We start from the raw sequence: 263641 nt of genomic DNA, 5'->3' as shown, positions 1-263641 counted from the left end.
GAAAGCTTCCAAGAGCTTTTAATGAGCAGATCGTAAGAGTTAAACACTTAGAACTCGTGGAAGTGCCACCGTCGAGAGAAGAAAAGGGGGAAGGGGGGGAAGAAGGTGGGAAAAAAGAGGAGGATGTGTCTTTGATGCTGGGAGATATCTACGGGGCAGTGCTGGGGAAACTAACAGTGTATCCAGGGATGGTCTGAGGTTCTAAAACTCCTTTGATTCAAGTCTGTTTCCTTTCCTACCTACAGAAACAGTAAGAGAGGTCAAAGGAGACATAGGCAAAGAGTTCAAGAGGGAGGGAAAAGTGATAGAGAGAAAAAAGAGATTGTAGAGGGAGGTTAACTCACACAGAGAGAGGGGTGTATCAGAGAGAGACAGAGGGAGCAAATGAAAGAGAGAGAGAAAAGCGAGAGAAGCACAACACACAGAGAGATGGAAGTGTTGTGCCTCTAAGTCGGTGGAGGAAGCAGCGGGAGTCTAGTGCAGCTTTGAACTTAACCCCCATTAGAATGCCTGATGGAGGTTTGAACTTAACCCCCATTAGAATGCCTGATGGAGGTTTGAACTTAACCCCCATTAGAATGCCTGATGGAGGTTTGAACTTAACCCCCATTAGAATGCCTGATGGAGGTTTGAACTTAACCCCCATTAGAATGCCTGATGGAGGTTTGATCTTAACCCCCATTAGAATGCCTGATGGAGGTTTGAACTTAACCCCCATTAGAATGCCTGATGGAGGTTTGAACTTAACCCCCATTAGAATGCCTGATGGAGGTTTGATCTTAACCCCCATTAGAATGCCTGATGGAGGTTTGAACTTAACCCCCATTAGAATGCCTGATGGAGCTTTGAACTTAACCCCCATTAGAATGCCTGATGGAGGTTTAATCTTTAACCCCCTTAACCCCCATTAGAATGCCTGATGGAGCTTTGATCTTAACCCCCATTAGAATGCCTGATGGAGGTTTGAACTTAACCCCCATTAGAATGCCTGATGGAGGTTTGAACTTAACCCCCATTAGAATGCCTGATGGAGGTTTGAACTTAACCCCCATTAGAATGCCTGATGGAGGTTTGAACTTAACCCCCATTAGAATGCCTGATGGAGGTTTGAACTTAACCCCCATTAGAATGCCTGATGGAGGTTTGAACTTAACCCCCATTAGAATGCCTGATGGAGGTTTGAACTTAACCCCCATTAGAATGCCTGATGGAGCTTTGATCTTAACCCCCATTAGAATGCCTGATGGAGCTTTGAACTTAACCCCCATTAGAATGCCTGATGGAGGTTTAAACTTAACCCCCATTAGAATGCCTGATGGACGTTTGAACTTAACCCCCATTAGAATGCCTGATGGAGCTTTGATCTTAACCCCCATTAGAATGCCTGATGGAGGTTTGAACTTAACCCCCATTAGAATGCCTGATGGAGGTTTGAACTTAACCCCCATTAGAATGCCTGATGGAGGTTTGAACTTAACCCCCATTAGAATGCCTGATGGAGGTTTGAACTTAACCCCCATTAGAATGCCTGATGGAGGTTTGAACTTAACCCCCATTAGAATGCCTGATGGAGCTTTGATCTTAACCCCCATTAGAATGCCTGATGGAGGTTTGAACTTAACCCCCATTAGAATGCCTGATGGAGGTTTGAACTTAACCCCCATTAGAATGCCTGATGGAGCTTTGAGAATGCCTGATGGAGGTTTGAATCTTAACCCCCATTAGAATGCCTGATGGAGGTTTGAACTTAACCCCCATTAGAATGCCTGATGGAGGTTTGAACTTAACCCCATTAGAATGCCTGATGGAGGTTTGAACTTAACCCCCATTAGAATGCCTGATGGAGCTTTGAACTTAACCCCCATTAGAATGCCTGATGGAGGTTTGAACTTAACCCCCATTAGAATGCCTGATGGAGCTTTGAACTTAACCCCCATTAGAATGCCTGATGGAGGTTTGAACAGAACTGTTGAAAGCAACCGGAGCATTTTTGATGTTCATTTGTTTTTGTTGTGTGTGTTTTTTCCTCCCTCTCCTTTCCTCTCCTTCTCAGGCCACTTCGAAATATTTTATAGTCACACCCGATTTAACACAGTGTTAAAGATACTTCCAGTTTTCTTTCTTGTTCCTTCTCTCTCTCTCTCTCTCTCTCTCTCTCTCTCTTCTCTCTTTCCCTTTAACTTTCAGTGTTCCTCACTTTTTCAAAGAGAAGGGTGATCTGTATTTTCATGGTGTCGTTGGGTTCATGGTCATTAGAGAGAAAGTCTTCATGTGTGCTGAATTCCCCACATCTCCCATAATCACTATGTTGCTTTATGGTATGCAGGAACAAATCTGGAGAGAAAGAGAGATTTTATCTCTTCACATTTACTACAGCAATTTGCAGAGGTTTTGATATTTTCCTCTTGTTTCCTCTGGCACACATTGTCCAAGTGCAGATGATGAGATATGTCTGTTTAATGCGTGGCAGTGTGACAATGACGTTGTGTATTGCAGTGTTATCTGGAACAAATCACTGAGTCTCTTACACAATACTTCATTGTACTCACGTTTTCACAAACGTAGATTGTGTTACTGGCATACACAGTTGATTGTAGTGACGGAATCACAAATACACTAATGACACAGAAACACATGAAACTATTGTACCCTCACTAAAAATACTTATCGCTATGTTCTGTTATTACCACTTGTATACTTATAGCTTTAAATCAGAACTCAGCAAATAAAAAGCTACCATTCATAAAATCAATTCATAAAAATATGAAAGCAACATTTTACTGAGTTACAGTTCATATAAGGAACTCAGTCAATTAAAATAAATTAATTAGGCCCTAATCCATGGATTTCACATGTCTGGGAATACAGATATGCATCTGTTGGTCACATATACCTTAAAAATAAAGGTAGGGGGGTAGATCAAGAAACCAGTCAGTATCTGGTGGGACCACCATTTGTCTCATGCAGTGCGACACATCTCCTTCGCATAAAGTTGATCAGGCTGTTGATTGTGGCCTGTGGACTGTTGTACCACTCCTCTTCAATGGCTGTGCGAAGTTGCTGGATATTGCTGGGATGTCTGGTGAGTATGCAGGCCATGGAAGAACTGGGACATTTTCAGCTTCCAGGAATTGTGTACAGATCCTTGTGACATGGGGCAGTGCATTATCATGCTGAAACATGAGGTGATGGAGGCGGATGAATGGCACGACAACGGACCCTCAGGATGTCATCACGGTATCTCAGTTCATTCAAATTGCTATCAACAAAATGAAACTGTGTTCTTTGTCCATAGTTTATGCCTGCCAATACCATAACCCCACCGCCACCATGGGGCACTCTGTTCATACTGTTGACATCGGCAAACCGCTCCCCCACACTATGCCTGTAACGGCAGATTTCCTCCTCTTCGTCTGAAGAGGTGTAGCAAGGATCGGACCAAAACGCAGCGTGGTAAGTGTCCATGTTTTAATAGTATAAACTGAACATGACACAATACAAAATAACAAAGTGAATATAAACGAAAGTCCCGTGTGGCACAAACACTGACACAGGAAACAAACACCCACAAAACAACAGTGAAACCCAGGCTACCTAAATATGGTTCTCAATCAGGGACAACGATAAACAGCTGCCTCTGATTGAGAACCATATCAGGCCAAACACAGAAATAGGAAAAACATAGAAACACAAACATAGACTGCCCACCCCAACTCACGCCCTGACCATACTAAATAAAGACAAAACAAAGGAAATAAAGGTCAGAACGTGACAACGCCAGTTGTGGTTGTGAAGCCGGTTGGATGTACTGTCAAATTTTCTAAAATGACGTTGGAGGCGGCTTATGATAGAGAAATGAACATTCAATTATCTGGCAACAGCTCTGGTCCTGCAGTCAGCATGCCAATTGCACACTCCCTCAAAACTTGAGTCATCTGTGGAATTGTGTTGTGTGACAAAACTGCACATTTTAGAGTGGCCTTTTATTGTCCCCCGCACAAGGTGCACCTGTGTAATGATCATGATGCTTAATCAGCTTCTTGATATTACACATCTGTCAGATGGCTGGATTATCTTGACAAATGTGAAATGCTCATTAACAGGGATGTATACACATTTGTGCACAACATTTAAGAGAAAGAAGCTTTTTTTGTGTATGGAACATTTCTGGGATCTTTTATTTCAGCTCATGAAACATGGAACCAACACTTTACATGTTGCGTTTATATTTACACTGAGTGTACAAAACATTAGGAACACCTTCCTTGTATTGAGTTGCACCCCCTTCTGCTCTCAGAACAGCCTCATTTCATCAGGGACTCTACAAGGTGTCGAAAAACATTCCACAGGGATGCTGGCCTATGTTGGCTCCAATTGGCTGGATGTCCTTTGGGTGGTGGTCCGTTCTTCATACACACGGGAATCTGTTGAGCGTGAAAAACCCAGCAGTGTTGCAGTTCTTGACACACTTAAACTGGTGCACCTGGAAAATCTTTTGTCTTGCCCATTCACACTCTGAATGGCACACATACACAAACCATGTCTCAATGCTTAAAAATTCTTATTTAACCCCCCCCCCCTTCATCTACACTGATTGAAGTGGATTTAACAGGTGACATGAATAAGGGATCATATCTTTCACCTGGATTCACCTGGTCAGTCTGTCATGGAAAGAGCAGGTGTTTTGTACACTCAGTGTATATTATTATGACGATACCATGGTTGAGGATGACTGATTATTGTTGATTGAGAGTTGCGATGGTGATAATGAGGTGAGGCTAACTATGTGATGGAGTCAGGTGCTTGACTTTGGAAAGGAGGGGTCCATGTCAGACATCCTGTAACTTCAGAGTGTCCACTATACAGGACCAGTGAGAGGGGAGAGGGTGGTTCACTCTGACCTCTAACCTCTGGGCCACTATGACCTCTAACCTCTCAGCTCCCATCAGGTCGGTCACATCTAAGAGGCTCTGAGAGCCTTTGTCTCCCCTCTCCCCCAGCCTCCGTGACAGGTTCTGGGGACACGTCTGTGCTGGGGCTGGGATGGTGAGTGTGTAAACAACAGTGGTGTGTGTGTGATCTGGTGTCACATGAAAGGCTTCACCGTGGGGCTGACGGCCCGCCGTCTAAATGTTTACCCCTCAGATTGATGTATTTATGCAGGGGCGGCTTTGGCTCAAAGGGCTGTATGGCTGGAGAGGGGGGATGGGGCAGGGGAGGGGGGCTGAAGTCTGGAGCCAGGGACTGTTCGAGTGTGAGTGGGGGGTCTGGGAGGGTGACAGGGGAGACAGAGGGGAGACAGCGGGGAGATGGAGGGGGAGAGCTATAGGGACAGCTGGAGAGCGATGGTGCTGATTTAGAGGCTGTAGCTTCATTCAAACCTGCCTGGAGTCTGGGCTCCTCAAGTCCTGTGGTGGTTGGATACAGGGTCAGGGTTAGTTAGGTGGTTGGATACAGGGTCAGGGTTAGTTAGGGGGTTGGATACAGGGTAAGGGTTAGTTAGGTGGTTGGATACAGGGTCAGGGTTAGTTAGGTGGTTGGATACAGGGTTAGGGTTAATTAAGTGGTTGGATACAGGGTTAGGGTTAATTAAGTGGTTGGATACAGGGTTAGGGTTAATTAAGTGGTTGGGTTATACAGGGTTAGGGGTTAATTAAGTGGTTGGATACAGGGTTAGGGTTAATTAAGTGGTTGGATACAGGGTTAGGGTTAATTAAGTGGTTGGATACAGGGTTAGGGGGTTAGGGTTAATTAAGTATATTAATTAAGTGGTTGGATACAGGGTTAGGGTTAATTAAGTGGTTGGATACAGGGTTAGGGTTAATTAAGTGGTTGGATACAGGGTTAGGGTTAATTAAGTGGTTGGATACAGGGTTAGGGTTAATTAAGTGGTTGGATACAGGGTTAGGGTTAATTAAGTGGTTGGATACAGGGTTAGGGTTAATTAAGTGGTTGGATACAGGGTTAGGGTTAATTAAGTGGTTGGATACAGGGTTACACATCACTGATGTGAATACAGGATGTATACTAACAAACGGTGGGAGACATAGTCAGATTGACACGCACACACACACTACACAGACACACACACACACTACACAGACACACACACACACTACACAGACACACACACACTACAGAGACACATACACACTACACAGACACACACACACACACAGACACAGACACACACACACACACACACACAGACACACACACACAGACACACACACACACACACACAGACACACACACTACAGACACACACACACACACACACACACACACACACACTACACAGACACACACACACACACAGACACACACAGACACACACACACACTACACAGACACACACACACACACTACACAGACACACACACACACACTACACACAGACACACACACACACACTACACAGACACACACACACACAGACACACACACACACACTACACACACAGACACACACACAGACACACACACACAGACACACACACACACACACTACACAGACACACACACACACTACACAGACACACACACACACACACACACACACACACACAGACACACACACACACACACACACACACACACACACTACACAGACACACACACACACACACAGACACACACACACACACACACACACACACACTACACAGACACACACACAGACACACTACACATTCACAGGCCATTACTACACACACACTACACATACACAAATACACACACACACACACAACACATTACACATTACACATTACACATACACAGACACACACACACTACACATACACAGACACACACACACTACACATGCACACATACACACACACAAACGTACACACACACACACACACACACACACACACACACACACACACACACACACACACACACACACACACACACACACACACTACACCTACACAGACACACACACTACACATACACGGACACACACACACACACTACATATACAAAGATACACACGCACACACAGGCACACTAAAAGACACACTGTCCTAGAAGGATCATTAGCCATTTCCTAATGGAACATCATAAAACAGATGAGACAGCAGCTGTAGAAACTAAAAAGTAATGAGTAAGGTTACTATAACTGTCTTCATCATCATTTTATGAGGGTGTTCCACTTTGCTGTATTGACTCCATGCTCCTTCTCTTTGAAGTTCAGATTATAAATGCATCCAAGAATTTTGGAGCATAATGCTTGGATTATGTTGAGTCTCCATTTCTCATGTAGGTTAGCATGAAACATCTACTGAATTGTATGTTGTTCATATAGCAGCTAGAAACTCATCAATGCCATATATGTTCCTGATGTTTCTCTCTGACAGGTTGCTGTTGTAAAGAAATGGAACTAGGACCTCCAGGGTTGTACAGCCTTAATAGCTACTAAAGGGGAGGCATTATTTAGTGTCAAATTGAAACCCAGCTTTCTGTCAAATTTTGTTTGTCTTCCATCTTTTCCATAAGCAAACTGCAACTCTAAATGACACCACCAGGAGGCAGAAAAGAGCCCCCTTTGCGGTCCCTTATGGAATCTACAACATGGTTGATTTCACAATTCAACTGAAGCAAACAGTTAAGTAACAGAAAACACAGCCTACCTTCAAGGTGCTGAAACACCAATCGGAATGGGCTCAGTGGTTTACACTGATACCTGACACCTGGGGCCAGTGGTTTACACTGATATCTGATACCAGATCTTACCAGGACTAAGATCGAGTCGTACTACACCGGCTCTGACGCTAATTGGATGTGGCAGGGCCTGCAAACCATTACAGACTACAAAGGGAAGAACAGCCGAGAGCTGCCCAGTGACACGAGCCTACCGGACGAGCTAAACTACTTCTATGCTTGCTTCGAGGCAAATAACCCTGAAACATGCATGAGAGCACCAACTGTATCGGAAGACTGTGTGTTCACACTCTCCGCAGCCGATGTGGGTAAGACCTTTACACAGGTCAACATTCACAAGGCCGCAGGGACAGATGGATTATCAGGACGTGTACTGTGAGCATGCGCTGACCAACTAGCAAGTCTCTTCACTGACATTTTCAACCATTCCCTGACAGAGTCTGTAAAACCAACATGTTTTAAGCAGTGCCCAAGAACTCTAAGATAACCAGCCTAAAGGACTACCGACCCATAGCACTCAAGTCTGTAGCCATGAAGTCTGGTCATGGCTCACATCAACACCATCATTCCAGAAACCCTAGACCCACTCCAATTTGCATACCGCCCAAACAAATCCACAGATGATGCAGTCTCTATTGCACTCCACACTGCCCTTTCCCACCTGGACAGAAGGAACACCTATGTGAGAATGCTATTCATTGACTACAGCTCAGCGTTCAACACCATAGTGCCCTCAAAGCTCAGTTATTGGGGAATATACAGTATATGTAGAACCTTGTTGACCCTTCTTTTTCAAGACCTCTGCAATCCGCCCTGGCATGCTGTCAATTAACTTCTGGGCGACATCCCGACTGATGGCAGCCCATTCTTGCATAATCAATGCTTGGCGTTAGTCAGAATTTGTGGGTTTTATTTGTCCACCCGCCTCTTGAGGATTGACCACAAATTCTCAACGGGATTAAGGTCTGGAGAGTTTCTTGGTCATGGACCCAAAATATCAATGTTTTGTTCCCCGAGCCACTTAGTTATCACTTTTGCCTTATGGCAAGGTGCTCCATCATGCTGGAAAAGGCATTGTTCGTCACCAAAACTGTTCCTGGATGGTTGGGAGAAGTTGCTCTTGGAGGATGTGTTGGTACCATTCTTTATTCATGGCTGTGTTCTTAGGAAAAATTGTGAGTGAGCCCACTCCCTTGGCTGAGAAGCAACCCCACACATGAATGGTCTCAGGATGCTTTACTGTTGGCATGACACAGGACTGATGGTAGCGCTCACCTTGTCTTCTCCGGACAAGCTTTTTTCCGGATGCCCCAAACAATCGGAAGGGGGACTCAGAGAATATCAATCTGTCTCTGATGTTTTTCCTGGAGAGAAGTGGCTTCTTTGCTGCCCTTCTTGACACCAGGCCATCCTCCAAAAGTCTTTGCCTCACTGTGCATGCAGATACACTCATACCTGCCTACTGCCATTCCTGAGCAAGCTCTGTACTGGTGGTGCCCTCTTCCCGCAGCTGAATCAACTTTAGGAGACGGTCCTGGCGCTTGCTAGACTTTCTTGGGCGCCCTGAAGCCTTCTTCACAACAATTGAACCGCTTTCCTTGAAGTTCTTGATGATCTGATAAATGGTTGATTTAGGTGCAATCTAACTGGCAGCAATATCTTTGCCCGTGAAGCCCTTTTTGTGCAAAGCAATGATGACGGCACGTGTTTCCTTGCAGGTAACCACGTTTGACAGAGGAAGAACAATGATTCCAAGCACCACCCTCCTTTTGAAGCTTCCAGTCTGTTATTTGAACTCAAACAGCATGACAGAGTGATCTCCAGAGTGATCTCCAGCCTTGTCCTCGTCAACACGTGAAAATTTATATTTGTGTCATAATCAAAACTTTTGGCCTTGACTGTACATACATACATACATACATACATACATACATACATACATACATACATACATACATACATACATACATACATACATACATACAGTTGAAGTCGGAAGTTTACATACACTTATATTGGAGTAATTAAAACTCGTTTTTCAACCACTCCACAAATGACCTGTTCACAAACTATAGTTTTGGCAAGTCGGTTAGGACATCTACTTTGTGCATGACACAAGTAATTTTTCCAACAATTGTTAACAGACAGATTATTTCACTTGGATTATTTCAGTGGGTCAGAAGTTTACATACGCTAAATTGACTGTGCCTTTAACAGCTTGGAAAATTCCAGAAAATTATGTAATGGCTTTAGAAGCTTCCCTTCTGATAGGCTATTTGACATCATTTGAGTCAATTAGAGGTGTACCTGTGGATGTATTTCAAGGCCTACCTTCAAACTCAGTGCCTCTTTCCTTGACATCATGAGAAATTCAAAAGAAATCAGCCAAGACCTCAGAAACAAAAATTGTGGACCTCCACAAGTCTGGTTTGTTTTTGGGAGCAATTTCAAAATGCCTGAAGGTACCACGTTTATCTGTACAAACAATAGTACGCAAGTATAAACACCATGAGACCACGCAGCCATCATACCGCTCAGGAAGGAGACGCATTCAAGAACCAGCTAGCCACCAGAAGCTAACCAGCTAATTAGCTACAAGCTATTTAGTCATTGTTAGCCACTGCTAGCGGCCTTTACCTTCTGCACAGGTACCAGCCCTTTTTTTAGCTTGGATAATACTCGTCAGCCTACCAGTAACGGACTGTCTCTCCACTACGATGCCGGATTCCTGCCTTAATCCCTGGACCATTCTCCTGATCTTCACAGGTAGCTAGCACCCACCGAGTTACCCAGTACCGAAGCTATCCCTGAGGCCCACCTCCCGGCCTACTCAGTTGTTCACCCAGATTCTACCCAAACATGGCTAGAACACACTACTCCACCGGATCCTTGCCGTAAACTCTGGACCTTGGCACCAGATCACCGCTGCTACCGAGTGGCTATAGTGGCTAACGCCCCTGCCCCGAAACTAGCACCAGTTAGCCGTGAGGCAGGCGCATCTCCCAGATAGAAAACGGATAGAAAACTTTCGCCATCTGGCTTGGATCCTTAGTCGACATGGCGCCCCGCCGCACCAACACGACAGGTCTGCCGACGAATACTACATCTGCTGGTCCTTCAACCAGTCTCCGTCTGACGTTGGAGCAGATGAAGCTACTAACTTTAAACGCCGGGTTGCCTGTGTGCTAGCGTAGTAACGACTACTCCGCCGCTTCCCTGTTCCATCTATTGTTGCCCCCTGGACCCTATGATCACTTGGCTACATAGCTGATGCCTGCTGGACTGTCCATTAATCACGGTACTCCATTCTGTTTATTTATTTATATATATTTTTTTTAAATGATTATTATTTATTTATTTATTATTATTATTATTATTATTATTTTTTTTTTATCTGTCGGCCCCAGCCGCGAACTCAGGCTCTGTGTGTAGTTAACCGACCCTCTCTGCACATTCATCGCCATTTTACCTGTTGTTGTTTTAGCTGATTAGTTGTTGTTGTCTCACCCGTTGTCTTAGCTAACGTAAACTCGTACATCGCCTTGGTCCGTACAATTGCCCTTATTTTAGCGCCCCAAAACGTAATACTTCCAGATCAACTCTTGTCAATACCATTGTAAAGCACAATTTCTCCCCTTTCCAACATAATCAATTACATAACCCAAACACTGCCAGTTTCTGCATAATTCAAGCAGGCAATTGGCCCCGTCGGGTCTTTTTAAAAATGGCGGGTGGGGAAGCGAAACTAATGCGTGATGGTGAGACATCTGGGAAAACAGCTTTTTTTCACTCGATCTGTCCAACTTATCACCTTATTGCCTCTAAAATGTAAATAAAACACTATAAAGAGTTTATATAATGTGTCATTACATACCTATTTGAAAGTTTCTTTCGAATTTGAATCTGGTTTTTAGGGCGGTGCTAAAGTGATCCATACAACACTCCTTCTGTGGCCTCCAACTGCTCTTAAACGCTAGTAAAACCAAATGCATGCTGTTCAACCGTTCACCCGCCCAACTAGAAATACCACCCTGGACGGTTCCGACCTAGAATATGTGGACAACTATAAATACCTAGGTGTCTGGCTAGACAGTAAACTCTCCTTCCAGACTCATATTAAACATCTCCAATCCAAAATCAAATCTAGAATCGGCTTTCTATTTTGCAACAAAGCCTCCTTCACTCACGCCGGCAAACTTACCCTAGTAAAACTGGATCCTACCGATCCTACCGATCCTCGACTTCGGCGATGTCATCTACAAAATAGCTTCCAACACTCTACTCAGCAAACTGGATGCAGTCTATCACAGTGCCATCCGTTTTTGCTACCAAATCACCTTATACCACCCACCACTGCGACCTGTATGCTCTAGTCGGCTGGCCCTCACTGCATATTCGTCGCCAGACCCACTGGCTCCAGGTCATCTATAAGTCTTTGCTAGGTAAAGCTCTGCCTTATCTCAGTTCACTGGTCATGATAACAACACCCACCCGTAGCACACGTTCCAGCAGGTATATCTCACTGATCATATCCAAAGCCAACACCTCATTTGGCCGCCTTTCCTTCCAGTTCTCTGCTGCCAGTGACTGGAACGAATTGCAAAAATCGCTGAAGTTGGAGACTTTTATTTGCCTCACCAACTTTAAACATCAACTATCTGAGCAACTAACCGATCGCTGCAGCTGTACATAGTCCATCTGTAAATAGCCCACCCTATCTACCTACCTCATCCCCATACAGTTTTTATTTTATTTACTTTTCTGCTCTTTTGCACACCAGTATCTCTACTTGCACATCATCATCTGTACATTTATCATGACTGGCAAACCTCCCACTTTTTCCTCCAAACAAAATGATGGTCATTATGGCCAAACAGTTCTATTTTTGTTTCATCAAACCAGAAGACATTTATCCAAAAAGTACGATATTTGTCCCCATGTGCAGTTGTAAACCGTAGTCTGGCTTTGGTTAGAGGTCATCTGTCTGTAGCCGTGGTCAGCTGAATTGAGGTCATGGACCAGCCCATCTATGTGACTTGGCATCACAGTCTGTGGGCACATCTCCTCTCACATAGGAACAATCAGTTACAGTGGTGGGATTGTTCAGGCTGGGGTTGGCTTGGAAAAGAGTCAGTACAGTACACAGTTAGTCTGCCTATTCTCTACATAAAGCACCGCCAGCTAGTGAATAACTGAAAGGTTTGGCAGCCATTTCTCCAGTGTTCAGCGTGAGAATCCTGGGTCGTATTCAGTAGGCACCAAACAAAGAAGAAAAATGTCAGGGACTTTATCTGAACTTGTTCTTCGTTTTGCTACGGTGTGCCCTAATGAATATGACCCTGTTTCTGAGGAGCAGCAGACTTGGTTCCCATGTGTGGAGATTGGAACTCCTGCAGAGGTGTAGAACAGACTCCTCCAACATTCCCAAAATCTTGTTGGCCTGCGTTGTAAAGACGGGGCTTCAACAAGATCTCCCCTGCCTGCCTCTGATCCTCCAGTTCTGCTCCAGAGTTCCAGAGAGGAGGCTGCCTGCCAGCGCCTTTATCCCAGCTACCTCCCACCCTGGGCGGGCAGAGCCGGACTGACAGTCCCCCGCTGACCCTGGGGCCTCCGTCTCATTTACACCGACCACATCCCATCGGCTTTCAATATCCAAACCAATTAGAAGGAGAATCCCCCTCTTTTGTTTGAGAAAAAGAGATTGAAAAAGGGAAAATAAGGCAGAGGGCCAAGTTGGTTGTAGCAGACCTAGGCTCTAGCCAAGACGACCCACTTGTGGAGCAGTGGGTATTAAAACTCCACAGCATTAGTTTGGAGAAAGCTGCTCTGGGGCCAGGGGGACATTATGCTGCAGGTTGTGAGTTCCCATGGACCAGGGCCAGGGGGTTAGGAGGTAGAGGGGGTTAGAGGGGATTGGGGAGGGAGTTTCAGGTTGTGATGGTGGTCTAGAGAGGCTTTATGAGTTGGAGTCTGTGTGGATGAAAAAGCCTGCTCCCAGCATGGAGGCCCCCATGGTAGTGAGAGGGACAGAGGGGCTATTGAGCCTCCAGACACCCCCTCTATCTTTCTTTATTTCTCCCTCTCTCTCTCTTTCTCTTTCTCTCTCTCTCTCTATCTTTCTCTCTCTCTCTCTATCTTTCTCTCTCTCTCTCTCTCTCTCTCTCCCCTCTCTCTGTTTTCTCTCTCTCTTTCTCTTCTCTCTCTCTCTCTATCTTTCTCTCTCTCTCTCTCTCTCTCTCTCTCTCTCTCTCTCTCTCTCCCCCTCTCTGTTTTCTCTTTCTCTCCCTCCTCTCTCTCTTGCTCTTTCTCTCTCTCTCTTTCAGAGGTCACAAAGGGTACTAGGGGTACAAGTGAGAGAAAAAGAATATGAGAGAAGTTGGAGGGACATCAGGAAGAGAGAGAAGTGAGTACGTAATAGAGAAAGAGAGAAGGCAACGGGGAGAGAAAGACAGATAAAAAGAGAAGGCGAGAGACCAGGGGGTCTTGGTCATGTCTTTGAAACAGCACTTGATTGACACTAGGAGCATCAGGTTATTTATTCAGATGTCCAATCAACAGCTGCAGGATATCAATTAAAATGTTGGTTAGGAAAAACATGAGAACCCCTGCAGAGAGCATAGAACTAAGGGCTTGTTCAGAGAACTGGCTCATTTGAGACTGGTAAACAGGCTTCAGTTAGAATAACTTAAATACTTCACTTCCGACATCAAAACCAAATGGACATAGTTCTGTAAGGGTGGATGAAGTCCTACTGACACACACACACACACCTTTACTTCTCCTGAGTGCATTCTATGATTCCACGCCTCTCACCCTCTCCCATCTCTCAGTGCCTGCTCCTCTTTGAAGCTCGGCACAGCAGTTTTGCTCCGCTGTCTGACTACATATTTATGTGAGGAGGTGAGAAGGCCCTTTGATTCCAGCACATCTCTCCCTGGCCTGTCTTCTACACCTGGTGAACAGGGGTGCACATCTCCAGACCTAGAAAGAAACAGTGTGTGCTGTTGGGGATGCTCTATGGCTTGATGGGGAGTTGTCCTGAGAAAGACAGTGCCATTCCCTCTGTCACACTAAAGCACTCTGACTGAGATTAGAGGGTTATAGTGACAGGTGAAATGCAGAGCTGATTTGCAGTTGAAGAGTGTGTGTGTGTGTGTGTGTGTGTCTACGTTTCTCAGCATCCTGCTTTTTAATGATAACTTTTGACCAAAGTGACAGTGACTCGTATCTATCAGCACGAGTCATGGCTGGCCAGAAGTTATCATACCCACCTGAGTTTGGAATTCACATGTACATGATTATATAACCTAGAATATAATAGAATAGAATATAATAGAATAGAATATAATAGAAACACGTAAGAATTATAGCAAATGATAGAAAGTTGCATCATCTCAGGCCAAATGAGTTCTATAATGTACACAAAGTATACTTCCCTCTCCTCACCTACATCTCCCCTCCTCCCCTCTTCCCCCATTCTCCTCTTTTAAACAAATCAGCGGCCGGCAGCTCAGTGGTGGCATGCACACGTTCCTGGTTATTTGAACAGCAGGGCAGTGCACTTCAAACGGCTTTCAAAGGGAACTGGAGGGGAAAGAGGAGGAGGGAGAGAACAGAGCAGTCCTTCCACCTGATCAGAAAACCCAGAGATGGACGATTATGATATGCAAATGGGGCTTTGTTATCAGTGCTGACATTCATTATAAATCCCTATAGCAGAGTAAAGGTAACATGAAAAGGTAGCTCCCCTCCCCTGTCCACCCACCTCTGCCTTAACAACCAACCCCATCTCTCATTGTACACCTCGCCCAACCCCAGCCCCTGTCTTTAAGATCAAAAGGTTTAGTCATTAGCACACAACAAAGAAAGGGCAGCCTTGAAAAGCAAAAAGTTCCAGTACTCAGCACTTCTATGTACTTTTCACCGAACGCTGAGCGGTGGCTATTGATTGGTCAGCCGTGGTGGTGCCCCGCAGCACTGAACAGAGGGGAGAGTAAGCCGAGAGAGGCGAGTCATCTGCGTCCATCAGTGGCCAGATAAGATGTTTGTTGTTCATCACTGCTGTGTTTCAGTAGTAGTGTGTTTGAGACAGATGCAGCACGGAAGGCCTTGTGATCTCCAAACACTGCGACTGAGCTTTGATGTCTCTCTATCTCTCTCTCTCTCTGTCTCCCCACCTTCTCTCTCTCTCTCTGTCTCACACTCGCTCTCTCTCTCTCTGTTTCTCTCTCTGTTTCTCTCTCTGTTTCTCTCTCTCTGTCTCTCTCTGTCTCCCCTCTCCCTCTCTGTCTCTCTTTCTCTGTCTCCCCGCCCTCTCTCTCTCCATCTCTCTCTCTCTGTCTCTCTCTCTCTGTCTTTCCCTCTCTCTCTGTCTCTCTCCCCTCTCTCTGTCTCTCTCTCTCTCTCTGTCTCTCCCCTCTCTCTGTCTCTCTCTCTGTCTTTCTCTCTCTCTGTCTCCCTCTCTCTCTGTCTTTCCCTCTCTCTCTCTCTCTCTCTCTCTCTCTCTCTGTCTCTCTGTCTCTGTGTCTTTCCTCTCTCTCTCTCTGTCTCTCTCTCTCTGTCTCTCCTCCTCTCTCTCTCTCTCTCTCTCTCTCTCTCTCTCTCTCTCTCTCTCTCTCTCTCTCTCTCTCTCTCTCTCTCTCTCTCTCTCTCTCTCTCTCTCTCTCTCTCTCTCTCTCTCCTCACAGTCACAGGACACAGATGCAGATAGAGACACTTTTCAAAGGAGGAGGCAACAGAGGTGTCTCTCTCTACTTCTCTGAAGTTATTAGCTCGGTGAGCCCTCTGCATTAATAGTTTGGTTTGTGAACTTGATAAAGGATGCATTATTAGAGGAGCAGGGAGGCAATGGGGGCTCTGGCCTTTCAGCTTAGCAGCAGGAGGCTGGACTGCTTTGATGTGAATCACTGCTAAATGGCTTTGTGTGAGGGAGATAGAGGGATCTTCTGCGGAACCCAGAACTGAGTCTGGGACCAGGGCCCATATCAATTATTAACTACGGTCCCTCACTTTCTTCTCTCTTGCCTCTCTCTGTGAGCCTCGCTCACTCTCTTTCTTTCTCTTTGAGCTCCTCTCTCTATGAGTCCCTGTGAATCTGTCTCTCTCTGGTTCTTACTCTCTCTGTCCCTCATCATTCTGAACTTTTACTGTTCTGGCCCTTTTATCATTCATTTCTCTCTCTCTCCATTACATTAAATTAAATGGGCTTTATTGGCACGGGAAACATTGCCGAAGCAAGTCTTCTCTTTAACTCCTTACACTTTGTCTTTATCTCCCTCTCTCTTGTTCTACCCTCTTGTCAGTTCTGTACCTCACAACACCAATTTGTTCCACCAATAAATACCACTGGGTGTCACTGTGTTCCTATTTTACACCAGAGAGAGACTCGAAGGAGGTTGCTAGAGCAAATCCCTGAGCTGATAAGGTAAAATTCTGATGTTCTGCCACTGAAAAAGGCAGTTAACCCACTGTTCCTAGGTTGTCATTTAACTAAGAATTTGTTCTTAACAGACGTAGATGCATTTTCTCTTGATGGTTCATATCCACTAGATGGCCACATTTCCCTTCCAAACAGAAAGAGATGTTTGGTCCCATTGCTTACACATATTCAATCCTTTCAGATCTACACAAGTGTCTAGGTTAGGGGGCAGGGGTTGTCCCATGACGGTCCCATTCAGTCCCCTGACGGTCCCATTCAGTCTCATGACTGTCCCATTCAGTCCCCTGACGGTCCCATGACGGTCCCATTCAGTCCCATGACGGTCCCATTCAGTCCCCTGACGGTCCCCTGACGGTCCCATTCAGTCCCATGACTGTCCCATGACGGTCCCATGACGGTCCCATTCAGTCCCATGACTGTCCCATTCAGTCCCATGACGGTCCCATGACTGTCCCATTCAGTCCCCTGACGGTCCCATTCAGTCCCATGACGGTCCCATTCAGTCCCATGACGGTCCCATTCAGTCTCATGACGGTCCCATGACGGTCCCATTCAGTCCCATGACGGTCCCATTCAGCCCCATGACGGAAGGAGAGTTGTATGGCATTGAAGCTTGCCTGGAGGGTTGTTAACACAGTGTCCAAAGAAGGGCCGGAAGTATACAGAATGGTGTCGTCTGCGTAGAGGTGGATCAGAGACTCACCAGCAGCAAGAGCTACCTCATTGATGTATACAGAGAAGAGAGTCGGTCCAAGAATTGAACCCTGTGGCACCCCCATAGAGACTGCCAGAGGTCCGGACAGCAGACCCTCCGATTTGACACACTGAACTCTATCAGAGAAGTAGTTGGTGAACCAGGCGAGGCAATCATTTGAGAAACCAAGGCTGTCGAGTCTGCCGATGAGGATGTGGTGAAGTGGAGTCGAAAGCCTTGGCCAGATCAATGAATACGGCTGCACAGTAATGTTTCTTATCGATGGCGGTTAAGATATCGTTTAGGACCTTGAGCGTGGCTGAGGTGCACCCATGACCAGCTCTGAAACCAGATTGCATAGCAGAGAAGGTATGGTGAGATTCGAAATGGTCGGTAATCTGTTTGTTGACTTGGCTTTCGAAGAAAGGCACGGTAGGATAGATATAGGTCTGTAGCAGTTTGGGTCAAGAGTGTCCCCCCCTTTGAAGAGGGGGATGACCGCAGCTGCTTTCCAATCTTTGGGAATCTCAGACGACACGAAAGAGAGGTTGAAAAGGCTAGTAATAGGGGTGGCAACAATTTCGGCAGATAATTTTAGAAAGAAAGGGTCCAGATTGTCTAGCCCGGCTGATTTGTAGGGGTCCAGATTTTGCAGCTCTTTCAGAACATCAGCTGAATGGATTTGGGAGAAGGAGAAATGGGGAAGGCTTGGGCGAGTTGCTGTTGGGGGTGCAGTGCTGTTGACCGGGGTAGGAGTAGCCAGGTGGAAAGCATGGCCAGCCGTAGAAAAATGCTTATTGAAATTCTCAATTATGGTGGATTTATCAGTGGTGACAGTGTTTCCTATCTTCAGTGCAGTGGGCAGCTGGGAGGAGGTGTTCTTATTCTCCATGGACTTTACAGTGTCCCAGAACTTTTTTGAGTTAGTGTTGCAGGAAGCAAATATCTGCTTGAAAAAGCTAGCCTTGGCTTTTCTAACTGCCTGTGTATAATGGTTTCTAGCTTCCCTGAACAGCTGCATATCACGGGGGCTGTTCGATGCTAATGCAGAACGCCATAGGATGTTTTTGTGTTGGTTAAGGGCAGTCAGGTCTGGGGAGAACCAAGGGCTATATCTGTTCCTGGTTCTAAATGTGTTTTTCATGTTTATTTAAGATGGTTAGGAAGGCATTTAAAAAAAATATCCAGGCATCCTCTACTGACGGGATGAGATCAATATCCTTCCAGGATACCCCGGCCAGGTCGATTAGAAAGGCCTGCTCGCAGAAGTGTTTCAGGGAGTGTTTTACAGTGATGAGTGGAGGTCGTTTGACCGCTGACCCATTACAGATGCAGGCAATGAGGCAGTGATCGCTGAGATCTTGGTTGAAGACAGCAGAGGTTTATTTAGAGGGGAAGTTGGTTAGGATGATATCTATGAGGGTGCCCGTGTTTAAGGCTTTGGGGAGGTACCTGGTAGGTTCATTGATAATTTGTGTGAGATTGAGGGCATCAAGTTTAGATTGTAGGATGGCTGGGGTGTTAAGCATGTTCCAGTTTAGGTCGCCTAGCAGCACGAACTCTGAAGATAGATGGGGGGCAATCAGTTCACATATGGTGTCCAGAGCACAGCTGGGGGCAGAGGGTGGTCTATAGCAGGTGGCAACGGTGAGAGACTTGTTTTTAGAGAGGTGGATTTTTAAAAGTAGAAGTTCAAATTGTTTGGGTACAGACCTGGATAGTAGGACAGAACTCTGCAGGCTATCTTTGCAGTAGATTGCAGCACCGCCCCCTTTGGCAGTTCTATCTTGTCTGAAAAAGTTGTAGTTTGGAATTAAAATTTCTGAATTTTTGGTGGTCTTCCTAAGCCAGGATTCAGACACAGCTAGAACATCCGGGTTGGCAGAGTGTGCTAAAGCAGTGAATAGAACAAACTTAGGGAGGAGGCTTCTAATGTTAACATGCATGAAACCAAGGCTATTACGGTTACAGAAGTCGTCAAAAGAGAGCGCCTGGGGAATAGGAGTGGAGCTAGGCACTGCAGGGCCTGGATTCACCTCTACATCGCCAGAGGAACATAGGAGGAGTAGAATAAGGGTACGGCTAAAAGCTATGAGAATTGGTCGTCTAGAACGTCTGGAACATAAGAGTAAAAGGAGGTTTCTGGGGGCGGTAAAATAGCATCAAGGTATAATGTACAGACAAAGGTATGGTAGTATGTGAATACAGTGGAGGTAAACCTAGGTATTGAGTGATGAAGAGAGAGATATTGTCTCTAGAAACATCATTGAAACCAGGAGATGTCATTGCATGTGTGGGTGGTGGAACTAATAGATTGGATAAGGTATAGTGAGCAGGACTAGAGGCTCTACAGTGAAATAAGCCAATAAACACTAACCAGAACAGCAATGGACAAGACATATTGACATTAAGGAGAGGTATGCTTAGTCGAGTGATCAAAAGGGTCCAGTGAGTGGAGAGGTTGGTTGGGGGTCACGCTAGCATAGGATGGAGGACTAGAGGCTCTACAGTGAAATAAGCCAATAAACACTAACCAGAACAGCAATGGACAAGACATATTGACATTAAGGAGAGGTATGCTTAGTCGGTGATCAAAAGGGTCCAGTGAGTGGAGAGGTTGGTCGGGGGTCACGCTAGCATAGGATGGAGGTCTGTTGTTAGCCACCTCTTGCGTTCCGTCAGTAGATTAGTGGGGTTCCGTGTGGTAGAGGGGATTAATCCAAATCACACAACAACAACAAAAATAAAAACAATAGATATAGTTATAGAGGCCCAAGAAGAAAACATAATAATAATAATAAAAATAAATAAATTGTCCGATTGTCTATTCAGATAGCAGCCGGTAAGACAGCTAACGGTTAGCAGGCCGCAGATGGGCGTTCAGGTAACGTCGCGACGGAGGAGCCAGCCGGATAACTCCTTCGGGTAGATAACGTCGGCAGTCCAGTTGTGAAGGCCCGGTGGGGCTCCGCGTAGGCAGTAAAACGGGTCCGAATAGGTGACTGCAGCCCAGGAGTGATTGATGGAACTCAGGAGTGATTGACGGAGCTGGCTAGCTCCGGAATAATTTATGTTTGCTCCGGAATCGACGAAGGCCGATAGTCACACGGATAGCAGCTAGCTAGCTGTGAGATCCGGGTATGAATGTCCAGAGAGCAGTCGAAATCCAGGGACATGGAGAGAAAAATTGGTCCGGTATGTTCCGTTCCGAGCCGCGCTGCGCCGTACAGAACTGGCGATAGATTTTCAAGCTAAAGGATAGCTGATGACCACAAACCGTGGTTAGCTGAATACTAACGATTTGCCAGTAAAGAAGCTAACTAGCTTCTGATTAGCTTCTGATTAGCTTCTGGCTAGTTTCAGGCTAGCTTCTTGGAGTTTCTGGCTAGCTTCTTGGAGGATTACAGATTTGAGGTAAATAATACTTTTTTATAAATATAAATTGGTGAGGCGGGTTGCAGGAGAGTGTTTTGAAGATGAGTTGATGGAAAATAAAAATAAAATGTAAGTGAAAAAAGTTGTAAATATATATATATATATACAGGACACGACAAGACGAGGACAAAAGACGTCTGAACTGCTATGCCACCTTGGAGAGGTGGCATAGTTCAGTCCCATTCAGTCCCATGATGGTCCCATTCAGTCCCATGGCTTCTGAACCACAGAATAACAGTGTGAGCTCTAGGCCCTATTTAAATACTTTGAGAATGGATCCCTCCCTCATTCCCTCCCTCCTTTCTAAATTGGTGAAAGTGAAACCCTTGCATTCCTACATAAGGGAGATTGCAAAAGTGTTGTAAATCATAACTGATGCCTGTGATTACAACTCAGGATCTTCACCCCAATCACTTCATAGTGATGCACTTCTGACTATTCTGCTGCAATATCATTAAATATGCATATTATTTGATGTATGGGTTGTAATGACTTCAGATTGTAAGGTAGGCCATATGGTGCTGCAGGGTCGCATAAAGACAGCGTTATACAAAGTGGGTGTGTCATATGATCACCTATAATACCAAATACCTAGTCTCTAACATTTTAATCAATCCCAGGACGTAGAGATCAGATGCCCGTTAGGCGTTCTGCCATCGGATCCGATTTGATTATTCTGCCCTTGGAAAACGGAGAATACTTTTTCTCGCTGTTTCTCACTGTATTGGGCTGTCACTGGGATTCACATTCAGCGCTCATCATCACGTATGTAGGCAGCTGTACTATACGCAGATTGATTGTGGGAAATCCAGGATTAGTTACAGTGTGCATCAGCGGCAGCATCAAACACACCCGATGTGGATGAAATGAACCGTCAATACGGTAAGATTGATATCGCCTATGATATTAGGCTAGATTCTAATATGCCTTTGCTTTCTCTTTCGGAGAGCATTTTTTTGTCAATGGCTGTATCCTCCAGTCCATTTAGCTGGGTGGGTCTACTATATTCGACACGGAAGAGAGCAGAGAGAAGCCTTTTACAGATGTGGACAGACAAAGGCAAAGTAGCGATGTGACTCCGATCTGTTTATAATGTCCGCTACAGAGGTTAACCTACAATGTTACAATGTAACGGTGCTGATACATTAAAACCATCTGAAATGCGAGCGGTAGGATATTGTAGCCTAGGCTGTACCGTTGCACATACAGTAGCGTATAGCCTAGCCTGTGTATCTGCATATGTATCCGCATGTCTTTGTTTATGCTACAGTGTTTATGTCATGGTTTCTTGTTATTAACAGACATACCATTTGCAGCAAGCAGACCGCCTAGAGGTCGTTGTCTATAGGCTCTGAGCTGTGAAGCAGTGATCGCAGGTCTCCATTTAATAATATTCTGAACTATTATTGGCTGGGTATCACAGAGATAGATGATGAATCAGCTAGGTATCACAGAGATAGATGGTGAATCAGGTAGGTATCACAAAGATAGATGATGAATCAGCTAGGTATCACAGAGATAGATGATGAATCAGCTAGGTATCACAGAGATAGATGATGAATCAGCTAGGTATCACAGAGATAGATGATGAATCAGCTAGGTATCACAGAGATAGATGGTGAATCAGGTAGGTATCACAGAGATAGATGATGAATCAGCTAGGTATCACAGAGATAGGTGATGAATCAGCTAGGTATAGGCCCTTCTGTTCCTTCTGAAACTGAGCCAGACATGGACAATTTGAAGTGCAAATATCTCATTCTATAGGATTTTTCATACTGATGTTGGTTTCAATAAAGAATAGGGAGACAGATACTGATGTTGGTTTCAATAATGAATAGGGAGACAGATACTGATGTTGGTTTCAATAATGAATAGGGAGACAGATACTGATGTTGGTTTCAATAATGAATAGGGAGACAGATACTGATGTTGGTTTCAATAATGAATAGGGAGACAGAGGAATTGAGTGTGGGCTCATGTCTGCTGTATCTCATTGACATCAATTGTGCTATAATCCTGTCATTACACATACATATGTATGTGTTTTTGTGGTTAAAGCATTGACATTGTAGCTACACTTGTAACTAGCTGAACACAGAGTTCAGTCACCATTCGATCTCTTCTTACCTGAACACCTCAGTCTCTGTTCTCTCTGCTCACACTCTCTCTCTCTCTCTCTCTCTCTGGTGAATGGGGTTACTGGGGTATCAGGGGGGTTTGTCATTCATCCATGCGTTTGTGTTGGAGACAAGTTCGGCACATTAATATCTTATGAGTCCCAGTTCATTCACAGAACTGCAGTCTGTCTGCTGATTGAGAGAGTGAAGTGGCATTCAGGGTTTATCTGCTAATCAGAGTGCTACCGCTGTGCTGTGTGTGTGTGTGTGTGTGTGTGCGTGCGTGCGGTGTGTGTGTGAGTGTGACAGTAAGATAATGATATACCCTCTAGTGCTCCCCCTCACCACAACCAATGTCTCTCTCTCTCCCATGCAGACCTCTAAAGCAGCAGCATGATCCATGGCCTGGCTGTGTGTGTGACTGTCAGTGAGGACAGACAGTGTTGCAGCCCAGGCCAGAGGCAGCAGATTGAATGCCACTGAAGTCTCAAGGTAAGCCTGAATATGAGCTCCTATTGATCGGGACCCTGCATGGGGACTGTATGGCCTGACCTCACAGAGAGGGAGGAGGGGGGATTGATCCAGCCTTGAACAGCCTCTCTCTGTCTCTTTATTTCTGTCTATCTCTCTTTTTCTCTGTTTCTTTTCTCTCTCTATTTATCGCTCTCTCTCTCTTTTTCTCTGTCCATCCGTCCAAACCCTTTAAACCACTGTGCCTTTTCCTGGCATACATTAACCATGCTAAAGAGGTTCGCATTATTTCACCGCATTACATAGAGGACACACTATTATACTGTCACCTGGGAAGAGACATGGATCTGTGTGTGTGTTCTGTGTGTGTGTTCTGTGTGTGTGTTCTGTGTGTGTGTGTTCTATGTGTGTGTGTTCTGTGTTCTGTGATAGGGGGTAGGGGGTGATGGTGTGGGGGATAGGGGTGATGGTGTGTGTGTGGGGGATAGGGGGTGATGGTGTGTGTGTGGGGGATATGGGGTGATGGTGTGTGTGTGGGGGGGGATAGGGGGTGATGGTGTGTGTGGGGGATAGGGGCTGATGGTGTGTGGGATAGCGGGTTGGTGTGTGTGTGGGGGATAGGGGGTGATGGTGTGTGTGGGGGGTAGGGGTGATGGTGTGTGTGTGGGGATATAGGGGGTGATGGTGTGTTTGTGGGGGGATAGGGGTGATGGTGTGGGGATATCTTGTGATGGTGTGTGTGAGGGGCATAGGGGTGATGGTCTGTGGGATAGGGGTGGTGGTGTGTCTGATGGGGATAGGGGGTGATGGTGTGTGTGGGGGATAGGGGTGATGGTGTGTGGGGGGGTAGGGGTGATGGTGTGTGTGGGGATAGGGGTGATGGTGTGTGGGGGGATAGGGGTGATGGTGTGGGGGATAGTGGGTGGTGGTGTGTCTGGTGGGGATAGGGGGTGATGGTGTGTCTGGTGGGGATAGGGGTGATGGTGTGTGGGGAGGGGGGGGGGGATAGATGGTGATGGTGTGTGGGGGGATAGGGGTGATGGTGTGTGTGTGGGGGGGTAGGGGGTGGTGGTGTGGGGGATAGGGGGTGATGGTATGGGGGTTACGTGGGGATGGTGTGTGATATAGGGGGTGATGGTGTTGGGGATAGCGGGTGATGGTGTGTGTGGGGGATAGGGGTGATGGTGTGTGTAGGGGGTAGGGGTGATGATGTGTGGGATAGGGGTGATTGTGTGGGATAGGGGTTATGGTGTGGGGGATAGGGGTGATGGCGTGTGTGCGGATAGGGGTTGATGGTGAGGGATAGCAGGTGATGGTGTGTGGGGGGGAAAGGGGTGGGGTGTGTGGGGGGGATAGGGGTGATGGTGTGTGGGGGGATAGGGGTGATGGTGTGGGGGTTACGTGGGGATGGTGTGGGATATAGGGGTGATGGTGTTGGGGATAGCGGGTGATGGTGTGTGTAGGGGGATAGGGGTGATGATGTGTGGGATAGGGGTGATTGTGGGGGATAGATGGTGATGGTGTGTGTGCGGAGGATAGGGGTGATGGTTTGGGGGTTAGGGGGTGATGGTGTGTGTGCGGAGGATAGGGGTGATGGTTTGGGGGTTAGCGGGTGATGGTGTGTGTGCGGAGGATAGGGGTGATGGTTTGGGGGTTAGCGGGTGATGGTGTGTGTGTGTGGGGGGATAGGGGTGATGGTGTGGGGGATAGGGGGTGCTGGTGATGGTGTGGGGGATAGGGGTTGATGGTGTGTGTGTGGATAGGGGTGATGGTGAGGGGATAGCAGGTGATGGTGTGTGTGTGGAGGAAAGGGGGTGGGGTGTGTGTGGGGGATAGGGGTGATGGTGTGGGGGATAGGGGGTGATGGTGTGGGGGATAGGGGGTGATGGTGTGGGCGATAGGGGTGATGGTGTGTGGGATCGGGGGTGATGGTGTGGGATAGGGGGATGGTGTGTGGGGGGGGATAGGGGTGATGGTGTGTGTGGGGGGATAGAGGGTGATGGTGTGTGGGGGATAGGGGTGGTGGTGTGGGGGGGGGGGGATAGATGGTGATGGTGTGTGGGGGGGATAGGGGTGATGGTGTGTGTGTGTGGGGGATAGGGGGTGATGGTGTGTGGGGGGATAGGGGTGATGGTGTGTGTGGGGGGATAGGGGGTGGTGGTGTGGGGGATAGGGGTGATGGTATGGGGGTTACGTGGGGATGGTGTGGGATATAGGGGTGATGGTGTTGGGGATAGCGGGTGATGGTGTGTGTGGGGGATAGGGGTGATGGTGTATGTAGGGGGGGTAGGGGTGATGGTGTGTGTGTGTGGGGGATATAGGGGTGATGGTGTGTTTGTGGGGGGATAGGGGTGATGGTGTGGGGGATATCTTGTGATGGTGTGTGTGAGGGGCATAGGGGGTGATGGTCTGTGGGATAGGGGTGGTGCTGTGTCTGATTGGGATAGGGGTGATGGTGTGTGTGGGGGATAGGGGTGATGGTGTGGGGGATAGGGGTGATGGTGTGGGGGATAGGGGGTGGTGGTGTGTCTGGTGGGGATAGGGGGTGATGGTGTGTCTGGCGGGGATAGGGGTGATGGTGTGTGGGGAGGGGGATAGATGGTGATGGTGTGTGGGTGGGATAGGGGTGATGGTGTGTGTGGGGGGGATAGGGGTGGTGGTGTAGGGGATAGGCGGTGATGGTATGGGGGTTACGTGGGGATGGTGTGGGATATAGGGGTGATGGTGTTGGGGATAGCGGGTGATGGTGTGTGTGGGGGGATAGGGGTGATGGTGTGTGTAGGGGGATAGGGGGTGATGATGTGTGGGATAGGGGGTGATTGTGTGGGATAGGGGGTTATGGTGTGGGGGATAGGGGGTGATGGCGTGTGTGCGGAGGATAGGGGTGATGGTTTGGGGGTTAGCGGGTGATGGTGTGTGTGCGGAGGATAGGGGTGATGGTGAGGGAATAGCAGGTGATGTGTGTGTGGGGAAAGGGGGTGGGGTGTGTGTGGGGGATAGGGGGTGATGGTGTGGGGGATAGGGGGTGATGGTGTGGGGGGGGGTGATGGTGTGGGGGATATCTTGTGATGGTGTGGGGTAGGGTAGGGGGTGATGGTGTGGGCGATTGGGGGTGATGGTGTGTGGGATCGGGGGTGATGGTGTGGGATAGGGGGTGATGGTGTGTGGGATAGGGGGATAGAGGGTGAGCTGTAGGTTCTCTCCAAGTCTAAATACATTCAGCTTGAGGCTGTCTGGCCAGCCATGTCTGACTGACTGTCTCAGCCCTCAGCATTAAAGAAACAAGTCACGACTGCTTCTTTTAACAACCAGTGTGTAGGATGGTATCTGGGTTCAGTACGCACATGGAGTCCTCTCCTGTGTGATTGTCAAGGGCAGGGGAGTGTGTGTGTGTGTGTGTGTGTGTGTGTGTGTGTGTGTGTGTGTGTGTGTGTGTGTGTGTGTGTGTGTGTGTGTGTGTTTGCTTATCGACTGGTTCTGTTAGCCTTACTGTGAGGCAGACTAATTTCAGCTACTTTCAATCTACAGAGGCCAGTGTTTCAATAACTACATAACATGATCCTGTCTTGTGTTGACTTCTGATTTGGTCCCTCATTGCTTTTGGAAGAATTGTTAAGTTAAATATTTAGTTACTTGTGTTTGACCAGGGTGGTACGTCCCTTTCTGTTGAGGCTCTCTCAGAGCAGGAAGTGTTCTCTTCCTGTTAGCAGATTCTGGAGATTCGTTCAAAACACATACGCATACGTACACAGACTACGTGCACGCATGTGCGTATGGATGGAGTCCTACTGACACACACACGCACTCACACACACACACACACACACACACACACACACACACACAGTAGAGATACATTCACTATACACACACTATAGCTGCTACTAGGCCAGATGGAATTCAGGTCAGTTAATTGCAAGGTGAATTTGCTAGTCAGATAAAGCTATTTACCCTGTTCCCTGTAATGTTTATGTGAATGCATTATATGTGTGTATGTGTACGTATGTATTCACACTGGTCTTCGCACAATGCAGTAGGTTAAATACATTTGAATTAAATCACTTTTTGACAGCAACACCTTTTGGTTTGAACAAAACCTTCTATACATATTTGCCCATTGTAGAAGTGGTCAGAAAGTTACGTTTTGGACCTGAATGACAAAACATTCAAGTAATAAAAGTTGCTCATATTCATATTATTTACAAGATTACAAAACCTTACAAACAATGTGGTCAAACTATTTGATAATTTCTTGAAAAAAATGTGTTTTTAATAAAAATTATTACATTTTTTAACATTTAATGTAAATTACCTAAAATCGTAAACTCAGATTTGTTTTCTTCATATTTGCATATGTTGTAGTTTAGACCCTACTTTACATAATCTGAGGTGTTTGTGTTGTGCCCGCCATCGGTTGAGACACAATATGCTCTAGAATACAGGGTGGGTGTCATTTCAATCATAGAAATATAACTAACAGAATGGACCTATCCCTTCAGACTACTGCAACTTAGCTGGTACACCATTGAAATGTAAATTGAATAGGTTGAATAGGTTTCCAATTGAGGATTGACAGTATTATTTAAAACAACAGATATTCCCATTCAACATTGCATGTGTGGACCTCCAACCATTTTGTGGTACCATTTGAAAGTTGAAATCTACAATTTATTCCCATCTATTTTTAGTCCATTTAACATCCATAACCCACTCTATATGTAGGGACAGCAGCTAGCCTAGTGGTTGGAGTGTTTGTTTACATTTAACATCCATAACCCACTCGATATGTAGGGGCAGCAGGTAGCCTAGTGGTTGGAGTGTTTGTTTACATTTAACATCCATAACCCACTCTATATGTAGGGGCAGCAGGTAGCCTAGTGGTTGGAGTGTTTGTTTACATTTAACATCCATAACCCACTCTATATGTAGGGGCAGCAGGTAGCCTAGTGGTTGGAGTGTTTGTTTACATTTAACATCCATAACCCAGCCTATATGTAGGGGCAGCAGGTAGCCTAGTGGTTGGAGTGTTTGTTTACATTTAACATCCATAACCCACTCTATATGTAGGGGCAGCAGGTAGCCTAGTGGTTGGAGTGTTTGTTTACATTTAACATCCATAACCCAGCCTATAGTTAGGGGCAGCAGGTAGCCTAGTGGTTGGAGTGTTTGTTTACATTTAACATCCATAACCCACCCTATATGTAGGGGCAGCAGGTAGCCTAGTGGTTGGAGTGTTTGTTTACATTTAACATCCATAACCCACCTATATGTAGGGGCAGCAGGTAGCCTAGTGGTTGGAGTGTTTGTTTACATTTAACATCCATAACCCACCCTATATGTAGGGGCAGCAGGTAGCCTAGTGGTTGGAGTGTTTGTTTACATTTAACATCCATAACCCAGCCTATAGTTAGGGGCAGCAGGTAGCCTAGTGGTTGGAGTGTTTGTTTACATTTAACATCCATAACCCACCCTATATGTAGGGGCAGCAGGTAGCCTAGTGGTTGGAGTGTTTGTTTACATTTAACATCCATAACCCACCCTATATGTAGGGGCAGCAGGTAGCCTAGTGGTTGGAGTGTTTGTTTACATTTAACATCCATAACCCACTCTATATGTAGGGGCAGCAGGTAGCCTAGTGGTTGGAGTGTTTGTTTACATTTAACATCCATAACCCACTCTATATGTAGGGGCAACAGGTAGCCTAGTGGTTGGAGTGTTTGTTTACATTTAACATCCATAACCCACTCTATATGTAGGGGCAGCAGGTAGCCTAGTGGTTGGAGTGTTTGTTTACATTTAACATCCATAACCCACTCTATATGTAGGGGCAGTGGTTGGAGGTAGCCTAGTGGTTGGAGTGTTTGTTTACATTTAACATCCATAACCCACTCTATATGTAGGGGCAGCAGGTAGCCTAGTGGTTGGAGTGTTTGTTTACATTTAACATCCATAACCCACTCTATATGTAGGGGCAGCAGGTAGCCTAGTGGTTGGAGTGTTTGTTTACATTTAACATCCATAACCCACCTATATGTAGGGGCAGCAGGTAGCCTAGTGGTTGGAGTGTTTGTTTACATAACATCCATAACCCACTCTATATGTAGGGGCAGCAGGTAGCCTAGTGGTTGGAGTGTTTGTTTACATTTAACATCCATAACCCACTCTATATGTAGGGGCAGCAGGTAGCCTAGTGGTTGGAGTGTTTGTTTACATTTAACATCCATAACCCACTCTATATGTAGGGGCAGCAGGTAGCCTAGTGGTTAGAGTGTTGGGCCAGTAACCAAAAGGTTGCTGGATTGAATCCCTGAGCTGACAAAATATGTTGTTCTGTCCCTGAACAAGGCAGTTAACCACTGTTCACCGGTAGGGGACAGGCCTTAACTGACTTGCCTAGTTAAATAAAAAACAAAACAATTTAAGAGCATGTTACCTCAACCGATGGTGGGCATGACACAAACATTTCAGACGATGTAAATAAGGTCTAAGTTACAACAATTATTTTTACATAATTGACATTTAAGGGTAAAAAAATTGCATTGCAAATTTGTATTTATTTTTAAAATTTTAAATGATATGAATCTCAACCGTTCATCTTTCACAGTGATGAAGACATGGATGTGTCATGGTATGGTGGGTTATGCAACATAGGTCAACTTTGAGCAACTTTTATTTCTTGAATGTTTTGTCATTCAGGTCCAAAACATCACTTTCTGACCACTTCTTCCATGAGGAAACATGTATGGAAAGTTCTGTTTCAATCAAAGGGGATGCTGTCAAAAAGTGACTGAATTCAAATGGATTGACCTAGTATTGGATCAGGTGTTTATGTGTTCCCCAGCAGCACACACCTCATCTCCATGGAGATCCAAAACGTAGGCCGAGCCTTGAGTGCTACCGCCCCCACATTGTTGTCCCCTGTGTTGGCTGGGAGATACACAGCTTCCCTCTCTCCCCTTCTCCCCCTCTCCCCAACCAAACTGAGCTAATACGCTTATTAGGGAATAGACTTTCAGATGAGTTTCCTTAGAATCCATTTGTTTGGTGTGTGCGTGTGTATGTGTGTGTGCGTGTGTGCGTGTGTGTGTGTGCGTGCGTGTGTGCGTGTGTGTGTGTGTGTGAGTGCCTACAGTATGTGTGCATAATGTCTGAGTCTGTCTGTGTGTGTGTGCGTGTTTGCACGTGTGGTTCTGAGTCATCAGAAGTCTCCCATGCATCCTGGACAGAAGCAAAGCCATAGTGTCGTGTTAGCTGTGCAGTAGACCGTGAGGCCTGCTGATGCTGAGGTAGAGGGCTGTAGTCATGATGCTGAGGTAGTGGGTTGTGATCCTGATGCTGAGGTAGAAAGAAGGCTGTGGTCCTGATGCTGAGGTAGAAAGAAGGCTGTGGTCCTGATGCTGAGGTAGAAAGAAGGCTGTGGTCCTGATGCTGAGGTAGACTGTGGTCCTGATGCTGAGGTCCTGATGCTGAGGTAGAGGGCTGTGGTCCTGATGCTGAGGTAGAAAGAAGGCTGTGGTCCTGATGCTGAGGTAGAAAGATGGCTGTGGTCCTGATGCTGAGGTAGAAAGAAGGCTGTGGTCCTGATGCTGAGGTAGAAAGAAGGCTGTGGTCCTGATGCTGAGGTAGAAAGAAGGCTGTGGTCCTGATGCTGAGGTAGAGGGTACTATGGTCCTGATGCTGAGGTAGAGGGCTGTGGTGCTGATGCTGAGGTAGAAAGAAGGCTGTGGTCCTGATGCTGAGGTAGAAAGAAGGCTGTGGTCCTGATGCTGAGGTAGAAAGATGGCTGTGGTCCTGATGCTGAGGTAGAAAGAAGGCTGTGGTCCTGATGCTGAGGTAGAGGGCTGTGGTCCTGATGCTGAGGTAGAGGGCTGTGGTCCTGATGCTGAGGTAGAGGGCTGTGGTCCTGATGCTGAGGTAGAGGGCTGTGGTCCTGATGCTGAGGTAGAGGGCTGTGGTCCTGATGCTGAGGTAAAGGGCTGTGGTCCTGATGCTGGTGCATACTCTACCTGCGTGCACTGGACAGTCCATAATCCCCAACCATAACCCTGTGCGGGTTCTCTCATAGCTGGTTGTGTAATTTCCCCTCGCTCAGTCAGCTCACCTCAACCTGGGCGGATGGGGACTGGAGGCTAGGGGAGACAGACGTGGTTGGGGTCGACAGATGTGGGGGCGGTGACAGACTCAGGAGGCATAGGATGGACTTTTTGGATTTAATAGGACCCTCTGAGAGATCTATAACTATTTATCTCCCCATTTATACATCTCTCCCCCAATTTCTCACCCTCTCCATTTCCTGTATCTCTACTCCCCTGATATCCCTCTATCCATCCCTCTCTCTTGACATGCCTTCTTTCTAGGTGAAAGTATCAACTCTCATCATTCAAATTTGAAGCAATATCCATTTGGTGAGATTACTTATTAAGAGTCTTCATTCTGTCTAGCTGATTGGTAGATATTATAATTGATATTTTCCTTATAAAGTGTGTCTGCAGTGGAGCGATTAAATTACTGAACAAAGGCTCAGTACTGGAGGAGCGGACTGGGCTGGGGCTATCAGTACTGGAGGAGCTGACTGGGCTGGGTCTATCAGTACTGGATGAGCTGACTGGGCTGGGTCTATCAGTACTGGATGAGCTGACTGGGCTGGGTCTATCAGTACTGGATGAGCTGACTGGGCTGGGTCTATCAGTACTGGAGGAGCTGACTGGGCTGGGTCTATCAGTACTGGATGAGCTGACTGGGCTGGGTCTATCAGTACTGGATGAGCTGACTGGGCTGGGTCTATCAGTACTGGATGAGCTGACTGGGCTGGGGCTATCAGTACTGGAGGAGCTGACTGGGCTGGGGATATCAGTACTGGAGGAGCTGACTGGGCTGGGGCTATCAGTACTGGAGGAGCTGACTGGGCTGGGTCTATCAGTACTGGAGGAGCTGACTGGGCTGGGTCTATCATTACTGGAGGAGCTGACTGGGCTGGGTCTATCAGTACTGGAGGAGCTGACTGGGCTGGGTCTATCAGTACTGGAGGAGCTGACTGGGCTGGGTCTATCAGTACTGGAGGAGCTGACTGGGCTTGGTCTATCAGTACTGGAGGAGCTGACTGGGCTGGGTCTATCAGTACTGGAGGAGCTGACTGGGCTGGGTCTATCAGTGCTGGAGGAGCTGGCTGGGCTGGGGCTATCAGTACTGGAGGAGCTGGCTGGGCTGGGCTATCAGTACTGGAGGAGCTGGCTGGGCTGGGCTATCAGTACTGCTGCTTTTGTTTGAGAAAGAGGGAGGGATGCAGTCTGTGTGGTGTCTAATGCACCAGAGCTGAGGAAAGGGGAAGGGAAATACTAACATCCACTCAGTAGAATTGAATCCCAACAGTCTTTGTTTGACCCTAGATTTCAGTTAGGTTTTAACATGGCTAAACAAATCCCTCAAAGTGACATTCTTGCTTGTCGTAAATGTAGATATATTTTCATATTTAGTGACAGTTATAGAACAACGATGCCCTCATTCCAGATGTTGTATTTTACCTTCTCATCAGTCTCTCTGCCTTTCAATCTCTCTCTTTCTCTCGCTGTCACCTTCTCCCTCCATCAGCCACAGAGCATCTCTTCCATCTTCCCTCCCCCTCTCCCTCAGACCTATGGATTGTGTATATGTAAGGCTTACACACAGTGACTGCTGAAACTCCACAGGCAGCCCTCCTAGTATTCTTCAACACACTAATCCTCCAGTACATTCTATACTCCCTGAGGTGTATCTGTCAATGACATTACCACTTTCATATTTCTATACATGCTAAAAGGCAAAGATGAAAACCAGTTGATCCCAGGTTGATACCGCTCAGCCATACACACCAAATCCACTATATCCCCAGCTTAGTCTAATGTCATCACATATGACTAAACAGCCATTCCACAACATTAGTATTACTTAAGTGAGGTTATGTGTGGATTTCTTCAGCTCCCTCTCAGAGACTGTCACAGGACTCTCCTCTCCTCTCCTCATTACCACTCCGTAAGGAACTTGAAAATACTCCCCTCAGAACTGTCTGTTTCTAACCAACAGTTGTTGCTAACAAACACTTGTTGAAGGTCAGATTCTGAGGAGGAGGAACCTGAGGATAATAGTAGAGATAGAGATGGTAGAGTGGAGCTCTCTCACAGTTGACATGGCAACAGCTTGTCTTGATCCTGGAGAGGCTGGAGACGTTGACAGTAAGTTCTGCCTGTGAGATGGCAATGATGATGAATGGGAGACAGAACCGGTTTGATCCTGCATGGCTGAGTGCTCTGTTCTGAGCAAGAGAGAGAGAAGGAGAGAGGTGGGGCGAGGGAGATAAATATATATAGACAGAGAGTGGGGATGCAGTGAAATACACACCACTGACTCTCTAATTAGAGAAAGAGAGATGTTCTGGTGATTCATTTCACTTAGCAGGTGGCAGCAGAATGCACACTGTCTGTAGGCTGTTATGGGTTTTGAGTTGTTCCACAGAGACTTACAGTAGTGAATGCATACATTTTCACACACACACACACACACACACACACACACACACACACACACACACACACACACACACACACACACACACACACACACACACACACACACACACGTATGTGCCCGCTTGGCTACATACCTGCATGTGTCACCTTTTTACCTAGCCCTGTCATGGTAATGTACACCAGCATATTGAGCTGTGTGTTTGTGGATGATGTGTAACTCTGTGTCTTTGTGACAGAACAGACAGGCTCACTGGTGTGGAGCTCAATGCTAAGTAGTAATGGGTGGACTCAGCAAACTCTCTCTCTCTCTCCTTTTATCTACCTCTCACTCTCTCTTAGTTTAATCTAGACTTCTTTACCTCAGACTAACCATACATACTGAATCTGCCTCTCTCTCTCTCTCCCTCTCATTATCTCACTCTCTCCTAGTTTAATCTAGCCTTCTTTACCTCAGACTAACCATACATACTGAATCTGCCTCTCTCTCTCCCTCTCATTATCTCACTCTCTCCTAGTTTAATCTAGCCTTCTTTACCTCAGACTAACCATACATACTGAATCTGCCTCTCTCTCTCCCTCTCTCTCTCTCTCTCCCTCTCATTATCTCACTCTCTCCTAGTTTAATCTAGCCTTCTTTACCTCAGACTAACCATACATACTGAATCTGCCTCTCTCTCTCCCCCTCTCTCTCTCTCTCTCCCTCTCATTATCTCACTCTCTCCTAGTTTAATCTAGCCTTCTTTACCTCAGACTAACCATACATACTGAATCTGTCTCTCTCTCTTAGTCTTAATCTAGCTTCCTCAATGTCTCAGACCAACCAGATTTCTCTCCTGTTTCCTCACTCTTTCGTCTGATCGTTTATTGGTTAAGAACGTTGGGCCATTAACCGGAAGGTTGCTGGTTTGAAACTCAGAGCCGACCACCCGCACCTTTCTGAGGGTTAAATATGGAAGACACATTTTGGTTGAATGCATCAATTGAATAGGTATCCCCTTTCCCCTAATCTAATGGAGTCTACCCTTCAAACTGTCTCAGAACAATCTAACTGGCTACAGGCTCCATGTTGCTCACTAGAAAACACGACCGTAAACTATTTTCAGTAGCATGGTAACTTTTCTTTGCAATGTATGTAAGTAGGCAATTATTTAACCGCCCCATCTCAACCTGTTTCTCCTTCCATCTCTCTGTTCCCTCTCACTCCCCTCTGTCTGTCTGTCTGTCTGTCTGTCTGTCTGTCTGTCTGTCTGTCTGTCTGTCTGTCTGTCTGTCTGTCTGTCTGTCTGTCTGTCTGTCTGTCTGTCTGTCTGTCTGTCTGTCTGTCTGTCTGTCTGTCTGTCTGTCTGTCTGTCTGTCTGTCTGTGTGTCTGTGTGTCTGTGTGTCTGTGTGTCTGTGTGTCTGTGTGTGAGATGCAGAGGGCAAATCAGGTTTTAGCTGATTAAAGGGGCCTGGCTTTGATGAATTGGATGAGTGTGTTGTCTCCACCAGGTTTGCAGCTCTGAGCCCCTCTTATAGCCTAGCTGTCACAACCAAGAGCTTAGGGCTGCGTTTACAATCTCAACCTTGGAGTGTTTTCTCTCTCAACAGTTTTCAACCATTTTACATGAACATTTGAGTCTTTTAGCAGACGCTCTTATCCAGAGCGACTTACAGGAGCAATTAAGGTTACGTGACTTGCTCATATTGCAACAAAAAAATATTTGATTGCTCCTATTCCATTGTAGCATTATAGCTGCTAAAGATCCCTGTAACCTGCATGGAACTTCCTTTGTTTTAGGAGGTTTTCAATGTTGTCAATTGTTTTCCACAATGCCACTGTAGTGATAATAAGCAACAGTAGACCTGTGTGTGTTGTCAGATGCTCAGCACTAAGGCTCTGTGTGGATCCTCTTCCTCTCCTGGTTGACTTTCTGGCTGTCCTCCTATAGCTGCTGAATCCAGAAATCTGGTTCAATGGTTCAATGGGATCTTTCTGTAGCCTGACGACTCACACTGAATTGTTCTGTTGCTCTGTCGTTCGCTACATACTTTAGTCTGAGACTGCCGTCATTGAAGTCGTTTGTGGTGACCAGGGGCACGAGGGGCGTTGTACAAAACAAAGTCATCAGCGACTGGATTGTCTCTAACCAAGAGTATCAAAAACAATGACAAATTTTCACCTCGCCACTTTACCCCTCGTGTGTTCTGGCCCAACCCATCGGTTTCTGGCCCAATCATCAGACGGCCCCAAATGTGTTTACATTCGGTGAAGGGTCAGGGAGGTACTCAGATCCAGACTCATTGCGGAGAAGAAACTAACATCCGTGGGCGTGGCGTAGCGTTTGGTCGGAGCAAGGAGTCTGGGTAGCCAGGCAAATCTTTCTGCCCTTTTACCTCTCATCTTTTAGTCTGTCGTTTAACCTTTGATCACCAGGATGTCATCCTCACCCTCCTTCTCAGCCCTGATCTGTGGCCTGTGCTCTCACTTCAAAAGCATTTGAATTCCTCTTCAAAGACTAGTCTCTGAAGGTCCTCTGTTTCCACTACAGGCCCCTGTGGCTCTCTATTTCCTTATTTTTGATCCATCGTTTTGTCGCCCTCTCGCTCTTGTGCCTGCATTGCCATGACTTAAATATCACACACACACACACACACACACACACACACACACACACACACACACACACACACACACACACACACACACACACACACACACACTCACTCCCTCGCTTAGACACTTTAGAGAAAACCTATTTCAGCCCAGCAAAAAAAGGGGCATGCAGAAGAGTCAAACACTGTGTCATTCTGTCCAGCAAATGACTATGAAAGAGAACCAATTCAGGCTGAGCCTCTGGTGGGAAGAAAGGCTTTCTGGATGTAAAGAAACAATCACAGCCTACCACTTTCATTGTTTCTATCTCTCCATCTTCCATTAGAGGCTTTTATCAACCACTTGCAGGCTTGAGAGATGTGTGTGTTTGTATATTTGGGGTGGGGGGGAGTGTGTATATGTGTGTGTGTGTGTCACAGGTAGCTGGTGACACCTTATTTGGGGAGGACGGGCTCATAGTAATGACTGGAACGGAATCAATGGAATGGTATCAACCACATCACACATATGGTTTCCATGTGTTTGATACCATTCCCTTCCAGCCATTATTATGAGCCGTCAACCCCTCACCAGCCTCGTGTGTGTGTGTGTGTGTGTGTGTCTAATATGGCTACCCAGATAATTATACAATGGGCAAGAATAAAAAGCTAGAATAACTCAAAAACAACACCACGCCTAATTTAGGAAATCACTCACTGATTATTGTCTGTGGTTCAGCCTTGTTGGGAAAAACAATGACTGGCTTGTTACTGTATGATCTACCAGCCGGGGCTCACAGCACGACCCATTTCGCATTAATTACAGTGTGTGTTTTGTGTGCAGTGTTGTTTGTTTTCTGTAATATCCATTCTGAATTCCTTTTTTGTTGAGGGATTTATTTATGTGTTTATTTGCACCAAAGAAAACAAGTGATAGACAACAATACAGATGAAAAACAGTGTGCAGGTGTGCTTGGATGAAAACCACACCACAAAGTAACTATATTCAATGCATAAGTACAAAAATACAATTGGTTTGTTAAAACAGAACCTAGTAAACCTACTAATTATATATGTATAAATTAATTGATCAGTAATGTCAAAAAACAAAAGCAACTGTTTTGTTTAAATGTGTGTGTGCATGTGAATGTGTGAGAGTTAGGCTTTATGGAGGAGATTACTGAGTAGTTTGGTTCATCAGGCTGACCCCCAGTCTTTGAGGGATGGTGATGTTTTGGCAATGTGAAGATGAGTGTGGTACCTCTGTATCTGATAGAGAATTGACTATGTGAGGTGTGGCAGTGGGGAGGGTGAAGGTTATCACAGTGTCTTGTGTTGTACAGATGGATTTCAGAATGAACCTGGAAGAATCCATTGGAAGGTAAACTGTCTGGGGGTTTGAGTATTTGTATATGAAAGTGCATAATTGCTGTTCATTTATGTTGTAAATAGACAAGATATTGAGTTTCTTAAACAAAGGTGTAGATGGAGCCGGGGAATTAGGAGGTGTCTAGTCAAATGTATTTTGTATAATGAGTAATTTGTCTAGTTAGGAGGCATATTTACTGGCCCAGACAATATTACAGTAAATGAGATATGGGTCATTAAACTATAGAGTTAGGAAGCAAGCCTGATGAACCAAACCACTAGTCTTTCTGATGATAGCAGATTTCATCACTTCGCTACAGACAATTTGAATATGATCTTTACAGGACAACTTTTCATCAACTAGAACTCAGAGGAATCTAGTGGATGTGACTTGTTCCATTTAATTCCCACCATTTGAGTTTCTGGCTTCTTTTTTTATTTTATTTTGTATTTTTTTACAATATTTGTTATTCCTACTAGTGAACATAATAAAGTTAGATTTAACATTTAAAGATGATTTGTTTATCTGGAACCATTCAGAAAATTTGTCCATGCCTGAGTTGGCTTCATTAATCAAAACTCTTGTGTGATAAAATCTACTTGGTATCCTCAGCAAAGAGAATGGGAGGTATGGTAGAAGACACAGCAGCAAGGTCATTGATATAGATTAGGAATAACAAAGGTCCAATTATCCAACCCTGTGTCACACCACAGGATATCTTGGCCCTGGTTGATGTACAGCCGTTTGCATGAACAAATTGTTCTCTATCAGAAACAGGACTATAAAGCCAATTATGTATAATCATGAAAACCGTAATAATGCAATTTAGGAAGTAACATTTCATGATCAACCGTGTCAAAATCTTTCAATGAATCTAAAAAGATGCAGAGAGCGTGTTCATTGTTGTCCAGGGCTGTAAAGATTTTATCCACAAGTTACAAAGGAACTATATCTGTGGAGTAGTTTTTCAAAAACCATATTGATGCTCATGTAGAATATAGTGTTGATTGAAGTGTTTCAACATTCTCTTACACACCAATGTTTCTAGGATTTTAGAAAAACATGGTAGTACAGATATTGGCCAATAATTTGTGAAAGATATTGGATACCCAGATTTATAGAGGGGGATAACTTTGGCAATATTTAAATCTATAGGAACAATACTAGTTTGCATAGATTTGGTGAAGATATACATTAGAGGCTCAGTAATCGAGGAAGACACTGATTTCACCAAAAAGGCACCAATCTCATCATGACCTTCTGCTGATATCTTTACCATTTAACTCCATCACCTCCATTACATCAGGAGGAAGTGTCACGTTCGTCATAAGGATCGGACAAACGCGCAGCGTGGAATGCGTACATTTTCTTTTTAATGAATGAGCAAAAACAACAAACAAACGAAACGCTATACAAACTAGTGCTGACAGGCAACTAAAAATAGACAAGATCCCACAACTAACAATGGGGAAATGGCTACCTAAATATGATCCCCAATCAGAGACAACGATAAACAGCTGTCTCTGAATTGGGAACCATAACAGGCCAACATAGACACACAAAAACGCTAGATGACAAAAACCCTAGACATACAACAACTAGAGTACCCACCCTAGTCACATCCTGACCTAACCAAAATATATGGAAAAACAGACAATCTAAGGTCAGGGCGCGACATGAAGCAGAGAAGGGAAATGTCTCTTAATGTAATCTAAGGGAGGAGTGTCTTGGCCTTGACTTCTGTGTCATGCCAAGTTTCAGTCTTTACGTCCTCAATTCCATCAATTCAAATGTTATTGTGCCTCGATAGGTTTTTGAGGTAGTATCCTTTGGAAGAGTGCTTGTCAAGTGTTATTTGTAAAATGGTGAGATCCTCAGACATGGTTTTGAATGCGGTCTGGCTGGGGACATTCACCTCCGACTGCGTAAATTCCAAACAGTGTATAAATTCCGTTACATCCTTAAACAGATCATGAACCCTTCTGTTGGTAGAATCCAGAAAGAGTTGCAGGAAGGACTTCAAGTTATTGTCCTGCAGATGTGTTAGATCTTTATAGAAGTCTTTTTGTTGATCCAGTAGTTCATGGAGTGTAGTGCTTGATACGTACTCGTCTTCCGCATTGAGCTTTGCAGCGTTTGTCTGTATAGTATCAGCCATGCTACAAGCTTGTTGTGAGCTAAAAATGAGTTCACAAACACAACCCACAACCCGCCTCCCGAAAACAAGCTCCGCCAATGAAATGACCTACACGCAACAGCAACTCACACTTGATCACACATGCACCAGTAGGATAAACAGAGAGAAAGAGGAGGACTTGCTCACACATGCACCAGTAGGATAAACAGAGAGAAAGAGGAGGACTTGCTCACACATGCACCAGTAGGATAAACAGAGAGAAAGAGGAGGACTTGATCACACATGCACCAGTAGGATAAACAGAGAGAAAGAGGAGGACTTGATCACACATGCACCAGTAGGATAAACAGAGAGAAAGAGGAGGACTTGATCACACATGCACCAGTAGGATAAACAGAGAGAAAGAGGAGGACTTGATCACACATGCACCAGTAGGATAAACAGAGAGAAAGAGGAGGACTTGATCACACATGCACCAGTAGGATAAACAGAGAGAAAGAGGAGGACTTGATCACACATGCACCAGTAGGATAAACAGAGAGAAAGAGGAGGACTTGATCACACATGCACCAGTAGGATAAACAGAGAGAAAGAGGAGGACTTGCTCACTGAATGGATCCTGGCTGCACTTTACTCATCAAGTCAGTTAGTGCTGTGGATACAAGCAGTATGTGAAAACACCGGTCAGAGATGCTTGGGAGAGACAGCGCTAGGAGCATTCGTTTATCCACGGAGCGAGCAGCGGGAACCAGCAAGCTTGGTGCCTCAATTAAAGCTAGAATCCTTAATTGAAACAATGACAAAGTGGGACTCCCTAGCCTCTGTTTTGGTAAAAGAAAAATGAGGGATGAGCCTGGAGAAATGTAACCACTCTCAAATTCATAGACAGAGCTGTGGATGCAAGGACAGTTGTTACCATGTTTTGAGGCTATATAGTTTTTGTTTACATATATATTGTTTACATATTATATATTGTTATATATATTGTTTACCCCTATGATGTAACTGGAATGATGAGATAGATGTTCTTCTTCTATGTTTTTGTTTTATTATTTCACTGCCATACTGTGTTGGATCTTGTCCAGCCGTCTTGTCTCAAGAGGACCACAATAGAAATAAGTCCCAGACTTTATTGTGTGTTATCCTAGCTTGTTTTTTAAAATGGTCGAATTAATAAACTAAACTACAAACTTCAGAGTAAAAAAAAACTAATATTTTTGGTTCTGATGGGGTACGACAGTTGAACTAAGCTCATGAGGCACTTATAAGTTATATTCCTCAAGAATCAATGGTCAAAAATCGATGTAGCAGCTAAGGATTCTAGCTTTAAACCATTATTTTTCTCTCTTTCTTTCTCACTCTCTCTCTCTGTCCCTGCCTCTTCCACACCACCCGTTCTCTCTCCCTCATCCCTCTCTCTCTCCCCCTCTCTCTCCCCCTCTCCAGGCTGTGAGCCCTGTGGAGTGTGGTCATGACCAGCCAGGGCAGCAACAGTAGCAGGAAGGACGGCCATGCCGCTGACAGTACCCCCTCCTCCTCCACGCCCCCCCGCCCGCCCCCAGGCCCCAAGCTGCAGGTGCAGCGCTCTCTCTCCCGGGACACCATCACCATCCACTTCTCTGCCCTGGGACAAGAGGAGGACGAGGAGCTGTATGGGTTTGGGGCGTCTGTGTCATCGTCCTCCGCAGGAGAGGAGTCAGAAGGGCTGGGTGGGATGGGGGGGAGGACTGAGGACCAGGGCATCGTGACGGCCTTGGAAGCCAGCGAGGAGCTACTGTTTGAGGCTGGAGGGATTGGGACCACCACTACCATTGCTGTGTCCTCTACCACTCTACCCCACAGCCCAGCCCTGCCCATCCTCCCCCCCTCCACGCACACCCCCCTCCAGTCCCCCCCGCTTGCTCCTCCTGGCCCTCTGATCACACAAGACCCACGATCCCTCCCACCTCCTCCTCCACCACCTCCTCCCCGTCTCGCTCCGCAGCCCTGCCCTCCAAGCCTTTCCTCAGCCTCAGGTCCCTGTCCAATGAAATGATGGTTGCCCCTCCTTCTTCTGCCGGACGCCACCGCCACCACCTGATGAAGACGTTCGTCAAGTCTCTCTCCACGGACAACACCAGGCCTGACCACCAGGAGGCGCCCTCACCACCATCTCTCTCCCAGCAGCGCCCACCTCCAGACTCCCGCGTCAACAACCTGCAGCTCTTCAAGCAGTTGGGCCAGCCGATGGGCTCCACCACGTCTGGGGGTGGTGACTCCAAGACGGCCCCCTCCTCACCCCTCACCTCCCCGGCCGACGGGAGGTGTTTCTTCAAGGTGCAAGAGATGGAGGCCAGGATCGAGGATACTAGGAGGCGTTTGTCGGAGGTCATGTGTGAGCCAATGCAGCTGTTCAGTAAGTTCATGGGCGACGAGGCTGGAGGCGGAGCCGAGGGAGGGGGTACAGGAGGGGGTGCCTCTGCTACCCACCGCTCCCTCTCCCTCAGCGCCACAGAGCTCACCAACCTGGCAGGCCTCAATGGGCACGCAGAGAGCAACAACAACTACAGCATCAAAGAGGAGGGGGGCAACTCTGAAGGAGAGGAGGAGGAAGAGGAGACCCCTACTGGTGAAGCTTCAGCAGACACTATCTTCTCCTCTCCTCCAGCCAAGTCCTCCAGGACCTCCAGGGTCTCCTCCCCTCCTCCTCTCCCCAGGTCCTCCTCCCTCGCCCTGGGTCACTGCTCCATGTCGGCCTTAGTCCGCCTGGAGGACGAGGAGTTCTGTGAGCTCTACAGTGAAGGCTTTGAGCTCTGTACTGACACTGAGACACCGGACGGGGAGCGGCCCGGGTCCCTGCAGATCCAAACGGGAAGCACGGGCGTCTGCAGTGAAGCCGAGTCCGACGAAGAGGAGGAAGACTTACCAAACGTGCCCATCACTGGCCTCCTCTTCTTTACGTGTCTAGTCTACAGTTACCTGGTATTCCCCCTGCCACCCTATTTGTGTGCGGTGATGCAGGGCGTGGCAGCAGGGTTCATGCTGGCTATACTGGTGGTGTGGCTGTCGGCTCCGGAGGTCTCCAGCTGCAGTGGGACCAGGCAGGGCAGACGAAGGGGGGAGCAGTGGAACGTGGCCCAGCTGGATATCAAAGAACCTGGAATCTTTAAGGTAGGTCACTGTGTTAGCGGTTTAGTACTAAGTATTTAGAAATTGAAATTAGTGCCAAAACAATTGGGAAAAAACTGTAAAGGGTGCATTAGTATAAGACTGGAACAAAAGCCTGCTCTACTCTCCAGAACCAGAGTTTGTGACTGAACACTGTCCTATGTTTCACAGCCTATCCCTGTATTTTTTTGTGTAAGGTTATGACAAAGAAAGCTTTCTACCCAAGAGGATAGATAATAGATTTATAAATGCAACAATAAAGATATTGTCATGGATAGGAATACTTTTCTGTTGTGCAACGACCAAGGTATATTTAAGGCAGATTACATAGAAAGGAGCCTGACATCTTAGATAGGCTGTGTCCTTCCCCTAGTAGTACCTGTCATCACTGTGGACAGACAGCCTGACATCTTAGATAGGCTGTGTCCTTCCCCTAGTAGTACCTGTCACCACTGTGGACAGACAGCCTGACATCTTAGATAGGCTGTGTCCTTCCCCTAGTAGTACCTGTCATCACTGTGGACAGACAGCCTGACATCTTAGATAGGCTGTGTCCTTCCCCTAGTAGTACCTGTCACCACTGTGGACAGACAGCCTGACATCTTAGATAGGCTGTGTCCTTCCCCTAGTAGTACCTGTCACCACTGTGGACAGACAGCCTGACATCTTAGATAGGCTGTGTCCTTCCCCTAGTAGTACCTGTCACCACTGTGGACAGACAGCCTGCAGCTTCTATTGAGTTAGCAAGCTGAGCACATGTTGCTGATAGCATCTACAAGATAAACAGCTGATACACAGCTGGCTTTTCCCCAGTGGGACTCGGAGAGAGTAGGGAGGATCTACAAGGCTGCGTCCCACATGGCACCCTATTCCCTATGTATTGCACTACTTTTGACCAAGGCCCATAGGGTTCTTGGTTAAAAGTAGTGCACCATATAGGGATTAGGTTGCCATTTGGGACACAAACCAATTCTCCATATCGCGTCTCTGTTTGTCGTTAAAGTTCAGCAATAAAACCCGATGGCTGCTCACTTTATCAGATAGGACAGGAAGCCATTCAGTATATGTCTGTAGATATCCATCTTCTTCCCTCTCTTGAATGGCTAAACAGCATGGTTGCCAAGGTAACAATTCTCCTCCCTCCATGAATCCTATTATCCACACCAGTACTTTTCAGTAGGCTTGGGTTGTTACACCATTAAACATTACACTGGCTTAAATATTGGGATGTACAACCTCTCCTGAATGCTCATGCAGGATTCACAATGGTGGCTTCTCAGTGGGATAGAGAAACATTGGCTGGATAAGAAACATATCAAAGTCCGGTGTGGCACAGCATGGTGCTTGCAACACCAGGGTTGTGGGTTTGATTCCCATGGGGGACCAGTATGAAAATGTATGCACTCACTACTATAATAAGACTCTGGGATAAAAGTGTCTGCTAAATGACGAATCTAACATCCTCATTGGGCTATCCAACAACAATACTGAGGCTATATAGCGTTCCCTCCAGCTGCATTGGGGTTTGCCTTGAAACAACCTCACAGATTAAATGGTCTGTTGATTTGTCAAACGTTCTCCTTTTAACCCAGTCAATGTGCTGGAAACTGAAGCAGAGGAGACACGCTTAGCGGTTGGCTAGTGGTTATGTAAGCGTGTGTTTGTGTGTACTTGTGTGTGTGTGTTTGAACCCGTGTGGGCACATGAGCTCCATATCCTCAGGCTACAGCTGTACTGGAGAGAGGCTCTCTGGTCACGTGGAACACAGCCCAACATAGCACCTGTGGAACCACAGAATATAGCCAGCTAAAGGAGGGGTCATACGGGTCAGCTCTCACCCACAGTCACGCTATGATGTCATCATGCCCATGATGTAACTCATGATTTAACGTCTCCCCGTCTCTGAAGAGAACTGAACAGACCGTTGTTGTTGTTTAGATGAAGCCATGTTGTGATAATATCTCCACATATCAACATGATATAACGTCTCCCCGTCTCTGAAGAGAACTGAACAGACCGTTGTTGTTGTTTAGATGAAGCCATGTTGTGATAATATCTCCACATATCAACATGATATAACGTCTCCCCGTCTCTGAAGAGAACTGAACAGACCGTTGTTGTTGTTTAGATGAAGCCATGTTGTGATAATATCTCCACATATCAACATGATATAACGTCTCCCAGTCTCTGAAGAGAACTGAACAGACCGTTGTTGTTGTTTAGATTAAGTCATGTTGTGATAATATCTCCACATATCAACATGCTCTGGATGATTCTCTCACTATGATGTTAGTATGGACCAGGACTGTCAGCTAAAAGTTGATACCGTGTGGTTATGTGGTTGTATTGCATCCGATCACACTCCCCAATTAGTGTGTGTGTGTGTGTGTGGGTTTGTGTGTGTGTGTGTGTGTGTGTGTGTGTGTGTGTGCGTGTCATTCGTGCATATTATTAGTCTCCATGTTGTTCCATGCGTCGGTCTGAGAGTTAACAGTGTGTATTGTTCCCATTAACAGGGCTGGATGAACCAGATGTCCAGCTATGACCTAGAGATGTACCATGCCACTCTGACCCACTCTGTGTATGTACGTCTGGAGGGCTCCACCCTGCGCCTGTCCAAACCCAACCGCAACATCGCCCGGCGGGCCACGCACAACGAGCCCAAACCTGACGTCACCTACATCAGCCAGAAGATCTACGACCTCACCGACAGCAAGGTGTGTGTGTGTGTCTGTATATCTGTCTGTCTGTTCGTCTGTCTGTGGAACGTGTTGTATGGTCGTTTGCGGATGGATGCCCCATTTTGTTTGTGTATGTCTAAGACAGAGAGAGGAAGGGAAAGGGAAATGCAATGTGCAAGTGACGTCGTCCTACGTCATACTTCCGGGTCCTGTCCCCTAATCTCTTGAATGGGCTCGACGTTTATATCATCAAATCCGTGAAAACGCGGTCATTTAAGATACAGTTGAAGTCGGAAGTTTACATACACTTAGCTTGGAGTCATTAAAACTCATTTTTCAACCACTCCACTAATTTCTTGTTAACAAACTATAGTTTTGGCAAGTCAGGTAGGACATCTACTTTGTGCATGACACAAGCAATTTTTCGAACAATTGTTTACAGACACAATATTTCACTTATAATTCACTGTATCACAATTCCAGTGGGTCAGAAGTTTACATACACTAAGCTGACTGTGCCTTTAAACAGCTTGGAAAATTCCAGAAAATGATGTCATGGCTTTAGAAGCTTCTGATAGGCTAATTGACATCATTTGAGTCAATTAGAGGTGTACCTGTGGATGTACTCAAAGGTCTACCTTCAAACTCAGGACCTTGTGAAGATGCTGGAGGAAACAGGTACAAAAGTATCTATATCCACAGTGAAACAAGTCCTATATCGACAGCAAGGAAGAAGCCACTGCTCCAAAACCGCCATAAAAAAGCCAGACTATGGTTTGCAACTGCACATGGGGACAAAGATTGTACTTTTTGGAGAAATGTCCTCTGGTCTTATGAAACAAAAATAGAACTGTTTGGCCATAAGGACCATCGTTATGTTTGGAAGAAAATGTGGAGGCTTTCAAGCAGAAGAATACCATCTCAACCATGAAGCACGGGGGTGGCAGCATCATGTTGTGGGGGTGCTTTGCTGCAGGAGGGACTGGTGCACTTCACAAAATAGATGGCATTTCTAACATTTCACATTCTTAAAAAAAGTGGTGATCGTAACTGACCTAAGACAGGGCATTTTTACTAGGATTAAATGTCAGGAATTGTGAAAAACGTAGTTTAAATGTATTTGGCTAAGGTGTATGTAAACTTCCGACTGCATATATAAAATTATATTTGTGTTTGTGGATGAATTTACCTTTTTAAGTTTGTGTGCTGAAGACCACTGTGATATGTTTTTGCCCATTCAAAACGCAAAACTACAAGGCTACTTCCTGAAAAACTACACGTCACTTTCGTACCATGTATGGTGCACATTAGTGTATGACTGCGTGTGTGTTTGGGCATACAGACATTGAAGTGGGCCTCCGGCAGAAATTATATAAATACCTGTATCTGTCCAGTCAGCCTAATATTTTTAGAACACCCCCAAGAGGTTCATGTAGCGTGTAACATCCAAATGTGTCCCCAGATCCACCTGGTGCCCCAGAGCCTGGCCAGGAAGCGCGTGTGGAACAAGAAGTACCCCATCTGTATCGAGCTGGCCAAGCAGGACGACTTCATGTCCAAGGTCCAGGCCCAGGGAGAGAGGCCCGAACCTGGGGAAGAGAAGCCGTCCGGGGTGGGGGAGAAGGGGGAGAAGCTGGAGGGTCCAGGTGGAGCTGGGGGTGGAGAGGAGCCTAGGAAACCCCCAGGGGAGCGGGATCTGATCCTGTTCCTGTTTGGGAGGACGGGTCGGGAGAAAGAAGAATGGTTCAGGAGGATTTTGGTGGCATCCAGACTTAAGTCTGAGGCTAATAAAACGTCCAGTGAGCATCCAGTGGGCGGTGAGGGAACATTCAGATGAACACACAGACAGCTGTACTTTTTGGGGACCAACAATTGATTCCCATTCAAAATCCTATTCTCCCTAACCTTAACCCTAACCCTAATTCTAAGAGGATTACAGACAGGGAGACGTTAGCTAGACATTAACATATGTGAAATGATTTCCAATAGAATTTGAACCCAGGTGTGGTTGTCGTTACCTAACAGACTGGCCTCACAGATTGGAGGCAGAGAGCAGGAGTAGCAGCCGTGGCAGCCTCATGGATGAGCCCAGTCAGAAGGACCCTTCCCTGGCTGGAGGGGTCAGGCAGAAGATGCTGCTGGACTACAACGTCTACATGGCCAAGTACGTCACCCCCGGCCCCCGCTGGACAGCCCCCCGGCCAGCAGCCCCTCCCACAGCCCAGAGGGCAGCCCTGGAGCCACCAAGAAGGTAGGGTTGATGGGGGAGACCACAGAGATCTTATTCATTCTATATGTAATTCTATGGAGGGGATCATGTTGACACAGGCTGATCAGATAGCCATGTAGACATGTAGTTACTGTGGCCATGTAATAGCATGTAACTATACTGAACAATAAACAACTATACTAAGCAACATGCAACAATTTCAAAGAGTTACAGCTCAAATAAGGAAATTAGTCAATTGAAATAAATTCATTAGATCCTAATCTATAGATTTCACGTGACTGGGAATACAGACCAGCAGGGATTCAAACCTTAGAACCCAGTTCCTACATTTGAATAAAAAATTGATTTTATTTAACAAAACTATGCTATATTTTATCTCTGGGACCCTCAGGATGACAAATCAGAGCAAGATTACTGAATGTAAGTACATTATTTACCTTCAGAGGTGAATGTATCAAACCAAGTGCCATGATTGTTTTTTGTTGTTGTGCACTCTCCTCAAACAGTAGCATGGTATTTTGTTACTGTAATAGCTACTGTAAATTGGACAGTGCAGTTAGATTAACAATAATTTAAGCTTTCTGCACATATAACACATGTCTATGTCCTGGAAAGTTTGCTGTTACTTACAACGTCATTCTAGTCACATTAGCGCACATTAGTGAAGTTGTTGGATATTTGGCGGGAACTGGAACACACTACCGTGCACGTCGATCCAGAGCATCCCAAACATGCTCAATGGGTGAAATGAGTATGCAGACCATGGAAGAACTGGAACATTTTCAGCTTCAAGGAATTGTGTACAGAACCTTGCGACATGGGGCAGTGCATTATCATGCTGAAACATGAGGTTATGGAGGAGGATGAATGGCACGACAATAGGCCTCAGGATTTCATCACATTATCTCTGTTCATTCAAATTGCCATCAATAAAATTAAATTGTTTGTTGTCCGTGGCTTATGCCTGCCCATACCATAACCCCACCGCCACCACGGGGTACCGCTTGCCCACATGACGCCATACACTGTCTGACATCTGCCCGGTACAGTTGATACCAAGATATATCCGTGAAGAGCACACTTCTCCAACGTGCCAGTGACCATCGAAGGTGAGCATTGTCCCACTGAAGTCGGTGATGTAGTCAGACTGCAGTCAGATCAAGACCCTGGTGAGGGACGACCAGCACGCAGATGAGCTTCCCTGAGACGCTTTCTGACAGTTGGTGCAGAAACTCTTTGGTTGTGCAAACCCACAGTTTCATCAGCTGCGGTTGTGAGGCTGGTTGGACATACTGCCAAATTCTCTAAAACGACGTTGGTAAAAGAAATTAACATTCAATTCTCTGGCAACAGCTCTGGTGGACATTCCTGCAGTCAGCATGCCAATTGCACGCTCCCTGAAAACTTGAGACATCTGTGGCATTGTGTTGTGTGACTAAACTGCACATTTTAGAGCTGCCTTTTATTGTCCCCATTACAACGTGCACCTGTGTAATGATCATGCTGTTTATCTTGGCAAAGGAGAAATACTCACTAACAAAGATGTAAACAAATTTGTGCACAACATTTGAGAGAAACAATCTTTCTGTGCATATGGAACATTTCAGCTCATGAAACATAGGACCAACACTTTACATGTTGCATTTATATTTTTGTTCAGTATACATTCAAACTTTAAGCAATGAGCAAGTATTCTCAATTCGTTTCACATATAATTGTATATACCCTGGACCTGACCTCTAAAATCAGTTGGATATAGAATATGTATGTTTACTACCTTTGTCTCACTACCTGTTACTCCCACGTTGTTCCTGTCAGTTACCCAGCAGCCCGTGCGAGCGGCCGGGGCGAGGGGCGGTGCCAGAGGCGTGGGTGAACGCCTTGATAGGCCGGGTGTTCTGGGACTTCTTGGGGGAGAAGTACTGGGCTGACATGGTCTCCAAAAAGATCCAGATGAAGCTCAGTAAGATCAGGGTGAGTACTGGCATCCTGTCTCCTCTGCCTCCACATACAGTCAGCGTGTATATTCTTCTTATCTGTCTTTGTCCCAGAGAGCTCTTTGTCGATAGTCCTTTTTTAATTCCAAGCGTCTTCTCCTCGCGTCTCCCCTCACTTACTTCTCAACTCACCAGAGGGAAATGAGATGTAACTCAGAGAAAACACATGTGTAAGAAAGGAGACTGTCTGAGGTGTAAATGTCCTGTGTGTTACAGCTGCCATACTTTATGAATGAGCTGGCTCTGACAGCACTGGACATGGGCTTCTCCATTCCCAAGATCCTCCATGCCTCCAAGCCCTCTGTGGACCACCAAGGTAGGACACTCTCTCTCTCTCTCCCTGCTTTCTCTTCTCCCTCTATCTTTTCTCCTCTCCCTCCTATCTCCTCTCTTTCCCCCTCCCTTCTGCCTTTTGTTTCAGTCTCCCCAAACCCCTGCCTCTATTAACCAGAGGAATTAAACATTTGCCTCACTCTTCCATGCAGAACTGGTTTATCTTGGCGATATTTGTGGGTTTTCAAACATGAACTGTTCGTTTCAAGTCCTGCCACATCTCAATTGGGATTAGGTCTGAACTTTGACTAGGCCATTCCAGAACTTCAAATGTGTTGCTTTTTAGCCATTTGCATGTAGACTTGATTGCGTGTGTTGGATCATTGTCTTGCTGCATGAACCAGCTGTGCTTCAGCTCACAGACAGATGGCCTGACATTCTCCTGTAGAATTCTCTGATACAGAGCAGAATTCATGGTACCATCCCAGTACCACCACCATGCTCAACCGTTGGCATAAGGTTCTTACTGTGGAATGCAGTGTTTGGTTTTCGCCAGGTATAATGGGACCCATGTTGTCCAACATGTTATGCGTTTGACTAATTTGTCCTTAAAACAAAAACAATTAAATAAAAAAATAAAAGGGATCATCCAGGTGCTTTTTGGCAAACTTGAGTCAACTTTTTGGATGAGATGTGTCCCATTATGTCTTGGCATTGGGTGTTGCATAACTTTGTTTATGAAATAAATCTATTGAGTAATTGTTGTTATTTGTTCACTCAGGTTCCCTTTATCTAATATTAGGTTTGGTTGAAGATCTGATAACATTCAGTATGAAAAATATGCAAAAGTAGAGAAAGTTAGAAAGGGGGGCAGATACTTTTTCACAACACTGTAGATGTTATTGATTAGGATCTAAAAGGCCAGACTAGATCAGCACTCCAACTGAGAATGTGAATACAGCCCGAGGCACATTCATTCCTGCATTGAAATGTCTGACTTTGGGAGGGGATGAGGGGGAGAAGTGGGAGGCTCGTGAGGAGAGTGGGAGGTCATATTTGTCACCCCTTGACCTTAGTTATCTTTGTTTTATTTATTATTTTGGTTAGGTCAGGGTGTGACAAGGGTGGTTTGTTTAGTTTTTGTATGTCTAGGGGTTTTTGTATGTATGTCTAGGGGTTTTCGTATGTATGTCTAGGGGTTTTCGTATGTTTGTCTAGGGGTTTTCGTATGTATGTCTAGGGGTTTTCGTATGTATGTCTAGGGGTTTTCGTATGTATGTCTAGGGGTTTTCGTTTTGTCTAGGGGTTTTCGTATGTATGTCTAGGGGTTTTCGTATGTATGTCTAGGGGTTTTCGTATGTATGTCTAGGGGTTTTTATGTATGTCTAGGGGTTTTTGTATGTCTAGGGGTTTTTGTATGTCTAGGGGTCTAGTCTAGGTGTTTTATGTCTATGGTTGCCTAGATTGGTTCTCAATCAGAGGCAGCTGTTTATCGTTGTCTCTGATTGGGGACCGTATTGAAGTAGCCATATTCCTTGGGGATTTTGGTGGGTTATTGTCTTTGTGTAGTTTCCTGTCAGCACTCGGTTTATATAGCTTCATGGTTATTTTGTTAGTTTAAGTGTTCTTCGTTTATTAAAAGAAGTATGTATTCGTATCACGCTGCGCCTTGGTCTCCTCGTTATGACGAACGTGACAATATTGATCCAGTCATTTAACTATATTCTGATGTAGGGGATACAGTTGGGAGTGTGTGGTTAAGTCTGTTTTCCATGTTTTACCTGAAAAACCTTTCATTGCTAAGCTTGAATGTCTCAACGTCTCACTTTAACGGTCCACTTCTCCATAAAGGCCCAGTGCAGTCAAAATTTTTCCTTGGTTTTGTGTCATATTGTACAACAGCTGATGAAACTAACACTTTAATGGAGTTTTGGCTTACCTGGTGAAATCAACAGGCGGTATAACTTTTAATAGACCAAAAACAAAGAGTTCTAAACCTCCCTGACAATACCAGCTAGTTTTCAGTTTTCCCTCCCCATTCAGACCACTCCCAGACAGTCCTAGTAAAATTATTGCTTTTTTTTACAAAAAGTATTTTTTTTTGTGGACCATTTTAATTCTAAACAATCACAGTAAGGTACTTAATATTTACCCAGAAATGATTTGATATTGAGATTTAAAAATAGGCTGCATTGGGCCTTTTAAAGGATTTGGGAAGCTTTCCATATTCAAGGTTAAGGGTTAAACTCCTAAGGCTCTACTGCAGCGTTTCCCAAACTCATTCCTGGGGACCACAAGGGGTGCCTAGCACAACACAGCTGATTTCAAATCATCAAAGCTTGATGATGAGTTGATTATTTGAATCAGCTGTGTAGTGTTAGGGCAAAAACCAAAACGTGCACCCCTTCGGGTCCCCATGACTGAGTTTGGAAACACTGCTCTGCTGTCTTGCTACAGTAGAAGCATCCGGTAGCCTAGTGGTTAAGAGCGTTGGGCCAGTAAATGAAAGTTTGCTGGTTTGAATGCCCCTGAGCAAGGCAGTTAACCGCCAACAACAACTGCTCCCTGGGCGCCGATGATGTCGATTAAGGTAGACCCCCACACCGCTCTGATTCAAAGGGGTTGGGTTAAATGCGGAAGACACATTTCGGTTGAATGCATTCAGTTATACAACTGAATAGGTATCTCCTTTCCCATAAGCTCCTCAGTCCAGAGTGATTTATTGCACACTGTCCTACACAACACAGTTCCCATGGGCTTTCCCCCCAGGCATTATCAGCTAGATGCTTGCACATAATGAGTCCTATGGGGAGCACTGCTCAGCAGCCCTGTGCTCCTCTATTCCAGGAGGATGATGAAGCTGATATAAGTTAAGGGCTTTATAACCGTTATCATCTGAAGAGTTTCCAGAGATTTAGTCACAGAAATCCCTCCCCACTTTCATTGTGTGGGATAGAGAGAGTTTGGAGAGAGAGTCTGGAGAGAGAGAGAGATGAAGAGTAAACGTGTTGATATTTCCTCCCCGTATTGAGACGTGACACACACACACACGTATACACCAAAAAACGCTGCTGGGTTCTGACCTTTCCCACCCAAAACCAGGAAGAAGCCTGGTGAGTTAGCCAGCTTCTGAGCCAATCAGAGGTGAGGCTGCCCTAGTGTTGACCTTTTGGTGTGTTTACTAGAGGATCATTCCTCTCCCTACCAGTCAGACACAGCATGTGGCTTCACTGCAATTAGGAGTCCGGCGGGTAACTTCTGGTTAGTCTACAAAAACAACCTTAGAATTTGTACTTTAGAGACATGCAATGTTTAACTGAGTTTTACAATAGTACTAACACAAGGCCAAAGCAAACAATGCTGAATGAATTATCTTGAAATTGCATCAAACAGTGAGTAACATAAGAACTTAGTATTCAAGTTGTTGTTCATGTGTGCTCCCACCAGGGGCTGCTAGCGACCAGAGTGCCCCAAAGGCAGATGTGATGCTGCTTAAGGCCGCTACAAACTTCACGCAAACAGAGCGACGGAGCGTCTATACGTTACAACATTTTGACCAGAGTGAGAGAGAGATTAGCAGCTACTCTTCCTGGGGTCTAAACAGTGTTAAAACAATTACATCCCAGCAAAACACAACAGCCTACATCATCAATAACACAATACATCATACATTATTACTCTATTATACAACATTTACAATATAAAATACACTATACCACAATATGACAATATTGCATTGTGTGTGTGTGTGTGTGCATGTGTGTGTGTGTGCGTGTGTGTGCGTGTCTCTTCACAGTCCACGTTGTGCTGTGAGTTGTTGTTTTATCTGGGGTTTTTCAATCTGATTTTACGGCTCGATTGAGTTACTTGATGTGGAAGAGTTCCATGTTGTCATGGCTCTATGTAGTACTGTGCATTTCCCAGAGTCTGTTCTGTACGTGGGGACTGTGAAGAGATCCCTGGTGGCATTCCTTGTGGGGTATACATGGGTGTCTGAGCTGTGTGTTAGCCGTTTGAACAGACAGTTTGGTGCATTCAACACACCTCTCACAAAGAAAAGTAGGGATGCAGTCAATCTCTCCTCTACTTTGAGCCAGGAGAGACTGACATACAGGTTATTGATATTGTCCCTCCGTCTACATTTAAGGGTCAGCCGTGCTGCTCTATTCTGGACCAACTGTAATTTGCCTATATTCTTCTTTGCTTTACTTGACCATATAACTGGGCAGTAGTCCAGGTGGGATAAAACTAAGGGAGCTCTTACTGCTCTTTGCCTCAGGCTCACAGTGGATGAGTGACTTATCCACTTACACATAGGACCAAGAGCTTTTATATACCATCAGCATTAGCTATACATTTTTGTGCTTTTGTAGTAACTAATCTGATATGGCTATGTAGTTTGTTGGCTGCATCCTCAACGGTGGAGAACGTTTTCATTGCAGGGAAGTGTGAAAACAGTTCTGCCTCATTATTCCACTATTGCCGTCCAATGTGCCAACGATGGTATGTTAGTAATGATTTACCATCCCTCTTTTATCCCTTTCTCTCTTTCCCTCTCTCTCTCTTTCTCTCTCTTTCTCTCACTCCCTACACGTTCTAGGTCTGTGGTTTGATCTTGAGGTATCCTACACTGGTTCCTTCATCATGACCCTGGAGACCAAGATGAACTTGGCCCGTCTGGGGAAGGAAGGAGAGGGGCTGGGGGAGCAGGGGAAAGAGGGGTGAGTATGGAGGAGATAGAGGGGCTGGGGGAGCAGGGGAAAGAGGGGGTGAGTATGGAGGGGAGGGGGGCTGGGGGAGCAGGGGAAAGAGGGGTGAGTATGGAAGAGGGAGAGGGGCTGGGGGAGCAGGGGAAAGAGGGGTGAGTATGGAGGAGGGAGAAGGGCTGGGGGAGCAGGGGAGAGAGGGGTGAGTAGGAAGGAAGGAGGGAGAGGGGCTGGGGCAGCACGGGAAAGATGGGTGAGTATGGAGGAGGAACTTGGGGAGCAGAGGAGAGAGGGGTGAGTATGGCGGAGGGAGATGGGCTGGAGGAGCAGGGGAGAGAGGGGTGAGTATGAAGGAGGGAGAGGGGCTGGGGGAGCAGGGGAGAGAGGGGTGAGTAGGAAGGAAGGAGGGAGAGGGGCTGGAGGAGCAGGGGAGAGAGGGGTGAGTATGAAGGAGGGAGAGGGGCTGGAGGAGCAGGGGAGAGAGGGGTGAGTATGGCGGAGGGAGAGGGGCTGGAGGAGCAGGGGAAAGAGGGGTGAGTATGGCGGAGGGAGAGGGGCTGGAGGAGCAGGGGAGAGAGGGGTGAGTAGGAAGGAGGGAGAGGGGCTGGGGGAGCAGGGTGAGTATGAAGGAGGGAGAGGGGCTTGAGGAGCAGGGGAGTGAGGGGTGAGTAGATAGGAGGGAGATGGGGCTGGGGGAGCGAGGGGTAAGGACATAGACATATGTGGTATTTAAAATGTTCTATTTACATATGTGGTTAAAAAAAGAGCACTCAGGGAGATATTATAAATCTTAAAATCAAGTACTGACTTATATAGTACTTTAAAGTATGTGCACCTCTTTGGTTATGTAGGCAATCACATGTGAGGAATTAGTGGCATTCAGGATGTATGATACTGAACAGAGTGACTTAGCAACACCTTTTCTAAATACTTATTGGCTCCATTCACTGCCTGACTTCATCTGGAACTGTCAACGTGTTTTGTTTGACTTCCAAAATGCTATTCGTCAATTAGTGGATGCTGGGAGGGGATAATGATGCTGGGAGGGGATAATGATGCTGGGAGGGGATAATGATGCTGGGAGGGGATAATGAGAAGTAACATTTTTTTGCTGTAAATCTAGGATCAACAGCATGGCTTTGAGCATGTGCTAATGGCTGAATTGATAGGGTCTGTTCAGTGTTGTTCTACGCTCATAGGATATGCAGGCTTTTGTTCCAGCCCACATCAACACACATGATTCAAGAACAGGTGTGTTAGTGCTGGGCTGGACCAAAAACCTGCATCACATGAACAGGATTGAAAACACTGCGTTTGAATGAGAGGCATTGTTAACTGTCACATTTGCATATTTTTTTCTCCTTTCTTCTTTCATTCCTTTATTCCCTCTCTCTCTGGATTCTACCTCTGACCTCGGTGGATGTGTCTTATTGCTGGTGAGTTTGAGAAAGATTTCTTTCTGCCTGGTATACTGAAATCATCCCTCTTTTTTTCTCTTTTCATATTTCACCCTCTTTTGTCTCATGGAATCAGCTTCCCTGCAAGCCAGTCAATCCTTTAAAAGCCCCGGCAAGGAATGAGTCTGGTACCAGATCTGTTTGTGCTGTCTTGCCATCTTCTATGGCAGTGATCACCAACCTTTTCTGAGTCGAGATCACTTTCTGAGTCAAAATGCAAGCCGATATCTACAGCTCAGATTTGTTTTAAACATGACTTAAACGTAAGCCCATTACAAACAGTTCTGTAACAATGAGGTTTGTGCAGTAGGCTATAGGCCCAACACATTATCATTGTATATTGCTATGCTTGAATTGCCCTGCCAATGTTGTTCTTCTCAGACCATTTTGAAATTATATTTAAAACATTTAGGTATATGATCACACTGGTAATAGCAATGCAAGCTTATCGGAGCACTCTGCTATCGACTACTCCTTCAATGCAGCTGCAGTGCTAGTTTTAGTGGAAGTAGGGAGAACGCACATTTTATTGGTTAAAGTGTTGACGGTGCTGAATTACAACTTAAACATAAACTTGCTCAAAAAAACAGCAGCTCTTTGCTTTATTCGTAAACTTTTTAAAATCTCACAGTATCAACTTTACTGTGCATTCTAGGCTTCTTTTTACCCTCTCTGGCTCGAGGAAACTGTGCACACACGGTGATCTGAGCTACCTGATTGGCCAGTGGTAGGCCTATAGGTGCACTTGATTTGCTCTTTGGGCCTGCTGTGTTGTCTGAGTTCTACCTTCAGACGCATGAAATTGTAAAAGAATGGGAACACTGCCTTCCTGGTGCAACTAATGATGCTGAATCAAGTTATTATAGTTTTTTTTACAGAAATGTTTGGTGATCTACTAGGAATGCCTTGGAGATCGACCAGTCGATCGTGATCAACCGGTTGGTGACCACTGACCAGGCTATTTCCCAGCCGAGGCCTCTGAGGGATCAATCGTTCTGGGAATGTTTCATAGGGGATTTGATGATAGTCTTTGAGCTGCTCAGCGAATGCTCTTCGGAGTGAACTTGGTTTGACGAAAAGGGAAGAAACTGCAAACAGTGGGGATGGCCTTGTGAGCAGAAACATGACTTCTCATGCTGTACCACATGGGAGTCCTTTAGGCTTTAGTCTAGGGTAAATGTTAGTCCCCGTTCAGGACTGAAGGAGTGTCAGCTCTGACCGTTGGAACGAACTGCTGTGTCCAGACTGGATTTGCTGAGGGCTTCCTAGGCACAAATGCTGCCAACACCGCTCCCCAATAACAACAGACAATTGCTCATAATAATTTTCATTTGTTTTCCACTTCCATTTCTTAAAGCTGACTAATACTCATCCCCTTTGTTCTCATGTTTTGTGTGTGTAAAGGCCCAGACCTCGGGCCTACTGCCTGGCAGACAGTGACGAAGAGTCCTCCAGTGCTGGATCGTCTGATGAAGAGGATCCCCCAGAAATCCCCATGGACATGCTGGGGGCGGAGGGGTGAGAACATCATTAGCATCAGGCCGTGTCTGTCTGTTTCCATTCGTGTGTTTTTATAGACTTCAGAGACTCTTTCTAGCACTAATTGGTGAATTGCAGCTCATTTTAGCTGTTAGAATATTACAATGAAGAAGATACAGAGAACAGTCAATTATGCAGGCTAATAATAGTGCAGCAATTGTTGGTTATACTTTATTTTACAGCCCGGTTTAAGGTATTGTCCTAAGTGCCACAAACAGATACAGGCAGGAACTGCTTTCCGGCCCAGAGTGACAGAATGTACCCACTCACTGCCCTGTATAGTGGGTGGAGGGAGAGACTAATGAATATCTGATGATGCTGACTCACTCCCTCCTCTTCCTTTTCCGACACCTCTTTCACCTCCTTCACTTCCCCTCCTCTCCCTCGTTCTCCATCTCCTCTCTCTCCTTCTTCTTCCTCCTATTACTTCATCTCCTCCTCTTCCCTCACAGTTTCGTCGGAGGCCACCGGCCCAGTAAGATCATGAGGTTTGTGGACAAGATCGCCAAGTCTAAGTACTTCCAGAAGGCCACGGAGACAGAGTTTATCAAGAAGAAGATCGAGGAGGTGTCCAACACGCCACTGCTTCTCACCGTGGAGGTGCTGGAGTGCCGCGGGATGCTGGCTGTCAACATACCACCCCCACCCACCGACAGGATATGGTACGTTCCATCCATCCCACCTCCCCTCACTGACAGGATAATGGTACGTCACAATACCTTCATACAGTTACATACAACCTCCCCCCACCATTAGGATATAGAACGCCCCATCACCCTCATACAGTATACTTAGCACCTACCCCCGCAGACAGAATTTGGTACATTCCGCTCCAGGGGTAAGGTCTGAATATTGAATATCCAGTGTGAATATGCATGTTATTCAGCTATAGAGATACAGAAGGGCTTAGCCTGGCTTGTTTACACAGTAGCCCACATGTCCTCTGCTGGTAATATGAAGTAGAGGAGTCAAAGCATTATAAAAAGGAAGACTAGACTAGTAGCTTACTAGTTCAACGGGTATAAGAGAAACCTTCCCCAGGATATTAGGATACAGTAAGCCAATGGGTGTAACATAGGGAACCTTCCCCGTCCAGGTATGGCTTCAGGAATCCCCCCCACTTGGAGCTGAAAGCCCGGCCCAAGCTGGGTGAGAGGGAGGTCACGCTGGCCCACGTCACCGACTGGATCGAGAAGAAACTGGATCAGGAGTTTCAGGTACGCTGAGACCAGGGAGAGTAGAGCATTAACAGCTCTCTACTTGGATTATGTAATAACTGTATTGTGTGATCTGAGATCCAGGAGCTTTGACTGAGCTTTTCCTGAACATGGGATCTGCCTGGGAACATCTCTGGGCTCTATAGTCTTTCCTGGTCAGAAAGATCTAAGTCCCCCTAACTATTTGTTAATACAATTTGATTAATCATATCATCACATGAATATATCTTTTGTTCAATATGTATCGAAAGCTTTCCATTTCTCTTAGCTTTGCATCTCTTCCCTTGTCAACAAAGTGAATGTCTTCCCAGTGTTAGACAATGATGGGACTGGGACAACAGAAGAGTGGTGTGTGATGTATTTACAGCAGCCCACCAAGCTGTACTTCAAAGACAGTATGCTTGTGGCTCTGTCTTCATATAATGACCAGGCTGCTCCTAGAACTCTGCCCTGAGGCACACCTGTTCACAACTCAGTTATTCTGCCAGGCTACGAAGTAGAACTACATGTATCCCTGTTTGAGACTTCGCTACATTATTATTATCCTTACCACACACACTCAGGCACAGAAGTACGCACACATCAGTTGTGAGTGACTATGTATGGCTTCCCAAAAATACCAGACTCCAGACAATCCCCAAATCCAATCACACAGAGTAAGATTGACTGCAGTCTCCTGGGTTTTTGTCCGAAATCTGCCTTTCTGCTGTAACTGGTGTTGAGGCCTGTTTGTTGTTTTCACAGAAACACATACTGTATAACTACTATAAATTGCTATTTTGTGATACCAGCTAGACCAAAGCACCTCGTTCAGCATTCAAGTGATAAACTAAGATTTGTGTTCTTGTCAAACATACAGACAAAAGGCTTATCATAAATGTAATAAATATTCGTGGCACACCTTTAGCTTGAAGTGTTTTCTGTTTTACTCCTAGTTACTCAAGTTCTCATTTTTGTTCTCACAGAAAATATTTGTGATGCCAAACATGGATGACCTCTGGCTACCCATCATGCACTCTGCCATGGACACCCGTTCTAATGCCAACCTGGCTACTGTGACAACATCGACCGATGCCTTGAGGGACCCAGACCTCTCGGAGCCTGAACTCTTTGACGTGTGAAGACAAGACTCTCCGTTTCTGGGGTGTTGCTAAGGATAAGTCACTGGCAACCTGACATCCCAGTAACCACTGGTGCCAGCGTCGCAGTGGGCGGGGCTTACTGTCCTTCCCTCAGGACAGTGGGCCAATCCCACAGCCACTCCAGACTGTGGATCCTCTACCAGGAAGTGAAGAAAGGCAGAGATGGAGAGAGACAGCCTGCTTACTTCTCACTTGGCTGGGAAATACTGCATCATTGGTTTGAGGGAATATTAATCAGAGGACGGTGTCAATCAGACAGGTCATGGATTCACCTGGATTGTAAGTGTGTGTGTGGTCAGACAAATTGCCATGCAGTGTAAACTGAAGAACCACACTACCTGTGATATACAGCAGCTACACCAAACGTCATAGATGAACATGAAAAGTGTGTGTACTAATCGAATTCCATGATATGCCCTGCATTTCTTTTTCCATTGACTTTCAGACCCGAAACCCATGAAAAAAGAATGGGTGTAGATGGTCATAGAGAGAAGGCTGTGTGTGATTTGTCACATGCTTCATCATCTAATGCACATATGGGCATTGTGAGACCATGTCTATCCCTCTCTCCGCCCCCTCCCCATCCATCGCGTGGCATTCCTTATGCAAACAGGTCAACGCCACTGTGCATCGATCAACAATACCATCCTAACCCCCAAAACAACTCAAACTGCAGAAGGCAGGCATGTGGTAGTTACTGAATAGCCTGGGATGAATACCCTTGCCTGAGACCTGAAAATGTGTGTTGGATCCTCAAGATGTCTATGCTTTAGCTCAGCGTGCTCACACACTCTTGTGGCATGGGTATGAAACCCGAGTAAGTCACAGATGAAGGCTATATATAGTAGTTACTGACTGTATAGCTTGGGAGCTTTCATCAAATGCATAGGGCTTTCAGTGTCTTCTGTCCACCATTGCCTCAGCCATTCTGAAGTCAAACCACATTGTTGACGAGGTGTACAAATACCAACCATAAATCTATGTATTGTCACAAGTCTTACAGCTATGATGTCAAAAGAGGTGTGTAGAGTGTAGACAGAAGTCCTAATGAATGTACCTGTACATGTAAAGCAGGCAGTTCCCTAACTGGGTCAAATATAAAGGACCCTAATAGACTGCTGACTTAGAGCTTGATTCAATCAGATCCGCTTTAGGCGACATCTGCATAATGGTTGTTTTGCCGGTGGAACTGCATTAGAGCAGTCAAATCCACAAGCGGCTTCTGGAATTCTACCTAAAGCAGACATTACCATTGTGTTTTGAGTCGCATTAAGAGAAATCCTATGCAGACCCGTTTACAAGTTCCAACATTGGAATGTGAGATGTTTTCTACACCTTAATTAGGCCGATAGAAATATTTTTTGTTGTTGAATGATTTTCAATTTGAGTGTCATTATTTCTATATAGACTATACTTTCTCATTCTGAACTTCTGTGTGGGCCGGTGTGGCTTTGTGACAATGATCACAAGAGCAGCTGCTCACCGATTTCACAGCTTCAACAGTTACACCTCCAAAACATTAGCTTTGCGGGTATCGTCTATCCCTGGTAAATGCTTGATCTGATTGAATCTAGTCATTACTTTGGCAGTGGTAGGAGATATTTCCGATCAACTGTTTTAAAACGCAGAGGTCAAATGCATTTGTCTCGTCTTATAGGCCAAGCAGCACTTTCACACACACCTCTTTTTAAAACTTTCTCAACCTTTTTTGTACCAGCAACTAGCAAATCTGGTGTCTTATTCAGGGGGTGAACTTGTACAGCAAGTCTCACAATACAGAAACAGTAGATAGGCTCCTGCCCAGTGGTCCATTCTGGTTCAGACAAGGCATGCTTAGTTACTGCCAAAGCTATGCGTTTCCTCTTTGGAGCACCACTGCGCTACATTACTTCATTGTCAGACACCCACCGGAGGGACTGATCAGCAACATCCCAGGGCCTGGCGGTTGAGCACCACTATCTTAGACCACGTTCACCAGCTAGGATACGTTACAGCTTAAACACACAGATTCTGAACATGTTTAGACGCCTGCAGCTGGTGATTCAAACAGCCATAACGCTCAACCAATGGAAACATGAGCCATTCAGTAAATATGACTGCTTTTCTTTATCAATTTCCTGTCTTGAAATACCTGACTTCATGCTATGTACATATGAAAAATAAACCATTTCAATTATCAAGCAATGACTGGCAGATGGTTTTGAAACCTTTCAGATTCATGACATTTGCCAATAACTTTTTAACAGGTGACATTTGGGTTGTTTGCCACAACTTTGTTCAAATGTTTGTATGGGGCAGAGGTGCCACTTGAATAACAAGAGATTCTTGTCAAATGTTTACAGCTAAGTCAAGTCATGTGTGCGTATTAGGTCATGTCATAGGTTCTTTGCTCATACGCTACCGATCATTACAGTGACGGGAAAGATATATAATCTGGAATTTCAATTGCGTTGAGCGATGTCACAACAGTTCTGATCAATAAAACATTGCTTGCATGTAACTAGTCATGCTTTGACAACAGTACCTCATCCTAGGCTCATTCAAACTAACGACTGGTTGTTTGGGCCATCGTGACTGTGCTTTTGAGTTATAGGGACATTTGCACAGATCACAACAGGTTAAAATTTCACTGAATAAATGGTATGCAGAGCTAAAAAAAAAAAAAGTTGATTAAATCTTTCCAGAACAATACTGGTTTATTCCTTGTAGCTCTAAAATTAGGGAATGGTAATTCAAAAATCAAGTATTCAGATTAAAGCTCAGAATACACACATGACAAATATTAGTGAGTAGATGTGAGTTGCATTTAAAAGAGAAACTTGGGATGAAATGCCAAGTAACCCCAGTTATAACAAGCCTTTGATTTGTTCTTGCAGCTGTAGCTTGGCCTACAGAGCCATGGAGAGGGCTCTGCTGGTTCAAAGACAGTGCATACAGTAACGATATAAATGAAAACAAAACATTCCACTACAAATAGGACTTTATTGGACAACTTAATGTTCAATAAATTGAGTTGTATTAGTTGAAGTCTCTCCATGGTATTCATTTTGCACCACATTGGACTCCCATGACTGCATCTAGATCCATGAAGAGAAAAAACAAACACAAATAAGCCTACTATTTCAAACAGTCAGTCAGTTTGATATGAGAATGGGTTATGTCAGAATACAAAAGGTAACTTCACCATCAATCAGAAGTCTAACGCATTAAACATCATTCATAACCACCCCCCCATTGCACTACAGATGTCGAGATCACAGTATTCACCTTCATGTCTGAGGGAAACCTGAATGATGCAGGGTTCCTTCGTAGAAAGGAGCCACGCTGTTAATGGCTCACACGTCACCTGCTCCAAGACAAGCCACCATTAACTCTACGATTCCCTGAAGTCGCAAAGGCAAAAATAAGCACAAAAAAAGTTATTCACCAAGACTGGAGACAACCACATTGATGTCCATACCTGGGTTAGGAGTCAGAACAACAAAAGTCAACTTCACTGTCAATCAGAAGTCTAACGCGTTAAAACATCATTCATACAACCATGGATATTTTCTATGGTTATTGGATTGCCATTGCTGCAACTACCTCAAGAGAACACAAGGGGTTCCATGGTCCCAACGTGGACTCGAGGGCCATGCTGCGGACCACGTGCGCAGTCTCCGCACATGATTGTGGTGCTCGTAATGGCCTCCGACTTTCCTGGGGAATAGAATCAAAACATTAACGAAATGATTTTAGCATCAAGGATGTTTAAAGTCAATCCAGATGTCGATAAATGAACCTTACCTTGAACGAGTCGTAAGTAGCTAGTTAGCCATTAGCTACTGGCCTTTTTACTGAGTTCCTTGCCAAATTACATAATAGGGATTAGTTGACGTTCACTCACTACAGTTTTCAATGTATAATCTTCTGGCGTCCATCATACAATATGGGTAAAAAAAATCGAGTTTAGTCTGCACAGATTGAGCCATGCGTCTGTAATCAGACATACGCTCCATGTTCCTCTTGCTTGATGTAATGTGACCGGAAGACCCCCGACGAATTTATACTTGCTTGCAAAGCATATCCGGTAGCTAGCTGTGTACTTATTGGTGGAGAGACATCCTAGAATTTCGCCCCCTCCTCCACTGTTTCGGACTTCGCAATCTAAGTCCAACACCCACATATTCATTTCAGGAAGATGCAAGTTGGACTGGCACAGAGCCAGAGACACTTGATTACCGAAGCGAGAAGAGTAGCAACGCCACAGACAAACTGAAATGTTTTGATATCGTAACTCTTTGGGAATGCCTCTTTAAAACTTGGTTGTATCGACGCATTGCATTCTATGTAACTCGTACTACCCCGTCTGGACTGTATGATGGACTGGACGGTTAGCAGTCGGGCCCTATTGTGGTGCATTTTCACGTTACTGTGTAGTATTGACCCACTTCAAATGGTAAGTAGCTAACCTAACTTACGATACTGAACCTTAGTGGGAGGAATTGGCATATTGGCTAACTAGTTAGCTAATGGGTTTAGGGGTTAACACCTAGCTAATATTTACAACTAGTTAGCTAGCTGATATTTTTGGCTAAATGGTTATTAAGCTAGCTAACGTTAGCTAGTATACTTGGCTGGTTGGCTAGCTAACAACCAGTTATATATTTTATGCCTAGTTAACTAGTGTCGACACCAACTAAGCTAAGGCCAATATAGTATGTTGTTAAATTGCTTGAAGTAGCTACTGTAGTATTAGCTAGTCTCCTGTTTTTGTAGTAGGGGTAAAATTACAGATAATGTATTGTACAGCATTTATTCAACAACCTAGCCATTAAGTCACACTATTTGGCTAATCTAACCATGCCATAAGATGAAGCCAAGGCATTAGAGCCAGACTGGGGACCCTAGCTAAATTGATACGATTAGACTTTAGACCCCATGTAAAGAGTCTGTCAGTAAAGACCAATCAGGTGAAGTTCCACCACCTCACTAGTTGCTGGAGCAAGCCCTTTGCTCTGTGTTAAATGTTTCTTTCTAAAACATAAAATAAAAATATTCTGATAGTGCTTTCAAAATGTAGCTATCCAACATGTCGCTTTATGAATAGCAGTGCAGGGATGTTTGTTTAACACACTCAGTGCCCTAGTAATTCAGCATGCTTGTTCTGGTTGTGCTCACACTCTTGCAGTCAGACTTGTAGGTAGAGCTGGGCAAAAATCCATATAACGATAAATTGACTATTGTCATGATAACAATACATTGAACAATAAGTTAACATTAATGTGGGTCAGTTTTTATTTTTTATTTATTACCCTTAATATTACTACTTTGAAAACTTAATTTCTCTAGTAGGCCCCTATAGGGTATTTATTGTAATGAATGATATCAGCAAAATGTCCATGATAAGTGGTCGGTTTGGTTGGTGTTGACAATTTTCGGTTTATTGTCCCAGTTATACTTGCAGGCCGTGCTACCATGTGCGTATAGACAGAGTTCAGTCTGTGTATGTTCTGTTTGACTGTGTGTGTGTGTGCGCGTCCTATCTTATCACAAGGCCAATGGCTGTGCAGGCACTGTGTGCTGCTGTATTAGGGTCTGTGCAGAGACGGTGCCACTGAATTTTGACAAGTGGAAGGAAGCTAAAATGGCCATGCACAGAGAAATCACAAAACAAACATGCTTGATGTTTTAAGTCTCTGCACACACTAATATCTGGCCATCTGACCTGCCTACGTGTGCATTGCATGTGGGCAAAACAAGTAGACAATTAAAATAAAACCACAGTGAAATTTAATGCAAGGTGGTGTTGAGGGCAAGATGCTCAAGATGGGACACGCAGGTTGTTCAACACAAAATATACATAACCTGGTCATGCATGGCCATTTGTACACCATGTCAGTTTAATTTCTTCACCTTTTCAAAAAAAACATTTCCTCTTAGATTTTGATCTGTGGTCACCAGATAATGAGCGTCATCAGTTCCTGTCTTAATTCATGCCTGCACACAAACTGTGAGCACTACAGCAAGTCTACAAATGGGAGGAAACATGACTGTTTTGGAAATGTTCCATTGAAGGTGAATTAATGGAGGCAAGGTTGATAAAGCACTTGATAGAGTCGAGCATTAATTACCTTGTACAAATTGTCAAATTTGCTGTCAATAACACCTCTTCAAGGCAATGGTCTGTTCTGATATAGCAGGTCAGTTAACAGGGATCCTGCAGATTTGGGTTGGAAGGTCATTTCTACATTCAGTTCCACTGAGTATTTCTGAAGCAGCTTGTACCGTGTCCGGTTTCTGTTCTCCATGTCCCTTCTGGAGGGTGCATATAGCGTCAATGTTTTTCACTCTCTTTTTGATTAGGCCTATGAATTCTGTAGGCTAGTGCCTCTCTTAGTGGTTCCAGTAGTGGTTGAGAACATTTAGGCCTAAGCCTAGATGCAATGTAAAAAAAAATAATACACTTTCTCACCGGTCTCTACCAGTGAGACCTTTAGCTCTAAGCATCAGTAGCATTACATTACACTGAAAAGGTACTTGTTTGCCCCTCCTTTGTGTTCCCTCTTCCCTGGAAGGCTTTGATTCCTATTGACTGATGGTGGGAAACCTGCCAATCACATGTACCTGATACCACTGCCCGAGAACTCTTAGGCATGTTCATTCTTTCTCTCTAATGGAACATGGCCTCATTGCAGAGGCAGAGTGAAAGCTCGGAACCTGCCAAGAATTGTTTCGCCAAGTTTGGGTACATTATGTAACCCTAGCAGTGTTACGCAATGTCTGACTTCTTTCCCTGGTAAAAAGCATTAGGACATGTAAACCAAACGGGGCCTGCTCCAATGACCTTTTCTCTCTACTCCCGCTCCCAGATACAGACCAGTATAGAACTGAACTCCCCTCCTCTATACTATCAATCATACCGTATAGCCTAACAACCGCGTACAGATGTCTCAAGGATGTACTTTTAGGCCTGAAGGTGTTAAACGTTGTTTCGAACAGAGTGCTGCTTCTTACAAACTCCAACCGTCCGACAGATGTTCCAGAGATGTTGATTTTGAAACTGAGAGCAGGCTGGAGGTTTGTGGGGATGAATAATAATACATTGACATTGATGGTTATTGTTTTACTGTTCCTGGTACTATTCTTATGAGGTGATAAGCCAGTGGGAACAACCACAGGTGTCCAGTATTGACACAAGCTCTCTCCGGTGTGTAGACTGTAAGATTACAGCAGGGTTAACTGAACAAACAAACCCAGGAACACACACGCTTCCTTCTTCTTCTTTTTTATACCAAATACATTTTTAGATAAACTGCTAAATAAAATGAGCTGTAGCTAGCAAACAGCACCTAAGTGAAGTGGTTAGGTTATAATTGCTTTGATTTCATCAGATAGGCCTAGCTTCATACAGTAACCTTGGTTTTCTTTCGTTACTCCAGGAGGCCGAGTGTGTTTGGTCTGGTCAATTTCGTAGACTGTAGACGGCTGGGAGGAAGACAACATTACAAGGCTGTCTGATTCATAGAAGGCCAGGGGTGATTCACTGAAGTGTACTGTTTGTTCTGGATGCCATGTGCTCCTCAGGCCCTGGCTTGCTGGTTGTGATGGGGGGGACACATAGGCCAGAAACCAAACAGCACTTAGGCCTAGTTCTCCCTTGTAAGTGTCTGAGTGCTGGGTAGGGCCTGGAGTAATTATAGATCAGTGATCTGCCTTTAACAGAAACAGCAGGGAATAGTTATACTATCCTGAGTGCCCTTTGGAGGGGATGTTTCATCCCATTGAATTAAGACGTTCAATTATATGTTCTAACTTTGGTTTGGCTGGAGGAGTGGGGGTGGGGTTAGTGGAGTAGGTTGGTACACACACAAGTCATGCACGGTATTCAAATCCCTCTGGCCCTAGCTGCCTCCTTTAGCTGGGTCATGGCTATAAGAGATGTATAGCTTTTGTGAAATGAATGTCAAAATATGTTTTTGGTGTATTTTAGCTATCCCTAACCCTTCCTAACCTTAACCTGCTATGCTAATTATCCTAACCTGCTAGGGAAAGTTTTTTTTTTTTATTACAAAAGCTGTATCCCATCTAGTCAAAACCCTTGAGCAGCCAGAGCACTCTACAGTACAGACACTCCCACCCGGCCTCTTCCTGTGCCAAAATCAAAATGAAGACTACGTATCGCATATCAGTGTGATATATTTTTTAATTTTTTTAAGATCCCTTGCACTCACTGACCACAGAGACTTCTAAGGAAAGAAACACCCCCTTGGCTTGACCGGGCCTCTGTCAGAGCTTAAGTGTGGTCAGTGATTCAGGCGCGGCATACACCCACTTACGCCTGCATACATTTTTGGTTGTTTCATTCCTTCTCTCCAAAATTGCTGTCCATGTTTTTCTACTGAACCCAGTCAGTCTGCCCATGTGGGCTTGTGTCCCTCTCCCAGAGAGAGTGATATGAGAAGGACTGGAGAGAAACACATTCACATGTCCATCTCAGCCCACTCTTTGTCTGTGCGGTGACTGAGAGAGACATTTCTCCCTGAGTTCCACAGTAAAGCAAGCCGACCATGCTTGCTTTATCAGCCCAATATTTTTTTATGTAACCTTTATTTAACTAGGCAAGTCAGTTAGGAACAAATAATTATTTACAATGACTGCCTACCCTGGACGACACTGGGCAAATTGTGAGCCGCCCTATGGGACTCCCAATCACGGCCAGTTGTGATACAGCCTAGCATCGAACCAGGATCTGTAATGACACCTCTTGCACTGAGATGCAGTGCCTTAGACCGCTGCGCCACTCGGGAGCCAAAATGGTGATATTGGTGACTCTGCAGACAGCAGCGTGGCTCTTTTGCAGAAGTTCTTAAATCTTGGCACACGTGTTCCTCCTCACACCCTTTGTGCACTAGCTGCACTCTTCAGTCTCCCAGTCCTGACCCTTACCTAGCCTTCCTCCCCACTCTTCAGTCTCCCAGTCCTGACCCCCAGACCCTTACCTAGCCTTCCTCCCCACTCTTATCACAGACTCCCTTTTGAAAACAACAAATAAAGGCTCTGCATGGTCAATCTGACATCTGAAGTGGCCGTACAGCATTTACTGCAAAGCAGCCTCCAGTCTTCAGAGCTTTCATGCTTATTGTGCTTAGCGGAGCAGAGCTATTGTGAAGGAGGTTGTCAAAGGAGTGAGTTTGTTTTATACAGGACGTACTGCCCCAACCTACTGTCAACCAATTATGTAAAAAAAAAAAAAATGAGGCACAGAGCTTGATTTGGCCTCTGCGTGCCTCCTTTTCTCATTTTTCAAGTGAAGTGAAGGTCTTGTTAGGGACTATGCGAGCACAGACGAACTGAAGCATGCAGAAGCCTTAACTCCCCCGCAGGCAGGTAGCGAGACCTAACCCCTCATCTGCTCCTAAGTGTTTTACACAGCCAGTTTGGGGAGGGGGTAATGTTTGGCGATATGGGGCAGCAGTTAATCCTTGCAACCTTTCGGTTACTAGTCCAACACTCTAACCACTAGGCTACCGCCCCGGCAGTCCTTGAGGGAAACAGTCCCTCTCAGTATTGGCATTCCTCTGGGGCCTTATAAACTGCAGGAGGTTCTCTATTATGGCAGCACATTGCCTGTATTCCTATGTAGTGTAGACTATTTTATAGTTAGGTATGATCAAAACTGATTATGAATCAGTGTTCAATAATACCACCATTTAATTAGTTGCAACCGTTCATTATTCATCACGTATACAATACAACAGCACACATGCGTCCTTGGCTCTATGGCTATAGTTTCCATTATTATAGTGTCTAGCCATAGAGGCCATGGTCATATCAGGGCTGATATGGCCAGAGCTCTTTGGTCAACAGAATGTACTTGCATTGGCTGTAGATGAAACTCTTTTTGAAAGAGGTAAATACTAAGATTAGGCCCTTGGCTTATGTTGAATACCACTAAAGAAGACTATCTTCTGTTCTCCTATAGATGTGCTTTTACAGTATTTTGTATTCTGTCTTGCAGAGTTTCTGCCGCGCCAGCACTGTCTCCCTCCCCGAAAGCCTGCTCTTTGTGTCCACCCTGGATGGAAACCTACACGCCGTCAGCAAGAAATCAGGCTCTATCAAATGGACGCTGAAAGAGGGTAAGGAGGAAGAGGAGAGTGCTGAGTAATGCACTAGCGCCTTTGTTTGTCTCTATCAATCTTTAGCTGCTGTTTGAGTTACACCTGTGAAACAAAGTGCCATTGTTGTTCCACAAGGATCACACGAGACCCCTTTAGTTTGTGAAACTGAAGACGAGCTCTATTTCGTCTTTTGTTGAATGGGGGAAACCAGATTCAGAGCAGAAACATTATTTTCAGAACTAATCACACAGTGTACGAGGCAGTGGGAAGAATGCACATGTCGGCCTACTTTTTTTTAACCTCCGCTGCGTATCATTGCATGTACTAATACTGTAATTCCAGCTATTGAGGTATTGAATGGTTAGAGAAATCAACACTGCTCTAGTGAGCGTGGGAGTAGGCTGTCGATCATAAACTATGGTAACTGTGTTATTCTCAGGCCTACCTCATAAAGGGATGTATTGACAGATTATTTTTCACTGTGTAAATGGCATTTTTGAGGCATTTCTGGGTTTAGATAATGGTGGGTGTTTTCACTGTATTTTCTGCTCTCCCGGCGCATGAGTAAATGCAGTGAACTCTTTGCTCACACATGCTAACCTGGTAATCATTAACCTGGAGAGAGTGGGACAGATATAGCCTTTAATCGTGGTCAGCCATAATAGGCAGGGGTGAACTGCTCTGCTGTATTTATATTTCTCTTGTTTTTGTTCGACTTTATTTTATAGTACTACTGATAATGATTACTGCGTTGTTGGAAAAGAGCTTGAAAGAAAGGCTTTTCACTGTACTTGCTTGTGCACATGACAATCAAAAAAAAAAACTTTAATATCTAAACATGCTGTCTGAGGTTACATGGTCAGAATGAGCATTGGTATGATTAGCATACTAATGCAGGGTCTATTTACTAGAAGTCATGTAGCTAGGCTAGTAACGTTACTGAATCTCCATTTTGGATTCAAGGTGAACAACAAATGCAAACCGTATCAGATGGGCTGAATAACAGGGAAACGGTGGATCACAAATGGTTGACCTTTCATGTCACACCTGATACTGTATAACATCATTAATAAACATGAGAATATGGAATTGGTCCCATCTGAGCCCTGTGTTTCCTCAAAAGGCCCTTTTAATATGAACATGGACAGGGATAGCACCAGGTCGCCTTTCTCAAACATCTGCTGTCTTCCCTGAAGCCTAACTAACTAAAGCCCACATCCAGGAGGTAGGCAGGTCTTCCCTGAGGCCTAACTGACTAATGTCCACAGAAGGAGCCTGGAGGGAGGTAGGAACCTGTCACTCAGGCCCAGCAGGTAGGATCCAACCCAGGGTTGGCATGGGTCCCTAGTGTGTCCTTTTTATGGGGCCAAACCACGCCCACAAGCAACCTAGCAACATTCAAAGCCGTGCTGATTGGTCAGAGTTCGGAGATACTGATTAAGTAAATACGCGGAAGATGGGACCAATTCGTTCGTAGTTTGCTCGTGCCTGCCATGCCACGAACCGCGGGAGTTCCACGGCTTCGTTTTGAAATTATCCTAACTAAAGGCAAGCAACACGTGACTGTAGATGGCTAACATTACATTATTCTCAGTAATGGTGAATGAATGGAGCTAGCATCTCGTTTAGTTGCGTACCAACACAAATGTAATGTAGCTAAGTATCCCAATAGTCATTTTGTAAACACTTCGAACTCCTAGTGTGGTCAACGCACTACTAGACAGCTTCAACCCAATCGGCGATGTAAACTAGCGATAACACTTGATATAAGTCACATCTTACTTATCTCCAAAAACAATTAAACTATCCATGATGTCAATGCTATCCATCTGGTCAATCAGGCTGGTTGCAGTCACTAACTAAACTGCTACATAGTTAAATGCAACTTCATATCCAAATTCAGGGGAAATGCAAAGTATGGATGGCAATGTTTTGGAGGCGATTCTGTCTGTAGCGTTTGTTCTTTCAAAACGCAGGAACAACTGAACTCTGACCAATCAGCGCGGCTTTGAATGTTGCTAGGATAAATGGTAGGCGTGGATAAAACGATGCATCGCTGTCTTGACCCTGCTGCACCTACCAGTGACATTTATGACACACCGGCCAAGTATACTCGTTCATACAACAACACACACATCAATAGTCAGTGTGTCCTCCCAAACAGTTACGCTATCAGGTGAGGTGCATATTCAGTGAAGGGAAAGAACATTGAGGTCGGAACACGGCTCTCTGTCGTTACAAATGGAGAAAACACACAGATCCACAAAGAATTCGAAAACAAACTCAATGTTGATAAACTCCCATATCTACTGGGTGAAATAACAGTGTGCCATCACAGCAGCAAGATGTGTGACCTGTTGCCACAAGAAAAGGGCAACCAGTGAAAAACGAATACCATTGTAAATACAAACAACATTTATGCTTATTTATTTTCCCTTCTGTACTTTAACCATTTGTACATTGTTACACTGTGTATATATACATAATATGACATTTGTAATGTCTTTATTCTTTTGAAACTTCTGTATGTGTAATGTTTACTGTTAATTTGTATTGTTTATTTCACTTTTGTATATTATCTACCTACTTGCTTTGGCAATGTTAACACATGTTTCCCATGCCAATAAAGCCCCTTGAATTGAATTGAAAACATTCTACAAAAAAATATATACATCTCCTGCATGGTCGTCTGTAAAAGATGTCATCACACAATTGGGCTACCTGTGGAAACGCAGTTCCAGGTAAACCACCCAGCACAGACCTCTGCCAGTCAGAGCAGAGGTTCCATCTGGCTGACCTTGTGGACTCCGCTGCCGTTGTGTGTGTTTGTCTAGTAGTAATGTCATTACGCCCTGGTCCCTGTGTGTGCCAGTTTGGCAGGGTGGCCTGGGTGCTGTATCACATTCAGTGGGGTGCGACATTACAGGACATTCAGATAGTAATATATGACCTGCTTCTCTATCATGTAGAATAGAGAATCATGTCCGCTCTATACAATACATTTCTAGCTGCGAAGTTCAGAATACGACCTGGGCCTTTACAGTGAGTATTAATGTGTCCCCTGTGGGCTACTGGCCACTGTTTATTTAGGCTATACTGTTGTCATTAGCTAAATAAGGGGCGTTGGCCTCTTATCAGTTAGGACAAGTGTGGTTTAAGGAGACGCTTAACCTGAGACCAACAATGCAGGGGTCGATGCTGACAATTTTTACAAGGAGCATGTGTGGCGTAAGTTGAAAAATATAGGCGCACACAAAGATTAATTTAGGAGTAAAATTATTTGTGATATTAAAGCTGGATCCTTAATTCTTCCTTTCTCAAGATCAGAGAGTGAAAGGTCCCTGACCTTAAAGTTTTCAGTAAACCTTCTGAGTTAATTCTGTGTTTGGGAGTAATCGTTTATGAACTGAAGAACTATGGGGTTTATATTCAAACAGGAAAGACAGCAGTGTAGTGGTTCATATTGTGTACTGTATACATGCTGCTGATTCTTGATCAACCGGTACTGTCATCATTTGTAGTGTACTATTCATGGCACTGATGACTGAAAGGCACATTTTCTTCCGTTTTCTTCTGTGGACAGATCCTGTTCTGCAGGTTCCAACGCATGTGGCAGAGTAAGTATCCTGAAGACTGTGTGTTTGTCAGTTTTTGTGTGCGTGTGCGAGTCTCAGTTTGGGTGTCATAGTGTATTGAGTGCAACAGGAAATTTAACACAATGTGCTGAGCATGCATAACTGTTTTTTTTGTCCTGTTCTGCTTGAGCAATAAGACTACTCTATTCAAAATACAACTGTGTTCATTGATGACTGATCTGACAATGTGTAAGCCCTATCCAACAATCAAATCCAACTTTATTTAGGCCTATAGTGCACAGGTGTCACAGCACACTTCACCTTGAATTATGTATGATCTGTCGGAGTGTTAACATTCTCTACCCCATCTCTCTCTCTCGCCGTAGGCCAGCTTTTCTGCCTGACCCTAATGATGGCAGCCTGTACTCTCTAGGAGGGAAGAACAACGAGGGACTGACAGTAAGAGGAACCACTGAACCCCCTTATTAGACTAACAGGGTCACCCCTCACGAGAGGAACCACTGAACCCCCTTATTAGACTAACAGGGTCACCCCTCACTAGAGAGGAACCACTGAACCCCCTTATTAGACTAACAGGGTCACCCCTCACTAGAGAGGAACCACTGAACCCCCTTATTAGACTAACAGGGTCACCCTCACTAGAGAGGAACCACTGAACCCCCTTATTAGACTAACAGGGTCACCCCTCACTAGAGAGGAACCACTGAACCCCCTTATTAGACTAACAGGGTCACTCCTCACTAGAGAGGAACCACTGAACCCCCTTATTAGACTAACAGGGTCACTCCTCACTAGAGAGGAACCACTGAACCCCCTTATTAGACTAACAGGGTCACTCCTCACTAGAGAGGAACCACTGAACCCCCTTATTAGACTAACAGGGTCACTCCTCACTAGAGAGGAACCACTGAACCCCCTTATTAGACTAACAGGGTCACTCCTCACTAGAGAGGAACCACTGAACCCCCTTATTAGACTAACAGGGTCACTCACTAGAGAGGAACTGACAGTTTCCTCTTTCTTTAGAAGGCCTCTGCATATCTTCCAACCACAGGTGATAAGCAAGTCACGCAAAACATGTAGTGCACGTGTGTGTGTGTGTGTGTGTGTGTGCACGCACATCATATTTCTGTTTGGCGTGGTTGTAGTAGCAGAGTCTGTGTGAGATTGTGAGTGAGTATGTGGTTTGTGATGAAATGGCATTGCTCAACATTGACCCCTTGATATTGATACACTCACAGTAAACATGCTTATGAGTGGGCCAATGGACATTTCCCTGTTTTCCACAGAAACTGCCTTTCACCATACCTGAGCTGGTCCAGGCGTCACCCTGCCGCAGCTCTGACGGGATCATCTACATGGGTAACTCTTCCAGCTCTCAGACCTAGAGTATATGACGTCACACACACACTGACATGACATGTAGACATTTAGAACAGACCAGGAACAGTTTGGACTATGTTGTTATGGTTATCTACTCTACCAAGCGGGACTACTGTTTAATTTCCCGATCAGGCTGACCTCTAATGAATGAATATAATCTTGTTAGAACTAAAAGACGTTATACTACATTTCCATTCCTTTCACCTCACGGTCATCATAACTCCTGCTCCTTTGAATATACTGCGGCACGAAGGCGTGACCGTAATCTATCTACCGTGCCATTGTTCAGCGGAGAAAATGGATGTCATGTTTCTTAGTCCTGTAGAAGTTTTCACACCCATTCACTGAAGCCACTGTGAGCACAAAGGGAGAATTTTCTGTGTTAATTGTCAAACCTGTTGGCCAATGGCAATTTTCACCTTACATTGTGCTAGACAGACAACCGTAATCTTCAGTCTAAAGCCGTCCTGCAAAGTCAGTTTGAGGAGCAGCTCAGCCAACAACATCTTACTCACGGGTGGGGCCACCAGCACTGCAGATGGGACACTGTTTCGTAATCCATCAGGCGTTGTTATTACAGTCCAGCCAGAATAACGATTAGTGTCACTCCCTTCACCAACACAATAGGGAGACAGTGCACTACCAGGGCATGGGGTGTTTTTAATAAGACTATAGGTAGGTTAACACCCATTACCCCCTGGGAGAATGCTGGGTGCTTGTCTAGCCCACCTTTACTTAACTGAGGTTGCCTGCCCTTTGTCCCTCCCATTCACTCAAAGTATAATAAGCATAATAAACAACTCAGATTGAATGTGGTTCAACTGCATGTATGGCTCTGCTTTCAGACCAGAGACAAGTAGGTTTTTACAATGTTATTAGGCTGACTGCTCTGTGTTTCCTAGGGCTGGGCGATGTGGCCTAAAAAGAACCATGCATAATAAGGATTCACTTCTTGTAGCAGGCATTATAGAGCATTAACACGGGTCTCATACACATTCTCTCAATTACAAGCCCACGTGTTAGTGAGTATCCAGCTAATATTTATATTTCAAGTTTAGCTAACTTGGATCTATTTGGTAGTTGACTAGATAGAACAGTTGAACTGTTATGAACACACCCTTCTGTCCGTATCCAGCTGTTTGAACAGCATGCTAGCCAGATATTGAAATCAAGTGGCCTACCTAGAATGAGAATGAGTTGCCAATTCCGTATATATTTGTGTTTTTATACTTATTGCATATTTATTAAAACAGACTAGACCGCTTGAATAATAGGCTTTGGCTAAAATGCTCCTAGTGGTACGCAATTCCACGTGCGACTGAAACTGAGCATGAAAAGGAGACGAGACCAAAAAGACACGAGAAGTGGACATAAACTCCCATACAAACAAATGAATTCAATATATATCACCCAGCCCTATTGTGTCCATGTGTTTGTGTCCTCATGATGTCCTTATGTCTGTTTTTGTATCACTTTGTGTGTATGCGCAGGTAAGAAGCAGGACCTGTGGTACGTGGTGGACCTGTTGACAGGGGAGAAGCAGCAGACCCTCACTTCCTCCTTTGCTGAGATGCTGTGTCCCTCCTCCTCCCTGCTCTACCTGGGACGCACCGGTAGGCACCTGTAGCCCAGCCTACACCTGGCTGGCTTGGGGTCTAAACATCTCTATGGGATATTCATTATTCACTTCTCCCCCTTAACCCACTGGGCCTCCCGGGTGGCGCAGTAGTTAAGGGCGCTGTACTGCAGCGCCAGCTGTGCCAGGCTCTGTTGCAGGCTCTGGGTTCGCGCCCAGGCTCTGTCGCAACCGGGAGGTCCGTGGGGCGACACACACCCGGGCCCAGCGTCGCCCGGGTTAGGGAGGGCTTGGTCGGTAAGGATGTCCTTGTCTCATTGCGCACCAGGGACTCCTGTGGCGGGCCGGGCACAGTGCGCGCTAACCAAGGTTGCCAGGTGCACGGTGTTTTCTCCGACACATTGGTGCAGCTGGCTTCCGGATTGGATGCGCGCTGTGTTAAGAAGCAGTGCGGCTTGGTTGGGTTGTGTATCGGAGGACTCATGACTTTCAACCTTCGTCTCTCCCGAGCCTGTACGGGAGTTGTAGCAATGAGACAAGATAGTAGCTACTAAAACAATTGGATACCATGAAAAAGGGGTAAAATAAAAAAGCCACTGGACAATCCCTATGAGGTTCAGTTAGGCCCAGGCTCATAGAGATGTGTTCTGTCTATTCGATTCTATGGATAGACCCGTTTGCCCCCAACCCCTGTCCCCTCTACATCCCTGGCTTCAACTGGTCAGCCCTACCTATCCTTTCCCCACAGTCCCCACAGTCCCAAATCTACTTACTTAATCTCCATAGGTATCTTATCTCCAGTCTGTTTCTGACCGTTTGAGCAGACACGTGCACATTTGTGGCCTGCTGGAGGTCATTTTGCAGGGCTCTGGCAGTGCTCCTCCTTGCACAAAGGCGGAGGTAGCGGTCCTGCTGCTGGGTTGTTGCCCTCCTCCACGTCTCCTGATATACTAGCCTGTCTCCTGTCTCCTGGTAGCGCCTCCATGCTCTGGACACTACGCTATCCCAGCTAATTTGTTTGTACTGTCTAAAGGCATCAGCATGCTGTTCAGCTGGCAGCTAGCCGAAGTCAGCTAGGCGAACCGTACTTGTGTGCTCACATACTCCCTTAAAAGACATTCGCTTGAAAAACTAGAAAAAAGCAGCTGTTGTACTATTTGTCCATTTGAGACGGCGTAGTCAGTGTACACTTCCTCAAAATAGTCCGAATTAATCTAACTCAAGGAATCTGTCATTCATTTTTACGTTTTTTTGTCGAGGAGGTCTTTGTTGCCCAATTTTGAATCTAACTAAGATGTTTGGTGCATTATTTCTCAATGAAACAATGTGTATGAAAATGAGTCGTCGCTCGTCGAATGACAACAGACTTTATTGAAGAATCCTTCGGCTACCGACTTCGTCTTGCGTCCAGACAGAAATGTGTGTGCCCAAACACTCAAAAACCCTCACTGAAGTCCAAAACAAATGAAAACGTCACAAAATGTAATAATATATGCACAAACTCTTCTGAACTGTTTCAGCTGGGGAGCATGCGGACGCCTCAACCCTCTCTGCTAATGGCACTTATGTAAAGTCTGGCATCAACGCAAAGCCTCTTTTCAATTCAATTTCAATTTAAGGGGCTTTATTGGCATGGGAAACATATGTTTACCTTGCCAAAGCAAGTGAAATTTCTCTCCCTCTGACATTTTAACCAGGATCTTGTTGTACTGGGTTTAATTTTCCACATCCTCATTCACATCCCCTTTACAGACATGGGATCAGCTCTCCTCCCCCAATCCGAACCTTAACCATTAGAGGGGAAAATGTGAATCTGATCAGCGATTAGGGGCAACTTTACTGCCTTGGAAATGCTACTCTACTTCCATGCCCATTTGTACTCCCAGTTATTACTGCGGTGATCTGTCATACCCTGTGTCCTATGGCATCCGCTTAATTTTGATGTCACTTTAGATGACTTGTGTGTGGCTTGTTGTAGATATTTATGGTGGTTGTAAAGGTCAGGCTGCCAGGGCAGCAGTCCAAGAAGTATAAATGCTTTGAGACATGGAGACGTGGGATACCTCTGTCAGGGGAACATGAACATGAGTGTTGTCACCATAGCTGTATAGTTGTAATGAGCGCTCTCACCATTTCTTCCCAAAGCACAATATCACCATGGGTTGAGTCCTGCTTGAGTTTAGTTTCACTACTCTGGCATATCCTACATGTTCTAGGCTACAGTATATGATGTTGTCCCTTCCCCAGAGTACACTATCACCATGTACGACACCAAGAGTAGAGAGCTCCGCTGGAATGCCACCTACTTCGACTACGCCTCCACGCTGCCTGACGACGACACCAGATACAGTAAGACATGCTTTTATATCTCTCGATAGCGACAGTGAAGGTAGGCTATGTATGTGAGAGACTGAGTTGTTTGAGACCTGCTGTCTGGTAGGGCTGTGATGATGCCAGTATCACAATATATTTTCCATGGCAAAAATGAAAACAGGAAGCAGATGTAACTCTTTGGTCCTATAAAAACCTGCTGGATGTAACATATTGTGTGCTATAGCTTGGAAAATAAATACGTGTGAATCTGGATGACAACATAATGTTTGTTTCCAACATCAGGGCTGTTTTCCTAAAGAAGTAAAATCCGCTTCCTGTTTTTGTTTCCTTGCCATGATACTAACGAGTATTGTGTTACTGATATCGTCCTGCTCTCTGGTTGAAAGCATATCTCAGGGCGTAGATCCAGGGAGATGATTTTCTACTGTCATTATCCTCACAACATATTACTATTGAACATCATCCAATATCAAAGGAAACTAATATTAAATACACTGCTCAAAAAAATAAAGGGAACACTAAAATAACACATCCTAGATCTGAATGAATGAAATATTCTTATTAAATACTTTTTTCTTTACATAGTTGAATGTACTGACAACAATCACACAAATTATCAATGGAAATCAAATTTATCAACCCATGGAGGTCTGGATTTGGAGTCACACTCAAAATTAAAGTGGAAAACCACACTACAGGCTGATCCAACTTTGATGTAATGTCCTTAAAACAAGTCAAAATGAGGCTCCGTAGTGTGTGTGTGGCCTCCACGTGCCTGTATGACCTCCCTACAATGCCTGGGCATGCTCCTGATGAGGTGGAGGATGGTCTCCTGGGGGATCTCCTCCCAGACCTGGACTAAAGCATCCGCCAACTCCTGGACAGTCTGTGGTGCAATGTGGCAATGGTGGATGGAGCGAGAGATGATGTCCCAGATGTGCTCAATTGGATTCGGGTCTGGGGAACGGACGGGCCAGTCCATAGCATCAATGCCTTCCTCTTGCAGGAACTGCTGACACACTCCAGCCACATAAGGTCTAGCATTGTCTTGCATTAGGAGGAACCCAGGGCCAACCGCACCAGCATATGGTCTCACAAGGGGTCTGAGGATCTCATCTCGGTACCTAATGGCAGTCAGGCTACCTCTGGCGAGCACATGGAGGGCTGTGCGGCCCCCCCAAAGAAATGCCACCCCTCACCATGACTGACCCACCGCCAAACCGGTGATGCTGGAGGATGTTGCAGGCGGCAGAACGTTCTCCACGGCGTCTCCAGACTCTGTCACGTCTGTCATGTGCTCAGTGTGAACCTGCTTTCATCTGTGAAGAGCACAGGGCGCCAGTGGCGAATTTGCCAATCTTGGTGTTCTCTGGCAAATGCCAAACGTCCTGCACGGTGTTGGGCTGTAAGCACAACCCCCATCTGTGGACGTCGGGCCCTCATACCACCCTCATGGAGTCTGTTTCTGACCGTTTGAGCAGACACATGCACATTTGTGGCCTGCTGGAGGTCATTTTGCAGGGTTCTGGCAGTGCTCCTCCTTGCACAAAGGCGGAGGTAGCGGTCCTGCTGCTGGGTTGTTGCCCTCCTCCACGTCTCCTGATGTACTAGCCTGTCTCCTGGTAGCGCCTCCATGCTCTGGACACTACGCTGACAGACAGCAAACCTTCTTGCCACAGCTCACATTGATGTGCCATCCTGGATGAGCTGCACTACCTGAGCCACTTGTGTGGGTTGTAGACTCCATCTCATGCTACCACTAGAGTGGAAGCACTGCCAGCATTCAAAAGTGACCAAAACATCAGCCAGGAAGCATAGGAACTGATTAGTGGTCTGTGGTCACGACCTGCAGAACCACTCCTTTATTGGGGGTGTCTTGCTAATTGCCTATAATTTCCACCTGTTGTCTATTCCATTTGCACAACAGCATGTGAAATTTATTGTCAATCAGTGTTGCTTCCTAAGTGGGCAGTTTGATTTCACAGAAGTGTGATTGACTTGGAGTTACATTGTGTTGTTTAAGTGTTCCCTTTATTTTTTTGAGCAGTGTATGATTCTCCTCTCTCTCTCCTCATGTTTCTCTCCCTCTCCTCACATCTCCATCTCTTTCCCTCTCTACCTCTTTCTATATGTGTATTGTCCACCTCACGTCATCTTTCACATAGTTGCAATGATGCAATACGTACACCCAGTTTACGTAACCCCCCCTCCTCTCCCCCTCCCCTTACAGAGATGGCCCACTTTGTCTCCAATGGTGACGGGCTGGTGGTGACAGTGGACAGTGAGTCGGGTGACGTCCAGTGGATCCAGAATTACAACTCCCCCGTGGTGGCCATGTACATATGGCAGCGCGAGGGCCTGCGCAAGGTGCCTCTCACCAACGTCGCTGTGGAAACGCTGCGCTACCTCACCTTCATGTCAGGCGAGGTGGGCCGCATCACACAGTGGAAGTATCCCTTCCCCAAGGAGAAGAAGCCCAAAAACAAGCTCATGTAAGTAGACTGTGTGATCGACAGTGGCTTCCCTTTAGTTACTCAGCTATGGAGGCACAACCCTGACTTAAGAAATGACTTTGTAGGTGTCTTATGCTTTCATAGAAAAACACAGACAATTGGATGAAACTTTTTCATTGTCACTTGTGTCCATTTTACCCTCATGTCATTGTTTTTCTATAGTAAATACCCCCAGGGGTGGGTATTTTAAAGTGTAGAGCGGACTACTGTTTGAGCTTGAACTTTCATGCAAATCTTCCCGTAGCCATGGGCATTGAATGTGCATACACATATATTCTGCAATGTAGAAAATAGCAACAAATAAAGAAAACCCCTTGAATGAGCAGGTGTTTCCAAACTTTTGACTGGTACTGTATATATTTGCATATCTGGGTTGAGGATTCTGTCCTGATGGGTTAGGAATAGAAGCCCCGCCCTTTTCTATAAACAACATTGATTGGTTTCTACCAGTTCCAGTCTATGCTCAGCAAGACTCCAAGCAGAGCCTCTCCCCTTTAGCATTTGCCACAGCATTTCTGCCAAGACCATTCTCCTTTGACTTCTGTTGAATTAGTTTCACGCTTATTTAGCCACTTCCTTCTCTCTTATGATTAATTAAATAATTTACTCCGAATCTCTGTTTTCCTTCAAGGCATTTATTTTGTTAACAGGGGCCCCTTTGAAAATGCTTTAACTGAACTCTTGAAGTCTCACAAGTAATTTATGATGGGTTGAGTAAGTTGATTTTGCAAGCAGCACGTGTTACGGTTCATCTCCCCATCCTGAGAACAGGGGTTGGCCCCATCTCGTGTTAGAGCTTTGATATGCATTCCAGGGCTCTGAATCATTGATGGGGTGTATTGAATATCTCTTTATATCTATGTTTGATGATTGCATGAGCCAGTGGTGGTGTAGTCAGGACTTGTAGAGGTGTTTCATTTGTTCATAAAGTGATGCATATCTAACCAACACAGGTGGACTCTTTCAGTCATGGTTTCACAATACAGTTCTGTACTTCTATTTACACCAGCTTTCAGAAGAAAGGAGAAATAAGAGTTTCAGTGGGTGATCTTGTAGTGTGTGTGTGAAATTGTCTGTTTGTAACCAATAGTGCAGTTTTCTGACTCAAGTCAAAGCAGTCTACAGTATAATAGAGAATCTCCCTATTCTAAATGTCCTGGTTGAGGTAGACTATTAGGCTTCTCTTCCTTGTTTAAAGCTAACATTAAGACTATCCTGTTCTGTTGTCTTCAAAGGGCCACACTCTACGTAGGCAAGTACTCCACCAGCCTGTACGCATCGCCCTCCCTGGTGCATGATGGGGTCACGGTCGTGGTGAGTGGCACTAGGCTCTTCTGTGTTAGAACAAAATGTGACATTCCATCTAGAACATCATCAAACAACTGGAAGCTTCTGGGAGCTGATCTCTTAGCCCAAGATCAAAGATGTGAGTTAAAAGTCACAGGGACCTGCACTAGTGTTGGTTTGATTGTTTACCTGACCACAACCCAGGTCACAATCCCCTCAGGCCTGGGTCCCTGCAGCACAGAGGAACATGAGATAGTAATAAGGGGTCTTGCTGATTCTATCTATTTACAATAAGATGTTGAGATTAATTTGACGTAATCCGTTTGATATTGACATCCCACTTATTTCAGTTTCCTTCTAAGTAGTAAAGGATGTATTAGTTTCTGTCAACATTTAACAACATTAAACTACATGTGGACACCCCTTCAAATGAGTGGATTCAGCTTTTTGAGTGCTGAAGCATGTAGCGCATAAAAATCACTTGCCCTCGGTTGCAACACTCTCTACCGAGTTCCACACTGCCTCTGGAAACGACATCAGCAGAAGAACTGTTCGTCAGGAGCTCCATGAAATAGGCACACAAGCCTAAGGTCACCATGTGCAATGCCAAGCGTCGCTGGAGTGGTGTAAATCTCGCCGCCGTTGGACTCTGGAGCAGTGGAAACCCGTTCTCTGGAGAGATGAATCACGCTTCACCATCAGGCAGTACAACAAATGAATCTGGATTTGGTGGATGCCAGGAGAACACTACCTGCCCGACTGCATAGTGCCAACTGTAAAATTTGGTGAAGGAGGAATAATGGTCTAGGGCTGTTTTTCAAGGTTCGAGCTAGGCCCCTTAGTTCCAGTGAAGGGAAATCTTAACGGTACAGCATACAATGACATTCTAGACGATTCTGTGCTTACAAATTTGTGGCAACAGTTTGGGGGAAGGCCCTTTCCTGTTTCAGCATGACAATGACCCTGTGCACAAAGTGAGGTCCATTCAGAAATGATTTGTTGATCAGTGTGGAATAATTTAACTGGGCTGCACAAAGCCCTGACCTCAAACCCATCGAACACCTTTAGGATGAATTGGAACGCAGACTGCGAGCATCAGTGCCTAATCGTCCAGCATCAGTGCAAAATGCTCTTTTGGCTAAATGGAAACAAGTCCCTGCAGCAATGTTCCGACACCTAGTGGAAAGCCTTCCTAGAAGAGTGGAGGCCGTTATAGCAGCAAAGAGGGGACCAACTCTATATTAATGCCCATGATTTTGGAATGAGATGTTCGATGAGCAGGTGTCTACATATTTTTGGCCAGGTAGTGTATATTAACATTGAACTACTTAGTACTTGAAAAGGATGTCAATCACTAGGTGACTTCCCTAGTTAAAAAAAGGTTCCATAATCTAGTAGTTTGTGTGTCTCCTGTAGCCCCGCGGCAGCACCTTCCCCATGCTGGAGGGTCCTAACAGCCAGGAGTTAACAATGGAGGAGGAGTGTGTGATCACCCCCAGGACCAGCGTCAAATTCAACTCTGCCCTGAGGGAACGCAACCGCATCAACTTCATGAGGAACCACCTGCTCCTCATAGGTAGAGAACACTCCTCTTGTGCATTTCCCCCCTCCCCAGTGTCTACCTTGTGTTATTATAGTGCCCTCTGCTGGATGCTCAGTTAGTTCTCAAATGTGGAGCACAAGCATTGTCCAAGTCCATACACTTCAATGCAGTTGTGGCTGTAGAAGGATGGAAGTTGGTTTTCAGTGATGTCAGCATGATAATGATTTAAGAATATGTTATAGATGTTATTACACACACTGTAATATCATCATGATGCTGATGCTGGTTGGATGCGTTTCTCTCCCAGGTCATCATGAGACGCCTCCTGATGCCCATAACAAGATCCTGGAGAAGTTCCCTGACAGTATCCCACGCCAGCAGGGCAATGTCATCCCCCCCACCACAGAGAAGACCCTAGAGGAGGTGTGTGTTTCAGTCCTTCAGCATGCCAACTAACCTCTCCTCTTTGATTTGATTTTGTTGGGGTATAAAAAACATATTCTCCCTCGTCCTCCCCTAGAAGGTGAATGAGAGTGACATGGGAGAAGGCCCCACTGTGGGCCCCAGCCCCCGGCGGTCACCTCCATCCAGGAGCAGCCGGGGCGAACCTCACAGGTGAGGGTGGAGGCCCCTGTGGACTCTATGCTTAAAGACATGGCCACCATCATTTTCAGCACCTTCCTCCTGGCTGGCTGGGTAGCCTTCATCATCATCTACCCCAAGGTGAGGGAGCACTGACACCTAGTGGTGATCTGGTGTATGGCTGTTACTACCTGGCTGTACAGATTGTCAGTCAACAAGCTGAACCTGAGTGATGAAAATGTATGAAGTAAAGCCACAGTTTAGTTCCAGAATGATGGTAGCCTCTGTGTTAAATGTAGGAAGCCACATTTTAGTTCCAGTATGATGGTAGGCTCTGTGTTAAATGTAGGAAGTAAGGCCACAGTTTAGTTCCAGTATGATGGTAGGCTCTGTGTTAAATGTAGGAAGTAAGGCCACAGTTGTGTTGAAATGCTGAGTCATGGATATAACACAAACCTGACTTGAACACTATAGCTCACTTATACATGTACTTCTGGTTTACACACACCTTCTATTCTCCATCTCTCCTCTCCCAGAGTGTTCACAAACAGCAGCAGCTGCAGCATGAACAGTTCCAGAGGCAGTTGGATGAGCGGCTGGATCTCCTGAGGAGACAGCCGTTCTCTCCCCCAGGGACCGACCTGCCCCTGCTGACCCCGGACGCTGACTCAGACCACAGCAGTCCCAACGGCACCCCCAACATCACCCCCCGTGCATCCAACCACTCCAACCTGTCTGTGCCCGAGCTGGGCAGCTCCGCCAACGAGCACGAGGACGGCGGTATGGAGGACACAAGTGAATACACACATTGATAAAGACAACACACATTGATGCGCACACAATTACTCACACATACTCACTCACACACTTACAGTAGGTCTAGCACTGCTCTGTTCATCTTGATGCCTGGTAATTGTTTTGAAAAGGAGAGAAGATACTCTTCTGATTCCAATATCTGATGTGCTTTTTTTATGGTTCATCAGATGAGGACTCCAACATGGTCAGAGTTGGAAAGATAACGTTCCGACCCAAAAATGTTTTGGGGCACGGTGCAGAGGGAACCATCGTGTATAAGTAAGTCTCACCCCAGGCTAATGTATCTACATTTTGTAACAAAGTGAAATGAAAGTCAAGTGCCTTTTTGAGACTGCTCAGTTAGTTGTTCAATCATCTCTACTCGTCACATAGACTCTCGAGAGTCTTTGGCCGCATCCCCATTATTTCTGTACAAGTGGGAAGAGAATTGGGACACAACCTTTTTGTTTTTCAGTTACTTTGATAAATGTTCAGTTTTACAAACATACAGACAAGAAGTCAACCTTTCTTTGTAAAGTGTCTGTTTAGGAATGTTCTACTAACCTTCCCTTGCTCTGTCCACCAGGGGTCAGTTTGACAACCGTGCCGTGGCAGTCAAGAGGATCCTCCCAGAATGCTTCAGCTTTGCTGACCGTGAGGTGGACCTGCTGCGCGAGTCGGACGAGCACCCCAACGTCATCCGTTACTTCTGCACAGAGAGGGACCGCCAGTTCCAGTACATCGCCATAGAGCTGTGTGCCGCCTCACTGCAAGAGGTACTGCAGCCTCACTGACCACCAAACCAAGGGGTCTGCAACACCCGGCCCACGAGCCAAATGTATCTGGCCCTCCAAAGTTGTCTTAAGCCCTACAACACCCTCTCTCTTCCTGACCTTTCAGCTTACGCTCTCATTCATGTATTAATTAATTCATCCTCTTAAACTTGCTTCTTGTTACTTTTACTCACTCACTGGATGCGGACTCTTTGTGTTTCCTCTTTCAGTATGTGGAGAGACAGGATTTTGATCGGCATGGACTGGAGCCTGTGATGCTGCTGCAGCAGACCATGTCAGGACTGGCACACCTGCACTCCCTCAATATAGGTAATAATCACAAGATGTGCACCTCCACTAGGTTTTAATATAGGTTTTCATGAAGAACAAAAAGGTTCTTACCGTACAGTAATATTTTCAATAAGATTCACAAGACTACTGCAGCTGGACTAGGTACAGTAAACATCTAAGATCTCCTAGGTTACAGGTTATTCTTCCAGTCTGATCTGATCTTCTCCACTCTTCCCGTCCCCAGTGCACAGAGACCTGAAGCCCCACAACATCCTGGTGTCCATGCCCAACGCCCACGGTCGGGCGCGGGCCATGATCTCCGACTTTGGCCTGTGTAAGAAGCTGGCGGTGGGCCGACACAGCTTCAGCAGGAGGTCCGGGGTGCCCGGCACTGAGGGGTGGATCGCCCCAGAGGTCCTCAGTGAGGACTGCAAGGACAACCCTGTGAGTGGTCCCTCTCGCTACTGGACACAAGACTGGTCCTGATTTTACAGATAGCTGCTGTCATGAAACAAAAGCCTGTGTGACTGTCGCTGTCTGATACTAATTTAAATTGATGTGAATGCAGTTCACTGTTACATACTTATCTTGCCTTTATCAAAGACATTGATTGCTAACCATCAACAGAACGCCATTATTGAACTCCTAACCTCTCTCTCTCTTCCTCTGTAGACGTGCACGGTGGACATCTTCTCTGCAGGCTGTGTGTTCTACTATGTGGTGTCCTGGGGATGTCATCCCTTTGGCAAGTCTCTGCAGAGGCAAGCCAACATACTGCTGGGAGCCTACAGCCTGGACCAGCTACAGCCCCACAAACATGGTGAGGACATCACTTCCTGTTCTCAGACCCACAGGAAGGCGGTGAGGGGAAGTTGGTGTAGGATTGGTTTGATTTAAACCAGGATGTTGACTGTCTAAGAAACAGTTGTTTCTTGTTGGTAAGCATCAGTTCAGCCTTTGAAAGTACAAAGAGAGCAATAAGTTTACATTGGACAGTTTTGGTAAAGGCAGTATTAGAGTTATTATAGACAGACGGGGTCCTGATGTTATTGCAATTTTGTTTAATGCAAACCCAAACATTGACAATCAGTTGTTTCACATCAGAGACCGCTGTTGTGGAAAATTTTATCCAAAGATTAGGCAGAGACTAATTTATAATAGTGAATCTTTAATGCAGACGAGAAGCTGCTAGGTAGATCCCTCACTGATCGCAGTTAGGGAAGGAGCTCTAAGAGTAAATGACTACATGTCCCTTTTACAGTGGAAGCTAATAATACAATCATATTGTTACAAGTTATTTTATACAAGCAACTGTTCCTTGTTTTAGGGTGCAGACATAACAGGAGTTATGAAATGCATAACATCACAGTCCAACACAGAATAATAACATAACTCTTGAGAAGTGACAATAGCTCACCCAAATTCTGCCACAACACCGCCCCATAGTGACAGAGTGTTTGGTCTGGTCTTTCCCAGTGTGGGTACTTTCATATGATGTGGTGTGTCCAGTGTGGGTACTTTCATATGACGTGGTGTGTCCAGTTGTCCACTTTCATATGACGTGGTGTGTCCAGTGTGGGTACTTTCATATGATGTGGTGTGTCCAGTTGTCCACTTTCATATGACGTGGTGTGTCCAGTGTGGGTACTTTCATATGACGTGGTGTGTCCAGTTGTCCACTTTCATATGACGTGGTGTGTCCAGTTGTCCACTTTCATATGATGTGGTGTGTCCAGTGTGGGTACTTTCATATGACGTGGTGTGTCCAGTTGTCCACTTTCATATGACGTGGTGTGTCCAGTGTGGGTACTTTCATATGACGTGGTGTGTCCAGTGTGGGTACTTTCATATGACGTGGTGTGTCCAGTTGCCCACTTTCATATGATGTGGTGTGTCCAGTGTGGGTACTTTCATATGACGTGGTGTGCCCAGTGTGGGTACTTTCATATGACGTGGTGTGTCCAGTGTGGGTACTTTCATATGACGTGGTGTGTCCAGTGTGGGTACTTTCATATGACGTGGTGTGTCCAGTGTGGGTACTTTCATATGACGTGGTGTGTCCAGTGTGGGTACTTTCATATGACGTGGTGTGTCCAGTGTGGGTACTTTCATATGACGTGGTGTGTCCAGTTGTCCACTTTCATATGATGTGGTGTGTCCAGTGTGGGTACTTTCATATGATGTGGTGTGCCCAGTGTGGGTACTTTCATATGATGTGGTGCGCCCAGTGTGGGTACTTTCATATGACGTGGTGTGCCCAGTGTGGGTACTTTCATATGACGTGGTGTGTCCAGTGTGGGTACTTTCATATGACGTGGTGTGTCCAGTTGTCCACTTTCATATGACGTGGTGTGCCCAGTGTGGGTACTTTCATATGACGTGGTGTGTCCAGTTGCCCACTTTCATATGATGTGGTGCCCCAGTGTGGGTACTTTCATGATGTGGTGGTGTGTCCAGTGTGGGTACTTTCATATGACGTGGTGTGCCCAGTGTGGGTACTTTCATATGACGTGGTGTGTGTCCAGTTGTCCACTTTCATATGACGTGGTGGTGTGTCCAGTTGTCCACTTTCATATGACGTGGTGGTGTGTCCAGTTGTCCACTTTCATATGACGTGGTGGTGTGTCCAGTTGTCCACTTTCATATGACGTGGTGGTGGTGTGTCCAGTTGTCCACTTTCATATGACGTGGTGGTGGTGTGTCCAGTTGTCCACTTTCATATGACGTGGTGGTGGTGTGTCCAGTTGTCCACTTTCATATGACGTGGTGGTGGTGTGTCCAGTTGTCCACTTTCATATGACGTGGTGGTGGTGTGTCCAGTTGTCCACTTTCATATGACGTGGTGGTGGTGTGTCCAGTTGTCCACTTTCATATGACGTGGTGGTGGTGTGTCCAGTTGTCCACTTTCATATGACGTGGTGGTGGTGTGTCCAGTGTGGGTACTTTCATATGATGTGGTGTGTCCAGTTGTCCACTTTCATATGATGTGGTGTGTCCAGTGTGGGTACTTTCATCACCATGTTTTTGAATGAACAAAGTGCCTTGGCCTTGAACCTGCCCATGGTTACTCTGTCTGTGTGTGTGTTTGGTCTTATCTTTCCCAGAGGACATCGTGGCCACAGACCTGATAGAACAGATGCTGAGCATGGAGCCCCAGAGGAGGCCTTCTGCTGAGAGCGTGCTCAAACACCCCTTCTTCTGGAGCCTGGAGAAACAACTGATGTTCTTCCAGGTCACAATCAAATCCAATGCTTTTCTAATTAAACTGTTCCACATAAATCAGTATAGAGATGCAACTGTGAACGGAACATTTTCCAATAACGACATTTTCTTTTTTTAAATAAAAACCCATATTTCATCTTGTTTCCCCTGTAGGACTTGAGTGACAGGATAGAGAAGGAGCCGCTGGACGGACCAATCGTAAGGCAGTTGGAGCGAGGGGGGCGGGCCGTGGTGAAGCTGGACTGGAGGGAGCACATCACAGTGCCTCTACAGACCGGTAAGAGACTGGCCTGAGATCAGTTGTAGCAACAACCACATACCAGTCTTACAAGACTTTGTCCATGTCATGAGTGTAGACTGGTAAAGAGACTGGTCCGAGTTCAGTTTTAACCCTACTACTATTCTAGTGCCTTTAATAAATTAAAGGGTATATATTTCATTAAGAAATGATGACCTACTACAGTTTTATACTGAACCTGATTAATAGTTGCCCAGTTAGGGTTAATGTTTCTCAATTGCAGAAGAGATGTGAGTGTAGTCATTGATATAAAATACAGTGACTGTGGATGTGGTTTGCATTTCCTGTCAATCCAGACTGCAGCATTTAGCTGAGCTCTTCTCAACCTGAAAGGCTGCTTTGCTTCCTGTTGAGTGTTCATCTGAATAGGGTTGTTTCATAGGGTTGTTCTAATCTTAATATGCCACTGTATGTGAAAGAAATGGTAAGGGAAGGTTTGCTGTGACTATTGCATTCATTAGTTTTTAATTTGCATGTCAGTCATTTGTCTATTTAGCTTCTTGTTATGTTTTAGTTTTCATGCCTTGTGGAGAACTAGTCGGCTGAAGATTTCCTGACAGGTAGACTATATTTATAGGATATCTAACTTTAGACCAGGACATTGTGAGGTATTTCAATCTTGCTGTATTATGAGACTTTTAGGATAAATTATACATTTTAGGATAAATTATTAGAATGTACTGTGTGGATTACTCATTGCATGTATTTTCTCTTGGCAGACCTACGCAAATTCCGGTCGTATAAAGGAGGGTCTGTCAGAGATCTTCTCCGTGCCATGAGAAACAAGGTATGGGTGTCTTTCCAGCTAAATTATGCGTGTTTACCTGATTTAGATGTCCGTGTATATGAATCCTTCTTCTTTTATCCCTCCTTTAGAAGCACCATTACAGGGAGTTACCAGCAGAGGTCCAGGAGACTCTGGGCTCCATCCCTGATGACTTTGTCTCCTACTTCACCTCCCGCTTCCCCCACCTGCTGCACCACACCTACCTGGCCATGCGCACCTGTGCCCACGAGAGGTCATTCCTTCCCTACTACTCCAGCTCAGAGCAGCTCTCCTGGATACGGACTCCCTACACACACCCCGAGACCACCCCTCCGCTGCAGACACACACGTCGCAGCCAGAGGAACCCACACCGTCAAACACAGTACCCTCACAGCCTGTGATGGGGTCGAGCACAATTCCATCCACAGCACCCATACAGTCAGTGACCGTATCAGACTCCACACCCATACAGTCACTGTCAATCACAACAACCCCCCCACAGTCAGTGCCAACCACATTACCAGCAGAGCCAGTATCATCCACATCATTACCAGTCCAACCAGTACTGCCTACATCATCCTCATCCACACTGCCAGACCTGCCTCCACAGACAGTGTTGCCCTCAGAACCCCCCACACAGTCAGAAACCCCCGTTACAGATCCCATCCCACCTGAGCCACACATACTGCCAGTGCCACATCCAGCCACACCGGACACGGAGCCTGCCTGAGAGCCGATGAGGGGTGGTAGATGAGTGCTGCACAGAGGAGCATTGCCTTAAGAGTGGACACATACGGGTGCTTTGTTGCTCTGTCCTGTGCTGGTGAGGACCAGGCCTGCAGTGCCTGGGAGCTGCCGACAGGGGGAGCAGCAGCCCAAACCAAGTGCCTTTCCTGCTCGACTGAGACAAAATGGCTCCGAATGGAATCGTCCCAATGTCCCTCAAAGCATCAAGAAGCCAGGGCTGAAATGAGCTAGTGGGGGCCGTAATGTGTAGTACAGAGAGGATCTGTTTTATTTGCAATGGAGTCCCTCCTAATGTCAAGTATTCAAGTATTGTTGGGCACAAAATACTTGGCAAAGCAAGGGAGGAATTCTTCTGTTGATGTTGTTGAAAGACAAGTTGACAATGGTAGTTTTACTGTGGAATCTTATTTCTCTTAATGAGCCTATTCACTGTAAAGAGGTGTATATTATTGTATAGGTGATGACTTGATAATGACTATCGTTGAAAATCATGGGATGTGGCCATTGTGCCTTTTTAAATAACACTGTGTTATGTGTGTGAGCTCTGTGAGGGTAGATGTGTCTGGAATAGTTTTGCTTGCTGCTGCAGATGCTGCTTTTCTCTCTTGAATCAGTACTATTTCAGTGCCTGTCTTCCTGTGCAGGCGAAGGCAGATAGTCCAAAGGGTGTTTGAACTAAACACTGGTAAAAGCATAATGTGTTTATCTTTTCTACTTTTATCTCTGATAGCTTTGTGCTGTACATAAGGCAATATGTGATCTGATTTGTGTTTTTATTGCAGGACATCACCCAAAGTCTTGTTTGCTTGACCTCTGACACACGAGGCCTTTACTAAAATTGGTTCAGCTACAAGTCATGACAGGATGATTACAGAAAACATTCACTTCACATTCTGGTTTTTGCTGTCTGAGGAATGGTGTTTTCTCTCATCCTAGCTTTGATGAATGATGATCCAATGCAACATGTTTTATTCAATCATATTGTCTGTATAATGAATGGCAGTTAAATAGGTCTTCATTTATTACATGAATTAACTGTTATAGTTTGTTAATATTTTATTTTTTAAGTGGAATACATTTACTTCAGGTTTATTTTGTACTGTTCATTGTACATCAAAAACCCCAAGAATGTACAGTATTTTGTCTAATGCAAGCTGTTTAAAATGAAGTGAAGAGGGTTTTGTGCACAAGTGAACAGTAAATATTTTGCAGTCTCGCCTGACGATGCCTTTTAGTGTTAAGATTTCATTTCTAACATGCCATCCTGAATGCAAGAATAGTTTGTTTTATGATATTCCATTTTCAGTTTTGCAATTGTCTCCTTTTGCCAACATGTCTGCCATTATTGGAGTGAAAATGCCAAATTAAATCAGCATTAATATCTGTTACTGTGTTAGTTTGCAGATATTTTGAGCTTGTGGAACTAATGCTGCATTCATAACCAAGTGGGAAGGTGGTATTTACCATATACCGCCTGGGAAAAATCCACTTGAACGCACCTACAACTTCTAATTACTAGTGGGAAACTCACCGATCATCCCTGATCTCGGCTTCTCCCACATGCTGACCTCTGACAACACCTACGAAGGAAGAGACTTCACCAACAGCAGTTTCGGCAGTTAAATGTAGCACAACATTTTATAAAAAGCAATCTATTAATGTTTTTTAACTTGAATTTGTTAACAACCATGAAACCTGTACTTTTAGTTGGTGAATTATGATTTGGTGTAACAATGTATGCAAACCCTTTTCTATGCAACAGCCTCCTATGTGTGTTTACCTGATTTAGATGTCTGTGTATATGAATCCTTCTTCTTTTGTCCCTCCATAGAAGCACCATTACAGGGAGTTACCAGCTGAGGTCCAGGAGACTCTGGACTCCATCGCTGATGAAGGAAACCCACACCGTCAAACACAGTACCCTCACAGCCTGTGATGGTGTCGAGCACAATTCCATCCACAGACCCCATACAGTCAGTGACCGTATCAGACTCTACACCCATACAGTCACTGTCAATCACAACAACACAACCATATTGGCAGTATCATCCACATCCTTAACAGCCAAACCAGTACTGCCTACATCACCCTCATCCACACTGCCAGACCTGCCCCCACGGACAGTTGCCCACCCAGCCCTCAGAACCCTCCACACCCTCAGAAATCCCCCCTACAAATCCTGTCCCACCTGAACCACCAGTGCCACACAGGACACAGAGCCTGCCTGAAAGCCAGGTGATGGGTACAGCACGGAGGAGCGTTGCCTTGGGGGTTTAGGCTGGGTTTCTGTATAGCACTCTGTGACACCTGCAGATGTAAAAAGGGCGTTTTATAAATACATTTGATTGATTGCCTTACGAGTGGACACATACTGGGGCCCTGTGGCTCTTTCCTGTGCGGGTGAGGACCAGGCCTGCATTGCCTGGGACCTGCCGACGGGGCAGCAGCAGCCCAAACCAAGTGCCTTTCCTACTCTACTGAGACAAAATGGCATCAAGAAGCCAGGGTGGAAATGAACTAGTGTGGGCAGAGAGAACCTGTTTTATTTGCAATGGAGTCCCGCCTTATGTCAAGAATTGTTGGGTACAAAATACTTGGCAATACAAGGGAGGAATTCTTCTGTTTATGTTGGAAGATTTAAGTCAACAATGGTAGTTTAACTGTACAACGTTCCCTCAGTGAGCCTTTTCACTGTAAAAAGGTGTATATTGTATATGTGAGTACTTGATAATGACTTGATCAATGATAATCATATGTGGCCATTGTGCCTTTTTAAATAACACTGTGTTATGTGTGTGAGCTCTGTGAGGGTAGATGTGTCTGGAATAGTTTTGCTTGCTGCTGCAGATGCTGCTTGTCTCTCTTGAATCAGTACTATTTCAGTGCCTGTCTTCCTGTGCAGTCAAGGAGAGATATTCCAAAGGGCGTTTGAACTGAACACTGGTAAAAGCATGTGTTTCTTTTCTACTTTTATCTTATCTCTGTTAGCGTTGTGCTGTACATCGGGCACAAATAAAATAAATGTTTTATTGCAGGGTGTCAGCCAAAGTTGTGTTTGTTTGATCTCTTGACACACTAGGCATAACCAAAACGTGTTCAGCTACAAGTCATGATAGGATGATTACAATGTATTCCCTTTACATTCTGGGTTATGGGCTTGAGTTTCTTTGTCCATTCTTTGATGGAGGAATTATATTTATTTTCTCTCATCTCATATTCCTTAACGAGAATTCAATGCAACATGTTTTATTCAATCATATCCATTGTCAGTGAATAACATATTAATAGGTATTTAATGTATTACATTTAACTGTAATAGTCTAATATTTTATAAGCTGTTTTTATGTACCGGTACTGTCCATACTACACAGTTTCACAATTTTCTAATTTTGCATTGCCAAAGAATATGCAGCTGTTTTAAGTGAAAAAGCCAAATCCGCGTTATATTTGTGCCTTTTGAACTTTACATTTTTGTCAGTTATTCTTGGGACTAAGCAAACATAATACATTCATTATTGCCTGTTATGTAACGGACTTCCACTGCAAGCCTGAGCGGGTCCATGCCAAGTTGCCAGTGTCTTAACTCTCCTTTTCTCCTAAACGAAACTTACGGATAAAAACAAGCCCCCTCATGACGTCGTTCCTCTGATCTGAGGTAGTTCGTGTCCATGTTTTTAGGGAGTGACTGAGCGTTCTAGCATTCGACACAGCTATCTAGTACAGCAGCAGAAATCTACCAGTTGAAAAGAGTCGTCTTCTATCACACCGAATATTCTAACGCATGAAAGACGTGCGGCGAATTAAGAGCTAAACTTATTTCTGTTGGCAATGGAACAATTTAAAGAGGTGAGAACTATATAAATTATAGGCTGCGCTTGTCGAGAGTGCTCTCCAACAAAGGAAAGACACATTCTTAGCCCTTTATTTCTGTTTGGTGTAAAGTTTATCTGCTGCAGGGGGAAAAACTATATTGAAGTCTTATCTCTGCAATCTAAAACTGGAGTATATATATTTTTTCCAGAGAGGACAACATCCCCGCCAACGTCTGGTTCATCTTCGCCCGCTCATTGGTAAACCCAATATTTGTTTTTCTTGGAGACTACAGATTAAACTGAATTTTTTATTAAACGATGTATGTAGCTACTTAAGAGTTTCTTGAACATTTAAAAATACTAACTGTAGCCAACGTTAATAGGCTTGAGCCATTTTATTTGAAACCGTGCATTGGCCTGCATTCCCTTGTGATTTTATAATCAACTAAACATTTTAGCAGCTTCGTTGTCTTGAAATAGGTTATATTTCAAATATTCGTTTCAATGTCTAGCTATGGGCATGTCCACAATCTTTCAAAGTAACCAATCACACGTCATCTGTTGGAGACACAGGTGAAGTGGTGAATGAGGTGAGCTTCTCCTCCAAAGAGTACCACAAAATGAATCATAATACCCATATAACCAAGTGGTCAAACAGGGAAATGGTTCAAACCATTCATTTTTCCCATAGGGGATTTTAGACTCTTATGTGTAAATTTAACGTAACGTAACGTTTAACGTAACGTTTTGATAACTGTAAATCTCTCTCGGACAAGGTGACTTATTAATATATTCGCTGTTATATATAAAAATAAATAATAATTAGCTGCTAATGAGGCTATCCGATGGAACGAAAAAAACTAACTATCTACTATCTGGACGAGATGGGTACAAATCTCTGGATTAACTATCTAATGTTAGCAAAATGTAGTAATGCATAAATTGGCCACATTTAAAAAATACTATTTTGGTCATGTTTTAAAATAAAACAATACCTGTTAGCAATGGTGTCAGCAAGAGAGACATGCATGTATTTGTAGTCTTACATGATGTCATTAATTATAATTTTTGAATCTGAGAGTAAATAGAGCTGAATTTATTGATTTAAAAGTCACCTTGCCTGAGAAAGATTTACATGAATATCAAAACCTCACACCAGGGAAAGCCTACACAAAACATGGCCCTTGTTTTAAGTGTTTCTAAAATGGGAAAAACTAATGGTGGAAAAATCATTTAAACAATTTCCCTGTTTGACCGCTAGGTTTTATGGGTATTATGACACATCCACTGTGGGGATCTATAAAGGGAGCCACTCGCCTGCAAACAGAGGATTGTTCAGTTTGCTTGAACATTTGCTACGTTATTAAACGGTTTGTACTGAAGGACACGTTTTCCCTAAACGTTCTTGAATGTTCTTGAACAGACTGAGGTACGTTTGCTCCGGTTTGTTGGGTGTAGCGAGGCAAAAAAAGAAACATCCCTCACTGTCAACTGCGTTTATTTTCAGCAAATTTAACATGTGTAAATATTTGTATTATCATAACAAGATTCAACAACTGAGACATAAACTGAACAAGTTCCACAGACATGTGACTAACAGAAATGGAATAATGTGTCCCTGAACAAAGGGGGGTCAAAATCAAAAGTAACAGTCAGTATCTGGTGTGGCCACCAGCTGCATTAAGTACTGCAGTTCATCTCCTTATGGACTCCACCAGATTTGCCAGTTCTTGCTGTGAGATGTTACCCCACTCTTCCAACAAGGCGTGATGTCTGGTGAGGACCTACCTTACAACAGGCCTACAAGCCCTCAGTCCAGCCTCTCTCAGCCTATTGCAGACAGTCTGAGCACTGATGGAGGGATTGTGCATTCCTGGTGTAACTCGGGCAGTTGTTGCCATCCTGTACCTGTCCCGCAGGTGTGATGTTCGGATGTGCCGATCCTGTGCAGGTGTTGTTACACATGGTCTGCCACTGCGAGGATGATCAGCTGTCCATCCTGTCTCCCTGTAGCGCCGTTTTAGGCATCTCACAGTACGGACTAGAGGTCGACCGATTAATTGGAATGGCCAATTAATTAGGGCCAATTTCAAGTTTTCATAACAACCGGAAATCTGTATTTTTGGGTGCCGATTTTGACGATTAAAAAAAGTACATTTTTTATTTTTATACCTTTTTATTTAACTAGGCAAGTCAGTTAAGAACACATTCTTATTTTCAATGCCGGCCTAGGAACAGTGGGTTAACCGCCTCTCGTTGCACTCCACAAGGAGACTGCCTGTTACGCGAATGCGGTAGAAGCCAAGGTAAGTTGCTAGCTAGCATTAAACTTATCTTATAAAAAACAATCAATCAATCATAATCACTAGTTGTAACTACACATGGTTGATGATATTACTAGTTTATCTATAGTGTCCTGCGTTGCATATAACCGATGCAACGCTGGGGGATGATTTAACAAAAGCGCATTTTGCGAAAAAAGCACAATCGTTGAACGACTGTACCTAACCATAAACACCAATGCCTTTCTTAAAATCAATACACAGAAGTATATATTTTTTCACCTGCATATTTAGCTAAAAGAAATCCAGGTTAGCAGGCAATATTAACCAGGTGAAATTGTGTCACTTCTCTTGCGTTCATTGCACGCAGAGTCCAGGTATATGCAACAGTTTGGGCTGCCTGGCTCATTGCGAACTAATTTGCCAGAATTTTATGACATAACATTGAAGGTTATGCAATGTAACAAGAATATTTAGACTTAGGGATTCCACCCGTTAGATAAAATACAGAACGGTTCTGTATTTCACTGAAATAAAACGTTTTGTTTTCTAAATGATAGTTTCCGAATTCGACCATATTAATGACCAAAGGCTTGTATTTCTGTGTGTTATGTTATAATTAAGTCTATGATTTGATAGAGCAGTCTGACTGAGCGATGGTAGGCAGCAGCAGGCTCATAAGCATTCATTCAAACAGCACTTTAGTGCGTTTTACCAGCAGCTCTTCGCAAGCACAGTGCTGTTTATGACTTCAAGCCTATCAGCCTATTGGCTGGTGTAACCGATGTGAAATGGCTAGCTTGTTAGCGGGGTGCGCGCTAATAGCATTTCAAACGTCACTCGCTCTGAGACTTGGAGTAGTTGTTCCCCTTGCTCTGCAAGGGCCGCGGCTTTTTTGGAGTGATGGGTAACCATGCTTCGAGTGTGGCTGTTGTCGATGTGTTCCTGGTTCGAGCCCAGGTAGGACGAGGAGAGGGACGGAAGCTATACGGTTACACTGGCAATACTATAGTGTCTATAAGAACATCCAATAGTCAAAGGTATATGAAATACAAATGGTATAGAGAGAAATAGTCCTATAAATACTATATTAACTACAACCTAAAACCTCTTACCTTGGAATATTGAAGTCTCATGTTAAAAGGAACCACCAACTTTCTTATGTTCTGAGCAAGGAACTCAAACGTTAGCTTTTTTACATGGCACATATTGCACTTTTACTTCTCCAACACTTTGTTTTTGCATTATTTAAACCAAATTGAACAAGTTTCATTATTTATTTTAGGCTAAATGTATTTTTATTCATGTATATTAAATTAAAATAAGTGTTCATTCAGTATTGTTGTAATTGTCATTATTACAAATAAATAAATAAACATTTAATTTAATCGGTATCGGCTTTTTTTGGTCCTCCAATAATCGGTATCGGCGTTGAAAAATCATAGTCGGTTGACCTCTAGTACGGACATCGCAATTTATTGCCCCGGCCACATCTGCAGTCATCATGCCTCCTTGCAGCATGCCTAAGGCACGTTCACGCAGATGAGCAGAGACCCTGGGCATCTTTCTTTTGATGTTTTTCAGAGTCAGTAGAAAGGCCTCTTGTCTCCTGTTTTCATAACTGTGACCTTAATTGCCTACCGTCTGTAAGCTGTTAGTGTCTTAACGACCGTTCCACAGGTGCATGTTCATTAATTGTTTATGGTTAATTGAAAAGTATGGGAAATGGTGTTTAACCCCTTTATAATGAAGATCTGTGAAGTTATTTGGATTTTTATGAATTATCTTTGAAAGACGGGGTCCTGAAAAAGGGACGTTTCTTTTTTTGGTGAGTTTATTTTACGGGCAGTGGCAATGCTGAAATTGTTCCACAACCCAACCACTCCCCATTTTTAACTGGTCATTCAGTAAAGCGCCGTTTCCATTCAATTGAACATTCCAGATCGTAAAAACGTACTGAACACATCCCTGGTCATTCTTGCTTCTCTTCCTTGTAGATGTGACTGCATCCATTAAACCTCTCCTCAGCATGACTAGATTTCTAGCTTCCTACTGAGCCATTCTCTCGTTTGGTTAAAACCTACGTTTACTCGTTTGTGAATAACCCACACTCTGACCAGCAATATGCTGGTTACCTTAGCCATAAGGCAGTTGCTAGCTATATAATGCATTACTAGCTTCATGGCTGTGGCATTCACACTGTGCTAGCCCTAACTAGCATTACCTGTGAGGCTTCTAACTAGCAAGCTAGCCACACTAGCAGTCCTACCTGCACATAGTGGCATACACCTGGCTAGATAACTTGGAGTTCCCTACCTGCTCAGGTAGTATTGCTATCAGGCCTGTGAAGGCTAATTCACAACCATGCTGAAAAACCAACTAGCTACTGGCCAGCTTGCTTCTCTCGTTTAGTACACCTCACGATGCTATGGTGATATGAGACTCAAGACCGGAGAAACAACAATATTCACGCAGTTGTCTTTGGCTAAGGTGGTACTAGCTAGCCAAGCTATTACCCAAATAGGTGAACCCTAGCTAGCTAACATGGCTAAAGGCCCTCTCACCAAGTACATAAAATAAATAATATGAGCACGTCTTGTTTAATGACACCATTCACACCAATTTGCAAATATCGTCCTACTGCAACCCGCCAGTTATTTATTCGGAACAGGTTAGATATTGTTGTCTGGGACACTGCCACTGACAGGTCTGTGGGTTCCTTGTGTGAATGAATTTCTCTTTGTCTAGATTTTTTATGTTTGCAATGTATCTATTTAGCAATGCATGTGTTTCTATTTTGAAATGGTTGTCAATTTCATCTTCATGTAGCATATCATCGCTGTCTCTAGTCTATTTTCCGCCCTCTAGGAAACTATGGCGCGCCGTGCATGACTTGTGAGGAGGAGAATCTGAATGCGATTTGCCTCTGTCTTCTAGAATACCCAGAATGCCCAGAGTGCAGGAGCCCCTTCTACACTCTCACTGTAAAGTGGCTGGTTTGCGAGAAGTGGTGTGACCAAAAAAGTTAATTGTTTAGATCCATTTAGCAGCTTTCTCGGCCTGTCATCTAGGCTTTGACAACTAGAGTAGAGTAACACCCGCAGTTGTGTTTCATGAAGGAAGCATGTCGCTTATGTCTAATCCCCAAGCCGGCAGGTAGCCTAGTGCTTAGAGCTTTGCTTGATCGAAACCCCGAGCAGACAATTTAAGAATCTGCCGTTCTGCCCCTGAGCAAGGCATCTCTCTGATTCAGAGGGATTAAATGCAGAAGACACATTTCAGTGGAATGCATTCAGTTGTACAACTGACTAGGTATCCCCCTTCCCCTTTCGACCTGTCTATTGTGCTTGATGCAAACGTGGGCCCCTCTTTCATCAACAGCTATCCCATTGGATTGTGGAGGAGGCTATTATATACTTCTATTAGCAAGGGTTTACAGCCCCCGGAGATTCTGAGTGTGCTCATTCCACCTGTGTTTTGGCGTCTTGGGCACTCTTTACAAGAGATCTGCACCATTCACACCAACATAGACATAGAGCTATGGCATACTGTTTTTGTCTTACTATCATTTTTAGACAGACCCCAATGAGAGAGAATATGTTGAAAAGTATTCTCTGTCTGACATTGCAGTCACGTTCATTTTCAGTTCTAAGTTCAAGTTTAAAAGATGTAATTTACGGACATTGAACATGTCTATTCTTTAGGGTTGTCAAACATTTAAAATGGTTAATTGCGTTAGTTAATTGCGATTAATCACGATAATTGAAAAAATTTGAATTTGCTCAAATTTGTCCCTAAAAGTTTAGTCCATTTTTTTTTAAAGCAGTGGCAGAAAGAATAAAACATAGCTCCTGTGATATTGGGCATAACTTTTACGTGATTTTGGCTAGAGTCATCAGCGACGTCAGCAAGCATTGACTGTAGCTGTGTTCTGTGCTTAACAGCTTCCGTGTGGAAATGCGTGTGTTTAAAAGGATCCGTGCAGTGAAGAAAATGGAGATGCGATTAACGCAGATGGACCAACTCAATTTGGCCTTGTTTGGGGTGGACCTCATTAGAATAATACCCAGTGTTCTTTGCAAGTGTATATTTTAAAACGTTATGTCGATAGAGAATATTGTTGTAGTTAGTGTTCGGTTGGTTGTGTCTATAAACTTTGAACATGATCACTGCCAGTTCTTCAGCTTTTGAAATGGCTAATATAAGTGCAAGTGACAGATGAGAGCAATAATAAATCAATCAGAACCAAATATTTTTGGGATTGAGACATAATACTTTCATCATTGACATGAGATGTCAGTGAAATTGGTTACGGTTACAATTTGACCTTGTGAAACCACAGCAAAAAATACAGATTTTCAATGTCCAAAAAAACCACAGATTTTTATCTGTCACTTAGAACTGAAAATGAACATGGCTTTAATGTCAGACACCATTTCAACACCCAGAGGAGTCATCTTTTCAACGTCCCTAAAATATGTATTTTAAACTTTCACTTACAACTGAAAATTAATATGGTTCCAATGTCAGATGTTTTTTCAACATCATTTAAGGTCATTTTGCTTACTGGGCTACCAAGAAAGAAGACATTTTTAAAAATATATTCACAGCCTACTAAAGGATGTACTTCTTTTGTAGTTTTGTTAATTTCAAATATGTTTCACTGAGCAACACACAGTAGAAAAACAAGCAGTGCTATTTTAGATGATGTAGTTGATTGATTAATAGGTACTATTTTCCTCAGACTGATTATGCAAGACCCTACACAGCAGTGAGCTCGTAGACTGAAGTGCAATAATGGGTAAGAAATTGTTTGAGATATTGGTGTAATGATGTTTTTATATTCTACTAATACTTCATATAGGTAATAAATCAGTTATTTGATTTTTCTATTATATTCTACAGCAGAGGAACCTGATGAACTGCCTGTTGAAAAATGGACTGACTCCAACGTGAGCTCTTGGTTAAGAACTATTGGAGTGAAGGAGCAATACATCAAGAATTTATGAGGAAGAGGTAGATGGGAGAATTCTCCTTGTACTGACTGAGGACTATCTGAGAAAAGAGATTGGAATGAAATCAGGACCAGCTCTGTTGATCATCAGAAAGAGAAATGAGCTTGTAGACACCAAACAGACAACTCGGGGCAAGGAAAAGCCTCAAAGTAGCAACAATAGTGAACAGGGAAGTAAAAAGAAGAAGCAGGGATCAGCTCCCCAGATTCCAGAGACAGATCAAGGTCTTTCAGAGGAAGAGAAACAAACTCATCAAGGACAATCTGTTGAGGACAATGTGTTAACCACGAAGAGAGACTGCAAGCCACGGCCATTTGGCAAAGAAGGCATTGATTTCACATATGTCAAACATAGTGTTCTGCAACCTGAATCTGGTGTATTTGATCTGATATCTCCCTGTCATGAGTACAAGTCACTTGACAATGCTGCCAAATTGGACCGCACAAGACTACAGGCAAAATTTGCCAAAGAGGTTCTCAAATTCGGTACTGGCTGCATGAATATCAGATCAAATGGCACAATACACTTTGGTGTAATGGACAGTAGGGATGATGCAGGCTATGTGCATGGTGAGATAATTGGTGTTCGGGTTTCTGAAAAAGATATATATGTTGATGCATTGGATCACATTGAGAGGAGTTTCTCCTCTCGCTCTGACAGTGAGCATGTGCGACAGTGCATACGTCCACCTCAGTTTATTGAGGTCATGGACATAGAAAAAAGGTATGTGGTGGAGGTTGATATTGTTCCCTCCATAAGCATTGTTAAGAACCGAGTGTACTCTGTTCGCCTGCCAAACTTCAAAGAGTCCTCTAACAAGATTGAGCATGAAAAGGAAACAATCTATCGCAGGGTAGGATCAAAAACCGAGCCAGTGAGTGATCAAAATGACTTCTACCAGCGAGTCAGAGACAGAGATGCCCAAAGAGAAGAGGCTGAGCATTGTCGATATGTTAACACCCCAGACATCTGCCAAGACCTCGGAAGGAAACTCACCATGCTGATAACCAGTGGCAAGAAATTCATTGAAAAGGAGAAATGGTACATTCTTGTCACTAACCAGTTCCAACCAGATGACTTGAGCAGCATTGCCTTCTTGCTCAACATGAACATTTTCTGTGTGTTCGATTTTGACCCTGATTCCAAAGTGTCAGGATTGTGCAGTAAATACATTCAGCACCATGCTGCAAATATGCATTTCATGCAGAACTACAAAATATCAAGTGGTATGAGCATTGGAGACTTTGTGAGCCATTTGCATTTGTTTGAGCAAACCAGCTGGATCTTTTGCAACGGACGGAATGATTACAAAGGGAATGAAAACCCCTGTGATGAGATGACATGGATCAAAACAAAAATTACTCTCCTGAGGGAATCTGTGTCATTGATCTGCAAACAGGTCTTGCCAAAAGGAGCATTCCTGGTGGTCTTCCTTCTCACATCCCCTGTTGAGAAACCACTTTTGCACACCTTCTATGAGTTCTTCACAGATATGGAAGGCCATGAAGACATCATTTGCATCTCAGAATCTGAGGATAACTATCAGAAATGGCAAAGTTTTGCAGAGGGTTCATGTGGAACAGAAACTGTGAACCGCTCCAGTGTTGTCGGGATGAAAATGAGCCATGTTGATGCGACACTGCAGCGAATCCAACCTGTAACATCTCGAGACACCAAACACTTGCCTATCTACCTGAAAGGACAGTGCCTGCTTGAAACTCGTGACGAGGAAAGGATGTATTCCTTGGAAATCCTGAGTGTCAATCATTGTGATGAAACAAGCGATGATTACATCAAGGCAGAAAAAGAAAACATTGAAAGACAGTTCTACCACGGGGGAAGAGTGACCTGGTTGAATTTCTGGCTTGCAGAGAAGAGGTTTGTTGGAGAAGTAATTCAAAGGGATGCATACAGGGAGGTCTCCAAACTTCTCACTGACACTATGAAATGGGGCGTAGACAGACCTGTGAACAGTATCAACATCTACCATCACCCAGGAAGCGGTGGAAGCACAGTGGGAAGGCAAGTGTTATGGAACAAGAGGACAGACCTAAGATGTGCTGTTGTGAAGCCGTCATACTCCGCAGCCACTGTATCTGAACATGCTGTCCAGCTCAGAGAGTATGAGGAAAAAGATCCTGAGAAATGTCTCCCAGTGCTCCTGCTGATTGAGGACTGTGACAAAGAATACCTTGATGAGCTGAGGAATGAATTAGAGTTTGCCATCAACACTAAGAAAATCAAACAAGGAACACCATGCTTCATTATGTTGAGCTGCAGACGATCACATAACCCAGAGAAGATGTGCAAAGACTCACCATTGCAGAATGTAGCTGTCACTCACAAACTATCAAAAGAAGAGAAGAGACAGTTTGCTGGGAAACGACAGGAGCTTGAAGAACAGTACCAGCCAGAATTCATTTTGACATTCGTCTTGATGAGTGAAGAATTTGAACACCAGAAGATTGTTGAGTATGTTGCGCAATTTGTGAAACATTTGCTCCAAGACATTGATCATGAAGCAGTTGTCACTCAGCTCATTCGGTATGTGGCATTGCTCAACACTTATGTTCAGAACTCATTCATTTCCCAGTCCCATTGCGAAGCTCTGCTAGTATTCACCATTCATATGGATCGATTCCGCCAGCATGCTTTTGAGAGATCACTGAGTGAGCAGGCCAAACTTGTCTTCATACATCTGAGAGATGACAAGACGCACATTGAATCAGTTCGAATCATTCATCCACTTGTTGCAAAGGAAATCCTTCAGCAGCTCCTTGGTGACCAAAAGCTGCAAAGTGGGTTGGCCATGGACCTTCTCCACGAGGATGTGCTTTTTGAGCACAGATTTGGAAAAGAAGATTATGGGAAGTTCCTGCGAGCCCTGTTCATGAGACGCTGCAGAGTAAGTAAAGGTGATGAATCAAACAGCTTTTTCTCTCCTCTCATTGAACATGTGAGTGAAAAGGAAACCCCTGACAAGGCAATCGAGCTCCTCAAGGAGGCATACAAACGCTTCAACAAAGATGCATTCTTTGCTCAGCAACTTGCTCGCCTGAATTACTCCCATGAGAAGTTTGAAGAGGCAAAAGATTGGGCGGAGATAGCAGCGAAACAAATGCCTAACAACTCTTACATTCTTGACACGAAAGGCCAGGTATACAGAAGATGGTTCAACGCCAAGTGTAAAGCAATTGAGAAAGTACCAAAAACGGCAGAAAATACAGCAGATGCTGTTGAAACTGCGCTGAAAGCAATGGAGTGTTTCAGAGAATGTGAGAAAGCTGCTATCTCGGACCTTGAAAACATGAACAACAGTGGCTTTTTTGCTGCAGTTGAAGTTGGCTGCAGTCTGTTGAAGCTCGTATTCTCATTACGTGTTTTCTCAAGCAAAACGTATGGCCATTCAGAATGTATGAAGTACCTTCTCACTGATTACATTCCTGAGGAAGTGAAGAAGCCCTGGGAGAATTTTCACATCAATTTGAAAGGCCTTCAAATGACACTGCATGAAGCCCTGGAGTGGATCTCGGAGGACCTGAGTTACTTCCAGACAGACATCAGTGCAGATGAGGAGGAGACAATTGAAAGTTCTGAGATGAAAATAAGCCATCCAATGACATGGTTGGTAAGAAAATCCTCTGAGTATGGTAAATATTTCAGTGATGCCTCTAACAGCATTGCCCCAAAACTGTGCCAGTTGAACCCTGGCAGTTTAACTCCTTTCATAAAACGCATGACCATTTACCGGCTTGGTGGGGGGAATATAACTTCAATCTTCTCCCTTCTGACTGACCAGAAAGAAAGAGACCAAGTCAAAGTCCTAGAGAATATCATATCGCTCTACCCCAGCAACCCTCTGATGGCCAGGCTGGATCAAATGGATCTTGTCAATTACATAGCAGCTCATATTGCTCTGAGTTGCCTTACAACCCAATCTCCAAAGTTGGTGGCTCTGAAAGACCTTCAGAAACTCAGTCAGCAGTTCCCAACAGAGAAACGGAAGTGCCTGTCCAGTGCTCTGTTCCTGCTCATCTTGCTCTTCTGGCCAGAAGATCATAACACAGACCCTGAAAAAGAGACCAAATACAACATTGTTCTATCAGCTGTTGAGTACCTCAAAAGGAGCTACTGGACCAAAATGAAGGATATTCCACAAAGGAAGAAAATTATTTACACCCACTTTTTCCTGAGTAATGGAAGTGGGTGGGACAAGATTGTTCACAAAAGCAAGATTGAAACGATTACAAAGGTCCTCTCCATCTCAGAAAAGAGAATGAAGTGGTTCAGTGGGGAGGTGTGGAAAATGCCAGAGATGGCAAAACTGCTCAGGACTGTGTCTGGGTGGACAGAAGATGGGATAGTGTACCTTGAGGGCCCAAAAGAGAAGAAGTTCACTATTCCTCATCTGAAAGCAGCCTCCGTGCCCTATGGCAATGAAAACATCACATTCTACTTGGGGTTCACATTTAGAGGACCTGTTGCGTACAACATCACTGTGAAAAAGTAGGGTCGCCACTTAGACAAATCCTGCCAGAAAAGGAGTCTTATGGAATATCTCCTGAACATTTTGGACCAACATACCAATGAATTAATATGTTTTAGAGCGCATTGTCAGAGGAAGACTGTGTGTGTGTGTGTGTGTGTACAAAATTCAGTTTAGTGTCTTAAGAATGAAGTAAATTCTGCCTGTAAAAAAATATTTCACAGGGCAAATGTATGGATATTTTGCATACCCTAAGTGTAAAGTTATTTCTGTTTGAATGCTTTGTTGCAAGTTTTCAACCATTATATGGACTGGAAATATTAAGGAATGTGTTGTCAAATTATGCAGTCATGATCTGTTTTTGTTTGTTGAATACTGTATATTTATTTTATATTAAATCTTGTCTTATGCAGGAAGCCTGTGTAATATTATATGTATTGTGCCCAAAATGTGGTATTTGATAACCAACTACTTTGTACTTCTCTTATTCATTTTAATGATAGTTTTCCCAGTGAAATGGCCCCTTTATATAGGATTTTCACATTTGATGTATTTTTTTCTAACCAGTCTTAATATTGTCTTTTTGTATGAAGAATGACTAGTTCAAAAATGGAGTTACGCCTAATAAAGTTGCCTTAACTTTTTGTTTGTTTTGAATGGTTGTGTGACTGTTTCTTTTAGCAAATGTGTGAACAATGCTAAAATAGTAACATGAAATTCACACATAGAAAAAATACAAAATAAACATTTTAATGGTTGTCCCATGAATCCATAGGACATAATGAACATAATGAAAACAGTTGAATTCAAACTACCCACAAGCAGGTATGTAGGCTGAAGTGCAATGCTTCTAACACTTAGAACTGTGATGGACAGTGTCCATTGTGTAAAGTCTACTGAAATGAACTCTGGTTTGTCAACATAACTTCAGTGGTCAACATCAACTAGATGTCCCATTCCTTCTCTGAAGACCAAAATGGCATGAAGCTAAGGTGTATCCACGACATCAACAACACATAAGTGAGCATCTCGTCATAGAATCATAGCTGGATATTTTACCCTCTTGTTGCAAACTCGAAGTGTATTCAATAGTAGTCAAATATTTTCCTCAATATGAGGCATGCAGATCAAATATAGTAGATGTATGACCAATCAGATCAAATATAGTAGATGTATGACCAATCATTGTTGTGCATTATTAACGGCACATCTTTGTTAATTTCAGCCCAAAAGTGTGTTGTTTTTTTGTCCTACATTCATTTACTATAATTGCATTGATTGAGGATCTCTGTAATTGAATGTGATTGCTTTTATTAGATGTTTTTATTTATTGTGCTGAATGTTATTGTTTTATACGTGTATGTTGTTGTAATATTCTGTTTTTATTGTAATGTGTACAAGGCTCTCGTAAAATATATTTTAATCTCAATGTGACTCCCTGTTTAAATAAAAAACGACATGCAGTTGAAAACAATGAACATTTTGTCAGGAGTCAACTGTATTTCACAATTGAAATGACCAACGCTAACACTCACAATCCACTGCATTTTTGTCAGGATGTGCAGTAACAGTCACAGATCACTACATAGTGAAGCAGAGTGTTCACCTTTGACCGTCAGCATTTCAGGGACCTTTGTTATGGAGAAAGACTTCTAACTGCTGCTTCCAACCCGTATAAGTAAATGATTCCACGAGAGGACGTGGAAGACCTTCCTCATCCTGGTAAGAGAGGTCTCATCACAAGCCTCAGTAAGGTTTATGGATCAAATGTGTTCTTATTATGCCAACAACTCGCTGAAGTAAGGGATGATTGATTATGACTATCTGTTGTGGTAAGGTATAATTAATATCTAACATTTATGTTCAGAATACAAACTAATTACATAGATGATTAATGTCTGCACTGTCCTGTCATGGGATCCATCTGGGTCGAGTTCGACTTTACAGAATGTTCAGATGGAAATACTGTGCAGAAATATTGTGTAGGAAAGACATGGTTCTCTGTCATTGCCTTAGCTTATGATGTTTTGTGTTGTTATCCCTAGTTTTGCTTAGCCCTGTTGTTTAGTTTTCAATACCCAACATATATTATAAAGTAATGGTGGTATATCAATTATACCTACTGTAGTTGAAAAAAGCTTGTCCAGTTTTCCAGTTGTTTGCTGGTTTTACATCTGTTTTTCATTGACCACGGCACACCACACCCTGACATTGACCACAGCACACCACACCCTGAGTAACAACCTGTATGGTCTACCACACTGTCTCTCATTAGCACCACACCCTGAGTAACAACCTGTATGGTCTACCACACTGTCTCTCATTAGCACCACACCTGAGTAACAACCTGTATGGTCTTCCACACTGACTCTCATTAGCACCACACCCTGAGTAACAACCTGTATGGTCTACCACACTGTCTCTCATTAGCACCACACCCTGAGTAACAACCTGTATGGTCTACCACACTGACTCTCATTAGCACCACACCCTGAGTAACAACCTGTATGGTCTACCACACTGACTCTCATTAGCACCACACGCTGAGTAACAACCTGTATGGTCTACCACACTGACTCTCATTAGCACCACACCCTGAGTAACAACCTGTATGGTCTACCACACTGACTCTCATTAGCACCACACCCTGAGTAACAACCTGTATGGTCTACCACACTGTCTCTCATTAGCACCACACCCTGAGTAACAACCTGTATGGTCTACCACACTGTCTCTCATTAGCACCACACCCTGAGTAACAACCTGTATGGTCTACCACACTGTCTCTCATTAGCACCACACCCTGAGTAACAACCTGTATGATCTACCACACTGACTCTCATTAGCACCACACCCTGAGTAACAAGCTGTATGGTCTACCACACTGTCTCTCATTAGCACCACACCCTGAGTAACAACCTGTATGGTCTACCACACTGTCTCTCATTAGCACCACACCTGAGTAACAACCTGTATGGTCTACCACACTGTCTCTCATTAGCACCACACCCTGAGTAACAACCTGTATGGTCTACCACACTGACTCTCATTAGCACCACACCCTGAGTAACAACCTGTATGGTCTACCACACTGACTCTCATTAGCACCACACCCTGAGTAACAACCTGTATGGTCTACCACACTGACTCTCATTAGCACCACACCCTGAGTAACAACCTGTATGGTCTACCACACTGTCTCTCATTAGCACCACACCCTGAGTAACAACCTGTATGGTCTACCACACTGTCTCTCATTAGCACCACACCCTGAGTAACAACCTGTATGGTCTACCACACTGTCTCTCATTAGCACCACACCCTGAGTAACAACCTGTATGGTCTACTACACTGTCTCTCATTAGCACCACACCCTGAGTAACAACCTGTATGGTCTACCACACTGTCTCTCATTAGCACCACACCCTGAGTAACAACCTGTATGGTCTACCACACTGTCTCTCATTAGCACCACAACCTGAGTAACAACCTGTATGGTCTACCACACTGACTCTCATTAGCACCACACCCTGAGTAACAACCTGTATGGTCTACCACACTGTCTCTCATTAGCACCACACCCTGAGTAACAACCTGTATGGTCTACTACACTGTCTCTCATTAGCACCACACCCTGAGTAACAACCTGTATGGTCTACCACACTGTCTCTCATTAGCACCACACCCTGAGTAACAACCTGTATGGTCTTCCACACTGTCTCTCATTAGCACCACACCCTGAGTAACAACCTGTATGGTCTACTACACTGTCTCTCATTAGCACCACACCCTGAGTAACAACCTGTGTGGTCTACCACACTGTCTCTCATTAGCACCACACCCTGAGTAACAACCTGTGTGGTGTTCCACACTGTCTCTCATTTGCACCACACCCTGAGTAACAACCTGTATGGTCTACCACACTGTCTCTCATTAGCACCACACCCTGAGTAACAACCTGTATGGTCTACCACACTGTCTCTCATTAGCACCACACCCTGAGTAACAACCTGTATGGTCTACCACACTGTCTCTCATTAGCACCACACCCTGAGTAACAACCTGTATGGTCTACCACACTGTCTCTCATTAGCACCACACCCTGAGTAACAACCTGTATGGTCTACCACACTGTCTCTCATTAGCACCACACGCTGAGGAGAGTTTTCTCACGAGTAGTCTTCCCTATGCCCTATATGAACTTGTCCATTCCCGTTGTGATTATTCTGAAGAAGGCCATTGAAGGCTGAAACGTCAATTTTTAAACTTGTCTAATAAAACCATTTATTTTTTTATAGTGAGCGAGCGTTGAAAATTTTCCTGTCCAATGATGTATACTGAACAAAAATATAAATGCAACATGTAAGGTGTTGGTCCAATGTTTTGTGAGCTGAAATAAAAGATCACAGGAATTTTCCATACGCACTAAAAGCTTATTCCTCTCAAATTCTGTGCTCGAATTTGTTTACATCACTGTTAGTGAGCATTTCTCCTTTGCAAATATAATCCAGCTACCTGACTGGTGTGGCATATCAAGAAGCTGATTAAAGAGCATCATCATTACACAGGTGCACCTTGTGTTGGGGGCAATAAAAGGCCACTCTAAAATGTGTCGTTTTGTCACACAACACAATGCCACAGATGTCTCAAGTTTTGAGGGAGCGTGCTGACTGCAGGAATGTCCACCAGAGCTGTTGACAGAGAATTTAACGTAACAATTTCTACCATAAGCCACCTCCAACGTTGTTTGAGAGAATTTGTCCAACAGGCCTCACAACCGCAGACCATGTGGAACCACACCAGCCCAGGACCTCCACATCTGGCTTCTTCACCTGCGGGATCGTCTGAGACCAGCCACCCAGATAGGTGATGAAACTGAGGAATATTTCTCTGTAATAAAGCCCTTTTGTGGGGAAAAACTAATTCTGACTGTAACTTGCTCCCAAGTGGCTGCGCCTCTGCCCAGTGGAATGTGAAGTCCATAGATTAGGGCTAAATTAATTTATTTCCTTGTATGAACTTTAACTCAGTAAAATCTTTGAAATTGTTGCATGTTGCGTTTATATATTTTTGTTCAGTGTAGAATGGGGAATGATGCCAGCTCTACGCAAAACAGGATCATTCCACTCTCCTGAGGCCCTAGAGACCTCAGCAAAGGGGTGGCTCTCCCACAGACAAAAATGCATTAGCAGCCTGGTCTGGTCTGCTTAGTTCATTGACTGTATATGAACCAGAAAAAAAGGAGACCGTGAGATGTCTCACTTCCTCTTCCGTCTCTGACCTTAAGGCCATGACAGCAAAGCAAGACTCTTCTCTTGGCAGTACAGTATCATCCTCCTAAGGCCAGCAGATGTCGATTCAGGACAGGCAGTGATCCATGGCAGCACTGGAGTGAGTACTCTAATACTATCTGAACCGGTAGTTATCCTTTCATGAAGGGGTTGCTGAAATGAGTATTCATCAGCAGAATAGTAGACTAGAGACAGTTGGCCTCTTCATGAAACCCAGATATCGGTTTTGTGTCAAAATCATCATCAATCTTCCGGTCCTGCAGGAATACAGGTTTGGACTCATGTTATTCACGCAACAATACAAACATCATGCCTATTGAGTGAAATAAAGAAACTAAATTGTATCATCATTTCAAACATGCTTTTCTCAATGTCTATAGAAACTTGTTGACTTATTCTGGGTTATCGATTTTCATTGAATATGGCCTTATGGTCTCCTGTTTTATGTACAGTAGCTACTCTACAGCACACTGTACATCTGTAGTGTACATCTGTTTTCTCTCTCATACTGTTTCTACCTTTCTTATCTACATTCTACATTCCCGACAACAGTAAATCACACCCTGCGTTGTTAGTGGTACTGGTAGACCTGAACTTCTCAGCCACACCTCTAACCCATCCCACTTTCAGAGGAAGTAGATCCTCATTCGGTGTACGTCTCACAAGCTATCAACATCAGTGGGAGCAGAATAAGTTATCTGGTACCGTAAGTAGTATCCCATTATTCTATTAATACTGTATACATTGTGATTTTGACAAGGTTGATCAGACTTTTAGAAGGGTCAAGGATATGGTTATATGTGAAATGGGATAGAATACCACTCTTATAGGACAGGATTAAACTGGATGTTTCATGGGTGTAGTTAGGAAGTTAGTTGCTTCAAGTAGGAGACCCTCATGAGGCCGTAAAACATGACTCAAACACAAATCTGGAGACAAAAAGTAAACATTGTCGTGAGAAGATTAGTGAGAGGAAAGAGGAAGTGTAGAAAAATAATGACAGAAAGTTGCATATATACAGAGTGTGTGACTTTCTTTCTGTATTTTTATACAGTTTACTCTCCGCTAGTCAGCACCGCTACATAAATTGGGTGTGCGTCAGCTCATGCTTTTTACAGAAAACAGGAGGTAAACATAAAGGACAGACAGTATATCGCTTCTGTGTGATAAATAAAAATCCTCAATCTTCTGGTCCTGCAGGAATGCAGGTTTGGACTCATGTTATTCACTCAACAAAACAGTGTAGGTCTACTGACTGAAATAAAGGAACTCAACTGTATAATAAATGTCCTATTTTTTACATTGTCCATTTAAACTTTTGTTGTTGAATTATTCTGGTTACTTTTCTTCATTGAATAGGGGCCTGTTGTTTAATGTACAGTAGCTACTCTACAGTGTACTGTACATCTATAGTGTACATCTGTTTTCTCTCATACTGTGTTTCTACCTTCCTTGTTTAGAGGAGGGGCTTATGGGGCTTATGACTTCTCTACATTCCAGACTACAGTAAATCACACCCTGCATGGTACTGGTAGACCTGAACTTATCAGCCACGCCTCTAACCCATCCCACTTGGGTATAAGCTGACTCAACATCAGCAAGAGCAGAAGACTATCCGATCCTGTAAGTAGTATGGCTTTCCCGTAAGTAGTATGGGATATGTTGTGTGTAATGAAATAACGATATGAAATGATGAGAAAACCACCCTTAGGACAGGATTCAACTTGATGTTTCATGGGTGTAGTCAGCTAATGACTAGTTTTGAGCAGAAAACCTCATGAGAGCTAATAACATGAACGAAAAATAGATCTCGAGACAAAATGTAAACATTGATGAAAGTAGTTTAGTGAGAGGATAAAAGACGGAGGCACTAAGTAGAGTTTGGTTTGTGATTCGTAGACTTTTTAAATGTATTTTTATTTCACCTTTATTTAACCCGGTAGGCAAGTTGAGAACAAGATCTCATTTACAACTGCGACCTGGCCAAGATAAAGCAAAGCAGTTCGACACATAACAACACAGAGTTACACATGGAGTAAAACAAACATACTGTAACGGTTTTCTAGTGGTGATGAAGGAGAGTCGGACCAAACTGCAGCGTGTCGATTGCGATCCATATTTATTAAACAAAACGTAAACACGACTAAACACTAAACACTACAAAACAATAAACGTAATGAAAACCGAAAACAGCCTATCTAGTGCAAACTAACAGAGAGTACAAGTAAGACACTAAGGACAATCACCCACGACAAACTCAAAGAATATGGCTGCCTAAATATGGTTCCCAATCAGAGACAACGATAAGCACCTGCCTCTGATTGAGAACCACTCCAGACAGCCATAGACCTTGCTAGACAACCCACTAAGCTACAATCCCAATACCGCCACCAAAACCCCAAGACAAACACACCACAATTACAAAAACCCCATGCCACACCCTGGCCTGACCAAATACATAAAGATAAACACAAAATACTTTGACCAGGGCGTGACAGAACCCCCTAAGGTGCGGACTCCCGAACGCACCTCAAAACAATAGGGAGGGTCCGGGTGGGCGTCTGTCCATGGTGGCGGCTCCGGCGCGGGACGTGGACCCCACTCATTTAATGTCTTAGTCCCCTCTCCCTTCGTCCCTGGATAGTCCACCCTCGCCGCCGACCATGGCCTAGTAGTCCTCACCCAGAACCCCACTGGACTGAGGAGCAGATCGGGACTGAAGGACAGCTCGGGACCGAGGCAGCTCGGGAGTGAGAGCTCGGGAGTGAGAGAAAGCTCGGGAGTGAGAGGAAACTGGGAGTGAGAGGAAAGCTCGGGAGTGAGAGGAAGCTCGGGAGTGAGAGGAAGCTCGGGAGTGAGAGGAAGCTCGGGAGTGAGAGGAAGCTCGGGAGTGAGAGGAAGCTCGGGAGTGAGAGGAAGCTCAGGCAGGTAGATAGATCTACCAGCTCCTGGCTGGCTGGTGGTTTCAGCAGATCCTGGCTGACTGGCAGATCCTGGCTGACTGGCAGATCTGGAAGAGTCTGGTTGACTGGCAGATCTGGAAGAGTCTGGTTGACTGGCAGATCTGGAAGAGTCTGGTTGACTGGCAGATCTGGAAGAGTCTGGCTGACTGGCAGATCTGGAAGAGTCTGGCTGACTGGCAGATCTGGAAGAGTCTGGTTGACTGGCAGATCTGGCAGAGTCTGGCAGATCTGGAAGAGTCTGGTTGACTGGCAGATCTGGAAGAGTCTGGCTGACTGGCAGAGTCTGGCTGACTGGCAGATCTGGAAGAGTCTGGCTGACTGGCGACGCTGGGCAGACTGGCGATGCTGGGCAGACTGACGGCGCTGGGCAGACTGGCGACGCTGGGCAGACTGGGGGCACTGGCGGCGCTGGGCAGACTGGCGGCACTAGCTGCTCCATATAGGCTGACAGCTCTGGCGGCTTCTTACAGACTGACCGCTCTGGCGGCTCCGTGCTGACTGGCAGCTCCTTGCAGACTGGCAGCTCCTTACAGACTGACAGCTCCGTGCAGACTGACAGCTCCGTGCAGACTGACAGCTCCGTGCAGACTGGCAGCTCCATGCAGACTGGCAGCTCCATGCAGACTGGCAGCTCTGGCTGCTTCATGCAGACTGACATCTCTGTCTGCTCCATGTAGACTGGCTGCTTCATGCAGACTGGCAGCTCGGGCTGCTTCATGTAGACTGACAGCTCTGGCTGCTCCATGCGGACTGACAGCTCTGGCTGCTCCATGTAGACTGACTGCTTCATGCAGACTGGCAGCTCGGGCTGCTTCATGTAGACTGACAGCTCTGACTGTTCCATGCAGACTGACAGCTCTGGCTGCTTCATGCAGACTGGCAGCTCGGGCTGCTTCATGTAGACTGACAGCTCTGGCTGCTCCATACGGACTGACAGCTCTGGCTGCTCCATGTAGACTGGCTGCTTCATGCAGACTGGCAGCTCGGGCTGCTTCATGTAGACTGACAGCTCTGGCTGCTCCATGCAGACTGACAGCTCTGACTGCTCCATGCAGACTGACAGCTCTGGCTGCTTCATGCAGACTGGCAGCTCTGGCTGCGCTGAACAGGCGGGAGACTCCTGCAGCGCTGTGTCGGAGGAAGGCTCTGGTTGCGCTGAACAGGCGGGAGACTCCGGCAGCGCAGGAGAGGAGAAAGGCTCTGGCTGCGCTAAACAGGCGGGAGGCTCCGGCAGCGCTGTAGAGGAGGAAGGCTCTGGTTGCGCTGAACAGGCGGGAGGCTCCGGCAGCGCTGTAGAGGAGAAAGGCTCTGGCTGCGCTAAACAGGCGGGAGACTCCAGCAGCGCAGGAGAGGAGAAAAGCGCTGGCTGCGCTGAACAGGCGAGGCACACTGAAGGCCTGGTGCGTGGTGCTGGAACTGGTGGTACTGGATCGAGGACACGCACAGGAAGCCTGGTGCGGGGAGCTGCTACCGGAGGGCTGGGGTGTGGAGGTGGTACTGGATAGACCGGACCGTGCAGGCGCACTGGAGCTCTTGAGCACCGAGCCTGCCCAACCTTACCTGGCTCGATGCCCACTCTAGCCCGGCCGATACGAGGAGCTGGAATATACCGAACCGGGCTGTGCACCCGCACTGGAGACACCGTGCGCTCCACAGCATAACACGGTGCCTGCCCGGTCTCTCCAGCCCCCCGGTAAGCACAGGGAGTTTGCGCAGGTCTCCTACCTGGCATAGCCATACTCCCTGTAAGCCCCCCCCCCAAGAAATTTTTGGGGCTGACTCCCGGGCTTTCTTGCCAACCGTGTTCCCTCGTATCGCCGGCTCCTCTCTCCGGCTGCCTCTGCTCTCCTAAGTGCCTCCACCTGTTCCCATGGAAGGCGATCCCTTCCCGCCAGGATCTCCTCCCATGTGTAGCAACCCTTGCCATCCAATATATCGTCCCATGTCCAATCCTCATTGCGCCGCTGTTGCTGCCTTTGTTGCCTCTCCTCTTTCGGCTGCTCCTGCCTGTTGACACGCCGCTTGGTCCGTTGGTGGTGGGTGATTCTGTAACGGTTTTCTAGTGGTGATGAAGGAGAGTCGGACCAAACTGCAGCGTGTCGATTGCGATCCATATTTATTAAACAAAACGTAAACACGACTAAACACTAAACACTACAAAACAATAAACGTAATGAAAACCGAAAACAGCCTATCTAGTGCAAACTAACAGAGAGTACAAGACACTAAGGACAATCACCCACGACAAACTCAAAGAATATGGCTGCCTAAATATGGTTCCCAATCAGAGACAACGATAAGCACCTGCCTCTGATTGAGAACCACTCCAGACAGCCATAGACCTTGCTAGACAACCCACTAAGCTACAATCCCAATACCACCACCAAAACCCCAAGACATACACACCACAATTACAAAAACCCCATGCCACACCCTGGCCTGACCAAATACATAAAGATAAACACAAAATACTTTGACCAGGGCGTGACACATACAGTCAATAATACAGTAGAAAAATAAGTCTATATACAATGTGAGCAAATGAGGTGAGATAAGGGAGGTAAAGGCAATAAATAGGCCATGGTGGCGAAGTAAATACAATATTGCAATTAAAACAATGGAATGGTAGATTTAACAGTAGATGAGTGTGCAAAGTAGAAATACTGGGGTGCAAAGGAGCAAAATAAATAAATACAGTAGGGGAAGAGGTAGTTGTTTGGGCTATTTATAGATGGACTATGTACAGGTGCAGTGATCTGTGAGCTCCTCTGACAGCTGGTGCTTAAAGCTAGTGAGGGAGATAAGTGTTTACAGTTTCAGAGATTTTTGTAGTTCGTTCCAGTCATTGGCAGCAGAGAACTGGAAGGAGAGGCGGCCAAAGGGGGAATTGGCTTTGGGGTGACAAGTGAGATATACCTGCTGGAACGCGTGGGTGCAGCTATGGTGACCAGCGAGCAGAGATAAGGCGGGACTTTACCTAGCAGGGTCTTGTAGATGAACTGGAGCCAGTGGGTTTGGCGTTGAGTATGAAGCGAGGGCCAGCCAACGAGAGCGTACGGGTCGCAGTCGCGGGTAGTATATGGGGCTTTGGTGACAGAACGGATGGCACTGCGATAGACTGCATCCAATTTGTTGAGTAGGGTGTTGGAGGCTATTTTGTAAATGACATCGCCAAAGTCGAGCGATCGGTTGAACAGCATGCACTTAGTTTTACTTGCATTTAAGAGCAGTTGGAGGCTACGGAAGGAGAGTTGTATGGCATTGAAGCTTGTCTAGAGGGTTGTTAACACAGTGTCCAAAGAAGGGCCAGAAGTATACAGAATGGTGTCGTCTGCGTAGAGTTGGATCAGAGTCTCACCAGCAGCAAGAGTGACATCATTGATATATACAGAGAAGAGAGTCGGCCCAAGAATTGAACCCTGTGGCACCTCCATAGAGACTGCCAGAGGCCCAGCCAACAGGCCCTCAGATTTGACACATTGAACTCTGTCGGAGAAGTAATTGGTGAACCAGGCGAGGCAATCATTTGAGAAACCAAGGCTATTGAGTCTGCCGATGAGGATGTGGTGATTGACAGAGTCAAAATCCTTGGCCAGGTCAATGAATTGTCTTTCAGTATTGTCTTTTATGATATCGTTTAGGACCTTGAGCATGGCTGAGGTGCACCCATGACCAGCTCTGAAACCAGATTGCATAGCAGAGAAGGTACGGTGGGATTCGAAATGGTCGGTGATCTGTTTGTTAACTTGTCTTTCAAAGACCTTACAAAGGCAGGGTAGGATAGATATAGGTCTGTAGCAGTTTGGGTCAAGAGTGTCCCCCCCCTTTGAAGAGGGGGATGACCGCAGCTGCTTCCCAATCTCTGGGAATCTCAGACGACACGAAAGAGAGGTTGAACAGGCTAGTAATAGGGGTTGCAACAATTTCGGCAGATCATTTTTGAAAGAAAGGGTCCAGATTGTCTAGCCCGGCTGATTTGTGGGGGTCCAGATTTTGCAGCTCTTTCAGAACATCAGCTGACTGGATTTGGGAGAAGGAGAAATGGGGAAGGCTTGGGCAAGTTGCTGTGGGGGGTGCAGTGCTGTTGACTGAGGTAGGGGTGGCCAGGTGGAAAGCATGGCCAGCTGTAGAAAAATGCTTATTGAAATTCTCAATTATAGGGGATTTATCGGTGGTGACAGAGTTTCCTATCCTCAGTGCAGTGGGCAGCTGGGAGGAGGTGCTCTTACTCTCCATGGACTTTACAATGTCCCAGAACTTTTTGAGTTTGTGTTGCAGGAAGCAAATTTCTGCTTGAAAAAGCTAGCCTTGGCTTTTCTAACTGCCTGTGTATATTGGTTTCTAACTTCCCTAAAAGTTGCATTTTACGGGGGCTGTTCGATGCTATTGCAGAACACCACAGGATGTTTTTGTGTTGGTTAAGGGCAGTCAGGTCTGGAGAGAACCAAGGGCTATATGTGTTCCTGGTTCTAAATGTCTGTGTTCACAGTGCATGGAGCCCAGGGTGGCAGGTAGCCTAGTGGTTAGAGTGTTGGACTAGTAACCGAAAGGTTGTGAGATTGAATCCCCGAGCTGACGAGGTAAAAATCCCCTGAATAAGGCAGTTAACCCACTGTTCCTAGGCAGTCATTGAAAATAAGAATTTGTTCTTAACTGACTTTCCTAGTGAACTAAAGGTAAAAAGACCCACAATGGCAGTTGTTCCTGAGCTGCTGCTGGCCACTCTGAATGATTTGGGTAAAGCAGTGCAGAATACATTTATGTGAAGGCGTAGAAGGTTTCCCTCAATGCATCCCAGTGAGCCGGCTGGAGTACCCTGGCAGAAAGGACACTATCAGTAAGATGGTGGGGACCTACCAACCTGAGGACGCTGTGAAGATTACACTGGAGATCCTGAGGAAGATGAACCAGAACCAACTAGCTGAAACGTTAAAAAATATATATTTAAGGGTGATGAGAAATACGGTCTTTGCTTAATTACTGGCCTAACACTCTTAACCACCTCTTTTTAGGGAATTTATGAAATATCATTATTTATCCTGTAGAATTAGAAAGATTATCTCAGAGTAAACTTTTCGAGAGTTGTATTACATTAACTTGCTTTGAATTAACTTAATCTACCATATTTTCTACTATAATGTTTTTATCTACCATCTCTCTGTCTCTATGTGTCTCTCTCGCTCTCTCTCCCCCTAGATGGCCCTATTGGAGCTCTAGGAGATGGTTTTAACATGGAAGCATCTTCTTCAGGGAGATCTACAGGACGTTTTCAGCCAGGTGTTTTATTTTATAATTTCTCGCTCAGGTCCTCTTTAGGCTTCTTATCTTTGTGGATATGGTAGTTCTCAATGACATGATTTTGTGTGTTATATGCAGTCAAGTTGATCATTATTAGCAATCTTGATAAAGATTAGCAAAAAAGACTACAATACTATAATATATAAATATGTAATATAAAATAAAACATACAAATACTGAGCTATATGGTAAGTAAAAAATGAGGACATTTTATACTAATACAATTGTTTAGAGAAATATATATTTTTAACAGGTAATACAAAAAAAATCTAAAGAAGATAGGGGTCAAAATGATTGGCACCCCTGTTTTCAATACTCCAGCACCCTCCCTTTGAGAGGATAATTACACTGTTACACTGAGCCTTAATCTAAAATGTTTTATGAGATTGGAGAACACGTTGGGAGAGATCTTAGACCATTCCTCCATTCAGAATCTTTCCAGATCCGTGACATCATTTGCCTGCTCTTATGGACTACCCTCTTCAATTCAAACCACAGGATACTGATATGGCCATTGCACAGTGTTGATTTTGTGATTATATTGATTAGTGCTTGGGGTTATTGTCTTTTTGGAAGTGTCAGCCTCCTGGCAGAGACAACCAGGTTTTTGGCTAAAATGTCCTGGTACTTGGTAAAGTTCATGATGCCGTTGACCTTACGGGCCCCAGGACCAGTGGAAGCAAATCATCTTACTGGGATGAGTAAGCAGTTAGCGGACAGCAGACAAAGCTACAGCATGAGGTCGGGAGCCCTTGGCACCATGGGCTGGAATGCCCCAGAGGTCCTGGATGACAGCAGGAAAGTAAACCCTGTGAGTGGCTCCTGATCTTTACACTGGACCAGAGAACTGTTCAAGTCATTACAGATTCAGAGATAATCCTGAAAGAAATGTGATGAAATAGGCTAATTGGCATTTCCTTACAGGAGTTAAACAGGATTGTCCCATTGCTCAAAGGAACAGTTCACCCTAAAATCAAAGTTGATCTTCTGTTGTGGAGATCAAGCTACAGTATATTACACATACGTACATAAGAAAGATAGGCACCATCTACACAACCATGGTATGGGATGTGGACTATGCTCGACATTAGACCACTTTTGGGGATAAGAGGAACCACTTTCCATCCATAAGTTTATGCCATTAAAGTCATATTATATATATTTTTTAAATGTGATGGAACCAGGAAGTTTAGGTACAATTTTATGATTGCCAATAGATCATTTGTTCATTCGACATGGTGGGATCTTTTTGTGTCTGTAAAATGAATTATGTGAGAAATGGCAGTGGAAACAGCTTCATAAGCAAATATTGATATAATAACCATCATACTGAAGTAAACTTGGAGTCACGTGATGATATGTTGTGTGGTCCTCCCACTACGAATTTGTTGGCTAGAGAGCACATGTCAAGACCAGAGTAGGCACATTTCTATTTAATGCAACAGTTTGTGACAAAACTATTGGTAGAATTGAAAATACAATGGAAACACATTCAACTTCTGAGTTTTATTTGGTACATGAAAACTTAAGTGAAAAAGTACATTTTGTGTACACTATGTCATCACACTGATTTTTATCCACAGATTTATATCCTTAACAAGTTTTATCCTCAACATATTTGCTTACTAAATATGCTACCTGTATATGAAATAAATGTTGAGACAGATTAAGTTCACTCTGACCATTGCATTCATGAGTATTTAACTTGCACTATATAGTAATTTTCCTATTTAGCTCGTTGGTATGTTTTAGTTTTCATGCCTTGTGGAGAACTAGTCGGCTGAAGATTTCCTGACAGGTAGACTATATTTATAGGATATCTAACTTTAGACCAGGACATTGTGAGGTATTTCAATCTTGCTGCATTATGAGACTTGACGAGGGGATTGGTGTGTTTTACAGGTTTTAGGATAAATTATTAGAATGTACTGTGTGGATTACTCATTGCATGTATTTTCTCTTGCCAGATCTATGTAAATTCTGGTTGTATACAGGAGGGTCTGTCAGATCTTCTCTGTGCCATAAGAAACAAGGTGTCTTTCCAGCTAAATGGAACAACAATACTTTTATGATGTACTATTTATGGCTGGAGGGAAGGAGTGACAGAATTATAATTTGATGTAACAGTGTATGTATAACCTTCTCTGTGCAACAGCCTCGTATGTGTGTTTACCTGATTAAAGATGGACATTTATATGAATCGCTTTTCTTTTGTCCCCCTCCTATAGAAGCACTCTGATTAAATGTTCTCTTACCTCCCCTCCCTAAGGCATAACTGTCGTTTTCTTCCAAACAAAACTTACAGTGCTCAGACAAGGGAAGGGCAACTTCTTTGACAGCTCTGTGATTTGTGCAGCACTGAAATTATGCCCTAACTTTATTCCACAGCTCTCACTCTTCACTATACAGAGAGGACAGAGCCCCCAGGTGCTGCTTTGTTCTTAGCCTACAATGCATTTAAACACAGTGATAATGTTTATTTTTTTGAGGTGAGTTGAAAACATGATTTGCTTATGTATTTAGACAGTAGCAGCTCTTTGGCATTAAAGCAATTACACACACACACACCCCGTGCCCAAGGTCACAGAGCCACTGCAGACGCTGTGGCTCTGTCCTGTACTGGTGAGGACCAGGCCTGCATTGCCTGGGAGCCGCCGACAGGGGGGAGCAGCAAAACAAACCAGGCTCAAAATGTATCCGTCCTCAAGGTCCCCCGAAGCATCAAGAAGCCAGGGTGGACATGAACTAGTTTAGGCCGTACTGTGTAGTACAGATATAATATTTTATTTTCACTAGAATCTCTCCTAATGTCAAGTATTTTGAGTTATTCAAGTATTGTACATATTATCTTGAATAACCGGTTTACATATTACATTGACTCTGTACTGGTACACCCTGTATATAGCCTCCACATTGACTCTGTACTGGTACACCCTGTATATAGCCTCCACATTGACTCTGTACTGGTACACCCTGTATATAGCCTCCACATTGACTCTGTACTGGTACACCCTGTATATAGCCTCCACATTGACTCTGTACTGGTACACCCTGTATACAGCCTCCACATTGACTCTGTACTGGTACACCCTGTATACAGCCTCCACATTGACTCTGTACTGGTACACCCTGTATACAGCCTCCACATTGACTCTGTACTGGTACACCCTGTATATAGCCTCCACATTGACTCTGTACTGGTACACCCTGTATACAGCCTCCACATTGACTCTGTACTGGTACACCCTGTATACAGCCTCGCTATTGTTATTTTACTGCTGCTCTTTAATTATTTGTTACTTTTATTTTTTATTTATCTATTTTTTACTTAACCAACAATGAGGGTTTAAGAAAAATAAGTGTTAAGGGCCTGTATAAGTAAGCATTTCACTGTAAGGTGAAATGTTGTATTTGGTGCATGTGACAAATAACATTTGATTTGATGTGTTGGGCACAAAATACTTGGCAAAGCAAGGGAGGAATTATTGTGTTGATGTTTTTGGAAGACTTAAGTTGATAATTGTCACGTGTGCTGCCTCTCCGGCCTCGAGGCCACCAGACTGCTCGTTATGGCACACATCTGTCACTATCATTACACGCATCAGCGCATTATGATTACTCACCTGGACTCCATCACCTCCTTGATTACCTGCCCTATCTATGTATGTCATTCCCTTTGGTTCCTTCCCCAGGTGTCATTGTTTCAGTTTCATGTCTGTGTGTTGTTCAAGGTTCTTATTTTGTTTTATTTATTGATTAAATCACTTACTCCCTGAACTTGCTTCCTGACTCTCAGTGCACATCGTTACACAATGGTAGTTTTGTGCAATGTTCCCTCAGTGAGCCTATTTGCTGTAAAGAGGTGTATATTTGTGTATAGGTGATGACTTGATAATTGATAAATCATGGGATGTGGCCATTGTGCCTTTTAAAATAAAATGGTGTTATGTATGTGAGCTCTGTGAGTGTAGACTTCTCTGAAATTGTTTTGCTTACTGCTGCAGATGCTGTTAGTGACAGCTTTTCTCTCTTGAATCAAGACTATTTGAGTGCCTGTCTTCCTGTGCAGGCGAGGACAGATGACAAAGGTGTTTGAAATATCAGGTTCTGTTTTTAAAGCAGGGCGTCACCCAAAGTGCATAACTCTTGTTTTCTACCAAACGAAACTTAAAGTGCCAAAAGATAAAGGAAGGGCAACTATTTGACAGCCATGTGATTTTCTTTATTCCACAGCTCTTATTCCACAGCTCTCACTCTTCATTTAAACACAGTGATACAGTGTTGCTTATTTGTTTAGGTGAGTTAACATTAATTACTCATGTATTTAGACAGATATTCCAAAGGGTGTTTGAACTGAACACTGGTAAAAGCATAATGTGTTTATCTTTTCTACTTTTATCGTGTCTCTGTTAGCGTTGTGCTGTACATCAGACACAAAGAAATGTGATCTGATTGTGTTTTTATTGCAGAACATCACCCAAAGTCTTGTTTGCTTGATCGCTGACACCCCAGAGCTGTGTTGAATACTCTAACCGTACCATGTGTGACGTTAATTGAGTATAAAGTATGCTTATGGGGTCATTGTATGGATATAATTAGTATGCCAAAAGTTCACGGATGTCGTTCTAAATTCGCAAAATATGAAATATACACGCAGAGTACACTATTTCCAAAGATGTTCTATCAGTGCTATTTCTGTACTTCAGGGCCATAATGCAATTCTTCAGGAAATGGGCGTGGCTTCACATCGTTTTCAAATTTTAAGAAAATGGCGAAAAATATGCAGCCGAAGTACGAGTACAGGCAGATACAAATGCATTGCTTTAACTAATTATGAGAAATGTAAAGAAAATGTTGAGTAATGTAAAAAAAAAAGTTACCTTACACGTTATGTTGGCTGACAATTTGTTAGCTATGCTGTCCTCACGAACCACACAACATATCATTACATCAGTATGTACCGGTATGTTAGCTAGCTACCTAACGTTAGTTGGCTACTTATACTTGCCAGTATATTAACTATAGGCTAACTAACTACCCAACGTTTATTGACTTGATTTTTCCCGTCATTCTTAGTTTAGCTAAATGGTATAGTCGTGCGTTCTCAATGGATATTCGTTCTGGCTATCTACTCCGATTCCAGAGCATCCGAGCGCAGAATAATGACTTTAGGAGCGCTCAACACCAGCTGAATATGGCCGGTGTCAGTAAATGTCGGCAAAAAAAAGCGTAATTAAATTGTTGCCAGAAGCACAGTTAGTCACTAACGCTCTGGATAACATGACAACTGCCTAACCAGCTCTGTTAGGGCGAGTAGTTGTTACTTTTATTTGTTATTTGTAGCCAAACTAGGTTACCTGGAGTAGCAGTTAGCCCAGTGATTAGAGCGTAACCGAAAGGTTGCAAGATCGAATCCCTTGGCTGACAAGGTAAACATTTCGTTCTGCCCCTGAACAAGGCAGTTAACCCACTGTTCATTGAAAATAAGAATTTGTTCTTAACTGACTTGCCTAGTTAAATAAAAAAATATACAAATAGAGTGGTCACTCTCATTTGTGTCTAGAAGTAGCTGGCCAATGTTAGCTTGGGTGCTTGACTGCCGTTGTATGGTCAGAAAGCTCAAATCAACCCTACTCCTCGCTGAGCATCCAGTGTTTGCTCCGAAAGCGAAACGCTCTGAATTTACGAGCGCACTCCAGATTACGTTTAAGAACACACAAAGTTGTAAAATGTCTAACTAGTAATTTGTTATGCTAACTAGTTAGCAAGAGGTTTCATAGCAACAGCATCAACTTCTGGTAGACTGGCGAAGAGCTAGTACACTCAACTGAAATGATACTGTTCGTTTACAGTATACTAAAATGAACTAATGGTATGTTAAATTTGTAGTATACAGTATGTTAGTATGGTTATTCGAACACATGGTTTGGCTACAAGTCATGATAGGATGATTACAATGTATTCACTTTACATTCCGGGTTATGGGCTTTAGTTTTTTTGTCCATTCTTTGATGGAGGAATTATATTTATTTTCTCTCATCTTATTTTCCTTAATGACGATCCAGTGAAACATGTTTTATTCAATCATATCAATTGTCAGTGAATGACAGATGAATAGGTATTTAATGTATTACAATTCTTAGCTGTAATAGTTTGTGGTAATATTTGATTTATTTTCTAAGTGGAATTAATTTACTTCAGGTGGGTATTTTGTAATATTCATACCACACCGATCAAAAATATAAACGCAACATGTAAAGTGTTGGTCCCATGTTTAATGAGCTGAAATAAAAAAGTCAGAGGGATTTCCCACATGCACAAAAAGCTGTTGCAATTGCGATTTGACTTGCGATTTAGAGCAAAACACTTGCGTGAACTGTTGGAATAATGGAAATAGTATGATTATTCTAATTCTATAGTTAGAATATATCAAATCAAATTTTATTTGTCACATTACATGGTTAGCAGATGTTAATGCGAGTGTAGCGAAATGCTTGTGCTTCTAGTTCCGACAATGCAGTAATAACCAACAAGTAATCTAGCTAACAATTCCAAAACTACTACCTTATAGACACAAGTTTAAGGGGATAAAGAATATGTACATAAAGATATATGAATGAGTGATGGTACAGAGCAGCATAGGCAAGATACAGTAGATGGTATTGAGTACAGTATATACATATGATATGAGATGAATAATGTAGGGTATGTAAACATTATATTAGGTAGCATTGTTTAAAGTGGCTAGTGATATATTTTACATTTCCCATCAATTCCCATTATTAAAGTGGCTGGAGTTGAGTCAGTGTGATGGTAGCAGCCACTCAATGTTAGTGATGGCTGTTTAACAGTCTGATGGCCTTGAGATAGAAGCTGTTTTTCAGTCTCTCGGTCCCAGCTTTGATGCACCTGTACTGACCTCGCCTTCTGGATGATAGCGGCGTGAACAGGCAGTGGCTCGGGTGGTTGTTGTCCTTGATGATCTTTATGGCCTTCCTGTGACATCGGGTGGTGTAGGTGTCCTGGAGGGCAGGTAGTTTGCCCCCGGTGATGCGTTGTGCAGACCTCACTACCCTCTGGAGAGCCTTACGGTTGTGGGCGGAGCAGTTGCCGTACCAGGCGGTGATACAGCCCGACAGGATGCTCTCGATTGTGCATCTGTAGAAGTTTGTGAGTGCTTTTGGTGACAAGCCGAATTTCTTCAGCCTCCTGAGGTTGAAGAGGCGCTGCTGCGCCTTCTTCACGACGCTGTCTGTGTGGGGGGACCAATTCAGTTTGTCTGTGATGTGTACGCCGAGGAACTTAAAACTTACTACCCTCTCCACTACTGTTGTTGCCTACCCTCACCACCTGGTGGCGGCCCGTCAGATAATCCAGTACCCAGTTGCACAGGGCGGGGTCAAGACCCAGGGTCTTGAGCTTAATGACGAGTTTGGAGGGTACTATGGTGTTAAATGCTGAGCTGTAATCGATGAACAGCATTCTTACTTACAGTTGAAGTTGGAAGTTTACATACACCTTAGCCAAATACATTTCAACTCAGTTTTGCCACAATTCCTGACATTTAATCCGAGTTGAAATTCCCTGTTTTAGGTCAGTTAGGATCGCCACTTTATTTTAAGAATGTAAAATGTCAGAATAATAGTTGAGAATGATTTATTTCAGCTTGTATTTCTTTCATCACATTCCCAGTGGGTCAGATGTTTACATACCCTCAATTAGTATTTGGTAGCATTGCTTTTAAATTGTTTAACTTGGGTTAAACGTTTCGGGTAGCCTTCCACAAGCTTCCCACAATAAATTTTTTCTTTTTCAGCAGTTGTGGCTGCTTTGTGTGATGTATTGTTGTCTCTAGCTTCTTGCCTCTTGTGCTGTTGTCTGTGCTCAATAATGTTTGTACCATGTTTTGTGCTGCTACCATGTTGTGTTGCTACCATGTTGTCATGTTGTGTTGCTACCATGCTGTGTTGTCATGTGTTACTGCCTTGCTATGTTGTCTTAGGTCTCTCTTTATGTAGTATTGTGTTGTCTCTCTTGTTGTGATGTGTGTTTTGTCCTATATTTATTTTAAATTTTTAATCCCAGGCCCCCGTCCCCACAGGAGACCTTTTACCATTTAGTAGGCCATCATTGTAAATAAGAATTTGTTATTAACTGACTTGTCTACTGTAGTTAAATAAAGGTAAAATCAATTAAAAAATATGTAAAAAATCCACAGATGATTTGCACACTACCCTCTCCCACCTGGACAAAAGGAACACCTATGTGAGAATACTATTCATTGACTACAGCTCAGCGTTCAACACCATTGTGCCCTCAAAGCTCATCACTAAGCTAAGGACCCTGGGACTAAACGACTCCCTCTGCAACTGGATCCTAGACTTCCTGACGGGCCGGCCGTAGGTGGTAAGGGTAGGTAACAACACATCTGCCACACTGATTCTGAACACAGGGGCCCCTCAGGGGTGCATGCTCAGTCCCCTTCTGTACTCTCTGTTCACCCATGACTGCATGGCCAAGCACTCCAACACCATCATTACGTTTGCCGACGACACTACGATGGTAGGCCCGATCACCGCCAACGATGAGACAGCCTATAGGGAGGAGGTCAGAGACCTGGCAGTGTGGTGCCAGGATAGCAAACTCTCTCTCAACGTGATCAAGACAAAGGAGATGATCGTGGACGACAGAAAAAGGAGGGCTGAGCACGCCCCCATTCTCATCGACAGGGCTGTAGTGGAGCAGGTTGAGAGCTTTAAGTTCCTTGGTGTCCACATCACCAACGAACTATCATGGTCCAAACACACCAAGACAGTCGTGAAGAGGTCACAACAAAACCTATTCCCCCTCAGGAGACTGACATTTTTTGGCATGGGTCCTTAGATTCTCAAAAAGTTTGACAGCTGCACCATCGAGAGCATCCCTGCATGGTATGTCAACTGCTCCACCTCCGACCACAAGGCACTACAGAAGATAGTCCGTACGACCCAGTACATCACTAGGGCCAAGCTTTTTGACATCCAGGACCTCTATACCAGGCGGTGTCAGAGGAAGGCCCTAAAAATTGCCAAGGACTCCAGCCACCCTAGTCACAGACTGTTCCTTCTGCTATCGCATGGCAAGAGAGACTGGAGCGCCAAGTCTAGGCCCAAAAGGCTTCTTAACAGCTTATATCCCCAAGCCATAAGACTCCTGAATAGCTAATCAAATGGTTACCCTACTGTAAACTATTTGCATTGACCCTTCCCCCTCACTCCCATTTTCACGCTGCTGCAACTCTCTGTTTATTGTCTAAGCATAGTCACTTTACCTTCATGTACATATTACCTCAATTACCTCGACTAACCTGTGCCGGCGTATGTGACATTCGGTGCATGTGACAAATAAAATTGGATTTGAAATTGGATTTGGATTTGATTTGAAATTTGATTTATCTGGTACCGTAAGTACCATCCCTTTATTCAATTCATGCTGTATACATTGTGTATTTTGCCCTTGCAAAATAGTCCCCTTCTTAAGCTTAGCAGATAGATTAACTCTTTCCAGAAACTGTAGTATTAAATAATGCTTTATTACCACCAGTTCGCAGGTACAGCATTAGAAACAGTAAAACTTAAATAATAGAAAGAAAACAACCATATAGAGGTTCATACATTTTGTGAAATAGCACAGTTACAAATAGATCAAACTGGATGGACAAGGCAAACTGCCCCTGAACAAGGCAGTTAACCCACTTTTTCTAGCAATCGTTGAAAATAAGAATTTGTTCTTAACTGACTTGCCTAGTAAAATAAAATAAAAACTAAACTCATTTTTCAACCACTCCACAAATTTATTTTCCCAAAATTTAAGCAAAGAACAGACCTTACCAGTGAGCAATTAACCTTAAAATGTTCTCAAACCAACTACAGGAGCCAGAACATTGTGATTTTGGCAAGGTTTATCAAACTTTTAGAATGGTCAAGGATATGTTTATATGTGAAATGGGATAGAATACCACTCTTATAGGACAGGATTAAACTGGATGTTTCATGGGTGTAGTTAGGAAGTTAGTTGCTTCAAGTAGGAGACCCTCATGAGGCCGTAAAACATGACTCAAACAGAAATCTGGAGACAAAAAGTAAACATTGTCGAGAGAAGACTAGTGAGAGGAAAGAGGAAGTGTAGAAAAATAATGACAGAAAGTTGCACACTTTAAATATGCTCCCAGCAATTAAATGGATAAACCCATAGGTTCACTCATTAACTTGTTGGAAGAATATAGAGTGCAACTTTCTTTAATCAGGACCTCTTTAAAGATTGGGTATGGTCAGCTCATGTTTGTTATAGGAAAAGGGAAGTGGACATAATGTGTGTAAAGTTTGGTTATCAGTTGTAGGGGATAGCCTATACCCTTTTTTCTGTCCTGGTGAAATGTTTAATGTATTGTTACTCACTCATTCTGTCTTTCTCTCTCCCTCTCCAGAACAAACTACTTCTCACCATTCTTAGTTTGCTGCCATGACATCAAAAGAGGATGGTAAATGTGATGTATTTGCTTTGGGATCAACTCAAAAATAATACTATTGATTTGTGCAAGTTGCAGACAACTGCTGTAGTTAACTTGCTGTATTTGTATATAATTTGTCTACCATGTTTTGTAGTTATAAAATAAAAAAGGCATCCTAAAAGATGCACATTGTGAGGAATGATAACAAATGACATTAAGGTAGCAAGAATCATACTGCTAGAGAGCATTAATACTACACCATTGATATTACATGGACAAATACTACAGTATGATGACAATTTGATGTGTGTGTCGAACCTGAGTGCAGACAATACTTCCCAGCTTCCTACATGTTTAGTCTTGTCCATTTAGGGCACATACACCAAGTGGGATTGTCTAATATTGTCTTGATAACTTGAACTCTTTCTTTTTTAACCTGACTACCAGCTGCTGAGTTTGTGGATAGACACAGGGCTGAGCTCATCCAGAGGGTTCGCAAGGTGATGCCCATAGCAGATGATCTGCTCAGAAGGGGCATGATCCAATATGAAATGTTTGCTAATATTTCAACTTCCAAGACCAACCCAGGCAAGATGAGAGAGGTGTACAAAGCATTGCAGTCAGGAGGGACACCACTTAAAGCAGCCTTCTATAGGATTCTGCTGAAAAATGAACGTCTTCTGATCATCAATCTGGGTAAAGTCCTCTCTTCCTCTTTGTGGTGCAGTTTGTAGGACTACTGTAGAATATGGCATTTTTACACATTTACCATTTGTCACACTCTTCCCCATTCTGTGGGCAAGAACATAGGCTACAGTCTGATGTTCGTTTAAATTAGGTCACGTAGAAATGTAACCCAGTCACAACTCAAAAATTAAATATGTAAGTCTCTGTAAGTGGTTATCATAACAGACAAAAGAGGCCGACCTTAACTGACCATTATACTCTCAATGTTAATGTCATTAGGCAGCAGAATTTCATTACCACCCAATTTTACCAGAGTACAGCATCCTCAGCAAGGTAGAGATAAGCAGTTGGAGATCAGGGTTAGGGTTAACCCTACCCTCACCCTAACTTCATCATGCCAGAAAACTTACTAGGACAACATAGTAACAGACAAGGCTTACTGGCCTATGAATAGAATTCCAAATGTTCCTGTCCTCTGGGGAAGGCAATCAATGTATTGAAAGGTAATGAAAGTGCTTTGAAAGTGTCTGTTTTGTCAAACAAAAGAAGCTGTCTGACCATAACTGATCCTTCAATTCTGAATGCATGCATTGTTCTCCATTTTACCCCATCAAAAGCTGATTCATTTCCTTACCTGCCAAGTTCCCTCTAGGTAATTAATACTTAGAATACTCAGTAAGACAAATGTTCTTGTGTAATATTCTGTAATACAGGGGTCTTCAAAATGTTCTTGCCCAGGGACCCACACCCAGGCAAATCGGCGACCCAGGGACCCCCCTTAAGTTTACAATTTTAATTTAGAAAATGAAGACAATGGCATGGACAAAATTATTAACAGCCAACAAAAGCTTCATGTAGCCATCAATGAGCTTGCTGCTCATTTCTACTGCAATTTGGCCCACTCTTCAGAAGCAAACTGCTCTAATTCTTCAATGTTGGAGTGGTGGCCTCCACCAACTGCTGTTTTTCGATCTTGCCGTGTGGATGTGATTCAGATCTGGACTCTTCACTGGCCACCCCAGAACAGTTCAGTGTTTCTTCTGGAACCCTTCCAGGGTGGTTTTTATGTGTGTTTGGGGTTGTTGTCTTGCTGGAAGACCCACAACATTCAACAGAGACACAGTGTTTAGACACTGGGTTGAACATTGCAAAACAGCTTGATAATCTGCTGATTTTATGATTTCTTGCACATGTTCAAGGCCCCCAGTACCAGAAGCAGCAAAGTAACCATACAGCATTATTGGACCTCACTCATACATAATTCATTCATTGTCGGGAAAGTGGTATTTTCTTTGAATGCTTCATTTGGTTGTTGGTAACCAGAGGAAGACCCCACTGCTGAAGGAGAAAACAACACCATCCCCACAATCAAAGATGGAGGAGGTTTGATAATGCTGTGGGGTTGCTTTTCTGCCTCCGGTGCTGGGGCCATTGAACGTGTGCAATGCATCATGAAATCAGCAGATTATCAGGTGTTTTGGAGTCCGATGTTCAACCCAGTGTCCAAAAACGCCTCTAAAACATACATCAAAAAGCACCCAGGAATGGTTAGGAAGAGATGCTGGACTGTTCTGAAGTAGCCAACGAAGAGTCCAGATCTGTAAACTCATGGCAAAATCTGAAAATAGCAGTTGGTGGAGGGCATGCACCCCTCAAACATTGAAGAATTAGAGCAGTTTGCTGCTGAAAAGTTGCACAAATTGTCAGTAGAAAGGTGCAGAAAGCTCATTGATGGCTGCAAGAAGCATTTGTCTGCAGTTATATGGGTCAAGCTCCAGGATTTAGTTTTATATTATTTTAACATCCTCACATTATAATTGGAAGAGGAAGTGTAAACTCTAACATAGCCTATTAGATAGAAAGGTAACTCCAAACACATTTCCTCAAGTAGCAACTGTTTAGCTGGTTGAACAAAGGTTAGCCACGTGTTGGCAATAATGAATGTCCAAGTCAAAAAAAATACTTGTGGGCGCTTTTTCAAAGCCTATGTCAGATGCTTTGTTGAATATTAGGAGTTGAGAAATAAAGTTGACATGATAAGAAATACCATATTTACCTCTTTTATGTTGTAGTCATGCAATGTACGTTTAGTTTATTATGTTATTACTAGCAATATTGATTTTTAAAAATCCACTTTAAAAAAAAATATATTTGTGAACCACCTGCAGTACATGCGTGGACACCTAGGGGGGTGCAGACCCCAGTTTGAAGACCCCATGTAATATATAGACACGCCCTTTATAATGTAATAATTCAATGGGACATATCAGATTATCCATTCGTTGTGACATCTTCAGCCAGGTCTTGTATTGTAGTGTTTTATATCTTTAAAATATATTTTATACGGTATATCTGACATTGTGCTGGTATGATAGTTCTCAATGACATGATGTTGTGCATTATATACAGTCAGGTCCATAATTATTATCACCCTTGATATGTATGATATCCTATTTTAGGTCCTGCATTACCTCCTGCCTCCAATATATTTCCTGGGACAGGAGGAAAACCTGCTGCACTTGGTGAGCTATCAACCATGACATGTTTGTTAAAACCTAAAGTTCCAATTTGGTTCCCAATTTACATGAGCATGTATGCAACATACATCCAATCATTTCAACACTCCTTACAGAATATGTTAAAGGCAAGACAGCAATAGGTGCAATGCTCCCAATTATGCTAATACAATGTGTCATTTTAGCTAGAGAACTTTCTGCAATGTGGGAAATGTAAAACTTGTAGTGTATTTGAGGTTTAAAAAGGCTTCTGAAGTTTGTAAATTCCACTTAGAAATTTCAGTCTTGATTGTCCCGAAAAATCTATCAACCCCTACACAAATGTCCACAAATGAATTATAATCCACATAATCATTTACATTTCCTGTTGCTGCATGATTATTTTCCTGCTGTAGCAAACTGGCTCAAATTTAAATCCTACATATGTATACTTCTCATAAGCCTTTGATTTAACAGATAAGGTTCTGTGTCTTGACAATAAAGGTACAGTAGGGTGGTATTTTCTGTCTGAACACAGCGTTTTCCTTTCGATACAGCATCAGACGAGGAATCGGTTGGAAAGATCAGATACTACACCAAAAACCCTCTTGGAAAAGGTGCCGATGGAATTGTGTTCAGGTAAACCAGCTTAAACGTTATTGTGGAAATGTGTTTGTAACCCAAATCCCCTCTTTGCAGCAAAAATGTCTTTACGATCGGTTCATTGACTAAATGTTTATCTTTCTCTACCTCTATCCTCCAGGGGTTACTTCCATTGTGATGATGTCAACAAGCGTCCTGCGGCAGTGAAGAGAATTGAACTAGCAAAACAAAGCAATGCTGATCGAGAGGTCGCTTTGCTTTTTCAATTGGACGACAATCCCCATGTCGTCCGCTACTTCTGCACTGAGAAGGACGGGCAATTCCTATACATTGCCATCGAGCTGTGTGCCGTCTCTTTAGATAAGGTCTAAGTCAATGACTCACTATTTTATTCTCTGACTTATCCAAGGGGATAAAACTTGATTATTATAACAGTCTCACATCATGATTATCTGTGTTAGAATATACAGTATACTGAACAAAAATATAAATGCAACATACGACAATTTCAAAGATTTTACTGAGTTACAGTTCATATAAGAAAATCAGTTAATTGACATAAATTCATTAGACCCTAATCTATGGATTTTACGACTGGGAATACAGATATGCATCTGTTAGTCAAAGATACCTTAAAAAGGGTAGGAACGTGGATCAGAAAACCAGTCAGTATCTGGTGTGACCACCATTTGCCTCATGCACTGCAACACAGGCTGTGGATTGTGGGCCGTGGAATGTTGTACCAGTCCTCTTCAATGGCTGTGCGAAGTTGCTGGACACTCCCTCAAAAGTTGAGACATCTGTGGCATTGTGTTTGTGTAAGACAACTGCACATTTTAGAGTGGCCTTTTATTGTCCCCTGCACAACGTGCACCTCTGTAATGATCATGCTGTTTAATCAGCTTATTGATATGCCACACCTGTCAGTTGGATGGATTATCTTGGCAAAGGAGAAATTATCACTAATGGATGTATACAAATTTGTGCACAAAATTTGAGAGAAATACAACTTTTGTGTGTGTAACATTTTTATTTATTTTTTTCAGCTCATGGAACATAGGCCCAACACTTTACATGTTGCGTTTATATTTTTGTTCAGTGTACATTCCAAGGTTAGAATGCTTGGGGTTCATCAGCGCACTAATACTTGGGTGTCTCTTCCAGTGTTTTACTAAAGAAAATCCTTTTGACCTTCGTGGACTGAACCCAGTGATGCTGCTGCAGCAGACCATGATAGGACTGGAACACCTGCACTCTCACAACATAGGTTCTAATGACATTTTAATTGAACCTTTATTTAACTAGGCAAGCCAGTTAAGAAACCACTTGGCCAAACCCTAACCCGGATGACGCTGGGCCAAGTGAGCGCCGCCCCATGGGTCTCCCAATCACGGCCGGGTGTGATACAGCCTGGAATCTAACCAGGGTCTGTAGTGACACCCATAGCACTGAGATGCAGTACCTTAGACCGCTGCACGCCTCAGGAGCCCAGTATATACTGTAGACTGTAGATAATCCTAATGAAGTTACAGTATTGATGACTTTTCCTTATATTATCATTGATCAGATCTATGATCTTCCCGCAACTCCAGTAGACTGATTCATCCTGATCTTTTCTCCCCAGTCCACCGTGATGTGAAGCCCCACAACATCCTGTTGAAAGACCATTCTGACTCAGTCACGGTCAAGATCTCAGACTTTGGGATGAGTAAGCAGTTAGCGGACGGCAGACAAAGCTACAGCATGAGGTCTGGAGCCCTTGGCACCATGGGCTGGAATGCCCCAGAGGTCCTGGATGACAGCAGGAAAGTAAACCCTGTGAGTGGCTCCTGATCTTTACACTGGACCAGAGAACTGTTCAAGTCATTACAGATTCAGAGATAATCCAGAAAGAAATGTGATGAAATAGGCTAATTGGGATTTCCTTACAGGAGTTAAACAGGATTGTCCCATTGCTCAAAGGAACAGTTCACCCTAAAATCAAAGCTCTTCTGTTGTGGAGATCAAGCTACAGTATATTACACGTACATAAGAAAGATAGGCACCATCTACACATCCATGGTGTGGGATGTAGACTATGCTCGACATTAGACAATAACCCCTTTAATCCAAAATGTTTATGCCAGTAAAGTATACCATTAAAAATGATGGAACCAGGAAGTTTCTGTACGATTTTATGATTGCCAATAGATCATTTGTTCATTCGACATGGTGGGATCTTTTTGTGTCTGTAAAATGAATTATGCGAGAAATGGCAGTGGAAACAGCTTCATAAGCAAATATTGATATAATAACCATCATACTGAAGTAAACTTGGAGTCACGTGATGATATATTCTGTGGTCCTCCCACTGCTACTTCGGAAACCAAGCCGTTTATTAGGCTACACATGAAATAAATTATGAACTTGACAGGAGTGTGATTTTTAAAATATTTTTTACCTTTATTTAACTAGGCAAGTCAGTAAAGACACATTGTTATTTACGATGACGGCCAAGGAACAGTGGGTTAACTGCCGACCGATTTTTACCTTGTCAGCTCGGGAATTCAATCTAGCAACCTTTCGGTTACTTGCCCAACGCTCTAAACAGTGCTGCCACCAAAAAGTGAAAGGTGATGAGCTTGATGCTCCTTTCCAATAAATATCGAGGGTCTTATTCTGGGGACATGATGATCGATGTTTGACTTCCATTTGACAAAAATATTCTCGCTCTTATCCATCATAATCTCATCATGTCGACTAGCCTACTACTACTACTGTATCTGCTAGCTAGAGAGCAGATATAGAGTAGGCACATTTCTATTGAATTCAACCGTTTTTGTGACAAAACTATGAGTAGAATTGAAAATGCAAAGGAAACATTTTTGAGTTTGATTCCGTACATGACAAAAAAGGAAATGTGTGAACTACGTCATGACGCACTGATCGTTATCCTTAACAAGTCCGGTTGGTGGGAACACACTACAGGCAGGAAAATGCAAATGTTTCTTTATGTAGATTTTAGAATATTTGCATGAAAATCTGTCACCAATTGGATGGAAACCTAACTATAGTCTGACAAATTTGTGAACTATTCTTTAAGGTTGCCTGTAGATTAGAACTAGTAATGATTGTGGTACTGTTCTGAAACAACTATTATTAAAGACACTCCTCTTCCTCTACAGACCAGTGCTGTGGACATCTTCTCTGCCGGCTGTGTGTTTTACTATGTGTTGACAGGAGGCAAACATCCCTTTGGAAAACCCTATCGGCAGACTGCTAATATCATGGATGGCAAATACAACCTTAACGGATTACAGAAAGACAAACATGGTAAGGTTAGTGTACAACTGAAAGGTTGTGTTAGCACAGGGGAACCCAAGAGCAGACTCAGACCGGGAAACAGGGATGAATGAACCAAGATATTTATTCTAAAACAGGGAGAGATGAAGTGCAGATCCAGGGAAGCTCGAATGAGTTGTAGGAAACCAGATGTAGAGGCTGAGGTTGGACTGAGCTGGGTTGGGACAGGGTAAACAGGTCTGGAGGGGAATCCAAGGGAGTGAGGGTGAGTTGTAGGAAACCAGATGTAGAGGCTGAGGTTGGAGTGAGCTGGGTTGGGACAGGGTAAACAGGTCTGGAGGGGAATCCAAGGGAGTGAGGGTAAATTGAATGCAGACAGAGTAGCACGGTGGTGAGATATGGAACAGGAGACAGGAACCAGAGTCAGAGCAGCAAAACTGCAGTAAGAGGAGAAACAGCGTCAGGCATGGAAACAGGCACAACAGGATCTTAAATAATAACAAATAGCTAGAAGCATGACTGACTGAACAGAGATTACAATCTGGCAGAGTGGAAGTGGCAGGACTGAGTATTTGTAGAGTTCTTGATTATGGAACGGGTCGCAGCTGGTAAGGAGCCGCTCTGGCTCCAGCACACGTGTCTCCAACCACACAATCACACACAAACAGAGAGGGAGGGGAGAGAGAGAGAGTCTACTGTAGCAGTGGCTGCAGGTCAAGGAGACACCGGATGTCCACTAGGGGGTGTGGCAGAGGCAGATGTGACAGGTTGTTTCTGAAATGATCATCAGAGTACTAATTAATTTAAAGTAAAGGAAAATTGTCATTTCTTTGCAGTGGCATCATGTAGCCTAACTTTGAAAATGAACTATAAAGAAAATGTAGGCTATTTTCTAATGGTGGTTGTGGGTTTTTAAATGGCATATTGTTGATAAATATATGACCTGAAACATTGTGCCTTCTCACTTATGATTAACCAAAACTAGTATTGTTCTCATTCCTGTAAATGGCCCATGTAAATGTGGGATCATAATTTGAGCTAGTTTGCTACAGCAGGAAAATAATCTTGCAGCAACAGGAAATATGAATTGTTATTTAGTTTATACTTAATTAACATTTTTGTAGGGATTAATACATTTTTTGTTAGGGCAAATCAATTCAGAAATTTCAAAGTGGAATTTACACATTTTAGAAGACTTTTTAACCACATACACTACAAGTTTGCATTTCCTGTCAAGCAGGAAAATTCTCAACAACAAAAGAGTATTCAAATTAAGATCCTACATCTGTAGACACCAAGCCAGAATTTGACCCTATGGAATAGTGATCTCAAATGTTGTCTTTGAGAGAGGCCTGATAAAATGTTATAATAAGCACTGCCATTGATTGCTTTGTCATCATCTTTGTCTCAACTCAAATTCTGTGTCTTTCTTCATTATAATCATCACATTGGTTCAGATGAAATACCCACGGGGCACAAACTGGTTAAATCAACGTTGTTTGAATGTAATTTGCCAACGTATTGGGATGTAGAATCTATGTGTAAAATACATTGGATTTGCAAAAAGTCAAAAACGTAAACTGTTGTTTTGAGGGTGAAAATTCAACCACAGGATTATGTCATCGTGGTAACCAATGTTCAACATAGACAAACCTTATATAAAATATGTTGAATTTGTTCCATTGAAACAATGTTAGATCCAGGGTTGCAAACGGAGGGTATATTACTGGAAACTTTTAAAGTTTACTAGTAAACTACCAGAATCTACCAGAATATTTAATTTATCTTTATATATTTTTTACACACTTATTTATTTTACTACAGTATGTGAATATGTATTTGTTGTCAGTGTTTTGGCATCAAACTGGTGGCAGTTCGAGAAAATCATTAATAGTTGGATGAGTTTCAGAGGTAATTGAAAATAATGCCATTGTTGATAAGATAATTTTTTCATTCCTGTGGCTATTTTCTCTTGAAAAATAATGGTCTATCTACTAGAAACTCAAAGAGAATATGGACACAGAAATATAAAATGAATACTATATATGAATATATTTTTCAAAAAAGTAGTTAAAGTATAAATTACCAAAGTTACATAGATTGACATAGATTTTTTGTTAATTACCAAAAGTACTGAAAATTCCAGTAACTTTGGTAAAGGACTGATATCTTTGCAACCCTAGTCAGATCTTCAACATTATATACACTATCAGTAAATAACTATAGGCTGGGCAGCACCTCCTACCGGGGAATAGATCTATCTACAGCTATCCCTTTGATCTCCCATCCAGGGTTTTGACCAAGCCCAGTCCTGCTTAATAGTCAGTTACCAATGTGCTATCGTGAGAAGGATTGCTGAGAGATCTCCACTTAAAACCTAAATAGATTCACTGTTGCTATCGAAGTAATTCCAAAGTGTAGGTTTAACAGAGCAAATTAAAGGTAAACATACTTTATCAATCATATATCATCCATGATGCTATTTAGGCCTATACACCAAGTCATCAACAGCTATTGTTTATATTTAGCCCAGGATTCAACTAAAAATAGACAATACATATAGGCCTAGGGTTTCAAACTTTAGTTAATTTCAAATTTAATCTACAAATGAATAATGAAATCAAAGTTTATTTAAAGTGGCAATATGTAACTTTTTGGGCGACCCAACCAAATTCACATAGAAATGTGAGTTATAGATCCATCATTCTACTTGAAAGCAAGTCTAAGTAGCAGTAGAGCTGTTCTATGTGCTCTATTTCTATACTTCCTGCTCTTATGTTTTGTTTTTGCGTCTTCTACTTTGGATTTGTAAACCAGTTTCAAACAGTTGAGACAACAATGTTTTTGGTTATGGTAATTATACTTCACAGCATTTTATATGGATTCTCTACACCCCTCAAACTGAACTCTGGACCTCGAAGCCAGTCCCACTGCGTTTTTTCATTGTTCCCCTCTAATCAAGTTCTGATTTAGACCTGGGACACCAGGTGGGTGCCATTAATTATCAGGTAGAACAGAAAACCAGCAGGCTCCGGACTTCGTAGGGAAAGAGTTGAATAACCTGCTCTACACTATACTAGCTTATTTTGTAACATAAATTGAAAGTAGGCAGACTATTCGAGTTTTAACAACCAGGAAATGACAGAGCGATTTCTGCATAGTGCACCTTTAAAGTGCATTTAAAGGTTGATCTGATTTGATTTTGTCCTATTTCTGTAACTTAGATATTTGGAGACGCACATCCAACATCTAAATTATTAATTTGTACACAAACTGGAATTAAAGCCAGTCTAAGCCAGACTAAGTCAGTGGCACAGATGGAACTATCTAAGCAGAAGATAATCTCCTTCAAATGAAGAGCTTATTTCCAAAATGCTACAACTACCAATTTTTCACATTTGTGTTTTTTCTTCACAAATTATTGCTTATGGGTACCTTCATGTGTGTGTAAAATGTTACTGTTTTTATTCATAGATTTGTATGATGTGTATGAAAATGTTGTTTTTTTGCTAAACTATTTATGTCCATTATTTAGCTGAAATGGATATTTGACTGTGATTTGTGGTTGTTTCACCTAGTTATCTTAAGATGAATGCACTAAGTAAATCACTCTGGATAAGAGCATCTGCTAAATGACTGAAATGTTCATGTAAATGTTTGACATACAGATATTACTATATTGAATAATACAAAAAAAGTTTTAATATTGATGTCACAAAAGTATAATTTGTACATTTCTTTAGTAAACAATTAGTTATTTGTTACATTTGCATGTGTAAAACCTAGCAGTACAAATTATTTATCTTTTGAGTGAGACAGATATATAGCATTTAGCAAAACAACTCAAATGAAACCATCAAGTGATAGATTTTAGCAAACATGTCTGTCATTGAACAACCCCATGCCATGATTAAATTGTGAAAAAAAACACACCAATCTCTTTCAGAATTTCTTTAAACAATTAAAGCTAATTTACCAAACTTTCTGAAAATGGATAGTGTTATAAATAAATAGTGTTTTAGAATGAAACTCTTCAAATGTTGATATTTGGTTGCGTTGTAAACCAAACACAATTCAAAATTACTTTTGTAATATAGCCTTAGCCTAAAGTTATCTTGCAAACTATTGTAACAGTATTTATTCAACCTTAAAATGAGTAACACATCCATGGCCACATGTTGATGTAACTGTAATAAATATCTTCCTATGTAATCTGCGCAGATTTTCAAAATGGCATTGATCACTTGCACCATTTACTTTTAATATAATCAACTGAATCCAGTTCATTTGATTGTGCTATTAGATGAAGCACAGTAATAACACATTAAGTAGTTGTATAAATAAACACTATCTGACATTCACATTTTAACTTTGTTTTAAATGTTTGAAAGTGCAGTGATAACACATTTAGGTAACAACAAACCAAAAATTGACATTCTTTTCCCATTGTAATTTGGTTGTGCTTTTACAGTAGATGGTTCAAAGCATAGTGATAACAACAAACTTTCAACAACTGTTGGCTGTCTTTTTAGTGGGTAAATATACTGTAGGTTATATTCTCATTGATCAAAATCTCCACCAAATATTACCCAGTTGTCCACTTTCATATGATGTGGTGTGTCCAGTGTGGGTAATTTCATATGACGTGGTGTGCCCAGTGTGGGTACTTTCATATCACGTGGTGTGCCCAGTGTGGGTAATTTCATATGACGTGGTGTGTCCAGTGTGGGTACTTTCATATGACGTGGTGTGTCCAGTGTGGGTACTTTCATATGACGTGGTGTGTCCTTTCATATGGTGTGGGTACTTTCATATGACGTGGTGTGTCCGGTGTGGGTACTTTCATATGACGTGGTGTGTCCGGTGTGGGTACTTTCATATGACGTGGTGTGTCCGGTGTGGGTACTTTCATATGACGTGGTGTGTCCAGTGTGGGTACTTTCATATGACGTGGTGTGTCCGGTGTGGGTACTTTCATATGACGTGGTGTGTCCAGTTGGGTACTTTCATATGATGTGGTGTGTCCAGTGTGGGTACTTTCATATGACGTGGTGGTGTGTCCAGTGTGGGTACTTTCATCACCATGTTTTTGAATGAACAAAGTGCCTTGGCCTTGAACCTGCCCATGGTTACTGTGTCTGTGTGTGTGTTTGGTCTTATCTTTCCCAGAGGACATCGTGGCCACAGACCTGATAGAACAGATGCTGAGCATGGAGCCCCAGAGGAGGCCTTCTGCTGAGAGCGTGCTCAAACACCCCTTCTTCTGGAACCTGGAGAAACAACTGATGTTCTTCCAGGTCACTATTAAGTATAATCAATGCATAGCTAATGTCAGTTAGCTAGATTACAATATTATTTAATTCTACTAGGGAAAAATGTAACTGCAACAACAGAAACAATGGGTATTATATCAATAGAATATATAGCAATAGTGGAGTCCATTGAGCATACAGCAAGAGGGTGGTAAACGAGATGTTGGATTAATTAAAGTACTGTCTTCCCCTGTAGGACGTGAGTGACAGAATTGTAAATGAGACATCGGATGGTCCAATCATACAGCAGCTAGAGTCAGGGGGACAGGAAGTGGTGAGGAATAACTGGATGGAACACATCACAGCAGTTCTGCAGAAAGGTTAGTGACTGGTCTGAGATCAGCGTTTGAACAGCAACACTTTGCAGCCTGTAAAGCCATTTTCTATTACAGTATATTTCTAGTAACATTAACATCCAGATCAGAGGTGTCATGAATGACATGACTACATTTGCAGGATGAGTTTATTGCTGGACCAGACAACAGCAACATCTCTGTTTTGTTGTTGTATTATATTACACTAATGACAAACTTTCTTGATATCAGAATTCTGTATCTTAATAGAATTGTTGTTGTTTGTTTACTGGCTGTGTTTCCTCCTTCTGCAGATTTAGAAATACGTAAAGGAGCATATGAAGAGGGCTCTGTTAAAAGTCTTCTACGTGCCATAAGAAACAAGGTGTGTTCTGCCCAAATACAATTGCCATACTATATTAAAATACACAAATGATTGGCCTCCCGGGTGATGCAGTGGTTAAGGGCGCTGTACTGCAGCGCCAGCTGTGCCATCAGAGACTCTGGGTTCGCGCCCAGGCTCTGTCGTAACCGGCCGCAACCGGGAGGTCCATGGGGCAACGCACAATTGGCCCAGCATCGTCTGGGTTAGGGAGGGCTTGGTCGGTAGGGATGTCCTTGTCTCATTGTGCACCAGCGACTCGTGTGGCGGGCCGGGCACAGTGCACGCTAACCAAGGTTGTGCATGGTGTTTCCTCCAACACATTGGTGCGGCTGGTTTCCGGGTTGGATGGCGCTGTGTTAAGAAGCAGTGCGGCTGGTTGGGTTGTGTATCGGAAGACGCATGACTTTCAACCTTCGTCTCTCCCGAGCCCGTACGATGAGACAAGATAGTAGCTACTACAACAATTGGATACCATGAAACTGAGGAGAAAAAGGGGTAGAAAATACACAAATGAAGCATGTTGGTATATTTGCAAAACATTATTTAATTAGTCAAAAACATGAGAGGATGCAGGCACCTACTACCCCCATAAACCTGTTAAATGTAGTATTTATGTAAATCTGACACAAGAAACTAAGTGTGTAAATGACATTTTATAAGCAACATGTTGTTTCTCATAGAAACACCATTACCATGATTCTCCTAAGGAGGTCCAGGAGACTCTGGGCTCCATCCCTGATGACTTTGTCTCCTACTTCACCTCCCGCTTCCCCCACCTGCTGCAGCACACCTTCCTCGCCGTGCGTTCCTTTGCTGAGGAGCTGACTTTACAACACTACTACCTCGAGTCCAACACGAAACTTAGACGGCAGGAGAGAACACACCCAGAGCCTGACGTGACGACAACCAAGCCAACAACTAAAAAAATGTGACCATAGTGTGAAGTCAGGCGCTCCGCTGAGAAGTACTCCATCCCACACCAGCAAACCTCCAATCTATATATTATATTCCAAATCACGTAAAAAATGTATCTGATGATTTATGCATACGTACATTGGATGGTGCCCTCATTGATTATGTCTCCAACTAATCAATATCTAGGCATCTGGATTGATGATAGTCTGTCCTTCAAAAAGAATGTTGATGAGTTCGTTAAAGGTGCAATATGCAGAAATCACTCTGCCATTCCTGGTTTCTTAAATTGCAATAGTTTGCCTAATTTCAGTTTGTGACAAAACAAGTAATATACTGTATAGTGTAGAGAATCATTGCACCATCTAAACTGTGGTGAAATATCTCTTCAATAGTAAGAATATTGTATTTCCAGGTGTTTGAAGCTGGTGTACAAAACTGAATGTAAAAGGAGTAAAAATGAAACTAAAGAACGGGAAGCATATAAATAGTGCACATAGAACATCTACAGCTTGTTAGACTTGCTGTCAATGGGAATGACAGATCGATAATTCACATTTCTATGTGAATTTGGTCAGGTCGCCCAAAAAGTTACATATTGCAGGTTTAAAACGTGAAGGTAGTCTGAAATGTGTATGATTATCTTGTATTCTTTGTTTATTGAAGAGGGTTCTGTTCATTTCCTGGTCTGAGAATTGATGGGCAAGCAGTGGTGCGTTCGACTGCATAGTTATTGAATGGGACAAGTAATGGGGTAGTAGCTTATCCCGGGGGATGTACATGTTTATATCCCAGGTTGTATTCATGCTTAAAGCAGGGGAAGCCCCTTTATTGATATGTGTGCATGTATACTGTATGTTCAAGTATGTTTATGATCTGAAGACATTTATATTGTAATTCATGTCTTTTGAATGTTGATTGAGTGTGTGAAATGCCTTGTTTTTATTGGTTAAATGCATTATGGGTAGGGGTATAAGAACCCTGTATTCTCATGGATTTAGAGACAGACAGGGTAAGGTCTATTTATTTGATTGTGTAAATAATTGTACAGTTTGCCGGCTCTTTATCCTCACTTTGCAAATAAAAGCCTCACTGAGCAGGAAAAATCAGTCCTGTATTGTTGTTGCCTCACTGTTAAAATCCTACCACAGGGTGTTTCTCACACTATCCCAGAGAACTTGGCCAAACACCTGATAGAATAGATGCTGATTATAGAGCCCAAGTGGAGGCCTTCTACTGAGAGCGTGCTCAAACACCCCTTCTGGAGCCTGGAGAAACAACTGATGTTCTTCCAGGTCACGATCAAGTATAATTGGTCACCTTTAGTTATAATAGAAAATCAAGTCATTTTATTCCCTGAAGAAATTTTACCAACAATAACTACAATGGGGATACAGTAAATAGAGCTACAAGAGGCAATACTGTAGCCCTCTTTCTCGATGACTGGAATCTCTTTCTGGAGTCTGTTTGGCCTTGAGTCATTAATTAGAGCATTATGCATACCATGTTTGCCAAATCATTTATTTAGTTATTTTATGGCCATCTGAAATTGTGGGCTCCCTTAGCTATATACAGCAAGAAGGTAATAAAGGAGATCTTTGAGGAATTAAGCCATGTTTTCCCCTGTAGGATGTGAGTGACTGGATTGATCCATAGTCAAAGCTGAAGGAGTTGTATGATGCCATCATCAATCAGCTGGAGTCAGAGGCAGAAACAGTGGTCAAGAGGACCTGGATGGAACACATCACTGAGGATCTTCCTGGAAGGTGGTGTCTGAGGACCAGTATTTGAACATCAACAGACTGTGAGGCCTTAATATAATTGAAGTACTGTGTACAGTATCACAGCCACTTTAGCCTGGTCCAACTCAAGAGCACCATGACTGGCATGACAATGATTGTCAGAGGTGTTGGCTAAAACAGATCTGGACCAGGTTACAGCAACATCTCCTTTCTTGGTGGAATCACAAAATGATTGCCTCTCGTGACGACATAATTCTGGATCAATTCTTGCTATACTGTAGATGTACCGGTAGTTATCATTGTTTTCTTACTGGCTGTCGCTCCTCCCTCTGCAGATCATGAAAAACGCAAAGGAGCATATAAAGAGGACTCTGTTGTAAGTCTCCTACGGGCCATAAGAAACAAGGTAAGTGTGTTCTGTCTCTTGGCAATGAATTACATCATACCTATTGATTGGTATTGTATTATTCTAGTAGTTGTATATTATCAAAATAAAATAAAATGTTACTGGTCTCGTACACATTTTGCAGATGTTATCGCAGGTGCAGTGAAATGCTTAGGGAAAGATCCACATTTACATAATGGGTACCTGGAGGAAACTGGAGGAGGGTCATGCTTTTTCAATTTCAAACCCTTGGGGGAAGGTTTAGTATTTTTAACTCTAGTCCAGGGGAGAGTCTTGTCATTTGTAATTGATGAAATATCAATATTTCTCAGTGTTTTAGAACGAGTTGTTTATCAGGCGATATATCACTGTGTGCCTGATGCCGCCCCTCATCTCTGATTCTCCACTGGGTGTGCAATATCAAGTGTGCCTATAGGCTATTTAGTGTGGTTTCAATCAAATGATCCATAGCCTATAGGCTATTTAGTGTGGTTTCAATCAAATGATCCACAGCCTATAGGCTACAAAGTGCATGCTTGGAGAAGCACAGAGCAAAGTTATATTCCTATGATAGCTGCTGGGATGGTGTAATTGAAACTTGACGGCATTACACACTACAATGGATATTCCAACCCTGAGCACGGGTTGGCTCTGCTCTTACTGATCAAACACTTGTTGTTTGCTGCCTAACCAATCGTGCCGCTGTGTAGGCCTACAGCGGCAGTTCAGTGGGAGTCAAAAGCTTCTTCAGAATTGGTTTTTGTTAATTAGACCTAGTCCCCAAAACAAATTGTGTATGTGGACTAGCTTATAGCCTATGTTCTATTCAGTTTGAGAAGGAGAGAGTGAATATGAGAAGGAGGACCAGAGGTCAACTTTGATAGCTTGCTAATACTATAATTGATTTTTATTCAAAACAATATGTTTCTTGCCCATGATGTAGGCCAATTTATCAGACTCATTGACATCACAATAAGCCAGATTCGAGTAACTTACATTGTGGTGCTGAAACTTGAAGCAGCGGCACAATCAATCAGAAATGGACAGCTCATGGTGCTGAAAATAGGCAAATTCGAGTAGGCATTCATTTAAACTGTCTTCATTTGAATTAGACTTTACTAACAACAATAGGGCTTTATGTTGAAGCCTATTTCTCTTCCTATTTAAGAAATAAGAGGTAGGCCTACCTGTTTGAAAGACAAAATTAAGCTATAGGCTGCTCTATCCATAGATTTGTCAGTCAATTCCTCCACCCACCATGCACTGTTTAAATAGCATATTTATGTGTCAGTGAAGAGCTGTGAGGTTAAACCAAGACTGGAATTGAGGGGGTATGAGATGGTATGCCATAGGCCTATTTTTTATCAAAGAAAATGTCAAAAAGCACAGGCTTACCTCTTGTTAGTTAAAGATTTTGAAGACAATACAAAGGATCTGATTTAATAAAGTGATCTATAACACGCTTAGGTCCATGATTTTTTTATGCTAGAAACAAGCTCTAAAATACCAGAGAAAGATGTGACTGGGGATATCATTGTTATGTTTCTTTGACATTGAGGCAGAGCTACAACCTTCAATAGCCGAGGAGAGAAAAAATGTACTTTGCTTGGGAAATAATCTAATTCTGTCACTATCAATTGATTAACCTATTCAGATTTAATTATTTACACACAGGAACAGTTTCATTGCAAACTAGACACAATAATAGGAAGGTGGTCTTAATGTTTTGTGCACTGTGTATATAATTGTCACGCCCTGGTCAAAGTATTTTGTGTTTATCTTTATGTATTTGGTCAGGCCAGGGTGTGGCATGGGGTTTTTGTAATTGTGGTGTGTTTGTCTTGGGGTTTTGGTGGTGGTATTGGGATTGTAGCTTAGTGGGTTGTCTAGCAAAGTCTATGGCTGTCTGGAGTGGTTCTCAATCAGAGGCAGGTGCTTATCGTTGTCTCTGATTGGGAACCATATTTAGGCAGCCATATTCTTTGAGTTTGTTGGGTGATTGTCCTTAGTGTCTTACTTGTACTCTCTGTTAGTTTGCACTAGATAGGCTGTTTTCGGTTTTCATTACGTTTAGTGTTTAGTCGTGTTTAGTGTTTAGTCGTGTTTAGTGTTTAGTCGTGTTTACGTTTTTGTTTAATAAATATGGATCGTAATCGACACGCTGCAGTTTGGTCCGACTCTCCTTCATCACCACTAGAAAACCGTTACAGAATCACCCACCACCAACGGACCAAGCGGCGTGTCAACAGGCAGGAGAAGCCGAAAAAGGAGATGCTAAATAAGGATTTCTGGACATGGGAGGAAATCCTCGACGGGAGAGGACCCTGGGCTAAACCAGGGGAGTGTAGCCGCCCAAAGGTGCAACAGGAGAAGCGAAAGGAGGACGTTATGGACAGCAATGGCATGGAGTATACGACGTGGGAAGAGATCGACAGGTGGGCGGCCGACCCAGAGAGAGTGCAGGAGCCCGCATGGGATTCGCTTGAGCAGTGCGAAGAAGGCTATAGGCGAATGGAGTCGAAAAGGAAAACACGGCGGCGCAGAGCGAAGCCCGAGAGTCAGCCCCAAAAATTTATTGGGGGGGGGGCTTACAGGGAGTATGGCTATGCCAGGTAGGAGACCTGCGCAAACTCCCTGTGCTTACCGGGGGGCTGGAGAGACCGGGCAGGCACCGTGTTATGCTGTGGAGCGCACGGTGTCTCCAGTGCGGGTGCACAGCCCGGTTCGGTATATTCCAGCTCCGCGTATCGGCCGGGCTAGATTGAGCGTCGAGCCAAATGCCATGAAGCCGGCTCTACGCATCTGGTCCCCAGTGCGTCTCCTTGGGCCGGCTTACATGACACCAGCCTTGCGCTCGGTGTCTCCGGTTCGCCTGCATAGCCCAGTGCAGGCTATTCCACCTCGCCGCACTGGCAGGGCAACCGGGAGCATTCAACCAGGTAAGGTTGGGCAGGCTCGGTGCTCAAGAGCTCCAGTGCGCCTGCACGGTCCGGTCTATCCAGTACCACCTCCACACCCCTGCCCTCCGGTAGCAGCTCCCCGCACCAGGCTTCCTGTGCGTGTCCTCGATCCAGTACCACCAGTTCCAGCACCATGCACCAGGCCTTCAGTGTGCCTCGCCTGTTCAGCGCAGCCAGCGCTTTTCTCCTCTCCTGCGCTGCTGGAGTCTCCCGCCTGTTTAGCGCAGCCAGAGCCTTCCTCCTCTACAGCGCTGCCGGAGCCTCCCGCCTGTTTAGCGCAGCCAGAGCCTTTCTCCTCTCCTACGCTGCCGGAGTCTCCCGCCTGTTCAGCGCAGCCAGAGCTGCCAGCATGCATGGAGCAGCCAGAGCCGTCAGTCCGCATAGAGCAGCCAGAGCTGTCAGTCCGCATAGAGCAGCCAGAGCTGTCAGTCCGCATAGAGCAGCCAGAGCTGTCAGTCCGCATGGAGCAGCCAGAGCTGTCAGTCTGCAAGGAGCAGCCAGAGCTGCCAGTCTGCATGGAGCAGCCAGAGCTGCCAGTCTGCATGGAGCAGCCAGAGCTGTCAGTCTGCATGGAGCAGCCAGAGCTGTCAGTCTGCATGGAGCAGCCAGAGCTGCCAGTCTGCATGGAGCAGCCAGAGCTGTCAGTCTGCATGGAGCAGCCAGAGCTGTCAGTCTGCATGGAGCAGCCAGAGCTGTCAGTCTGCATGGAGCTGCCAGTCTGCAAGGAGCAGCCAGAGCTGTCAGTCTGCATGGAGCAGCCAGAGCTGTCAGTCTGCATGGAGCAGCCAGAGCTGCCAGTCTGCATGAAGCAGCCAGTCTGCATGGAGCAGCCAGAGCTGTCAGTCTGCATGGAGCAGCCAGAGCTGCCAGTCTGCATGGAGCAGCCAGAGCTGCCAGTCTGCATGAAGCAGCCAGAGCTGCCAGTCTGCATGAAGCAGCCAGAGATGTCAGTCTGCATGGAGCAGCCAGAGCTGCCAGTCTGCATGGAGCTGCCAGTCTGCAAGGAGCAGCCAGAGCTGTCAGTCTACATGAAGCAGCCAGTGCTGTCAGTCTGCAAGGAGCTGTCAGTCTGCAAGGAGCTGTCAGTCTGCAGTCTGCAGGAGATGTCAGTCTGCAAGGAGCTGTCAGTCTGCAAGGAGCCGCCAGTCTGCCCAGCGCCGCCAGTGCCGCCAGTCTGCCCAGCGCCGCCAGTGCCGCCAGTCTGCCCAGCGCCGCCAGTGCTCCCAGTCTGCCCAGCGTCAGTCTGCCCAGCATCGCCAGTCTGCCCAGCGTCACCAGTCTGCCCAGCGTCGCCAGTCTGCCCAGCATCGCCAGTCTGCCCAGCACCGCCAGCGTCGCCAGTCTGCCCAGCGTCGCCAGTCTGCCCAGCGTCGCCAGTCTGCCCAGCACCGCCAGTCTGCCCAGCGCCGCCAGTCTGCCCAGCGCCGCCAGTCTGCCCAGCGCCGCCAGTCTGCCCAGCGCCGCCAGTCTGCCCAGCGTCGCCAGTCTCAGGATCAGTTAGATCCGCCAGTCAGCGAGGATTCGCCAGTCTGCCAGGATCCACCAGTCAGCCAGGATCCACCAGTCTTCCAGGATCCGCCAGAAGTGCCAGTCGGCCAGGATCTGCCAGTCGGCCAGGATCTGCCAGTCGGCCAGGATCTGCCAGTCAGCCAGACTCTTCCAGATCTGCCAGTCAGCCAGGATCTTCCAGATCTGCCAGTCAGCCAGGATCTGCCAGTCAGCCAGGATCTGCCAGTCAGCCAGGATCTGCTGAAACCACCAGCCAGCCAGGAGCTGGTAGATCTATCTACCTGCCTGAGCTTCCTCTCACTCCTGAGCTTCCTCTCACTCCTGAGTTTCCTCTCACTCCCGAGTTTCCTCTCACTCCTGAGCTTCCTCTCACTCCTGAGCTTCCTCTCACTCCTGAGCTTCCTCTCACTCCTCCTGAGCTTCCTCTCACTCCTGAGCTTCCTCTCCTCCTGAGTTTCCTCTCACTCCTGAGTTTCCTCTCACTCCTGAGTTTCCTCTCACTCCTGAGTTTCCTCTCACTGTCCTTCAGTCCCGAGCTGTCCTTCAGTCCCGATCTGCTCCTCAGTCCAGTGGGGTTCTGGGTGAGGACTACTAGGCCATGGTCGGCGGCGAGGGTGGACTATCCAGGGACGAAGGGAGAGGGGACTAAGACATTAAATGAGTGGGGTCCACGTCCCGCGCCGGAGCCGCCACCATGGACAGACGCCCACCCGGACCCTCCCTATTGTTTTGAGGTGCGTTCGGGAGTCCGCACCTTAGGGGGGTTCTGTCACGCCCTGGTCAAAGTATTTTGTGTTTATCTTTATGTATTTGGTCAGGCCAGGGTGTGGCATGGGTTTTTGTAATTGTGGTGTGTTTGTCTTGGGGTTTTGGTGGTGGTATTGGGATTGTAGCTTAGTGGGTTGTCTAGCAAAGTCTATGGCTGTCTGGAGTGGTTCTCAATCAGAGGCAGGTGCTTATCGTTGTCTCTGATTGGGAACCATATTTAGGCAGCCATATTCTTTGAGTTTGTTGGGTGATTGTCCTTAGTGTCTTACTTGTACTCTCTGTTAGTTTGCACAGATAGGCTGTTTTCGGTTTTCATTACGTTTATTGTTTTGTAGTGTTTAGTGTTTAGTCGTGTTTAGTGTTTAGTCGTGTTTACGTTTTTGTTTAATAAATATGGATCGCAATCGACACGCTGCAGTTTGGTCCGACTCTCCTTCATCACCACTAGAAAACCGTTACAATAATGGTGTGTATAGACAGTATGGACAGTATATGAATAGAAAATGTGTGTACATCAGGATGAGCCTTGACTAGAATACAGTATATACATATTAAGTTGGTAAAACAGTATGTAAACATTAAAGTGACCAGTGTTCATTGACTATGTACAGTTGAAGTCGGAAGTTTACATACACCTTAGCCAAGTTAATTTAAACTCAGATTTTCAGAATTCCTGACATTTAATCCTAGTAAATTTCCCTGTCTTAGGTCAGCTAGGATCACCACTTTATTTTAAGAATGTGAAATGTCAGAATAATAGTAGAGAGAATTATTTATTTCAGCTTTAATTTCTTTCATCACATTCCCAGTGGGTCAGAAGTGTACATACACTCAATTAGTATTTGGTAGCATTGCCTTTAAATGGTTTAACTTGGGTCAAACATTTCGGGTAGACTTCCACAAGCTTCCCACAATAAGTTGGGTGAATTGTGGCCCATTACTCCTGACAGAGCTGGTGTAACTGAGTCAGGTGTGTAGGCCTCCTTGCTCGCACACACTTTTTCAGTTCTGCCCATACATTTTCTATAGGATTGAGGTCAGGGCTTTGTGATGGTCACTCTAATACCTTGACTTTGTTGTCCGTAAGCCATTTTGCCACAACTTTGGAAGTATGCTTGGGGTCATTGTCCATTTGGAAGACCCTTTTGCTACCAAACTTTAATTTCCTGACTGATGTCTTGAGATGTTGCTTCAATATATCCACATAATTTTCCTTCTTCATGATGCCATCTATTTTGTGAAGTGCACCAGTCCCTCCTGCAGCAAAGCACCCCCACAACATGATGCTGCCACCCAGTGCTTCATGGTCGGGATGGTGTTCTTCGGCTTGCAAGCCTCCCCCTTTTTCCTCCAAACATAATGATGGTCATAATGGTCAAACAGTTCTATTTTTGTTTCATCAGACCAGAGGACATTTCTCCAAAAAGTATGATCTTTGTCCCCATGCAGTTGCAAACCGTAGTCTGGCTTTTTTATGGCGGTTTTGGTGCAGTGGCTTCTTCCTTGCTGAGCGGCCTTTCAGGTTATGTCGATATAGGAATCATTTTACTGTGGACAGGGATACTTTTGTACCGGTTTCCTCCAGCATCTTTACAAGGTCCTTTGCTGTTGTTCTGGGATTGATTTGCACTTTTCGCACCAAAGTACGTTCATCTCTAGGAGACAGAACGCGTCTCCTTCCTGAGTGGTATGACGGCTGCGTGGTCCCATGGTGTTTATACTTACGTACTATTGTTTGCACAGATGAACACAGTGGTACCTTCAGGCGTTTGGAAATTGCTCCCAAGGATGAACCAGACTTGTGGAGGTCTACAATTTATTTTCTGAGGTCTTGGCTGATTTCTTTTGATTTTCCCATGACGTCAAGCAAAGAGGCACTGAGTTTGAAGGTAGGCCTTGAAATACATCCACAGGTACACATCCAATTCACTCAAATTATGTCAATTAGCCTATCAGAAGCTTCTAAAGCTGTCCAAGCTGTTTAAAGGCACAGCCAACTTAATGTAAACTTCTGACCCACTGGAATAAGTTAAATAATCTGTCTGTAAAAAAATGTTGGAAAAATGACTTGCCATGCACAAAGTAGATGTCCTAACCGACTTGCCAAAACTGTAGTTTGTTAACAAGAAATTTGTGGAATGGTTGAAAAACAAGTTTTAATGACTCCAACCTATGTGTATGTAGCTTCCGACTTCAACTGTACATAGGTCAGCAGTCTCTAAGGTGCTGCTACTCGAATGAAACACTATATTGGTATTAGTAGTTCATTGTGTAGCATTAATAATTATTTAATTATTGAAAAGAATGAAGATTGTTATCAGAATTGATCAAGTACATAAGTTAATAGACATATTTATTTGTGTGACTACAGCCTCCATTAATATAATCAACAAAAACATAAACACAACATGCAAAAATGTCAATGATTTTACTGAGTTACAGTTCATAGAAGCAAATCAGTCAACTGAAATAAATTCATTTGGCCCTAATCTGTGGATTTCACATGACTGGGCAGGGGTGCAGCCACGGGTGGGCCTGGGAAGTCATAGGCCCACCCACTTGGGAGCAAGGCCCAACCACTGGGGAGCCAGGCACAACCAATCAGAATTCGTTTTTCCCCACAAGAGGACTTTATTACAAACAGAAATACTCCTCGGTTTCATTAGCTGTCAGGGTTGCTGGTCTCAGACAACCCCACAGGTGAGGTCCTGGGCTGGCGAGGTTACACATGGTCTGCGGTTGTGAGGCCGGTGGGACATACTGCCAAATTCTCTAAAATGATGTTGGAGACCGTTTTTGGTCAAAAAATGAACATTCAATTATCTGGCAACAGCTCTGGTGGACATTCCTGCAGTAAACATGTCAATACCACGCTCTCTCAAAACTTGAGACATCTCTGGCATTGTGTTGTGTGACAAAACTGCACATTTTAAAGTGGCCTTTTATTGTCCCCAGCACAAGGTGCACCTGTGTAATGATCATGCTGTTTAATCAGCTTCTTGATATTACTCACCTGTCAGGTGGATGGATTATCTTGGCAAGGAGAAATGTTCACTAACAGGGATGTAAACATATTTCTCCACGAGATTTGAGAGAAATAAGCTTTTTGTGTGTATGGAACATTTCTAGGGTCTTTTATTTCAGCTCATGAAACATGGGACCAACACTTTACATGTTGCTTTTGTATTTTTGTTCAGTATTGTTAGCCTCACTAAATGTGTGCAAGTGACATCCTATAAACTGTATGCTGTTTCCCATAGAGTAACCATTACGATGAAATTCCTGATCTCCATCAGATGTTCCCAAAAGGCTTTATGTCCTACTTCACCTCCTGCTTCCCCCACCTGCTGCTGAACACATACCTGGCCATGTGCACCTGTGCTGAGGAGCTGACTTTCCAGAAATACTACTCCAAGTTGAGAGAGGCGTGGATGGTCTATGACACACCCACAGCCTAAGACCAAAAAGTACATTACACCAACCTTTGAAGTGATGACAACCAAGCCACCAGCCCAAATATTCTGTCTTTTTCTAGGCTTTGCTTTTATTGTTGATTTCATAACATGAACCTGCAGTGCACTGAATCCAGAGACATTCCTTCTATGTAGACCAACGCAATAACAATTCCATAACTAGATAGACTGTCAGTTCACTGTACTGTCAATGTACTTTATTGTTGTGACACAAAAGTGACCTTTTTTTAAAATCAGTTTTTCTATTGTCTTCTGTATGAAATAGTATTGTTTATGCAGTGCTGTATTCCTGATCCTCTGTGGACCCTGACATGGGCACATCCAACGGAGTTCCTATTGGTATTTTTATTGCTGTACTGTGTTTTGTTGATGTCTGTTTATAGATGATGTAATGCTTTATAGATGACGCCTGCACCATGATTGACTATAATGGCTTTTAGTGCCTCAACTCAATTTGAGTTGTCCACAATGTTTTTATTTTTTATTTTGAATCTGTATTTTGTATCATTGTGGCTAAGATGAGAAAAAAGAAGAAACCCGCACACTGTTCTTGATAGTTTCCCTGCTCTTTATGAAGATGTATGTATCGAGGCCTTCCTCAGAGTTCTTTTGAGTGTTTTTAATTGGCACCCTTATGTAGACATTGCTCCACCCACATCTGTTCAATGCATCGAATGGGTTTGGAGTATAGGGAAAACAAGTATATGTTACCAAATATAAACATGTACATGTCATAAGTATTCTAATACAGTGTGTACATAAAACGTATTAAACATGTCTGTAAAACCACAATGAGGACATCGACCTATCAACTAAGGTTTCATAAATCATTGGGTACAGTACAAGAACAAACGTCCGAGTGATCTGATGTGGCGGCATTAACTCATATTCACAGTTACAACAAAACATGCATGGGCATGTTAAGACCTTTTGTCTGAAAATCCAAAAACCTTCTTGTCACGGTTGTTGTAAGAACGGGACCAAGGCGCAGCGGATGTAGAGTTCCACATATTTTTTTCAAATTGAAAAAATAAACAAAACATATCAATAAACTAACAACTAAACGTGACTCAGTGGTGCACATGCACAAACACAAAATAATATCCCACAAACACAGGTGGGAAAAATAGCTACTTAAATATGATCCCGAATTAGAGACAACGAGTACCAGCTGCCTCTAATTGGGAATCATACAAAACACCAACAGAAAAACAAACTAGAACATAACATAGAAATAATAAACTAGACTACCCCCTAGTCATGCCCTGACCTACTACACCATAGAGAAACAATGGCTCTCTACGGTCAGGGCGTGGCACTTCTCTTTTTCTCAGGGTATTATTCATATCACCTCCCCGGTCTGATATCTTGACTTTCTCGATGCCACAAAATGTAAAGGTAGAAATGTCATGTTTTTGGTCATTAAAATGTACTGCAACTGGATAATCCCTGTCCTTTCTCCTGATTCAACTTTTATATTCTCTAATTCTCTGTTTGAGAGAGGTTTTACCTACATAACACAGCCCACACGGACATTTAATTATTTAGATAACATGGGTGGTGGCGCGTAATAATGTCATTTATTTGGAACCGTTTTCCTTTATGTGTGTGGCAGAAATATTCACACTTCATCATATTATTGCACCGTGAGCAACCCATGCAAGTATAGCTACCATTCGGAAGAGGGCGTAAAAGAGCCTGGCTCATTTTCTTTTTTGGCTGGCAGTTGACATGGGACAAATTTGCCGCGTAAATTGCGAACTCTCCAATATACAATAAGTGTTGGATTCTTAAATTCAGCTGGCAGAGCTGGGTCCGATGATAAAACACACCAGTGTTTCTTGGCAGTATCTCCCACGTTGCGCCAGTTCAGAGTATATGTGGTGGTGAACATTACAGTGTGTTCTTTACCTTTAGCGGGTCTTTTTCTGTAACAGTTCATCTTGTGTTTCCCCCAATGCCAAATCAAGAGCTTCATCCACACATTGTGGAGAGTAGCCTCTTAGAAACGTATTGCGCATCTCCGCTGCTAGATAGTCCTCTGGCATATACTGCGCAGTCTGAAAAACTAGCTTCTTGGAAGTCCTCTTTTTAACGGCCCAGGGTGGAACCTGTCGACCTGTAATATAGTATTTATGTCCGTTTTTTCTGTACAGTGTTGTAAACAGGGTTCCATTTGATTTCTAAGTCCACATATCAAGCTAATGAATGCGTTTAATGTCACATTCAATCGTGAGATTTGAGATTGGGGTCAATGTCATTGACTAATGCCATAAAGTCTGACAGCTCTTCTCCCGTTCCCCATATGCAAAAAAATGTCATCCATATATCGATACCACTTCAGGATTTTATTCCAAAAATGATTTTAATTTTCATTGTTAACTAAACTTTATCCAAAATGACCCACATGAAGGTTAGCATAGCTTGGAGCTAATGTGGAGCCCATCGATGTTCCATTAGTTTGGAGGTAGTATTCATCATCAAACCGGAAATATATGTCAAAACATATTCAGCCAGCTACCCTGCCTGGTCCTTCTGATCACTGCTAGTCTATTAGAATCTACCCTGGTCCTTCTGATCACTGCTAGTCTATTAGGGTCTACCCTGGTCCTTCTGATCACTGCTAGTCTATTAGAGTCGACCCTGGTCCTTCTGATCACTGCTAGTCTATTAGAGTCGACCCTGGTCCTTCTGATCACTGCTAGTCTAGTAGAGTCGACCCTGGTCCTTCTGATCACTGCTAGTCTATTAGAGTCTACCCTGGTCCTTCTGATCACTGCTTGTTCATTAGTCTATATACAGTGCATTCGGAAAGTATTCAGACCCCTTCCCTTTTTCGTCATTTTGTTACGTTACAGCCTTATTCTGAAAATTATTAAATAAAAAAGTTACTCATCAATCTACACACCATACCCCATAATGACAAAGCAAAAACTGCTTTTTTAGAAATGTTAGCAAACATATTACAAATAAGAAACAGAAATAACTTATTTACAGTGGGGCAAAAAAGTATTTAGTCAGCCACCAATTATGCAAGTTCTCCCACTTAAAAAGATGAGAGAGGCCTGTAATTTTCATCATAGGCACACTTCAACTATGACAGACAAATGAGAAAAAAAATCCAGAAAATCACATTGTAGGATTTTTTATGAATTTATTTGCAAATTATGGTGGAAAATAAGTATTTGGTCAATAACAAAAGTTTATCTCAATACTTTGTTATTTACCCTTTGTTGGCAATGACAGAGGTCAAACATTTTCTGTAAGTCTTCACAAGGTTTTCACACACTGTTGCTGGTATTTTGGCCTATTCCTCCATGCAGATCTCCTCTAGAGCAGTGATGTTTTGCGCCTGTTGCTGGGCAACACGGACTTTCAACTCCCTCCAAAGATTTTCTATGGGGTTGAGATCTGGAGACTGGCTAGGCCACTCCAGGACCTTGAAATGCTTCTTACGAAGCCACTCCTTCGTTGCCCGGGCGGTGTGTTTGGGATCATTGTCATGCTGAAAGACCCAGCCACGTTTCATCTTCAATGCCCTTGCTGATGGAAGGAGGTTTTCACTAAAATCTCACGATACATGGCCTCATTCATTCTTTCCTTTACACGGATCAGTCGTCCTGGTCCCTTTGCAGAAAAACAACCCCAAAGCATGATGTTTCCACCCCCATGCTTCACAGTAGGTATGGTGTTCTTTGGATGCAACTCGGCATTCTTTGTCCTCCAAACACGACGAGTTGAGTTTTTACCAAAACGTTCTATTTTGGTTTCATCTGACCATATGACATTCTCCCAATCTTCTTCTGGATCATCCAAATGCTCTCTAGCAAACTTCAGACTGGCCTGGACATGTACTGGCTTAAGCAGGGGGACACATCTGGCACTGCAGGATTTGAGTCCCTGGCGGCGTAGTGTGTTACTGATGGTAGGCTTTGTTACTTTGGTCCCAGCTCTCTGCAGGTCATTCACTAGGTCCCCCCGTGTGGTTCTGGGATTTTTGCTCACCATTCTTGTGATCATTTTGACCCCACGGGGTGAGCTCTTGCGTGGAGCCCCAGATCGAGGGAGATTATCAGTGGTCTTGTATGTCTTCCATTTCCTAATAATTGCTCCCACAGTTGATTTCTTCAAACCAAGCTGCTTACCTATTGCAGATTCAGTCTTCCCAGCCTGGTGCAGGTCTACAATTTTGTTTCTGGTGTCCTTTGACAGCTCTTTGGTCTTGGCCATAGTGGAGTTTGGAGTGTGACTGTTTGAGGTTGTGGACAGGTGTCTTTTATACTGATAACAAGTTCAAACAGGTGCCAATAATACAGGTAACGAGTGGAGAACAGAGGAGCCTTTTAAAGAAGAAGTTACAGGTCTGTGAGAGCCAGAAATCTTGCTTGTTTGTAGGTGACCAAATACTTATTTTCCACCATAATTTGCAAAGAAATTCATTAAAAATCCTACAATGTGATTTTCAGGATTTCGTTCTTCTCATTTTGTCTGTCATAGTTGAAATGTACCTATGATGAAAATTACAGGCCTCTCTCATCTTTTTAAGTGGGAGAACATGCACAATTGGTGGCTGACTAAATACTTTTTTGCCCCACTGTACATCCTGTTTCCATTGATCATCCTTGAGATGTTTCTACAACTTGGAGTCCACCTGTGCTAAATTAAGTTGATTGGACATGATTTGGAAAGGCACACATCTGTCTATATAAGGCCCCACAGTTGACAGTGCACATCAGAGCAAAAATCAAACCATAAGGTCGAAGAAATTGTCCGTAGAGCTCCAAGACAGGATTGTGTTGAGGCACAGATCTAGGGAAAGGTACTAAAAAATGTCCGCAGCATTGAAGGTCCCCAAGAACACAATGGCTTCCATCTTTCTTAAATGGAAGAAGTTTGGAACCATCAAGACTCTTCCTAGAGCTGGCCGCCCGGCCAAGCTGAGCAATCGGGGGAGAAGGCCTTTGGTCAGGGAGGTGACCAAGAACCCAATGGTCTAGTGGTTAGAGCATTGGGCCAATAACCGGAAGGTTGCTGGATCGAATCGACGAACTGCCAAGGTAAAATCTGTCGTTCTGCCCCTGAGCAAGGCAGTTAACCCACTGTTCCCAGGGTGCCGAAGACATGGATGTTGATTAAGGCAGCCTCCTCATACCTCTCTGATTCATAGGGGTTGGGTTAAATGTGGAAGACACATTTCAGTTGAATACCTTCAGTTGGACAACTGACTAGGTATCCCCCATTCCCTTTCACTCTGACAGAGCTCCAGAGTTTCTCTGTGGAGATGGGAGAACCTTCCAGAAAGACAACCATCTCTGCAGCACTCCACCAATCAGGCCTTTATGGTAGAGTGGCCAGATGGAAGCCACTCCTCAGTAAAAGGCACATGACAGCCTGCTTAGAGTTTTCCAAAAGGCACCTAAAGGACTCAGACCACGAGAAACAAGATTATCTGGTCTGATGAAACCAAGATTGAACTCTTTGGCCTGAATGCCAAGTGTCACGTCTGGAGGAAACCTGGCACCATCCCTATGGTGAAGCATGATAGTGGCAGCATTATGCTGTGGGATGTTTTTTAGCTGCAGGGACTGGGAGACTAGTTAGGATTGAGGGAACAATCAATTAATCAAAAATATTTATAAAGCCCTTCTTACATCAGCTGATGTCACAGAGTGCTGTACAGAAACCCAGCCAAAAACCCCAAACAGCAAGCAATGCAGGTGTAGAAGCACAGTGGCTAGGACAAACTCCCTAGAAAGGCCAGAACCTAGGAAGAAACCTAGAGAGGAACCAGGCTATGAGGGGTGGCCAGTCCTCTTCTGGCTGTGCCGGGTGGAGATTATAACAGAAAATGGCCAAGATGTTCAAATGTCAGTTGGCTTTTCAGGAGTAAATGTCAGTTGGCTTTTCATAGCCGATCATTCAGAGTATCTCTACTGCTCCTGCTGTCTCTAGAGAGTTGAAAACAGCAGGTCTGGGACAGGTAGCACATCTGGTGAACAGGTCAGGTGTCACGCCCTGGTCTAAGTATTTTGTGTTTTTCTTCATGTATTGGGTCAGGCCAGGGTGTGGCATGGGGTTTTTGTATTGTGGTGTGTTTTGTCTTGGGGTTTTGGTGTGTATATATTGGGATTGTAGCTAGTGGGGTGATCTAGCAAAGTCTATGGCTGTCTGGAGTGGTTCTCAATCAGAGGCAGGTGTTTATCGTTGTCTCTGATTGGGAACCATATTTAGGCAGCCATATTCTTTGAGTTTGTCGTGGGTGATTGTCCTTAGTGTCCTTGTTCCTGTCTATGTGTTAGGTTACACAAGTATAGGCTGTTTCGGTTTTCATTACGTTTATTGTTTTTGTAGTGTTTGTATTTAGATTCGTGTTACGTTTGTTTATTAAATTATGGATCGCAATCTACACGCTGCATTTTGGTCCGACTCTCCTTCACACCTAGAAAACCGTAACAGAATCACCCACCACCAACGGACCAAGCAGCGTGTCAACAGGCAGGAGCAGCCCAAAGAGGAGATGCGCTATAAGGATTTCTGGACATGGGAGGAAATCCTAAACGGAGAAGGACCCTGGGCTCAGCCTGGAGAATATCGCCGCCCCAAAGAAGAACTGGAGGCGGTGAAAGCGGAGAGGCGCCGGTATGAGGAGGCAGCACGGCGACTCGGAAGGAAGCCTGAGAATCAGCCCCAAAAATTTATTGGGGGGAGGGGCTCAGGGAGAGTGTGGCAGAGTCAGGAGTCAGACCTGAGCCAACTCTCCCTGTTTATCGTGAGGAGCCAAGGAGGAGACCAGAACCAGAGCCGGTGTTGGAGGTGAGCGAAACAGAGACTGTGAAGGAGTTAATGGGGAAATTGGAGGAGAGAGAAATGAGGGAGTTGCTGTGTTGGTGCTTTTTGCATGGAATTTGCCCGACGGAACGTGTCGGGGATTTGATGGCACCTGGGTTAGCGCTCCATACTCGTCCTGAGGTGCGTGTTAGTCGGCTGGTGAAGTTGGTGCCAGCCTCACGCACCAGGCCTCCTGTGCACATCCCTAGCCTTGCACGTCCTGTGCCAGCACTGCTCTCAAGATCTCGAGTACGCCTTCACGGTCTAGCCCATCCTGTGCCACCTCCACACTCCAGCCCTCCGGTAGCAGCTCCCCGCACCAGGCTTCCTGTGCGTGTTCTCGGTTCAGTACCACCAGTACCAGCACCACGCATCAGGCCTACAGTGCGCCTCGCCTCTCCAGCGCTGCCGGAGCCTTTCTCCTCTCCTGCGCTGCCGGAGTCTCCCGTCTGTTCAGCGCTGCCGGAGCCTTTCTCCTCTACAGCGCTGCTGGAGTCTCCCGCCTGTTCAGCGCAGCCAGAGCCTCTCTCCTCTCCTGCGCTGCCGGAGTCTCCCGCCTGTTCAGCGCAGCCAGAGCTGCCAGCCTGCATGGAGAAGCCAGAGCTGCCAGCCGGCACGGAGCAGCCAGAGCGTCAGTCTGCATAGAGCAGCCAGAGCTGTCAGACTGCATGGAGCAGCCAGAGCTGCCAGCCTGCATGGAGCAGCCAGAGCTGTCAGTCTGCATGGAGCAGCCAGAGCTGTCAGTCTGCAAGGAGCTGCCAGTCTGCACGGAGCTGTCAGTCTGCAAGGAGCTGTCAGTCTGCAAGGAGCTGTCAGTCTGCAAGGAGCTGCCAGTCTGCAAGGAGCTGCCAGTCTGCAAGGAGCTGCCAGTCTGCACGGAGCCGCCAGAGCTGCCAGTCTGTAAGAAGCCGCCAGAGCTGTCAGCCTACATGGAGCAGCCAGAGCCGCCAGTCAGCGTGGAGCAGCCAGAGCCGCCAGTCAGCATGGAGCAGCCAGATCTTTCAGTCTGCCAGGATCCGCCAGTCGGCCAGACTCTTCCAGATCTGCCAGTCAGCCAGACTCTTCCAGATCTGCCAGTCAACCAGACTCTTCCAGATCTGCCAGTCAACCAGACTCTTCCAGATCTGCCAGTCAACCAGACTCTTCCAGATTCGCCAGTCAGCCGGGATCTGCCAGAACTGCCAGTCGGCCAGGATCTGCCAGTCGGCCAGGATCTGCCAGTCGGCCAGGATTTGCCAGTCGGCCAGGATCCGCCAGTCGGCCAGGATCCGCCAGTCGGCCAGGATCCGCCAGTCAGCCAGGATCTGCCAGTCAGCCAGGATCTGCCAGTCAGCCAGGATCTGCTGAAACCACCAGCCAGCCAGGATCTGGTAGATCTATCTACCTGCCTGAGCTTCCTCTCACTCCTGAGCTTTCTCTCACTCCCGAGCTTTCTCTCACTCCCGAGCTTTCTCTCACTCCCGAGCTTTCTCTCACTCCCGAGCTTTCTCTCACTCCCGAGCTTCCCCTCAGTCCCGAGCTGCCTCAGTCCCGAGCTGTCCTTCAGTCTCGATCTGCTCCTCAGTCCAGTGGGTTTCTGGGTGAGGACTACTAGGCCATGGTCGGCGGCGAGGGTGGACTATCCAGGGACGCGAGGAGAGGGGACTAAGACATTGACTGAGTGGTTCCACGTCCCGCGCCGGAGCCGCCACCATGGACAGACGACCACCCGGCCCCTCCCTATTGTTTTGAGGTGCGTTCGGGAGTCCGCACCTTAGGGGGGGGGGTTCTGTCACGCCCTGGTCTAAGTATTTTGTGTTTTTCTTCATGTATTGGGTCAGGCCAGGGTGTGGCATGGGGTTTTTGTATTGTGGTGTGTTTTGTCTTGTGGTTTTGGTGTGTATATATTGGGATTGTAGCTAGTGGGGTGATCTAGCAAAGTCTATGGCTGTCTGGAGTGGTTCACAATCAGAGGCAGGTGTTTATCGTTGTCTCTGATTGGGAACCATATTTAGGCAGCCATATTCTTTGAGTTTGTTGGGTGATTGTCCTTAGTGTCCTTGTTCCTGCCTATGTGTTAGGTTACACAAGTATAGGCTGTTTCGGTTTTCATTACGTTTATTGTTTTTGTAGTGTTTGTATTTAGATTCGTGTTACGTTTGTTTATTAAATTATGGATCGCAATATACACGCTGCATTTTGGTCCGACTCTCCTTCACACCTAGAAAACCGTAACATCAGAGTTCCATAGCTGCAGGCAGAACAGTTGAAACTGGAGCAGCAGCACGGCCAGGTGGACTGGGGACAGCAACGAGTCATCACGCCAGATAGTTCTGAGGCATGGTCCTAGGTCTCAGGTCCTCCGAGAGAGAGAAAGAAAGAAAGAAAGAAAGAAAGAAGGAAAGAAGGAAAGAAGGAAAGAAGGAAAGAAAGAAAAAAAAAAAGAGAGAAAGAGTGAGAGAATTAGAGAGAACATACTTAAATTCACACAGGACACTGGATAAGACAAGAGAAATGCTCCAGATATAACAGACTGACCCTAGCCCCCCGACACATAAACTACTGCAGCATAAATACTGGATGCTGGAGATGAACGGAACAAAGGATACAGAGATCCTTGATGAAAACCTGCTCCAGAACGCTCAGGACCTCAGACTGGGGCAACGGTTCACCTTCCAACAGGACAACAACCCTGAGCACACAGCCAAGACAACGCAGGAATGGCTTCAGGACAAGTCTCTGAATGTCCTTGAGTGGCCCGGCCAGAACCCGGACTTTTACCCAATCGAACATCTCTGGAGAGACCTGAAAATAGCTGTGCAGCGACGCCCCCCATCCAACCTGACAGAGCTTTAGAGGATCTGCAGAGAATGGGAGAAACTCCCCAAATACCGGTGTGCCAAGCTTGCAGCGTCATACCCAAGAAGACTTGAGGCTGTGATCGCTGGCTAAGGGGCTTCAAACAAAGTACTGAGTAAAGGGTCTGAATACTTATGGAAATGTGATATTTAGTTTTTATTTGTAAAAATGTGGCTAAAAATAAAACAACCTGTTTTTGCTTTGTCACTATGGGGTATTATGTGTATATTGATGAGGGGGAAAAAACGATTTAATCAACTTTAGAATAAGGCTGTAACATAACAAAATGTGGAAAAGTCAACATGATGTCTGTACTGTAGCTACTAATTCATTATGAAGTGCTAATATGCGAGCCTGCTTCGTGAAATCTAATCACTCAAAACTAGTGGTTCACATGATGCCTCAATATCCTCAATATTCTCTAAGTCCCAGTAATTGGAAACGGGTTCACTTCACATTTATTACAATTAACACAGGAGCATAATGGATAATGTTTGTATTGGTAGTTATACAACACAAGACGTTTTGCATTAGATAGATGCACTCAAATAATCGAAGTATAGGTTACTTCCACTGTGTGGTAGCCCAATAGGCAGCGCCCAGTTTGTCCCTAGCGGCATGCCGTCGAAATTGCTCAGTCCAGTTCAACAACAACTTTCCATGTGCGAGGACCTACATGGACGCTTGTGGACCTCCACGCTTGTGTGGCCTGCCCTAGAGTAAGTCTTGGGGAAAATGCATACTTTTCATCTCCTAATTTTCACCCGCTTTATAATATCCCTTGCTAACATTTAGCTATGTATGCACTAGGCATACAAATCTAGCTACAGTTTGTTCTAGCTTGCTTGCACACTTCCTTGTTAATATGTGTAGACTGTGTAACGTTACGTCTGTCAGCTGACAAATAACATCTATAGTAAGTGGTAGGTCCACAATTTGTTGTAGTAAGTCCATAGTTGCCAATTTCATATCATTTCACGGCGACCGTTTCATATCATTTTCCTTTTTTCAGACTTCTACACTGACATACGGGCTTGTAAGCATTTGGAGACCGTTTTTCCCTAACAACTCCCAGATGTCCCAACTCGACACAGGACATGAGTTTGTCTAGTTGTCTGTCTGTCCTGTCTCTCTCAGCCCTGCTCACCCTGGCCTTGATAACTTGTTTACACCTTAGCTACCTGTCTGACCAAAAGTTGTCACTGATAAAGTTAACTAGCAAACAACAACCAGATGAGACACCAATACACCTATCAGTAAGACCTGGTTTAGAGGAAGATCCAGCAACAAAACAGGCCGGTGAGAGGGAGATAGTGAACCTCCAGAGGGGTAGCTCCCATCCAGCCCCCAGCCACAGATTGCTGTGGGAAGGCTCCCATCCAGCCCCCAGCCACAGATTGCTGTGGGAATTCCCCCATCCAGCCATCTCCAGTGGTCCCAGAGAGGCAGAGTGTAGTAGGGTGACCCTGGAGAGCCGCTTTGACTGCGCCCGGGACCGAGTTCTGAGCCAGACAGAGTGTCAGGGGAGAGGGTGCTGCTATGCCCCCCTACCTCAAGGCCTCTCTGGAGGACCCCCCTGGTGCTTCTACCCCCCGTCATACAGCGGCTACAAGATGGGGCCCCTCACCCCCACTTCCAGGGGCCAGGCTGCCACCCTTACGAGGCCCACTCCCTCCTACCTACCCCGGGATATCTCTAAGCTCCGGTTGGAGATCCTGGATGAGACAGAAGGCCGACTGCACCTCACGGTGAGTCTCTGTGGCTGAAAACCACTCGTATATTTACTGCAGAGATACAGGGTTTGGTTGCCATTGTCTTTCTCTATAACATTGCTTTTAAAAGTGTTGCCTCTGAAAAGGGCGTACAGTATTTGCTAAATGTTTTCTCTTTACTTTTTCATGACTTTTATTATAACCAATCGCTCATCACGAGAATCATTCTCCTCAGACCACATTATTGTTTAAGAATCATAACACGTTTCTTCTCCTGACAGTTGAAGGATCCGTCGTCCCGGCGATATGAAGTTCCTTTATCCACTGCCCAGTCCAGGGGTAACACTGACACCCAGGACCACCAATATGTCACTGAGTTTCAACCCGACCCTTTTGGGTTCATAGTGCGCCGAAAATCCAACGGCCGTGTCCTGTGAGTATTCATTGTCAGTTGTTCTTTATGTCTAATATGTCTGGCACTGGTTCATTGATCAGATCTTATAAACCTGACATAAAACTGTTGTAACCATGTCATAGGACTAACACATAAGATCAGTTAGGATTTATAGATCCCAAAGGGTAAATTGGCTTGCAGATACTACTGCACTGTTGGAGCTAGAAACACAAGCATTTTGCTACACCCGCAATAACTCCTGCTATATATGTGTATGTGACCAATACAATTTCATTTGATTTATATCGCTGTGTTTCTACTTGTAGCAGTCATAAGCATGACATAAGGTGCCCCTGTCCCTACTTATAGTTGCCATAAGCATGACTTAAGATGCTCTCTGTCCTGACTTACAACGGTCATAATCATGACACCTCTGTCTTCTGTCTGTCAGTGTGAACACCACAGTGGCCCCGCTGCTGTATGCTGACCAGTACCTGCAGCTGTCCACCTCCCTGGCCTCCTCACTGGTGTCTGGGCTGGGGGAACACTACACCCCCCTCAGCTTGGACCTTAATTGGACCTCCCTTACCCTTTGGAACAGGGACATGGCGCCCCACGTGAGTCTGATGTCATTATCATTATCGTCATCATTATCATTAATTTGTTTCCTTTTTAAATCATGGTCAGGAGTGGTAAGTCAGATGTGTCTTCTTTGTCCACCATGCAGGGCGATGCCAACCTTTATGGCTCCCATCCGTTCTACATGGTGCAGGAGGGGGATGGACAGGCTCACGGGGTCTTCCTGCTCAACAGTAATGCCATGGGTAAGAAAGCATGTTGCTCCATGTACCATATCCTTAAGCAGAAATGTTTTGTTCTAATAGGAAAGCTTTGGTTTGAGCTAGTAGAGTTTGTAATGTATCATGCTACTTAGCAGATCTGGACAGAATTTTGTTGTGTTCGGATGGCACAGTACTTCAACTGTATCAAGATACAGATTTACATGATGGAGCTGAGTTTGACCTCATTCTCTCTGTAGAGGTGGTGCTGCAGCCTAGCCCTGCTCTGACCTGGGTGACTGTGGGAGGAATCCTGGACCTGTACATCTTCCTGGGCCCTGACCCTCAGAGTGTTGTCAGACAGTACCTACAGGTTATAGGTATGGCTATATATGACCTTTAGCTGTAACTTCCTGTTACTGAATATCCTTTTCTTGTCTCATATCCCAATGTTGCTATGGTGGGTCGGGCCATTGGTGGGTCACAACTAATTCCTTTGGGTAATAGTTAGGGAAAAGATAGTGGCTGTCTGTGTCCCAATGTCCTAGTAGTCTAAACTTGCTGCCTCATCTCCTTTCCTTCATCTCCTTTCACTTATGTGAAAGAACTAGACTGGTGAAAGCAAATACATTTTCCACCATTAGGCACCATCCACCATATAGGTATTATCCACCATATAGGCACCATCCACCATATAGGTATTATCCACCATATAGGCACCGTCCACCATATAGGCACCATCCACCTATAGGTATTATCCACCATATAGGCACCATCCACCATATAGGTATTATCCACCATATAGGCACCATCCACCATATAGGCACCATCCATCATAAAGGTATTATCCACCATAAGGCACCATCCACCACATAGGTAGGCACCACCATCCACCACCATATAGGCACCATCCACCATATAGGCACCATCCACCATATAGGCACCATCCACCATATAGGTATTATCCACCATATAGGCACCATCCACCATATAGGCACCATCCACCATATAGGTATTATCCACCATATAGGCACCATCCACCATATAGGTCTTATCCACCATATAGGTATTATCCACCATATAGGCACCATCCACCATATAGGTATTATCCACCATATAGGCACCGTCCACCATATAGGCACCATCCACCTATAGGTATTATCCACCATATAGGCACCATCCACCATATAGGCACCATCCATCATAAAGGTATTATCCACCATATAGGCACCATCCACCATATAGGTATTATCCACCATATAGGCACCACCCACCATGCTGGCACCACCCACCATATAGGCACCATCCACCATATAGGTATTATCCACCATATAGGCACCTTCCACCATATAGGCACCACCCACCATATAGGTATTATCCACCATATAGGCACCATCCACCATATAGGTCTTATCCACCATAATATGGTGTGGCTTGTTTGGTGTCTGCTGTGAAGTAATACCACAACAAGTCAACTACTTGATTGAAAGCATGTCATCCAGCAAAGGCAGCAGCGCGGTCATCAACTACATGCACCATTTCTTCAACTACATGCACCATTTCTTCAACTACATGCACCATTTCTTCAACTACATGCACCATTTCTTCACCAACTACGGAGTGTGGACCTGAATTGTGAAAACTGCAGTGGCCGAAACAAGAACAAATTTGTGTTCTGGTAGTGTGCCTGGTGGACCATACACAAGCTCCACCACACTCTGGACCTTCACTTCCTGATCACAGGCCACACCAAGTTTGCCCACGACTGGTGCTTCAACCTCATCAAACAGCGCTTCAGGAAGACCAGAGTGAACATTTGTCTGAGATTGCTGGTGTTGTGAAGGACAGCACTGTGACAGGAGTCAACATACCACAGCTGGTTGGACTGGAGGATGGTACGGTGCTGGTGGAAAGCTATGGCTGGTAACAACACCTGACTCCGTACTTCAGGTCGCTGCCACAGTTCAAGCGGTACCAGCACTTCAGGTGAATATCATTTTCATTGCATTGTATGAGGTTATTCTTCTTATCTAAACTTGGGAGGTGAATTGATGTCTTCTATATTTTTTGGGTTATTTCCTGTTTTACAGCTTCAATGCTCTGGAGTCTGGTGTTGTTGTCGCCAAGGAGCATTCAGATTCTGCTGCTGCGCAATGCTGACATCCTTCTTCCCATGGATGGTCTGCCTGTACAAGCACCACCTGGACACAGCTAGACAAACATATGTTTTTGAGAAGATCAGGGATTTTTGTTGACGAAGAGGCTATGGACATCACATGCCCTGCACCAAAGTCAAGGGCAGGACAGAAACAGGCTCTCCAAATAAATATAGATTCCCTTGTTCATGTGTGGTTCAGACAGACCATCAGCACTATCAGTGCCTCTATTCAAATGACTCTCTCCTGCTACTATTATAATTTATTTATCCTGCTGCTCAGCCACTTTACCCCTGGTTGTATGTGTATAACTTCCTCATCTATCACTGATATTGTTATTGATATTGTTCTTGTACATACTGTATATTATATTTATTTTGACACTTTCTGATATTGCTACTATGCAGGTAACCATTTGGCTGTGCCGTTTACACCTTCTATAGAGACCCATTCACTTGGCAAAATGTGGCTAGGGTTATAGCATTTCTTTCACATGACCCATCAATTAAGTGTGTCTGGGTAGGAGTCAAAACAATATTTTAAAATATTTTTTTTCTGGACACTTTCTGTTTACCTGGAACTTTTCATTATTGTAGACTACTACTTTTACCACTTTAAATCTGAATCTTTCCTTAAAGAGATGGGTGGGGCTAAGGCTTAAGAGGGTGTGAACAATGCTGAATGGGTGTAAACAAAGAGCTCTCCAGTAGGTACCAAATGTTAGGTATCATAGCTCCAGTAGGTACCAAATGATAGGTATCATAGCTCCAGTAGGTACCAAATCATAGGTATCATAGCTCCAGTAGGTACCAAATCATAGGTATCATAGCTCCAGTAGGTACCAAATCATAGGTATCATAGCTCCAGTAGGTACCAAATCATAGGTATCATAGCTCCAGTAGGTACCAAATCATAGGTATCATAGCTCCAGTAGGTAACAAATCATAGGTATCATAGCTCCAGGAGGTACCAAATCATAGGTATCATAGCTCCAGTAGGTACCAAATCATAGGTATCATAGCTCCAGTAGGTATCATAGCTCCAGTAGGTACCAAATCATAGGTATCATAGCTCCAGTAGGTACCAAATCATAGGTATCATAGCTCCAGCAGGTACCAAATCATAGGTATCATAGCTCCAGCAGGTACCAAATCATAGGTATCAATAGCTCCAGGAGGTACCAAATCATAGGTATCATAGCTCCAGTAGGTACCAAAATATTCAAAGGCCATTTTCTCAAAAGTGAGTTCACAAGTTTATGAACTTTCAAAGCAGAATGTCTTTCCCATTGTTCCTCAAACATGCAGTGTATGATCTACCATAGCTGTGAGTCTCTACTTTTATCCAATGTAAAAATACATTTAAAAAAATTCAAATTTTGCTACGTAAGTCCAATTTGAGCAGGTTGGTTTGCTCTCACCTTTTGTGAATCTTCCGTCATAGCTAATGTTTACCCCGTCTGCCTCCCCCAGGGTACCCTATGATGCCTCCTTATTGGTCACTGGGGTTCCACCTGTGTCGCTGGGGTTACCGGTCCACTAACGCAACCCGAGAGGTGGTGCGACGCATGCACAACGCCAACTTCCCCCTGGTAAAGATGCTGGAGAAAAAAATTATATTGTACTACATTATCACTTGGGTTGACAACTATTGAGTAATGCTAACGTTGAATGAGCATCAACATTGGATTAGCAGATTAGCATGGAGAAAACTCATTATAGTATTATCATGCTACAATGGGTTTTCTCCATGCTAATGCTAATTGGATGTTTGCGTTCTCAAGTACAGTATTATCATTCCACTGAGGGTTCACAACTCATGGAAAACACTCACTGCATTCTTTAGTTCAACTGCTTTTGTTTTTGGTCAGGACGTGCAGTGGAATGACCTGGATTACGCAGACAAGCGGCGGGTGTTCACCTTTGACCCCCAGCGCTTTGTGGACCTGCCAGACATGGTGAAGGAGTTCCATCAGAAGGGCATGAAGTACATTCTCATCCTGGTAAGAGAGAGGCCTCAACCCTCACAACATGTGGGACACATAGGCACACTAATAACTCATATTAGCTTGAAATAGTGGTTCAATGTCATTTTTGATTCTAAATTACAGTCTGCGTTGTGATTAAATTGTTAAAAGTGCAGTATTGGAAGGTACAAGTCAAGGAAACTTTCCTTCTCAATCCACAAGATGGCAGCAAAAGCATTACTGTCATTTATTTTAGAGGCATCTTTCCTGTTTGTTCTCTTTCCCAGGACCCTGGGATCAGCAGCACCAGCCCCCCTGGTACTTACCCACCCTTTGATGAGGGTCAGCGGAGAGGGGTCTTCATCAGGAACTCTACAGGACAGACACTCATAGGGAAGGTCAGACCTAAAACGCTCACTTCTCTATCTGGAGACCCACTGTAAACTGGGCTACATATACTGTGAATAGTTTGGAAAGAACATATTTTTTATCTGCTTGATAACATTGTGTATGTCCATTGTGTATTCAAGTAATGTGTCCTCTGAAAAGCCAAGGTTACACTAAACAAAACCCCCTCTTGAAGGTGTGTGTGTGTGTGCAGGTGTGTGTGTTGTGTGGAAAGGTATGCATGTTCGGTTCCTCACTCGTCTTCCTCTGTGTCCAGGTGTGGCCTGGTCCGACAGCTTTCCCTGACTTCACCAACCCAGAGACACAGAGCTGGTGGGAGGACTGCATTCGGGAGTTCCACTCCAGAGTCCCACTAGATGGCCTGTGGCTTGTGAGTGTGTCTCAGATAGAATGTCTTGTAGAGGGCTGAAATCATCCCCTATTCTATTGTATTGTATTCTATATTCTATTGTATATTTGCACTAACAAGCTTGCATCATCCAGGCTGTGTCAATGCTACTCAGCATCCAGCATACTCTTTCTCTTGTCCCTCTGTTCTCAGGATATGAATGAACCAGCCAGTTTTGTGCAGGGCTCTGTGGAGGGGTGTCCTGACAGTGATTTGGATAGCCCCCCCTACAGTCCACGTGAGTGTGCTGCAGCTGAGTAGTTTCCTGTCTATTTAAAATCTATAGAGGAATTTAGTGAATTCATTCATTCATTTCCATTCTGTCTCCATACTCTCATACAGCGGTGATTGGAGGACAGCTGAACACTGGTACACTCTGCATGTCAGCTCAGCAGAACCTGTCCACTCACTACAACCTGCATAACCTCTATGGGCTGACGGAGGCTAGCGCCACCCACAGGTCAGACACAGCACCACAGGGATCAGTGCGTACTTATCCTGAGACTGTTGGCACTTTTACTTCTGCTTGTTTGAATGAAGCTGATTTTATTTATCTTGTCTACATTACATATTTGTAACTGTAGTTGGAAGATCAGTTATAGCCTTTGACCCTCTCAGTGCCCTGGTGAAGGTCCGGGGGTCGCGACCCTTCGTGCTGTCCCGCTCCTCCTTCCCTGGCATTGGCCGTTTCTCCGGAGTCTGGACGGGAGACGTGAGGAGCGACTGGGAGCAGCTCAGATACTCCATCCCTGGTGAGGGGAAAGACATCCCCAACATTCTCATCTCCGTTCCAAGCCATTCCTATTCTCAACAAGATTCCCAAAGCCATTCACAAGCCCTGTGTGTTTTAGCCATCAGAGTACTAATGGTACCGATGCACCATCCAGACAGTACATGTTGCAGTGTGCTCTTACTCAGCAGTTTGTCTCTATTGTCTTTAGTTGTAAGAGTGCCTAGACAGAGTTAGTCTTTTCAGTGGTAGTTATCCATGGATTTGAATGAGGGGTTTGAATAGAAAAATGCCCAGACTTGTAATGGAACCACCTACTATTTATTTGATACTATGTAGCTAGCAATTACAGAGAGATGCCTCTGACTGCCTGACATCAAAGTTAAATAATGAATACAGTAGTAATGAATAAAGGGAATTAATATGTTCGATATCCATCTGTCCCTCCACCCCCCCAGCGGTGCTGCTGTTTGGCCTGTTCGGGGTGCCCCTGGTGGGGGCGGATGTGTGTGGGTTCGGGGGGGACACCACAGAGGAGCTGTGTGTACGCTGGACCCAGCTTGGAGCCTTCTACCCCTTCATGAGGAACCACAACGACAAGCCCAATGCTGTGGGTGTGTGTGGGTGTGGGGGTGTGTGTGGGTGGGTGGGTGGATTTATGGTCTTTACAGTTAACTCGGTTGGATAGGAATTTACCACAATCTTTTCCTGACCTGCTAATATCTTTTCACTGTCTCTATGTAACCAAGTTACAATGTTTTCCTATTTACCATGGTGGCTGACCTGCTAGTATCTTTTCACTGTGTCTATGTAACCAAGTTACAATGTTTTCCTATTTACCATGGTGGCTGACCTGCTAGTGTCTTTTCACTGTCTCTATGTAACCAAGTTACAATGTTTTCCTATTTACCATGGTGGCTGACCTGTCTTTTCACTGTGTCTATGTAACAGTCCATCAGTCCCATGTATTATGAATTGAGGTAACTCTAGCTCTGTGTGTAGCCCCAGGAGCCCTATGTGTTTGGTCAGGAGGCCCAGACAGCCATGCGTAGCGCGGTGATGTTACGTTACTCTCTCCTGCCGTTCCTCTACACACTCTTCTACCACGCACACACCTCCGCAGACACTGTGGCCACGCCTCTCTTCCTCCAGTACGTCCCTCTACTCCTCTTCTTCAGTTGCCATTGTCCAATCTTCCCTTCTCTCTCTCTTCAACATTTGGATACTATTGTAACACATCTTATTTACTGTGTTGATACTGTTCTCTGGCCCTCCCTCTCTGTCCATCTCTCCCAGGTTCCCCTCGGACCCTAACTGCCAGACCATAGACAGACAGTTCCTGTGGGGGAGTTCTCTGCTCGTCAGCCCAGTGTTAGAGCAGGGGGCAGTGGAGCTGGCTGCCTACCTCCCCCCGGGGACTTGGTACAGTCTGCACAATGTAAACAGCTCCTAGATTCAATACAGTTATACACTGAGCGTACAAAACATTATGAACACCTTCCTAATATTGAGTTGGAGCCCCCCCCCCTGAATGGCACACATTACACAATCCATGTCTCAATTGTCTCAAGGTTTAAAAATCCTTATTTCACTTCTCCTCCCCTTCATCTACACTGATTGAAGTGGATTTAACAAGTGACATCAAGAGATCACCTGGATCAGTCCATGGCATGGAAAGAGCAGGTGATCCTAATGTTTTGTACACTCAGTGTATTTCTATAGGCCTTTCATAATGTCACTGCAATTAGTTCGCAACTGATTAAAGGGATTCCTAGGAGACCAAGACCATATTTTCTGTCGTCACACAGATTGATAAAAATTCATCTGTGTGAGCCTTTCTTAGGGTCTTGTAGGCTTACTTTAGGACCAGGCAAAGATGTGTAATATGGGTGTACTGTGTATACTAGAACCATATTTCAGTGGTCACCTCTTTCATCCCTTCCTCACTAGGGCCAGCCGTTCTACAGTAAGGGTCAGTACCTGCTCCTCCCAGCCCCTCTGGACACCATCAATGTCCATGTGAGAGAGGGACACATCATCCCACAGCAGGTGTGTGTTCTCTGTACACAATAGAATTTGGTTGTCTGTTGTTTCATTGTGCGACAAAGCTTCATCTTAGGCCCATATTGTGGGTGTTACATACTGATGGTGGAGGAGATGAATGAGCTGCCAAACTCTTATATCATGAAATCAATGAAAGTTATTTGTCATAGAACAAGAGACCCAAAATTCCTTTGTGAAACTATGTGATAAAACCTCAAATGAAATACTCTCTGTGTACTAATCTGACAATGTTGTTTTGAAGCTTGTATGAGTTTGTGTAAAACCTGTTGCCTGTCTTAATCAGTAATTATATTATATATTTCAATGACAAATCCCCTCAAACCCCCTCTAACTGAGATACAGGAGCCAGGCCTGACTACCTCAGCTTCTCGCAGTAACCCTTTCCTCCTGACGGTGGCGCTGTCTGCTGGGGGCTGGGCCTGGGGTGACCTGTTCTGGGACGACGGGGACAGTCTGGACACCTTCCAGAGAGGAGACTACTCCTATGTTATCTTCATCGCTGGACAGGTAGGAGATGTAGAGGTCACATAGGGTCCTGAGTTTTTCCTGATCACATGACCTGACCAAGGAAAACTCTGGGCCCAAGTTATAGCCCACTTCAAGGCTATCCCTGATGCAGTGAAGAAAAGGAAGTAAGCTTTATGTCACATCTTTTTGAGTGCGGACCATCAAACCTTTTGTCTGTCCTACTTCAAGGTATTTCATGACATCTGGGTAGGAAAAACGTAGGGCCCTAATTGGACTTTAAAGAGGATGGAGATCAGAGAATTATCTAGGGTGATTTGGATGTTTCTGCAGTACAGTATGTTTCTAGCAATGCTCTCAAGATTGAGATCCAGGTCCAATCCAATCAAGATAGAAGACACAATCTTTCCCTGCCATCCTGTGAACAGTAGACCTAACTGTTAATGTCTAATGTATACTGGTACTATACATGTGTGTGTTTGCCAGTGGGGATCAATAAGGTTTTCATTTGATCCAGTCCCAGGTGATGAGTGACCCCCTGAGTCAGAACGGGGCGCTGGACGGGCTGGTGCTGGGAGGGCTGCGAGTGTTCGGGGTGCCTTCCCCACCCCGCTATGTATGGGCCAATGGAAAGAAAGTGTGGGATTTCTCTTATCAGACTGACACCAAGGTGAGCTGTAGCTGTCTGAGTTACCTCTATAGAGTTCAGAATTAAGAAATAGTAGAACGAACAGTCTAATTCTGCTTGCCTACATGTCTATTCTATTCTACAGTATAATATGATATATTGTTTATAATCCTTTCTTTCTGTGTCTGTCTGTAGGTTCTGACGGTGACCAGCCTGGCCCTGCCCATGTCAGAGGTGTTTGAAGTCCTGTGGACCTTGTGACCCTTATGAACTGTATGACTCAGTGGACTCTGACCCAGTAGATAGCCTCTCAGGTGGTTCTGGAACTCCTGACCTAGCACATCTCTGACAAAAACCTCCACCCAACGTTTCCCCTCAATCACTGCTACCCTGGATAAGACATTGCTCTAATAGACTCCTGGGTTTCTGAATGGACAGACTACACTGAAGAATTTTTGGAAATCATGTTTTTATATTCAACTATATTTTCAATAAAATTATGTGAACTGTATGGGTTAAAGCTCTATCAGATATCTCTCCATTTCCTTGTTGTTGCAGATGAGTGATTACATGACATTGTCTCAGGTGAGATGCTGAGACAGTGGTGTGAAATTGAGAATTGTGGTCATTCTAGAACACTAGGCCGAAATGTATTGTTGTTTTACTATTTTAATTTGTCTGTAAGAATATATAAATATATTTTTTAAATATTTCTAACCTTTTATTTAATTTGTTAAGCACTTTTGAAATGCATCACCTGTAAGAAATGTTCTCTATAAATAACATTTGATAAATTGATAAAGCTTGTGCTGAGGAGGACAGCAGTGGCTCTACACAATTATTTGTATTAATTGAACATCTAAAATTGACCAGAATATGGCCATTCTGTACTCTTCTAGTATGATGGTAGGCTGTGTGTTAAGTCTCATCAAATTACTTCCAGTGATATTGCCACATTGTTACCATTAAAGGCAATTGATAGCTCTGGGTTTGTTTCTCCTAAGCTAAACATTGTTTCTCGTGTTCTCCTATTAGTGAGCTGTCACCACTCAGTGTTTGAATGTGCAGTCAATTATCTCTTTCTTAATCTACTTCATAGTCCCGAGGGTGGTCTAAGGCACTGCTTCTCAATGCTAGAGGCATCACTACGGACCATGGTTCGATTCCAGGCTGTATCACTTCCGGACATGATTGGGAGTCCCATAGGGCAAGGCACAATTAGCCCAGCGTCGTCCGGGTTTGGCTGGGGTAGGCCGTCATTGTAAATTAGAATTTGTTCTTAACTGACTTGCCTAGTTAAATAAAAATAGTCTTCCCATCTGGAACATCTTCCTTATAACTCAGTGCAGTTAAGCTCAATACAGTTACATATTGTAAACTATTCTGAATTGTACAAACTATCATACCTGTAATATGGTTATGTTAGCTTATGTTTTAAATTATTTTTTGTTATTGTTTAAAACATTGCCCTCGAAATACCTTGTTTTGAAATAGTCATTTTGAAATGTGCTGTTTATTGTTTAAATGATTGCTTATTGTCCTTGCTGCTAGTGGTTTACCTGCCATATATAAGAGTTCCAGCGGGACATCTGAGATCCGCGTCATGATGCTCCGACTCCAGCTCCACTGGTCCTGATAATGCTCATGTGAGTTCGGGATCAGCCAACTGCAGTGAAGCTTTCGGCATTGACCTCTAAAACGTCATACTATGATAAAAGGTTAGCCTTACTTAGATATATCATTGTGGTGTGTTGAAGATCATTTGCTTTTGCTAATAAGACAAACATACTTCCAAATGTAAGGCGATCCTAATAGTTGACTGGTCCGTGCATTCACAGAAGCAGCCTTTATCCAGTCTGCCATCCCGGAAGCAGAGGAATTTGGGGGTTGGGTTAGAGAAACATAGCAGCTCCGCGTGCGGTAGAGAAAGACCGCACGGATACAAACACTCACACCGCGTAACAAAATACCGAAGACGTGACCTCAAACTACACGGATACAACCACCATAAACATCGCTCCGGAATGGATAAGCGGCAAAGACAGTAGTCTCGGGTGGGACAGAGGGTGAGAAAGCAAGACCGCATCGCCTGTGTTTTTGAGTGTGCATTTATTTATTAAGTCCTCTGCTCGCACAGGTGTACACCGATGACCGAGAAAGAATCAAACGACCTCGTTTATTATGATAAGGTTATGCTGTTTGTAGCCTACACGACCCCCTTATTTCCTAGGCTAGGCTATTCCTTTGGCGAACTATGCGGGTTGGTCGGGATGTGCACTGCATGTGATGGGGAGAAATTTGAGGACATAGGCCAGCCAACTAGACTAAAATATGTATTCGTGATGGTAGGCTTAACTACAGATAAAATCCCTGCCCGGCAAACCGATAGCAATGTCGGAGAGGCAGGAGAAGGACCGGGCCCGTGAAAAATAATGGTGCGGCAGCGAGAATCCCGCTGCTCCATCCTCCTGTCAAATGGATGTTGCCTGTCATTGGTACAATGTGTCAATAGTTGATGTAGGCTCGTCATCACGGACGGGACGCCACTCTTGAGGATACTCCTCCGTTACTATGTCGCGTAGGCTATTGTACAGCTAAAATTTCCATATGGCTATCTCATTGACTTCATATCTATCAGTTTATAGCTATAACAGGATCAAATTATAGGCCTATGCTTTGTGAATGATTTGGAAAGGTGAGCTAACCCAACAATTTTCAGCTCCCATTTGAGTTGTCTCACCTAGGCTACTTCCATTCAAGCTCTACTTTACTAGGTCTAATGTAAACAGAATACTTATTGCTCTGTCTGTGTCTGATACATAGTCTATTGACTCTTTGCTCATGGAAGTGAGTCAGCCTGAGGGATTGCAACTCACTGAGAGTCCATGTGGTTATTTAAAGTCCCTTAGCTGCCCCTCAGGCAGTGGTTTGGTGTCACGATCCAGATGAACAGGAGAGGCAGTTAATTATGGAAGCCTCCTCTATTCAAATGTCAGCAGCCTGACAGGTTTGTTAGTGTGGCCCGGAGGTGAACTTGGACCCACTGATCTGAGGCACTGGAATCCTCTGCGTTTATAGTCATTGAGGCTGGCAGGACACAGTGGGATACTGTACTGATACACTCGCTCTGTAATCTCGTTGGGGAACGTTTAGTTGTCTCAGAAAATCCTTAGGACCGTTTTGTTTGAAGTTTTTCTGAACAAAACAACTCCATACAGCAAGGCAGAAGGAGATGCATACTAAATTAGATTAATGGCTACAGAAAACATGATGACCGAATGCAGACTTCACACTCACAGGAGAATAACACGTTCTTTGGAAAGCTGTCTCCAGTGTTGGAATGCTACAGTAGGACCAGTGTGAGGTGACCGAGGCTAAAGTGGAGGAGACAAGGCAATGTGTGAACACACACTGAGGTGATGACAGCATGGAAGAAGGAGAGAGCATTGTGCTATATCAGTCAGGCTCCCTGCTTAGTCATATGCTGAATATGGAATCATATCACAATCTGACCTCTTCTCGCCCTGCTGCTATCATACTGACCAGAATAACCTCAGGCTATGGATACACACAGAGAACTGGTTATAGCTGTTGTTTTACCACCAAATAACCTCTAACTTCCCTGTTTTGGTGGAGATCTCCACTGTCTATCAACTGGTTAGGGGTAGCTGTTGTCTGGGGCGATCAGAAGGAGAAAAATGGACTATGAAATGTAGCTTTAATCTGCTGAGGTATGGATGGAAGGTCCAGGGGGGTATAGTTGACACTGAACACCTGGTATAGTGAGTTCAGCCTGGTTTACTACTGCTCATTTGCAAGTGAATTCAATGGATTGGCTTTGTTCTGTCAGCAGTTACCATGCAAATGTTCATGTGAGCAGCTCAGCGCTATGGTCAGAGTGGTTTTAGGATGGTTGTAGTTCTGAAGAATAGTGTGGACATGCAGTGTTCTAAGAGAGAAACTTAATCATTGTAAAGTGTTACCCAGCCAAATGAGTACCTCACTCACTCTCCCTAGCCTGGTACCCGGTCTGTTTGTGCTGTCCTGCCAACTCCTATGATCATTGTCAGTCCAAAGACCATAGCAGTTGGCAAGACGGCACAAACATATCTGGGACCAGGCTACAGTACATACTCACTGGCCTTGCCCGGATTCCGGGGTAGAAGACTTCCTGTCCGAGTCCTGATAAGCCAGTAGGGTGAAGTTACCCCTAGATGCTGATCTTGTGTCAGTTTTGCATTTCCCCCACAAATTGTTAGAATTGGGAGAGGGGAAGCTGATCCTAGATCTTTACCGAGGGGAAACTTCACCCTGAAGCCCTGTTAACAGGAAGTTGTGCGGCATAGAGTTAATCAGAGGAGGTAAATATGGCTACCTCCCAAATGGCACTCTATTCTCTATGTAGCACAGTACTTTCTACCTCGGCACATAGGGCTCTGGACTAAAGTAGTGCACCATATAGGGGATAGGGTGCCATTTGGGTCACAGGTCATGACTCAGGGTTCTCAGGAAGAGGAAAAGGAGGGAACATTCCACACATTCAGGAGTAGTGGGGCACTGGGAATGTGTTCGATGTCATAGACTGTAGTGATAGGGAACTAGGCTACATTATCATAGGGTCGCACAGAGGAACTTACACAGTATGGACTAACACTGATATGCCAGTAGCGCTTGTGGCCAATTCCAGTCATAGCAGAAAGGTTGACTGGAGTGAACAGCAAAATGATTTTGTTTACAGTCCTAGTGTAGTCTCTTTCATCAGCCACTGTGAAAGCTATGAGTCTGGCATGAGACCAGTCCTAGTGTAGTCTCTTTCATCAGCCACTGTGAAAGCTGTGAGTCTGGCACGTGAGACTAGTCCTAGTGTAGTCTCTCATCAGCCACTGTGAAAGCTATGAGTCTGGCATGAGACTAGTCATAGTGTAGTCTCTTTCATCAGCCACTGTGAAAGCTAGTGAGTCTGGCATGAGACTAGTCCTAGTGTAGTCTCTTTCATCAGCCACTGTGAAAGCTGTGAGTCTGGCACGTGAGACTAGTCATAGTGTAGTCTCTTTCATCAGCCACTGTGAAAGCTGTGAGTCTGGCACGTGAGACTAGTCATAGTGTAGTCTCTTTCATCAGCCACTGTGAAAGCTGTGAGTCTGGCACGTGAGACTAGTCATAGTGTAGTCTCTTTCATCAGCCACTGTGAAAGCTGTGAGTCTGGCACGTGAGACTAGTCATAGTGTAGTCTCTTTCATCAGCCGCTGTGAGTCTGGCACGTGAGACTAGTCCTAGTGTAGTCTCTCATCAGCCACTGTGAAAGCTATGAGTCTGGCATGAGACCAGTCCTAGTGTAGTCTCTTTCATCAGCCACTGTGAAAGCTGTGAGTCTGGCACGTGAGACTAGTCATAGTGTAGTCTCTCATCAGCTACTGTGAAAGCTATGAGTCTGGCATGTGAGAGCAGTCATAGTGCACAGTTGTGGGACATGTTGAGAATAGCCATAGATGCTGACATCTGTTAGCTCCTAATAACAGACTAGGATTTCACATAGAATGATTGACCAGGTTTGTGTGTGTGTTTATTCAAGGTGGGGGACACACTTGCACACACACACACCTACACTAACAGAGCCAAGTGTGTGAGTCAAGATAGTTGCCGTGGCATAGGAAAACACTAACTGTGAGGTTTTGTTGCATGGCAGGGTTGTCTTGTCGGGGTAAGAACACACTAATACTATACAAACATCACAGTGTAACTTGAGTACAAATATCTGTCACTGCCTTCAGAAACTATTCACAGCCCTCGATTTATGTTGTTATAGCCTGAATTAAAAATGAATAAAATAATATTTTTCACACCCATCTACACACAATAATAATGACAATGTGAGAACATGTTTTTAGAAATGTTAGGAAATTTTAAGAGCTTTGCACACCTGGATTGTACAATATTTGCACATTATTCTTTTAAAAATTCTTCAAGCTCTGTCAAATTGGTTTGTTGATCATTTCTAGACAGCCATTTTCAATCCTTGCCATAGATTTCGAAGTAGATTTGAGTCAAAACTGTAACTAGGCCACACTGAATGTTTCAATGTCGTCTTGGTAAGCAACTCCATTGTATATTTGACCTTGTGTTAGGATATTGTCCTGCTGAAAAGGTAATTTGTCTCCCAGTGTCTGTTGGAAAGCAGACTGAACCAGGTTTTCCTCTAGGATCTTGCCTGTGCTTAGCTCTATTTGTTTCTTTTCATACAAAAAAAATCTAAATTCTCTGGTCTGATGAAACCAAGATTGAACTCTTTGGCCTGAATGTCAAGCGTCACGTCTGGAGGAAACCTGGCACCATCCCTACGGTGAAGCATGGTGGTGGCAGCATCATGCTGTGGGGATGTTTTTCAGTGGCAGGGACTGGGAGACTAGTTTGGAACGAGGGAAAGATGAACGGAGCAAAGTACACAGAGATCCTTGATGAAAACCTGCTCAGGACCTCCAACCGGGGCAAGGGTTCACCATCCAACAGGACAACGACCTTAAGCGTACAGCCAAAACCACGCATGGGAGAATCTCCCCAAATATAGGTGTCAAGCTTGTAGCGTCATACCCAAGAAGAATCGAGGCTCTAACCGCTGCCAAAGGTGCTTCAACAAAGTACTTAGTAAAGGTTCTGAATACTTATGTAAATCAAATTGTATTTGTCACATACACATGTTTAGCAGATGTTATTGCGGGTGTAGCGAAATGCTTGTGTTTCTAGCTCCAACAGTGCAGTAATATCTTAACAATTCACAACCATACGCACATCCTAAAAGTTAAATGAAGGATATATAAATGTGATATTTCAGTTTTTATTTTTAATAAATTGGCTAATATTTATAAAAACCTGTTTTTGCTTTGTCATTATGGGGTATTGTGTATAGATGAGGGGAAAAAACAATAATACATTTTAGAATAAGGCTGTAACAAAATGGAGAAAAAATCAAGGGGTCTGAATACTTTCCGAAGGCACTCTATATATGATTTGTTAATTTGAATAGGTAAATGTCATACTGTAAAACACTAGTGCCCCATGTCCTCCATTCTGACCTGATTCTGTCTCTCTCCATCCCTGTCCCCCTCTCTCACCTTTCCTCCTCCCCCCACCCCAGAGGATGGGCGCAGAGTCCTGTGTCGGTGTAGATGTCTCTCGGTCGGCTCTTGCGACGCGCCTCCTCCAAGGCCTCGGACCTCCTGACCTTTAACCCAGGGTCGGCGGGTTCGCGGAACGGCTTGGACGGGGAGATCATCTTCTCCAAGAACAATGTGTGTGTGCACCCTGCCGAGCCCCTCCCGGGCCTGCCCGAACACCACCCAGGTACAGTGTATATAGCTGTCTAAGAGTCCCCTACATAAGGGTCCTATTCATTAGGGCACACCGTAACGGATGTCTTTGCAACGGAGAAAAGCATTTCTTATCGGACAAGTTCAGGCAGTCCCTTCCTGTTTCAGTCCGTTTTCTTGCATTTGGTGCCTAGTACATACAACCCTGGGGTGTATTCAGTGAGCTGAACTATTCTGAACATCACAGAAATGTAATGAATAGCACTAACACGATTACCTATTCTACCTGACAATCATATTTGTTCTACACCATACATTTCTATCTGAATATTCTGTAACATTACATCCTCCTGAACAGGCCCCAGCTATGACTATAGCGTTCACCTATTCCTCTGCTGTTCTTCTCTTCCCAGTGTGTCCTATAGTCTCTCTCTCCACCATGTACAGATGAACTCTCACCTGAGAGATATGAGACTGTATGGTTCATTGTCTCTCACCTCTGCATTTCCTTGTTTGTTCATGAGTCAGATCTCCTTATTTCTTTTCAGGTTACTTCCTCTTTGTCTCACTTGTTTTGTGTCATACCTAGTAATGATTCCATGTACAGTATGCCACTACTTTGCCACCTCTTCCATCATGGTATGGTATGTTAGCTATGGACAGTATATTTGTGTATCAACTTATTAAGGTTATAGATGTCTAATCTATTATAGTTCTCAGGCCAAAATATTTTTCTCATGAACCAGAAGTCAGATTGACTCCAGATTTGGTATATCTATCTATCTGACTTCTGGTTCATGGGAAGAAGGTTTGTCCTGGGGAGAACTGACTTGGTTCTGGGATCATTTTCTCTTAGTGTGATCTTCTCAGGTGACTTCGGTGCTTGTGTTTTCTTGTGTGTCCTTTCTTTCTCAACCTGTCTCCAATCCTCTGATATGATTTCATCAGGGTGAGTGTGTGTTCTCGTGTGTGTGTGTTGTCTGTGTTCCTGTGTGTTTGTGGCCATGTTTCTCCATCTCTCTCATGACTCCCTTCTCTCCTCAGGGTACCTGTGTGTGCACATGGAGAAGGATGAGAGCCTGGGAACCACTCTGATCCTAACCTGGGTTCCCAACTCCCGCATCCAGAGACAGGACGAGGAGGCCCTGCGTTACATCACCCCAGAGAGCTCACCTGTCCGCAGGAACGCTCGGCGCAGGCCCCGCAGGTAGAGTGGGGGGAGGGGAACGTAATGGACTTCTGTAGCTGGTGATATTGCAATAACGGGTGTTATCGTGAAAACGGCTTGTATCGCGGTAACAGGTTTTATTGTGATAACTGCTTGTATCGCGGTAACAGGTTTGATTGTGATAACTGCTTGTATCGCAGTAACAGGTTTGATTGTGATAACTGCTTGTATCGCGGTAACAGGTTTGATTGTGATAACTGCTTGTATCGCAGTAACAGGTTTGATTGTGATAACTGCTTGTATCGCGGTAACAGGTTTGATTGTGATAACTGCTTGTATCCTGACAACTGAGCCTGAACTTTTGTAATATAGGTGAACTCTGTTTCAGGATGGTGCTTAATTTCCATCTGGTCGAATTTCATCCTCTGAAAACCCATTTTACAGTGACACTAATGTTAACCCTACCTGCAGGCCCCACTCCCGACACCCTCCCGCCCAGGAGGAAGAGGAGGACCGGGAGGAGGAGGAGAGGATTGGGAACGGAACTGGGATTGGAGGGGCCCTGGGTCTGGAGGCCAGCATAGAGCCCCCTCCTCCCCAGCAACAGCAGTCCCAGTCTGGGACGGATGAGGGGGACGAGGGGTCCTGTGAGCTGTCGGCTGACGAGGTGAGCAGGGACAGCACCATGGGCTCGGACTCAGACACCACCTTCTCCTCACCCTTCTGTCTGTCGCCCGTCAGCGAGTCCCTCTTTGAGAGCAGCGGCTCTGTGTTCCTGGACAACGAGAGCAGGTGAGCTGGGAGGGGATGGGCTTATGTGTGTGGATAATACAGACCTTGGTTCATATTGTAATTTAAATCATTTCAAATACTTTATCAGGGCTTGATTGAGTTTGCATGTTATTAAACCAATAGAAAAAGTCAGGCTAATGCAAATACCAAAAGTATTTCAAAGATTTCAGTATTTGAATGCAGGTCTGTTGTGTGCACGTATTTGTTTGTGACTTGTGTTAGACATGGATACGAATGGGGTGTTTTGGTGAAAAAAATGAAAGTTATTATCAGTTTGATTTTGTGTGAATTATCTATGCGAGTTACTTATTGATATGCAGAGCACAAATGGAGCTGTAGTTTCCATGGTACTTATAATTTATGTATGTATTGAATCCAGTCTCTGTCAGTTCAGACGCTGAATATTGGTGTCTTATCTTGCAGTGGAGACATTGAAATAGTTTAAGCATATAAGCACATGACAGAAATGCTGTTCCAATTATTTGGGTAGAGAAGCATCCAACTTGTTATATACATATTTGAAACTGACTGCCTGAATGCCAACAAGAACCTGCAACCATTTGCATAAATATCCTATGGATATTTTAGGTAACTGGAAATTTGATCATTTCCCCACCACTTTATAAAAGAGTTTTAAAAAGAGAGAGAAGCAGCGGTCGTCCGTGTTTAAAGGCTATAACCTTGAATCATGTTGAACCTACACTCCAGATGCCAGTTTCTCACCTCACAAGACAGAATTTCTCACCAGATCAAGGTAGTTGTAATAGGCCAAACCTACCACATGGTGGAGCCACAGAGAAGGGGATAAGTGTACTCTTACTGTCATTGGGGGAGGTTCACACTTCACACAGCATTTTTAAAAATTAAACCTTTATTTAACTAGGCAAGTCTGTAAATGAGAATTTGTTGTTAACTATTACTGCCTCCCAAGGCTGGATGTGTCACTCTGTAGGAGAGAATGGGCTGTTAAAGCAGACAATTACAAGGTTACAAGGTTCTTATTGGCAACATGGGCCAAAACACAGACATTGTCCTTCGCTAAATGGATTCAATTAAAGCAGCTTAGTTATCAGTTAGGAGTTAGCAGTTAGCACACACATTCAGTATGTGGTCCATGCAGGAATTCTACCAACACTCCTCTCCAACCAACTAAACCATCTGGACTAAACCACTATCATGTTGCTGTACTGACCTTATGGCCATTCTCCTTTATACATCCCTCAGAGGTCGTTTCCACACAGAGGTATTTGGCCAGAAACACAGCCCAGGATGAGGGAGTTTGAAGTGTGTGTTTGTCCATTTAACACTGTAAGTGCAGTTAGTGTGTGACTTGGCAGCTTTCTCTTGTACTGCCTCTAACCTTTTCTCTCTCTCTCTCTCTTTCACTCGTTCTCTCTCTTTTTCTTTCACTCGTTCTCTCGCTCTCTCTTTTTCTTTCTCTCTCTCTTTCTTTCACTCGTTCTCTCGCTCTCTCTTTTTTCTTTCTCTCTCTCTTTCACTCGTTCTCTCTCGCTCGCTCTCTCTTTATCCTTCACTAATGTTTCTCTAACTCAATCTCCATTTTTTTCTCCCTGTACTTCCTCTCCCCTCTTCACTCCCTCTCCCTCCCTGGGTCCGTGTGAAACTCTCTTTGATTCCTCCCTGCTCCTGGGGTTGTTGTACTGGGCTGTGTGTCAACTGGGTGGATTAGAGGAATGGAGAGTGGTCTGGTCGGGGCCTACAGGCAGCAGCCAACCCCTCTGGAACAGCACAGCTCTCAGCTTTAATTGACACTGTTAAGGGGCCTGGGACTGGAAACATGTCACTAGGAATCATGCAGAGAGAAATAATCTGTGTGCAAGAAAGTGAGTGGGAAGAGGGAGTGTAAGAAAGCGAGAGAGTACATTATGTTGTTGTGTGGGAGAGACTGTATTGTAGCTTTGTGTGTGTGTGCATGCATACATGTTCCCAATGCTATTATTGTTTCACACTTTTGAAACTCATCTATATGGTTAAGCTATTAGTGGCTCCAGTACAGCATCTACTGTATATGGCTCCAGTACAGCATCAACTGTATATGGCTCCAGTACAGCATCTACAGTGCCTTGCGAAAGTATTCGGCCCCCTTGAACTTTGCGACCTTTTGCCACATTTCAGGCTTCAAACATAAAGATATAAAACTGTATTTTTTTGTGAAGAATCAACAACAAGTGGGGTACAATCATGAAGTGGAACGACATTTATTGGATATTTCAAACTTTTTTAACTAATCAAAAACTGAAAAATTGGGCGTGCTAAATTATTCAGCCCCCTTAAGTTAATACTTTGTAGCGCCACCTTTTGCTGCAATTACAGCTGTAAGTCGCTTGGGGTATGTCTCTATCAGTTTTGCACATCGAGAGACTGAAATTTTTCCCATTCCTCCTTGCAAAACAGCTCGAGCTCAGTGAGGTTGGATGGAGAGCATTTGTGAACAGCAGTTTTCAGTTCTTTCCACAGATTCTCCATTGGATTCAGGTCTGGACTTTGACTTGGCCATTCTAACACCTGGATATGTTTATTTTTGAACCATTCCATTGTAGATTTTGCTTTATGTTTTGGATCATTGTCTTGTTGGAAGACAAATCTCCGTCCCAGTCTCAGGGCTTTTGCAGACTCCATCAGGTTTTCTTCCAGAATGGTCCTGTATTTGGCTCCATCCATCTTCCCATCAATTCTAACCATCTTCCCTGTCCCTGCTGAAGAAAAGCAGGCCCAAACCATGATGCTGCCACCACCATGTTTGACAGTGGGGATGGTGTGTTCAGGGTGATGAGCTGTGTTGCTTTTACGCCAAACATAACGTTTTGCATTGTTGCCAAAAAGTTCAATTTTGGTTTCATCTGATCAGAGCACATTCTTCCACATGTTTGGTGTGTCTCCCAGGTGGCTTGTGGCAAACTTTAAACTACACTTTTTATGGATATCTTTAAGAAATGGCTTTCTTCTTGCCACTCTTCCATAAAGGCCAGATTTGTGCAATATACGACTGAATGTTGTCCTATGGACAGAGTCTCCCACCTCAGCTGTAGATCTCTGCAGTTCATCCAGAGTGATCATGGGCCTCTTGGCTGCATCTCTGATCAGTCTTCTCCTTGTATGAGCTGAAAGTTTAGAGGGACGGCCAGGTCTTGGTAGATTTGCAATGGTCTGATACTCCTTCCATTTCAATATTATCGCTTGCACAGTGCTCCTTGGGATGTTTAAAGCTTGGGAAATCTTTTTGTATCCAAATCCGGATTTAAACTTCTTCACAACAGTATCTCGGACCTGCCTGGTGTTTTCCTTGTTCTTCATGATGCTCTCTGCGCTTTTAACGGACCTCTGAGACTATCACAGTGCAGGTGCATTTATACGGAGACTTGATTACACACAGGTGGATTGTATTTATCATCATTAGTCATTTAGGTCAACATTGGATCATTCAGAGATCCTCACTGAACTTCTGGAGAGTTTGTTGCACTGAAAGTAAAGGGGCTGAATAATTTTGCACGCCCATTTTTTCAGTTTGATTTGTTAAAGTTTGAAATATCCAATAAATGTCGTTCCACTTCATGATTATGTCCCACTTGTTGTTGATTCTTCACAAAAAAATACAGTTTTATATCTTTATGTTTGAAGCCTGAAATGTGGCAAAAGGTCGCAAAGTTCAAGGGGGCTGAATACTTTCGCAAGGCACTGTATATGGCTCCAGTACAGCATCTACAGTTGAAGTTGGAAGTTTACAAACACTTAGGTTGGAGCCATTAAAACTCGTTTTTCAACCACTCCACAAATTTCTTGTTGACGAACTATAGTTTTGGCAAGTCGGTTAGGACATCTACTTTGTTCCTGATACAAGTAATTTTTCCAACAATTATTTACAGACAGATTATTTCACTTACAATTCCAGTGGGTCAGAAGTTTACATACACTAAATTGACTGTGCCTTCAAACAGCTTGGAAATTTCCAAAAAATGTCATGGCTTTAGAAGCTTCTGATAGGCTAATTGGCATAATGTGAGTCAATTAGAGGTGTACCTGTGGATTTATTTCAAGGCCTACCTTCAAACTCAGTGCCTCTTTGCTTGACATTATGGGAAAATCAAAAGAAATCAGCCAAGACCTCAGAAAAAAATGGTAGAGCTCCACAAGTCTGGTTCATCCGTGGGAGCAATTTCCAAACGCCTGAAGGTACCACGTTCATCTGTACAAACAATAGTACGCAAGTATAAACACCTTGGGACCACGCAGCCGTCATACCGCTCAGGAAGGAGACGCGTTCTGTCTCCTTGAGATGAAAGTACTTTGGTCCCAAAAGTGCAAATCAATCCCAGAACAACAGCAAAGGACCTTGTGAAGATGCTGGAGGAAACCGGTACAAAAGTATCTATATCCACAGTAAAACAAGTCCTATATCGACATAACCTGAAAGGCCGCTCAGCAAGAAAGAAGCCACTGCTCTAAAACCACCATAAGAAAGCCAGACTACGGTTTGCAACTGAACATGGTGACAAGGATTGTACTTTTTGGAGAAATGTCCTCTGGTCTGATGAAACAAAAATAGAACACCACCATCCCAACCGTGAAGCACTGGGGTGGCAGCATCATGTTGTTGGGGTGCATTGCTGCAGGAGGGACTGATGCACTTCACAAAATAGATGTCATCATGAGAAAGGAAAATTATGTGGATATATTGAAGCAACATCTCAAGACATCAGTCAGGAAGTTAAAGCTTGGTCGCAAATGGGTCTTCCAAATGGACAATGACCCCAAGCATACTTCCAAAGTTGTGGCAAAATGGCTTAAGGACAACAAAGTCAAGGTATTGGAGTGGCCATCACAAAGCCCTGACCTCAATGCTATAGAACATTTGTGGGCAGAACTGGAAAAGCGTGTGCGAGCAAGGAGGCCTACAAACCTGACTCAGTTACACCAGCTCTGTCAGGAGGAATGGGCCAAAATTCACCCAACTTATTGTGGGAAGCTTGTGGAAGGCTACCCGAAACGTTGACCCAAGTTAAACAATTTAAAGGCAATGCTACCAAATACTAATTGAATGTATGTAAACTTCTGACCCACTGGGAATGTGATGAAAGAAATAAAAGCTGAAATAAACAAGATCCTAACTGACCTAAAACAGGGAATTTTTACTAGGATTAAATGTCAGGAATTGTGAAACTGAGTTTAAATATATTAGGCTATGTAAACTTCCATCTTCAACTGTATATGGCTCCAGTACAGTATTCTAAACCACTGAATGTAGTGTGTCTCTAGGACAAAATTGCTATTTGTTTTCTTTATCTTTAAAACTTTTAAATTCTTAATGTATCTCAAAAGTATTTTGCTGCCCTGTACAATTGTTAGAATCGTAAACATAGGTAATTAAATCATAGTGAATTTCCATGCAAATGTACAATAATATATTTACATATTTACATTTATAACAACATAAAACCTATTTTTAGCTCTCCTCCTTTCCCTGCCCTCCCCAGAGTTTTGATTAGATGTTGTGTTTATATTTTTGTTTAGTATAAAAACATGTCATGTGTTGGTCCCCTGTTTCATGAGCTGAAATATAAGATCTCAGAAATGTTCAATATGAACAAAAGCTTATTTCTCTCAAATTTTGTGCACAAATTTGCTTACATCCCTGTTAGTGAGCATTTCTCCTTTGTCAAGATAATCCATCCACCTGACAGGTGTGGCATATCAAGATGCTGATTAAATAGCATGATCATTACACAGGTGCACCTTATGCTGGGGAAATTTTATTTCTTCACAAAACACAACTCCACAGATGTTTTGAGGGAGCATGCAATTGGCATGCTGACTGCAGGAATGTCCACCAGAGCTGTTGCTAGATAATTTAATGTTTATTTCTCTACCATAAGCCGCCTCCAACATTGTTTTAGAGAATTTGGCAGAGCCCAACCGGCTTCACAATCACAGACCACATGTAACCACGCCAGCCCAGGATCTCCAAATCTGGCTTCTTCACCTGCGGGATTGTCTGAGACCAGCCACGCAGACAGCTGATGAAACTGTGGATTTGCACAACCGAAGAACTTCTGTACAACTGTCAGAAACCGTCTCAGGGAAGCTCATCTGCGTGCTGGTCGTTCTCACCAGGGGCTTGACCTGACTGCTGTTCACCAACTTCAGGGGGCAGATTCTCACCTTTGATGGCCACTGGTACGCTGGAGAAGTGTGCTCTTCATGGATTCATGCCAGTTTCAACTCTAACGGTCAAATGGCGTTGTGTGGGCGAGTGGTTTGCTGATGTCAATGTTGTGAAACCGAGTGTCTCATGGTGAGGTTATGGTATGGGCAGACATAAGCTATGAACAAACACAATTACATTTTATCGATGGAAAGTTTGAATGCACAGAGATACCATGACGAGATCCTGAGGCCCATTGTCGTGCCATTCATCTGCCGCCATCACCTCATGTTTCAGCATGATAATGCACTGCCCCATGTCGCAAGGATCTATACACAATTCCTGGAAGCTGAAAATGTTCCAGTTCCTCGATGGTCTGCATACTCACCAGACATGTCACCCATTGAGCATGTTTGGGATGCTCTGGATATACGCGTACTACAGCGTGTTCCAGTTATTGTCAATATCCATCAACTTCGCACAGCCATTGAAGAGTAGTTGGACAACATTCCACAGGCCACATTCAACAGCCTGATCAACTCTATGTATGAAGATGTGTCACTCTGCATGAAGCAAATGGTGGTCACACCAGATACTGACTGGTATACTGATCCACGCCCCTACATTTTCTTTAAGGTATCTGTGACCAACTGATGCATTTCTGTATTCCCAGTAATGTGAAATCCATGGATTAGGGCCTAATGAATTAGTTTCAATTGACTGATTTCCTCTTACGAACTGTAATTCAGTAAAATCGTTGAAATTGTTGCGTATTTGTGTATTTCATTCAGATCCCCATTAGCTGTTGAAAAAGCAGCAGCCACACAACACAGAACATGACAACATGCAGAACACTAATAGATAAGAACACAAATGTAAAGCTACATTTAAAACATCTAAAGAAAACTGTTTGTGTGTGTCTCTTCACAGTCCAAGTTGTTCCTTGAGGTGTTTCATATTTCTTGCCTGAGTTACCATGTAGTCATTTTCCCAGTCTCTGTTCTTACTTGGGGACTGTGTTTTTGAGCTGTGATAACTGGCTGAAAAGACAACTTGGTACTTTCAACACATCAATATTTCTTACAACGATCGACAGTGATTCAGTCAATCTGAGCCAGGAGTGGCTGATATGCATGTTATTGACATTGGCCCTCCATGTACATTTGAGGGCCAGACGTGTTGCTCTGTTCTGTGCCAGCTGCAGCTTTTCTAGGTATTTGTTTTGCCGCACCTGACTGGACAACTGTTTGGTTGCATGTGATGTAAAAAAAAATCAGAGCATCTCTTTATCACAGACAGACCTCTCCCCATCTTTACAACAATGCAATCAATATGCTTTGCCCTTGACAGTTTACAATCTAATAGAACACCAAGAAGTGTAGTCTCTTCTACTTGCTCAACAGCCACATTATTCATTGAGTTTAGGGACCATGGGGGTTGAGCCCCAGGCTCTGGTTCTCAGGGTGACGCCAGAGCTCTGTCCCTAGGGTAGAGCATCACGTAGGTGGGGAGCTTGTAGCTGTAGCTCCCCTGACGAGGGACATGCCATTAAAACAGCTTTTCCATCAAAACATGCTGTTGACATATACTGAGTGTACAAAACATTAAGAACACCTTCCTAAAATTGAGTTGCACCCCCCGACCACTTTTTGCCCTCAGAACAGCCTCAATTTGTCAGGGCATGGACTCTATAAGGTGTCAAGCGTTCCACAGGGATGCTGGCCCATGTTGACTCCAATGCTTCCCACAGTCGTCAAATTGGCTGGATGTCATTTGGGTGGTGGACCATTCTAGATACCCACCGGAAACTGTTGTGCATGAAAAACCCAGCACCGGTGCAGTTCTTGGCACTTAAATATTTTGTCTTGTGCATTCACCCTCTGAATGCCACACATACATAATCCACGTCTCAATTGTCTCAGAGCTTAAAAATCCTTCTTTAACCTGTCTCTTTCCATTCATCTACACTGATTGTAGTGGATTTCACAAGTGACATCAATAAGGGATCATAACTTTCACCTGGATTCAGTCTGTCATTGAAAGAGCAGGTGTTACTAATGTTTTGTCTAGTCTGTGTATAACACTGTATACATAGGCTATAGTGTAGTCGCTATAGAGAACAGCATCAGCTATTAGTGTGAACATTTAGCATTAGCTAATTGAGATCCACTGAGGTAGATGGCATTTAAAACCTCTCCGTAAGCACCCACTGTTATGTTACTGTAAGCTATCTTCACTTCATTGATTAAGTAGACGACATTTAAAACAGGTCCATGTTCAACACCTTCTGTTGATGCTGATTAGTTAACTGGAAAGCCCATAGAGACAGATAGCTTAGCAATATCTCTGACAGTTACAGTAGTTAGCATGTAGCGCAGTTTAAATATTCCTTTATTGAGGCAATGTTTTAATCAAGCAGATTTTATTCAAGCAGACCATTAAGTGTGAGACTTTTGGTTTCTGTATGTTCTCTCCGCACCTCAATGTAATACAATAGGCCTATGACGCAGACCTGGGTTCAAATACTTTGAAAAATAATTTCAAATTATTCTGCCAGGCTTGATTGAGATTTCCTGTTGCAATGGAACCGATAGACAAGTCCAAAATCTGCAACGCCCGCTCACCGGGCACTCCAGACAGGCTAAAGCAATGCTCAAAATATTTGAAAGATTTCAAATAGTTTTTGAACCCATGTCTGCTATGACTAGGTTTATATTGAGGCAGACAGAATCTCCCCACTCCTCTGTGCTGTATTGTCCCAGGACTGGGACCTTTTTCATGATTTGATACATGATCCAGAGGGCAGTGAATCTGACCAATGAAGGGATACCTTGCTGTCTTGATGGATCTCACATTATTTTCCCATATACAGGTATGTGACAACCTGAGACATGATCAATTCACAACCATTGATTTAATTTGAAACTGACCAGCTCATAGGCTGTTTGTATTTATTATGGACTTGAGAAATACTGTTCCATCGGCATACAAGGAAACAGCATTTAAATGTAAATGTTTTTCCATATCATTGACTTGTGTTTTTACTGGCCCTATTTGCAATTAATACGTCACTGTGCTTCTCAGGTCTGGCTCTCCGAGACGTGTCTTGGGGTGTGTTTTGGTTGTTAATTGTTTTATTTACCCCCTTACCCAGATGTGTGTGTGTGTGTTAACGCAGTAGAGGAACCCCCAGCTCGGGTTATAGTGCCGGGGAAACAAACAGTGGCCGTGGGGGAATGACTGGGGAAATTGGAAGGCTGTGATGTGTGTGTGTGTGTGTGTGTGTGTGTGTGTACACACAGTTTCTGTTGTATGCACTGTGTGTGTGTGATGTGCGTGGTTCCCCCCCTGCACAGTAACCGCCATGCATTCTTCTCTGTCCCATGGTCTAAGCCAGAACAATCCCAGGACATAAAACAAGGAACCACAACAGGGCAGTAAAATAGACTCCTGATATTCAACACTAGTCACAAACAGTACATAGCCCCTGTTTGCCATATCTATGCTTATGTGTTGTTAGAATTACCTCTGTGTGCAATGCAATGATTCTCCAAAATCATGGTCCTATCAGTTTCCCTTAGACGCTGATCTAAGGTCTGTTTTGCATTTAGCCAGTAATAGTTGTGGGTGTAAGTTAATCTGATCCTATAACCAACTCAACTTCTCCCCTCTCATTTTCTCAGGGAGCTGTGCGACGAGTCCATGACCCATTCGGCTAGCTCCGCCTCCAGCCTGGACAGCCACGCTCCCTCTGAGAACAACAGCCAATCGCAGGGCATGCGGTGGGAGGAACAGCAGAAGGTGCTGGCGTTGGAACAGCTGGGGGGAGTGTTCCGGGTCGACCTGGGTCACATGAGGTCGCTCCGCCTCTTCTTCAGGTCAGCCAGGGGTCATGTGGGGTCCTGTTGTCTGGATACTTTATGACCTCAGGAACTTTACTCTCATACCAACTCACCTGCATACAGTTGTGTTGTTTGGCCTGTGAGGGTGAAGGGGACGATTATCATTGTCCAACGATTACAAAAATGAAAAGTCACTTCAGAAAGTGGGCCTATATGTATGTAAAAAATGACTGTATTTGACAATCCAGGAAATGTTTCTGAAATTCTTCTCCAACTGAGTTTGCTGTATATGTTATAAGCCATGTTTTAGCAGTGCAGTAACATTGTATGTGTATTTCTTTCAGCCAGTGTTTCTGTATGTTTAAATGGTATGTTGTGATTCCAGTGATGAGGCGTGTAATAGTGGTCAGCTGGTGATCGCCAGCAGGGAGAGCCAGTATAAGGTCCTCCACTTCCACCACGCAGGTCTGGACAAGCTGGCTGAGGTCTTCCAACAGTGGAAGTGCTGCAGAGAGACGCAGCTTAAAGACCAGGTGAGGCATGTTAGCATTGTGGCTAGATATCATGTTCCTACACTGTTAGCATTGTGGCTAGATACCATGTTATTTCAGTGTTAGCATAATGGCTAGTTCCTTGATATCTCTCGCTCTCTGCCCCACACCCGTCTGTCTCGCACCCTCTCTGCCCCCCACCTATCGATCTCTCTTTCTCCTCCCTCTCTCTTCCAGGTAGTGGATGAGAAGTCATGTATGCAGTTCTCCATCCGGAGGCCCACCCTGCCGTCCGCTGAGACCCACCCGGAGGAACGTCTGTACCGCCGCCTGGACGTCACCACCTGGCTCCGACACCTCAACCACAACGGACAGGTGGAGGAGGAGTACAAGCTACGCAAGGTGAGTGTGTAGCTGGGATAAGACCTTGGAAGACTGACAGACTTGCTTACATTTGTATACGATCACTTGTCTCTCTATTATGCATGGGAATATTTGAACAGATTTCTTAACTAAAAATGACATGGAGCTGATTTCCTGGTGTTTTTAGTCTTATGTCAAACAATGGAAATGCAAAAAAAAACTTTTTTTTTTTTTAAATTCTCTCAATAAATGGGGGGCCAAATACAACCACGCACAGCACTAATTCGGCCAATGGGCCACCAGTTGGGGAACCCTGGTGTAGTTAGATAACATTGTTGAATTCTAGACTTCTACTACCCAGACTGATCATGTCCTCTCTGTCCCCCCCTCAGGCCATCTTCTTTGGGGGCATTGACCCATCCATCCGCGGGGAGGTGTGGCCCTTCTTACTGCACTACTACAGCTGTGACTCCTCCTCCCAGGAGAGAGAGGCCTGGAGACTGCAGAAACGCTCTGAGTACCACCACATCCAGCAGAGGAGGTAGGTGGCTGGGGGGTTTACTATAACTAATGGCTCTCCATCCAGGGGAGCTGCACTGCTGCTGACCATGTGCCTCTGTGTGTGTGTGTGTGGGGGGGGTTCTATTGTGTTGTTTTCGATGAAAGAAGGACATTCATAACACTGTAACATATGTGGTTAATTTATACAAAGGAATAAGGTGGCACCAAGCCATATCCTGCTAACTGTTACACACACACACACCTTGTGGTTTCACTTTGCAAATGGAGCAATCAATAGACACAATTACAGGACGTTGTTATGGGAGTGCTGGGTGTAAATTAACAGGCCTCCTGGGTAAAAACATGTAATCGCTGATCAAATCATATTCTCATATTCTACCCATATTCTATCAATATGATGACTACAGCTCGAAATGCACACACCACGCACGCACGCACAACGCACGCACGCACACACCACACACACACTAAAAGAGAGTAAAGGGTGCAACCAGTCAGTTTATTTTAACCTCCCAGCGTTACTTGTCTGTCTGTCCCTAATCCTTTTTCTTTTTCAATACATTTACATTTGACATTTGAGTCATTTAGCAGACGCTTGTCCAGAGCCACTTTCAGGAGCAATTAGAGTTAAGTGCCTTGATCCAGGGCACATTGGCAGATGTTTCACCTAGTCAGCTTGGATATTCGAACCAACGACCATTTGGTTAATGGCCGTATGCTCTTAACCACTAGGTTACCTAAGCTTCCACACAGTGTGCATGTTTGCGCAGGTGTGATGCACGAGTGCACAGAATTAATATGATAATTGTCCGGTCTTCAGCGGAATGGCGTATTAACCTTTAGATTACATCAGAAGATGTCATCCAAACCAGCCAATTAGATGCTCTCTTCCTCCTGTGATGTGATGAGGCTGATGGAAAAACACTGGACTGAGCCTCCTGGGGCCATTGGCTCATCATTAAGACCCTGGAACTACAGTCTCGGCCTTCTAAAGGTGGTGGCACCGGTAACACTCTACTTAAAGCCTGCAGATATGATGCATTATGATACAGGTATAATAACTGATTAGACTTGTCATGAACATGTACGACACCCTTATAATCATCTGTTTGTGTTCCTGACTAACGACCAGCCCCTGTTAATTAAATCAATTAGTTCTATATGGAAATATAACATTATATTATTTATATAAGTCACATTTCGAAGAATCAATTATTGCTTGTTTGATTTGATGTTCTGTGCTGTAGCCAGTACTGTTGAAGATGTTAAACATGGATGATTCTGCTGGAGAGGAGAGAGATGTCAATATATACCTGTTCTGAACAAACACTGGAGGAGGAGAGGGTTGTGGAGAGTTGATTCAGTTTGCTCATCTTTTTCTACAAAGTCTGATGTCTCTGTGGTCTTACATGTTAATGTTGAGTTACACGATTAGGGGATTCTGGTAGCAGGACCAGGTACAGCTGCTGACAGTTCTCCAGAAAGGGAAGAAGAGAGGGAGAGAGTGAGGCATGGAGGTAGAGAGGGGACAAGGGACTGGGAGAGAGAAGGGAGTGAGGGAGTAGACACCGAGGGAGAGGCAGACAAACACAGACAGTAAACAGTTACGTGAAGTTGCATCAGGCCGAGTGTTATTGTTCCTGGCGGGGCTCAATGGAAAACAAATAGTGTTAATTAAATCCCCTCTGCTCTGCTCGTTAGGGTAGGGGTCAGGTCCTCAGTGTTCAGGTTCTCAGCCAGAGAGTGATGGGAGGGGGTTAGGGTTAGATCATAGGTTGTTTAAGTGGTTTACTTTGCCCCAACATCCTCACCGTACCCTTTTCCTGACATCCTATCAAGAGTTAAATTAAAAGTACATTTTTGAAGTTGAGTAACTGCCCTTTAAGTTTGGTTGACATTAGTGCATAGCTCCAGTATTTAACCCAGTAAAACCCCTGTCTGTCCCTGCCATGCCCAGGTTGTCTATGAGTCCTGAGGAGCACAGTGACTTCTGGAGGAAGGTTCAGTTCACCGTGGATAAGGACGTGGTGAGAACAGACCGCAGCAACCACTTCTTCAGGGGAGAGAACAACCCCAATGTGGAGATCATGAGGTCAGGACAGATGGCTCTGTCTGGGTATTTCCCTCTTCTCTCCCCTACCACTTGTCTTTCCTCTCATCTCTATCCATATCCTTCCCTCTGTCACTCTTTATTCTACATTTCACTCTCTCCTCTCTTACCACTCTTTTCTCCTCCCTTTCTTCCTCACCTTTTCCATTTCTCATCTTTCCTATCCCATAGTCCAGTGCACAGGAGGTAATATTGTACATATCATATTCTGAACCCTGGGGGAAGCTAGCTAATGACTTTCATGCTTTATTGACTCCCAGTAAGTTGTTAGAGCACTAGTTCTGATGCATACTTACAGCTAATAGCTTCCTAAATGAAGGAGCTAAAGGCTTTCAAAACCAGGCTGTTAAGTGACTCATGGCTGGTTCTCGGTATTGGTAAAAGTAACTGGGTCAAGTGGAGTAGGGGTGGGGGGAGGTTAGAACTCTCATGTATTATTATGGACCAATATTGTCTCACCACTTTTCATATTTGTCTTATTCATTCGCTTACTCTGTTTTAATGCCATAGTGTTATTTAGCTTTAAGTTCCTCCGTGTCCACATCACTAAGGACTGATCATGGTCCACACACTCCAACACAGTTGTGAAGGCACAACAACACCTCTTCCCCCTCAGGAGGCTGAAAAGATTTGGCAGGGACCCTCGGATCGTTCTAAAGTTCTACAGCTGCACCATTGAGAGCATCTTGACTGGCTGCATCACCGCTTGGTTTGGCAACAGCTTGGCATCCGACCGCAAGGCTCTACAGAGGGTAGTGTGTATGGCCCAGTACATCACTGGGGCCGAGCTTCCTGCCATTAAGGACCTCTATACCAGGCGGTGTCAAAGGAAGGCCCTAAAAATGATCAGACTCCAGCCACCCTAGTCATAGACTCTCTCTGATACTGCACGGCAAGCGGTACCGATGCACCAAGTCTGGAACCAACAGGACCCTGAACAGCTTCTACCCCCAAGCCATAAGACTGCTAAATAGTTAGTCCGGGTAGCTATTGGTTAACTATTTAACTAATAGCTACCCGGACTATCTTCATTGACCCTTTTTGCCTTAACGTTTTTGACTCATCGCATACACTGCTGTGACTGTTTATTATCTATCCTGTTACCTAGTCACTTTATCCCTACCTATATGTACATATCTACCTCAATGACCTCGTACCCCTGTACATGGACTCTGTACTGGTACCTTGTGTATATAGCCACGCTATCATTACTCATTGTGTATTTATTCCTAGGTTGTTATCTTTCTATTTCCACATTTATCTCTCTGAATAGTTGGGATGAGAAGTAAGCATTTCACTGTTGGTCTACACCTGTTTACAAACATGTGAAAAATACAATTTGATTTGATCTAAATGGATTGTTTTAACGACAGTGTCTAAACATCTGTATGACCTGTTGGTTAGGGTGATGGGTTAGTATGACTTTGTATGTATAACTTTATGTATGACTTAGTATGAGGTAATATGTGTAACTTGGTATGAGGTAATATGTGTAACTTGGTATGAGGTAATATGTGTAACTTGGTATGAGGTAATATGTGTAACTTGGTATGAGGTAATATGTGTAACTTGGTATGAGGTAATATGTGTAACTTGGTATGAGGTAATATGTGTAACTTGGTATGAGGTAATATGTATGACTTGGTATGAGGTAATATGTATAACTTTATGTATGACTTAGTATGAGGTAATATGTGTAACTTGGTATGAGGTAATATGTATGACTTGGTATGAGGTAATATGTGTAACTTGGTATGAGGTAATATGTATGACTTGGTATGAGGTAATATGTATAACTTTATGTATGACTTAGTATGAGGTAATATGTGTAACTTGGTATGAGGTAATATGTATGACTTGGTATGAGGTAATATGTGTAACTTGGTATGAGGTAATATGTATGACTTAGTATGAGGTAATATGTATGAGGTAATTTGTATGACTTAGTATGAGGCGACTATGATCTCTTGATATTGTCTGTGGTGGTGTTCCTCCCTTCCTCCAGGTGTGTGCTGCTGAACTACGCAGTGTTCAACCCAGAGATGGGCTACTGCCAGGGCATGTCTGACCTGGTGGCCCCCCTGCTGACCGAGGTGCAGGATGAGAGTGACACGTTCTGGTGCTTCGTAGGCCTGATGGAGAACACCATCTTCATCAGCTCTCCCCGCGACGAGGACATGGAGAGACAACTGGTAAGGGGACAGAGGGAGAGAAAGTGTCTTTCTCTCTTTTTATTACACACACTTTTCTCTCTCGCTATCTGTGATTCTCCTGTTTTATTTTGTGTGTGTGTGAGGCATTACATTCATATCCACATTAGTGCCCTAACCATCTCTCCCCCGTTCCAGATGTACCTGAGGGAGCTGTTGCGTCTGATGCTGCCCCGGTTCCACCAACACCTGACCCAGCTGGGGGAGGACGGCCTACAGCTGCTGTTCTGTCACCGCTGGCTCCTACTCTGCTTCAAACGGGAGTTCCCCGACACAGAGGCCCTGCGTATGTGGGAGGCCTGCTGGGCACACTACCAGGTACCCAAGTTTACATCAGCATACGCACAGCAACATCATGTTGTACATGGCATTGGTGTACACAGAGCAACATTATCATGTTGTACATGGCATTGGTGTACACAGAGCAACATTATCATGTTGTACATGACATTGGTGTACACAGAGCAACATTATCATGTTGTACATGGCATTGGTGTACACAGAGCAACATTATCATGTTGTACATGGCATTGGTGTACACAGAGCAACATTATCATGTTGTACATGGCATTGGTGTACACAGAGCAACATTATCATGTTGTACATGACATTGGTGTACACAGAGCAATACAAACACACATTAGCATGCATACACCAATATCAAACACACAACATTAGCATGCATACACCAATATCAAACACACAACATTAGCATGCATACACCAATATCAAACACACAACATTAGCATGCATACACCAATATCAAACACACAACATTAGCATGCATACACCAATATCAAACACACAACATTAGCATGCATACACCAATATCAAACACACAACATTAGCATGCATACACCAATATCAAACACACAACATTAGCATGCATACACCAATATCAAACAATGTGTGTAATAATGTGTATTAGCAACTGTGTGTAACAATGTTAGGAGTTAAAGCCTGCCATAGGTATAACCATCATTCATACAACACACTAGTTATGGAGATTAGAGTTGGATGTAGACACAACCAGACACACAAACTGTACTGTAGGCAGGCTCTCCACAGTCCAGTATAAATGTACTTTGTCAATAACACGCTATCACTCCCTCAGACGGACTACTTCCATCTGTTCGCGTGTGTGGCCATCATCGTGCTGTACGGTGATGACGTGACGGAGCAGCAGTTAGCCACCGACCAGATGTTGCTCCACTTCAGTAACCTCTCCATGCACATGAATGGGGAGCTGGTGCTGCGCAAGGTAACGCTAGCAGTTAGCCTTAGCATGACGATGCGTTACTCCATCCAAGGCTGGGTCACTTTTCGTCATGCTATGCTAGGCTATACTAGCATGTTATGCAACGCTAGCATTTTACCCTCTAGTTAGCATACTATGGTGGCTGCTTAATTCTTAACTCATCCCCTCAGTGTACACTCATCGCCTGCGCCGAATGGATTTAAAAGGAATGGCATTTGTAATACAACAAAGCATAATAGTCCTTGTTGCTCCCCAGCCCTCAAGGAGTCTTGAAATCCTTGCTGTGATCCTGCCATGTTGAGGATTTCTGAATCATGGCCGGTAGTGTGTCTCTGTCTTCTCCTCGTGTTTATGGATGCCATGTTGAGGATTTCTGAATCATGGCCAGTAGTGTGTCTCTGTCTTCTCATGTTTATGGATGCCATGTTGAGGATTTCTGAATCATGGCCGGTAGTGTGTCTCTGTCTTCTCATGTTTATGGATGCCATGTTAATATGCTGCAGCAACAGCACATTTTAGCATGCAGGTGTTAGGACTGTTATAGAACCCCTATCAGGTTTGATGTGTCTGTGAACAGCTCAGCCCTATTTAGTTTAAATTAGATCACGTTAATTGATTTTGGCTGCGTTAGATCATGTTCTTCCACGTCTGAAGGAGCTATTGATTTAGTCAAATGTTATTCAAATCTCCATGATACTAAGTGTGATACTGTTAGCTGTTTTGCAAGTCTTGAGGTGTAGCTTCTTCGCTGCCTTCTATTTCCTCCTTTCTACGTGTTTTCCTCGTGTTTAACCTTTCTCTCATACACTGCCACTCCTCTCCTCCAGTCCCTTGTTCTCTCACACGCTCTCTTTCTCTCCATTCCTTGACTCTCTCTTACGTTCTCTCTCTTCCTTTTTCTCTCCCACCCTTCCTACTACCAGGCCCGTAGTCTGCTCTACCAGTTCCGTCTGTTACCCAGAATCCCGTGCAGCCTCCATGACCTGTGTAAGCTGTGCGGTCCAGGGATGTGGGACAGTCGCTACATCCCGGCCGTGGAGTGTTCTGGGGAGCACCCCGACTCCCAGAGCTGCCCCTATGGAGGCACAGCCACCCCCCAGCCCTCGGCCTCCCCGTCACCCTCCCCCTCACCCAACCCCACCCCACTCCCCGAGGGCAAGAGAGGCTCCAAGACCAGAGACATCTTCATGTTTCGGAAGCAGTCCTGAGTTGAAATAGGGGGGAGGGAGACAATGGTGCTAACTGTTGAGTAGATCAGAAGCTGCAGTACCACTTTTCTGCCACTAGGATTCCCAACATACTGTATGTGCTTCTCTCTGATACTTCTCTTCACGCTCTCCCCCTTTTCGCAATCCCCATCTTATTAAAGGGATTTTCTACCTGATCCTTTTGTCCGGTGTGACATGGAACACTGCCTTATAAGAATGTATATTTATTTGGAACATTCAGTACCACAGACACTTGGCACTATGGTTCCCATGAAGAAGCTGCTGCTCTGCTATTGGAGGAGATTGGACAATCATCACTCTGTTGGACTGTAACCTTTCAGGGTCCACACTGTGGTCTAAGGTTGCTGGACTGGATTCAACGTGACTCCAATGGTCAAATACTGACTTGAAGGGGAATTGTTGAGATTTGAACTCCATCGAAAGGTTTTCATATGCTCACAATGGAATGTTTGTGTGAATAATGGATATATTATCTCAGCATATTGCAATCAGGCTGAAGCCTATTAACACGACACACGTATAAACCTCCATCAACCAAGAGAGGCAAGCTGTCATTTCAACTGTCAGTAAGTTGAAATATTGTTACTTTTCAAATCATATATTTTTTTCTGTTCCCTTCAAAGAGGGAGTGTGTGTATCTGTGGGTTTGCGATTACAATATTTAGCAATATAGTACGATTATATCCTTGCATGAGCAACCCTTTAAGTATAAAGGGCACAACCTGTTTAGCGAATAACACAAAGCCCAAAACAGAAATATGTATATAGGAAACTGTTTCCACAACAAGTTTTCTACAAACATCCTTATCAGACTCCTGTTCAGAAACCTGCTATTTTATTCTTACATTATCAGATGACACTGCCTGTCAGGCTGAAGGAAGGTGGGATTTCATTTATCTTTGATAAGTGGGGATATAAATAAATAAGGCATCTATCAAAGCAATAGGGATTAAAAAATAAAAAGTTAGACTAGCTGTAGAGCTTAAAAAATATGCGATGATGGTTGTGGATATCCCACCATTACCAGTCAGTGTACAGTTTGGTCAGCTAGCTACATATTGAATATGAGATCATGTGTTTAAGTTTACTTTAAGTTTGTTTTTGTTAAATGTCAGATAGGGCGGTTGTGTAAAAGCTCAGTGTTTTTGTTTTTCCATATCTTGAAACACATTGACCTCCACCTTGACCTCCAAGTGAATGAACACCATCGTTGTCACTGCACTAAACAATATTATAATTCATTAGATTTGTACAGCACAGCTTCAATCAAATACAATGAAATCTCAAGGTTCTTCACCTGCACCAACCAAGTGAATTTGTCCATATGAATGTATCCACTTTGTTACTTTCTATTCTCTTGACTGTTAATTTCGTGTGTGTGTGTGTGTGTGTGTGTGTGTGTGTGTGTGTAAACAGCAGTAACCTCCCAACATCTGGTAATGAGTTGGGGAGCAGCCACCAATAGGCCTCCACTGACTGATCTCCTCAATTACACAACACATCATCACAGAGCAGGTGAAAGAAAACCAACCAAAGAGGAATGGCAGCTCTGTACCCAACCTGCTCCAAATACTATTTGAAATCATTTTAAATGGTTTATTTATGTTTGACTGAGCTTGCCTGGCTGAGTAATGGGCCAATAGATTAGTCCCAAAAGGCAGGCAGATGACACCAAAAGCATTTGAAAGATTTTAATTATTGACTTTAAATGTATTTCCCAGAGAACTATCAAGGCCTATCAAGTGACGAGTTGAGATCTGCATGTTTCCTGTAATCTGTGAGTTGTCACGGTGGCGAGGGTTCTGGGGGTGGGTGTTAGAGTGCCACTCCTGGGGGAAAAACATCTTCAAATTGCCACTAAAAGGTAACATTAGGATCTTCAAGCTGCTTCCCCTCTCTCTCCCGCTCAACATGCAGTCTCTGCAAATGACATGCATTACTGGCCCCTGCGTCCATTAGTCATCTGTGGCTGCTGCTCGCTGAAAAAGCCTGGAGATTTAGAAGATTGTACCAACCACTTTATAAAGGGCTAACCGATGGATGGTAACGTGGTTTGGAAAATAATTGGGTGGCAAGGCAGCGGGGCTTTGTGTGTGTGTGTGTGTGTGTGTGTTTATTTTTACTTGCTTATCTCGATTCTTCATCTCTTTCCATGGACTGTTTTATCTCACGTTGAAACTGTTTCTGAACGTGAGTCACTGTAACATGTCTTTGGGTTTAGTTGTATTTCAAAATGTTTGTGACCGAGTTATCACTGAATGTAGAGTTCTATAAGGTTCTATAATAATACACAGGCCACTGATGAGGGCCTACTGTGGTCCTGTAGTGTAGTCAACACATACAAGACTGGCTTTCACATGCTGCAGGGCCGTGGTGAAGGCAGAAACGTTGGTGATTTGAAATAAATGGTGTAAATGGAACTTTTATTTTTCACACACTTTTCTCTCTGCATTCTGACCTTGAACTTACGCATGAGGAAATGCATGTGCCAGCCAGCTCTTCGTTTGGGAGGAGTTCACATAAATGGTGGTCTGGCAGAGGTGTGTCTACAGATACTCTACTTGATTTCTGACCTTCCCTAATAACTTCAACACCGTTATGCTATTTTTCCATGAAGTAGGATTTGTGATTATTCCCTAAACATAAATGTGTGTAAAATCACTGTTTTTAAATCTAATGTTGGGTTCTGAAATGGAGACAATTATCCACTGATTGTACAAAACATTAGGAACATGACTCAATTTGTTGGGGCATGGACTACAAGGTGTCAAATCTTCCACAGGGATCCTGGCCCGTGTTGACTCCAATGCTTCCCACAGTTGTGTCAAGGTGTCTGGATGTTCTTTGGGTGGTGGACCATTCTCTATACACACAGGAAGTGGTTGAGTGGGAAAAACACAGCAGTGTTGCAGTTTTTGACACACTCAAACAGTTGCCCTGGCACCTACTACCATACCCTGCTCAAAGGCACTTAAATATTTGTTCTTGCCCATTCACCCTCAATGGCACACATTACACATGTCCATGTCTCAATTGTCTGGAGACTTAAACATCCTTATTTAACCTGTCTCCTCCCCTTCATCTACACTGATTGAAATTAAAATAACAAGTGACATCAATAAGGGATCATAGCTTTCACCAGGATTGGCCTGGTCAGTGTCATGGAAGAGCATGCTTTCTACACTGTGTGCATGTTTTCATGGCTATCTTTCCATATTGTGAACACATTCTCAATAGTCTACATTCTAGTCTGGTGCCGACCAAATTCAAATTAAAGGTACACGGTATTAAAGGGATTATTTTAGATGAAAGAACAGAAAAACAAATTGAACAACAACTCCCTCTTCAAATTGGTAGGCTACCCAGCGGCTGTGTATTCTGTGGTGGAATTATATTTATCGAGCGTGCGCAAGGGAGCCACACCCGCAAACCTTGTTACACACCTTCATTCGGTAAAAGCCGATGTATGGTCAATTGGACATCTGCAGAACCAGTACAGCATTTACAGCAATGGGGCCTCTGCAGAAGTCAGAGCACTCAGACTTCTTGTGCTTCAGGGAGCTGTCATAGGCATCCAATAAATAGTTCTGCACCGCACCACTCGTAGTGATTCAGGGCTAATCTCTATAGGCATCCAGCTAATTACGAGCAACTGGCTAAACGAAAAGACTAGACATTACCGCTTCTGAGATGTTGGAGTCCGTTTCCCGGTGCTTGATATAAGAGCACAGCTAATATGGCAGGAAGTTTAAAGGCTGCACTGTTTTCCCACCTGCATCTCCATCCTGAATCTTCTCACTGCCCCCCAGAAAAATTTGCCTACATTTAGGCTATTGTTTATATGTGTATTTCAGGTAAACATCGGAGTATAATGCTGGTATGGAAGTCAACCCAAATACATGTCCATGTCATCGTTACCAATCAACTGCATTACAGTTAAAAACGACTGTCTTATCACCACCCATTTCTCTATGCTAGCTATGCTAATCAGCTAATACAAAGGGGAGTTAGCACTTAGCAGTCACTTCTTCTAAACCTGAAAAGGGTTTCTTCTAAATGATCAGCCACTTCTAAATGTTATGCAGCGAAAACAATCAGATTTTAGTAGCCACATTGTGAGCCTGTTGCAATACCTCAATCATGACGGATTTGATAAATATCCACTTTGTTAGAATCAGATTTGTTGAATATGCGCCTATTCACTGTCCTATCCCAAACGGTCTGAATTTCATTAACCTCTTTACCGCGTCTATCCCCATTACATCCCCGATTTCTTTCCAGGAGTTAAAATAACTTTTGGTATCTTTTGAAATCCAAACACAAGGTATCATAAATATGTATTTTATTTGTGATCTTGTTATAATAGCCTTTGTCAAAGATTCTCCATGTGTGTTGTCAAGGAAGTGAGTTTGTATTTATACAGGATGTACCGCCCCCACCTACCGTCAACCAATCATGTCAATGTGGAGCTATGCGGAGCCCTCCACATTGTTACAACATTTAGGAGGTACGTGACAACGCAGTACGGAGCTCAATTTGGCCTCTGCAAGCTTCCGGAGGCTCCTCAATTGTGTCACGCGTCCATACGGAGCCTCCGGACCACATTCCTAGATCAACCATAAATCTTCTTTAAGTCTGAATAGCAACTACTGAGAAGTGAGTAGGAAAAGGCATACATTTCCTATGTCTGAATCGGACCCCAAATGAAAGAGAACTCAAACAGCGACAGACTACTTGGACTTGTCAAATAAGAAACCATTTTTCTGTTTTCCATTTGAAACTGTTTTAAAATGATTTCTGTTGCTAATAAACAAGAACCAGTTAGAATCGGTGTCTGCCAGTAAAGGGTTGTTAACATGGTGACAGTATAGGTGTTTTTCCTCGAGTTCCACCCTGAAAACTAGGCTATTTAGTACACAATCTAACCTGGAATGATTGTTTACTGTAGCTTCTCATTATGGTTGGAGGACTGTATCACGTGCTGGATTCTTAAACTGCCTGTCATCAACATCTGTTAAGATAGCATCAGAATGATCGCCAGGTGGCCTTGTCTTGGAGAGCAACAGGAACACTCAAACCAGGGTTGCCAGATTTGTATAAAATCCCCCGGTCTCTGCTCTTTACTCATGTTGGATCAATTGAAGCCTTATAAAAAGATGGTCTCTGTCTATTTAGTTTAAGATATCACTGCAACTCTGACATATTTATCATAGTTCATAATTTGAAAAGGGGGAGGTCGCTGAAACTAGCCGACAAAAATGTACTTATATGACATTTAGATATGTAAAATAAATTGGACATGATTTCAAAATGTGATAATGTTCATTGTAGTTCACTGGCTGATGCTGCAGGCCTATTGGCCGGTTTCACCCTGAGTGACGCTGCTGCCGCTCAGATTTTAACCAAAGAAATACCACGACTAGAACGGCCATCCCCATTCAAGTGAATGATCTTTAATTGGTGGATCGGCAGCCATATTGAGTGTACCCATTAGAATGCACGTTTTTATTTCCGTTCTAATAACTATATTTCTATGCTTGGAACTGACTGCAATTACACAACCCATTAGCAGCTGATTGATAGCCCCTGTCAGGCTTAATGCTTTTCAAGAGCAGTAAACCAGATAAAGGGAAAATGACAATAAATACATAAATGAATAAAACGCCACTTTTCATTACTCCTATCTACAGTCTCCTTTGAGTAACTCCTGTGAGGTTCATCTACACAACAACATTACTGTTGAATGATGATGGAAGCTGACTGAGGAATTGCACATGTGAAGGAAGAGCACTATAAGATCTGTGGGGGCCGGTGTTCATGAAGCGTCTTAGAGTAGGAGTGCTGATCTAGGATCAGGTTTCCCCCTGAACATTTAATCGTATTCATTATGATCTAAAAGGCTAAACTGATCTGTGTGCAGCAGCATTGCAGGAAAAGCAGATGTTGTCATCTTCTGCGTTCATGTTCATGTAAAGTGTTGACCAGGTGAATTCATCTGAGAGGCGCTCATCGTCATGTGCTGCTTTGCCTAAACCTACAGTGGCAATGTGGATTAAACAGCTGTCATCACAGCTCTGTGTGATTGATAAGATCTGAGGTGTAACTGTAAGTGCTCTATCCATCTCAGACTTGGGTGGAAGCCCAACCAACCAACCAGCACCGTCAGCAACCTCACACTGCTGCCACCATAGACATACAGACACGTTCCAGTCAGTCCCTCTGCCACTGTGCCACACCTACAGCACTATCTATGTGTGTGTGTCAGTCTCTGTGTTTTCCATTAGAATTTGTATGCTGCAGATCAGTGTGGGTGTGTGATTCATCTGTGTGGTCCTCCTTTATCACATCTATCTGTTTCTCAGCATTGTGTGTGTGCGTGAAGGTATGCCTGCCTGCCTGCCTAAGTTCATACTTGCGTTCATGCCTGCCAATGTGCAAGCCATGCCTGCCTGTTTGTGTGTTTGTCTCTCCAAGCTTCCCTTACTGAATTGCAGCCAACAACCTACCCCCCCCTCTCCCGCTCTCTTTTCTTTGAGTGACAGTGTGGGGCCTGGCCCCTCCCTCTCCCTCCCCTGCTGTGGGTCTGCATTGACCACTGGGCTATTGCCCCTTAATTATCAATTACAGGGCCACACTTCCACACCTGGAGACAGGCTGGGCTGAGAATGAGTTTAGCCCATTAGGGTGGACCCCGGCTGGGCTGTTTATCGAGGGGGCTAGGCGGTGTGGTGCGGAGGTGTTAATGGACCTGCCACTGCCACAGTCAGTCACCACCATAAAACAGTAGTGAATGGAGAGTGACGGGGAAGCTTGGTGCTTGTGGAAGCTACTATGTTCTCTGTGTTCATTGGCACATTTCCTTATATTGGATTTTATGTTTGTTTTGGTTCATTGTTTTGGAATTTATTTAGGTTAAAAAACTTTTTTTTTTTTAATTACTGATGTTTTCCTGTTAATTTGTTCTAACTCAAGATATGATATGTTGTGTTCTTTCAGTGCAGTAACAGTAGTCCAGAATAAACTGGTCTTATGGTGACGTACACAGTAGTATACAAGTAGTGTTATATGGAGAAGTACTGGATACAACAATGACTCTGAAACATCATTTCATAAAGACCCAGTCCACAGGCTTAGTTTAACTTTTAATGCAATTATGGAGCTTAGATATTTTATGATCAATGATACAGACACCGTTTCTCTCCCCTAAATTGGCCACACTATCTATGCTATTATCATTGCATGGGAGTGAGAGGATGGGGATTGAGTGGGAGGGAGGGATGACTTATTGAATATACTCAGATGGCTGTCTTATTGATAGAAGTATGAAAGAGGGAAGACAGAAGGTTGTCTGGATTTGTGATGTCATTTTGAAAGAATTATGGGTCATAAATTATGGCTGATCATTCTCAATTACTTCTAGATTGGGTCAGGCCAAAGTTTGTATCAGGACAAAATCTTATAAATAAGGCATTTTCCTTGCATAATGCCTGTTCTTTGCTAGAGCAAATAGGGTCATGGCATTGAAAAAAATACATTTGTATTTCATACATTGTAATCATATTTCTAAGTGTATTGCATGTTATTTCATTAGACATCTGATACTTATTTTCCTTTATACACTGAGTGTACAAAACATTAGGAACACCTGCTCTTTCCATGACAGACTGACCAGGTGAATTCAGATGAAAGCAATGATCCCTTATTGATGTCACCCATTAAATCCACTTCAATCAGTGTAGATGAAGGGGGGGGGACAGGTTAAAGAAGGATTTCTAAGCTTAGAGAGCTGAGACATGGATTGTGTATGTGCACCATTCAGAGGGTGAATGGGCAAGACAACATATTTGAGTGCCTTTGAGCAAGGTATGGTAGTAGGTGCTAGGTGCACCGGTTTGAGTGTGTCAAGAACTGTAACGCTGCTGGGTTATTCCACACACAACAGTTTCCCATGTGTATCAAGAAAGGTCCACCACCCAAAGGACATCCAGCCTATTTGACAAAACTGTGGGAAGCATTGGAGTCAACATTGGTCAGCATCCCTGTGGAACACTTTTGACACCTTGTAGAGTCCATGACCCAATGAATTGAGGCTGTTCTGAGGGCAAAAGGGGGTGCAACTCAATATTAGTAAGGTGTTCCTAATATTTTGTACACTCAGTGTATATCGCCTCTGCTCTGTCACTTTGGGAGCAGCCATCATGCCTGTACTCTGTGTTCTCTGTCCATGTAAGGATCAGGGCAAAAATAGATTCATGTTCATGCTCTAATGCAAATGGCTTAACTTGTCTTGGCCTCTCACCATAATGTCAAAACTCAGCTCTGCCACAACGGTACTATTCTAACATTGGTGGCATGTTGGTTAAAAGTATGGCTTATTACAGAAATATAGTGGTTCACAAAATAGCAACATATTATGCTTGGTCGTCTGTGCAAAACAGTAGTAACTTTGAAATGGGCACTTTGTGTCAAATTGTATGTACAGTTGAAGTCGGAAGTTTATGTACACTTAGCTTGGAGTCATTAAAACTCATTTTTCAACCACTCCACAAATGTCTTGTTAACAAACCATAGTTTTGGCAAGTCGGTTAGGACATCTACTTTGTGCATGACACAAGTAATTTTTCCAACAATTGTTTACAGACCGATTGTTTTACTTATAATTCACTGTGTCAATTCCAGTGGGTCAGAAGTTAACAAACACTAAGTTGACTGTGCCTTTAAACAGCTTGGAAAATTTCAGAAAATTATGTCATGGCTTTAGAAGATTCTGATAGGCTAATTGACATAATTTGAGTCAATTGGAGGTGTACCTGTGGATGTATTTCAAGGCCTACCTTCAAACTCAGTGCCTCTGCTTGACATCATGGCAAAATCAAAAGAAATCAGCCAAGACCTCAGAAAATAAATGGCAGGCCTCCACAAGTCTGGTTCATCCTTGGGAGAAATATCCAAATGCCTGAAGGTACCACGTTCATCTGTAAACACAAACGTACGCAAGTATAAACACCATGGGACCACGCAGCCATCATACCGCCCAGGAAGGAGACGCGTTCTGTCTCCTAGAGATGAACGTACTTTGGTGCGAAAAGTGCAAATCAAACCCAGAACAACAGCAAAGGACCTTGTGAAGATGCTGGAGGAAACGCATACAAAATATCTATATCCGCAGTAAAACGAGTCCTATATCGGCATAACCTGAAAGGCCACTCACCAAGGAAGAAGCCACTGCTCCAAAACCGCCATAAGAAAGCCAGACTACGGTTTGCAACTGCACATGGGACAAAGATTTTACTTTTTTGGAGAAATGTCCTCATCTGATGAAACAAAAATAGAACTGTTTGACCATAATGACCATCGTTATATTTGGAGGAAAAAGGGGGAGGCTTGCAAGCCAAAGAACACCATCCCAACCGTGAAGCACGGGGTGGCAGCATCATGTTGTGGGGGTGGCAGCATCATGTTGTGGGGGTGCTTTGCTGCAGGAGGGACTGGTGCACTTCACAAAATAGATGGCATCATGAGGAAAGAAAATTGTGTGGATATATTGAAGCAACAACTCAAGACATCAGTCAGGAAGTTAAAGCTTGGTCGCAAATGGGTCTTCCAAATGGACAATGACCCCAAGCATACTTCCAAAGTTGTGGCAAAATGGCTTAAGGACAACAAAGTCAAGATATTGATACTGACCTCAATTCCATAGAAAGTTTGTAGGCAGAACTGAAACAACATGTGCGAGCAGGGAGGCCTACATACCTGACTCAGTTACACCAGCTTTGTCAGGAGGAATAGGCAGCTTGTGGAAGGCTACTCGAAATGTTTTACCCAAGAAAAACAATTTAAAGGCAATGGTACCAAATACTAATTGAGTGTATGTCAACTTTTGACCCACTGGGAATGTGATGAAAGAAATAAAAGCTGAAATAAATAATTCTCTCAACTATTATTCTGGCATTTCACATTCTTAAAATAAGGTGGTGATCCTAACTGACCTAAGACGGAATTTTTTACAAGGATTAAATGTCAGGAATTGTGAAAAACTAAGTTTAAATGTATTTGGCTGAGGTGTATGTAAACTTCCGACTTCAACTGTATGTGCATGCTTGTGGATGTGTCAGCTACTGTAAACATCCAGAGAGAGAGAAAACGAATAACTGAGAGAGCTGCCTATTTATTTTTCTAAAATTGTAATCATAATGGTTCTGGAATTGAGTGGAGATGGAAAATATTTGGATATTATGGAACAGTTGGGCTCTTTGACTTATAATGGAAAAGTCAGGGGTGAGGAAAACTGATGTTAGAGCAGCTGTTCAGGTGCAGCCCTCACTTTGTAATTCAGCTTTCAGGTTAATGTAGACCACATGGATTGAAGCATGGAAAATGTGTTGCCATGGTGATGGATTTACTGTAGCCTCTATGTCATGTCATATCACCTCATCAGACTAAACGTCACTGTTTCTGTGCCACAGTCGTTCAATGGCTCACACAAAAGATTGTTGACTGCTTTTTATACATTAGGTTGAACCTCTGTTTTTAAAATATTGCATCGTTCTTAAAATAAAATGTATGTAAAAAACGATATAAGATATTAGTATTTTTCTCAACTTAAGGCTCTCAGAATAGAATAAAATACAATAGACTAGAATAACAACTGCTCTGTGAAGATGATGACACTCTTGCTTGGGGTAACGTGACTCATGTACTGTATAATGTGAATGATGTAACATGGTCACAGTGGTTCTGTTAAAGGCCCAGTGCAGTCAAACTGGATTTTCCTGTGTGCTATATATATTTACACACCATGAGGTTGGAATAATACTGTGAAAATTATGATAATGCATTTTTAATGTAAGAGCAGTTTTGAAAAGACAGCCTGAAATGTCAGCCTGTTTTGGTGGGATGGAGTTTTGGCCTTCCATGGTGACATCACCAGGCGGTAAATTAGTTGATAGACCAAGACAAAGAGAGTTTCAAGCCCCTCTGCCAATAACTGCTAGTTTTCTCCCTCCCCACTCAGACCAATCCCAGACAGTCCTAGATAAAAAATAATATTGCTTGAGAAATTGCTCTTTGCTAAGAAGCTATTTTTGTTTCTTTTTGACAATTTTATTTGAAAACAATCACAGTAAGGTACTTAATTGTTACCCAGAAGTGATTTGATATTGTGGTAAAAACAGCTGCATTGGACTTTTAATGGTTGTTAAGGGTTAAAACATTAGCTCCAGTCTCTCCCCTGACATGCTCCACCGGAGCCATGGGATACGGGTGATGACGCAAGTTAAAACCCCACACGACACGAGCCAGCAGGGAACCACGCAGTCAGGTTAGCAGAGCTCAGTGGTTGTAGGTACGGTAACACCGATGATAAACGGTGAGCCATGTTGAGAAAAACAAAATATATGATCAATTTTCACTGGAAGGCCATCCTTTTATTTGATACACTGATTTGATTGACTCATTTTCATTTCAAATATAGGTTATATTTTAGTATCAGTACAGTAGTTATCAGGTTAATATTTAGTCACTGACATATTATATCTCCAGCCCATTTTCCCAGGGCTTATCACTGCGTCATCTGTATTCAGCAACCTGGTTTCTGTTTGAGTTTTAACCATCACACTGAAATGTAAGCATCTGAAAACTCATTTATCATTGATTGAACACCATCTTACTTTCAGATCTTGTTTTGACAAATTAAAAGTCAAAGGAAATGATAAAGGTTCTGGCTATCATCCGTTAACCATCCATTCTTCAAGCCAAACTCATACAGTACAGAGGACAGTCACTGGATCTGCTGTTAACTAGCGTTCCCTATGATGTGCTCTCTCTGAGAGGGCAGTACTGGGGTCATTCCTAGCAGGCTTGTGGTGTTGACTCACCTGGTGTTGTTGCTCAGAGCATGGGGACTCTCTCACGTCTAGGAGGACCAACATTAAAGGGGTGATTTGTCACTCTCTAATGTCCCGTGAAACCCCCTTGTGGTTTTAGAAAGGATGGTGAGGTCCCTCTTTTGTGGTCCCTACCTCTGGTTGTCCCTACCTCTGGTTGTCCCTACCTCTGGTTGTCCCTACCTCTGGTTGTCCCTACCTCTGGTTGTCCCTACCTCTGGTGGTCCCTACCTCTGGTTGTTCCTACCTCTGGTGGTCCCTACCTCTGGTTGTCCCCTCAGGCAACTCTGACTTTGTTCCATATCTGTGGTTCACGCTTTCATTCTTTCGTTCTCTTGTTCATGCCTTTTTCTATTCTCTCGTTCTCTTATCTCTCTCTCTCTCTCTCTCTCGCTCTCTCTGTGTCTCTGTGTCTCTCTCTCTCTCTCTCTCTCTCTCTCTCTGTCTCTCTGTGTCTCTCTCTCTCTCTCTCTCTCTCTCTCTGTCTCTCTGTGTCTCTCTGTCTCTCTCTGTCTCTCTCTCTCTCTCTCTCTCTCTGTGTCTCTCTGTGTCTCTCTCTCTCTCTGTGTCTCTCTGTGTCTCTCTGTGTCTCTCTGTCTCTCTCTCTCTCTCTCTCTCTCTCTCTCTCTCTCTCTCTCTCTCTCTGTGTCTCTCTCTCCCCCTTCCTCTTTTCGTCCCTCCCACCATTCAGGGCATTCACCCGACACGTGTACTTTGTTATTTTGTTTTACTCGTGACGTGAATATGTGCTAATAAATTCCAGTGGTCCCAGTCAATGCCATGAAACATTCAAAACAAAAATCATTGGTGTATATCTCTATGAGATTGTTTCAGGCCTTACCCTAATGGCTGCCAAGCCTGTGGCTACCATGACTGTCAAAACCTCCCTTTACCAGACAGAAGACACCTGTAAGGGCTCTCTGTATGTCAGCATACAGGATTATTCCTGTACAGCAACGCCCAATGCTTTTATACGTGTACAGCAGTCATGCTTGTTTCATGTTTCATTGCCTCTTCAAATAAAATGACATATTTTACAGAGTGTGTTATGTGTGGTGAGAGACTGAGCGTTCTATGACAAAATGGCCGCCGTGGGCTATGAAGATGATTTAGTGTAGCGCTGCACCATAACCACACATCGTTGGTGACTCTCTTCTAACAATCTCACCACCAACCTCTTAGATCGTAAATTAAATTCTGTTGAATACAAATATCATCCACTATTATCCCTCTTTATCAACCATCATTATTCAATATCATTCATTTCCCCCAGCTTTTCTCTCATAACTGGTTGAATGAATGCAATCCCCCTGAGGCGACTGGCTGCCTTGGATGGGGTAGGGTTTGCTGCCATTTTGTCTAATAAGCCTGTGTTTGTCTGTGTTATTGGATTTGATGGATTGTCTCCTCTCCGTTCCTCTGTGAGTGACTGTGAGGGGGTACAGCCGGTGCCTGAGGCGCAGCTGTGTACGATCAGCCCCCTTTGGAGTCCCCGGTTGCTCCGTAGGGAGCAGCTCCTAAATCCAGGATTATTCTGGCAGGGCCCACAGCCCGGGATTAGAATGGGAAAGGGCACAGTCAGCACTCTCTTCTTTAGCAGCTCAAGGGATTACCCAACATAGACGAGGGACGACGAGGTCTTGGTTTCTGCAAGGGGTCGCGTGCTCCTTTTGCAACCAGGGCACTATGTGGAGATGGGAGAAGGTGTCGGAGAACACTTACACTGGAGAGGTGTTGGTGCTTTAGGTTCTTGTTTTAGGTTTCTTGAATACAGTGTCAACTATACAAGGGGTGATCGGGAAGATGAGTGCTGGATGTTTGAGTGGTGATGTTGTATATTATTTGAAATGTTACTCAAACATTCCTTTCACACTTTAAAAATGCTACAGTTCAGGTATTCCACATTAGAAAGCATTCTTAACAAAAAAGAATTCACCCTTATCTGGATATGAGTATAAAAACCCTCACGTTCATAGATTCAGTGTGACACCATGTCAGTTTTCATCATGGCATTACTCCATGCCAGTTGGCACGGTGGCAGTTGTACAGCCACCTCACCTGTTTTGCAGGTACTGCCTGGGTGGCACATAACTGTGTGACACATAACTGTGTGGGCTTTAACTATGTGTCACATAACTGTGTGGGATATAACTATGTGTCACATAACTGTGTGGGATATAACTGTGTGACACATAACTATGTGGGCTATAACTGTGTGGCACATAACTGTGTGGGCTATAACTGTGTGGCACATACAGATGTGGCACATAACAATGTAGTACATAACTGTGTGGGCTATAACTGTGTGGCACATAACTATGTGGCACATAACAATATGGCACATAGAGATGTGGCACATAACAATGTGGCATATAACTGTGTGGGCTATAACTGTGTGGGCTATAACTGTGTGGCATATAGCTGTATAGCACATACAGATGTGGCACATAACTGTGTGGGCTATAACTGTGTGGCACATAACCATGTGGCACATACATATGTGGCACATAACGATGTGACACATACATATGTGGCACATAACCATTGTGGGCTATAACTATGTGGCACATAAATATGTGGCACATAACGACGTGGCACATAACTGTGCGGGCTATACCTGTATGACACATAACTGTATGGGCTATAACTGTGTGGCACATAACTGTGTGGCACATAACTGTATGGGCTATAACTGTGTGGCACATAACTGTGTGGGCTATAACTGTGTGGCACATAACTGTGTAGGCTATAACTGTATAGCACATAACTGTGTGGCCTATAACTGTGTGGCACATAACTGTGTGGCACATAACTGTGTGGGCTATACCTGTGTGGCACATAACTGTGTGGGCTATAACTGTACAGCACATAACTGTGTGGGCTATAACTGTGTGGCACATAACTGTGTGGGCTATAACTGTGTGGCATATAGCTGTATAGCACATACAGATGTGGCACATAACTGTGTGGGCTATAACTGTGTGGCACATAACCATGTGGCACATACATATGGGCACATAACGGCGTGGCACATATGTCTGTGGCACATAACGATGTGGCACATAAAGGTGTGGCACATAACTGTGTGGGCTATGTCTGTGTGGGCTACAGCTGTGTGGCACATACATATGTGGCACATAACGATGTGGGCTATAACTATGTGGCACATACATATGTGGCACATAAATATGTGGCACATAACGATGTGGCACATAACTGTGTGGGCTATACCTGTATGACACATAACTGTATGGGCTATAACTGTGTGGCACATAACTGTATGGGCTATAACTGTGTGGCACATAACTGTGTGGCACATAGCTGTGTGGCACATAACTGTGTGGGCTATAACTGTGTGATACATAACTGTATAGCACATGACTGTGTGGGCTATAACTGTGTGGGCTATAACTGTGTGGGCTATAACTGTGTGGCACATAACTGTGTGGGCTGTAACTGTACAGCACATAACTGTGTGGGCTATACCTGTGTGGCACATAACTGTGTGGCACATAACTGTGTGGGCTATAACTGTGTGGCACATAACTGTATGGGCTATAACTGTGTGGCACATAACTGTGTGGCACATAACTGTGTGGCACATAACTGTGTGGGCTATAACTGTGTGATACATAACTGTATAGCACATGACTGTGTGGGCTATAACTGTGTGGGCTATAACTGTGTGGCACATAACTGTGTGGGCTGTAACTGTACAGCACATAACTGTGTGGGCTATACCTGTGTGGAACATAGCTGTGTGGGATATAACTGTGTGGCACATGCATATGGGCACATAACTGTGGGCTATAGCTATGTGACACATAACTGTGTGGCACATAACTGTGTGGGCTATAACTGTATAGCAAATAACTGTGTGGGCTATAACTGTGTGGGCTATAACTGTGTGGCTATAACTGTGTGGCACATAAATGTGTGGCACATAACCGTGTGGCACATAACAATGTGGCACATAACAGCGTGGCACATAACTGTGTGGGCTATACCTGTGTGGGCTATAACTGTGCGGCACATAACGATGTGGCACATAACTGCATGGGCTATAAATGTGTGGCACATAATTGTGTGGCACATACATATGTGGCACATAACGATGTGGGCTATAACCATGTGGCACATAAACATGTGGCACATAACGGTGTGGGCTATAACTATGTGGCACATACATAACTGTGTGATACATAACTGTATAGCACATAACTGTGTGGGCTATAACTGTGTGGGCTATAACTGTGTGGCACATAACTGTGTGGGCTATAACTGTGTGGCACATAACTGTGTGGGCTATAACTGTGTGGCACATAACTGTGTGGGCTATAACTGTGTGACACAACTGTGCAGGCTATAACTGTGTGGCACATAACTGTGTGGGCTATAACTGCTATATTACTGTGTGGGCTATAACTGTGTGGCACATAACTGTGTGGGCTATAACTGTGTGGCACATAACTGTGTGGGCTATAACTGTGTGGCACATAACTGTGTGGGCTATAACTGTGTGACACATAACTGTGCAGGCTATAACTGTGTGGCACATACATATGTGATGTGACACAAACATACGTGGCACATAACGGTGTGGCACATAATAGCGTGGCACATAACAGTGTGGCACATAGCTGTGTGGGCTATAGCTGTGTGGCACATAGCTGTGTGGCACATGCATATGTGGCACATAACGATGTGGGCTATACCTATGTGGCACATAAATATGTGGCACATAACTGTGTGGGCTATACCTGTATGACACATAACTGTATGGGCTATAACTGTGTGGCACATAACTGTATGGGCTATAACTGTATGGCCTATAACTGTGTGGGCTATAACTGTATAGCAAATAACTGTGTGGGCTATAACTGTGTGATACATAACTGTATAGCACATAACTGTGTGGGCTATAACTGTGTGGGCTATAACTGTGTGGCACATAACTGTGTGGGCTATAACTGTGTGGCACATAACTGTGTGGGCTATAACTGTATAGCACATAACTGTGTGGGCTATACCTGTGTGGAACATAACTGTGTGGGCTATAACTGTATAGCAAATAACTGTGTGGGCTATAACTGTGTGATACATAACTGTATAGCACATAACTGTGTGGGCTATAACTGTGTGGCACATAACTGTGTGGGCTATAACTGTGTGGCACATAACTGTGTGGGCTATAACTGTGTGGCACATAACTGTGTGGGCTATAACTGTATAGCACATAACTGTGTGGGCTATAACTGTGTGGCACATAACTGTGTGGGCTATAACTGTGTGGCACATAACTGTGTGGGCTATAACTGTGTGACACAACTGTGCAGGCTATAACTGTGTGGCACATAACTGTGTGGGCTATAACTATATAGCACATAACTGTGTGGGCTATAACTGTGTGGCACATAACTGTGTGGGCTATAACTGTGTGGCACATAACTGTGTGGCACATAGCTGTGTGGCACATAACTGTGTGGGCTATAACTGTGTGATACATAACTGTATAGCACATGACTGTGTGGGCTATAACTGTGTGGGCTATAACTGTGTGGGCTATAACTGTGTGGCACATAACTGTGTGGGCTGTAACTGTACAGCACATAACTGTGTGGGCTATACCTGTGTGGCACATAACTGTGTGGCACATAACTGTGTGGGCTATAACTGTGTGGCACATAACTGTATGGGCTATAACTGTGTGGCACATAACTGTGTGGCACATAGCTGTGTGGCACATAACTGTGTGGGCTATAACTGTGTGATACATAACTGTATAGCACATGACTGTGTGGGCTATAACTGTGTGGGCTATAACTGTGTGGCACATAACTGTGTGGGCTGTAACTGTACAGCACATAACTGTGTGGGCTATACCTGTGTGGAACATAGCTGTGTGGGATATAACTGTGTGGCACATAACTGTGTGGCACATGCATATGTGGCACATAGCTGATGTGGGCCGTAGCTATGTGACACATAAATGTGTGGCACATAACTGTGTGGGCTATAACTGTATAGCAAATAACTGTGTGGGCTATAACTGTGTGGCACATAAATGTGTGGCACATAACCGTGTGGCACATAACAATGTGGCACATAACAACGTGGCACATAACTGTGTGGGCTATACCTGTGTGGGCTATAACTGTGCGGCGCATAACGATGTGGCACATAACTGTGTGGGCTATAAATGTGTGGCGCATAGCTGTGTGGCACATAACGATGTGGCACATAACTGTGTGGGCTATAACCATGGGCACATAAACATGTGGCACATAACGGTGTGGGCTATAACTATGGGCACATACATATGTGGCACATAGCGATGTGGGTATAACTGTGCGGCGCATAACGATGTGGCACATAACTGTGTGGGCTATAAATGTGTGGCGCATAGCTGTGTGGCACATAACGATGTGGCACATAACTGTGTGGGCTATAACTGTGTGACACATAACTGTATGGGCTATAACTGTGTGATACATAACTGTATAGCACATAACTGTGTGGGCTATAACTGTGTGGCACATAACTGTGTGGCACATACATATGTGGCACATAACGATGTGGCACATAACTGTGTGGGCTATAACTGTGTGACACATAACTGTATGGGCTATAACTGTGTGGCACATAACTGTGTGGGCTATACCTGTGTGGAACATAACTGTGTGGGCTATAACTGTGTGGCACATAACTGTGTGGGCTATAACTGTGTGGCACATAACTGTGTGGGCTATAACTGTGTGGCACATAACTGTGTGGGCTATAACTGTGTGACACATAACTGTGCAGGCTATAACTGTGTGGCACATACATATGTGGCACATAACGATGTGGCACAAACATACGTGGCACATAACGGTGTGGCACATAACAGCGTGGCACATAACAGTGTGGCACATAGCTGTGTGGGCTATAGCTGTGTGGCACATAGCTGTGTGGCACATGCATATGTGGCACATAACGATGTGGGCTATACCTATGTGGCACATAAATATGTGGCACATAACTGTGTGGGCTATACCTGTATGACACATAACTGTATGGGCTATAACTGTGTGGCACATAACTGTATGGGCTATAACTGTATGGCCTATAACTGTGTGGGCTATAACTGTATAGCAAATAACTGTGTGGGCTATAACTGTGTGATACATAACTGTATAGCACATAACTGTGTGGGCTATAACTGTGTGGGCTATAACTGTGTGGCACATAACTGTGTGGGCTATAACTGTGTGGCACATAACTGTGTGGGCTATAACTGTATAGCACATAACTGTGTGGGCTATACCTGTGTGGAACATAACTGTGTGGGCTATAACTGTATAGCAAATAACTGTGTGGGCTATAACTGTGTGATACATAACTGTATAGCACATAACTGTGTGGGCTATAACTGTGTGGCACATAACTGTGTGGGCTATAACTGTGTGGCACATAACTGTGTGGGCTATAACTGTGTGGCACATAACTGTGTGGGCTATAACTGTATAGCACATAACTGTGTGGGCTATAACTGTGTGGCACATAACTGTGTGGGCTATAACTGTGTGGCACATAACTGTGTGGGCTATAACTGTGTGACACAACTGTGCAGGCTATAACTGTGTGGCACATAACTGTGTGGGCTATAACTATATAGCACATAACTGTGTGGGCTATAACTGTGTGGCACATAACTGTGTGGGCTATAACTGTGTGGCACATAACTGTGTGGGCTATAACTGTGTGACACAACTGTGCAGGCTATAACTGTGTGGCACATAACTGTGTGGGCTATAACTATATAGCACATAACTGTGTGGGCTATAACTGTGTGGCACATAACTGTGTGGGCTATAACTGTGTGGCACATAACTGTGTGGGCTATAACTGTGTGGCACATAACTGTGTGGGCTATAACTGTGTGGGCTATAGCTGTGTGGCACATAGCTGTGTGGCACATGCATATGTGGCACATAACGATGTGGGCTATACCTATGTGGCACATAAATATGTGGCACATAACGATGTGGCACATAACTGTGTGGGCTATACCTGTATGACACATAACTGTATGGGCTATAACTGTGTGGCACATAACTGTATGGGCTATAACTGTATGGGCTATAACTGTGTGGGCTATAACTGTATAGCAAATAACTGTGTGGGCTATAACTGTGTGATACATAACTGTATAGCACATAACTGTGTGGGCTATAACTGTGTGGGCTATAACTGTGTGGCACATAACTGTGTGGGCTATAACTGTGTGGCACATAACTGTGTGGGCTATAACTGTATAGCACATAACTGTGTGGGCTATACCTGTGTGGAACATAACTGTGTGGGCTATAACTGTATAGCAAATAACTGTGTGGGCTATAACTGTGTGATACATAACTGTATAGCACATAACTGTGTGGGCTATAACTGTGTGGCACATAACTGTGTGGGCTATAACTGTGTGGCACATAACTGTGTGGGCTATAACTGTATAGCACATAACTGTGTGGGCTATAACTGTGTGGCACATAACTGTGTGGGCTATAACTGTGTGGCACATAACTGTGTGGGCTATAACTGTGTGACACAACTGTGCAGGCTATAACTGTGTGGCACATAACTGTGTGGGCTATAACTATATAGCACATAACTGTGTGGGCTATAACTGTGTGGCACATAACTGTGTGGGCTATAGCTGTGTGACACATAACTGCGCAGGCTATAACTGTGTGGCACATACATATGTGGCACATAACTGTGGCACATACATACCTGGCACATAACGATGTGGCACATAACAGCGTGGCACATAACACTGTGGCACATAACTTTGTGGGCTATAGCTGTGTGGCACATAGCTGTGTGGCACATGCATATGTGGCACATAACGATGTGGGCTATACCTATGTGGCACATAAATATGTGGCACATAACGATGTGGCACATAACTGTGTGGGCTATACCTGTATGACACATAACTGTATGGGCTATAACTGTGTGGCACATAACTGTATGGGCTATAACTGTATGGGCTATAACTGTGTGGGCTATAACTGTATAGCAAATAACTGTGTGGGCTATAACTGTGTGATACATAACTGTATAGCACATAACTGTGTGGGCTATAACTGTGTGGGCTATAACTGTGTGGCACATAACTGTGTGGGCTATAACTGTGTGGCACATAACTGTGTGGGCTATAACTGTATAGCACATAACTGTGTGGGCTATACCTGTGTGGAACATAACTGTGTGGGCTATAACTGTATAGCAAATAACTGTGTGGGCTATAACTGTGTGATACATAACTGTATAGCACATAACTGTGTGGGCTATAACTGTGTGGCACATAACTGTGTGGGCTATAACTGTGTGGCACATAACTGTGTGGGCTATAACTGTGTGGCACATAACTGTGTGGGCTATAACTGTATAGCACATAACTGTGTGGGCTATAACTGTGTGGCACATAACTGTGTGGGCTATAACTGTGTGGCACATAACTGTGTGGGCTATAACTGTGTGACACAACTGTGCAGGCTATAACTGTGTGGCACATAACTGTGTGGGCTATAACTATATAGCACATAACTGTGTGGGCTATAACTGTGTGGCACATAACTGTGTGGGCTATAACTGTGTGGCACATAACTGTGTGGGCTATAACTGTGTGACACATAACTGTGCAGGCTATAACTGTGTGGCACATAACTGTGTGGCACATAACTGTGTGGGCTATACCTGTGTGGAACATAACTGTGTGGGCTATAACTGTGTGGCACATAACTGTGTGGGCTATAACTGTATAGCAAATAACTGTGTGGGCTATAACTGTGTGATACATAACTGTATAGCACATAACTGTGTGGGCTATAACTGTGTGGCACATAACTGTGTGGGCTATAACTGTGTGGCACATAACTGTGTGGGCTATAACTGTGTGGCACATAACTGTGTGGGCTATAACTGTGTGGCACATAACTGTGTGGGCTATAACTGTGTGGCACATAACTGTGTGGGCTATAACTGTGTGGCACATAACTGTGCAGGCTATAACTGTGTGGCACATAACTGTGTGGCACATAACTGTGCAGGCTATAACTGTGTGGCACATAACTGTGTGGCACATAACTGTGTGGGCTATAACTGTGTGACGCATAACTGTGCAGGCTATAACTGTGTGGCACATAACTGTGTGGCACATAACTGTGTGGCCAGTGCAGCCAAAAGAGTATTACCCTCAAAGCCCTAAATATTGGTGTGTGTGCCCGCGCGCGTGGCTGGTCAGTCCACCCCCATAATCAGGTGATATTGATTGAGAACAAGTCAATGTGAGAGGACAGTTTGCATTCTCCCTATATGAAGCGGTGGACCCGTGATCAATAATTCATACAATCAAAATATTAGGCCTACATTTCTAAGGATGTGAATGAAATACCATGCTTCATCTAATTTCCCTGCAATGAACCCATCTATATCTTCACTATGACTGAATCTGAATCACATCCCATTGATTGTGATCCCAGGAAACGATATTATAACGAACCATACTGAAAAAGACAGGTGCCTTAATTTGGTCTTTGTCACAGATAATTGAAAGCAGCCTCCTCCCTCCCCCACTCTGGCAGAGAGAGTCTTGCCTTATAAGGTTGCAGTGGCTTCAAGTGACGTCTCATTCCCAGCAGTAGATCCCTGGCAGCCAGACGAGAGCGTAAAGCCCACCATCTCAAACCCATCTGAAAGAGGAAGTCTCCCAGGCTTTGATTTGATAGCTCCAGCTGTCTACTGCTGCTGCTTGGTTGTGGATGGGAGGAGGATGATGATGATGGTGGAGTGTGGTTATGTCATAGTGGTGTTATTGACTCCAGTCCTGAATCACGTCCACCATTTTCTTTCTCTGCAATGGGGTTATTTGTTTGTTGTGTGTGTATTTGTGTGTGTGTGTGTGTGTGTGTGTGTGTGTGTGTGTGTGTGTGTGTGTGTGTGTGTGTGTGTGTGTGTGTGTGTGTGTGTGTGTGTGTGTGTGTGTGTGTGTGTGTGTGTGTGTGTGTGTGTGTGTGTGAACTCGTTTTCCTATCTTATAAGAACCACAATGTCCTAGTAAGTCACCAGAATGTCCTGACAAGGTAGGAAAACAAGAGCATTTCTGAAAAGTTTGAATTTATTCAAATGCTATTTTGGGGTTAAGGGAAGGGATAGGGGTTAGGGAAAATAGGATTTTGAATAGGCACACATTTGTACTCCACAAAACCTCCAGAATATTCACAAAAACAAAGGTGTGTGTGTGTGTGTGTGTGTGTGTGTGTGTGTGTGTGTGTGTGTGTGTGTGCATGCGAGCGTGCGTGCGTAGATGCTGAGTCAGGTGGGGGATGTTGTAGATGTGGATGATGTTTCCATGGTGAAGAGAAGCAGGTGTGGACTTGGACTCATCATTCCAACATGGATTTTCTCACTGCACAGGAAAAATGCTAATATCCACCTATCCTGGAAAGTGGTTAATGGATTTCATTCAATCCCAAGTCTCTGGATATCTTTCATATTCCTTCCATCAGTCTTCCATCTCTCCTTCCCTTCCCCTTACTTCCATCTCTCCTTCCCTTCCCCTTACTTCCATCTCTCCTTCCCTTCCCCTTACTTCCATCTCTCCTTCCCTTCCCTTCCATCTTCCATCTTCCATCTCTCTTCCCTTCCCCTTACTTCCATCTCTCCTTCCTTCCCCCCCTTACTTCCATCTCTCCTTCCCTTCCCCTTACTTCCATCTCTCCTTCCCTTCCCCTTACTTCCATCTCTCCTTCCCTTCCCCTTACTTCCATCTCTCCTTCCCTTCCCCTTACTTCCATCTCTCCTTCCCTTCCCCTTACTTCCATCTCTCCTTCCCTTCCCCTTACTTCCATCTCTCCTTCCCTTCCCCTTACTTCCATCTCTCCTTCCCTTCCCCTTACTTCCATCTCTCCTTCCCTTCCCCTTACTTCCATCTCTCCTTCCCTTCCCCTTACTTCCATCTCCTTCCTTCCCTTCCCCTTACTTCCATCTCTCCTTCCCTTCCCCTTACTTCCATCTCTCTTCCCTTCCCCTTACTTCCATCTCTCCTTCCTTCCCCTTTCCATCTCTCCTTCCTTCCCCTTACTTCCTCTCCTTCCTTCCCCTCTTCCATCTTCCTTCCCCCCTTACTTCCATCTCTCCTTCCCTTCCCCTTACTTCCATCTCTCCTTCCCTTCCCCTTACTTCCATCTCTCCTTCCCTTCCCCTTACTTCCATCTCTCCCCTTCCCCTTACTTCCATCTCTCCTTCCTTCCCCTTACTTCCATCTCTCCTTCCTTCCCCTTACCCTTACTTCCATCTCTCCTTCCCTTCCCCTTACTTCCATCTCTCCTTCCCTTCCCCTTACTTCCATCTCTCCTTCCCTTCCCCTTACTTCCATCTCTCCTTCCTTCCCCTTATTCCATCTCCCTTCCCTTCCCCTTACTTCCATCTCTCCTTCCCTTCCCCTTACTTCCATCTCTCCTTCCCTTCCCCTTACTTCCATCTCTCCTTCCCCCGTTCCTCTCTTTTCCTTTACCTCTGTATCTTCCCTATTCTCTCCCATTCTTCCTCCTTCTCCCTCTCCCTTTCTCATTCTCCCTTCTATTTCCCTCCCTCGCTTTCCTTTCTCTTCCTACCCCCTCCCTCCTTCTCCGTCTCTCCGTCTCCCTCCCTCCGTCTCTCTGTCTCTGTTCCCCTCCCCCAGACTGGGGCTGTGTGGTGTGTATCTCTCAGTCGGGGGCAGCAGCAGGGAGGGATGTTATTTGGGGAAATGGAGGACAGCGTGCAGTCTGCTCGTTTGGAGGACGATCTGCCTCCTGCTGTCTCTCTCTCTCCTTCTCTCTCTCTTCTCTCCTCTCTCTCTTCTCTCTCTCTTTCCTTCTCCTCTCTCTCTCTCATCTCCTCTCTCTCTTCTCCTCTCTCTCCTTCTCTCTCTCTTTCCTTCTCCTCTCTCGCTCTCATCTCTTTCTCCTCTCTCTCATCTCATTCTCACTCTCTTTCTCCTCTCTCTCTCTCTCTCTCTCTCTCTCTCTCGTCTTCTCTCTCTCTCTCTCGTCTTCTCTCTCTCTCTCTCTCTCTCTCGTCTTCTCTCTCTCTCTCTCTCGTCTTCTCTCTCTCTCTCTCTCTCGTCTTCTCTCTCTCTCTCTCGTCTTCTCTCTCTCTCTCTCGTCTTCTCTCTCTCTCTCTCTTTCTCCTCTCTCTGTCTCTGATTGAGACTGTAACTCTTTATTTCCTGTAATTGCTCTCCCTCTCTCTCACCATTTAAACCTGTCTCTCCTTTCAACATGTCTCTATCCATCCCTCTAGCACTCTCTTTCTCTATCCTTCTACACATGTGTGCATCTCTGTCTTTCACCCCTCTCTCTCTCCCTCTGTGCAGATTCCCTCCTGGTCGGGTGGTTATCTGGTAATGTCGTCTCCCTCCCTCTGCTTGGTGCCAGCTCTAACAGTGGGGGCATTCTTCTGTCATTAGAGACCCTTCACAGGGAGTCCACTCAGCACGCCGACCCGCGTCTTCAAAGCCAACGCCGTCGTTTGTCTCTTCTCCTCCTCTCCCCTCCTCTCCTATCATCTTTCTAAACCCCGATCCAACGTCTTTCTATGATCTTATAGTGTTTACTGTACACCGCTCCGTGGCCACTTGGAAACTGCTTTGGGCAAATATTTTCCTTTCATGAATATACTATCATTAAGTAGTGACCTCATAGGTGTGACCTCATAGGTGTGTGAACACTGTCGAAATGTTAATTGCCGCGCTATGAGGGCCTCTCCTCGTTGCATTCCTCCCTCTCTGGAATCTGTCAGGAGGAACACAGACAGACATAGTGGAGAGAGACTGTCTGCGTCTCAAATGGCATCTTATTCCCTATGTAGTGCAATAGTTACCCTATAGGCCCTGGGCAAAAGTCGTGCACTATACAGGGAATAGGGTACTATTTGAGACGCAGACAGTGTCTGGGTCGCGGCAGGCTGAGACGTAGTAGGAGACACTGAGGGCTGATATCTGTTGAAGTTGACGGTGCGGCGGGGAAGTAGGGAAGGAGTTTTCCTGGAGTCCTCACACTGGACTGGAGTCCTCACACTGGAGTCCTCACACTGGACTGGAGTCCTCACACTGGACTGGAGTCCTCACACTGGACTGGAGTCCTCACACTGGAGTCCTCACACTGGACTGGAGTCCTCACACTGGACTGGAGTCCTCACACTGGACTGGAGTCCTCACACTGGACTGGAGTCCTCACACTGGAGTCCTCACACTGGACTGGAGTCCTCACACTGGACTGGAGTCCTCACACTGGACCAGAAGATTTAGATGCAGGTGATAGATGATTCTTTTGATTCCCCTGGGTCCCAATCACAATGCGGTCACAGATACCAAATCAAATCTATGTAGCGAAATGCTTGTGTTTCTACCTCCAACAGTGCAGTAGTATCTAACAATTCACAACAGTACACACAAATCTAAAAGTAAAATAATATAATTAAAACATATATAAATATTAGGACGAGCAATGTAACAGTGACATGGACTAAAATCCAGTAGAATAGAATACAGTATATACATATGAGATGAGTTAAGCAGTATGTAAACATTATTACAGTGATTCTATGTCTATGTACATCAGGCAGCAGCCTCTAAGGTGCAGGGTTGTGTAACCAGGTCATTGAGGATCATCCCAATCATCCCAGTGACACCAGCCTCTCTGACTGAGACTCACAGCTGGTGGTGACAGAGGCAGGGCCAGGCTGTCACACCAGCACCATGTCCATGTTTGTGGCAGCTTGTCTCTTCCTTTGTCTGGCCTTGTGGGTTCATGAGAGAGAGCACTGGAGTGAGACAAGGAGGATACATTCTCCAGTGCACAGGGATGTTTGTTCCCCCTATAGAACAGAACACTGCAATGGCTGCATTGAAACAGGTCTGTCATGCTTCTGGATCTGAAGTGGGTGTAAGGTCCTCAAGCCTATCTCGCCAAATCATCCAGCGGAGGCTTGTGATCGGACAAATCGTTGGATGAGGCTCATTGTAATGGCTGGAATGGAATGAATGGAAAGATTGAAACACTTTTTAATTCAATCCATTATTACAGTTGTTACAATGACTCATCCTATTGTCCTCTATATCTCCCTATTCTGTTCCTTCTCCCTCTCTCCCTCTCTCCTTCTCTCTCCATTTCCCTTTATTTCCTTCTCTCTTTCTGCCTCTCTCCCTCTCTCCTTCTCTCTCCATTTCCCTTCATCTCCTTCTCTCTTTCTGCCTCTCTCCCTCTCTCATTCTCTCTCCATTTCCCTTCATCTCCTTCTCCCTTTCTGCCTCTCTCCCTCTCTCCTTTTCTCTCTCCATTTCCCTTCATCTCCTTCTCCCTTTCTCCCTCTCTCTCCATTTCCCTTCATCTCCTTCTCCCTTTCTGCCTCTCTCCCTCTCATTCTCTCTCCATTTCCCTTCATCTCCTTCTCCCTTTCTGCCTCTCTCCCTCTCTCCTTCTCTCTCCATTTCCCTTCATCTCCTTCTCCCTTTCTGCCTCTATCCCTCTCTCCTTCTCTCTCCATTTCCCTTCATCTCCTTCTCCCTTTCTGCCTCTCTCCCTCTCTCCTTCTCTCTCCATTTCCCTTCATCTCCTTCTCCCTTTCTGCCTCTCTCCCTCTCTCCTTCTCTCTCCATTTCCCTTCATCTCCTTCTCCCTTTCTGCCTCTCTCCCTCTCTCCTTTCTCTCTCCATTTCCCTTCATCTCCTTCTCCCTTTCTGCCTCTCTCCCTCTCTCCTTCTCTCTCCATTTCCCTTCATCTCCTTCTCCCTTTCTGCCTCTCTCCCTCTCTCCTTCTCTCTCCATTTCCCTTCATCTCCTTCTCCCTTTCTGCCTCTCTCCCTCTCTCCTTCTCTCTCCTTTCCCTTCATCTCCTTCTCCTTTCTGCCTTCTCCCTTTCTCCTCTCTCCCTCCTTCTCTCTCCATTTCCCTTCATCTCCTTCTCCCTTTCTGCCTCTCTCCTCTCTCTCCTTCTCTCTCCATTTCCCTTCATCTCCTTCTCCCTTTCTGCCTCTCTCCCTCTCTCCTCTCTCCTTCTCTCTCCATTTCCCTTCATCTCCTTCTCCCTTTCTGCCTCTCTCCTTCTCTCCTTCTCTCTCCATTTCCCTTCATCTCATTCTCCCTTTCTGCCTCTCTCCCTCTCTCCTTCTCTCTCCATTTCCCTTCATCTCCTTCTCCCTTTCTGCCTATCTCCCTCTCTCCTTCTCTCTCATTTCCCTTCATCTCCTTCTCCCTTTCTGCCTCTCTCCCTCTCTCCTTCTCTCTCCATTTCCCTTCATCTCCTTCTCCCTTTCTGCCTCTCTCCCTCTCTCCTTCTCTCTCCATTTCCCTTCATCTCCTTCTCCCTTTCTGCCTCTCTCCCTCTCTCCTTCTCTCTCCATTTCCCTTCATCTCCTTCTCCCTTTCTGCCTCTCTCCCTCTCTCCTTCTCTCTCCATTTCCCTTCATCTCCTTCTCCCTTTCTGCCTCTCTCCCTCTCTCCTTCTCTCTCCATTTCCCTTCATCTCCTTCTCCCTTTCTGCCTCTCTCCTTTTCTCTCTCCATTTCCCTTCATCTCCTTCTCCCTTTCTGCCTCTCTCCCTCTCTCCTTCTCTCTCCATTTCCCTTCATCTCCTTCTCCCTTTCTGCCTCTCTCCTCTCTCTCCTTCTCTCTCCATTTCCCTTCATCTCCTTCTCCCTTTCTGCCTCTCTCTCTCTTTTCTCTCTCCATTTCCCTTCATCTCCTTCTCCCTTTCTGCCCCTCTCCTTTTCTCTCTCCATTTCCCTTCATCTTCTGCCTCTCTCCCTCTCTCCTTTTCTCTCTCCATTTCCCTTCATCTCCTTCTCTCTCCTCCTCTTCTCCTGCTGCCGCTCCTTCTTCCCTCTACCTTGATTTTCCTCTGCCTTCTACCTCTCCATTCTCCATCCCTCTTTCTCTCTTTCTTTATCTCCTTTCTCCATCCCCCTTTCTCGCTTTCTTCCCCTCCTTTCTCATCCCCCTTTCTCTCCTTCTCCTTCCCCTCAATCTTTCCCTCCTTCCACCATCTCCCTATTATCTTTCCCCCTTCCTCTCTCTTTCCCTCTCCCTCTCCATCAGCTCCGTTCCCTGGAGGGTGAACCTGCAATCGTCTGGGTCTATGTTTAGCTCAGGGCTGGAACAGTGAACAGCGACCCAGTCACCTCCGTGCCTCCCTGCCTGCCAGCCCTTACACTTAGCCCTGCTCTACAGTAACCCAGCCAGCTCACTAACTACTGTCTTCACCAGGTCTGCAGGGAACACATCCTGTGTCATGTTCCAGCCAGCTCACTAACTACTGTCTTCACCAGGTCTGCAGGGAACACATCCTGTGTCATGTTCAAATGCACTAAATGGGGAAAGAATAAACTGAGGAGGCACATTCATCTTAAATAATTTTGTCTTGATTGTTCCTTTGAATGGAACTCTACAGTACCAGGCGTGTTTATTCATGCAGACATTAGGATTAGCATTCACTTCCATTGTTTAGATGCTTATCCTATGGAGTGCTGGGGGTCTATTCAGTCAGTCCCTGACGCTGTTTCAGCACGTCAGCTATGTAACTGAAGACTGCAGTGCTAAATGGAAATACTGCATTTCATAGTCACTAATAAGGCTGTGTTGAGATGACCAAAATAGCATGTGTCAAACAGATATCAGTAGCTAATGGACTGACATGCACTGAAATGGTATGCTGAGATGGACTGAAATGCCTTTTTCTTCCAGCACATCAACAACATGACTCTGAAGATGCAGCCGCAACATGGTCTGGTTGTTGTCTCCTCTACACTGTGACTCTGAAGATGCAGCAACATGGTCTGGTTGTTGTCTCCTCTACACTGTGACTCTGAAGATGCAGCAGTAACATGGTCTGGTTGTTGTCTCCTCTACACTGTGACTCTGAAGATGCAGCAACATGGTCTGGTTGTTGTCTCCTCTACACTGTGACTCTGAAGATGCAGCAGCAACATGGTCTGGTTGTTGTCTCCTCTACACTGTGACTCTGAAGATACAGCAGCAACATGGTCTGGTTGTTGTCTCCTCTACACTGTGACTCTGAAGATGCAGAAGCAACATGGTCTGGTTGTTGTCTCCTCTACACTGTGACTCTGAAGATGCAGCAGCAACATGGTCTGGTTGTTGTCTCCTCTACACTGTGACTCTGAAGATGCAGCAACATGGTCTGGTTGTTGTCTCCTCTACACTGTGAGTCTGAAGATGCAGCAGTAACATGGTCTGGTTGTTGTCTCCTCTACACTGTGACTCTGAAGATGCAGCAGTAACATGGTCTGGTTGTTGTCTCCTCTACACTGTGACTCTGAAGATGCAGCAGCAACATGGTCTGGTTGTTGTCTCCTCTACACTGTGACTCTGAAGATGCAGCAGTAACATGGTCTGGTTGTTGTCTCTACACTGTGACTCTGAAGATGCAGCAGTAACATGGTCTGGTTGTTGTCTCTACACTGTGACTCTGAAGATGCAGCAGCAACATGGTCTGGATATTGTCTCTACACTGTGACTCTGAAGATGCAGCAACATGGTCTGGTTGTTGTCTCTACACTGTGACTCTGAAGATGCAGCAGCAACATGGTCTGGTTGTTGTCTCCTCTACACTGTGACTCTGAAGATGCAGCAACATGGTCTGGTTGTTGTCTCCTCTACACTGTGACTCTGAAGATGCAGCAGCAACATTGTCTGGTTGTTGTCTCCTCTACACTGTGACTCTGAAAATGCAGCAACATGGTCTGGTTGTTGTCTCCTCTACACTGTGACTCTGAAGATGCAGCAACATGGTCTGGTTGTTGTCTCCTCTACACTGTGACTCTGAAGATGCAGCAGTAACATGGTCTGGTTGTTGTCTCTACACTGTGACTCTGAAGATGCAGCAGCAACATGGTCTGGTTGTTGTCTCTACACTGTGACTCTGAAGATGCAGCTGTAACATGGTCTAGTTGTTGTCTCCTCTACACTGTGACTCTGAAGATGCAGCAGCAACATGGTCTGGTTGTTGTCTCTACACTGTGACTCTGAAGATGCAGCAGCAACATGGTCTGGATATTGTCTCTACACTGTGACTCTGAAGATGCAGCAGCAACATGGTCTGGTTGTTGTCTCTACACTGTGACTCTGAAGATGCAGCAGCACATGGTCTGGTTGTTGTCTCTACACTGTGACTCTGAAGATGCAGCAACATGGTCTGGTTGTTGTCTCCTCTACACTGTGACTCTGAAGATGCAGCAGCAACATGGTCTGGTTGTTGTCTCCTCTACACTGTGACTCTGAAGATGCAGCAGCAACATGGTCTGGTTGTTGTCTCCTCTACACTGTGACTCTGAAGATGCAGCAGCAACATGGTCTGGTTGTTGTCTCCTCTACACTGTGACTCTGAAGATGCAGCAACATGGTCTGGTTGTTGTCTCCTCTACACTGTGACTCTGAAGATGCAGCAGCAACATGGTCTGGTTGTTGTCTCCTCTACACTGTGACAAAATGCAGCAGCAACATGGTCTGGTTGTTGTCTCCTCTACACTGTGACTCTGAAGATGCAGCAGCAACATGGTCTGGTTGTTGTCTCCTCTACACTGTGACTCTGAAGATGCAGCAACATGGTCTGGTTGTTGTCTCCTCTACACTGTGACTCTGAAGATGCAGCAGGTCTGGTTGTTGTCTCTCTAACATGGTCTGGTTGGTTTGTCTCCTCTACACTGTGACTCTGAAGATGCAGCAGCAACATGGTCTGGTTGTTGTCTCTACACTGTGACTCTGAAGATGCAGCAGCAACATGGTCTGGTTGTTGTCTCTCTACACTGTGACTCTGAAGATGCAGCAACATGGTCTGGTTGTTGTCTCCTTTAAGATGCAGCAGCAACATGGTCTGGTTGTTGTCTCCTCTACACTGTGACTCTGAAGATGCAGCAGCAACATGGTCTGGTTGTTGTCTCCTACACTGTGACACTGTGACTCTGAAGATGCAGCAGCAACATGGTCTGGTATTGTCTCTACACTGTGACTTTGAAGATGCTGGTCTACACTGTGACTCTGAAGATGCAGCAGCAACATGGTCTGGTTGTTGTCTCTACACTGTGACTCTGAAGATGCAGCAGCATGGTCTGGTTGTTGTCTCTACATGGTCTGGTTGTTGTCTCTCTACACTGTGACTCTGAAGATGCAGCAGCAACATGGTCTGGTTGTTGTCTCCTCTACACTGTGACTCTGAAGATGCAGCAGCAACATGGTCTGGTTGTTGTCTCCTCTACACTGTGACTCTGAAGATGCAGCAGTAACATGGTCTGGTTGTTGTCTCTACACTGTGACTCTGAAGATGCAGCAGTAACATGGTCTGGTTGTTGTCTCTACACTGTGACTCTGAAGATGCAGCAGCAACATGGTCTGGTTGTTGTCTCCTCTACACTGTGACTCTGAAAATGCAGCAGCAACATGGTCTGGTTGTTGTCTCCTCTACACTGTGACTCTGAAGATGCAGCAACATGGTCTGGTTGTTGTCTCCTCTACACTGTGACTCTGAAGATGCAGCAGCAACATGGTCTGGTTGTTGTCTCCTCTACACTGTGACTCTGAAGATGCAGCAGCAACATGGTCTGGTTGTTGTCTCCTCTACACTGTGACTCTGAAGATGCAGCAGCAACATGGTCTGGTTGTTGTCTCCTCTACACTGTGACTCTGAAGATGCAGCAGCAACATGGTCTGGTTGTTGTCTCCTCTACACTGTGACTCTGAAGATGCAGCAGCAACATGGTCTGGTTGTTGTCTCCTCTACACTGTGACTCTGAAGATGCAGCAGCAACATGGTCTGGATATTGTCTCTACACTGTGACTTTGAAGATGCAGCAACATGGTCTGGTTGTTGTCTCTACACTGTGACTCTGAAGATGCAGCAGCAACATGGTCTGGTTGTTGTCTCTACACTGTGACTCTGAAGATGCAGCAACATGGTCTGGTTGTTGTCTCTACACTGTGACTCTGAAGATGCAGCAGTAACATGGTCTGGTTGTTGTCTCTACACTGTGACTCTGAAGATGCAGCAGCAACATGGTCTGGTTGTTGTCTCTACACTGTGACTCTGAAGATGCAGCAACATGGTCTGGTTGTTGTCTCTACATTGTGACTCTGAAGATGCAGCAACATGGTCTGGTAGTTGTCTCTACACTGTGACTCTGAAGATGCAGCAACATGGTCTGGTTGTTGTCTCCTCTACACTGTGACTCTGAAGATGCAGCAGTAACATGGTCTGGTTGTTGTCTCCTCTACACTGACTGGAACAATGCAGCAACATGGTCTGGTTGTTGTCTCCTTTACACTGACTGGAACAATGCAGCAACATGGTCTGGTTGTTGTCTCCTCTACACTGACTGGAACAATGCAGCAACATGGTCTGGTTGTTGTCTCCTCTACACTGACTGGAACAATGCAGCAACATGGTCTGGTTGTTGTCTCCTCTACACTGTGACTCTGAAGATGCAGCAGCACATGGTCTGGTTGTTGTCTCCTCTACACTGTGACTCTGAAGATGCACAGCAACATGGTCTGGAACTCTAATGCTTTGAAGATGCAGCATGGTCTGGTTGTTGTCTCTACACTGTGACTCTGAAGATGCAGCAGCAACATGGTCTGGAACTGTGAAAGATGCAGCAACATGGTCTGGTTGTTGTCTCTACACTGTGACTCTGAAGATGCAGCAGTCATGGTCTGGTTGTTGTCTCTACACTGACTGGAACAGCAGCAACATGGTCTGGTTGTTGTCTCTACACTGACTCTGAAGATGCAGCAACATGGTCTGGTTGTTGTCTCTACATTGTGACTCTGAAGAATGCAGCAACATGGTCTGGTTGTTGTCTCCTCTACACTGACTGGAACAATGCAGCAACATGGTCTGGTTGTTGTCTCCTCTACACTGACTGGAACAATGCAGCAACATGGTCTGGTTGTTGTCTCCTCTACACTGACTGGAACAATGCAGCAACATGGTCTGGTTGTTGTCTCCTCTACACTGACTGGAACAATGCAGCAACATGGTCTGGTTGTTGTCTCCTCTACACTGACTGGAACAATGCAGCAACATGGTCTGGTTGTTGTCTCCTCTACACTGACTGGAACAATGCAGCAACATGGTCTGGTTGTTGTCTCCTCCTACACTGACTGGAACAATGCAGCAACATGGTCTGGTTGTTGTCTCCTCTACACTGACTGGAACAATGCAGCAGGGACAAGGACGTTAGCACTGACAGACACAAACCCCTCTTTACAGCACTCAGATTTCTGGATTAAAGGGGAGATTTTCACACCTCTAAATTGTATTGTACAACGGGGCTCATGCATCTTTTCATGCATCTTTTCTCCCTCTGGATGTGAGCCTTTCCTTATTTATAGTGAATTCTGATCTTTGTTAAGCGGGATGAGTTCATGAGCTGCATGTACAGAACATGCTAATGAGGTGGATGGTGAATGGTGGGATGGTTCAGTATATTACCACTATGGGAGAAGGTTTTGGGGGCTGGAAAAGAAAGGGTGAGGAATAAAAGATGATTGTCATCAAATCCTTTCTAAATGGATGAGTTGGGTAGTGAGCTCCATAATAAACATTCTCATAGGTAGTTCAGTTCCACACGAATACATGCCCATCATACTGTTTGGCTCAGTGAGACTCAGATATTAGTTCAAAGAATACTCAAAGAGTTGATTATGTTGTGTATACTGTATTTAATGTATGTACTGTCAACGTGTAAATTGTATGATCTGTACATTACACAAATTGTAAAATACACAAATCCTTTGTATACACATAGTGGTTATTCCCCCTTTCCTTGTCACCTAATTACCTTTCCTATCCTCTGTTTCCTACAGCTCTTCCTCCTTCACCCAGCCTTCTCTCTCTCTCTCTATCTCTCTCTCTCACTCCCTCTCTCTCTCTGTCTCTCACTCTCTGTCGTTCTCTGTCTGTCTCTCCTCTCTCTGTCTCTCACTCTCTCTCTGTCTTTCTGTCTCTCACTCTCTCTCTGTCTCTCTCTCTCTGTCTCTCTCTCTCCTTCTCTCTTTCTCTCTCTCTCCCTCTCTCTCTCTCTGTCTCTCCTTTTCTTTCTCTCTCTCTCTCTCTCTCTTTCTCCCCCCCTCTCTCTCTCCTTCTCTTTCTCTCTCTCTCCCCTCTCTCTCTCTCTCTGTCTCTCTCTCTCTCTCTGTCTCTCACTCTCTCTCTGTCTCTCACTCTCTCTGTCTCTCTCTCTATTTCTCTGTCTCTCTCTCTCCCTCTCTCTCTCTCTCTATCTCTCTCTCTCTGTCTCTATTTCTCTGTCTCTCTCTGTCTCTCTCTCTCTCCTCTCTATCTCTCTCTCTCTCTCTCTCTCTCTCTCTCTCTCTCTCTCCCTCTCTCTCTCTCTCTCTCTCTCTCTCTCTCTCTCTCTCTCTCTCTCTGTCTCTCTCTCTCTCTCTCTCTCTCCTCTCTCTCTCTCTCTCTCTCTCTCTCTTTCTCCCCCCTCTCTCTCTCCTTCTCTCTTTCTCTCTCTCTCCCCTCTCTGTCTCTCACTCTCTCTCTGTCTCTCTGTCTCTCACTCTCTCTGTCTCTCTCTCTATTTCTCTGTCTCTCTCCCTCTCTCTCTCTCTCTCTCTCTCTCTCTCTGTCTCTCTCTCTCTGTCTCTCTCTCTCCCTCTCTCTCTCTCTCTCTCCCTCTCTCTCTGTCTCCCTCTCCCTCTCCTCTCTCTCTCTCTCTCTCTCTCTCTCTCTCTCTCTCTCTCTCTCTCTCTCTCTCTCTCTCTCTCTCTCTCTCTCTCTCTGTCTCTCACTCTCTCTGTCTCTCTCTCTCTCTTTCAGTGGAACTTTGACACTCTGACACTCAATGTTCCGCAGGGTTCCGCATTCTCAGCATCCCGTCCTGCCGGAAGAAATCCCAGCCTGTGATTACCTACTCATATTTCATACTTCACTTCACTTCCTGCACCGGCTATAAATTAATGCCTTTTATTAGTTGGCAGTTCCAGTGAACAAAAGGATTTACGGTGTCTTGCGTTCAGGTTTCGTATTGATTTACGGACGCATTCCAAGATGTCCAAATGCCATTGATTTTCTTCTGATTGATCAATTTAGAGAGATTTAGATAAGATGTCTGTGTGTGTGTGTGTGTGTGTGTGTGAATGCTTTGTCACCCAAATATGACAGATATGCCCACCAGGAACATACAGCACACATTTCACATGTATCTTGTGACAGTTGAAGCAATAAAGAAAAGTTACCTAACACATATAGCTCATGGATTATATTTCTGTCCTTGTTGCAAATACCTGTCGTATCAAACAATCATTTTCCACACACACCTTCATTCTGTATTGTCATTATTGAGGATGTTTGTTTACAGGGCTCTGGTGATTACCTGATCATTAGGGCAGTAGCACGCACAGACAGCACACTGCAGGAACAAGGTTTATATTCACAGGCAATTAAAACTGTAGGAGCAGAAGATACATGTGTCCATCTGTTCCTGGTGTGTCCTACGTGACGAGGAATGTTTATTCTGAAGGTAGTGGAGAAGGTCTCTGGAGAGACAGTGGAGAGACAGTGGGGAGACAGTGGAGAGACAGGGGAGCGACAGTGGGGAGACAGTGGAGAGACAGGGAGCGACAGTGGAGAGACAGTGGAGAGACAGGGGAGAGACAGTGGGGAGACAGTGGAGCGACAGTGGAGAGACAGTGGGGAGACAGTGGAGCGACATTGGGGAGACAGTGGAGCGACAGTGGGGAGACAGTGGAGAGACAGTGGACAGTGGGGAGACAGTGGAGAGACAGTGGGGAGAGACAGTGGAGAGGCAGTGGGGAGACAGTGGAGGAGACAGTGGAGAGACAGTGGGGAGACAGTGGAGCGACAGTGGGGAGACAGTGGAGAGACAGTGGGGAGACAGTGGGGAGACAGTGGAGCGACAGTGGGGAGACAGTGGAGCGACAGTGGGGAGACAGTGGAGAGACAGTGGAGAGACAGTGGAGAGACAGTGGGGAGACAGTGGAGAGACAGTGGGGAGACAGTGGAGAGACAGTGGGGAGACAGTGGAGAGACAGTGGGGAGACAGTGGAGAGACAGTGGGAGACAGTGGAGAGACAGTGGGGAGACAGTGGAGAGAGTGGGGAGACAGTGGAGAGACAGTGGGGAGACAGTGGAGAGACAGTGGGGAGACAGTGGAGAGACAGTGGAGAGACAGTGGAGAGACAGTGGGGAGACAGTGGAGAGACAGTGGGGAGACAGTGGAGAGACAGTGGAGAGACAGTGGGAGACAGTGGAGAGACAGTGGAGAGACAGTGGGGAGACAGTTGGGGAGACAGTGGAGACAGTGGAGACAGTGGAGACAGTGGGTGGACAGTGGGGAGACAGTGGAGAGACAGTGGGGAGACAGTGGAGAGACAGTGGAGAGACAGTGGGGAGACAGTGGAGAGACAGTGGGAGACAGTGGGGAGACAGTGGACAGACAGTGGAGAGACAGTGGGAGAGAGACAGTGGAGAGACAGTGGGGAGACAGTGGAGAGACAGTGGGGAGACAGTGGAGAGACAGTGGGGAGACAGTGGGGAGACAGTGGAGAGACAGTGGAGCAACAGTGGAGCGACTGGATAGTGACAGGAAGGGGAAGTGAACTAGTGTGGTTCTGGTGGTGGTGATTTTGTCTAGTTTCCCCACATTAACACCTACCGTACATAAGGCTACATGTACATTATGCATATGCATAAACAAATCAAATAAAAGGACTGACATGAAAATAGAATAAAAGGACTGAGAGTTGAACATTTCCTTGGATGCCAACCCCCAACCTCCAGTGTAAGAGAGGTGGGAATTATTAGTCAAATGAATGAAGTGTTGGAGACATGTGTTTATGGTCCCCAGCCCAGCCACCAGTTGCCAATCTTACTGTAAAGCCCTGACTCGGATTATAGATCAACACAATATGAATGAATGATAATACACTTCTGTACATGAAGCTTTCAGACGTGCCAGAAGGACTGTCACGGTCTACGTTTGTAAGTTTACTATTTTGAATAGGTAATCTCTCTCTCTCTCTTTCTCCCTCTCTCTCTTTCTATCTCTTTCTCTCTGTGTGTGGGTGACTCTCTCTCTTTCTCCCTCTCTCTCTTTCTATCTCTTTCTCTCTGTGTGTGGGTGACTCTCTCTCTTTCTCCCTCTTCTTTCTCTCTCTTTCTCTGTGTGTGGGTGACTCTTTCTCTCTTGTGTGGGTGACTCTCTCTCTTTCTCCCTCTCTCTTTCTTGAATGAATGATCTCTTGTGTACATGACTCTCTGTGTGTGGGTGACTCTCTCTCTTTCTCCCTCTCTCTCTTTCTATCTCTTTCTCTCTGTGTGTGGGTGACTCTCTCTCTTTCTCCCTCTCTCTCTTTCTATCTCTTTCTCTCTGTGTGTGGGTGACTCTCTCTCTTTCTCCCTCTCTCTCTTTCTATCTCTTTCTCTCTGTGTGTGGGTGACTCTCTCTCTTTCTCCCTCTCTCTCTTTCTATCTCTTTCTCTGTGTGTGGGTGACTCTCTCTTTGTATAATTGTCATGCATGACAGTAAAAGCCTGGATGTGTCTGGCAGTAGTTTTCATCAGTCTGCAGTGTGATCTGGGTCTTGTCTGGCAGTAGTTTTCATCAGTCTGCAGTGCCGTCTGGGTCTTGTCTGGCAGTAGTTTTCATCAGTCTGCAGTGTGATCTGGGTCTTGTCTGGCAGTAGTTTTCATCAGTCTGCAGTGTGATCTGGGTCTTGTCTGGCAGTAGTTTTCATCAGTCTGCAGAATGATCTGGGTCTTGTCTGGCAGTAGTTTTCATCAGTCTGCAGTATGATCTGGGTCTTGTCTGGCAGTAGTTTTCATCAGTCTACAGAATGATCTGGGTCTTGTCTGGCAGTAGTTTTCATCAGTCTGGGTCTTGTCTGGCAGTAGTTTTCATCCGTCTGGGTCTTGTCTGCAGTAGTTTTCCTCAGTCTGCAGAATGATCAGGGTCTTGTCTGGCAGTAGTTTTAATCAGTCTGCAGTACCGTCTGGGTCTTGTCTGGCAGTAGGAGGTCTGGTCTGAAAACTACTGGTCTGGAACATGTGTTCTCCTAATAGCTTTAATATGGCTGGAAATAAGAGAGGCAGAACCTAGAGTCATAGTCACATGACAATGAACACAGCTAAGGGGTTTATAAGCTGCTATAGAACTTGTGTGAGTGCATGTGTGTTTTTGAGTGAGTGTGTATATGTATGTATATGCTGATTGAATGTGAGTGGTAGCAACACGCAGGCAGCTCTTAACCTGAGCCTCTGCTTAATTAGGACTGTCTCTGTTGCCATGGTTCTCCATTAAGGCACTGAGATTAAACACTGATTTGCATGTGAAAGGGAGAGGAGAGGAGAGGAGAGGAGAGGAGAGGAGAGGAGAGGAGAGGAGAGGAGAGGAGGGAGAGGAGAGGAGAGGAGAGGAGAGGAGAGGAGAGGAGAGGAGAGGAGAGGAGAGGGAGAGGAGTCTGAAAAAAAGTCTGAAATATCTTCTAGTTGCATCACCCCTGTCAACTAACTCCATACAACTACAGTGCTTGTTGTGTCAAAATACCCTATATTGTAGTTGCCTTTACATTGCAGATGTATGTCTTGGCCTTGGACTGTGAACTCTCTCTCTCTCTCTCTGGGTGTTTCATTAGCTGTTATCCACTGTGGTGGCTGTCAGTGTGGTTTCACTCTGTGTAGAATAGCAGCAGGCCACAGCGCAGCGTGCTGCTGTCCCGGTAGACAGCTGGGCTTTTACATACTGTATGTAGGCTGACACTACATCTGCCTCTCTTGGTTTCCTATGAAGATCCTGAGAGAGAAAGAAAGGGAAGTAAGGAGAAAGAGAGAGAGGGAAGGAGAGATATATATATATATATATATATATATATATACATATTTAGGAACTTATTTAGAATAGGGAACCAATTTGAAATGTGAAGAAAAATAATTTGAAGGCAAAAATGAGCGAGTACAGATGGTGTAATATGTTGTTGATGTTGAGTTTGTTGTTGAGAGATAGCCAGACTGGATCTGAATGGATCTGGGTGCACATAGTCACTGAGGTGATGAGTCATCTCTCTCGCTCTCTCTCGCTCTCAGACGCTCTATTCAATTCAGTTCAAAGGGCTTTATTGGCATGGGAAACTTATGTTTACATTGCCAAAGCAAGTGAAATAGACTAGAAACAAAAGTGAAATAAACAATAAAAAATGTTCAGTAAACATTACACTCTCTCGAACTCTGTCTAGCTCTGTCTCTTTCTCTCTCTGTCTCCCTCTCCTTCCCCCCTCTCTCAGGAAGTTCATTAGAAAACAAAAAACAAGAAGTGAAACAAGGGATATTTCTCTTTCATTCTGACTCACCTTTCCACAACACTCAACCCAAAACAATCCTTATGTACATCCAGTCTACAACAACCAAACACTGATTCTAGACTACATATTCATAACAGCACAAACTTCTGCAGTGTCTATAAATTCATAATGATAATCCAGTCTTTGAGTATTCACAACAATAGAAACCACTAGAGATTCTGTATATTTTATATTAAAAATAACAAAACTCATACAGAGAGAGAATAAGCATGAATATTAATGCTGAGTACGGGGGAGGCTGAGGAGGCCATAGGGTGGAAAACCGTAAAGCCTCCTCCAAATCCTCAGCAGATAAACGGAGGAGGAAAGAGATCATTACACGCATCGTTTTTCACAGGGCTTCCCAAATCTCATTTTCTGTAGTGTATTTTAATGGGCTCCTCTCTCACAGCTCACCGTGTGTGTGTGTGTGTGTGTGTGTGTGTGTGTGTGTGTGTGTGTGTGTGTGTGTGTGTGTGTGTGTGTGTGTGTGTGTGTGTGTGTGTGTGTGTGTGTGTGTGTGTGTGTGTGTGTGTGTAACCTCTGCAAAGGCTCAAGGCTGAGGGTGTCTCCTCCACCAGTGTTCTGATGATTTCCCACATCAAGTGATTTTTTTCCTGCGTTGGAATTCGGGAGGGAAGGGGAGCCCGGTGAGCCTGTGTGTTCACGGTTTTTAATGCTTGTCAAAATGTTGTCTTTGTACGGTGTCGTGTGGATCCCTGTGTGACATGTAAATGCAGCCTGAGGAAATACAAAGCTCCTGAAGCTAGATAAATGAGATTGGATACAGAATAACTAGGAGAGGAATCAAAGTCATTTCCCTCCAAAAGATTGTGTGATTTATTATTTTTTATTATTACCATGTGTAGCACAGATTATTGGGGTGTATTTATCAAATACAGTATCATGGAAACCTAATGTAACAAGGAACTCAATGCTGTATTAGACTGAGAAAGACACCTCAACAAAACCAATCCCAACAGCTAGATGACCTGAAAATAGCTATGCCGCGACGCTTCCCATCCAACCTGACAGAGCTTGAGAGGATCTGCAGAGAAGAATGGGAGAAACTCCCCAAATACAGGTGTGCCAAGCTTGTAGCGTCATACCCAAGGAAATTCAAGGCTATAATCACTGCCAAAGGTACTGCAACAAGGTACTGAGTAAAGGGACTGAATACTTATGTAAATGTGATATTTCCATTTTTAGTATTTCTATAAATTTGCTAAGAAATTGTAAAAACCTGTTTTTGCTTTTTCATTATGGGTTCTTGAGTGTAGATTGATGAGGGAAAAATGATTGAATCCATTATAGAATAAGGCTGTAACTTTCCGAATGCACTGTCAAAGATAAGGATATACAATGTACAAGGTATCTTTGACTAGAAAAGTTGTAGGAATGGCAGTGAGTGGGCTACAAGGTCATTGAAGAAAAACTGCTTCATGCACCTGCTGTGGTTACTGATTGACTCAATACAACTGACTGGGCACAACAACCCAAAATAATAAGCATTTTTTTATTTAAAAAACACACCTTTATTTAACCAGGTAGGCTAGTTGAGAACAAGTTCTCATTTACAACTGCGACCTGGATGTCACGTTCTGACCTTAGTTCCTTTGTTTTGTCTTTGTTTTAGTATGGTCAGGGTGTGAGTTGGGGTGGGCAGTCTATGTTTGTTTTTCTATGTTGGTTTTTGTGTTCGGCCTAGTATGGTTCAATTGTTGTCCCTGATTGAGAATGATACTTAGGTAGCCTGGGTTTCACTTTTGGTTGGTGGGTGTTTGTTTCCGTGTGAGTGTTTGGGCCACACTGTTTTGGTAAATTCATGTCATTTATTGTTTAGTGTTCTGAGTTTTCATTAACCATCATCATGAACACTTACCACGCCGCGCTTTGGTCCTCCTCACTTTCTCCCGACGACAACCCTTACACTGGCCAAGATAAAGCATAGCAGTGTGAACAGACAACAACACAGAGTTTCACATGGAGTAAACAATAAACAAGTCAATAACACAGTAGAAAAAAAGAAAGAGTCTATATACATTGTGTGCAAAAGGCATGAGAAGGTAGGCGAATAATTACAATTTAGCAGATTAACACTGGAGTGATAAATGATCAGATGGTCATGTGCAGGTAGAGATATTGGTGTGCAAAAGAGCAGAAAAGTAAATAAATATAAACAGTATGGGGATTAGGTATGTAAATTGGGTGGGCTATTTACCGATGGACTATGTACAGCTGCAGTGGTCGGTTAGCTGCTCAGATAGCAGATGTTTAAAGTTGGTGAGGGAGATAAAAGTCTCCAACTTCAGCGATTTTTGCAATATGTTCCAGTCACAGGCAGCAGAGAGCTGGAAGGAAAGGCGGCCAAATGAGGTGTTGGCTTTAGGGATGATCAGTGAGATACACCTGCTGGAGCGCGTGCTACGGGTGGGTGTTGCCATCATGACCAGTGAACTGAGATAAGGCGGAGCTTTACCTAGCATGGACTTGTAGATGACCTGGAGCCAGTGGGTCTGGCGACGAATATGTAGCGAGGGCCAGCCGACTAGAGCATACAGGTCGCAGTGGTGGGTGGTATAAGGTGCTTTAGTAACAAAACGGAAGGCACTGTGATAAACTGTATCCAGTTTGCTGAGTAGAGTATTGGAAGCTATTTTGTAGATGACATCGCCGAAGTCGAGGATCGGTAGGATAGTCAGTTTTACTAGGGTAAGTTTGGCGGCGTGAGTGAAGGAGGCTTTGTTGCGAAATAGAAAGCAGACTCTAGATTTGATTTTAGATTGGAGATGTTTGATATGAGTCTGGAAGGAGAGTTTACAGTCTAGCCAGACACCTAGGTACTTATAGATGTCCACATATTCTACTAGTGTTTAAGAGCAGTTGGAGGCCACGGAATGGGTGTTGTATGGCATTGAAGCTTGTTTGGAGGTTAGATAGCACAGTGTCCAAAGAAGGACCAGAGGTATACAGAATGGTGTCGTCTGCGTAGAGGTGGATCGGGGAATCGCCCGCAGCAAGAGCAACATCATTGATATATACAGAGAAAAGAGTCGGCCCGAGAATTGAACCCTGTGGCACCCCCATAGAGACTGCCAGAGGACCGGACAACATGCCCTCCGATTTGACACACTGAAATCTGTCTGCAAAGTAGTTGGTGAACCAGGCAAAGCAGTCATTAGAAAAACCGAGGCTACTGAGTCTGCCGATAAGAATATGATGATTGACAGAGTCGAAAGCTTTGGCCAGGTCGATGAAGACGGCTGCACAGTACAGTAAGTAGTTATCAAGCAGAGCATAGACATTTGAAAGGATAAGACCTCTCCACATGTTAAATGATAAGACCTCTCCACATGTTAAATGATAAGACCTCTCCACATGTTAAAGGATAAGACCTCTCCACATGTTAAATGATAAGACCTCTCCACATGTTAAATGATAAGACCTCTCCACATGTTAAATGATAAGACCTCTCCACATGTTAAATGATAAGACCTCTCCACATGTTAAATGATAAGACCTCTCCACATGTTAAATGATAAGACCTCTCCACATGTTAAATGATATGACCTCTCCACATGTTAAATGATAATACGTCTTTACTTTCAGAATTCCTCGTCCTTCTGAGATTCCGTTGCTCTGCTATATGTCTAAAATCTAAAGACTTCCTAATATGGATGCTCTACTGTTATCTGGTTTCCTCCTTATAGGGTTGATTTGTCATTCTGGAGACTCAGACTCAGACCCCAAACACACACTAGGGAGTGTTTAATTACAAATTCATTCTGCATGTGTCCATCCATAATTCAATATCTCCAATAAGCTGTGATGAAATCCATAATGCCAATGTGACCTCACTCTGAGACAAGGTCACCTCTATGTAGCTCAACAATACCTTTAGAACCCTGTTACTTTTTACCGCCTGCTATTTACATTCCAATGACATAGTAATATAGGTACTTACTTAATAATGACCTAATCATTTCTCTGTTGTTAGAAGCACAAAAAAATAACAATTTTCTACCAGACAGTTACCCTTAGTTTAGTTCTGTTTGGTAAGTACCAATATTGCTTGTTATGCTTCTCAGTGCAACCTGGTAAACACCTGCTGAAAGAGGTAAGTACATTTAAAAAATCTTTTTCATTCATTTTTAATGATGTGATTTCTGAGTGCCTCATGCAGTGGCTATGAAGTATCGTATTGAGGGACTAAAGCTGTTTATGTTCATCTTCAAACGCTTATCGTTGCCCTGGAATTCCCTGTATGTTCCGTAAGTTCCTAAAAGCAGTCTTCTTTGAAGTAGCTAGCGCTTTACTGTCAAAGAGGGAGTAAGCGTACAGTAGGGAAGGGAGGGACTGTTACGCAGCCGTCAGGTTTTCTACTGTCAACTTCTGTCTCTCAGGTTACCCAGGCTGTAAACAGTAGAGGCGTGTGTATGTGGTGCTAAATGCCCCATCTCTACTCAAACATGCCATCCCTATGTCTGCCTCTCAATCTGCTGTAAACAGCAAGAGCTGACCATACAAGGCAAATATGCCTATGTGCTTTTAGGAACACGCTGTGTGTGTGTGTGTGTGTGTGTGTGTGTGTGTGTGTGTGTGTGTGTGTGTGTGTGTGTGTGTGTGTGTGTGTGTGTGTGTGTGTGTGTGTGTGTGTGTGTCTTTGTGCAATAGTAAGGGTGTGTGTGTGTGTGTGTGTGTGTGTGTGAGAGAGAGAGAGAGAGAGAGAGAGAGAGAGAGAGAGAGAGAGAGAGAGAGAGAGAGAGAGAGAGAGAGAGAGAGAGAGAGAGAGAGAGAGAGAGAGAGAGAGTAGCAGACTGTCAGGTAAGATTGGGGAGGGGAGGATGTGAGTGTTAGATTAACATCATACCTCCCACCCCCAACATCTCTCACCCATCAAACTGACAAAGACCACAAATACACACAGAGGACAAGGAGAAGAAACACAGTGTCAAGTGTGTGTGTGTGTGTGTGTGTGTGTGTGTGTGTGTGCGTGCGTGCGTGCGTGCGTGCGTGCGTGCGTGTGTGTGTGTGTGTGCGTGCGTGCGTGCCATAGGCTTCAATCCAAAATCTGCCCATGCATGAGTACAGCAACAGCGAACATTGCAGTGAGTGTGTGTGTTTGCAAAGGTGTGAGGCACATCCTGTGGCTTGTGGCCTTGAAGGCAAGCAAAGGGCTGTACTTTCTCACTTTCACACTTCGACTGATCATGAGGAAGGTGTCCGCACGAGAGAGAAGAGACATAAACAGCAGAACAACATCACTATGTGCAACATTTTCATGCACCGTTCAACTCAACGTTTCTTTTCTAACGTTTCCAATAGCTTTGTCCTAGAGGAGTACCATTTCCTCCTCTCTCTATCTGACCATTTGTATTCAAATCACATTAGAGACAATCCCATTGAATCCCATTGAAAATGCATCAGATAGGTTTTCTCCTCTGGCCCTTTAAAGAGATGACAATAAGAAAATATTGGATTGATATAGACCGTTCTACCAATTGAGGTGCTCAAAGAGCTTTACACAGTAAGGGGGGAACTCACCTCATCCACCACCAATGTCTGGCACCCACCTGGGTGATGCAGGCAACCATTTTTTTGTGCCAGAACGCTCACCACACATCAGCTAGCATAGAATGAGCTCCAGGAACCAGAGGGCCTGGCCTAGGGAGCTACCCAGGAGAGAGCTTTCCAATGTAGGCAAAGGGGAGACAATGAGAGGCATTGTCTGACTGGCTGGGAGTGTATGTGGGCAAGAATGGAGACATATGCAGGAACAATGGCACTGTTGCTGCTATCTGCATCATGCAGTGCCTTCAGAAAGTATTTATACCCCTTGACTTATTCCACTTGTATTGTGTTACAGCCTGAATTCAAAATGGATTATAAATATAGTTTTTTCTCTCACCCACCCCATAGTTACATCGTGAAAACTTATTTTTATAAATGTTTGCAAATATTTACATAAGTATTCACACCCCTGAGTCAATACATGTTAGAATCACATTTGGCAGCAAATATGAAAGAGTGGTGAAAATATGAAGAGTGGTGTTCAGTGATGTGTTGTGTTGGATTTGCACCAAACAACACTTTATATTTAGGACAAATAGTTAATTTCTTTACCACATTTTTTTGCAGTTTTACTTTAGTGCCCTGTTGCAAAGAGGATGCATGTTTTAGAAATGTTTTATTGTGTACAGGCTTCCTTCTTTTCACTCTGTCATTTAGGTTAGTATTGTGGAGTTACTACAATGTTGTTAATCCATCCTCAGTTTTCTCTTATCACAACCATTAAACTCTGTAACAGTTTTAAAGTACCATTATGGTGAAATCCTTGAAAGGTTTCCTTCCTCTCCGGCAACTGAGTTAGGAAGGATGCCTGTATCTGTATTGTTGGATAAGGGCTTGTAAGTAAGCATTTCACTGTAAGGTCTACACCTGTTGTATTTGGCACATGTGACAAATACAATTGGATTTGATCTCTCTAGTGACTGGGTGTATTGAAGTATAATTAATAACTTCACCAGGCTCAAAGGGATATTCAATGTTTTACCCATCTACCAATAGGTGCCCTTCTTTGCGAGGCAAAGGAAAACCTCCCTGGTCTTTGTGGTTGAATCTGTGTTTGAAATACACAGATAATTGTATGTGTGGGGTACACAGATGAGGGAGTCAATCAAAAATCATGTTAAACACTATTATTGCACACAGAGTGAGTCCATGCAACTTGTAATGAAACTTGTTAAGCATTTTTACTTCTGAACGTATTTAGGATTCCCATAACAAAGGGCTTGAATACTTATTTAAAAACATAATTCCACTTTTACATTATGCGGCATTGTGTGTAGGCCAGTGACACAAAATATCAATGTAATCTATTTTAAATTCAGGCTGTAACACAACAGCATGTGTAAAAAGTCAAGAGGTATGAATAATATTTCTAAAGGCGCTGTACCTGAATCATCTAGTAATCTTCCATCCACAACCTCCACCTCCCTAGCCTGGTCTCAGATCTGTTTGTGCTGTGTAGCTCCTAACTCCTATGGTTGTTGGCATTACACTTAGCAAAGGAGTAAACAAGAAAGCACAAACAGATGTGGAACCAAGCTACCACAGAGTGAGAGAAGAACATGAAAATGTGACACAGGCTATCAGCTGTGGTGGTAGAAATAATTAAACAGGATTTAGTGTGATTCCTTGACCCCTACACAAAGCAAAGGTGACGTCAGTGTGAGTGTGGTGACTGAATGGCTGGTGACTCACGCAAGGGTGTGTTGCTGCTGGTTGTTGTGTTAACGATAGGAAGAGAGAGGAGACTGAGATCATGGAAAGGCTTCTTGAGAGGATCCATCCATCTCACCTTCTATGTCATCAAGCATGAGTTCATGACCACAGTGGTGGGTTTTCTTTCTCTCTTTTTCTCTTTTTCTCTTCTCCTCTTCTCTCCTCTTCTCCTCTTATCTCTTCTCTCTTCTCTTATCCTCTTCTCCTCTTCTCTCTTCTCCTCTCCTCTTCTCTCTCCTCTTCTCCTCTTCTCTCCTCTTCTCCTCTTATCTCTTCTCTTCTTCTCTCTTCTCCTCTCCTCTTCTCTCTTCTCTTCTACTCTTCTCTCCTCTTCTCTCTTCTCTCTTCTTCTCTTCTCTCTATCCTCTTCTCTCTTCTCTTCTCTCTTCTCTCTTCTCTTCTCTCTCTCTTCTCTTCTCTCCTCTCTCCTCTTCTCCTCTCTCTTCTCTTCTCTCTCTTCTCTCCTCTTCTCTCTCTTCTTTCTCTTATCCTCTTCTCTTCTCTTCTCTCTTCTCTTCTCTCTCTTATCTCTTCTCTTCTCTCTCTCTTATCCTCTTATCTCTTCTCCTCTCTCTCTCTCTCTCTCTCTCTCTCTTCTCTTATCTCTCTCTCTTCTCTTTCTATCTCTCTCTTCTCCTCTTCTCTCTTCTCTCTCTTCTCTCTTTCTCTCTCTCTCTCTTCTTCTCCTCTTCTCTTCTCTTCTCTTCTCTTCTCTTCTCTTCTCTTCTCTTCTCTTCTCTTCTCTTCTCCTCTCCTCTCTTGTCTCTCCTCTCCTCTCCTCAGTTTTCATGTTTTCATCTCTGCCCGTACTATTCTGTTTCCCAGAATTAGTTACTGTTCTGTTCCTCCCCCATATTTCAGTGCTGTCGGAAAATGCAGAGAAATTCATAAGTCATGGTAACAACCTGTCCCTCCTCCCTTCCCTTCCCTGGGCCCGTGGAAATATCCCTTTTGGAACATGATGTCAGATGACTGCAAGCTGACAGGATTCTCACACACACGCAGGCTTATGGGTACACATGCGGACGCATGCTCATACACACACACTCGCAAACATACACACTTACACGTTCCCAATCCAAACAAAACAGGAATCGCACACACTTAAACTTCACTCTGTTCTGGATAGAATGTATCTGCTTTGTACAGCATTTCTCTCTACAACATTCTGTATGTTCTGGCCAATAATAACCTCCAATATTCAAACCACCAAATATTTATTTGTACTTTTTACCCCTTTTTCACTCCAATTTCGTGGTATCCAATTGGTAGTTACAGTCTTGTCCCGTCGCTACAACTCCCGTACGTACTCAGGAGAGGCGAATGTCGAGAGCCATGCGTCCTCTGAAACACGACCCCACCAAGCCACACTGCTTGTTGACACATTGCTCGCTTAACCCAAAAGCCAGCCACAGCAATGTGTCGGAGGAAACACCGTACAGCTGGCGACCGAAGTCAGCGTGCATGCGCCCGGCCCGCCACAAGGAGTAACTAGAGCACGACGGGACAAGGACATCCCGGCTGGCCAAACCCTCCCCTAACCCGGACAACGCTGGGCCAATTGTGCGCCGCCTCATGGCACCACTTCATGGGTCCCCCGGTCTCGTCCGGCTGCGACAGAGCCTGGGATCGAACCCGGATGCAGTGCCTTAGACTGCTGCGCCACTCAGGAGGCCCCAACCAACCATACTTACAGTGATAGGACGTTGGTGCTCAGTAACAGTATAAGAAAAAGAAAAACATAAACCAGTCCATTAGATTAAAAATGGCAGTTTAAATATATATTTATTCATATTGTTTCTGTGTTTCCACTTCAATTTCATCTCCCATCTTTTATCCAGCTAGGCTATTGATTTACCATTAAGTTGAATGGGGGAGAAAATCCATACCGCTCCCTTTAAATAACCATCCCACAGACATGAGACATATAGTATGTCATATAGAAACAATATTGGAGACCTTGGGTGAGTCCCAAATTACACCATATTCCCTGTATAGTGCACTACATTTGATCAGGGCCCTGGTCCAAAGTAGTGCACTATAAAGGGAATAGGGTGCCATTTGGGGGTGCAGACCATTTGAGAGGCTTGAAATAACCAATGCAATCCTCCTGTCCTGGTAAATACCCTCTCTCCTGCTCTCAAATATATTTCTAATGAAAACACCCATAGCATCGTTATCAATTAAACACTTTGCTGAATAAGACCTTTTACAGCTTAAAATGTATCAGCTTTTCATTGCTTACTGTGTAGTGCTTTCCTCTATCTGTGTAGTGGAGGCTGGTGAGGGGAGGAAGGCTCATAATAATGGCTGGAATGGAGTCAATGGAATGGTAACCACCACATGGAAACCAGGTGTTTGTTCCATTGACTCCATTCCAGCCATTATTATGAGCCTTCCTCCCCTCACCAGCCTCCATTGTATCTGTGGTATGTTGTCTCTTTGTCTTGGGAAGCACATTATGAAGCAGGGTCTCTATTGTTGGTAAGCTGGTATATGGATGCCACTGGGAGGGTCTGCTAGGTGAAAGAGGGGACAGATTGACTGAGAGTTACACTTCACTGTGGGACATGACAGTGATTTCTTTCTCTTTTTTCAATGCATGTTACAAGGTATGTCAGGCGGATGAGTGGTTGAGACACACACATACACACGCATGCATGTGCACACGTAGGCACGAAAGCATGCACACACACATACACATACAAGTGCACACCAACATACACAAACACAGAGAGAGAGAGAGAGAGTGAGAGAGAGAGAGAGAGAGAGAGAGAAAGGAATGCCGTAGGACATCAGCCTCAGGTGTAGGTAAACATGAGAGGAGGAAAGTGGGAAGGACATTTGTGTATTGTGTTATTTGTGTGTGTGTGTGTGTGTGTGTGTGTGTGTGTGTGTGTGTGTGTGTGTGTGTGTGTGTGTGTGTGTGTGTGTGTGTGTGTGTGTGTGTGTGTGTGTGTGTGTGTGTGTGTGTGTGTGTGCGTGTGTGTGTGTGTGTGTGTGTGTGTGTGTGTGTGAGTGCGTGTGTGCGTGGATATTTACAGTATACGTACTGTATGTTTATGATTTTTGACACACGAGTCCCTCAAAGAAAGAAAAAGAGAGAGAATACTGAGAGAGGGAGAGAGAGGGGAAAAGAGAGAAAACAAATCCATTCATCCATGCCTTTGTTTCTTATGTGCCAATCCCAAAACGCAGTGGACTGCAAATGTCTAAGTGATTGAAACAAAACGTCAGTCCTCCTACCCCAGCCCTACTGTCTCTATAGATTTAATACAAATCTCTAATCCACATTGTGCTCTTTGCCCAAATAAGAAAGCCAGTCTTATCTCTGGACCATTCTTCTGAACTCCTCTTTGCTTTCCCAGAAGCCAATCAAAATCAAGTCTGAAATAAAAAAAAGAATCAGCATGGCAGGAGCCAGAGTGACTGAATTTCCATATAGATAGGCCGGCACATTAAACTGTCTGTCTGCCTCCTCTCTTCTCCCCTCCACCCTTCCTCTTATTAGACCTGCTCTTTCCATCTACATCATCGACTTCTAACATCCAGCCGCTCTCGCTGTCAATTCTATCTGGCCAGACAGTTGATTGTTTTTGAACCGCCGCTGACCTCTCATATACACTATAGAGTAAACCAGGTTGTGATATATACCTGCTGGTTTGTTGTGTTGACTTGGAGACGCGGTGTGGGCTGCGCTTGACATTGCTATTGTTGTATGTTAGAGGTCTCTTAGAATATGAGAGAGAGAGAGAGAGCTTCTCGTCACAGCCTTTCCAGGCTATTGTAAATTAAAATGCAATTAAAACAAGCAAATAAGCCGTCCCAAGAGACGGAAGGGGAAGACAACAAGGATTATAAGCACTCAGCCAAAGACGACGGGCCTAGCTATGCCACTCATCATTAACATAACAGGAGCCAGGAAGAGGAAGTGAATCTGAAGAAAGAGCTCCGGTTATGGGATGTCAGCCTGAGACACTAATGAATGGACCCACTCCACGTTACAAGAACAAAGAGACAGTGGGCTGTAGTTCATAAAGATGAAACCACATCTTAACGGTCAAACATGGAAACATACATTGTCTCACAGCTGGGGTGGGAAACTGTGTTTGCTACATAGGTATAATTGAGGGCAGTAGTCTGTATCTATTCCTTCTGTATTTGTGTGTTATGCCTCTGCCCTGTAGAATCCAAAGACTGTACATAGACTGCATCCCAGGCCAGCATAGCACCGTGGCTCGATACACTATTGACAGGTCTGCTGCAGCGGATTCCACCACACACACCCTGCTAGACCTCCCATCCCCAGGGAGCATGGTGCTCTCTATCAGCCCCCCTCCCCGCTCCCCCTCACTCTCACCCACACACCCTGCTAGACCTCCCATCCCCAGGGAGTATGGTGCTCTCTATCAGCCCCCTCCCCGCTCCCCCTCACTCTCACCCACACACCCTGCTAGACCTCCCATCCCCAGGGAGCATGGTGCTCTCTATCAGCCCCCCTCCCCGCTCCCCCTCACTCTCACCCACACACCCTGCAAGACCTCCCATCCCCAGGGAGCATGGTGCTCTCTATCAGCCCCCTCCCCGCTCCCCCTCACTCCCACCCACACACCCTACTAGATCTCCCATCCCCAGGGAGCATGGTGCTCTCTATCAGCCCCCTCCCCGCTCCCCCTTACTCCCAACCACACACCCTACTAGAGCCCTCATCCCCAGGGAGCATGGTGCTCTCTATCAGCCCCCCTTCCCGCTCCCCCTTACTCCCACCCACACACCCCTTGCTCAGGCTCCTGGGTATGGGAGTAGAGGGGGGTCGCAGGAGGGGCGGTTAGGGGGGGTGACTGAGCAAGCCCCACACGACGACAGGCAGGCAGGGAGGAAAGTGAGGCAGCCCACCCTCACAGAGAGCTCCTCTCCATGGACCAGCCCCACACGACAACAATGGGCCTGACAAAGACACTGGAGGAGGAATTTCCACTTCCCTCCCGCATTAATACACACAGCCCATACAGCCTGATGCAGAGGCTGTAGGCTGCATTAAAGGTCGAATGGAGCCATTTTTATCACAATATCAAATCATTTCTGGGTAATAATTAAGTTCCTTCCCGTGGTTGTAATTCAATTAAAATGGTCAAAAAGAAAGAAAAATAGCTTCTTAACAAAGAGCAATTTCTCAAGCAAGAATTTGGCTTGGACTACCCGGGAGTGGTCTAAGTGGGGAGGGGGAAACTGAAAATGAACTGTTATTGGGAGAGAAGTTTGGAACTCTCTTTCTCTATTTGTCTATTAACTAATTTACCGGCATCATGTGTAACTCCATCCCACCAAAACAAGCAGAAATTATTTCAGGTGGTCTTTTCAAACAGCTCTTACACTAGAAGGGCATTGTCATCATTTTCACATTTTCACAGTATCATTCCAACCTCATAGTGTGGAAATATATATAAAACACAGGAAATCACATTTTTGACTACACTGGGCCTTTAAAATCTGCAGCGTGCCAAGATTAATTGGATACTAATGGCTTTCATTTGTTACCATTATCATAATTGAACATGTGTCAGAAAAAGACCAAGATGAAGGGAGATAGCTGCATTAAAACCTCAATGCTAGGAGTCTGGATTTAAAATGACCAGCTGTATTGTCACATCATTTTCAATGAATTCATATGTTTACTTGGCATTTTCTACTATGACAGAATTGATCTAAATGAATGCAGTGATTACAATGCATTGATTATGCTTTTTTTCCAAGCGTGCAAACAAAATCACTTCCTTCCCCATAATAGAGTTGCTAATTCGACAAGGCTTGGAATAAGCTAAACCGCATTGTCGAAAATCCAAGTGTTTCAAGGTTGCCAGATATACAGTGTACAGCTTGAAGAATCTCAAACTGCATTCTCATGGAGAGAAAACGTCCCCTCCTAATTCTGTGCGTCTCCCCCTCTCCCTGCCACATCAGCCTGTTTGATAGGGGGGCTTAATGACCGCCCACTGAGCGTTGTGAGAATGGCTGTAGGGCCCTCTTAACATTTTTGTAATACCCCCCAACCCCTTCTACCCCTCTACCCCTCCACTCTGTCCCCTCATCCAATCCTCTTTTCTTCCATCTTTCTGTGAGAGATGAATCAGATGCTTGGCTGAGCAATGCAGGCATCCGTTGTGGTCCTGCTGCTGTTACTGCTGCTGGTACTGCTGCCTCTCTCTCTCTCTCATATCTCTCTTTTTCTCTCCTCTTTCCCTCCTCCCATCCCCCCTTTCTAATCCTCTTCTCCTTCTCTTTTTGACATTTCCTCTCCCTCTCTTTGCCCTCTTCACTCTCTCCTCTTTCTCTTGTATTCTCTCCCTCTTCTGCCCCACTTTGCCCCGCCACCCAGATCTCTCCATTTCACCAGTTGGCACAGTCTGGGCACTACAAGTGCCAAGCCCTCTCTAAGCAGACACCATTTTGTGGGTTGGATGATTATACAGGCAGGCTGTGAGAGAGAGACTGTGAGCGGAGAGAGAGAGAGAGAGAGAGAGAGAGAGAGAGCGAGGCTCTGGGATGAGTCTGTGAAAAGGTCATAGTCTGGGATCTCACCCAGCATCTCTCTCCTCACCGCCTCATGACTCCCCACGGTGAGGGGAGCAGAGATCATGGTTTAGCCTGACCCTGGGCCCTGCTGAACACACACAGATATACACACACGCACACAGGCACACACACAGGCACACACATACACAAACATGCACACACCTCTTTCTCAATCTCTTTTACTCTCTCACTTCCTGGGAATCTGCAGACCTCTCTTGCCATATGAGGTATATTGAAGTTCTACACACAGCGCAAATGTACACAAGTAATAACGAAATACAACATATGAGACTACAGCATTTGTGTATTCTATAAAGTATGTTCCTGCCCAAAGGCTTAGCCCAGTCTGATAAACAGTGGTAAACCATCAGTTATTTAATGTATTAAATGGCACAGTGCTTCCACCATCCATTCTATGATAAATGAGCTACCCATGGGATGACGGAACAGAAAGCTTAAACATTCTAACCCAGGCCCGTGTATGTACATGCATATCTAACATTCGTTTGCTGTAACACCGTCATGGACATTCCAAAAGGAGTTGCAATCCACCGCATTTTGACCTTCATATCTGATAGCTTAACAGTAGCAGAAATGTTTAACATTTTTAGAACATGTGCCATGCCATTTCTCATTTCAAAACATTTATTCTGTCTTTTTGGCTCGGCTGTTGTGTCAATTTTACAGTCGTTTTACACTACAAAAACAATGTATTTTGTTTCCCAGACTTGAGAAGTTAGTGTAAATAAGATAACGTAGTAATTGTGGGTTAACATCGTCCACGGTTCATACAAGATGGTATACTTTATCCGGTCACAAATAGACACAACTTATATAGACTTAGACTATGAACGTATGTCATGGAGAAACTTTGAGATACACTGCGAGCAGCATTGGTACATTGTGCCTACCGTTTTACGCATAGGCCTATTCCCGCTTTATAAAGTGCAATTATCTGTTAATAAACTTCAATCAATTCAAGTAATTTTTTTGTTCAATTGCTGCTTTCATAACTATAGAATTATTTGACAATGTTTGGATTCAACACGGCTAAATAAATGCTCTCTATAAAATAAACAATGTGGTGCTATAGAAACACTGTCGGAATGGAAGACCTACTATCTTCAATACACATCCAACAATATGAATGAGAAACGGTCGTATTTAAGCATCCTAATCCTTTATTAGTCGGAATGAACAATCGAAGTTGATTGCCTTTACCTAAAACTATTGGCACAGCTATTGACTAGAGATGCATCAGAGCCTGGAGCCAAACCAGTGAGTTTTTGCACCTGTGTGTTCAGAGGCGGATATAATGATCATATGGGTCGAGAACAACATTGGCTATAGGCCAACACGGCGGGAAACGTATCATGTAATCAAGGTGTGAGACCATGTATTAAAAGAGTCTACTTGCAAATGTGCAACCACACCCAAATGATTACCAATTCTCGCAGGGTTGGCAGGTTGGTTTATTTAGCCTATACCTGAATTCTCACAGCCTACAGTAGTTTGTGAGTCTGGAATAGGGTTTATTAAATGGGGCGACATTTGTTTTACTTGAAAACTAAATGCTGAAACAAAAACAAAAACTACAACATAAAACCATATCACGTTGTTCAAACAGACAAATACCTTCTGAAACAACAATGTATTATGTGCAATGCGTTTCTAATCCTACTTTAGTAGGCTCGTTCGTCTCTGTTCAGTGGTGATTATACAAGGTTAGTGTGTAGACATTTATGTGCTTGTGCTGAGTTGGATGTTTGTATCGACGTGAGAGACAACACAAAAATGCACTTGCGACATTCCATCAAACTCTTATCAGGAAAAAGTCGGCAGCAGCATTACAGAATGGCTGCGTCAGGAGCAGCCAATGAAAGATGAATGATCCCTTCAATGTGTCATAAAATCATCTCTACTAATATCACTTCATGGAAGGGGAATGAATGCATGTAGCCTACTACTATATACAATTTAACAGCCATTGAAAATAACACCTCTAAATTATAGATATCGTCTTCACTCCACGGCTTCATGTTGCCTCCAGCCATGCATTTCGTTTCTAAAACGCTTAACTAATAAGACAGGAAATTCGCAAACGATAGAAAAACGTGAGCGCTACCTATGACATTTAATTACGGGCTGTATTGGCTCTATAGTCCCCAGTTAAATTGTATTTCGCTCCGAATGCTGTTGCTAAGGGAGCAGGGCGTATTCGCTCTCTGACCGCAGTTGAAGGGCAAATGAAAACCGTGAATATGATCCAAATCCGTCGTTTTCACGAGCGCTTTTACGGCAGGCGGTATCAGGACGTCGCCCAGTATGTATTTCGAGTGTGAAACATGGCTTTTAATTATTACACGGTGTGATATTACACTCGTTTCTATCCATTACCTTATAAGGAAGGGCTGCGCTGTATCGTGCCTGGTTGCAATAGGCTGGCGGTTGCCGCTCTATGGAAGATCGTGCATTAACCCCTGTGGTGCTGAATTATAGTTGAGAGGGAAACGCTTTATGTATCAGCTAGAATACTTGGCATTTTGGTGTTGACTTCTCGATTTACCCCTCGTCTAATCGTTTCGAGGTAGACCTGGTCAAAATGTGTCACCATTGTGGCATATACACCAAATGCGCAATGGTGTTATCGGTCGTCTAATCAATCATTAATTTCCTACAAACTAGTAGCTTAAATATTAATGGCACAACTATTGAATGAAGTAGTACCCGACACAGCAGGGTAGCATATGAAGTTGCTTTACTATAGCTCGTATCTTTCTGCACATGCATTTTAATAGCCTATTGAAATATTATTGAGTTACATTTTAGAGAGCACATTTAGCCATATATGGCTAATATAAGCCTACAGTTACGCAAAATATCGATTACAGCAGTCGTCTGATGTCTATCAATGTCCAAATGGCATTTGTGAACGACTAGAGCATACGAAAGTGGTTTCGGTGTAGAGTAGCCTAGTGCATGACCTAGATATTTGGTAACCTCATAACCGATAGGCTCTCCACATTTTAAAATAATTCAAGCAGGCTACTGCATTGGGTATGATCATGAAAGTCAAACGGTAAAGTCAATAGGCAGTTTATGGTCGTCGCTGAAGAACATGACGCATAGCCTAGCCTACTGGGGTCGCATTAAACCAATGCCCACTGAATGCCCCTCTTCATTGAATTGTGCCCATTTCTTTGGGAAACCTTAAAATATGACACAATTTCCCTTTGAATAATGTAAAGTTATTATTAACATTTTCAGCATCCACAGCAACACGTTTATATTAATCTGAAGGTTGACACGTGTTGTCCCACTGACCAATTTCGGCTCTTAGGCTTCATTATGAAAACTCTTTCATAACGTATTTTGATTAGCAATTCTTGAAACCATTGCATAATGTATGTATTACATTTACAGACACGATCATCGTATCGACAGGCTCTTATGTGCCTAACATTCGGAGAAGACTTTGCACCTGCGCCTTATATTATATTATGTCCAATTCCATTCTATTCCCAGCAAGTTGATGATACAAATTGCAAGTATATTTTTGGGGGAAAATAGACTATAAAGCTTCAATAGCATGTTGTTATACACCTCTGAAAAGTCCTACACATGAAACATGTTCTCAAACT

The 263641-nt window shown here is 44.3% G+C and overlaps 5 protein-coding genes, 2 long non-coding RNA genes and 1 other non-coding gene across 15 annotated transcripts; 6 read left to right on the top strand and 2 right to left on the bottom strand.

The window, feature by feature from the left end:
* The first annotated feature begins 21800 nt into the window (after window positions 1-21800).
* LOC112239280 (testis-expressed protein 2-like) lies at window positions 21801-62983 on the top strand. Its single transcript, XM_042319224.1, is given in 15 exon segments — window positions 21801-22121; window positions 23736-23851; window positions 41857-42302; window positions 42305-43560; window positions 46074-46274; window positions 47701-48055; window positions 48264-48427; window positions 48430-48489; window positions 50287-50442; window positions 50682-50781; window positions 55339-55459; window positions 58312-58419; window positions 58893-59102; window positions 59537-59657; window positions 60623-62983. Coding segments are annotated over 13 exon segments (3429 nt in total). The 5' UTR covers window positions 21801-22121; window positions 23736-23851; window positions 41857-41881; the 3' UTR covers window positions 60779-62983.
* Window positions 62984-63469: 486 nt separating this feature from the next.
* Window positions 63470-64831, bottom strand: LOC112239279. Its single transcript, XR_002951789.2, has 4 exons — window positions 64586-64831; window positions 64385-64498; window positions 64067-64182; window positions 63470-63876 (listed from the first exon to the last, which is right to left on the bottom strand). It is a non-coding gene; the product is annotated as an uncharacterized LOC112239279 (long non-coding RNA).
* On the bottom strand, window positions 63591-63732 carry LOC112239289. The gene has a single exon (XR_002951791.1). It is a non-coding gene; the product is annotated as a small nucleolar RNA SNORA50 (small nucleolar RNA).
* Window positions 64832-64960: 129 nt separating the features above from the next.
* LOC112239288 (serine/threonine-protein kinase/endoribonuclease IRE1-like) lies at window positions 64961-108848 on the top strand. The gene is given in 26 exon segments (XM_042319225.1): window positions 64961-65237; window positions 70800-70920; window positions 74486-74519; window positions 74864-74936; window positions 75788-75860; window positions 77372-77494; window positions 79705-79806; window positions 82022-82283; window positions 83540-83618; window positions 85008-85167; window positions 85442-85557; window positions 85655-85693; window positions 85696-85857; window positions 86253-86496; window positions 86700-86790; window positions 87098-87287; window positions 87515-87614; window positions 87820-88019; window positions 88248-88395; window positions 90680-90807; window positions 90951-91074; window positions 91815-91882; window positions 91972-96455; window positions 96631-96679; window positions 103448-103504; window positions 103609-108848. Coding segments are annotated over 23 exon segments (3339 nt in total). The 5' UTR covers window positions 64961-65156; the 3' UTR covers window positions 92593-96455; window positions 96631-96679; window positions 103448-103504; window positions 103609-108848.
* A 4914-nt stretch (window positions 108849-113762) lies between these two features.
* On the top strand, window positions 113763-123097 carry LOC121846130. The gene is made up of 3 exons (XR_006083053.1): window positions 113763-114201; window positions 114956-115118; window positions 121655-123097. It is a non-coding gene; the product is annotated as an uncharacterized LOC121846130 (long non-coding RNA).
* Window positions 123098-125903: 2806 nt separating this feature from the next.
* On the top strand, window positions 125904-147323 carry LOC112259064 (serine/threonine-protein kinase/endoribonuclease IRE1). 3 transcript variants are annotated; one of them, XM_042319188.1, is made up of 13 exons: window positions 125904-126053; window positions 132222-132275; window positions 132693-132941; window positions 135392-135454; window positions 135985-136066; window positions 136191-136395; window positions 137195-137297; window positions 137655-137848; window positions 139195-139342; window positions 144482-144609; window positions 144821-144944; window positions 145232-145302; window positions 146088-147323. In XM_042319188.1, exons 2-13 carry the CDS (start codon window positions 132257-132259, stop codon window positions 146232-146234), a joined length of 1533 nt encoding a protein of 510 aa, XP_042175122.1. In that variant the 5' UTR covers window positions 125904-126053; window positions 132222-132256; the 3' UTR covers window positions 146235-147323. The 3 variants fall into 3 exon arrangements, with proteins under 3 accessions (XP_042175122.1, XP_024289599.2, XP_024289601.2); XM_024433831.2 differs by having other exon boundaries at window positions 125905-126053; window positions 145983-147323; XM_024433833.2 differs by lacking the exon at window positions 125904-126053 and adding an exon at window positions 130132-130168 and having other exon boundaries at window positions 145983-147323.
* A 19966-nt stretch (window positions 147324-167289) lies between these two features.
* gaa (alpha glucosidase) lies at window positions 167290-179410 on the top strand. Of its 4 annotated transcripts, none has more exons than XM_042319233.1 (20): window positions 167294-167436; window positions 167730-168465; window positions 168711-168862; window positions 169275-169440; window positions 169551-169647; window positions 169863-169982; window positions 173231-173349; window positions 173629-173760; window positions 174012-174122; window positions 174389-174502; window positions 174674-174758; window positions 174863-174980; window positions 175139-175272; window positions 175709-175860; window positions 176253-176401; window positions 176547-176688; window positions 177201-177299; window positions 177651-177821; window positions 178297-178449; window positions 178603-179410. In XM_042319233.1, exons 2-20 carry the CDS (start codon window positions 167815-167817, stop codon window positions 178666-178668), a joined length of 2931 nt encoding a protein of 976 aa, XP_042175167.1. In that variant the 5' UTR covers window positions 167294-167436; window positions 167730-167814; the 3' UTR covers window positions 178669-179410. The 4 variants fall into 4 exon arrangements, with proteins under 4 accessions (XP_042175168.1, XP_042175169.1, XP_042175167.1 ...); XM_024433834.2 differs by having other exon boundaries at window positions 167297-167436; window positions 177657-177821; XM_042319234.1 differs by lacking the exons at window positions 178297-178449; window positions 178603-179410 and having other exon boundaries at window positions 167290-167436; window positions 176547-176672; window positions 177657-177798.
* A 701-nt stretch (window positions 179411-180111) lies between these two features.
* Window positions 180112-208302, top strand: tbc1d16 (TBC1 domain family, member 16). 3 transcript variants are annotated; one of them, XM_042319236.1, is made up of 13 exons: window positions 180112-180473; window positions 185540-185745; window positions 186756-186918; window positions 187351-187671; window positions 197515-197709; window positions 198059-198206; window positions 198402-198566; window positions 198920-199068; window positions 201007-201141; window positions 203165-203351; window positions 203508-203687; window positions 204484-204630; window positions 205551-208302. In XM_042319236.1, the coding sequence occupies exons 2-13, from the start codon at window positions 185571-185573 to the stop codon at window positions 205833-205835; spliced, it is 2250 nt and encodes a 749-aa protein (XP_042175170.1). In that variant the 5' UTR covers window positions 180112-180473; window positions 185540-185570; the 3' UTR covers window positions 205836-208302. The 3 variants fall into 3 exon arrangements, with proteins under 3 accessions (XP_042175170.1, XP_042175171.1, XP_042175172.1); XM_042319237.1 differs by lacking the exon at window positions 180112-180473 and adding an exon at window positions 181550-181823; XM_042319238.1 differs by lacking the exon at window positions 180112-180473 and adding an exon at window positions 184089-184108.
* The last annotated feature ends 55339 nt before the right edge of the window (window positions 208303-263641 follow it).

The sequence above is a fragment of the Oncorhynchus tshawytscha genome, unplaced genomic scaffold (genome assembly GCF_018296145.1).
Source record: "Oncorhynchus tshawytscha isolate Ot180627B unplaced genomic scaffold, Otsh_v2.0 Un_scaffold_1341_pilon_pilon, whole genome shotgun sequence".
Classification (NCBI taxonomy): Eukaryota; Metazoa; Chordata; class Actinopteri; order Salmoniformes; family Salmonidae; genus Oncorhynchus; species Oncorhynchus tshawytscha.
Note: the sequence above shows the minus strand (reverse complement) of the source record. Positions and strands in the feature narration are given on the sequence as shown.

What these genes read in the sequence shown, in the direction of transcription:
- gaa (XM_042319233.1), top strand. Translation starts at nt 167,815, where the DNA reads ATGAGTTTGTCTAGTTGTCTGTCTGTCCTGTCTCTCTCAGCCCTGCTC. An exon ending in GACAGACACTCATAGGGAAG is followed by an intron (nt 174,123 to 174,388) that starts GTCAGACCTAAA and finishes CTCTGTGTCCAG; the next exon opens with GTGTGGCCTGGTCCGACAGC. An exon ending in TAGCCCCCCCTACAGTCCAC is followed by an intron (nt 174,759 to 174,862) that starts GTGAGTGTGCTG and finishes ACTCTCATACAG; the next exon opens with CGGTGATTGGAGGACAGCTG.
- LOC112259064 (XM_024433831.2), top strand. An exon ending in ACAGCAGGAAAGTAAACCCT is followed by an intron (nt 137,849 to 139,194) that starts GTGAGTGGCTCC and finishes CTTCCTCTACAG; the next exon opens with ACCAGTGCTGTGGACATCTT. An exon ending in AACAACTGATGTTCTTCCAG is followed by an intron (nt 144,610 to 144,820) that starts GTCACTATTAAG and finishes CTTCCCCTGTAG; the next exon opens with GACGTGAGTGACAGAATTGT.
- tbc1d16 (XM_042319236.1), top strand. Translation starts at nt 185,571, where the DNA reads ATGTCTCTCGGTCGGCTCTTGCGACGCGCCTCCTCCAAGGCCTCGGAC. An exon ending in CCTGCCCGAACACCACCCAG is followed by an intron (nt 185,746 to 186,755) that starts GTACAGTGTATA and finishes TTCTCTCCTCAG; the next exon opens with GGTACCTGTGTGTGCACATG. An exon ending in AGACGCAGCTTAAAGACCAG is followed by an intron (nt 198,207 to 198,401) that starts GTGAGGCATGTT and finishes TCTCTCTTCCAG; the next exon opens with GTAGTGGATGAGAAGTCATG.